General features: G+C 36.4%; 5 protein-coding genes across 6 annotated transcripts; 1 reads left to right on the forward strand and 4 right to left on the reverse strand.

Annotated features, from left to right (window-relative positions):
* The first annotated feature begins 14,211 nt into the window (after positions 1 to 14,211).
* Positions 14,212 to 223,105, forward strand: LOC141400782 (G-protein coupled receptor dmsr-1-like). 2 transcript variants are annotated; one of them, XM_073980275.1, is made up of 4 exons: positions 14,212 to 14,848; positions 166,783 to 166,915; positions 188,795 to 190,008; positions 222,313 to 223,105. In XM_073980275.1, exons 2-4 carry the CDS (start codon positions 166,854 to 166,856, stop codon positions 222,678 to 222,680), a joined length of 1,644 nt encoding a protein of 547 aa, XP_073836376.1. In that variant the 5' UTR covers positions 14,212 to 14,848; positions 166,783 to 166,853; the 3' UTR covers positions 222,681 to 223,105. The 2 variants fall into 2 exon arrangements, with proteins under 2 accessions (XP_073836376.1, XP_073836377.1); XM_073980276.1 differs by lacking the exon at positions 14,212 to 14,848 and adding an exon at positions 161,838 to 161,904.
* A 36,095-nt stretch (positions 223,106 to 259,200) lies between these two features.
* LOC141402405 (apolipoprotein D-like) lies at positions 259,201 to 260,040 on the reverse strand. Its single transcript, XM_073983537.1, has 3 exons — positions 259,706 to 260,040; positions 259,440 to 259,621; positions 259,201 to 259,377 (listed from the first exon to the last, which is right to left on the reverse strand). Exons 2-3 carry the CDS (start codon positions 259,501 to 259,503, stop codon positions 259,244 to 259,246), a joined length of 198 nt encoding a protein of 65 aa, XP_073839638.1. The 5' UTR covers positions 259,504 to 259,621; positions 259,706 to 260,040; the 3' UTR covers positions 259,201 to 259,243.
* A 10,556-nt stretch (positions 260,041 to 270,596) lies between these two features.
* Positions 270,597 to 271,573, reverse strand: LOC141401648 (apolipoprotein D-like). Its single transcript, XM_073981983.1, has 3 exons — positions 271,214 to 271,573; positions 270,948 to 271,129; positions 270,597 to 270,868 (listed from the first exon to the last, which is right to left on the reverse strand). The coding sequence occupies exons 1-3, from the start codon at positions 271,480 to 271,482 to the stop codon at positions 270,735 to 270,737; spliced, it is 585 nt and encodes a 194-aa protein (XP_073838084.1). The 5' UTR covers positions 271,483 to 271,573; the 3' UTR covers positions 270,597 to 270,734.
* Positions 271,574 to 274,953: 3,380 nt separating this feature from the next.
* Positions 274,954 to 275,899, reverse strand: LOC141401843 (apolipoprotein D-like). Its single transcript, XM_073982366.1, has 3 exons — positions 275,566 to 275,899; positions 275,300 to 275,481; positions 274,954 to 275,220 (listed from the first exon to the last, which is right to left on the reverse strand). Exons 1-3 carry the CDS (start codon positions 275,826 to 275,828, stop codon positions 275,087 to 275,089), a joined length of 579 nt encoding a protein of 192 aa, XP_073838467.1. The 5' UTR covers positions 275,829 to 275,899; the 3' UTR covers positions 274,954 to 275,086.
* Positions 275,900 to 278,921: 3,022 nt separating this feature from the next.
* LOC141401969 (apolipoprotein D-like) lies at positions 278,922 to 279,893 on the reverse strand. The gene is made up of 3 exons (XM_073982562.1): positions 279,534 to 279,893; positions 279,268 to 279,449; positions 278,922 to 279,188 (listed from the first exon to the last, which is right to left on the reverse strand). Exons 1-3 carry the CDS (start codon positions 279,800 to 279,802, stop codon positions 279,055 to 279,057), a joined length of 585 nt encoding a protein of 194 aa, XP_073838663.1. The 5' UTR covers positions 279,803 to 279,893; the 3' UTR covers positions 278,922 to 279,054.
* Between the last annotated feature and the right edge of the window lie 8,465 nt (positions 279,894 to 288,358).

The raw sequence follows: 288,358 nt of genomic DNA on the forward strand, positions 1-288,358 counted from the left end.
CGAAGATAAGCCATATCGGTCCACTCCTTCAGGTACCTACCCCACAAAAGTTCAAAAATGTTCGGAAAATTCGTGCGCACGATCACTCATGATGGGAGAGACCGTTTTGGATCATACTTTTATCCTAATATATCTACCAAATATAGGTCAGGTTCGAATATGGACTATATTTGTCCACTCCTTCGGGTACCTCCCACACAAAATTTTGGATAAGTAAACTTGAAGACCTGCTCTCGAATCACTTTGATTTTTGTTGCAGCAACTTTCATTCGCTGCATCAATTACGACAGTAAAAGTTTTTTCAAGGGCAAGTCCATACATCTTGAGAAAACAGCCCGAAAAGTTGTAAAAAAACTTTATGGCACCACACTTTGGATATCGTAAGTATTCTTCGAATATTAGATGAAACACGAAGGTGGTGCTTATAAGCCCACTCCTTCCGGTATCGCTAAAAATGATACGCGCGATATCTCGTAGACGTAGCAACCGATTTGGTCCAAACTTTGGATCTCTAAATATTGTCGAAACTTCGTATATATTCAAATTTGGGCCCTATCTGTCCGATCCTTGGGGTACCACCCACACAAATGTTCAACATTTTTGTGTGGTTAAGGGTCTGTTCAGGATCTTTCCTGTTTGTAGCGATATTATGTTTTTCATAGGCTAGTGTGGTAAAAAAGCACAATCTATCGATATTCCCCCTTCAATCCTATCCATATTTTTGTCGGTTCATAACATACATAAGATTTTTTTCAGAAAAAGTATTTCAATCTACACAGGCTGTGGGTATATCTCTGTCGGCAAAACCGACTGATACTTTTTTTACTTGTTATACCCTACACCACTATGTGGGGAGGGTATTATAAGTTGGTTTTGGCCAAAAAGTTTGTAACACATCGAAATAATGGTCGTAGACCCATACATATATATATACCAAAATGAATGTCTCGACGAGCTGTGTCGATCTGGCTATGTGTGTCCGTCCGTCTGTCCATCTAAACGTTGTAATCACGCTACAGGTCGTAATTTTGATCGGATCGTCACCAAATGTTGGGTGTTGATGAGGGTCCCGGAGAGGAAGAAGCCTATTGATTTTGGTGATAGTCGGATATTCAGGGTCGGAATGGGCCAAAGACTTATTTGGAGAAAAAGTTAACGTTTTATTTCAAAGCGAATATCTCCGCATCTATAAGGGGTATATCAAAAGCAAAACCTGCTAATGAAAGTAGCAAATATCACCTTTTCAATGATGTCTGGTAGGTTGTCGTAGGTGGTCAAACAGCGAAGATATCGCAATAGTCGCTAATACAACCCATTTTCCTATTTTTTTGTAATCACGCTACAGGTCGCAATTTTGATCGGATCGTCACGAATTTTTTGGGAGTTGATGCGGGTCCCACGGAGGAAGAAAGAAGTTTATTATGTTTGGTGATGGTCGGATAATATTCAGGAGTCGGAATAAGCAAAAAGCTTATGTGGAGAAAAGTCAACGTTTTTTTCTGATGCGAATATCTCCGCTTCTGGTAGGAGTATTCCAAAAGGAGAGCCCGTCAATGGAAGAAGAAAAGATCTCCTTTATATTGATGTAAAGTAGTGTGTCCAAAAAACCGGTTTTTTTGAAACAAAACGGTTTTCGGTTAACCGAAATTTTCGCTTTTTCCAAAAACCGGTTTTCGGTTATTAAAATTTTCAAAAACCGGTTAACCGGTTTAAACCGGGTTTTTAAAAAAACTATAAAATTGCCTATATTTCATAAAAATTTTATTATAAATTGGCGGAAAGGGGTAAATTATGTATAACGACTTTGTTATATAATTATCTCATTAAATCCATGATGAGCCATGAGCAATATTAAGATTGAAATTGTGCTTTAAGAATAGTATATGGCGAATAACAAAATTCCTTTACAATTCCATTTGAAAAAAATTAAAAAAATTTTTTACGAGCACATCTACGATTTTTGGTACAGAGGTAAAGGAAAAAAATCCGGTTTCAAATTTGCTCGTGTTCACGAAATTGGCCAATGCGCGCAAAAGTTATAGCGGTTTTTATTCTCATATAAAGAAAAAATATTTAAAAATATCTTTTTTGTTGTTATGAGAAAATGTATGCACAAATCGTTAACAGCAGTCCATATCTATTCGTAGATGTTTAAATAGTTATTAAATTTATTATTATTTTCGCGGAAAGTCAACAAATAATAAAAAAATTTTGAAGTAAATCCAAATTATCCTGTCCCAGAATCCGTACAAACCCTCAAAAAAATAAATTAAAGAATATATGCGGAATCTAGACAATGCGTAGAAAAATATTATAGCAAATTTATAGAGATTGGGTACATAAATTGCATATTATCGCAACAACAAAAGAGAAAAACTTATTGTTGGAAAATATTGTTGCAAATATTTTTTTGGTTTGATTCTAAAAAATTAGAAAAAAATATTTGGGAGTTCTCCAACTATTTTGCTAAAATCCCATAGAATAATGAATGTATACAGTTAAAACTTCATCAAAACATATGGTTTACCATCGCGAGAGTTTAACTGATTACTGTGATAACTTATAAGGGTAGGAAATTAAGAGTAATATTGAAATTACAATCATTCAATTAATATTATAATTAAAAAGCCTGTTATTCGCGAATTAGTTAAAGTCGGTTGATGCGCATCCGTTTTTGGTTACAGCGAATCAATCTCTGTCAAAATTTATGCATATTTCGATGTTTCACTCTGGGGCCATTGTGTGCCACCAGTTGCATCATACACTGCAAAAAACCTTAAAGTTGGTAAAAGTCGCGCAATGTGCATACGATTTTGATGCGCATCCGGTTTCGTCAGCGTCTATCAAAAATACGTCCAAATATACCAATTTTAGTTAGATTCTTCAAGAACCGTGGATGTGCCTCCACATTCTATTTTTGGTGAAAAACCCATATTACACGCGAATCTCTGTAATTTATGACACGCGTTTTCGCAAATATTATAATCGCGTATAAAGTATTCCATTTACGTAAAAAAATTTCAAGAAAATCGCGGTTTAGTACGCGGATTTGTCGAAATAATTTTTTGCTGCTTTTCCTATTTTCAGGGTATCTATATCCGCGGTTTTAGTAGATGGATTCGATCGCGGAAGGTCTCATTAGATCCGTCGCGTAAAAAAACTAAATTCACGCGGGGTACAAAGGAAATTGAATGGCACTTGTAAATTTTAAACGCAAAATAATAGGTTTTTTAAAAAAAATCACGCATCAAATATTGGCCTTTAGACTCCAATTACTAGGATGCTGTAAGGAGCACACTCATGAGATATACATTAAACGACGTAGAATCACGAGTTTTATAATCCTAATGCGAGTTTTGAATATTATCTTGTTGCGCGTCCGAATTATTAAAACAATTCAAAAAACCCCAAAATTCCGGCTTCAAAATGTCAGCATCAATTTTAGGTGGATGCAGTGGATATATCGATAAATGATACACTAGTATCATATTGCCCATGAAGCATTCTTTGAGTCTTTCTTTGGGCATATGTCTATAAAATGTAAGGTTAAGCCTAAAATCGGAAGGGAGCATAAAAAAACTTGTTGGCTTCAACCCATTTTTACCTATTTTTCTACATTGATGCCAACACAGCTTCCACGTAAATTAAATTAATGGCCGACCTTATGGGATTCCTCCTAAAACACTTCAGTTTAAAGAATGTATATCATACTATATAGAATATGTTAACAGTTCGCGAATTCTGAAAGAGTGAAACTCGGATTCATCGATTGTAAAAAATTTTTGTTTTTCGCCATATACTGTTACTAATATACAATTATGTACCAAAAGAAATACATTTACAGTTTACGTCGTCTTGCTTTGTAAGCTTCATATTATTTTGAAATGTCTGCATCAAACATACATTTTATTTTCATTAAATTTTATTTATAACCTGACATTCGGCTAAAGATCGTGTTAATTACAGTCAAACTTCTCTATGTATAACGTAGATCTTGGGGACGAAAATTAATATATTATAAAGCACCTTCTTGAAAAAAAGATGATTTTGCTTTGAAAATTCATATTTTTGGTCTAAAGAAGAATCTGTTTTAGGGAATTTTTTCTTTCGACTATATGTGCAGGTTTTGCCTAATTAGGCCGATCATAGACGTCATCAGAAAATCGTTCATTGAAAAATGAAAATATTTGCATAAATATTCGTTTTAAATAGTAATTAAAACAAAACTTTCTGAATATTAATTAATTTTTAGGACACTGTGCGTCAAAAAGTAAGGCTCGTGCCCTCAGAGAGAGCTTTTCTCCACTCACACCATTAAAGCTCCCTGAAGTATGAAATAAAAATAACCTGCCAAAAGCTGCTTTAAGACCATTTAACACAAAATACTTTTCACTTTTAAACATATTTGGCATTTAGAAATATACAGTATTTTATGATAGCTGAGTTTATTTTACTTTCAAGAGTAATATTGCAATGAAATATTCAAAATATTCCCAGCAAAATTTGAAGGAAGGGGTTCCATGCGATGACGTGATTTCATGGCATCTTTTGCATTGGTTCAAACGAAGTCGTGAAAGATCCGATCTTTTCATTAGCATTTGAACCAATGCAAAGGGAGTCGTGAAAGATCCGATATTTTCATCAGCATTTGAACCCATTCCATCGATCCAATAGAGACGAATTTTGTGTTTTTATTTATACAATTTTTCTAAATAAATAAGAGTAATTATTTACAATAAGATTAATTATTTACTCGAAATCACAACTAACGTTGTTAAAACTCTCGTCGTAATGATAATGTCATTGCAAAGGGTTGGTGAAAATGACATGCCAAAGCATTGGTGGAAATGACATGCCAAAGCATTGATGAAAATGACATGTCAAGGCATAGATGTAAATGACATGTTTTAAATCCCAAAGTGAATAGCATCTTTTTGGGTCCACCCTCATATAAAATTCAACGATGAAGATGCTAAAAAGATGACATGCTAGCTCACTTGCACCCATGATTGAATGGCGTCTTTGGCATCGAACATTTTGCTGGGTTACTATTTAAAAAAAACTGGTTAACGGACACATATAACCGGTTTTTCGGTTAACCGAAAAGGACGATTTTGATGAAAAGCGGTTTCAGTTTTTATCGAAAAATCGGGAAACCGGTTAACCGGTGTCGGTTTTGGACACCCTAATGTAAAGTATGTTGGCGTAAGTGGGCAAGTAACCGAGATATCGCAAAAGTCAGTAATATATCCAATTTTTTCCATTTTTTTGTAATCACGCTACAGGTTGGAATAGTCACGAAATTTTGGGGGTTAATTGCGGCTTCACAGAGGAAGAAGCCTATTGATTTTGGTGATAGTCGGATAATATTTAGGGATCGGAATGGGGAAAACTCATGTTTTATTCTTTGTCAATATATCGGCTTCTAGTAGGGGTATTCCAACGACAAAGCCTGTCAATGGAAGAAGAAAATATTACCCTTACATTGGTGTAAAGTAGGTTGGCGAAGGTGGTCAAACAAAGGAGATACCACAATAGTCGGTAATGCATGCAATTCTTCCATTTTTTGCAATCACGCTACAGGTCCCAATTTTGATCGGATGGTCACGAAATTTTGGTTGTTTATGGGGGTCTGTTCTTCTGTATGGGTATACCGAAAAATACTAAAAATACGATGGACAGACCGAATGAAAAATTACGAAGTTCTAAGGAAAATGAATGCTAATAGAGAGCTAATAAGAACTATTAAAACCCGAAACGTGTCATATCTCGGACACATCATGCGGAATAATAAATACAAAATACTGCAAAATATTATTAAAGGAGACATTGAAGGAAGACGAACAAGAGGCCGAAGAGAACTCTCCTGGCTGAAAAATGTCCAAAACTGGACCGGTATCCAAGATGAAAGAAGCCTTCTAAATGCTGTCAGAAATAGAGATCTCCAACTAATATGACATTTTCTATAATATACATAAGTTCACTCATTATTAAAATTTGTAACAAATATTGCATTATCGCATATATCCGAAAATCGGATGTGCAAGTAAAGAAGATGGGGGTTCCAGAGAGAAAGAGGCATATTATGTTTGGTGGTAGTCGGATTATATTCCCTAAAACAAATGTTTACCAGTGAAAAGCTTATGCACAGGGGTAGTGGTGTAGCGTATCACATGGTCGGCCCCGTCCCGACTATAGCCTTTGTTCACTTGTTTGTTTTTTTTTTATACCCTACACCACTATGTGGTAAGGGGTATTATGTGTTAGTGCATTTGTATGTAACATACAAAAGGAAGCGAGATAGACCCATAGTTCCTTCTAGGGATATACATAGAATAACTTTCTGAGTCGATTTATGCATGTCCGTCCGTCCGTCCGTCCGTCCGTCCGTTCGCAACATACAGGTCGCATTTGTTGACCGATTTCGCTGAAAATTGGGGAATACCATTTTTTTAGCCGTCGGAAGATCAAGTTCGAAGATGGGATATATCGGTCCACGTTTTGGTATAGCCCCCATATAACGGTACCCCCGATTTGCGGTATTTTGACGTTTTTAGCTACATTTTCAAACCGATTTAGCTATAACTTGACATTTAGGGTTCTTATGTATCAATAAACTTATATAACAAAAGTTGTGGACATAGGTCCCCGTTTTGGTATAGCCCCCATATAACGGTGCCCCCCGATTTACGGTGTTTTGATGTTTTTAGCTACATTTTCAGGCCGATATAGCTATAATTTGACATTTGGGGTTCTTAAGTGTCAATAAACTTATATAACAAAAGTTGTGGACATAGGTCCACGTTTTGGTATAGCCCCCATATAACGGTACCCTCCGATTTGCGGTATTTTGACGTTTTTAGCTACATTTTCAGACCGATGTAGCTATAATTTAACATTTAGGGTTCTTAAATGTCAATAAACTTATATAACAAAAGTTGTGGACATAGGTCCCCGTTTTGGTATAGCCCCCATATAACGGTGCCCCCCGATTTACGGTGTTTTGATGTTTTTAGCTACATTTACAGACCGATATAGCTATAATTTGACATTTAGAGTTCTTAAGTGTCAATTAACTTATATAACAAAAGTTGTGGACATAGGTTCACGTTTTGGTATAGCCCCCATATAACGGTACCCTCCGATTTGCGGTATTTTGACGTTTTTAGCTACATTTTCAGACCGATGTAGCTATAATTTGACATTTAGGGTTCTTAAATGTCAATAAACTTATATAACAAAAGTTGTGGACATAGGTCCACGTTTCGGTATAGCCCCCATTTAACGGTACCCCCCGATTTACGGTGTTTTGATGTTTTTAGCTACATTTACAGACCGATATAGCTATAATTTGACATTTAGAGTTCTTAAGTGTCAATTAACTTATATAACAAAAGTTGTGGACATAGGTCCACGTTTTGGTATAGCCCCCATATAACGGTACCCTCCGATTTGCGGTATTTTGACGTTTTTAGCTACATTTTCAGACCGATGTAGCTATAATTTGACATTTAGGGTTCTTAAATGTCAATAAACTTATATAACAAAAGTTGTGGACATAGGTCCACGTTTCGGTATAGCCCCCATTTAACGGTACCCCCCGATTTACGGTATTTTGACAGTTTTAGCTACATTTTCAGAGCGATTTAGCTATAATTTGACATTTAAAGTTCTTAAATGTCTATAAACTTATATGACAAAACTTGTGGACATAGGTCCAAGTTTTGGTATAGCCCCCATATAACGGTTCATTTAAGTTCATATTTTCGTATAGCCCAGATACCTCCGAACTAGCTGTTAATGACATTTGAAGTTCCCACGTTATGTACCGATTTTCGATATTTTGAAGATTCTAGCTAAATTTTTTAACCGAATTAGGAGTTATTTGACATTAAAGGCTCCCATCAAAAACTGTCAACATAGGCCCATGTTTTATTATAACCCCTATATAACAGTACCTCCCAATTTCTAGCCCACCAAAAATTGTCAACATACATAGTTAGATATAGGCACCATGAAAAAGGGCCTCCCGAATGAAGCATACATGTACATAAACATTATCTGACATTTTAACGTACCCACTTAAAGTTGGGGACAGGAATGAAAAGTAATTATTCCATTTTAGTTCAGAATATTTTATGGTGGAGGGTATGAAAAGTTCGGCCCGGCCGAACTTAATGCTTTTTTACTTGTTTGTTTTTAATTTTGGGCCAATTTCCCAAGAAGAATGGACTTTGAGCACCAATAAAATTGTACCGTCGTAATAAGTGCCACAAAGACAAAAAACCAAAAAATTTAAACATTCCGAGTCCTTAAACGGCACTCTTTCCAAAATGTGTGTGGGAGACACCCGAAGGAGTGTTCTGATGTAGTCCATATTCCGACCTAATCCAAGTCTCTAAGAAATAATACGATGTACAAAATTAATACCATAACGGTTTCTCCCTTCGAGTGTTATCTTAGGCACTAGTCAGTTTAGTTGGCGTCGTCTCAGGAAGTATGGACTTGCCCTAAAAAAAAGGCGAACATGTCGCAAACAAATTCAAAACGGTTCGAGAAGAGCTGTTAAACTATATTTTCCCAAAGGAGTGGACCAATATAGTCCATATTCGAACCTGATATATGCATGGAGCTAATATTTCCATATCCCTAGTTTGGAACGATTCGGTTAGTCCCTTCTGGAACTATCGTGCGGATAATCTTAGCGACAAATTTTGAACTTTTGTGGGGGTAATTAACGGAAGGGGTAGACCAATATAGTCCATCTTCGAACTTAAACTAAGTTTGCACAAAATTTACGAAACCTAAAACTTGAACCAAATAGGTTGTGTCTTTGAGAGTTATCGTGCGCACCAGCCAGCCAGACAGACGGACATGAGTAAATCGACTCCACATTGTCTGAAATGGATTTCGTCCAAACATGCTGGGGTCTAAAATCATTATTTCGATAATCTCGTTGGCCTAAATGTTGAGGGTATACACAAATATTAAAAGAATTTTAGAAATAGTTTTCGGTTGTCAAATTGTTGTCGATTCAATCAATGAAAAAAGACTAATATTTCTAGGTACTTCAAGACCCCGTACAGCATTGTAATCTGTAACAATTTAAAAACTTGGGAAACCTTCTTTCATGATTTGAAAACTTTTCTATCATGATTGCGACATTTTGTAACATGAAATGTAAATGTAGTTAGTTCTATGCAAGAATCTCACAACAATAAAAAAACCACTTATATGTTAGACAGTAGTACAGTTATCTAACCGCTATATTCATGTTGTTTTCAAGTTTATTTTCGTAGATTGCCGAAATAAAATATAGACCAAAAATTGAATTTGCATATTTTTCCCACAAAAGTTCACCTAGGAACTATCCGTTCATTATGCAATATTGTTGGCAACTACCTTGACCAAAATTCTTACCTCTTGTAAAAATTTGTCAGTATTAAACTATAACTGCGAACTCAAGTGTGGTTATTGTTAATATACACACAATTAAAATTGTGGAATTTCTGTATATACTAGGCTGTAACTCTGTTATCTGAGCACGTACATCAACATAATTGGCATCTATAGAAAGGTCGAGAGACCGTCTTTCAAAAATAACTCACCTGGGTAGAATGTGTCTACCAGGAATAAAAATGTAAGCTATATATTAATTTTTTTCCCAATTTTCACAAAAAAGTTTCGGCCCATTTCTCCCGCTAAAAACTATCTGATCATCATGTAAAATTGCAAGCTTTATTTCCGTCATAAGCTCACACCTTATTTAAAATTTCGATCGGACTATGATTGCGACCTACAGAGCAGATACAAATTCGGATAAAATTTTTTTTGCTCCATTTCACCCCCTAAATATTTCACGATTATCACCAATAACAGGGTGACGTAGGGGATGGAAGGTACCAAGGAACGGTCCTGACAGGCTTTAACATGGCACAGCCCAGGATTTTTCTTGGTCCCTCTTTCATCTCAAGTGGACGCTGACCTCAACGTGGTGTCACCTGGAGAACTGCCTTTAACACCCTTTAAAGGTAGTGAGCTAAGATGTGCCGCGCGTTCACCCATAAGAACGTTAAAAGCTTGGGTTTGGGCGTCTAGTTAGTAACCCTCCCTTAGAAAAAACAGCCTAATATGAACAAGTAAAAAAGCGGGCCGAACTTTTCATACCCTCCACCATAAAATATTCTGAAATAAAATTGAATAGTTAGTTTTCATTCCTGTCCCCAACTTTAAGTGGGTACGTTAAAATGTCAGATAATGTACATAAAATGTTTCATTCGGTAGACCCTTTTTTATGGTGCCTATATCTAACTATGTATGTTGACAATTTTTGGTGGGCTAGAAATTGGGAGGTACCGTTATATAGGGGTTATAATAAAATATGGACCTATATTGACAGTTTTTGATGGGAGTCTTTAATGTCAAATAACTCTTAATTCGGTTAAAAATTGTAGCTAGAATCCTCAAAATACCGAAAATCGGTACATAACGTGGGAACTTCAAATGTCATTAACAGCTACTTCGGAGATATGTGGGCTATACGAAAATATGAACTTAAATGAAAAATTTTGTTGACTTTTAGATTTGAAATTACAGAAAGTTCGTCCAAAAAATAAAGCTAAGGTACGGAAGGTCGGGAGGTTTGTTTTGGGGCTATACAAAAACATGGGCCTACGTTTGGTTAAACATTTTAAGTAAAATCCTCAAAGTACCGAAAATCGGGAAGTATCGTTATATTGGGGCTATGTTGAAAATTGTTGATGCAGATGTGTGGTGACCACTACAACATTTAAATGTCAAATTACAGTTAGTTCGGTTAAAAATTTTAGCTAAAATTGTCAATTACTGAAAATTGGGAGGTACCGTTATATGGGAGCTATATCCGAACATGGACCTATGTTGAAAATTTTTTATGGAGAGGTGTTGTGACCACTAAGAACTTCAAATGTCAAATTACTGCTAGTTCGGTTTAATATTGTAGTTAAAATCATCAAATTACTGAAAATCGGGAGGTACTTTTATATGGGAGCTTTATTAATACATCGACCTTTCTTGACAATTTTTGGTGGAGAGGTGTGGTGACCACTAAGAATTTTAAATGTCAAATGTTCAAATTACAGATGATTCGGTTAAAACTTGTAGGTAAAATTCTCAAAATACCGAAAATCCGTTATATGGGGATACCGAAATCCGTTATACCGAGGTACCGTTATATGGGGCTATTCCAAAACATGTACCTACGTTCATAATTATTTCGAATATAAGTTTTTTGGTCACTAAGAACCATAAATATCAAATTATAGCTTATTCGGTCTAGAAATGAATTTAAACGTCAAAATACCTGAAATCGGGTGGTAACGTTATATGGGGGATATTCCAAAACATAGACCTATGTCCACTAGTTATATAAGTTACTTGACATTTAAGAACCCTAAATGTCAATTTATAGCTAAATCGGTCTGTAAATGTAACTAAAAACGTCAAAATGCCATAAATCGGGGGTACCGTTATATAGGGGCTATACCAACACGTGGACCTATGTCCACAACTTTTGTTATATAAGTTTATTTACACCTAAGAACCCTAAATGTCAAATTATAGCTTAATCGAAATGAAAATATAGCTAAAAACGTCAAAATACCGTAAATCGGGGGGCACCGTTATATGGGGGCTATACCAAAACGTGGACCTATGTCCACAAGTTTTGTTATATAAGTTTATTGACATTTAAGAACACTAAATGTCAAATTATAGCTACATCGGTCTGAAAATGTAGTTTAAAACGTCAAAATACCGTAAATCGGGGTACGGTTATATTGGGGCTATACCAAAACGTGGACCGATATAGCCCATCATCGAACTTGACCTGCCTGCAAACAAAAGACACATTTTCCCAAAATTTCAGACAATTTTGGAGAGGTGTGGTGACCACTAACAACTTCAAATGTCAAATGTTCAAGTTACAGCAAATTCGGTTAAAACTTGTAGGTAAAAATCTCAAAATACCGAAAATCAGGAGGTACCGTTATATGGGGCTATACCAAAACATGTACCTGTGTTCATAATTTTTTCGAATATAAGTTTTTTGGTCACTAATAAACCTAAATATCAAATTGTAGCTAATTCGGTCTAGAAATGCGACTTAAATCGTCAAAATACCTGAAATCGGGCGGTAATGTTATATGGGGGCTATTCCAAAACATTGATCTATGTCCACTAGTTTTGTTATATAAGCTTATTGACACTTAAGAACCCTAAATGTCAATTTATAGCTAAATCGGTCTGAAAATGTAGCTAAAAACGTCAAAATACCGTAAAGCTGGGGGTACCGTTATATGGGGGCTATACCAAAACGTGGACCTATGTCCACAACTTTAGTTATATAAGTTTATTGACACTTAAGAACCCTAAATGTCAAATTATAGCTAAAGCGGTCTGAGAATGTGGCTAAAAACGACAAAATACCGTAAATCGGGGGGTACCGTTATATGGGGGCTATACCAAAACGTGGACCTATGTCCACAAGTTTTGTTATATAAGTTTAGTGACGCTTAAGAGCCCCAAATGTCAAATTATAGCTAAATCTGAAAATGTGGCTAAAAACGTCAAAATACCGTAAATCGGGGGTACCGTTATGTGGGGGCTATACTAAAACGTGGACCTATGTCCACAACTTTTGTTATATAAGTTTATTGACACTTAAGAACCTTAAATGTCAAATTATAGCTACATCATTCTGAAAATGTTGCTAAAAACGTCAAAATACCATAATTCGGGGGGTACCGTTATATGGGGGCTATACCAAAACGTGGACCTATGTCCACAACTTTTTTTATATAAATTTATTGACACATAAGAACCCTAAATGTCAAATTATAGCTAAATCGGTCTGAAAATGTAGCTACAACAACAACATTGTTCCACAACATCCCATACGGGACAAGGGAGACTTCTCTCATATCAATGAGTGCACCCCGATTCATATTTAGCTCAATGATATGGGACCTACTGTTTATCGCCGAGTCCGAACGGCGTGTCTTGAGACACCACTTGTGAGAAGTTTTTCAAGGCTGAAATACTCAGGAAATGTCGCCAACATTACTGAGGGGTATTTTGCCACCGTTGAAAAATGTTTGATGTTGCCTGGCCGGGGAATCGAACCCCTGACCTTCTGCGTGCAAGGCGGGCGTGCATACCATTGCACCACGGTCGCACCCAAATGAAAATGTAGCTAAAAACGTCAAAATACCGTAAATCGGGGGGTACCGTTATATGGGGGCTATACCAAAACGTGGACCGATATAGCCCATCATCGAACTTGACCTGCCTGCAAACAAAAGACGCACTTTCCCAAAATTTCAGTGTTCTATCTCCATTTTTGTGGATGCTAGAGTGATTACCACAGACGGACGGACGGACGGACGTGCACAGATCGACTCAGAATTTTACCCTGATCAAGAATATATATACTTTATAGGGTCGCAAATGAGTATTTCAATGCGTTACAAACGGAAAAACAAACTTAATATACCCTCCATACTCTGGTGGAGGGTATAAAAAATGAAGAAAAAATAATTTTTGTTAATAAAATATATAAAATTATAAGATGGTATTTTCATGCAAATTTTAAATCGAACGAGGAGCGCTTGCTCTTTGATATTTTTAGATAACACTTTAGGGAAAAATACAAAATTATTAATAAAGGGTACCCATAAGTATTTTGCCTTAAAACGGGCTTCAAAAACTGGTTATACCATATAGCATAGAATCACCGAAAGGGTAAACTAAATGAAAGGAATCTCTCACCACATCTAATTTACTAAATATTCAAAGCAATCCTGGGGTAGGGTATCAAGTAGTCGTTAACAGCGCTTACTTATTTATCTACACTTTATTATTCCATTTATCTCTCCATCTAAAATAAATCTCTTTAAAATGTTAAACTCAACAGGCATGATTGTGGAATCTATGTTAAATTCTCTTAAGAATTTTGAATATCTCTTATGTACGACTCTCTTAGAAAAAAATAAAACAATGTGTGAATTTTTTCAATAGGACGGAGTCCATAAACCTCCTCATCCGTACACAATTCAAAAATGTTGTGGATGGAATTGCGTATTGCCTCTTAGGCTTAGCGTAGTTCACAGCACCCACATAAACGACACTCTTAATTCATAGCCATGACTATGACTCGTTGTTGTTTTTCCTTTTAGTGGTTTGGTTTTCAGCTGATTTGCCTTGGACAATTTTTTGGCAAACAGCTAAAGCCGCAGTAAGCGCCAAAAAGTTCAAGCGAACAAACGTGTTTATCATGGAAAAGCGGCTATTTTAAGAAATTAGCGCCAACTGTCAATAAAATAAATTATTATTAAAATGTATTAATAAATATTAATAAGGCATTTAATATGTGTTGTGGTGATCAAAGTGAAATTGTCAATTCAGTATAATTGCCTACAAAGAAAAATATTCTATTATTAAATAAAAAATATACACAAAAAAGTTGTTAGTCCTCGCAGTGAGAGAAATTTGTTTCTGACATAAGTTTTGACAAAAAAATATTAAATACAGATTTATCTAAAATATATGTTTGTGTGGGTGCTAAGAAGGTTCGTAATCTGAAAATAAGATCATACCAGGATAATGGTCTTTGTGTCTGTCCATGGCCAAACAACAAAAGTAAAGACAAAATCTGAAAACAATAAGATAGGTTGCAGCCGAATGGAAAACTTAATCCTTGGAATAATGTTACCATAATACAATACATACCATACAACAACAATGAGGATTATTTCATGTTTGACATCTTCTAAAAAAGTACTACTGCTGTTGTGCCATCATACCAATTAAGGTAAATCTTAGCTAAACTAAGCAACTATAAGTTTTTATTTTCAATTCGTCTTTTTATATAATTCAACATTTTCTAATGATACCCTTGTAATTCAACATACTTTTCTATATTGCCCATCCGTTGTGTTGGCGAACTTGTCAGTAAACATTTGCTCCAAGGCCAATCGTAATTAGTAAAATATAATTGCGGGAAACCCTTGTTGATGGAATCCTATTAAATGTTCTTTCGTCCTATAAAGATGTACAGAAAGACAACAATAATGGTAGGAAGTAGATAACGTAAAGAATAAAACAAATTACAGTTATCATGATGTATATACTATGGCCAGAAGAAACTAGTACATGTTTTGCTTGTTCAAATAAGTAGATACCCGATGGGTTAATTATAATTAACTAGCAAAATGCCCGCTACTTCGTATGCGGAAAAGAAATAATATTCAAATAAACATTTAATATGGTGAACACTGAACATTTTTATGTACCTTTAGCTATTTAAATTGATATTTAATTTCTTTCAAACGAACAGTACGAGCATGTTTTGTTCGAATTTAAAAAAAAGACCTCTACACTTCAACAGCGACCTAAATTTTAAATTTCAGTCCGAATTTTGGAATTTGTGATATCAAAATGTAGAAAACCGATCTATTCCCCAGTCAGGCAACATCAAATTTTCGACGGTTACAAAATACCCCTCAGTAATGTTGGCGACATTTACTGAGTATTTCAGTCATGTAAAACTTCTCTAAAAATGGTGTCGTAAGGCACGCCGTTCGGACTCGGCGATAATCAGTACGCCTCATATCATTGATCTAATATGAATCGGGGTGCACTCATTGATATGAGAGAAGTCTCCCTTGTCCCGTCTGGGATGTTTGTGAAACAATTATTACATTATTTAGAAACCGAATTCGTGTTAATATAGAAACAATAAAACATTATTCAGTACAATTTTTAGAATCCAGAACCTTAGCTCATTAGCTTGTCACAGTTTTAGCTCAACTTGTTCACCCAATGTCAATAGTATTACATGTGGAAACCTTTCATACATTTAAAGGTGGATTTTAATAAACATTCTGATCCAATCTCAACAGTGATCCTCACAACAAATTTCAATTATCGATTCACCCAATACAAGTGCTTCAATATTTAGTATTACTTAATACTCCTAGTACATTTATTGTACGACCATTTCTAAAATGAACCTGTCAAATAGACTATAACCTTTTCCTTAGCCCAATACCAAATTGATCGCAATTTTGTACTTTTCACACACTAATTATATTATTCCAGCTTCATTGCTACACCAACATCAAATTTAATACCATTGTGTATTTCTCAATAATTCAGCCAGCCCTAAGCCTAATTTCAGAATTTGTATGCATTTAAAAAAATTCTTATCTAAACACCATCACCATCCCTCAACAACAATTCGAAATTCCACTTTATCCCTTCAACGCCAAACTGGTACCAAATTCAGTACCTATAATATGTATAAGTTAAAAAACTACTGCCTTTTATCCAAAACAAAATCCCAACCGCAATTTAGTATTTTTCGTATACATAAGTATGTACACATAATATCGAATTTCACAATTTCAGCTCTACTAATTTACACAATAACAGTTTGAACCAAATTCTGTGCCATTTTGTAATTATACCCTCAGCCTTTAGGCTATGAAGGGTATATACACTTTCATACGGGCAAAATGTGCCTCATCGAAATAATGGTTTTAGACCCCAAGTATGTTTGGACGAAATGTGTTTCAGACAATTTGGAGTCGATTGAGCAATGTCCGTCCGTCTGTCTGTCTGGCTGGCTGGAGCGCACGATAACTCTCGAAGGGATGAACCGATTCGGTTCAATTTTTGGCTTTCGTAATATTTTGTCCAAACTTAGTTTAAGTTCGAAGATAAGCCATATCGGTCCACTCCTTCAGGTACCTCCCCCACAAAAGTTCAAAAATGTTCGGAAAAATTGTGCGTACGATAACTCTTGAAGAGAGTGGCCGAATTGGTCCATACTTTACACATCCTAATATATCTACCAGATATAGATCAGGTTCAAATATGGTCTATATTTGTCCACTCCATCCGGTACCTCCCACTCAAAATTTCGGATACATGTTCACTTTAAGACCTGCTTTCGAATCACTTTAATTTTTTTTTTATTTTTGCCTTATTAAGGCGAAGGCCATTTATAGTGATATTTAATTAATTTTTGTTGAAGCAACTTGCATTGCTGCCTCAATTGCGATGGTAAAAGTTGTTTCAAGGGCAAGTTCATACTTCTTGAGCAAACATCCCTGAAGTTCTAAAAAACCCCTATGGTACCATATGTAGTGGCTGGAGATCCATTCTTTTTAGTATCTCCTCCGCAAAACTTTTGATATTAAATCCTAATCAAAATTTTTGTCAGTTCAAACGCCCAAAATTTTTAAAACTCCCTAAATACATGCGTTTTTTGGAAAAAAAATTGTTTCAATATACACAGGCTGAGGGTATATCTCTGTCGGCAAAGCCGACTGATACTTTTTTACTTGTTTTATATGTATATCCACAACGACATCCATACCCTACACATCAAGAGGGATTATAATACCAAATTTCCGAATTCCATCTCTATTCATAATACCATTAATACTTTTCGTATGAAAGTACGAATTACAATAACTATCTCCAACAGTAATTCCAAATTTCAGGATACTACCCTATCCGTCCACCTAAAACTAAATTGTACGAAATTAAGTACCATTTAGTACGAACTTCCAAAACTATCTCAGTCCTACACTCCAACAGTAATCTAAAATTCAGGATTCCAGCTCTCTCCGTTCACCCAAGTATAAATTGTACCAATTTAGTACCACTTAGTACATTCCGTGCCCATAAGTACGAATTTCCAAAACTTCCTTAACCCTACACTCCAACAATAACCTGAACTCGAAATTCCAGGATTCCCGCTCTATCCGTTCACCCAAATATAGATTGTACTAAATTAAGTGTCATTTAGTACATTCCATACCCATAAGTACGAATTTCCAAAACTACCTCAATCCTACACTCAATAAGTAATGTTAATTATAAATTTCAGGATTCCAGCTCTATCTGTTTACCCAAATCCAAAATGTACAAAACTTAGTACCATTTAGTACTTTCCGTACCCATAAGTACGAACATCCGAAACTACCTCAATCCTACACTCCATAAGTAATCATAATTCCAAATTTCAGGATTCCAGCTCTATCGGTCCACGTAAATTTCAATTGTACCAAATTTAGTACCTTCCGTACACATAAGTACGAATTTCTAAGACTAACTCAATCCTACAGTCCAACAGTAATCTTAATTCCAAATTTCAGGATTCCAGCTCTATTCGTTCACCCAAATCTAAAGTATACCAAAGTTAGTACCATTTAGTACTTTCCGTACCCATAAGTACGAATTTCCAAAACTACCTCAATCTTACACCCCATAAGTAACTTTAATTATAAATTTCAGGATTCCAGCTCTATCTGTTCACCCAAATCCAAATTGTACCAAATTTAGTACATTTAGTACCTTCCGTACCCATAAGTATGAATTTCCAAAACTACCTCAATCCTTCACTCCATCAGTAACCTCAATTCCAGATTTCAGGATTCCAGCTCTATCCGTGCACCCAAATCCAAATTGAGTACCATTAAGTACTTTCGTACAAATTTCTACAACTTGTTCAATCCTACAGCCCAATAGAAATCTTTATTCAATACTAGCAGACCCCGGTCCGCGTTTCTGGCCCGTCGTAATGAGTTTTAATGACAACTTTTTATCGACTTTATGCTTGACAATTCAAAATAGGTATTTTCTACCTCACTTCTTCGCTCTATTGTCAAACCGAGAAGGATTTTTTGTCTGTAGCCTTTCTTTTATCTTACGGACTTTGTCGGAGTTGATCGCCAATTTATGCTTTTAAGGATTTATTATCGTCCATGTCCCTGTCTTTATCCTAAAGCGATCTAATTATAAAAGTTAAAAAAAATGTTAAATCGAATTCTCCCGCTTATTGAGACTTATATGCTTTAGCTTTTCATGGCTGATGGACCGTTGATCCTCACCATTCAAGTAAATTTGTAAATATATAGTTTTTCCTGATCGGGGGCGCAACCACCGTTGTCTCGAAAACTAATTTGCAACCCGATGCACTCATAAGTTTATAAGTTTATGCACTCATAAATATAGTGATTATAAAATAATAGGCCCAGAAATTCGTCTACAAATATATAGCATTTTGGACCACGGGACATTCCTGAACATTTTCTGAATATTAGGTTCAGTAGTTTTGGAAAAATAATGTTTTGAAAAGAGTGGGCGTGATCATCTGTTTTCAAGATATAACATATTAAAAAAAGTAGGCCTGGTCCGGTATTTTGGCTCCAAATATGTACCTAGGCTGCACACAACTTCATTGCCTACCAAAGTGTATGCTGAAACCGATATAATCATACGTTTGGCTTATATGTATAGCGTTTAACAGAAAGGCATGGGGAAGGTATCCCACCTCTTCCAAAATTCATAAACTATACATAACACCGGCAAACATTGAGCTTTTGTCGCAAATTTTGTGGAAATCCATTCAGTTATGACATATTAAAAAAAAAAACAGGCGTGGTGGGGCCTATAGACCCTAAAGAAGTACCTAGATTGTAGATTAATCCGTAAATTTTTAATCCGATACATGCATAATTTTTGCAAATATAACGTTTTTTAAAAATATCGCATAGGGGAGGTACCCCGCTCCCTCTGGAATTCAATAAAATATGTAACCTGTTTTCGGTAGGCGTGGTAAACTTTTCTTTCCAAAAAACCTAAGTTGGGTTATGACAGCATTTGTTTTTATTCATAAAGGTAAGGCGTTTTTTTAAATATGCCCCCTTCAAAATTCAAGAAAATATGCCCGTACATTCCCTGACATTTTCAGGAAAATCGGTTCAGTAGTTTTGTAGATGTAACATATTTTAAAAAGTGGGTGTGGTCAAGTCATTAGATTCTAAAAAAGTGGGTAAGGTCTTCCGATATAGATACATTCGTAATTATTGTAAATATAACATTTTTAAAAAAGTAGGGTATAGGGGAAGTACCCCGCCCCTTCCGAAATTCAACTTAATTTGTAGCCTATTTTAAGCGGGGGCAATCCTTGTACATTTCCTGGCAATTCAGGAAAATCGGTTCAGTAGTTCTTGTAGAAATGATAAAAATTGAAAATTGAAAAAAAGTGGTCGTAAATTTTCTTTGCATAAAAACCCAAAATCGGGTTATGGCGCACATTTTACAGAAAAAATTATCGAAATCGGTCCAGCCGTTCTCAACTGATGCCATGACCAACGAACGACATTTGATTTTTATTTTTAAAGATTTAAAAATTTAGACAAATCACGATTTCCTTGAAAATCCCTACAGTAGTTTTGTAGATGTAACCTAATTAGAAAGTGAGCGTGGTCGGATCTTAAGTCCCAAACTAAGTACGTAAGGTTGGAGACACAATCGCCATTGACTCGCAAATAAATTCCGAAATCGATACATTCGTATTTGTTGCAAATATTGCATTTTTACAAAAATAGGGCATAGGGGAGGTACCCGCCCGATCCGAAAGTCCAAAAATGTGTAGCCTATTTTTATCGGGGACCAACCCTGTACATTCGCTGAAAGTTTCAGGAAAATCGATTCAGTAGTTTCGTGGATATAACATATTTAAAAAAGTGGGCGTTGTCCAGTCTTAATGCCCCAAATAAGCACGTAAGGTCGGAGACACAATCGCCATTGACTCGGAAATTAATTTTCAAAGCGATACATTTGTAATTGTTGCAAATATTGCATTTTTACAAAAATAGGGCATAGGGGAGGTACCCCGCCCGATCCGAAATTCAACCAAATATGTAGCCTATTTCAACTGGGGGCGATCACTCCGCGTTCCCTGAAAATTTCAGGAAAATCTGTTGAGTAGTTTCGTAGATATAACATATTTATAAAAGTGGGCGGAAAAGTGGGCGTGGCCAATTTTTCTTTGCATAAAAACCTAAACTGGACTATGACTAACATTTCCACAACAAATTATCCAAATCGCTCCAGCCGTTTTCAACTGATTCAATTACCAACAAACGACAATTGAGTTTTATATATAAAGATTTCAAGATTCCAGCTCTGTCCGTTTACCTAAATTTAAATTGTACCAAATTTAGTATTTTCCGTACCCATAGGTACGAATTTCCAAGATTAACTCAATCCTACAGTTCAACAGTAATCTTGATTCCAAGTTACAGGATTCCACCTATATCCATTCACCCAAATCCAAATTGTACCAAATTCACGACCGTTTAGTACTTTTCGTACGAACAAGTAAAAATTTTCAAAACTACCTCAATCCTATACTCTAACAGTAATAATAATTCAAAATTTCAGGATTCCACCTCTATCCATTCACCCAAATCCAAATTGTACCAAATTTAGTACTTTTCGTACACATAAGTACGAATTTCCAAAAATAACCCTAATATCTCAATCCTACTCTTCAATAGTAGTCTTAATTTTAAAATTCAAGTTTCCAGCTTTATCCGTTCACTCAAATCCAAATTGTACTAAATTTAGTACACTTTAGTACTTTTCGTACACATGAGAACGAATTTCCTTTCATCAACACCACCTCCCATCCTTTATTTCCATACCAAATTTTAAGATTCTAGCTATAGCCGTTCAAAATATACAACTGGTACTAAATTTTATAACTTTTAGTACTTTTCGTACACTTCTAGGTCGAAATTCCAAAAACCCTATGGTACATCTTTCTAACTCTCCACCAATGACCTTCATCCCAAATTTCAGAATTCTAGCTTTTCCCGTTTGCCTAATACAAAGGGTACCATATTTAGTACCATTTAGTACTTTTCGTACCCTTCCAGTTCGAATTTCCAAAAACCGAGCCTTATCTCACGCCTACATACTAACACCAACCTACACTCAAAATTTCAAGCTTCTAGCTTCATCCGTTTCGTCTGCGCATTGATTATAAGGCGGTCAGCCACACAAATGTTACCATTTTTAGTACAGTTTAGTGCTTTTCGCACCCTTGTAGGACGAATTTCCAAAAACCCAGCCTTATCGAGCACCTTCGCCCCAAGACTAACACTCACACAAAATCTCAGGTTTCCAGCTTCAGCCGTTTCGTCTGGGCGTTGATTATTAGGCGGTCAGCCACACAAATTTGAAATTTTTAGTACATTTTAATGCTTTTCGCACCCTTGTAGGACGAATTTCCAAAAACCCAGCCTTATCGAGCACCTTCGCCCCAAGACTAATTCTCACTCAAAATTTGGGAATTCTAGCTTCAGCCGTTTCGTCTGGGCGTTGATTCTTAGTCGGCCCCCACACAAATTTGACCATTTTTAGTACATTTTAGTGCTTTTCGCACCCTTGTAGGACGAATTTCCAAAAACCCAGCCTTATCGAGCACCTTCGCCCCAAGACTAATCCTTTGGGAATTCTAGCTTAAGCAATTTCGTCTGGGCGTTGATTCTTAGTCGGCCCCCACACAAATTTGACCATTTTTAGTACATTTTAGTGCTTTTCGCACCCTTGTAGGACGAATTTCCAAACACCCAGCCTTATCGAGCACCTCCGCCCCAAGACTAATCCTCACCCAAAATTTGGGAATTCCAGCTTCAGCCGTTTCGCCTGGGCGTTGATTCTTAGTCGGCCCCCACACAAATTTGACCATTTTTAGTACATTTTAGTGCTTTTCGCACCCTTGTAGGACGAATTTCCAAAAACCCAGCTTTATCGAGCACCTTCGCCCCAAGACTAATCCTCACCCAAAATTTGGGAATTCTAGCTTCAGCCGTTTCGTCTGGGCGTTGATTCCTAGTCGGCCTCCCACACAAATTTGACCATTTTTAGTACATTTTAGTGCTTTTCGCACCCTTGTAGGTCGAATTTCCAAAAACCCAGCCTTATCGAGCATCTTCGCCCCAAGACTAATCCTCACCCAAAATTTGGGAATTCTAGCTTCAGCCGTTTCGTCTGGGCGTTGATTCTTAGTCGGCCCCCACACAAATTTGACCATTTTTAGTACATTTTAGTGCTTTTCGCACCCTTGTAGGACGAATTTCCAAAAACCCAGCCTTATCGAGCACCTTTGCCCCAAGACTAATCCTCACACAAAATTTGGGGATTCTAGCTTCAACCGTTTCGTCTGGGCGTTGTAGATCACATAATCACTTTACTCTTTTATATATATAGATTGTAAATCTGTGATATTTATGCTGATAAGTGATATAACCGGAAATATCTCCTTACGATCCAGATATATACAGATGTGTTACAAATCGAATGACAAAGTTAGTATGCCCTCATCTTATATAAAATTAAAAATGTGGCTAAAAGCACTACATTGGGAGGTACCGTTATATAGAGGATATACCAAAACATGAACCAATGTTGACAATTGTTGGTGGAGAAGTTTCGTAACTACAGGGAACCTCAAATGTCAAATTAGGGTTAGTTCAGTAGAAAATGTAGTTAAAGCCCTCAAAATCCGAAAATCGGGAGATACATAAACCTATGTTGACAATTTTTGGCGGAGAAGTTTTGTGATCATTGGGAATCTAAAATTTCAAATTACGGGTATTTTTGTAAAAAATAACTAAAACTCCTAATAGACCCATAAGGGGAAGGTACCGTGGAATATGGAACTATGTTGACAATTTTCGACGTTAAAGGTTTGTGACCACTTACTTACTTAGTTAGTCTTTTACAGAACATTTGTCCTATAATCTGAATTAAGAAACAAGTACAAAAGTATCAGCCGGCTTTGCCGTTGACAATTTTCGAGGTTAAAGGTTTGTGACCATTTATTTACTTAGTTAGTCTTTTACAGAACATTTGTCCTATAAGCTGAACTAAGAAACAAGTACAAAAGTATCAGCCTGATTTACCGACAGAGATATACCCTCAGACTATGTGAATTGGACCTTTGATCTACGGACAGATCGAATGTAAGTATTTAGGGTCTTTTCAGAATTTTGTGGTACTTTTTGGACATTTGAACTTGCCGACAAAAATGTGGATAAGATTAAAGTTCAAAAGTTTTGCGGAGGAGGGAATGGGCCGAAATAGTGCAATACGGAAGTGGATCTTATTTTGAGAGTCATTTCTTTTCGATATATATCGCGCACACTAGTCATTTCAGTGGGTTATCGTACACCTGTTGGACCAGTATGCCAGGAAGCATGGACTAGACCACGGAAAACTTATGGCTGTAAACAGGACCACAAAGAACATCAACTTTTGTGGGGGAGGTATCCTAAGGAGAGGACCGATATGGACATCTTAGAAGTTAAACTAAGTTTGGACAAAATATGACGAAGGCCAAATTTTGGACCAAATCGGTTTATCAGTTCTAGAGTTATTGTGCTTTCCAACTACTACATATGGTGCCATAGGGGTTTTTACAACTTTCGGGATGTTTTCCCAAGAAGTATGGACTTGCCACTGAAAAAACTTTTACCGTCGTAATTGAGACAGCGATTGCAAGTTGCTTCAACATAAATCAAAGTTAATCAAGAGCAGGTCTTAAAGTGAACTTATTCAAAATTGTGTGTGGAAGGTACCCGAAGGAATTGACAAATATAGTTCATATTAAAACATGATCTATATCTGGTAGATATATTAGTATGCGTAAAGTATGGACTAAATCGATCTTCCCTTCAAGTGCTATCGTGCCCACAATTTTTCCGAACATTTTTGAACTTTTGTGGGGGAGGTACCTGAAGCAGTGAACCGATATGGCTTATCTTCAAACTTAAACTAAGTTTGGACAACGTATTATTAAGGCCAAATTTCAGATCGAATCGGCAGATCCGTTCTAGAGTTATCTTGCGCTCCAACCACTACACACGGTGTCTTAGGGGTTTTTTTTTTGGAACTTTCAGGCTATTTTCTCAGGAAGTATGGTTTGCCCATGATGAAACTTGTACCGCCGTATGGGGGGCCGTGAATACAAGTTCTTACAACAAAAATCAAAACGATTCGAGAACAGGTCCTAAACTGAACTTTTCCGAAATTTTGTGTGGGAGGAAAATGAAAGCGTGGACCGATTGAGTCCATATTGGAACCTCACCTAAGTTTGGTAGAAATTTCACGATGTGCAAAGTATGGACCAAATCGGTTCAAGAGTTATCGTGTTCACAAATTTTCCGAAGATTTTCGAACTTTTGTGGGGGAGGTAACTAAGTTTAACAAAATATTGCGAAAGCCAAATTTTTGACCAAATCGGTTCATCCGTTAAAGAGTTATCGTGTGCACCAGCCAGACAGACGGATGGACGGACATTGCTAAATCGTCTCCAAATTGTCTGAAACACATTTCGTTCAAGCATACATGGGGTATAAAACCATTATTTCGATGAGGCAAATTTTGCCCGTATGAAAGTGTATATACCCTCGTTAGCATAAATGCTGAGGGTATAAAAAATTTCATTCCTCTCCTTAGCTGTGGTTTTCCAATTTGAAATACCTCGTTTTCGATCTCGCCTTCCATTTCTTTGATCCATCAATGCCGTGGCCTGTCAGTTCTCGTGTACCGCCATGTGTCCGGTATTTATACGCATTTTTAGTAGGTTCATCATCGCTCATGGCCTAGCCAACACAATCGTTGAAAGAATATCAAAAACAAATAAACAATATTTATAACATAAACTATAATACCGATTTTCCAAAAAAAAAAAAAACGTAAGGAAAGGATCATAGTCGGGCGGGGACGACTATATGATACCCAACACCACTGTGAATATGTAAAATATATATAGGAGCTATGTATATATCAATTTGAACTGATTTCTATATAATATGGTATACTTATTATTAGACAAAATTCTGTCACACATTCCATATAACATCAAAATCGGACGTATATAGCGTGTTTGGTGCCGCAAATACGTCAAATCGGCCGAAAATATATATGAGAGCTATACCCAAATCTGAACCCATTTCGACACACTAATTTCTAGACCGAGTTCAGTCACACATTCTAAATTTCAGCAGAATCGGACGTATATAGCGTGTTTGCTGCAGCCAATACGTCAAATCGACCGAAAATGTATATGAGTGCTATATCCAAATCTGAACAGATTTTCACCAAAAGCAAGAGCGTTCTTCCTATGGCTAAAAAAAAATTACATTCCTCAATTTTCAGCTGAATCGGACAACAAATGCGACCTGTACGTTGCAAACAAAAATACATGGACAGACGGATGAACATGCATAAATCGACTCAGAAAGTGATTGTATGTACATATATCCCTAAAACGAACTATGGGTCTATTTCGTTTCCTTTTGTATGTTACATACAAATGTACAAAGATACAATACCCCTTACCACAGTGTGGTGTAGGGTATAAAAAAAAACGGTATCTCACCCTCACACATCAACAGCGAACCACATTGTTTGAGACATTTTAATTAAGCTCTTTCTGTCCTCAGAAGGTAAAACATTATTGTAACACAATAAACCATTTAGTACATTTAGTAGCCTTATAATAGTACACAATAACAAATTGTACCAAATTATGTATCATTTAATACTTTTTAATAATACTATTAAATACTTTTCTTAGTATACATTTTCAAAGCCCCCTCCCTATCTAAACTCCACATACTAATAGTGATTCTAAAAAAATATTTTTGTAAATTATGGCACGTATTTTTTAAAACGCGTTACACAACAATACTCACCCTAACTCAAAAACTACAAATTCCAGGTATGTCCCTACACCCAATAACAAACTGAGTACCATTTAGTAATTTTCTATACATAATAATAATAATAATAATTGTTCCCCAAACATCCCAGATGGGACAAGGGAGACTTCTCTCATATCAATGAGTGCACGCCGATTCATATTGGCTCAATGATATGGGACCTACTTTTTATTGCCGAGTCCGAACGGCGTGTCTTACGACACCACTTGTAGAGAAGTTTTTCATGGCTTAAATACTCAGGAAATGTCGCCAGCATTACTGAGGGGGAATTTTGCCACTGTTGAAAATTTGATGTTGCTTGGCCTGGGATTCGAACCGCAGACCTTCTGAGTGCAAGGCGGACGTGCTAACCATTGCACCACGGTGGCCCCCCAATATACGCTCACTGACAATAGTACAAAATAATAGAAGGAATTTTAATTCCAAATCTCATCTGTACAAATTGTACCAAACTTAGTATCATTTAGTAATCTTCGTACCCATAAGTACGAATGTCCACTTCCTGAATCCTACACTTCGACAATGATCTTTTTTCCAGATTTCAGGATTCCAGTTCTATGCGTTCAACCAAATCCAAATTGTACCAAATTTAGTACTTTTCGTACCCATAAACAGAATTTTCCAAAGAATCCTACACTTCGACGGTATTTATTTCCAAATTTCATTATTCCAGCGCTACCCGTTCACCCAAATCCAAATTGTACCAAATTTAGTACCATTGAGTACTTTTCGTAAACATAAATACAAATTTCCAAAACCACCTGGATTCCTGCTTTATTTTTTAACCCACATACAAATTGTACCAAACTTAGTACTATGTAGTACTTTTCGTACCCATAAGTACGAATTTCCAAAACTTCCTGAATCCTATACTTCGACAATAATCTTTTTTTTTCCAGATTTCAGGATTCCAGTTCTATCCCTTCGCTCAAATCCAAATTGCACCAAATTTAGTACTTTTCGTGCCCATAAGTACGAATTTGCAAAACTAGCTTAATCCTACACTTCGACAGTAATCTTAATTCCAAATTTTAGGATTCCAGCTCTATCCGTTCACCCAACTCCAAATTGTACCAAAGCCAGTACCATTTAGTTCGTACTTATGGGTACGAATTTCCTCAATCCTACACTCCAACAATAATCATAATTCCAAATTTCAGAGTGGCCATAGATTTAGTGGCGGATATCTGCAAATTCTTCGCGTGGAAAGACGTGGTAAGATCGGTCAAAAAGGAGTTCAGTCTTTCACAAATGACATCAGGGAAGGTATTTGACGCCCGGATCGTACAATCATCCGCATACGTTACGACCTCGGTGTCGTCTGGAGGGGGCAGAATACAGGGGAGGTAGAGGTTAAACAGATCAGGAGACATCACCCCACCTTGGGAAACTAACTGTTTCACTCTACTGGGTTTGGACTTCTTGTTACTGAATTCCACGTACGACTGGCGTCCACACATATAATTGATTATCCAAAGTTTCAAGCTTGGCCGGAGGGTTGTCTGCTCAATGTCCTCAAACAGCGTGTAGTGTTTGACAGTGTCAAAGACTTTTGATAAGTCAAATGCCGCCGTCACTGTTCTATCACAGGGATTTCTCTGGTTTAGTCCTGGACAACAATAAACAGTACAGCACGGAAACAGCGTTGCACGCCATATCCACACATATTTTTCGAGGACTCGACGAAATCGTTTTTATCTCGATACGCTTAACTATGTATGTGGTTGTATACCGATACAGCTCGTGATTCATACGACGTCAATATTCACCGTCAACACTGCCTTATCTGCTTGTGCAAGTACACGCAGAGAAAAAAATATGATTGATCCAACAATATTCGATGAGCAAAATATGTATTGTAAAGATATTGTTAAATTCCAAATGTAGTATTGTGATTCCAACAATTGGGTTTTGTTAAATCCAAAAATAGTTTTTGTCAACTGGACAATAGTTCTCTCTTTTCTTCGACAATTTTTTCTCTTCTCTCGCTATTCGATGCCGTGTTGAAAAAAACAATTATGGTGAGTTTTGTTTGTATGACATGATGCCTTTATCTTTGTTTTTGTGTGTATGTATACCAACAATGAGACTCTTGTTTTTGTTTCTGTTTTGTTTCATTCTTCTATCTTCATTGTGCTTTCAGGTTTGGTGTTATACCGGAGTTTGTTATGGTGTTTAATTATTCCTTATGTTGTGGTGGGTGCGTGTGGATTTTTGTTTGTCTTTGTTGTCAGCCAATGCAGCAAACCATGTATTGTGTTCATCAATGATTGCAATATTATACGCGACATTTATATCCAAGTTATGTGAAAAGTGTATATGAGAAGTATATACACTCAAATCAAAAATTTCTGGGCTGGTTTTCTGGGTTGAAAATACTTTTTGTAAACAAAATTAGATTATGATAGTTCCTACAATCGGTATTGTTAACGATTTTTACAATATTGAGGAAATTCGAAAGTTGTTTTTGTTTTCTATGTTTGGAACAAAAGATAGCATTTTTAGATTTGGATTGCAATGTTTGAACAAAACAAATACATTTTTGGAACCAAAACAGATATTTTTGTTCCAACAAAAGCGAAAAATATTTTTTCTCTGCGTCTACCCTTGCTTCAGAACCATTAACTAGCACGGGTAATATGAGTCTCTTTAGAGCGTTACTTTTGTTTTGACGAACTGTGGCTTTGTTTTTAAGCTGTTTACTTAAGCCAAAGCAGCATCTGTTGGCCAATACAATTCTTCATATTATTCCACAATTGATGTTATTTGTTGTGTTTACAGCTGTGCAGAGGTAGACGAAGTCTTTTACCTCAAAATTATAGAAACCAATTTCCACAGTTGGTCCGAGCTCAATGGACGCATTGCGCGTCGACGCCATCAACTTGGTTTTGTCGTTGTTTACCGCCAGAACTACTTTAGCAGATTCCCCTCGATCTTCCTAAAGGTATGAGTTAATTCGTTTGCTGATCGACCTTTGTCTATATTGCCATCATAAGCAAGTAACATGTGGCTATTGGTGTAAATTTTACCATTTCTTCTGACATTTGCATCTCGTATAACCGTTTCCAGCAGGATGTTGAAAATTTCCCACGAAAGGCTGTCTCTTTGTTTGAAACCTCTTTTGCTCAGGAATCGTTCGGAAAGGTTCCGTCCTATTTTAACTGAGGACCGGATATCAGTCAAAGTCATTTTACTTGTCCCAGGTAAATATCTGATCAATGGTGGATTTGCCAGGTAACAGTAGAATACTTATGCCCCTATAATTAGTACATAAAGTCCTATCTCCTTTCTTGTGGTCGGGGCACAGGATTCTCAGGTTCCAATCGTCGGGTACGCATTCTTCCTGCCAAATGGTGCTAACTAGCTGATGCATATACCTAATCAGCGTGTCGCCTCCGGTTTTGAACAGCTCGGCTGGTAGACCATCGGCTCCTGTTGCCTTATAATTCTTCTGCCGGTTTATTGCTGTCTTTACCTCATCTTGGCCGGGTGGTATACATTCAATACCATCTTCTAGGATTGGATCAGTGGCATGTTCGTCGTTTTCGCTACTATGGGATATCCTGAACACACTATCTGTATCAGTTACCAAATAACCTTTTTGGTCTCTACAGGAAGGTGTGCCTGTATCAAAGCCATCAGATTGATGTTTCACTCTTTGGTAGAATTTTCGGACTTCATTTTGGATCTCGATTTTTAAGCACTCCCACTTTTCCATCACTCTCCTATTCCTGCGTAAAATACGTTTTTCTTCTCTCCTGATATATCTCTCGTGCGCTACAAATTTTTCCATTCGGAAGCAGCACGACACTCCTGGTCATAACATCTGGTGTCCAAGAATTGATTTTGCGGCTCTGTGCATGGAGTGGACAATACTTTGCCACAGTGCTGATATGTAATCGGGACGAGGATTGCTTTGATTAAGCAAGTGGGAAAGTTGACTAGAGGTTTTTACACCTTTCGGGTCATTTGGACTTGCCCCGGAAAAAGCTTGTACTGTCGTAATAGGGGCAGCGATTACAAGAGGCTACAACAAAAATCAGAGCGATGTGAGAGCAGCTCTTAAACTGCCCTTTTCCGAAATTTTGTGTAGGAGGTACCTGAAGAAGTGGACCGATATAAGTCATATTCGAACTTTTTCTAAGATTCGCAGAAATATTACGATGTGCGAAGTATGAACCAACTCGGTAACGTTTTAGCAAAAATTTTGAACTTTTGTGTGCGAGGTATCGGAAAGTGTGGACCGATATTGCCCATCTACAAACAATGCAAATGTTAGTGAGATTGTTAGCGATGACAATGCTGTCAGCCCTTAAATTTCGTTGTATCTAATTCCTAATTGCAATTTAGCAAGCAATTCGGTATACATACAGCGAAAACTCGGTGATGACGCATACTAAGGCGATCACTTAATACACCTTATGAGCACCTACCAAGTGCGAAACATGTCCAGTAGTTGTTAGTGATAATATCTCTGGCATTCTTTTTCATTGATTGTTTCAATCTCATCGTTTAGATCGTCTCGCAAGAGAAAAACTACTGAAATTCTACCATATGATCAACACCGCTGTAACAGGTTAACATAAACTAAGTTTGTATAATATATTACAAAAACCAAATTTTGGACCGAATCGACTGATCCGTTCGAGAGTTATTGTGCGCTCCAGGCACTGCAAATGCTGTCCTAGGGGTTTTTTACACCTTTCGGGCCATTTCTCAGGAAGTATGGATTTGCCCTTGAAAATGCTTGTACTGTCGTAATAGGGGCAGCAAATACGAGTGGCTGCAACAAAAATCAAAGCGATTCGAGAACTGGTCTAAATTTTCACGAAATTGCTTTAAAGGCCACATTTCTTTATTGACCAATCGATGAGAAATATTTACCAATTCATTTATGTGGCTAGAAAACGAATCCTACAAAAATTTATGTAAATAGGATAATATAGCTGTTTAGTCCGCACTATAGGGACTTGGGGGGAACAAGTGTATCAAGACTCTCCTAATAGAGCCAGTACGCCCAATACGAACGGATGGCCGTCGGTAAATCAATGTAAAGAAATTAGAAATAAAATACGATAGTTTTCGTAAAAGATTTGGCTCAACTGCCGATGTTTATTATTGGTAAACAATATTACCTTTTGTACAACGATATATACGCAAAGCTTACGATAAAGCGCGGGTGTTGCTTGCAAATCAATCTGATGTTCTTCTTGTTATTTATGTTTTGTTTACATCTGCATGGATGCTTCAAGAGGGCGGTTGTCAAGTGAATATTCGTTGAAATCTCTCATACTATTACAGGGGTGTAATAAATGGGAAATGAGGAGATTTCAACGAATACACCTATACAATTCATAGGGCCAATTTAAATCAAATTATTAATTCTCACTTAAACATTTGCCGACTCCCTTGAAACATCCATATGTTTTAACAAATACAATGTAAATCTATGTAATTAAAAAGTATATACAGTAGAGTCGCGATAATTCGTATAAGCTATCGGTCCCTTGAAGCCATTTCCTTCGCATTTTAACCTCGCTGATTCGAAATCCTCGATAATTCGTAATAAATTGCCGGTCCCTTGAATTACGAATTATCGAGGTTCTACTGTATGTACATACCCAGCAAACCAAATGTCTGATGTCCGACAAGTCTGAACAATTTCGGAAGCAAAGTCGTTCAGATTTCGTTCCGATTTCTAAACGATTTTTCGGATAGCAAATAGTTCAGATTTTGTACCGATTGCGTTCCGATTTCGGAACGAATGTCCGAAAGAAATTTCCTATCCGAATTTCCCAAAGATTTTCTTCAGATTTCGTTACGAAATCGGACCGAAATCGATCCGATGTCGCTAAGACATTTCGTTCCGAAATTATGTCAACCACTTCATACAACTTTCGTTAAGATATCGCTACTATTTCGGATCAGATATCGGACGTATCGTCCGAATTTTGTTCCGATTTCGTTACGATGTCGGTACGATTGGTTTGCTGGGTATATACGAAATTAAGCAATGGCATAGTGTAGGCGTGAGCAGTACCTTTTACATTTTTTCTTTCAAACTTTTTTTCTTTTTTCCATTATTTTTTCATGCTATGCGATGGGTCATTAGGGACGCCGCGATCCAGGGCCATTAGTGACCCCGGTATATCAAGTTCATTAAAGACCATGATGTACATATGGTCATTAGGGACCATTTAAGCGACTGGACTATTAGGGACCCAACCGTTTGTGCAGATCAATGTAGATCTGGCTAACGAAAGCGCCATTAGGGACCCCGCGACGTGAGCTAACGTTAGTTATGTTTGTTTTGGCCGCTTTACAACTATTGTTCCGTACGATTTACGAAAACGACAATTTATGTGACAGGGCCAATAATGATCCACCCAAACCATGTATTTTGAGCGAGCAGCGAAGCAGACAAAAGTAGAAGATTTATAATTATTTTCGGGTACAAGTTTGCTCCTATCAAAATATCTACGGGACGCGATTCGCCGAATTGAGGATCTGCCAAAACTATATTCGACAAATCCGACTTAAGGTCCGAAGTGACTGAAAAGGTTGGAAGATTTCTCGATATGGAACCTACTACCAACGCCCACAGTACTATTAACTCCAATGATTGTCGATTTCGTGGATTGAACCTGGAGTTTCAGATCCTTCTGAAGTCTTTCCGAAATTAAAGATGACTTCGAAGCCGGGTCGATCAGCGCCCTAGCAGGAAAAGGAGCACCCTGATGAACGATACTCAACAGCGCTGTTCCCAATACATAGAACTTTTCCTTTCTGAGTTACGTGGAAGGATTGTCGAACTACGTTATCGACCGATGTCGACGAATCGCTAGAAGTAGACGAAGAATTAATACTCTAGAACGAAAGGTGGAAGCTGAATCAGACAACTTCGAACTTCTGGGAGTCACAATTTGACTCTCACTGCTCACAATAGAGCGATCTCTGTGCAATAGAGTATGATGTCTCTGATTGCACTTTCACAAACAACGACTAGCACAATTTTTGACTTCGTGTCCCTTCCGTAGGCAATTCACACACAAACGATGATTTTTGACCAATTTAAATCTTTCGAACGGCGTTCAATTTACGAACCGCTGGCTAACATTTAATTTGTGTTGTTGCTCTGTACAAAGAACGCAACAAGAATTAGGAGTCGAACGAAGAGGTGTCGAAAAGTGTTTGGGACTGGGAGAAGAGTGAGGAGAAGAAGTACAAGATTTAGGAGACACTTTACAAGTCGAATTATACAAAGTGCCAACACTTCTCATTTCATGCAAACACAGAAGAGATCGAATTCTCTCTGTCAAGAATGCATCTAATTCAGAGCTGAGCAAAATCGAGAGAGAGGCAAATTTAAGGGAGAATTAATATTTAATTTTTCTTGATGTTTCATTACTTATTTCAACATTTTTTAAACGTTAATGTTGTCTAAAATCGTCCACAATGCAAATTATTAAAAAATATAAATAAAAAATTGCATAAAGTTTTAATTATTTATGGTTCACAAAAAAATAAGAGCACGTTTTCTCAATTTGCCTGTGTGCTAGCACACAGGCGTGCTCACCCCTAATCTAATTATTTCCAAGTTGAAAGACGAGACTTATTTGTCACACTTTACTCCCATAAAGCGTGTGCGATCTTAGGCAATTTTTGAAAACAAATGAAAACCACGATCGGATCCCAATTACCCGTAGGTATTTCATAAATTGCCATTACCGAAATACAACTATTGATCCCGCGTTGAATAGACTTAAGTCGCAAACTTTTTTCCTGATCCAATACAGGAAGTGAGTGTTTTTTAATATGAGTTTTATGAAAAAAAATAATAATTATATCTCTAATTTGTTAAAAAAAATACATTTTTTGATATTTTTCTCTGTTGCTTTCTGCATCTTCAATTGTAGGACTCTTGTAAGTGTAATTTCGACACACAAAAATTAAAATAATGCAATGGTAAACTAAAAAAAGTCAATAACATTAACATTTTGTTTTAATTAAACATTCCTAGATAAATATCAATTAAAAATAAAAGCATCTAAATGTTTTGTAAATATTAGACAATTTTTTCAAACATAAAAAGAATTTAATTACAGAGTTATTTTATTTGTGGTTCATAAAATGTTACTCATTTTAAATGGAATGGGTATGAATTTGAAAGAAAAAAAGGTACTGTTTGCTTTTATTGTACCTTTATTATTTGTTGGTACACAACAAAGACAACAACGACACCTTCCTCTTAAAAAGAGGAGTTTATTTTCAAAGCAGTGGACATTCTAACCATCCTTGGATGTTTTGGTCCCAATGCATCATAAACTTAACCTTACTTACTTGAACGGTGCGCTGTCACATCCACAATCTGTTGCAGGTAATTCCTCTTTTTTCTCTTCTTAACATCAAGGCTACTTTTAGGGTATAAAGTATGTAAAGAGTTCTTTATAATTTATTCAAAAGAGCAAAATAAAAAAATCAAAATGGGAAACTGAAAGCAACCAGAAAAAGCGAGCAAAGATTTATTTTCTTAAAAATACAATTCATAAATATGAAACGAGATGTAGGTTTGTATTTCGTTACCTTTCAACGCTAAATAGAAATATGACAGCGCACAGTGATTCAAAATCGCTTTTCCTGGTTAAAATACACATTTTTTAATCACCGATTTATAAAATTAATGCAATTCGACAGCAAACTTGTTGAAACTAAACAAGTAAAAACGGCGCACAGTGGTTCAGAAATCGGTTTTACTGGCCAAAATCCCAATTTTTTGTCGTCGTCAATTGTAAGTTTCTATACGGAATTCGATTGTTACGAAAATAACTGGTAGATTTAAGCTAATTAAGACAAATTTCTGTTAATTTAAGAATTTGAATTGCATCATACGTTTATAATAATAATAAAAATAATGATTTGGGACCTACAGTTTATCGCCGAGTCCGAACGGCGCACAGTGTCACGACCGTGAATTTTGGTACTGATACGTGAAGTACTTTTTGCTATATGAGGATTTAAATCCGACAATTTTAGTTAATTCCTATTTTTGTGTGTTTTTTTCTAAAATTAATAAATTATATTATGTGTTAATATTTAAAATTTAAAAGTAGCGGTCGCTGCAAAAATTGTTCCTAAGTTCTCTTGGGATGTAATAAACTTGTCTACACCTTTGTTTGCATGTAAATATTAATCTATGGTGTTTACATTTACCCAAACATGTACTACTAAGTTTATTAATTTTCTGAAGCAAATTTTAAATTGAGTGGAGTGGAAAAAAATTGTATAAAAGTGTATATCGATATTTTTTGCTGTATGAGTAGTAAAAAGTGAGTACTTCAAATATATAAAGGTCCCAGCTGCAGAGGTTTGCAGACGAATGTGTCACTTCTCTTTTTCAGGGACCACCTCACTGAGAGGATACCCCCTTTTTTAACAAATCGTTTTGCGGTGTTGGCTATAGCCCGAAAACGAATGAACCGATCATCATATATTTTTGTGGGGTTATTAAGTACCTAATAGTCTTGCTTTAAAACGAGAGAATTTTTAAAAATATAAATTTTTAAAAAAATTGTGAACAGCGAAAATCAAAATTCGATTTTTTACAAAAAATTTACCGTTTTTTGACCACTAATCGGTCAAACATTTTTTTAAAGGAAATTTCTCATATATAAAGACAAGAGTTTGATATATTCAATATGCTCACAAACAATATGAAGACTAAACACCACATTTCAGTCATATCGGGTGGATATTGAGGCCACAACACTCAAAACACCGAAAATGAGGAGGCACGGTTCTATGGGGGCTATAGGAAGACGAGGACCTATACCGACATATTTCTGGTGGAAGGTTATAAGTCCCCCAACGGAGACTTAATACCAATTTTCAGCCATTTCGGTGTGATAATCAGGGTAAAACCTCCAAAATACCGAAAATCGGGAGGTACCGTCCTATGGGGGCTATATGAAGGCGTGGACCTATGCAGACAAATTTCATGGTGAAGGTATAATGTCCCCTGCGAAGACTAAATACCAAATTTCAGCAATTTCGGTGTAATAATGAGGCTAAAATCTTCAAAATACCGATAATCGGGAGGTACCGTTATATGGGAGCTATATCAAAACGTCGACCTAAGCCCACAATTCTCTGTTGGAATGTTTGATACCTCTGCCGAAGACTAACCACAACATTTGAATACCTTCGGTTGGTCATTGTGTCTTAAACATTCAAAATACCGAAAATCGGGAGGTACGGTTCTATGGGGGCTATATCAAAACGTGGACCGACCAACCCAAATTTTTGTCCTGAAGATTGTAAGTCAATAATAGGTACGTGCACCAAAATTGATGCACCTACGACAACTCCTTCTATTTTTGGCCACAGTTAATATGAACTCGCGACATAGTGCGGCGTGTCCAAAGACACCACTTGTAGAGAAGTCTTACATGGCTGAAATGCTCAGGAAATGTCGCCAACATTACTGAGGGGTGTTTTGCCACCGTTGAAAATATGAGGTTGCCTAGCCGGTGAATCGAAACCACGACCTTCTGCGTGCACGGAGGGTTTATATATCATTGCACCACGGTGGCACCCAGCATTTAGATTATTTAAACAAAAGTTATTGTTGTGCGCTTTCAGTTTTCTCTGTTCATTTCTCACGGTGTGCCTTAACAAATTTAAATGGAAGGTGCTTACACCTCGGAAGTTTTTGATGATTCTGAAACTACAATGCTCATAGATGAGAAATATCAAGAAACAAAAAAATCGCCGGAGGGATTTTCAAATAAATCGCGATTTAAGTTCACATTTTTAGGGGTTCTTTAGGTTTTCACGATTTAGCTTGGAAACCGCCAGCTCTCTGTAAATGGGTCTAAAGAAAATGTTGTAGCTGTGAAAATTCTCACAAGAATGACCTTTATGATATTGTCGTAGGTTTTACCGTTTTTGAGATATAGAATTTCAAATTGAGACAATGCACTGACTGTATCGCCTCCTTATAAAACAATGCCATTATTGCAATTTCCCAAATTAAACATATATATCTTGAAAATGGTACAACCTAGAAAAAAAATAAATCATCTAATCTTGTAGAGAATTTTCACAGCTTCACTATTTTCTTTAGTCCCATTTTGATATGACTTGCGGTTTCAAAGCAAAATCTTGAAGACTTAAGATAAAAACCTAAAAATTTGAACTGAATCTCTATGAGTATATCTCAAAAATGGTAAAACCTACGAAAAAACCTAAAGGTCAGTCTTATACAACATTTTCTTCAGACTCATTTCGATACGACTTGCGGTTTCCAAGCAAAATCGTGAAAACCTAAAAAATCCATAAAATTGTGAATTTTGATCGCGATTTATTTAAAAATCCCTACGGCGATTTTTTCATTTTTTTATTTTTTTTTATCTATGAACATTGCTGTTTCAGAATCCGCAAAAACATCCCATGTGTAAGCGGTTTCCATTAAAAGTTAGTTAAGGGGTACTGTGCATATCTATGAGCATTGTAGTTTCAGAATCAGCAAAACTTCCGAGGTGTAAGCACCTTCCATTTAAATTTGTTAAGGCACACCGTGTTCTTTTGAGCATTCAGTTGTAGCTTACATTGTGGCATCATTCATTGTAATCCCTGCTCCTCTCCCTTATTTACTACCTCTGCCTCCTTAGTTGTTTACATTAATTCGTCTGTTTTTATACGAGTATGTGCGTATGTGTATTTTTCGAATTCACTTGCATGTCGAGTGATCATTGAGGAACATTCTACGTTAAGGAAACAGAACAGTCTATGTATTAGCGGGCACGTATAAATACGGGAAAGGATTTGTAAATGAATCGCGACTTAAAATCATCAGTGTAGTCTAAAGAGTGCCATCGTGGTGCAATGGTATGCACGCCCGCCTTGCACGCAAAAGGTCGGGGGTTCGATTCCCCGGCCAGGCAACATCAAACATTTTTCAACGGTGGCAAAATACCCCTCAGTAATGTTGCGACATTTCCTGAGTATTTCAGCCTTGAAAAACTTCTCCACAAGTGGTGTCTTAAGACACGCCGTTCGGACTCGGCGATAAACAGTAGGTCCCATATCATTGAGCTAAATATGAATCGGGGTGCACTCATTGATATGAGAGAAGTCTCCCTTGTCCCGTATGGGATGTTGTGGAAAAATGTTTGTTTGTTTGTTTGTTAGTTTAAAGAGTAAAGAAGTAACCAGAATAGAGAGAAGATGTGTGGTTACCAGTTACTAGAGTTAGCTGTGTGCTAGTAGAGAAATAGAGTCTTGCGTGAATAATGTCAACAAAGCATTGTAGAATCGAAATCCAAAACGAGCCATCGTTTTATTTGGTACAAATCGTATCGGGAAATAAAACAATGTCTAAACGGGATTAAGTTAAACCATAATTCCTTAATAATATTGAAAGAAATCCAACGAATTAGGTCAACATATTACAAGCGTGCTCCTAAATCAGAAATGCTCAAAATATTCCGTGCATTGGTAGTAGTCAGCATTCCCATTTTTAAACCACGGCAGTTGAAAATAAAAAGAGAAGAAGCGTGGTTTGTTTCTACTTTTTCGTATGCAGCCGAGCATCGTTGTCCTAAATACAACAATTTTCCCCAATTTCCCAAAATATGTAATTGTTGCACATTTCTGTAAAAAGAAATATATATTTCACGGAATCTATAACAGGTATAATGATATTTATACCCTCAGCCTTTAGGCTAAAGAGGGTATTTACACTTTGATATGACCAAAAATATGCCTCATCGAAATAATGGTTTTAGACCCCAAGTATGTTTGTACGATATCCGTTTCAGACAATTTTTAGTAGATCTAGCAATGTCCGTCCGTCTGTCTGTCTGTCTGTCTGTCTGTCTGTCCGTCTGTCTGGCTGGTGCACACGATAACTCTCGAACGGATCAATCGATTCGGTTCAAATGTTGGGTATCGAAATACTTTGTCCAGATTTGATTTAAGTTCGAAGATGGGTCATATAGGTCCACTTCTTCAGGTACCTCCCCCACAAATGTTCAAAAATTGTCGCAAATCTTGGGCGCACGATAACTCTCGAAGGGAGTAACCGACTTGGTCCATACTTTGCACATAGTTAAATTTCTACCAAACTTAGATGAGGTTCCAATATGGACTCCATCGGTCCAAGCCTTCGGGTACCTCCCACACAAAATTTTGGAAAAGTTCAGTTTAGGACCTGCTCTCGACTCGTTTTGATTTTTGATGTAGCCACTTGTATTCACGGCCCTCCATACGACGGTACAAGTTTCATCAGGGGCAAGTCCATACTTCCTGAGAAAATGTCCGGAAAGGTGCAAAAAGCCCCTATGACACCTTGTGTAGTGGTTGGAGCGCAAGATAACTCTCCACCGGATCTGTCGATTTGGTCCAAAATTAGGTCTGCGTAATATTTTATTAAAACATATTTTAAATTCGAAGATGGACTATATCGATCCACTCCTTCAGGTACCTCTCCCACAAACCTTCAATTTTGCGCACGATAACTCTTGAAGGGAGTGACCGACGTAATCCATACTTTGCACATCCTAATATATCTACTAGATATAGATCAGGTTCGAATATGGACTATATTTGTCTACTCCTTCTGCTACCTCTCACACAAAATTTTTGATAAGTTCACTTTAAGACCTGCTCTCGAATCACTTTGATTTTTGTTCCATTTTGTTCCTCCATTACGACGGTAAACGTTTTTTGAGGGGCAAGTCCATATTTCTTGGGAAAACAGCCCGAAAAGTGTAAAAAACCCCTATGTCACTATATGTGGAAGTCGGGCAGCACGATAACTCTCGAGCTGTTCAACCGTTTTGGTCCATCTTTAAAAATGTCCCATATCGGTCCTCCCTAAGGGTACCTCCCCCACAAAAGTTCAACATTTGTGTCTTAGTACAGTTAATTCCTAATCCACATTTTTGTCGGCAAGTTCAAATGTCCAAAAAGGACCACAAAATTCTGAAGAGTCCTTAAATACATTCGATCTGTCCGGAGGTGAAAGTTTCGCTTCACATTGGCTGAGGGTATATATCTGTCGGCAAAGCCGACTGACCCTTTTTTACTTGTTTTTTTGTAAAGTAGGTAGCATTGTGTCTTTAAGAATAGTTTTAATAAATTACCGTAGCGTTTACACAAAGTGAGTTATTTTATTTTCCCTCAGGTTTAAATTTTAGTGAAATTCCAAATATAGTGGTAGAACTGATAGGGTACAACATGAAACAACGTTTCGTTTCTTGCAAAAAGATGACTGAGAGTGTAAAAGAGAGAATGTAAATGTGTGTTTTTTATTTCCGTGTTCCCATATGAATTATAATTATAAATGAGTTTTTATATGAGTTATAAGAGTTTTATGAAAATCTAAGCGGTTGTCTTTTTTTTAATTTTTATACCCTCAGCATTTATGTTAACGAGAGTATATACACTTATATACGGGCAAAATGTGCCTCATCGAAATAATGGTTTTAGACCCCAAGAATGTTTGGACGAAACCATTTTCAGACAATTTGGAGTCGATTGGAGGATGGAGCGCACGATAACTCTCGAAAGAATGAACCGATTAGGTCCAACATTTTGCCTTCGTGATAGTTTAAGTTCGAAAATGAGCCATATCGGTGCACTCCATAAGGTAACTCCCCACAAAAGTTCAAAATTTTTCGGAAAAATTGTGCGCACGATAACTCTTGAACGGAGTAACCAATTTGGTCCATACTTTACACATCGTGAAATTTCTGCCATACATAGATATGGTTTCAATATGGACTCTATTGGTCCACTCCTTCGGGCATCTCCCACACAAAATTTCGGATATGTTCAGTTTAAAATCTGCTCTCGAATCGTTTTGTTGTAAAAACTTGTATTCGCTGGTGCCATTACAACGGTACAAGTTTTTTAGGGGCATGTCCATACGTCCTGAAAATAGGAAATAGCCACAAAATTGTAAAAAACCCCCTATGGCACCATGTATAATGGCTGCAGTGCACTATAAGTCTTGAGCTGATCAACCGATTTGGTCCAAAATTTGGCCCTCGTAACATTTTGTCCAAACTTAGTATAAGTTCGAAGATTGACAACTTCCGGTAGCTTCCCGCCAAAAATTAAAAAATGTCACTGCTACAATATTTTCTTTAGTCCCATTTTGATAGGAATTGCCGCTTCCAAGCAAAATCCGGAAAACCTCAAATAAACCTAAGAATGTGAACTTTGACCAGATTTATTTGAAAATCCCTCCAGCGAGTTTCTTCTTTTCAGATTTTTCTCATCTATGAACAGTGTTATTTCAGAATTCCCAGATGTAAGCGGTTTTCATTTAAAGTTAATTAAGGCGCACCGTAAATGACATTGTATTATAAGGAGGCGATACGGCTAATGCATTGTCCAAATTTGAACTTTTATATCTCAAAATTGGTAAAACGGAAAAAGTCAAAAGGATTTTCACTGCTACAACATTAAGTCCCATTACGATAGGACTTGAGGTTTCCAGGCAAAATCGTGAAAACTTAAAAACCCCTAAAAATGTGAACTGTGACCGCGATTTATTTGAAAATCCATCTGGCGATTTTTTTTTTTTATAGTGTTTTATTTAACTTGCGTTGGTGTCCGTTTAGTTGAAATCCGTTAACTCATTTTTAACACAGTTGCAGTTGACCAATCAAACTGAAACTTTGCACAATTTTCAGATTTAGATGACAATACATAAATATGGAATCAAAAGCAATATTGATCCATTTTTATAGTGTTTTAACGGTGTTTTATTTAAATTGCATTTTGAATCTGGTAACTCAATTTTGACACAGTTGCAGTTGGCCAATCGGACTAAAACTTTGCACGCATTTCAGATTTGGATGACAATACATGAATATGAAATCAAAACCAATATTGGTCCATTTTTTCCTATAGCCCCCATATAGCGGTACCAACCGATTTAGTTCAAATCTAGTAACTCATTTTTAATGCAGTTGCAGTTGACCAATCGAACTGAAACTTTGCACACTTTTCAGATTTGGATGACAATACTCGTGCATGAATATGGGTCCATTTTTTCCTACAGCCCCCATATAGCAGTACCATCCGATTTCAGGTATTTTGAGGATTTTATCTTCATTTTTGCCCGAATTAGCTGTCATTTGGCATTTGGGATTTCCAATGATACAGACATTTCCCCACCAAAAATTGTAAACATAGGTCCAGGTTTTGGTATGGCCCCCTTATAGCGGTACCACCCGATTTCAAGTATTATGAGGATTTTATCTTCATTTTTAGGGCGAATTGGCTGTAACTTGGCAATGGGACCCCCCATTGGTACAGAAACTTCTCCACCAAAAATTGTTGACATAGGTCTAAGTTTTGGTATAGCCCCCATATAGTGGTACCACCCGATTTCAGGTGTTTATAGGATTTTATCTTCATTTTTATGCTGAATTGGCTGTAACTTGGCATTTGGAGTCCCCAATGGTACAGAAACTTCTCCACCAAAAATTGTGGACATTGGTCCAGGTTTTGGTATAGCCCCCATATAGCTGTACGGCCTGATTTCAAGTGTTTTAAGGATTTTATCTTTATTTTTAACCCTAATAGGCTGTAATTTGGCATTTGGGGCTCCCAATGGTACTGAAACTTGCCCACAAAAAATTGTGGAAATAGGTCCAGGTTTTGGTATAGCCCCCATATAGCGGTACCACCCGATTTCAAGTGTTTTAAGGATTTTATCTCAATTTTTAGGCCGAATTGGCTGTAGCTTGGCATTTGGAGTCCCCAATGGTACAGAAACTTCTCCACCAAAAATTGTTGACATAGGTCTAGGTTTTGGTATAGCCCCCATATAGTGGTACCACCCGATTTCAGGTGTTTTTAGGATTTTATCTTCATTTTTATGCTGAATTGGCTGTAACTTGGCATTTGGAGTCCCCAATGGTACAGAAACTTCTCCACCAAAAATTGTGGACATTGGTCCAGGTTTTGGTATAGCCTTTATATAACGGTACTACGCGATTCCAGGCATTTTAAAGTTTTTATCTAAATTTTCGGCCTAAATTGACTATAATTTTGTTCTCAGTGGTCAAAAAATGTATTTACCAAAACATTAAAAATAAAATAGGCCTGACTATTGTGAAAAACAAAATAGAAGTCGTCATCCCAAATAAGCAACGCCAACCCTGCTAATTGTGGGACCGGGCACCGTCGAAATGTTGTCTATTGCTGTAGTATGCAATACCAACACATGAGTTATGTGTTTTTCGCTAAGATTCAAAGAACGCATAGCGGTGGGAAAGATTTGGTTTTGTTTGCAAGTGAAGTTGCTCGAGTTTAGGTAGTGCCAAAGAAATTCTCGATCAGAGTGTTTCTTTGCACACGTATCTTTTTGAGCGGGCAATTGACACTTGGGTATAAAAAGTTTCTTGTTGAAAAAACATGAAACGAGGGAACTGATGAAGATCTGTGGCGAAATCTGAAACTATGGTCTTCCCTGCCTTACCCCATTTTTTTCCACTAATAAATTAAAGTTGTTTTAATAAAATATTAAAACAACGACTATGGGATTAAGCCTGACAATTTTGAAAAAAACAAAATAGAAGTCGTCATCCCAAATAACAAGTAAGAAAGTATCAGTCAGCTGAGCCGACAGAGATATAACCTCAGCCACGTACCCGAAGAAAAAAACATTTTGCAGGATGGAAAAGGCCGCAAAAAACTACATCTTGCAACAAAATTCAGATTGAACCAAGACTAGTGCATTTTTTCCAAACTTTGGGTAGGGCGTACCCGTAGGAGTGATCTGATATAGTAGATATTCGGACCTAAAACAAATCTGTAGGAAATACTTTTTTTTCTTTATTAGTCTATGGGCCATTATTAAATGTGTTCTTTTACTATCTGATGGATTTGAAAATGCAAAATAAACTAATATGGAGGCATGAAAAATATAATTTTCACATTGAAAGTTAATGACAAGAAGCTCCTCCTTGAAATTCCATCATTACTTTTAACTTTATGTTAACCGAAACGCTATAAATCTGTTCGGTAAATCCAAACTATAACAAAAGAGGACTTATAATAATGGGGGTATGGATATTTTCCTTACAGACTATATAATTAAAAATATTGTACTTAATTTTCTGAATTTAAATATATAAATCGATTTCTCTCTCTCTCTCTTAAAGGGTTATTTTACACATTAGCCAGTTTAGGTGGTGCCGGTAGGCTTTTCTGGACCTTTGTGGGTCATAATCTCAGGAAGTATAGGCTTGCCCTGCATCACAAATTAATATGATCAGAGAGGAGTTGTTAAACAATACTTTTTCCATATTTTGTGTGGGAGGTACCCAAATTAGTAGACCGATATAGTCCATATTAGAACCCGATCTATGCCTGAAAGTAATATTACCAATAGCAAAGTTTGGCTCAATTCGGTTACTCCCTCATAGAGTTATCATGCCCACAATGTGGGCGAAAAATTTTTAACCTTTGGGGGGGGGGTTGTTTACCGGAAGGAGTGGACCGATATGGTCTATCTTCGAACTTAAACTAAGTTTGGACAAAATATTGAAAGACCCACTTAGCATGTTTTCAAGTTCTTTACATTTTTACATTTTACGTCCTTTAACTTAAATTCTGTCAAATTTTGGTAATGATCGGTCAATCCGAACAGAAGTTATAAACAAATATTTACTTAGCATTGTAAAGAAGGTCAAAGGAAACTGTAAATTTTGAGAGCTTCTCCTGCAAAACTCACTTTTCAGACTTAGCATACTATTATTTCGAGGTGTCGATATGTTGATCCGTTCGAGAGTTATCTTGCGCTCCAACTACGACACATGGTATTATATGGGTTGTTTGCAGTTTTCGTGCTGATTTCTGAGGAAGTATGGACTTGCTCCTGAAAAAAATTATATCGTAAGTAATTGAATACAAGTTGCTGCAACAAAACTCAAAGCGATTCGAGAGCTGGCCTTAAACTGCACTTTAGCAAAATTTTGTGTGGGAGGTACCCGAAAGAGTAGACCAATAGGGTCCATATTGGAACCTCACGATGTGCAAAGTATAGACTAAGTCGGTTACTCCCTTCAAGAGTTATCGTGCGGACAATTTTTCCGAACATTCTTGAACTTTTGTGGGGGAGGTACCTGAAGGAGTGGACCGATATGGCCCATCTTCGAACTTTAATCAAATCTGGAGAAAATATTTCGATACCCAAAATTTTAACCGAATCGATTGATCCGTTCGAGAGTCATCGTGCGCACCAGCCAGCATGCAGAGAGACGGACGGACATTGCTAGATCGACTCAAAATTGTCTGAAACGGATATCGTACAAACATACTTTGGGGTCTAAAACCATTATTTCGATGAGGCACATTTTTGGTCGTATCTTTAGCCTAAAGGCTGAGGGTATAAAAAACGCCAAACCTCCTAAAAAAAATAATTTAAAAAATTATATTTAAGTGTTTTATTTAGAAATTCACTTAAAACTAGAAAATAATTTGTCGCTTAGCCTCAATAAATATATTCTTTCTCATGATGGAATCTCTCAAATAAAACGCTTGCATTTAAATTATAAATGATTGCAAAATTAAACGGCAAGCGTTTTATTTGAGAGATACCATCATGAGAAAGAATATATTTATTGAGGCTAAGCGACAAATTATTTTCTAGTTTTAAGTTCATTTCTAAATAAAACACTGAAAATTAATTTTTATACCCTATACCACAATGTGGAAAAGGGTATTATAAGTTTGTTTTGGTAAAAATTCATGTAACACCGCGAAATATTCGTCGGAGACCCCCAATGTGGTATACCAATCTTCATATCTCGACGAGATAAAGCGATTTTGAGATGTGTGTCCGTCTGTCCATTATAAATTGTAAACACGCTCCAGGCCGCAATTGTGGACCGATCGTCACGAAATTTTGTATGGAGGTCGGGTTCAGATCAGAATAGATCCCTATTCTTATTGGTGATGATCGTGAAATATTTAGCGGGTGAAATGGACCAAAAACATAATATTTATCCAATTTTCTAGCGGCTCTGTAGGTCTCAACAATAGTCCGATCAACGCGTAATTTTAAATAAGGTAAGAGTATATCACAAAGGAGAAGCTTGCAATTTGAGATGACGATCGGATAATATTGAAAGGGTTAAATGGACCAAAACGTTTGTGTGAATATTGTGAACATTTTAAATATGCAGCTTATATCTTAATTCCTGGAAGTGACATTCCGGACAAGTGAGATACACTTGAAAGTGGAACGCTTGACCTTTCAATTGATCCCAATTATGTTGGTGTGCATGATCAGATAACAGAGTTACAGCCTAATATATTCCGTTATTTGTTGTAGTGTAATAATAAACTCGCTAGAAGTCGCAATTATACATCAATAGTCACGAAATTTTGCACCGGGTAAGGTGCCATACGAAAAAGATGCGTACAATTTTGAATGATGATCTGATGTTCCTTAGCGGGGAAATGGACCATTACTTTTGTTTGAAACATATAAAAATTTTATTTTTGGTCGATATTTTAATTCCTTGAGGACATATATATTTCGCAAAGTAGCCTAAATATGGGAAAAAACTACTGACCTTTCCTCTGATGTAAATTACAATAAAGTGTTTGCTAGATAACGGTCCTACTGCCTAATATATAATGGGTTCTGTGTAGAGAACCACATTTTTATCCTATGCAACATATTGTCTCTCCAAAAGTTTATGTAACACCACGAAATATTCGTCCTAGAACCCTTATTTATTCATATCTCGAGGAGATAAAGCGATTTAGCGATGTGTGTCCGTCCATTAACAATTGTAAACAAGCTTAAGGCCGCAATTATGGACCGATTGTAACGAATTTTTAAGGAGGTTGGGTTCGGGCCAGAATAGAAATGATTAGTTTTTGGTGATGATCGTGAAATGTTCAGGGGATGAAATAGACCAAAAACAAACAACCAATTTTGTAGCGGCTCTGTAAGTCAACATAATAACCCGCAAAATTTTAAACAAAGTTTGAGTTTATGATGAAGAAGAAGCGTACAAACCAAAGTTTGTGTGAACTAAATTTCCTTTCCTGCTACAAAAATGTCTTTGTCATGCTAGATAACTTTTTGGTTTTGGTCATAAGTATTATACATTACATCTCTGATATTTGATAATTAAATTTTCACAATCATTGAAAAGAAGTTCCGTGGAGAGCATTTGTCCAGGGATAGTGGTATAGGGTATCCCATGGTCGGCTTCGTCCGACTATAGACTTTTCTTACTTGTTTTTAATTATTTTTTATTTAAAACTTGAGGCTTTCAAAGTTCTCCAACAAAATCGCCAACATAGTTCCATATTCCGGTTTTCGGTATTTTGAAGAATTTAAAAAAAAATTTTAACCGAACTAGCTGTAATATGGCATTTGAGGTTCTCTGAGGTCCCTAAATGCCTCCACCAAAAATTTTTATATCCCCCATATAAAGGTACCAACAAATTGAAGACATTTTATTTACAATTTTTACATAATTTAGGCATTTGGGGTATCCGTGGTCGAACAATGTTTGCACCTAACTAATTATTACATTCTAGTTCAGAAGGGTATACAAATTTCGTACCATGTCATCAGAATCCATGACGATGCCCTTAACAGAAAAGCTTGAGTCTTTTGCATATGAACATAAAGAACGAAAACATATACTCCATTGAGTAAAAAAGCGACCAAGACGTATATTGTATTTGGACGCAACGAATGGATCATTGGCGTTGGAATTGTATTCATAGAGCAGTATATGGGATCATTTAAGTAAATAATTGAAATGCCAATAAAAACCTTTGCTTAAGTTGTAACTCATATATCCATACTCAAATAATTCCAACATGTAGGTTATTTAGTGTTAATGCAAAAATTTTACATTGAAGTCACACTTAAATTTCTTTTCTATAAAAATAAATACCCATTTCAATAATACTCCCACTTGACTGTAAATTATAAATGGCAAATACAAACATAAACAAAAACGATTGGGCTTGAATATTTGATAAAAAAAATAAAAAAAAGCTGGTAAATGCGCATCGCTCCCACGTGTGATTTTATTATCTCGTCAGACTTTTAACATTTGCTATCGACGGACCAATAAATAAATATCCCTGTGTGTGTACGTTTTTGGTTAGCGGCGTAAAGTATTGCAATCTATAAATGGCAAACAGACATGTGCGGATATTTCGGGGAATTGAGTCACGTACAATTTTATTTTGTAAATTTAATAGCAATTTAAAGTCAATACAATGGTTTAAGTGTTGATCCATAAAGCTCACATACATACACACGTACATTCATACTTATTTCAATGTTATTTGTTTGCTTACTTGTGGCAATTAGATTTTAGGTAGAAGAGAGTAGTCTTTCGGGATCATTTGCAGAAATGTAACAGCGTGTTACTTACCTACCTACTTACATACACTTAAGGAACCTTACAATTATAAAACAATTAAGCCAATGTTTTTGTCAGTAGGGCCACCAACGTGATATTGTACATCACTACCAGACGTTAACATTCCACAGCATGAAATCCCGCTTTGAAATAATGAACAGGAAATTGCAAATATGTGGCAATCTTGGGGATTTCGCTGCAGGTACTCGCAAAGTTTACTATAATGTTAGCTTACTTATGTAGAAAATAATTAATTTTATGAAATCAATAGCTTCCTTCCATAATCTTACATTTCCGTGGACACACTAATTGTAGATATGTACAATGTTCATGTATGTATGTACTTGTGTGTTCAAAATTCGTTGTAGCGACTTATTGGATTACGCAAGGAAACTGAAGATTGCCAAGAAAGGTTCTGATTGATTTTTACAAATCCTTTCATTTCAAATAATTACATAGCTCCCCGTGGTACAACTTTACATTGTTACAGATGGCTCTTATTTACTTTCAATTAACTTGACTAAATGTGGAAACTCTCAATGAAAGTCTATATTTTTTGAAGAACCTCCTCTTCTGATGGTATATGCTGTGGAAATTTCTGGATAATCTGTTCAGCTAAAAAATAGCATTTTCTGTTTTATGTATATATTCTTTGTAATAACGAAAGCATTTAGGTAATATGCGTGTGTTTGGCGTTTGGTTTCAGCTATTTGTTACTCGTGGATACTGCTTCAGTGCATCGTGTTAATTCCCTATTATATACGAAATTACTTAGCTAATCAGCCACGTTGGTTTTAACATGGCGAAGCCCAGGACTTGTCTTATTCCCTCATTCATCTCAAATGGACACTGATCTCCCCGTGGTGTCACATGGGAAGCTGCCTTTAACACCCGTTAAAGGTAGTGAGCTAACATGTGCCGAGCGTTGACCTAGCTAGCTAGTAACACATCCCTCCAAAAAGCAAAATACTATGTAACAAAAAGCAAAAAAAAAAAACAAGTAAAAAGTCGTAAGTTCGGCCGGCCCTAACTTTTTATACCCTCCACCATAAAATAGTCATAATGTCATAGACATAAAATGGAATAATTAGTTTCCTTTCACAATTTTAGGTAGAAACATTTTGTGACCATGAATAACCCAAATGTCTATACTATCTAATCTAACCAAAAAAAAAATTGTTCAGTCAGGTGAAAAGTACCACCTACGGGACTATATCAAAGTGTCGACCTATCTTTACAATTTTTGGTGGAAAAGTTTTTTAACTGCAGGAAACCTCAAAAGTCAGATTAGAGGTAGTTACGTCAAAGAATGTATCTAAGACCCTCTAAACACCAAAAATCCGGAGGTACGGTTATACGGGAACTATACCAAAACATTGGCCTATGTTGACGATTATAAGTGAATAAGTTTCGTGACCACAGATAACCTCAAATAACAAAATACAGCTATTTCGGTTAAAAACTGTAGCTGAATTTCTCAAAATACCGAAAATCGGGAGGTAACGTTATAGGGGGGCTATACCAAAGCATGGACCTACATTGACGACATTTGGTGGATAAGTGGCCACTGAGAACCTCTAATGTCTATTCACACGTAGTTCGGTTAAAAATTGTAGCTAAAATCCTAAAAATATCGAAAATAGGGAGGTACCATTTTATGGGGGCTATACCGAAACATGGACCTATGTTGACGACGTTTGGTGGAGAAGTTTTATGATCACTAATAACCTCAAATATAACATTACAGCTAGTTCGATTAAAAATTGTAGCTAAAATTCTCAAAATATCGACTTGCAACTTGCATTTGCTGCCTCAATTTCGATGGTACAAGTTTTTTCAGGGGCCAGTCCATACTTCTTGAGAAAACAGCCCGAACGGTGTAAAGACCCCCTATGGGACAATATGTAGTGGCTGGAGATCCACTTCCATAATGGTCTATGTCGATCCATTCCTTTAAGTATCTCCCCCGCAAAACTTTTGATCTTTCATCCTAATCAACATTTTTGTCGGTTCATACGCCCAAAATGTTTAAAACCCCCTTAATACATACGTTTTATTGCAAAACAAATAAATATACACAGGCTGAGGTATATCTCTGTCGGCAAAGCCGACTGATACTTTTTTACTTGTTATATTATTGCAAAAGCATTAGATGATTTTTACCAAATTGACCAAAGAACAAATAAGAAAGCACCAGTCAGCTATGCTGACGGAAATATACCCTCATCTTCTGACCAAAAAAAGCAAGCAAACACCATAATTATAACGTATATAAATCGCACCTGTTCAACAAAACTAAAACTCATCACTTAGTGTTATGTGCAACAAAATGGAGGTGAAAGTCTGGGGCACGGAAAATTCCTCTTGTGTAAGAAAGGCGTTGGTGAGTATATTAAGAACCCCGAAGGATAGATCCGCCGTGAGTCGACCTTCCGCGTTATGGCGTGATGAAGTTTTTGCTAGAGACCCTATAAGCCATCAGGAATTAATGTTATATCTTTGTTCACTGTTGATATAGCTTATTTTTGAGATTAAATGTCTGGAGTCAAATCGAATGAGGATTATTTTCGTAGAAAACGTTGACTTTCTAACTCGTTTCATTCAATGTCCTTTTCGTCCTTCATTTTAAGAGCCGCTATAAAAGTACTAAAAGATGACGTTTTTCAGCTTCGAAATGTTCTGTAAAAATGTCGCTCAAAAATTTTTAATTACGGCTCTCATTGACAACTAATCGATTTTGTCGCGTTTTCATAGTCAGAAGTTGAAGTGCTCTACGAAAATAATCCTCATTCGATTTGACTGAAGACATATCATCTCAAAAATAAGCTAAAACAACAGCAAAAACTTCATCACGGCATAACGTGGAAGTTCGAATCACGGCGGATCTGTCCTTCGGGGTTCTTAACATACTCACCAAGGACTTTCATTTCCAAAAGGAATTATCTCTGCCCCAAAATGTGTGTTCACAGTGTAATCAAACTTCTGCTGAAAAAATCTAAACGGCCCGAGAGGAGCTCTTGAACCTGACTTTCTCGAATATACTCGATATAGTCCATATTCGAACCCGATCTATAACTAGAAGGAATAATGTGATTTGCTAATTTGGGACCAACTCGGTTGCTGCATTTGAGAACTACCATTTTTTGCCGAACTTAAGCTTGGGCAACCAGGCAGACGGATAGGGCTAATTCAACTTTAAATTATCTGAAACGAATTGCTTGCTTTTTACCAAAGCTGGTACACAAATTTCAGACCCCGAACAGCATTGTAATTTGAATCAGTTTAAAAACTGTGAGTTTCTCTATCATGATTTAAAAACTTTTCTATAATGATTGCGACATTTTCTAGCATAAGGTAAATATAGTTATTTGCAAAAAAAAATCATAACGATAAAGGAATCCAGTTATATATTCGGCAGTAGTTCGATTATTTAACCGCTATATTGATATAATTTGCATCATGGGAGAGTTCAAGGGTTAGTTTTCAAGTTTCGCGTTCCTAATTTGTCGGAATATGGTCCATAATTGTGGCCTGTAATTTGATTACAATTTTTCCACATTGTGCTGGATTTTCTTAATTTTCAGTTTTACACGGGCATAACTTCTACATTTCACCACGGATTACTATTATTTTTTTATTTCGTCGAACGGGTCGAATGTTATCTCTCGAACATTAAAAACACTGTGCAACAAAATGGATCTCGAGGTTTGGGGGGTGGAAAATTCCTTTTTGGAGTGAAAGCCCTTGATAAGTATATACAGAACCCAAAGCGCAGATCCACCGTGAGTCGGACTTTTGAGTTATGGCGTGATGAATTTTTCACTGGAGAAATTAGCGCTATATCTTTTTTCGCTGTTGTTTTAGCTTATTTTTGATATGGCATGTCTTCAGTCAAAACTAATGAGGATCTTTTTAGTAGAACATTTCGACCTTCTAACTCCCTTCCTTCTATGTCCTTTTCGTCCTTTATATCTGTCTGGTGCGCACGATAACTCTCGAACCGATCAACCGATTCGGTCAAAAATTTGGCTTTCGTAATATTTTGTCCAAACTTAGTTTAAGTTCCTTCCCCCACAAAAGTTCGGAAAATTTGTGCGCACGATAATTCTTGGAGTAAGTAACCGATTTGGTCCATTCTTTGCACATCGTGAAATTTCTACCAGACTTAGATGAGGTTCCAACGTGTACTCAATCGGTCCATTCCTTCGGGTATCTCCCACAAAAAATTTCGGAAAAGTTCAGTTTAGGACCTGCACTCGAATCGCTTTGATTTTTGTTGTAGCAACTTGTATTCACGGCCCCCATAAAACGGTATAAGTTTTATCACGGGCAAGTACATACTTCCTGAGAAAACAGTCTGAAAGGTACAAAAAACCGTGTGTTGGGGTTGGAGCGCAAGATAACTCTCGAACGGATCTGCAGATTCGGTCCAAATTTTGGCCTTCGTAATATTTTGTCCAAGCTTAGTTTAAGTTCGAAATTAAGCCATATCGGTCCACTCCTTCGGGTACCTCCCCCACAAAAGCTCAAAAATTTTCGGAAAAATTGTGCGCACGATAATTCTTGAAGGGAATGACCGATTTCGTCTATACTTTACACACCCCAATATATCTACCAGATATAGATCAGGTTCGAATATGTGCACACCTTCGGTTACCTCCCACACCTTCGGTTACCTCCCACACAAAATTTTGAATAAATTCACTTTAAGACCTGCTCTCAAATCACTTTGATATTTGTTGAAGCAACTTGCATTCGCTGCCTCTATTACGGCAGTAAATTTTTTTTCAGGGGCAAGTCCATACTTCATAAGAAAACAACCCGAAAGATGTAAAAAAACCCCTATGGCACCATATGTATTGGCTGGAGAGCTCGAACCGAATACTGCGTTCGTCCACACTTTAGAATATTAGATGAAATTCGAATGTGGTTCTTATAGGTCCCCTCCTTCCGGTACCTCCCCACAAAAGTTCGAAAATATTCGCTAAAATGGTACGCGCGATTTCTCATAGACGTATCAACCGATTTGGTCCAAACTTTGGATCTCTAAATATTGTCGAAACTTAGTTTATGTTCAAATTTGGGCCATATCTGTCCAATCCTTGCGGTACCACCCACACAAATGTTCAACAGTTTTGTGTGGTTGGAGGATTCTGTGGACAGTTTTACCGAAGGTTTTCCTAGTGGCCCTGTTTACAGCGATGTTATGTTTTCGTAGGGTAGTGTGATAAAAAAAGCCCTATCTATCGATATCCCCGCAAACTTTTGAGCTTTAATCCTATTCATACTTTTGTCGGTTCATACGCCCAAAATTTAGAAAACCCCCTACCCAGTCAGCTACAACGCATCAGTAACGTATCGACTTTTAAAATTAAACTTGAACATTACTATCGGAATAATGAAGCGGTCATATAATACAAACTTTTTCCCCTTTTCTCCATTCTCATTATTTTCATCCCCTATCATATATCATATTTTCTTCATTTTAAAACATATCTTTGAATTGAGTATCTACGTATTTGTGTAACTCTTTAATGTTTTTATTACACCCTTTATAATGTATTAGCTTAAGAAGGATTTTTTCTACCTCAATACATCTGTACTGTAACTTATAAGATATTATTCTTGTTGTGCAGACATAAACAACCAATAAATAAATAAAAATAAATACATACGATTTTTTTGGAAAAAAGTATGTCAATCCACACAGGCTGAGGGTATATCTCTGTCGGCAAAGCCGACTGATACTTTTTTACTTATTAATGGAACGTTTCCTGATCACTTATATTTAAAACATCAAAATACCTAAAATCGTGCGGCACCGTTATATGGGGCTATACCAAAACGTGGATCAATATTGTCCACCTTCGAATTTAACGTGCCCGCAAACAAAAGACACATCATTCAAAATGTCAGCTTCCAATCTCTATTTTTATGGACGGTATCGAAGTAATAAAATAAATTAGCACCTATGATCTTTCCTGGGTTTTAGCAATTTTGAGATATAAAAGTTCAATTTGGAACATTACAATGGGTCTATCCCTCATTGGCTATATTTTTTGTCAAATGATATCTTGCAAAGATGGCAAAGTTCAAATTGTAAAGGTTTGTTATATGGAGTCTTTTCCATGGACGACCAAATAGCAAGGAATTTGGAGTGTATGGAACGACAAATTTAGGATAGAGGCATAGTCAAACAAGTCCCACATAATACACCTGATGGGTGTAGTGATTTGTGATGACAATTTCTCTGACATTATTTACAAAACCCTTAAGCTTATCTCGAAAAAGAAAACCAAAAGGATCCAAACGAATTTTCATCCATTTGTTTTTTATTTTAAGCGTGTATTACTATCTCAGACCCTAAACACTTGACATTTACCATTGCCATGTGGGAACGCATTTTAGAAATACCAAAGTCGTGACTCGACGATCGACTCGGATCTTTACTCTGAAATTCTCTCTACAGGCCCACTGAACATTTTTGTTAACTCTCAGCATTCAGCTATGCAATCCCAAAGGGCAATTTTTAACACTTTATGTCAATTACTGATTTAGTCCTTAGATGCCTTTTAAAAACCATTATCAGAAATGGGTTTAATAAATATTGAACTAATAAATTTAATGGTTTTGTTAATTTTTACCATTTCTTAACTTTATATTTAGACTAATATAGTTGAACATCTGGTTTAGAAAACAAAATATAATTTTTATGATTTAACACCGCAAGGAAACTAAAGATAATGTTATTAACTGTCATTAAGTCCGGTTGCTGGTTATATTCAATTATCTCCTATTAGTTTCATTGCTTCCTTCTTTTTCCTTTTCGCAACAAAAGACATTTAAATGGGGACGTTGGGTGGTGGTAGTTATGATGGGAAGACAAGCGAAAATCTCATGTTCATTAGTACTGCACAAGTCAATGGAAAGCAGAAAGGCTAAACATTTTGCTGTTTCCAAAAATTTACGTAAAGTCAATTAAGTTTTCAACCAACGTCAACATAATTTGGTTTTTGGTAGGTTGTACACTGTGTTTAGGGTTGTCTCAACTTAAAAAAAAAATGTAATTAACAAAGATAATCAATATTTTGCCATTAGTAAATTAGACAATTTTAAGAAACCACTCGGTGACATATTTCATATTTTTCCCCGCAAGAAACTCTGTCATTTTGTGGTTTACATTGTGTACATAGTTTGTCAGTTAATTTGGAAACAAAATTATGTATAAAAGGATAAAATATTGTAAATTAAATACGAACATGAAATAATCGGCAGACCGGTTTATATATAAATTAAACATAAATCTTTCAAAACGTGGCAAAGCATGAAAATCGTCTACCCCATAGAAAGTCTACATTTGTGAGCGTTAATTAACATAAATACATACATAGCTGTTACCGAAGTCATTTAGTATAATGAAAAAAATAGATTTTAGCTTCAGAATAATACAAAATATTGACTTAAAACAAATATTTTTGGAAAGACAAACAATGTGCGCCTGAACCAACTTTAAATGGAAGGTTTTTACACCTGGGAAGTTTTTTTCAGATTCTGAAACTGCAATGTTCATAGATGAGAAAAATCAAAAAACAAAACAAAAAAAAAAAAAAACAATCGACGGAGCGCTTATTAAAAAAATCGTTGTCAACGTTCACATTTGTGGGGTATTTTTATGTTTTCACGATTTTGCTTGGAAAACGCAAGCCCTATCGAAATAGAACTAAAGAAAGTGTTGTAGCAGTGAAAATTCTCTATAAGATTGAACTTTATGACATTTTCGTAGGTTTTACCGTGTTAGAGATATAGAAGATCAAATTGGGTTAATGCAGTGACCATATCGCCACCTTATAAAGGGTGATACATTTAGAGGTTCCTACTTTTTTTTAAAGAAAACAAATAAAAACACAAAAAAATCAAATTGAGTGGGGAATGTTCATCATCATTTGAAAGAACATTCGATGACATTTGTTTTTGGAGATTATGTCTAACAAATATTGGCCGAGGCTACGTTTCAAACGGTCCATCCGTTGAGTCCAATTTTCAATGACTCGTTCAAGCTTTTCGACTGGTAACTGGCGAATGGCACTTTTGATGTTTTCCCCCATGACCGGAATCGAAGCGGCTTTATCCGCATACAATTATGACTTTACATGTTCTTACAGGAGAAAGTCAAACGGAGTGATATGAGAAGATCTTGGTGGTCAATTGACTGGTCCAAAACGTGCTCACCGCAGTGTTCTTTCAATAAATCCATTGATTGATGCGATGTGTGGGAAGTGGCGCTGTTTTGTTGAAACAAAATGTTGCCGAAATTATGAGCTTCAATTTCAGACATTAAATAGTTGGCAAAACCGGTCGCCATTGACGATGAAGTCCTAACCGGCAGCATTTTGAAGAAATAGAAGTGGCAGCTCCTGAACCTATTTAAGTTGCTCTTCTTCCCGAAGGTGGCAATATTGCTTCGTTACATACCAGCACAAAGAGAAAAAATATTTTTCGCTTTTGTTGGATATCTATTTTTGTTCCAATATTTTTGTTCTAACAACTCATTTGTTTTGTTCAAGCATTGCAATTGCAAATCCAACAAGTAAGAACGAAGGCAATTTCGGTCGGGCCGAAATTGTTATACCCTCCACCACGAGTTGTATTGAAGTAAAATGGAACAATTAGTTTCCTTTCGTTTATGAAGAAGACTAAATACCAAATTTCAGCAATTTGAAAATACCAAAATTCGGGAGGTACTGTTCTATGGGAGCTATATCAAAACTTCGATCTACACTGACACATTTCTGGCGGAAAGTGTTTAGACTTAAAAAAGAATAAATACCAAATTTCCATATTTCGATAAGATAATGTGGCTAAAACCTCAAAATACATAAAATCAAGAGGTACGCTTCTATGGGGGATATAGGAAGACGTGGACCTATACAGTTATTTCTCTTCTGGAAAATTGTATAACCCCATGGAAGACTAAATAACAAATTTCAGCCATTTCGGTTACTGATTTTCGGTTTTTTGAAGATTGTAGCCACAAACTTTCAAAATATCGAAAATCAGTATATGAGGAAAAGTCAAAATTTTTTAGTTTCCATGAAGCCAAGGTTTGCACTATTATAATATGCGAACTATTGTAGTTTACCAGTAACTATGACTATTGCTGGATTATTTTAGATGTTTTTGTACAAAGCTCAAAAATTTAGCAAAAAAATTTAATTTACGTGGTAGTTACGACCGCGTAAAGGAAAAAACATAGGTAAAAACACGTTGAAGCTAAACAGGTTTTTTACATTGCTATTCGATTTCTGATTAAACCATTCAAATGACGGACATCTGTCCAAAGTAAAAGTAGGAGAATAGAAAATGAAGATTACACTTCTAATGTATCACTTTCCAAAATTTCCACTGCATCCACCTTTTATGGATTAAAGAACTCGCGATTTCGCATAATCTGATATGTATATTGAGTATGTAGCCCACACAGCAGCAGAGTAATCTACTGTCAAAGGCCAAAATTTAGAGTGATATTTTTTCTAACAAAACCTATTTTTTGGGTACAGTATTTACAATATCGTTTTGAGTGTGCTGGTACCCCGCGATATTTTAGTTTTTCGACGATCCGGATCATATGAATCACAGATCATAAAAATCCATCTACTAGAACGGCGGAAATGGCTACTGCAAAAATTGAAAAATTTGCGAAAAATGTTTTTCAAAATATCGCTGACTAATTCGCGTTTTATGTGGATCGTTTCCATTTCAATGAAGAAAGTGAATCATCACTCGCGTTTGTGCGAAAACAGCGGTTTGAAAAATTTAGTGGCATGGGAGCTGTATCCGATTTATCCAAAAAATACTGTGTGATGCTACATCCACGGTTCTAGATGGATTTTATTGAAATATGTTTAGATCGATGTATTTTTTCACGGTTGATAGTGAAATCGGATGCGCATAAAAAGTGTATGCACTTTGTTCAAAATATAAGCGTTATACAGTTTGTTGCACACTAAACTGCAGACGATGCTACATCTTAGCGGCCAAAGTAAATCCTGGCAAATGTGTACAAATTAAAAGAGAAGAATTCGCTGTGTTGGTAAACCGCATGCGCATCAAGTGATTTTGAGGATTTCGCGATTTACACGCATTTCAAAATGAACATTACCCGATACAATTTTATTTCAAGATTATACCCCATTTAAAGGAACCCAACATTTATTTGAAAGATATCCATATCTTCTGCTAGATGTTAGCGTGTTTTCGAGAAGTGATTAGAATAAAAAATGTGATTTATTGCGTGAAATTTAACTAAAATAAAAGAAAAACTCCAACCTATTTTTCTTACATTTTGTTCAACTAACTCACAAAATAAATTTTAATAAATATTTTCTCTTACAAAAATTTTATAAATTTCCTCAATATATTTTTTTGTTTTCGCTATAATATGAAAACCACTAAACGGATTTGTATAGTTTTGGTTTCATTTGAATCTTCGCGATGTATAGATTACGTACATATTTTTTATATATTTTTCAGAGGCATAATCAGGTTGAATTTTATTAAAACAAGTTGCAAACTACCAATTGTTTGGAATTCTTTCCTAATTTCCGCGAAAATGCACAACTTTTTCACTAAAGTTATGGGACCTCAGTAAACATATAGTATGTAGGGAGCCCCTAATTAAGAGAGTTTCTCAATATAATGATTAGAGTCTTTTAAAGATTTTTTCTTTTTATCAGAATTGAAACCGCCATAACTTTAGCACGCAACAACTAAAATTAGTATCTCGAACAGATTTAAGAATGGGATTTTTTTCCCAATCTATGTACCAAAAATCTTTCAAGTAGCTTAAAAAAAAATTTAATTTTTTTATGGAAAACTAAAAAATTTTGTCTTTTCTTCATATACCGTTCTATAAGGGCGATATGAAGGCATGGACCTATACCTAAAAATTTCAGGTGGAAAGTTTTGTACCCTCACCGAAGACTAAATACCAAACTTCAGCCGTCCCGGTGGAAAGTTAGGCCACAACCTTCAAAAAAAATTGGGATGTACCGTTTTATGGGGCTATATGAATGCGTGAACCAATACCGACAAATTTAGAGGTAAAAAGTTGAATACCCCCAATACCAAATTTAAGCCATTTCGATGGATTATTGTGGTCACAACCTTCAAAATACCGGAAATCCGGATGTACCATTCTATGGGGGCTATATGAAGGCGTGGACCTATACCGACAAATTTCATATGGAAAGTTTGGTACCCCAAATGAAAACTAAGTACCAAATTGTATCTATTTCAGTGGATTATTGTGGTCACATCCTTCAAAATACCGAAAATCGGGTGGTACCGTTCTATGGGGGTTATGTCAAAACGTGGACCGATATAGCCCATTTACAATACCAAACATCCTAGGAGTAATATAAACTTCTATACCAAATTACAAAGCTCTCTCTTAAAAATTGCGATTTGGACAGACGGACGGACATGGTATTATCGACTTGAAATTTTACCCTAATCAAGAATATACATACTTTATAGGGTATCCGATAAATATTTCGATGTGTTAAAAAAGGAATGACAAATTCAATTATACCCTCCATATTATGGTGGAGGGTATAAAATCAAAGATAAAAGGAACTCATGCAAACAAAACTTACCAAAATTGTTTTTTCACCACGACATCGATTACCGAGAGAAGAGAATAAAATTGTCGAAGAAAAGAGAATAATATTGTCCAGCAGACAAAAACTATTGTTGGATATGACAAAAACAGTTGTTGTAATTAACAAAACCAATTGTTGAAGTCAAAATACTACATACGGAATCTAACAATATCTTTACAATACATATTTTGCTCTTCGAATGTTGTTGCATCAATCATATTTTTTCTCTGCCTGTATAAAGCCAGAAATGTGCTTCTTCACTGAACACAATTAGGCTCAAAACACACTCCCCACATAACGCTACAACACCGTACGGGCCTTGAAGTTTTTGTGCTAACTTTGGTAAGAAGTAATGTAATACCTCGAAGTATTGGTCGTTTACTCATTAGTCGATTAAAATCGCCCAAACGCAACTTCTAAATGTCTTTTGATATTTTTTGCTTTGAAATGCAAACAGGTCCGGCTGTCCATTATAGTAGATCAGCTGCTTAAAAAAATAACAACAAATAAACAAAAATTTCTATTTTAATGTTTTTTATTTTTTAATTTAATGGTTTAATTTTTTTATTTTGCTTTGACAGTGCGCGTTGTTTTGTTTGAATTAAATCTGAAATCAGCTGTTTGACAGATTTTCAACTTTTTACAACACAAAATTTGTCGAACAGAAAGTAGTAAAAGAGAAAGCCATTTTGACAGGCTCTCTCTAAAATTTTGCTTCAAGTTTTGCTAATGTTTGAGGCTAAGGAACGCTTTGAGAGTTAAACATGGTAAAACTGGCAAAACTTTAAGAAATATTCGTCGTAGATCCCCAATATTATATATCATTTTTGATATCTCGACGAGAGAAAGCGATATAGCTGTGTGTGTCCGCCCGTCCGCCTGTCCATTACAAATTGTAATCAAACTCCAGGCTGCAATTATAGACGGATCGTCACGAAATTTGGCCAAACCTTTATAACGATGGTATGGAGGTTGGTTTCACATCACGATAGATCGCTATTGTTATTGGTGATGATCGTGAAATATTTAGGGGGCGAAATGGGCCAAAAAACAAAATTTTTATCCGAATTTGTATCTGCTCTGTAGGTCGCAATCATAGTCTGATCAGCGCGAAATTTTAAATAAGGTGTGAGCTTATGACAGATTAGAAGCTTGCATTTTTATGATCAGATAGTTTTTAGCAGGTGAAATGGATCGAAAATGTTGTGTGAAAATTGGAAAACAAATTAATATATGTATATCTCATATCTTTATAACTGGTAGACACATTCCGCCCACGTGATTTATTTTTGAATGACGATCTCTCGACCTTTCCCTAGATGCCAATTATGTTGATGTACGTTACAGAGTTACAGCCTAGTATATACAGAAATACGACAGTTTTTATTGTGTGTATAGTAACCATAACCACGCAGTTATAGTGTAATACTGACAAATTTTTACTCGAGGTAAGAATTTTGGTCAAGGAAGATGCCACCAATTTTGGATAATGAGCGGATAGTTCTTTAGCGGCTGAACTTTTGTGGGAAAAATATCCAAATTAAATTTTTGCTCTATATTTTATTTCTAGGAGACATCATCGTCGCTCATTCTTATGATACGGCCTAGCCAACGCAATCGTTGCATCTCGATACGTTTAACTATATTCATGTCTTTGTATAGCTGATATAGCTCGTGGTTCATACGACGTCGATATTTACCGTCAACCCAAATCGGCCCGTAGATCTTTCGAAGAATTTTCCATTCAAACACACCAAGCACTGCCTTATCCGAAGCACCCATGCTTCGGAGCCATACATTAGCACGGGTAGTATCAACGTTTTGTATAGTGTTATTTTTGTTTGACGAGATGTGGCTTTGTTTAAAAATTGCTTACTTAAACCATAGTAGCATCTGTTGGCCAATACAATTCTTCTTTTTATTTCACAACTGATGTCGTTAGTTGTGTTTACGGCGGTGCCGAGGTAGAAGAAGTCTTTTACTACCTCAAAATTATAGGAACCAAGGTCAACAGTTGGCCCGATCTCTAAGGACTCATTGCGCGTCGACACCATCAATTTGGTTTTTTCGCCGTTTACCGCCAGACCCACTTTAGCAGATTCTCCTTTGACCTTCATAAAGGTATCAGTTACTTTTTTACTGATCGTCCTATGATGTCTATATCATCAGCATAAAAAGTTTTCCTATTATGTATGCGACGAAAATTTGCATACAGTATTACCCAAATTGCATGGTTTGTTGTGTGATGACCTTCCTCAAGGTACGGGTTTCAGCTGCTATATGACAAAAAACACTGCATTGCCACTAAAAAGTATTTACAGTGATTTTTGCACATATGTAGTTGTACTGATGTATGTCACCGATACACGCATATGTAGATTATATTTTTGCAAAATACAATTTATTATTTCGTTTTTCCTTGAAGTGACGCATTGAGTTAATTAAAATTGTTCATTGTTGGCGTAGGCAAATATTTAACCTTGGCTTGAATACTGCAAACAGATGCTAATTCTCCCCTAAAAAATATAACAATTACCAACAATAAATAAATGCGTTAGCCTTGTTGATATTATACAAAACAGTGTGTAATGCAACAAAATCACATATATTAAATGGCTGCCACATTTTAATTTAGACAGCAGCTTACACAGAAAACAAATAATGTGGTTAAAAGGGTGTCAAGCTCAGCACGACATCAAACAAATAATAAAAACCAACGCAGCTAACAACTCGTATTTAGCGCAAATGCATTTAAATTCCCTGGCAAATTTCAAAACCAATTTCATTTAACTGTAGCATGAACAGCTCACACATGAATTACGGTAATGTTACAGGGTACCCTACCATTACATGATATTGCGAAACGCCACAAAAAAAAACAAGAACAAAAAATTAAATTGAAATGTGTTATTGTATAATAACATTGCCTGGCTGTGCCACATATGGATGTATGTATACATGTGTGTGCCGTATTATGACCACGTTTTGTGCCAGCTTCATAGACATATAGCGAAAAAATTTGCCACACTCATAATGTGTGTATTTGTAATATATTCCTAAGCTGCATATATCTTTATCTTCTTAATCGCTCTTACATATCCAAACGCACATAAAAACAAATAAGTTTATTATCGAGATAAGCTTATTCTTTGTGTACATATTATCAGCTGCTGTTCGTTATTACTTCGAAGAAAGATTAAAATATGTTTTTTCTTTTATATGTGGCATATTCATTCTAATGATTATGTTCCAAAGCAAAATAAATATAAAGGAAAAAATATTTCTATCCACATTGGTATAGTAAGTATCGTTAAACTGATCTATAACGTAGCTCGTATTGGGGGATAATAAATAGCTACTGACTCTCTTTTTAGACTTATATCTAAGGAGTCTACATACTGAGGCGAGAACTGGAGGTAGAAAAATGTTAAATTTGCGCCCAAAAAATTGGCAATTTTGTGAAAGATCCGATATTTTCGTTAGTATTCCATGAATAATAAATATAATTCAGTTTTTCTTCAGCATTAGTGATAAGTACAGTTCGTGAAACATGCCTTACAAACTTACTTATTAAGATGGCCTTTATAACACATTTGTACCAAAAGCCGAACTAAGAAAAGATCTCCATTCCTCTCTTTACACCCTCAGCCTTTAGGCTAAAGAGTGTATATACACTTTGATACCACCAAAAATGTCCCTCATCATAATAATGTTCTTGGGGTCTAGAATATGTTTGGAAGAAATCTGTTTCAGACAATTTGGAGTCGATTAAGCCATGTCCGTCCGCTTGTCTGTCTGGCTGGTGCGCACGATAACTCTCAAAGGGATTAACCGATTCGGTAAAAAAATTGGCTGTCGTAATATTTTGTGCAAACTTAGTCTAAGTTCGAAGATTTGCCATATCTGTCCACCTCATCGGGTACCTCCCCCACAAAAGGTCAAACATTTTCCCTAAAATAGTGCGCACGATAACTCTCGAAGGAATCAATCGGTTTGGTCCACATTGCATATGGTGATATTTCTACAGGTTCGAATATGGACTATATCGATCCATTCCTTCGGGTACCTCTCACACAAAATTTCGGAAAAGTGTAGTATACCAGTCGGACTTTTATCAAACAGTGGATAAAATATCTATATATATAAAAATGGTGTAAAAAATGTATAGTAATTCATAAAATGAGAACGGCTAGGCCGATTTCTGTAAAATTTTTTGTCAGTTATTCGTATTTTCGAGGAGAAGGTCTTTACGGAAGAAAATTTTGGAAAATCTCTCTGGAAAAGTCGGAAAATTGGAAAAATCGAAAATTGGGTTTTTGTATGAAATTTTATTCCTTAATAGCGAGACGAAGTTCGCCGGGTCCGCTAGTTTGATAATAAATATATTATTTTTAAACTGACTATAAACTGGTTGAAAAGCCATCTAGAGATCAAGCATTGTCCTTACGGTTCTGCGTGTACCGCCAAACCATCTTCTGGGATTTGATCGTCCAACACACTCGATGAATCTCTTCAATCAAACACAACGTGATCAATTTGGTTTCTTGTTTTCTGATGTGGTGATAGCTTGGTGACCTTTTGAATGTCGATATGCTTAAATCTGGTGCTGCTAACTATCATATCTTTTGCTGCTGCAAAGTCTGTCAGCCTCATTTCGTTGTCCGATGTTATATTATGGAGACTAAATTTTTCCGACTGTTGGAACTTTCCAATTTTTGTATTAAAATCGCCTAGAATAATTTTAATGTCATGGGCAGGACAACGGTCACATGTTTTTTCTATGCTCTCGTAAAATATGTCTTTGGTCTGCTCGTCCTTGTCTTAAGTGGGGGCATGAGCGCAAATAAGACTGATGTTGAACAATTTAGCTTTTATCCGAATTATGACAAATCTTTCATTCACCGGGGTGAAACTGGGGACCAAATGTTTTATCGTCCGTCTAACTATAAAACCGCAACCAAAACGTATACTTTATGTCATGGCTTTTTCATGACCTTTCCCAACCCAGCAAAATTTTCGATGCCAAGGATGCTATTGAATCATGGGTGCAAGTGATCTGGCATGTCATCTTTTTAGCATTTTCACTCATGAATTTTATATGAGCGTGACCACCATAAGATGACATTCATTTTCGGATCTTAAGATGACATTCATTGTCGGATCCTAAGCATGTCATTTTGACCAATGCTTTGACATGTAATTTTCACCTACCCTTTGGCATGACATTTTCATGTCTTGTTTGGAAAATGGAAAATTCTGTATTGAAATATGATTTTCATGACAAACCAAAGTCTTTATTATTTCAAACTAATTCATGAAATAACTAGAACTCATTTATCAGCATAAAGTTTACACCCAAAATTAAAATTTTATCACCGCCGCTGCACCGCAACAGAGTTTACTTCGTCCACTCTCAGCCACTGATTTTGTTTCATCTTACAAAAGCTTTTCTATTATCTTCTCATCACCAGTTCAGATTTCGACATGGACTCCAACAGCACTCCTTTAAGAATTTCTAGTTCGTGAACCTACATTTAATTTGTAATTTTGTAATTTTATAACAACAATTTTGGAAATGTATACTCTTTTGTTTTTTTTTTTTTTAAACTAAGAAATTCGAAATATGATTTGGAACTAAAATGAATGTTTGGTCTTAGGATTTTCAATAAAGACTCCTGATGAAGTTGGAATCAAACCAACGAAACGTAGAGTAAAAATGAAATAAATTTGTTTTATTTATCTCATGTCCATCTGACCGAAACAGCCCGGTATACAAATATACACATCAAAGCAAGTATACTCTTTTGTTTTGATGTCGCTACATGTAGGGATGTACAAATCGACTTGTTTGTTTCTAGTGATCTGTACAAATGATTCAAATGCTGATGAAAAGATCGGATCTTTGACGACTTCCTTTGCATGGCTTTAAATGCTAATGAAAAGATCGGATCTTTCACGACTTGCTTTGAACCAATGCAAAATATGCCATGAAATCACGTCATCGCATAGAACCCATTCCTTCAAATTTTGCTGGGAATCTACCGTATTTTCAGTATTGCAGTTATATCGGCCTTGTACTTTGCAAATACATTCGCCAGTGCTTAAACTGCAACTTCTCTATAATAATGGGCTGCGTTTACTAGGGGAGAGTTGCTAACCCCATGTTTGTAACGTTCTTATAGGTGAACGCGCGACACATGTTAGCTTAAAGGCAGCTCCCCAGGTGACAGCACGGGAGGTCAGTGTCCACTTGAAAAGAGAGAGGGACCAAGATGAGTCCTGGGCTTTCCTATGTTATAGCCGGTCAGGGCGGTTTCTTGGTATATTTTATACCCTACGTCCCTTACGTCATGAATGCCTAGTTGGTTGGTAGATATGCTATTCCATGGGGTTAGTGAAGATGCCATAGTTAGGATGTAAAAATAATTTGAATCATTTGGGGTCACGATCTTGGAAAAAGAATGAATGATGCTAAAACGATAACATTGCAAATCACTTGCACACACGCTTTGTCATCGAATATTTTTGCTGAAAGTATGTGGGACTTTTATCTTATCTGCCGGTGCGATGTGCTATTCAATATAGATTCATTCGTTTCTTTGGAAACTTACAGTAAAAATAAAAAAGTATAAAAAAGTATCTAAAAAAGGCGTAAAATAAAATCAATCGAAATACAAATAGACTAATTCGAATTAAAAACAAGTAAAAAAGTATCAGTCGGCTTTGCCGACAGAGATATACCCTCAGCCTGTGTGAATTAAAATACTTTTTCTCGAAAAAGGATGTATTTAAGGGAGTTTCAAAATTTTCGGCGTATGAACTTCCCGACAAAAATATGGACTAGGATAAAAGCTCAACGCTTCGAGAGTTGCCATGCGCTCCTACTACTACTACCTATGGTGCCATTGGGATTTTTTACACTTTTCGGGCTGTTTTCTCAAGAAGTATGGACTTGGCCCTGATAAAGATTTTGCCGCCTTAATAGACAGCGAATGCAAGTTGCTTCAACAAAAATCAAAGTGATTCGAGAGCAGGTCTTAAAGTGAATTTATCCGAAATTTTGTGTGGGAGGTACCCGAAGGTGTGGACAAATACAGTCCATATTCAGACATGATCTATATCTGGTATATATATTACGATGTGTAAAGTATGGACCAAATCGGTCACTCCCTTCGAGAGTTATAGTGCGCACAATTTTTCCGAATATTTTGGAACTTTTGTGGGGGAGCTACCTGAAGGAGTGGACCGATATGGCATCTCTTTGAACTTAAACTATATTTTCACAAAATATTACGAAGGCAAAAGTATGGACCGAATCGGCAAATCCTTTCGAGAGTTATCTTCAGCTTCAACAACTACACACGGCGTCACAGGGGCTTTTTGCAACTTTCAGACTATTTTCTCAGGAAGTATGAACCTGCCTCTGATGAAACTTGTACCGTCGTATGGGGGGAAGTGAACACAAGTTGCTACAACAAAAAACGAAGCGATTCAAGAACAGTTCCTAAAATGAACTTTTCCGAAATTTTGTGTGGGAGGTACCCGAAGGAGTGGACCGATTGAGCCCATATTAAAACCTTATCTAAGTCTGGTAAAATTTCACGACGTGCAAAGTATGGACCAAATCGGTTACTCCCTTCAAAGTTATCGTGCGCACAAATTTTCCGAACATTTTCGAACTTTTGTGTGGGAGGTACCGGAAGGAGTGGACCGATATAGCCCATCTTCGAACTTAAACTAAGTTTGGGCAAAATATTACGAAAGCCATAATTTGAACCGAATCGGTTCATCCCTTCGAGAGTTATCGTGCGCTCCAGCCAGCCAGACAGACGGACGGACATTGCTCAATCGACTCCAAATTGTCTGAAACACATTTCGTCCAAACATACTTGGGGTCTAAAACCATTATTTCGATGAGGCACATTTTGCCCTCGTTAGCATAAATGCTGAGGGTATAATAAAATAATTCGAATAACAAACGAATAATGCGTATTTCAAATAGATAGTTACGAATTTTAAATGGAATAATTCGAATTACAAATGGAATAATACGAATTACAATTTTTCGAATTACAAATGGAATTCTCAAATTACTAACAAAATGTTACGAACTAAGATGGAACTCTTGAATTACAACTAAAATGATTCGATTTACACCTGAAAAAGGAGTAGAATAACTCGAATTACAAATGGAATAATCGAATTACAAATGACATGTTACGACTTACAAGTGGAAGGTTTCGAAGGTTTCACCTGAAAAGTTGTAGTTTTCAAAAAAATATTCAACAAATATTTGCTGACGTTCACGTATGGGGATATCCGATATTTTAAAAGGATTTTGTCGTTTTTAGGTACATTTAAAGGTTTCTGGTGGAAAGTTTGGAAGCTCCAATGAATACTAAATACCAAATTTCAGCCACTTCGATAAGATATTGTAGCTTCAGCCTCCATAGAACGGTACATACCGATTTTGACGTTTTTGAAGGTTGTAGCTCCAATATTCCACCGAAAAGGCTGAAAATTGGTAGTTAGTCTTCATTGGTGGTATAAAACATTACTCCAGAAATGTGTCGGCACAGGTCCTCCCGGTAACTTCCGATTTTCGGTATTTTGAAGGTTGTGGCCTCATCAACCCAACGAAATGGTGAAAATTTGGTATTTAGTCTTTCCGATTGAAATTCGTCGGTATAAGTCCACGTTACGATATAGCGCCCATAGAACGGTACCCCCCGATTTTCGTAATGAGTCAAACGAAGTGACTTAAATCTGTCCACCGAAGTGACTTAAATTTGTTATTTAGTTTTCCATGGGGTATAAAATAGTACAGAAGAGAATTATCAGTATAAGTCCACGTCTTCCTATATCCCCCTCAGAAGTGTACCTCTCGATTTTCCGTATCTTGAAGGTTTTTACCACATTATCTTACCGAAATATGCAACATTTGGTATTTAGTCTTCTTTGAGTCTAAAAATTTTCCGCCGGAAATTTGGATAGATCGACGCTTTGAAATAGCCCCAATAGAACGGTATCTCCAGAATTTCAGTATTTTTAAGGTTAGCCAAATTGCTTTACCGAAATTGCTGAAATTTGGTATTTAATCTTTATATATAAAACTCAATTGTCGTTTGTTGGTAATTGAATCAGTTGAAAACGGCTAGAGCGATTTGCATAATTTTTTGTGGAAATGTTAGTCGAAGTCCAGTTTAGGTTTTTATGCAAAGAAAAATTGGCCACGCCCACTTTTCCGCCCACTTTTATAAATATGTTATATCTACGGAACTACTCAATAGATTTTCCTGAAATTTGCAGGGAACGTAGAGTGATGGCCCCCGGTTGAAAGGCTACATATTTGGTTGAATTTCGGATCGGGCGGGGTAACTCCCCTATGCTCTATTTTTGTAAAAATGCAATATTTGCAATAATTACAAATGTATCGCCTTGAAAATTAATTTCCGAGTCAACAGCGATTGTGTCTCCGACCTTACGTGCTTACCCAGCAAACCAAATGTCTGATGTCAGACACGTCTGAACAATTTCGGAAGCAAAGTCGTTCAGATTTCGTTCCGATTTCTAAACGATTTTTCGGAGAGGAAATAGTTCAGATTTTGTACCGATTTCGTTCCGATTTCGGAACGAATGTCGGAAAGAAATTACCTTTCCGAATTTACCAAGGATTTTCTTCAGATTTCGTTACGAAATCGATCCGATGTCGCTCCGACATTTCGTTCCGAAATTATGTCAACCACTTCATACAACTTTCGTTAAGATATCGTTACGATTTCGGATCAGATATCGGACGTATCGTCCGAATTTCGTTACGATGTCTGTACGATTGGTTTGCTGGGTATTTGGGGCATTAAGACTGGACAACGACGAATTATTTTAAATATGTTATATTTACGAAACTACTAAATCGATTGTCCTGAAACTTTCAGCGAATGTACAGGGTTGGTCCCCGATAAAAATAGGCTACATATTTTTTGACTTTCGGATCGGGCGGGTACCTCCCCTATGCCCTATTTTTGTAAAAATTCAATATTTGCGACAAATACGAATGTATCGGTTTGGGAATTTATTTGCGAGTCAATGGCGATTGTGTCTCCAACCTTACGTACTTATTTTGTGACTTAAGATCCGACCACGCTCACTTTCTACTTAGGTTATTCTACAGGGGGTTTTCAAGAAAATCGCGATTTGTCTAAACTTTTAAATCTTTATAAATAAAAATCAAATATCGTTCGTTGGTAATGGCATCAGTTGAGAACGGTTGGACCGATTTTCGACCTGGGTTTTTATGCAAAGAAAATTTGACCATGCCCACTTTTACGCCCAATTTTTTCAATTATCTATTTTTATCATTTCTACAAAAACTACTGAACCGATTTTCCTGAAATTGCCAGGGAATGTACAGAGATGGTCCCCGCTTAAAATAGGCTACAAATTCAGTTGAATTTCGGAAAGGGCGGGGAACTTCCCTTATACCCTACTTTTTTTAAAAATGTTATATTTACAATAATTACGAATGTATCTATTTGGAAGTTAATTTGCGAGACAATTGTGGTTGTGTCTCCGACCTTACCTACTTTTTTAGGAACCACAGACTTGACCACACCCACTTTTTAAAATATGTTACATCTACAAAACTACTAAACCGATATTCGTGAAAATGTCAGGGAATGTACAGGCATATTTTCTTGAATTTTGAAGAGGGCATATTTAAAAAAACGCCTCACCTTTATGAATAAAAATCAAATGCTGTCATAATCCAACTTAGGTTTTTTGGAAAGAATTCCAGAGGGGGCGGTATTTTTTAAAAAAACGTTATATTTGCAAAAATTATGTATGTATCGGAATAAAAATTTACGGATTAATCTAGGTACTTCTATGGGGCCTATAGGCCCGACCAAGCCTGTTTTTTTCGTATGTCATAACTCCCATACTACTGAAGGGATTTCCATAAAATATGCAGCAAAAGCTCAATGTTTGCCGTTGTTATGTGGGGTACCTTCCCCATGCCTTTCTGTTAAACGGTATATGTATAAGCCAAACTTATGATTATATCGGTTTCAGCATACATTTTGGTAGGCAATGAAGTTGTGTGCACCCTAGGACCGGATCAGGCCCACTTTTTTAATATGTTATATCTTGAAAACTGATGACCACGCCCACTCTTTTCAAAACATTATTTTTCCAAAACTACTGAACCTAATTTTCAGAAAATATTCAGGAATGTCCCGTGGTCCAAAATGCTATATATTTGTAGACGAATTTCGGGGCCTATTATTTTATAATCGGTGTATTTGTTAAACTTATCAGTGCATCAGGTTGCAAATTAGTTTTCGAGACAAAGGTGGGTGTCCCCCGATCAAGAAAAACTATATATTTACAAATGTACTTAAATGGTGAGGTAAAACGGTCCATCAGCCATGAAAAGCTAAAACATATAGGTCTAAATAAGCGGGAGAATTCGATTTAATCATTTTTTTAACTTTTATTATTAGATCGCTTTAGGATAAAGACAGTGACATGGACGATAATAAATCCTAAAAGGCACAAATTGGCGAAAAATCCGACAAAGTCCGTAAAAGAAAAGAAAGGTTACAGGCAAAATCTGTTGATAAATTTAAAATCCTTCTCGGTTTGACAATGGACCGAAGAAGTGAGGTAGAAAATACCTACTTTTGAATTAAAACTCATTACGACGGGCCAGCAACGCGGACCGGGGTCTGCTAGTTACGAAATAAAAACACACGTGAATAAGTTCTGCATTTAGGAGAGTTTGTTAAATGGGAGAGAATTCCCATGCTGGCGTTGTATATAACAAAGATGACGAGACTAAGGATAAATACTATGTGTGACTAGTGACAGCATATGGGCGCTGCCGTGGTAATGCTAAAAGGGGAAGATAGACTATATTTCATTGCACGCTCGGCGAGTTCAGTTATCATGAGATAGAATTTGACAAACTTCAAGTCAGGCATTGAACCACAGATTTTCTGTATGTACAGGAGTTTACTTTATTTACTCAAAAATGGTAAGGAAAAATTTTACTACTTTATTTTTTAGCAGGTGTATTTAAATAATTTTTACTATATATTGAAGGTTATGCAATAATGTTTTAGATTCCCTATAAATAACTAATTAAAATGTTATAAAAATGTATGAATAAAAACATATACAAATATATGTGCTTTTCTGGCCGTTCTAATATGCTGGAATGCTTTTGGTCATGACATGTGGGTCTTAATGAAAGAAAAAAAAATACAAAATGTCATAAATAACATTTTACCACATAACTTTTATCTGAAATAATGTTGTCGTTTGTAGATGTTATTTTTTACATACAGACAATCACATAAACATTTAATTGTATTTTATGTCAAAAGCTTGACAAAAAGCTATACACCGTGGCATGGTGTAGAAGGTAAGGTGTTTGCATGAATTACAACAACTAATAATTTATGAAAACTAAATTGTCAATGACAAAGTTTTAATACAAGAAATAAATAGAAATATTAACGAGTAAAAAATTGTAAAGTTCGGATGGGACGAACTTTTTATATCATCCACCATAATATATTCTTAACTAAAATGGAATAATTATTTTCCTATCCTGTCCAAAATGTTAGGTCCAAACATTTCTGACCACGGATACCACAAATGACTAATCAAGCAGGTGGTACCTTTATATAGTAGCCTATGTTGATAATTTTTTGTGGAAAAGTTTTGTGACTACAGCCAACCTCAAATGTCAAATTACGGGCAGTTCAAAATACAGAAAATAAAAAATATACCATAAAATTGACCGATTTTTGGTGGAGAAGTCTTGTGAGCACAACCGTTATACGGGGGCCGTACCAAAATATGGACTTATGTTTAAAATTTTTGGTTGGAAATTCTCTTGCCTGCAAAGAACCTCTTAAATTTCGAGTAGATCCGTCAAATGTGAAATGTTGCCAAAAACCTCAAAATATCGAAAATCGGGAGGTACCGTTATATGTAGGTGGCCTATAACAAAACATTGACATATATTGAAAACATTTGATGGAAAAGTGTTGTGACCAATAGGAACTTCAAATGTCATATTACAGAGTGTTCGGTCAAGTAATACAGCTAAAATTCTCAAAAACCGAATATCCGGAGGTACGCTTAGATGGAACCTATACCAAAAAGTGGACCATATTGAACATTTTTAGTGAAAACGTTTTGTTACCACTGGGAATCTCAAATGTCAAATATCGGGTAGTTCCGTTAAGCAATGTACCTAAAACTCTCAAAATACCAAACATCGGGAGGTACCGTTATATGGGGGCTATACCAAAACAATAAGCTATGTTGACGATTTTTGGTGAACTACTGGGAACTTGGTAAACAATTTTAGCAAAAATCCTTAAAATATCGAAAATCGGGAGGTACCGTTACATGGGGGCTATGCCAAAACATGGACATATTTCCATAATTTTTGGAATATACATTTTCTGGTTACTAGGAATGGTTATAGACCTCCAAAGGTTTGAGGTTTTGATGTCAAAAGGGGTCATTTTGTCAGGACTATATCTTCCAAACCTTTAGCGAATTTGAATTCATCTCAGATGCAAAGGTGTAGCACATCTCAAAAAGAACAAAAATTGTGAACACATAAACTCCATAAAACTTCATCTTCTAGGTCATATTTGTCAAGATGTAATTTCTTTTTACATTGTTTCTCGGGTTTTAGTCTACAGATATCAAACCGATAACGTTTAAAGCAAACAACCAACTACCAAAATGAACCTTAGATCTCAATAAACATCTTTTTAGAACATACGAAATCTAAATAACTTACTTACTTACTTACTTACTTAGCTGGTCCATTACAGAACATTTGTTTCATAGACCGAACTAAGAAAATATCTCCAATTCTCTCTGTTTAGTGCTTCGTTTTTTGGAATACCGCGCCTTGTCATCTCTTCAACCACTTGTTTGCGCCATCTATTCTTTGGCCTGCCAATTCTGCGTGCACCGCCATGTGGCTCGAATTTATACGCCTTTTAGCGGGTTCATCAGCGCTCATTCTAATTATATGGATTAGCCAACGCAATCACTGCATCTCGATACGTTTAACTATATTGATATCTTTGTATAACAGATACAGGTCGTGGTTCATGCGACGTCGATATTCACCGTCAACGCAGATCGGTCCGTAGATTTTTCGAAGAATTTTTCTCTCCAACACGCCAAGAACAGCCTTATCTGCTTGCGCAAGTACCCAGGCTTCGGAACCATACATCAGCACGGGTAGTATCAGTGTCTTGTAAAGCGTTATTTTTGTTTGACGAGTGGCTTTGTTTTTAAAGCCAAAGTAGCATCTGTTGGCCAATACAATTCTTCTTTTTATTTTACAACTGATGCTGATACGAAGTCTTTTACTACCTCAAAATTATAGGAACCAACATCAACAGTTGGTCCGATCTCAATGGACGCATTGCGCGTCGACACCATTGGCTTGGTCTTCTCGCCGTTTACCGCCAGACCCACTTTAGCAGATTATCCTTCGACCTTCATAAAGGCACCGGTTACTTCTTTTCGATGTCGATCTGCATCTCTTGGGTCTTCTCCAGGATTTGCCGCAGGGTCAATGGTGGACTTGCCATGTCTAATGCCGCATTGGTATGGTCCAATTATCCCGTTGACCATAGGCTTTAGTCGTTCGCACAATATCCCTGACACGATCTTGTAGGCAATAGGGAGTAGACTTATGCCCCTATAGTTAGAGCATACAGTCTTATCTCCCTTCTTGTGGACGGGGCACAGGATACTCAGGTTCCAATCGTCGGGTACTCGTTCTTCCTGCCAGATGGTGCTAACAAGCTGATGAATACACCTTATCAGCGTGTCGCCTCCGGTTTTGGACAGCTCGGCTGGTAAGCCATCGGCTCCTGCTGCCTTATTATTCTTCAGCCGATTTATTGCTGTCTTTACCTCATCTTGGCTGGGCGGTATACATTCAATACCATCTTCTGGGATTGGGACTGTGGTATCTTCGTCGACTTCGCTACTATTGGATACCAACAGTTTGGAAAAATGCTCTTTCCATATCCTGAGTACACTATCTGTATCAGTTACCAAATTACCTTGCTGGTCTCTACAGGAGGATGTGTCTGTACCAAAGCCATCAGTTTGATGCTTGACTCTTTGGTAGAATTTTCGGATTTCATTCTGGCTCCTGTACATCTCGATTTTTTCACACTGCCGCTTTTCCATCTATCTCTTTTTCCTGCGGAAAAGACGTTTCTCCTCTCTCCTTTTCTCCCGGTATATCTCTCGTGCGCTATGCGTTGCTACGGATTGTAAAGTAGCCCTATATGCCGCATTTTTCTCTTCGGTAGCAGCACGACACTCCTGATCATACCATGGATTCCTTGGTGGGGGTCTCTGGTATCCAAGTATGGATTTTGCGGCTGTTTGCATGGAGTGTACAATACTTTGCCATTGCCCTGATATGTTATCGGGATGGGGAGTGCTTTGATTAAGCAATTGGGCTAGTTGAGTGGAATATGCTGTGGCTATCTGTTGTGAATGCAGCTTACCGATGTCTAACTTCCGTGTTGTGTCTGTTCGTACTTTGTTTGCTACGTTTAAGCGGGTGCGTACCTTTGCTGCAACTAGGTAGTGGTCCGAGACTATGCTTGCTCCTCGAAACGAGCGCACATCCAACACGCTTGATGAATGTCTTCCATATATCACAACGTGATCAGTTTGATTTCTTGTTTTCTGATCTGGAGACAGCCAGGTGCCCTTATGAATATCGAGATGCCTAAATCTGGTACTGCTAACTACCATGTTTTTTTGCAGCTGCAAAGTCTATCCGCCTCATAACATTGTCAGATGTTTCACTGTGGAGACTGAATTTCCCGACTGTTGCGCCAAAGATATTCTACTTTCCAATTTTGGCATTAAAATCGCAGGGCAATGGTCTTATGTTTCTTCTAAGCGCTCGTAAAATATATCTTTGGTCTGTTCGTCCTTGTCTTCAGTGGGAGCATGAGCGCAAATAAAGCTGATGTTAAAGAATTTTGCTTTTAATCGAATTGCAGCGAGTCTTTCATTCACTGGGGTGAAGCTGGAGACCAGATGTTTTAACCTCCGACCAACTACAAATCCACAACCAAACTCATGCTTTGTGTCATGGCAGCTATAATGAAGTGCGTCACCTTTAGGTGTTGTTGTGACGCCTTTCCCGTTCCATCGTATTTCCTGTATGGCAGTAATGTCGGCCTTGTACTTTTCATGTACATCTGCCAATGCGTAAACTGCACCTTCGCTATAAAGAGTGCGAACATTCCAGGTGCAGAGTAACAGATCATGGGCCTTAAAACGTTTGCGGGGCTCGTCAACTTTAGAGGGGTAAGATTTTCTTTTCTTTCGTTTTTTCATAGTAGGCTGTTTTTTCTAGGGGAGGGTTACTAACCCGACGCCCAAACCCAAGTTTTTAACGTTCTTATTGGTGAACGCGCGGCACATGTTAGCTCACTACCTTTAACGGGTTTTAAAGGCAGTTCCCCAGGTGACACCACGGGGAGGTCAGTGTCCACTTGTGATGAAAGAGGGACCAAGATAAATTTTGGGCTTTGCTATGTTAGAGCCGGTCAGGACCGTTCCTTGGTATCTTCCATCCCCTACGCCACCAGCTTACATTAATACAATATTTACACCAGCCGCAAAAATGGGTTTTTCTCGTTTGTAGCGTCGTGCAAAGACATTGTGACGTTCATAAGCTCGTCGAGACGAATCTTGGATCTATGAGTATGAGCCCGAAACAAAACAGCAGGTCTTCGAAGGCGAGCCAAATCCAATGAAAGTTGTTCACGGAAAAAGCACTTCAAGCACTGTTTCTTCGGCTACTATACGGCTTGAGGAACGTAGGACTCTTAATTGTGAGTTGTACACTACAATTTGTGTGACTTGAGTCTCCTGAGAAATTCTAAAAAAACGAACAAGAAAAGACGAATCATTGTGTACCATGACAATTTGAGCTCTCATACATCGATTAAAACCGGCGCCTTTTTACCAGACAAATCGTGAAATTGATAAGTCATCCGCCGTGCAGGCCTGACTTGGAACCCAATGACTTCATTAAATTCCCGCATATCAAGAAAAAAGGCGTGGTCAACGATTTTCTTCGCCAGAAGATGCTGTTGAAGCGTTCAAAAACCTTGTTTTGGAGGTCTCTGTAAATGTGCTTCAATGTGGAAAATGTGCTTCAATTATTGGTTGTAGCGCATGAGAAAGTGTATAAATGATGCTGGAGACTAACTTAGAAAACAAACAAGAAAAATATTTTTGATAGTAAATATTCGCGCTTTCATTGTTAGGCCAGGAAATTTTCTAGTTTCCCTCGTATTTAAACAGTAGAAACCGGCAACGCTGTTATTGTTAGCGGTTCTCTTGTTCCAGAATTGAATTAAGACAATATCAAAATTGAACAAAAACTTCCTTGCAATTTACAGCCATTCAAAGTGGCTACCCCCTTAATCATCAGAAGATAAATGTATTATTAAATTGTATGCCATAATAAACTTATGTATACATACTCAATGTATAAAACCACAAAGTGGTAAATCGTAAAATAAGGGGCAAATCTACAAAAACAACACCAACAAGAACAATCTCAACTACAATAATGGTAACATATTCAACAGGCCATCTAAAATGTATTATTCCCACATGACCAGACAAACATAAAAGCATTATCTTTTATGACAGATTGTTTACATTTGATGTGGTTGCCAATGAATATTTCATGATTTCATTTTCCAAGAAAGGAGCAAAAAAAAGAAATTGGCCAAAGCGTTATTTAATATCCTCAACTTTAGTACTTTTTCACACATTTTTCATATTGTCCGCATGATTTATTCTCTTAATTACAATCCATTTTATATTTTGTATGAAATCTTTTTTGGGTATTAGTTGATTAAACATTGAAGCTTTCTTTCCATGATATGGCAAACGAGTTTGTTAATAAAGGAGCAAAAAAAAAAATAAAACTTTATTATTTAATAGCAAATTCTTCGGGAATAAAGGGAAAATTCTTTCAGTTTCTTTAAAATGAATTACTTATGAGAAATTATGGGTTTTCCAAAGTTTGGCTTTTTTCGGGGAGTAAAATCTTTAAATTCTTTAGATTTTGTTTTCACATTCTGTTATTCGCTACCCCTTCCCCAGGACGCACTTTTATTAACTGTAAACAACAAATTTATGTAAGTACGTACACGTGTATGTTTACGGCTCAGTGGAAAATGATGTTGTTCTGATATGACATCTGACATTTTTTTCATAATAAACATTATGTCTATATTGTTTTCTCATTTTCCCGTATCAATACTCAGCTGTGGGTGAAGTAAATTTATGTGGAAAAACATTCACTACATTGGCTTCTTGAAACATAATATTTTATTGAGTTTTTCTTTCTGATAAGTTTATTTGAATTACATTCTTCTATGAACTAAATGTATTTCCCAGAAGTCTATCGAATAACGCATAATAAACTGACTATTTTTGTAAAAGATATATGCTGTATGCGGAAGAAAAATTTAATGCATATTTATGAAACATTTCTAAGAATCACATATCCATCTAGGGAGAAATATTTGCTACTTGCGCACAGAACTGTCATCACCGTTTTTGTTGAAAACTATAAATCTGGTTAACCAAGGTCTATAAAAATCATGTATTTATCGAAAAACTCTAAAATTTTGCTAACATAACTATAAAATTACCTGGGTTTTATTTTATTTCTGTATACTTCGTAAATATTTTATTGGAACGATATGTTATATTGCATAGATTTTGCTGAATCCAAAAGATTCTAACAGTAGAATATTGGTGGTGTTTTTATTAGGAAAGCTGTTGCAATTTTATTTTAAAACAGTATCGGGCACCCTCGCAAGCAAAGACTAAACCGTGTGATTGTATTGTGTTAAACAACAAGAAATGCCTCAACCGAACGAAGGCACAAGATGTAGCGTATAGTGCACGTGTGCGTCTGTTTGTTTCCCTATGCCCATGAGCATAGGAAAGTACAGTTAGTCAACTAAGTTATTGAAAAACAAACATTTTTACAACATTTTATTATTTAAAATGGTTTAAATGGTATTAATAAATAACATTAGTAATATATTTGCTTACAGTTTAATTCTTAAACATGTTTATTAATAAAATAAAACAAAATAAAATAAAATAAAATAAAGTAAAGTAAAATAAAATAAAATAAAATAAAATAAAATAAAATAAAATAAAATAAAATAAAATAAAATAAAATAAAATAAAATAAAATAAAATAACATAAAATAAAATAAAATAAAATAAAATAAAATAAAATAAAATAAAATAAAATAAAATAAAATAAAATAAAATAAAATAAAATAACATAAAATAAAATAAAATAAAATAAAATAAAATAAAATAAAATAAAATAAAATAAAATAAAATAACATAAAATAAAATAAAATAAAATGAAGTAAAATAAAATAAAACAACTAAGAAAGTATAAGCCGGACATATGTATACCCTCAGCCACTGACCAAAAAACAACAAAACCAAACACAAAAATTATGCCGTATATAAAATATATTGATTTTGTATCACGAGTTTGCCTTAAAATCTGTATATACAGTAATGTGGGGCTATACCAAATCATTGACATATACCAAAAATATTTTTAGTAACCAAACTTCTTCATAAATGATTGGAAATATTAAATTACGTTAAACTAAGTTTGAAAGAAATTTTTGAAAACGTTTTAGAGTTATCTTGCACAATAGCAATTTTAGTATGTGCCGGCAGGGTTTTGGAGCTTTTGGGCCATAATCTCAGGAAGTATTGACTAACTCCGGAAAAATGTACCGTTGTAATGAGGTCGCTAGTACAACATACTGAAAAAATAATCAAAACGATGCGAGAGGAGCTCTTAAACTTCACTTTATCCGAATTTTGGGTGGGAGATACCCAAAGGAGTGGACCGATATAGTCCATATTCCCTTACATGAAGGCTATATCAAAACGTGGATTTATACCTACAAATTTCTGGCGGAAAGTTTTTAGACTCAAAGAAGACTAAATACGAAATTTTGCGATATTTCGATAAAACCTTCAAAATACAGAACATCCAGAGCTACGCTTTTATGGGGGATATAGGAACCCGCGGACATATACTAATAATTCTCTCCTGGATTATTTGATAACCACATGGAAGACTAAATAACAAAATTCAGTCTTTCGGTGGGATATTGACGTCACAACCTTCAGAATTATGAAAATCGGGAGGTACCGTTCTATGTTGGCTATATCGAAACGTGGACCTGTACCGACCAATTTCAGTCAGAAACGCTTTTACCTCCAACAACGACTAAATACTAGATCTCAGCCATTTCGGTGGGTTGGTGAGGCCACAACCTTCAAAATACTGAAAATCGGGAGGTACCATTCTATGAGGGTTATATGAAGGCGTTGTCCTATACCGACAAATTTCTGGGAGAAAGTTTTATAGCCCCATCGAAGACTAAGCACTAAATTTCAGCCTTTTCGGAGTGATAATGAGGCTAAAACCTTTAAAATACCGAAAATTGGGTGGTACATTTCTTTGGGGCTATATGAAGGCGTGGACCTATACCAACAATTTTATATGGAAGGCTTAATACCCCAAATGAAGACCAAATACCAAATTTCAGCCATTTTGGTGGAATATTGAGGCAAAACATTCAAAATACCGGAAATAGGAAGGTCCCCTTCTATGGGGGCTATATTAACGAACGAAGACTAAATACCAAATCGGTGGGTTGCTGTGACCACAACATTCAAAATACTAATTCTATGGAGGCTTTTATACGGAATGTTCAATGACCCCACTGAAGACCAAATACCAAATTTCAGCCATTTCGGTGGAATATTGAGGCCACAACATTCAAAATACCGGAAATAGGAAGGTACGTTCTATGGGGGCGATATCAAGGCGCGGGCCTGTACCGACAAGTTCCTGGGAGAAAGAAGACTAAATACCAAATTTCAGGCATTTCGGTGCGAAAATGAGGCTAAAACCTTCAAAATACCGAAAATCGCGTGGTACCGTTCTATCGGGGCTATATCAAAACGTGGACCGATATAGCCCATTTTCAATACCAAACATCGCAGAAGTAATATAAACTTCTATATCAAATTACAAAGCTCTATCTTAACAAGTAAAAAAGTATCAGTCGGCTTTGCCGACAGAGATATACCCTCAGCCTGTGTGGATTGCAATACTTTTTTCCCAAAAAAAAACTTATGTATGTATTTAGGGGGTTATCAAAATTTTGGTCGTGTGAACCGACAAAAGTCTGGATAGGATTAAATCTCAAACATTTGCGTGTATAACGATAGATAGGGCTTTTTTAACACACTAGCCTACGAAAAACATAAAATCGCTGTAAACAGGGCCCCTAGGAAAACCTTCGAAACCCTTAACCACACAAAAATGTTGAACATTTGTGTGGGTGGTACCACAAGGATTGGACAGATATCGCCCAAATTCGAACTTTTGTGAGCGAGGTTCCGGAAGGAGTGGATATAATATTCGAAGAAATATTATAATAACCAAAGTGTGGACGAACGCAGTATTTTTTCCGAGCTCTCCAGTCACTCATATTGTGCCATAGGGGTTTTTTACAACTTTCGGGCTGTTTTCTCAAGATGTATGGACTTGCCCCTGAAAAAACGTTTACTGCCGTAATTGAGGCATCGAATGCAAGTTCCTTAAACAAAAATCAAAGTGATTCGAGAGCAGTTCTTAAAGTGAATTTATCCAAAATTTCGTGTAGGCTGTACCCGAAGGAGTGGACAAATATAGTCCATATTGAGAACCTGATCTATATCTGGTAGATAAATTAGGATGTGTAAAGTATGGACTAATTCGACCACTCCCTTCAAGAGTTACCGTACGAAAATTTTTTTCCGCAAATGTTTGAACTTTTGTGGGGGAGGTACCTGAAGGAGTGGACCGATATGGCTTATCTTCGAACATAAACCATGTTTGGACAAAATATTACTAAGGCCAAATGTTGGACCGAATCGGCAGATCCGTTCTAGAGTTATCTTGCGCTCCATCCTCAGTGAGGATGAGGGGACAGTGAATACAAGTTGCTAAAACAAAAATCAAAGCGATGGCCCTAAACTGAACTTTTCCGAAATTTTGTGTGGGAGGTACCCGAAGGAGTGGACCGATTGAGTCCATATTGAAACCTTATCTAAGTCTGGTACATTTCAGGATGTGCAAAGTATGGACCAAATCGGTTACTCCCTTCAAGAGTTATCGTGCGCACAAATTTTCCGAACATTTTCCAACTTTTGTGGGGGAGGTACCGGAAGGAGTGGACCGATATAGCCCATCTTCGAACTTAAACTAATTTTGAACCGAATCGGTTTATCCGCTCGAGAGTTATCGAGCGCTCCAGCCAGCCAGACAGACAGACAATCGACTCCAAATTGTCTGAAACACATTTCGTCCAAACATACTTGGGGTCTAAAACCATTATTTCGATGAGGCACATTTTGCCCGTATGAAAGTATATATACCCTCGTTAGCATAAATGCTGAGGGTATAAAATTGCGAGCTGTATCTTGATTTCAACAGACGGACGGACAGACCGACATTGTTATATCGACTTATAGGGTCTCCGATGAATTTTTCGATGTGCTACAAAAGGAATGGCAAATTTAATTAGACCCTCCATATTATGGTGGAGGGTATAAAAGCCAATAGGAAAAGGATCAAAGTCGGGCAGGGCCGACTTTATGATACCCTACACCATTTGGAATAATTTCGATAAAATTTGGCAAATTCCGCCACACATTTCATAAAAATTAAAATCTAAAATTTGGTACCGGAATCAAGGCTGGGATGTGGCTTAGATATAAGGAAATGCTTTTGGAAATTCGTATGTATTAAATTTGTTTATGGTATGTATTCGGTATGTATTTAATTTGTTTATGTTCCAGGGCCGTGATTGAGTTTCGGCATACTCCATCGTATAACAAAATTTTCGTTTCATCAGAAAATTTTACGTCATCCTAGTACTCCAGTGGGTGTGAAATGATTTCTGTAGCAAATTTGAATTGCTTCTCTATATTTAGCTGGGAGAGCAATGGTTTTTTCCTAGTCACTCGTGATGAATACTTTCTGTTAGGTAGCACTTTTCTGACCTTTTCTAGCGACACCCTTACTCCAGAATCCTGCAAAATATTGATGGAAAAAATATCCATATTCAATAGTCAATGACTTTAAAAACTGCTCAAAATACTTTACAGGTTACAATACTAACTTGAAACCCAACACCGCTTTTGTTTCTTTTCAAATGGTCTCTTTCCATTGTCCGTGCAATAGTATATAGGAGCGTATGAGTGTTTTTGGAAATAGCTACGAAGGTCATACGTCACCACGCTTTTCAAAAAAAAAATTTGACACCCTCCACCATAGGATGGGGGTATATTAAGTTTGTCACTACGTTTGTAACTACTCGAAATAATCATTGTAGACCCCACAAAGTATATATATTCTTGATCAGCGTGCAATTCTACATCGATATAGCCATGTCCGTCCGTATGTCCGTCTGTGGAAATCACTCTAGCGTCCGAACGGATTGACGTAGGTTGATGAAATTTTGGGAAAAATATGTTATATTTACGTAGGTTGGTATTGAAAGTGGGCTATGTATGTCCACGCTTTCTTATAGCCCCCATACAAAATGACGCGTGACGCGTCGTCGTTTTAAGGAATTTTTAAGATATTTGGCCCATTTTACCACCGAATTGGTTGTACTTTGTGTCTCCAGAGGCCAAAAAATATTCCTACCAAAGTTGGGTTATATAGGTCCACGTTTTGGTATAGCCCCCATATAAGGCCCCATATAAAGTACGCGTCATTTTAATATATTTTGAATGTATTAGACCCATTTGACCACAGAATTGGATGTAATTTGGTATTTTGTGTCTTCAGAGGCCAGAAAACATTCCTACCAAAGTTGGGTTATATAGGTTCACGTTTTGGTATAACCCCCACATAAGGCCCCTTATAAAGTACGCGTCATTTTAATATATTTTGAATGTATTAGACCCATTTGACCAAAGAATCGGTTGTAACTTTGTATTTTGTGTTTCCAGAGGCTAAGAAACATTTCTACCATAAAATGTTTATATAGGTCCACGTGTTGATATAGCCCCCATAATACAATATCTCCCGATTTTCGATATTTTGAACGTTTTAGCCTCATTATCACACCGAGATGGCTGAAATTTGGTATTTAGTCTTCTTTAGGCGTATAAAACTTTCCCCCAGAAATTTGCAGGTATATGTCCACGCCATCATATAGCCCCCATAGAACGGTACCTTCCGAATTTCGGTATTTTGAAGGTTGTGGCCACATTAATCCACCAAAATGGCTGAAATTTGGGGTGGAGGGTATAAAAAGTTCGGCGCGACCGAACTTAATGCTTTTCTTACTTGTTCTTATTCGATTCATTGCACAGTGGTTGAAAGTAAACACTTTTATTCGATTTGGCATTTAGAGTTTTGGGTGGGTGGCAAACACCCTAGCCACATTTTATCATTGTGGGTTATAATTTCAACACTGTCTCATATTTGAGGTAATTCGAATTGTTTGTACCTTGGTATTTGGAGTTCAGAATTGTACAGAAACTTCCCCACAAAAAATTGTGGACATTTGTCAGATATTGGTGTAGCTCCCATATAACGATACAACCCGATTTCAGCCAATTAAAAGCTTTTATCTAAATTTTTGACTTAAATTGACTGTAATTTGGTTATAGACTTCTCATTGGTCAACAAATTTATTTACTAAAAAGTTAAAAATAAAAGATAATTAAAAACAAGTAAGAAAAGTCTATAGTCGAATGGAGCCGACCATGGAATACCATATACCACTATCCCTGGACGATCGCACTAAACGGAACTTATTTTCAATGATTGTGAAAATTTAATTATCAAATATCAGAGATGTAATGTATAATACTTACCAAAACCAAAAAGTTATCTAGCTTGACAAAGACATTTTTCTGGCAGGAAAGGAAAATTTAGTTCACACAAACTAAAATGTAATGAAACCCACTTATGTAGTACTACTACTTCCGTTGTTTAACCGCTACGTTATTGAAATTTTTACAAATTTCGCACAAAAGTTTCAGTCCATTTAACCCGCTAAGTATTATCTGATCTTCACGTTAGTTTGTACGCTTCTTCTTTATCATAAACTCAAACTTTGTTTAAAATTTTGCGGGTTATTATTTTGACCTACAGCACCGCTACAAAATTGGTTAAAATTTAGTTTTTGGTCCATTCCATCCCCTGAACATTTCACGATCATCACCAAAAACTAATCATTTCTATTCTGGCCCGAACCCAACCTCCTTAAAAAATTCGTTACAATCGGTCCATATTTCCGGCCTTAAGCTTGTTTACAATTTTTAATGGACGGACACACATCGCTAAATCGCTTTATCTCGTCGAGATATGAATTTTGGCATACCAAATAAGGGGTCTAGGACGAATATTTCGTGGTGTTACATAAATTTTGGAGAGACAATATGTAGCATGGGATAAAAATGTGTTTCTCTACACAGAACCCAATATATATTAGGCAGTAGGCCCGTTATCTAGCAAACACTTTATTGCAATTTACATCAGAGGAAAGGTCAGTAGTTGTTTTTCCATATGTAGGGTACTTTGCGAAATATATATGTCCTCAAGGAATTAAAATATCGACCAAAAATAAAATTTTTATATTTTTCATACAAACGTAATGGTCCATTTCACCCGCTAAAGAATATCAGATAATCATTCAAAATTGTAGGCATCTTTTTCTACCTATACTCTTACCCGGTGCAGAATTTCGTGACTATTGATGTATAATTGCGACTTCTAGCGAGTTTATTATTACACTACAAACAAATAACGAAATATATATGGCTGTAACTCTGTTATCTGATAATGCACACCAACATAATTGACATCAATTGAAAGGTCAAGCGTTCCACTTTCAAGTATATCTCACTTGTTCTCACTTTCAGGAATTAAGATATAAGCTGTTTATTAAAAATTTTCACAATTTTCACACTAAACTTTTGGTCCATTTAACCCTCTAAATATTATCCGATTGCCATCTCAAATTGCAAGCCTCTCCTTTGTGATATACTCTTACGTTATTTAAAATTACGCGTTGATCGGACTATTATTGAGACCTACAGAGCCGCTAGAAAATTGGATAAATATTATGTTTTTGGTCCATTTCACCCTTCACGATCATCACCAATAAGAATAGGGATCTATTCTGATCTGAACCCGACCTCCATACAAAATTTCGTGACGATCGGTCCATAATTGCGGCCTGGAGCGTGTTTACAATTTATAATGGACAGACGGACGGACGGACACACATATCAAAATCGCTTTATCTCGTCGAGATATGAAGATTGGTATACCACATTGGGGGTCTCCGACGAATATTTCGCGGTGTTACATGAATTTTTACAAAACAAACTTATAATACCCTTTTCCACATTGTGGTATAGGGTATAAAAATAAGTTTCAGTGTTATATATATAAATGCACTTAAAACTAGAAAATAATTTGTCGCTTAGCCTCTATAAGTATATAGTTTTAAGTGCATTTATAAATAAAACACTGAAACTTAAATTTTTTAATTATCTTTTATTTATTTTATCAATGGCTGGGACCACAGTGCGTGTATAGCATCTGTAAAGACAAGCATACAACTCAGTTTTCTAAACCCTACAAAGGTATATTGATGTAACAACGTATGCCTCCTATCTAATCCTACCGAAACCACTTGTATTTTTGAAATTTGTTTCAAATATTGATTGGTAACACAACACCCCTTTTGTTTCTTTTCGTTTACTTCGATACGGTCCAAAAAACTTTCATTTTCACATCTCATGTTAGTTAGGCTATTCATACATTCATTTCGCTGTCTGTGCATCAGTATATTGAAGCGTATGAAAGATGTTGAAAATTTTACAAAACTCATACGCCAGAATGGTTTTCAATAGGTACCATGTTTTCTTAATCGCATCAATACAGTGGTAGCCAACAAGATTGCATGTTTTAGAAAATTTGATTTAAAATCCAATAAAAATGATATTTTACAAAATATTGGAGAGTATGACATGACTTTCACAGTTGCATATGGCGTGGTATGTATTTTCATAATTTTTGTTATATAAAGTTTCCTACGTCAAAAAAAAATATTTTTTTTTGTTAACGTAGCATTATTATTTGCTGTTATTTATAATTCATTACTTCAAAACAGGAAACTTTATATAACAAAAATTATGAAAATACATACCACGCCATATGCAACTGTGAAAAATGAAAAAAATCAACGTAAGTTTTCAAATAAAAAGATGTTATTTTCAACTCACAGAATTCGACGAATTCTTTGATACGTGCTGACATGTTGCAGAATATTTTGATTTTGGTGTTTCTTTGGAAAACCCGAAAAGTGAGTGTGATTCTCATTCATTTGGGAATACTAGACACTTAAAGAGTTCGGGTTTTCACTAAAAAGGCATCATTTCAAAAACTGAGAAGCCAATTGATAATTCCCTTCGCCGGGATGAAATCATGATATTGGTAGCGATCAGTAAAATTTTGCAACACTGTCAGTTCGTTTTGAAAAACATTACTCTCTGTAATAGAGGGTAATAAATGAAGTTGAGCCAATGGGGGAATACTCCACTCAAGCAATCGAAAAAAGAAGAATAATATTGACCAATAGATGCTACTTTGGTGAAGCAACCCGTTAAAAGCAAAACTACATCTCATCAAACAAAAATTACACTCTACCAGACACTGATACTACCCGTACTTATGTACTGTTCGTACTTTTTATAAAGAGAGTACAATTTATGCAATTGTGGATATACTTCCAAAAATCAAAGACGATATTACTGAGAAGGTTGCCACAACAACTGTTGGGGCTAAAACACCTAGTTCCCAATTTCACCCCGGTGGATGAAAAACATTCTACAATTCGGATAAAACCAAAATTCTGCAACATAAGACTTATCTGTGTTAATGTCTCCCACGCAGACAATAACGAGCGGACCAATGAAATATTTTACGAGCGCTTAGAAACAAACATACATATGACTGGCCCTTAGCCGTAACATTATTCTTACTTATTCTTTAATGCCAACATTTAGAACAGAAATGAGAATACCTTTGATCCCCGATTCCGAAAGACGCACAATGGTTCAGGAATCGATTTTCCTGGCCAAAAATCAAAATTTTGTTTTGTCAAAGATATTTGATTTCTATACGGGATTCGATAGTAAACATATTAAGGCTAAGGTAACCAAAAAATTAGGCCCAAATATTGGAAGGTATGGGCGTGGCGTGCCCCTAAAGACGAGCATTTTCCCCATTTTTGGGATATACGTCATTTTAGCAAATTTCTGGAGAAAGACGAAGCTATTTCTCTGAAACTATAACAGTTATTGTGTTCATTGTTTTTTGTAAGGTAGGCAAGATTGTGGCCTTTAAAAATCGTTTTAGTAAATTACCGTAGCGTTTACACAACATGATCTATTTTATTTTTCCTCGGGTACTAAATTTTATGAAATTCCAAATTTAGTGGACTAGAACTTTTGTGGAACAGCATGGAACAAAGTTCTGTTTTCACAGAAAGATGCCCGAGAGTCTGCTCTTCCAGCCCATATATACTTTTGTACCCGTCCCGTTCCGTCCGTTTAACACTTTTTTCAATATATTGAAATTACATAGTAAAAAATGTGTGTTTTTCTATACCCAGCGAAAAGTTTGCCTCCAAAGAGGCAGTTAAATGATATGTACAAGTGATTTGGAAGTGCATCAAATTATGCATTTTCACTCATGATTTTTACAAGGGAGTGACCCCGGAAAGAGGCACTCCATTGCACCGCATTTTAACTGACCCTTTGGCACTGCATTTTAACTGACCCTTTGCAATTGCATTTTAACTTACCCTTTGGGGTAGAATAGGAGGCAGTCCAGAGCACGTGTTTTGAATAACAAAATAAAATGCATTTATTATTTGTGTAAAACAAAAAATATTAATAACTTTATTAAATTAACACAAATTATGAAAATTCTCTATTGAATTCAATCGCAAACATGTGTGTTTCCTCCGCTCTTCATTTAATCCAAGCTTAAGTGCTTTTGCTTCATCTGCTAAATGGGTTTGATATTGTCTTCCCATCACCAGTTAAGATTTCGACATGTACTCCAACAACACTCCATTGGGAAATTTTCTTCTCGTGAGTTACCGGAAAAATGTTCACAAATTAAATATTATTTAGTTTGTATTAACAAATGTTTGGAAATGTTAACACGATTATCTCTTTTCGCAAATGTATTCCGCTGCCTGTAGAGATGTACAAGCAGATTTTTGTACATGTAGGGATCTCTAACAACTGCTAATAAAATGTAGTGAACGGAGTGCCTTTTTCACGACTCCGTTTGCACTGCATCCGGATGCTGTTAAATTGTGAGGAATTGGAGTGCCTTTTTCTCGACTCCGTTGAACTGCCTCCGGATGTTGTTAAAATGTGGCAAATGGATGTGATTCTTTGGATTGCATCCAAATGCGGTTAAAATATGAGGAATGGAGTACCTTTTTCACGACTCCGTTTGAACTGCATAAAAACATGCCGTGAAAGAACTAGTCTAAATTGCACTACTTCCAATTTATTTTGCTGGGTACTGTTTCCATATGAATTAAAGTTTTTTGACACAAATTACAACTTTTTTGAGTATATGAGTTTTTATAAGAGTTATATAAAAATTATTAAAACCCTAGGAGAATTTTTTTAATTTTTGAAAAAATTTAAATTTTTTATGTAAATTTTTTTTTTACAGAATTTGAAAAAAATTTTTTTCCAAATTTTTTCCAATTTTTTTATTTTTTTTTTTTTTTTGTAATTATTTTGTTTATTTCCCAGATAGCATTTAGAAGACTGTTTTTTCAAAAGTCACATTGAGGAGTCTTTTTAGAGTCCTTTTGGTGATCAAAAATTGATTAAGTCGCTTGTGTGATCAGAAAGGGACTCGAAAGTGACTCCCTGTAATGATTAAAAAGAGTTCAATTTAAGATACAACAACAAATGTGTAGCAATCACATATAAATCATTGAGGTGTTTAAAATGTGACAATTTTTTGTTATTTATTGTCACACTTTGATCATCTGGAAGATTGAAAAATGCTTAATCAAAAAAGGGTCATACAGGTGTTTGAAAAGTGATTATAATTATGTATACTCTGATCATATTTTGAACAGTTAGGTGATTAAAAACTGATTGCTTTGTTTTATTTTTATTTGGTTGTAAATAAAAAAATAAAATTCTCATATACACTTTTTACAAAATTTTGATATAAATGTAACGTATAATATTAAAGGTACAGACAAACACAACACAACAGGTTTTGCCAAGTGAAATGAAGAAGCAGTATACTAACCATCAAGCAACATAAAGGATAATTAAAAGACATAACAAAGCAGAAAAGACTATAAAACGAAGGAAAGAAACAAAGAAGAATAAAAAGAAAATTTTTTTAATTTATTTCGTCTAACAAACATGACTCTAAAAAGACTCGAAAAAGGGTCCGAAATTAATCAACAAAACACCAATAAATGATTGAAATACGACTCAAAAAAGACGCATTTGTGATTTGTTAAGAAGAGTCGCCTGAGGTTATGTTTTCCTACCGACAAAGGAGTCATTTATGATCAGAAAATGAGCTCATATTCTTGCTTTTTAATCGTGCAGTCGGATCAAAAAAGACTCGAATTTGATTAAAATTTTCAAAAAATGCTGACTGGGTTGGTGTTTGACCATCTTTAATACATAGGAAGATATAAAAACCACAAAAACACTCATATTTTGATGAAAAATAGTTAAAAAACTCAAAAGTTAAACTTGAACTTGACCGCTTATAATTCGTCTGAAAGCTGATTGTGTTATCTGTCTAACAAAAAAAGAATTATGAATATATCTCTATCCGTTCAAAAGTTAGAGAATTTTGACCAGGAAAAAACGATTCTGAACCACTGTGCGACGTTTCAAAAAACCTCTTGTGGAGAACTTTTACAATTGGACATGTGATGTTGTCTGACCTAGGAATCGAATCCGGCAAACAGTTTGCAGGGCGAGCGTTCCTACACTTGGACCACGGCAGGCATTCATCTTCGACAATATTATGGTTATTATTCCCGTCTTTTGCGATCGAGACAGGGTTCAATTCCCCGTCGAGGGCACTTACAGAATTCACATCGCGAAAAAGGGGTAGTTAGCAGAACCTGATTTAAATGTCACGAGACACACAAGGCCACAAGAAAACAAATTGATCACTTTGTGATAGACGGAGGACATTCATCGAATGTGCTGAATGTATGATCAATCGGAAAAACAAATATTGACTTGGGTAACTACCCAATTGCAGAATGTTACGTACGTACCCAATTAAACGTTTAAACCAGATAAATTTATAAATCATAAACAATTTTGGCCCCCGTATAACTGTTCCGCTTATTTAAGATAAGATGATTCCTCTCCGTTTGTCCCTATATCATCAATTTTTGCAGTTATAGGCCCTCAAAGATTTAAGTCTTTAATGTCAAAAGGGATCACTTTTTCAGACCCATATCTTCCAAGCTGTTAAGAATTTTGATTTACTTTGTACCTCTTGTCATGAAGAAAAAAGTGAACAAACAAAATCCATTAAACCTCACCCTCAAGGTCAAAATCGCCAAGGTCTAATTTAATTTACATGTGTATACCATCAGCCTTTAGGCTAGAGAGGGTATATACAATTTGATACGACCAAAAAAAGGCGATTTAGTCGATTTAGCCATGTCCGTCCGTCTGGCTAATGCGCATGATAACTGTCGACAGGATCAAACGATTCGAACCAAATTTTGAGTATTATAATAGTTTGTCCAAACTTAGTTTAAGTTCGAAAATGGGCCATATCGGTCCACTCCTTCGGGTGCCTCCCTAACAAAGGTTCGAAATGTTTCTATAAATTGTGTGAACGATAACTTTCGAAGGGAGCAATCGATTTGGTATAAACTTTGCACATCGTATTATTCCTTACAGATATAGATGGACTATATCGGTCCGTACCTTCGGGTACCACCCACACAAAATTCGTATGAAGTGAAATATAAGAGATCCTCTCGGATCGTTTTGAATTTTCTTCAGTAGGTTGTCCTTGCGGCTCCCTTTACGACGGTATAATGTTTTTTCCTTGCGCAAGTCCATACTTGCTGAGATATTGGCCTAAAAGCTTTAAGAAACCAAATCCACAAGATAACTCTCGCAGGAAATTTCTGATTGGCGCACCCTTTGCACATCTTACTATTTCATCCATGTCATGTATTACGTTGGAATATGGACTATATTGGTCTACTCCTTAGGGTACTTCCCACACAAAATTCGGAAAAGTTCCAGAGCTCCTCTCACATCGAATTGATTCTTCTTCCAATAGGTTGTTCTAGCAGCCTCATTTACAACGGTACAATTATTTTCCCTGCCGGTAAGACTAAAATGGCCACGGGACTAAAGAAAATGTTGTAACTATGAAAATTCTCTACAAGATTGACCTTTATGATAATTTCGTAGGTTTTACCGTTATTGAGATATAGAAGTTCAAATTGGGACAATGAACTGACTGTATGGTCTCCTTATAAAACAGTGTCATAACTGCAATTTTCCAACCTAAACTTATATATCTCAAAAGAGGTACAACCTAGGAAAAATATACGAACGCGAATCTTGTAGAGCATTTTCACAGCTACAAAATATTGTATAGTCCCATTCCGATAGGACGGTTTTCAAGCAAAATTCTGAAGACCACGAAAAAAATCTGAATGATTTATCTGAACTTCTATATCTCAAAAACGCTAAAACCTACGAAAATATTATGCAGATCAATCTTGTACAGAATTTTTAGCGCTACAACATTTTTTTTAGTCCCAAAATCGTGAAAACCTAAAAAAACGTAAAAATGTGAACTTTGACCGAGATTTATTTAAAAATCCCGAAAGCGATTTTTTCTTGTTTTTGGATTTTTCTCAACTATGAACATTGCTGTGTCAAAATTCGTACAAACTTCCCAAGTGTAAGCGGTTTTCACTTAAAGTTAGTTAAGGCATAACATGTATGACATTGTTTTATAAGGTCAATCAATGCAATGCAATGATGGGGCCAATGACAGGTTTTCGAAGCAACAAATCACTGGGGCAAACTAGACCTTCCAAATTTTGTTCAGATGTTTATAATGGGCTTAGAAACTAATATGCCAAATTTGGTTCATATCGGTTCATATATACATATAGCTGCCGTATATATGTTCGCCCGATTTCAAGCAATTGATAGACAAAACACGCAAATTCTGCCCAATTTTTATGCGATTTGGAAAATACCACGGAATTAGGACTACAAATAAGTTTGCCAAGTTATATTGAAATCGGGTCAGATTTTGATATTGCTCCCATATATATTTTCGCCCGATTTTAGGTATTTGGTGCACCAATCCCGCTATGTATGTCCAATCTTGATGAAATTTGAAATTTGAAATTTGTGACGGATTTTGGTCTAGAAACATTTTGGCAAATCATATTGAAATCGGTTCAGAATTGGATATAGCTCCCATATATATGTTCGCCCGATTTCAGGAAAATGATTTACCAAGCATGCAAATTCCATCAAATTACAATAAAATTTGGAAAATGTTACGGAATTCGGACTACAAATAAGTTTTTCAAGTTATATTGAAATCGGTTCAGATATAGAAATAGCTTCCCTATATAGATATGTTCAAATTTCATGGTTTTGTCTGTGGTTTGTTATAAGTTAATAAAAAAAGGTTCCAAATTTAGTAAAAATCGGCTAAGATTCCGCCACAAAAGCCAAAGTTTGCGATATCTTTGAAATTGTATATTTTTATTATTATATACGCCTATTAAATTTTTCCGAAATCCAATTGGTAACATTAATGGGTTTCCGATTATTCGCCAACCAAAACATAAAAATGTCCATATTTTTAAGTATTACGACATCTGAAATCAGATTTTTATGAAAAGGCGCAGATAGGCGCAGCTAATTTTTTCACAAAATGATAGTACACATTAATACCTTTCACCGCATATATATAATATCCTAGATCTACCTAGATCTCAAAAGTTATACTCCAGAGAACACATGGATAACAAAGCCAAATACTCCAAAAAAGACATAACATCTTAACTCAAAAATACATTTACCACACATAACATTTTTATTATTTGTAAACACTATCTTATTTTATATACCCATTGAAGAGCTTTCCATGTTTAAAAAATATAAAAATGTTGAAATGTACTTTTTGGCGCCTAAAATGCTTTCACTACTTATTTATAATGAATGTCGGAAAATTATGCATAAGAAAATATGTCACCATTGCCAGATCAGTATGTCGCTATGTGATGTTACCAGATAGATTTATTTTTTTATTTTTAGTGATTCAGAGTGTTGGCAATCGAAATCCGTTATTATTTTTTTCAAATTGTTCACTTCAAAAATTGACTTTTTGCCTCGAAAACCTGCTATTGGCCCCATCGTGCATTGTCCCAATTGGAACTTAAAAATGCCGACTTGAATCGCGATTTATTTAAAAAGCGCCCCGGCGATTTTTTTTTAGTTTTTTTTTTTTTTTTTGATTTTTCTCATCTATGAACATTGTATATTCAGAATCCGCAAAAACTTCGCAGGTGTAAGAACCTTCCATTTAAAGTTGCTTCAAGAGCACCGTGTATATGGTAAAAACCAAAAATGTTTTACAATCGATGAATCCGAGTTTCACCCATTCAGAATTCGCGAACTTTTAACACATTCTATATAGTACGACTGAAATTCTTTAAACTGAAGTGTTTTAGGAGGGATCCCAAAATGTCGACCATTAAAATTAATTTTCGTGGAAGTGTGTTGGCATCGATGTAGAAAAATGGGTTAAAATGGGTTGAAGCCAACATGTTTTTTATGCGCCCTTCCGATTTCTGCCTTAACCATACATTTAATAGATCTATGCCCAGTAAAAGAATGACAGAATACTCAATGGACAATATGTTACTAGTGTTTGATTTTTCGATATATCCACTACATCCACCTAAAATTGATGCTGACATTTTGAAGCCGGAATTTCGGGGTTTTTTGATTTTTTTTAATAACCGGACGCGCAACGAGATAATATTCCAAAATCATAATAGGAATCTAGAACTCGTGATTTTACGTCGTTTAATGTATATCTCATGAGTGTGATCCTTACAGTATCCTAGTAATTGGAGTCTAAAGGTCAAAATTTAATGCGTGAATTTCCCTAAAAACCTATTTTTTGCGTTTAAAATTTACAAGTGTAGGTCAATTCCCTTTGAACTTTGCGTGAATTTTGTTTTTTTTTACGAGACGAATCTACTGAGCCCTTTCGTGATCGAATCCATCCACTAAAACCGCGGATATAGATACCTTGGAAATAAGAAAATCGCCAAAAATATATTTTGACAAATCCGCGAACTAAGCCGCGATTTCGTCTATCATGCTGCGTTGTTACAAAATGGTGTCGCATGGTATATTTGTACAGTCACAAGTTGAGACATTTTTGTTGATGTTTTTTTTATAGTTTTTGTCATCATAGGCTGTTTCAAGCGTTGTTATATGCAACGACATATTTTGACAGGCTTTGTAACTTTGCTCCCTTTGACCAAAGGAATGTATCTCGCCTTACAACGCAAACGACAATGCAAATTCTTACAAATATATATGGATACCAAATAAATTAAATCTTATGACCTTTGTGTTTGAAAATAGCTTACACACAAACATATTAATATAATTACTGACAATACATAAAATGTATACAAAAAGAAAATGGTTTTATTCAGAGGGCTTTTGCTACATGATGTAATGTTTTTATCCTTCATCCTTTCGAGATCAACCAATTCTTAATTATTTTATAAAAAAGAAAACTAAAACGCACCAGATGTAGTTTACCAAGAGTAATACTTACCAATTCTGCCGCCCACGCTTTAAAACCAATTGATTTAATAGACAGAAGCAATAATCTAGATATTTTTGGCAAGCATTCAAGTTGTCAACCGACATCTAATGTTACAAGTAAAAGTGTGTTATATTCCTTGTATAGTCTAAAAGAGAACATACAAAATTACATTAAGCACAAAATATCAGACACATTTCTTACTGTTTGGTTTCGGTTTTGATAACAAAAATAAAAGAAGAAACAACTGTACTTGACAAGGCTGCTAATAACACAACAAACGTTTTAAAATAGTGACTCAAATTCTTTCTAAATAAATAATGTGAAAAGTGTCCAGTGCTGCTTGATTGATCACAATGAATTTTTATACCACAAACAAGTAAGATATCATTAAGTTCAGCCTGTCCGAACTTTTCAAAACATTCGGAAATGAAATGGAATAATTAGTTTTCTTTCCTGTCCACAATTTTAGGTGTAGATATTTTATGACCACGGACACCTCATATGCCCAAATTAGGCCAGAAAACGTTCCCAAAAATTACTTCAAACGGGCGGCACCTTTCTATGGAGAAGTTTTGTGACCACTTGGAACCTCAAATGTTAAATGACAGGTAGTTCGGTGTAAAATACCTGAAATCGGGAGGTACCGTTGCACGATGGGGCCGATGACAGGTTTTTGAGGCAAAAAATTACAGGGGCAAGCTAGACCATCAAAATTTCGTGCAGATGTTTATAATGGGCATAGGAACTAATCTGCAAAATTTGGTTGATATCGGTTCATTATATTGATTTAGCTCTCATATATGTATATGTTCGCCCGATTTCGAGTAATTGATGGACCAAACACGAAAATTCTATCCAATTATTTGGAATATGTGACGAAATTCGGACTGGAAATAAGTTTGCCAAGTTATTTTGAAATCGGCTCAGATTTGGATATAGCTCCCATATATATTTTCGCCCGATTTGAGGTATTTGGTGCAACAAACACGCAATTTCTGTCCAATTTCGATGAAATTTGAAACGTGTGACAGGATTCGGTCTAGAAATATGTTTGCCAAATTATATTGAAATCAGTTAAGATTTGGATATAGCTCCTATATATATTTTCGCCCGATTTGTGGTATTTGGTGCAACAAACACGCAAATTCTGTCCAATTTCGATGAAATTTAAAATGTGTGACGGAATAAGGTCTAGAAAAAAGTATGCCAAAACTATATCGAAATCGGTTCAGATTTAGATATAGCTCCCATATATATTTTCACCCGATTTTAGGTATTTCGTGCATCAATCACGCTATATATCTCCAATTGTGATGAAATTTAAAGTGTCTGACGGAATTTGGTTTAGAAAACATTATTGAAATCGGACAGATTTGGATTCATCGTTCATAAATTTTCTCTGTCGAAGTTAATCGTTTTCTCATTTTAGTTGGTTGATACCGAACTTTCTTGAGAACATAGTTTATATACTTTTCTTTTGACAAATTGGACGAAACAGAGGGGGCTTGAATCAAGAGCTTGGTATTGTTGCCGTGTTCATAGGTGACTTCCGAAGCAAGCTTTCTTCCTTCTCTATAATACACATTAGGGCGCCCTCTCTTCTTTGTACCATTAAACTGTTCTAGCGTAAATACTGTGTCGCTAGCTAACCATAAGCTTTCAAATTTTTTCAACTCCAATTTTTTATCCATTTTTAATTAAGGCGTGCACAAATGTTATAAACTTGTTTTCTAAATCCCGTCACGAGTTGTCTTTGATAAAATTTCGCAGTAATCCAGTCTATAACGTGTTAGGGTTTTCGCTGAGTTTCTAACCAAAAAAAAATTAAAATAATCCAAATTTTTAAGTTTTACGAAATCTGGAAATTGATATTTTTTTATTCGCAAGTATACGCAAATTTTTTTTGCGTAGCCGGTATTGTCACCTTTCACCTGATACATATTTTTACGAGAATACACCCCGATACCGAAAGTTCTACTCCAAAGAACACATGGACGATACCACAGCTTACAGCAAAAAACATCACTGACACGACAAATTATTGACCACATCTAATATTACATTTACATTTTTAATAATAATCTTAATTTAGACACAATTACCCGTATTTTTCATTTTTAAAAAAATATATAATATCAACAGATCAGGTTTTGACGCCAAAATACTTAAATTTTTTAATTACTACTGAATGTCAGAAATAAACAGAATGAAAATTATGATATCTTTGGCAGCTAGGCATGTCGCCGGGGGCCGTTGCCAAATTGTAATTTTTTGGTTTGGAGGTTTGAAAGTGTTAAGAATATAACTCCGTTATTATTTGATTTCAATCACTGACGTGAAAAAAATGACTTTTTGCCTCCAAAACCTGTCATTGGCCCCATCGTGCGTTGTATGGGAGCCATACCTACCTGACACAATTGTTGGTGGACGTGTTTCTTGAGTGCAGGGAAGTTCAAATGTCACATTACGTGTAGTTCGCGTATAAAATTTATGTAAAAATTTTTAAAGAAAATCGCGGTTTAGTACGCGGATTTTTCAGAATATATTTTTGCTGATTTCCCTATTTCATGGTATCGATATCCGTGGTTTTGGTGGATGGATTCAATCGCGGTAGTGCCTATTAGATCCGTCACGTAAAAAAATAAATTCAAACTAAAAAAAAAACAAATTTAAATGCAAAAAATAGATTTTTGAAGATAGATCACGCATCAAATTTTGGCCTTTATACTCCAATTACTAGGATACTGTAAGAGGCACACCCATGAGATATACTTGAAACGACGTAAAATTAAGAGTTCTATAATCCTGTTATGAGTTTGAAATATTATCCTTTTGCGCGTCCGGATTATTAAATGAAATCAAAAAACACGATATTCCGGCTTCAAAATTACAATTTTAGGTGGATGCAGTAGATATATCAAAAAAAAACATAAACTAGTATCATGTTGCCCACGGAGTATTCTGTGATTCTTTCTTTGGGCATAGGTCTATAAAATGTAAGGTTAAGCAAGAAATCGGAAGGGAACATAAAAAACTTGTTGGCTTCAACACATTTTTACCTATTTTTCTACATTGATACCAGCACAGCTTCCACGAAAATTAATTTTAATGGTCGACATTATGGGATCCCCCCTAAAACACTTCGTTTTAAAGAGTTTCAGTCATACTATATAGAATATGTTAATATTTCGCGAATTATCAATGGGTGAAACTCAGATTCATCGATTGTAAAACATTTTTGGTTTTTACCATATACTTTAAATGATTATTTAGAAACAGAAAACAAAACTTAATATACCGTCCATACTATGGTGGAGGGTATAAAAACTACCTTTATTAATGTAACATGTATGTATGTCTATCTGTATCTCTTCTGCATTTCTAATTTCATTGCTAGTCAGCAAATTTATTGGAAAGGTAAAGCATCTTTTGTTTTTATACCATCAGCTAACGAGGGTATATACACTTTCATGGCCCAATAAAGAAGGTCATTCAATCGACAAATTCACCAAAAAATACAACTCTCCCCCTTTATTTGTTGTCAAAAGTTGTTGTTGCTGCGAATAAAAATTATTTCGCCGTGATTTTGTTATTATTAAAAATGTTTATTTATATTTGATTTATTTTATACCACATAACAATAAACGCTACAAAACACAAAGATGATTGTAGACAAATGTTTTATTCGCGATATTTCAAAAGAAATTAAACATTTTTTAACATTTAGTTCAAATAACCAAAATTTGTTTTGATAATTTTGTTATAGATAACTATGTTTTTATACCCTCAGCCTTTAGGCTAAAGAGGGTATTTACACTTTGATACGGCCAAAAATGTGCCTCATCGAAATAATGGTTTTAGACCCCAAGTATGTTTGTACGATATCCGTTTCAGACAATTTTGAGTCGATCTAGCAATGTCCGTCCGTCTGTCTGTCTGTCTGGCTGGTGCGCACGATAACTCTCGAACGGATCAATCGATTCGGTTCAAATTTTGGGTATCGAAATATTTTGTCCAGATTTGATTTAAGTTCGAAGATGGGCCATATTGGGCCACTCCTTCAGGTAGCTCCCCCACAAAAGTTCAAAAATGTTCGGAAAAATTGTCCGCACTATAACTCTTGAAGGGAGTAACCGAATTAGTCCATACTTTGCACATCGTGACATTTCTACCAGACATAGATGAGGTTCCAAAATTTGGCTTTCGCAATATTTTGTTCAAACTTAGTTTAAGTTCGAAGATGGGTTATATCGGTCCACTCCTTCCGGTACCTCCTCTACAAAAGTTCGAAAATGTTCGGAAAATGTTCGGGTACCTCCCACACAAAATGTCGGAAAAGTTCAGTTTAGGAGCTGCTCTCTAATCGCTTTGATTTTTGCTGTAACAACTTGTATTCACTGTCCCCCATATGACGGTACAAGCATCATCAGGGGCAAGTCCATACTTCCTGAGAAAATAGCCTGAAAGGTGCAAAAACCCCTATGACACCGTGTGTAGTGGATGGAGCGTACGATCACTCTCGAACGGATCTGCCGTTTCGGTCCAAAATGTGGCCTTCGTAATATTTTGTGCAAACTTAGTTTAAGTTCGAAGATAAGCCATATCGGTCCACTCCTCCCACACACATTTTTGGATAAATTCACTTTAAGAGTGGACCTTCCGATACGTCCCCCACAAAAGTGCGAAAATATTCGCTAAAATGGTACTCTAAATATTGTCCAAACTCAGTTTAAAAAAGCCCTATCTATCGATATCCCCGAAAATTTTTGAGCTTTAGGCCTATCCATATTGTTGTGAAAACCACCTAAATACGTAAGTTAAAAAAAAGTATTTCACTCCACAAAGGCTGAGGGTATATCTCTGTCGACAATGTCGACTGATACTTTTTTAGTATTGGATGATACCCTGTAAACACATACGTATGTAAATTTGATTGTGTATTAATGTATTGAAACGTGTGAGTGTTTTTGATAAATTTGTTACAGAACTCACGCGCCAGTATATTTTCAAGGTTAAATGTTCCCTAATGCAAGGCAAACACATTCCAATTACAACATTTTCTTGGACGACTGAAAAGGAAACTGTAATGAAATCCAGACAACATGCAATTAAGACAAATTATGAGATCCTGTGAAATGTTTATGTACATACATATATATACAGCAAATCGATGTCAATCCAAACAATGTCAAGGATATCAGGTTTTTAAGAAAATTCTAATTTAGATTGTGTTTTGGCGCAGTGGTTGTATAAGACAATAACATCAACAGTGCAATTTTTCAACATATCATTTCATCACTTTAAAAGTTATGTACAGGAGATTCGCTCTGCATACATATCGCTCATGTACTCAAAGAGTGGCATAACTCAAACAAGTGAGAAAAGGCTATAGTCGGTACGGGGCACACTATGTGATACCCTACACCACTACCCCTGTGCATAATCTTTTCACTCACTTTTACGGAGGCGAACTGAACCAAAATAATTAATATTTAGTTTTATATTTGACTACTCTCGACATCACCAACATCAATAGGCTTCTATCTCGATGAGAAAATTTCGTGATGATCCGATCAAAATTCCGACCAGCAGTGTGACTGCAGAAAAAGTGGAAAAAAGGGATGCATTATCGACTATTGCAATATCTGTATTATTTGACCACCTACGCCAAACTAATTTGCATAATTTTAAAGATGGGATTTACTACTTTCTTAGTCAGGCATTGCTTTTAGAAGGTCCCCAACCAAATGTGTGACATTATTATTAAAATCGCAAAAATGAAAAGTTGGGTTCTATTAGCGACTATTGCGATATCTTCGTTGTGAGTCCACCTATGACAACCTGCGTTACATCGTTTCAAAGGTGATATTTTCTACTTTCATTGCCAGGTTTTGCTTTATATATACCCCTTATAGACGCTGAGATATTTGCTTTGGAATAAAATGTAGACTTTTTCTCCAAAAAACTTTTTTGTTCAGTCCGACCCCTAATTATTATCCAACCATCACCAAAAACAATAAGTTTCTTCCCCTCCGGGACCCTCATCAACACCCAAAATTTCGTGACGATCCTATCAAAATTGCGACCTGTAGCGTGGTTTCCAAAAAAATGGAAAAATGGGATGTATTACCGACTATTGCGATATCTCCGTTAGGTGGTCACCTACGCCGACTTGGTTCCAACATTGTAAAGATGGGATCTTCTACTTTCATAGTCAGGCTTTGCTTTTGGAAAGTCCCCAACCAAAGCTGTGATATTCGTCATTATAATTAAAATCGCAAGACTGAAAATGTGGGTTTTATTTGCGACTATTGTAATATATTCGTTGTTTGATCACCTACGAGAACTTACTTTACATCATTAGAAAGGTGATATTTTCTACTTTTATTGTCAGGTCTTACTTTTGGTATACCCCATATAGAAGCTGAGATATTCGCTTTGAAAAAAAACGTTGTCTTTTTATCCACATAAGTTTTTGCCCCTTTTGACCCTTGAATATTATCCGACCATCACCAAAATAGGCTTCTTCCCCTCCGGGACCCTCATCAACACCCAAAATTTCGTGACGATCTGATCAAAATTGCGACCTGTAGCGTGATTACAAGGTTTAGATGGACAGACGGACGGACTGACGGACGGCCGACACATAGCCAGATCGACTCAGCTCGTAAAGACATTAATTTTGGTATATATAAGTATGGGTCTACGACCATTATTTCGATGCGTTACAAACTTTTTGGGCAAAACCAACTTATAATATCCTCCCCACATAGTGGTGTAGGGTATAAAAATGCGTTTACTGAGTTAGCAGTTTCTATTTTATTTATTACTGACCTCATAAGCCTTTAATACCACCAAGTGCGAAAATTGGGAAAATAGGTTAAAAAAGTTGTTAAAGGTCAAAGTAACAAAACACTTCAGAAAATATTCGATTTGTATAAATTTTTTCTCCGACTCTGACCATAGGTTCCAAACCGTCCAAAATTTAAGAATACAGTCAACTACAGAAATGTACCTAAGATCTCAGTAAATTAATTTTAAGAACATATTAACTTTCTAGGAACGGTTCTTCAAGCTCAAAGTTCGATTGTATTTCCTCATTCTTTTCTATTCCGATCCGTAAATACATAACCTTTAACATTTTCTTGAATTTTGAAGAGTTTGTTATTTACAGACCTGAGTGGTGGAAAACGTTAACAATAATTGATTTGTTAGTGAATTTCAGCTTAAAGCATCATTCCGAGAATGTTCATAAATACTACAAAGTTATTTATTGTAATTTTAGGTAAGTTTTTGTAGTTGACAGTGTTCTTAAATTTTAGATAGTTTGGTATCTATGGACCAGAATCGGAGAAAAAAATTATAAAAATCTAATATTTTCTAAAGTGTTTTACTATTTTGAACTTTAAGAACCTTTCACTGGCAGTTTTTATGTTCCAGAAAGTTGTTTATGGGGCTTCTACACGGTATGTTTTATACATATTTAGCATAGCAACTGTCACTGTTTTTTCGTCCATATGTAATTCCTTCTTCACAGCAAAATTTTATTTTTCATTCGTTTTCTGTTGTTTTCGTTTTTTATACTGCGAACAAACAAAACAACTGTTTTCCTTTTGTTGTACAGACGAGAATAGAGAGCGTTTTATTCGAACAAAATGCATATGTACGAAAATCAGATTTGTAAAACGTTACAGTAGTTATGCATAAAACATACCGTGAGGAAGCCGCATTACTAATATCTTTGCAACATTTTTGTTGTTGATTGTTTTCTTGAATATTGAACGGTTTAGTATCTGTGGACCAGAACCAGAGCAAACTAGATAAAAGTCACATTTCTTTTGCTATTTTGACCTTCAAGAACTGTTTCTACAGAGTTCGTGTTCTCTCGATAGTTGTTTATTGAGATTTAGAGTACATTTTTGTAATTGGTTGTTTGCTTCAATTTTGATCGGTTTGATATCCGTAGACCACAACCCGAGAAAAAAATTTTAAAAAAGTTCTGACCTTGCCGATTTTGATCTTACAGAAGATGTTTAATGGATTTTATATGTTCAAAATTTGTATACCCTACACCACTATGTGGGGAGACTATTATAAGTTGGTTTTAAAACCTTGTAATCACGCTACAGGTCGCAATTTTATTCCAATTGTCACCAAATTTTGGGTGTTGATGAAGGTCCCGGAGGGGAAGAATGGGCAAACAATTTATTTGGAGAAAAACTCAACACTTTATTTCCAAGCGAATATATACGCTTTTATATGGGGTATATCAAAGTAGTTAATGAAAGTAGAAAATATCACCTTTGCAACGATATAACGCTTATTGTTGTAGATGGTCAAACAATCGCAATAGCCGCTAATAGAACCCAACTTTTCATTTTTGCGATTTTAATAATAATGACGAATATCACAGCTTTGGTTGGGGACTTTCCAAAAACAAAGTCTGACTATGAAAGTAGAAAGTCGCATCTTTACAATGATGCAAAGTAGTTTGGCTTAGGTGGCCAAATAACGGAGATATCTCAAAAGTAGGTAATACATCCCATTTTCCCATTTTTTTAATCACGCTACAGGTAGCAATTTTAATGTTAATGGGGGTACTACAGAGAAAGAAACCTATTGACGTTGGTGATGGTCGGATAATATTCAGGGGTCGGAATAGGCAAAAAATTTATTTGGATAAAAAATCAACGTTTTATTTCAAAGCTTCTGTAAGAGATACACATATCAAAAGCAAAATTTACTAATGAAAGTAGAAAATATCACCTTTACAACGAAGTAACGTAGTTGTCGTAGGTGGTCAAACAACGAAAATATCGCAATAGCCGCTAATAGAACACAACTTTTCATCACAGCTTTGGTTGGCGACCTTCCAAAAGCAAAGTCTGACTATGAAAGTAGAAAATCCCACCTTTAAAATGATGCAAAGTAGGTTGGCGTAGGTGGGCAAATAACGGATATATCGCAATAGTCTGTAATATATCCCATTTTTTAATTTGTTTGTAATCATGCTACATGTCGCAATGTTGATTGCATCGTCACGAAATTTTGGGCGTTAATGGGGGTCCCAAAGATGAAAAAACCTATTGATTTTGGTAAAGGTCGTATATTATTCAGGGGTGGGAATGTAAAAAAAAAATAATTGGAGAAAAGGCCAACGTTTTATTTCAAAGCGAATATCTCTCTTCTGTATGAGGAATATCGAAAGCAAAACTTGAAAAGGAAAGTAGAAAATATCACCTTTATAACGAATTGAAGTAGGTTATCGTAGGTGGTCAAACAACAGAGATATCGCAATAGTCGGTAATGTATCTTTTTCCATTTTTTGTGAACTCACACTACAGGTTGGAATTTTGATCGGATCCTCCCTAAATTTTTGGGGTTGATGGGGGTCTCAGTTGTACTGACGATGCACTTAAATGCGTTTCAACAATATTAACCTGTATCAATGAAAACATTCAGAGCAAAGGCGCTAAGCTATCCCATCTTTAATATTTTGAATTCTACCAGTTAAATGCTTATGCTAGGGGATAGTGGTGTAGGGTATCACATAGTCGGTCCGGACCCGACTATAGCCCATCCCAGATGGGACAAGGGAAACTTCTCTCATATCATTGAGTGCACCCCGATTCATATTAGCTCAATGATATGGGACCTACTGTTTATTGCAGAGTCCGAACGGCGTGTCCTAAGACACCACTTGTAGAGAAGTTTTACAAGGCTGAAATTTTGTCACCATTGAAAATTTAATGTTGCCTGGCCTGAGAATCGAACCCACGACCTTTAGCGTGAAAGGCGGGTGTGCATACCATTGCACCACGGTGGCACCCAAGCTGATGTGATAGGGAAAAATGGCGAGACCCGTGTCTTCTTTTTTTGGTCTTCTATCACACTGCAGTGTCAGAATATGTTTAATAAAACATGATTTAAAAAATTAAATACAGTTATAGAAGATATAAAAGGGAATGCAGTGTTTCAGTTTCTTTTTAACCGTTTTTTTATTTTGTAGTCCCGTTATTTGCCGAAGACTTCAACTGGCATCATAAATTTGACATTTTGGTTTGTGTCGTATTGCAGGGAAGACGCAATTTCAAAAAAATTCATTATAAGGAAGATTACACTGTGCTACGCCAAAAAATCTGCGGTTCTCTAACACCAAATCGAAGACGAAAATACCTATTGTTTGGTATTTTACAATGGTCATCGAGCATAACTTCTAAATTTCACCACGAGTTTCTATTATATTTTCTTTTATTGAAATGGGTTGAATAATACCATTCAAGCAAGACATATATTTTAAAAATTGAAATGAGAAAGTTAGAATGGTTGAAGTGAGAAAAAAACCCAGAAAAAATATTTTTCTCGGGAAAATACACCAAATACAAATACTACACTATACTGCTAAACCTAAATAACGACGGGACGTAAACAAATATTTCACCTTTCTTCCACAACAACGCTCGCTGAGCGTCCGTATTACCCAAATACGTTGAGTCCCAAATCACATTTAAAACACAAAATCCGCGACCGAAACTTACTTAAATGTTTTCATTAAAACAAATAATGTTCCTTTGCAATGAATTGTGTTTCATGTTTTGTTGGACTTTTGTTTTTAAAATACAGAACACACACACATACAAACAATAACGTTCTGTCAAAGTTAAACTTTTTCAACTTACAAAAAGTATACGCTCGACGTATTTCGGTAGTTCTCATAAGAATACGTGTGTTCTACTTTTTTCACCACACACGCCCTGGGTATACGTCCGTATATAGGTATGGGCCACAAAGTGGAAATGGTATTATAAGTTGATTTTTTTTCGAAAATGCATGTTACACCGCGAAATATTCATTGTATACAAAAATTCAATCCGTCCGTCCATTAAAAATTTTAATTAAACTCCAGGTTGCAATTATGAACTGATCGTCACTTAAATGTGTATGAAGTGAAATTGACAAAATTTTTCTCCGATTTTATAGATGTCCTGTAGTTCGCAATGATAGTCTGATCGGCGCGAAATTTTAAATAAGGTTTGGGATTACGACAAAGAAGAAGCTTGCAATTAACCATGACAATACGACGATATTTGGGGGGTTAAATCGACCGTAACTTTTGTGTGAAAATTGGTAAAAATTTTAGTATAGTGACTATACCCTTATTCCTGGAGGATATGTTCCACCCACGATAGTTGTATATGGAAGAGGAACTCTTGGGCTTTCCATTGATGTTATACGTCGATGTACGTGGTCGAATAATAGAGTTACAGCCTAGTAAACTGCTAATAATTTCGGTTTACTCGTGGAAGTAAAGTTGTAGCTCTTGTCGTTAGGTACATTTCTGGACCAGAATAGAAGAAAAAAGTATAAAAATATAATATTTTCAAAAGTTTTGGATATTTTCGCATTTAAGAACCATTCACAGACATTTCGAATGTTCCAAAAAGTTGTTTGCTGATATTATTACTACATTATTGTGATTGATTGTTCTCTTGAATTTTGAACGGTTTAGTATCTATGGAGCAGAAACCGAGAAAAGAGGATAAAAATTGCATTAAGAACCGTTTCTAGAGAGTTCACATGTTTTAGGAAGTTTTTTGTTGAGATCTGGTTGTTTGCTTCAATTTTGATCGGTTTGAAATCACTGACTACAGACTAAAATCCGAGAAAAAATTATAATGGAAATTTGACCTTGTCGATTTTGACCTTGAAGATGAAGTTGAATGGATTTTATGTGTTCGCAATTATTATTGATTATTATGTTGATTTTTCTCATCTATAAACATTGTAGTTTCAGAACACGCAAAAACTTCCCAGGTGTAAGAACCTTCCATTTAAAAGGCTACAGACGAAATCTGTTGATAAATTTTAAATCCTCCTCGGTTAGACAATGGACCGAAGAAGTGAGGTATCATTCGAATTGTCAGGCACAAAATCCATAAAAAGTTGTCATTAAAACTCATTACGACAAGCCAGCAGCGCGGCCGGGTTCTGCCAGTGAAATAAATAAATAATTGAAGTCAAACGTCAAAAGGCTAATATCACAGAACTGTTGCTATTGTCGGAATTCAATAGTTATACCCTATACCACAATGTGGAAAAGGGTATTATAAGTTTGTTTTGGTAAAAATTCATGTAACACCGCGAAATATTCGTCGGAGACCCCCAATGTGGTATACCAATCTTCATATCTCGACGAGTTAAAGCGATTTTGAGATGTGTGTCTGTCCGTCCGTCTGTCCATTATAAATTGTAAACACGCTCCAGGCCGCAATTATGGACCGATCGTCACGAAATTTTGTATGGAGGTCGGGTTCAGATCAGAATAGATCCCTATTCTTATTGGTGATGATCGAGAAATATTAAGCGGGTGAAATGGACCAAAAACAAAATTTTTATCCGATTTTGTAGCGGCTCTGTATGTCGCAATTATAGTCCGATCGCCTCGAAATTTTAAATAATGTAAGATTATATGACAAAGAAGAAGCTTGCAATTTGAGATGGTGATCGGATGATGTTTAGAGGGTCAAATGGACCACAACTTCTGTGTGAAAATTGTGAAAATTTTTAATATACCGGTAATATCTTTATTCCTGGACCACACATTCCGCCCACAACAACAACTCTTGCCCTTTTAATTAATGTCAATTATGTTTATTTATGTGGTCAGATAACAGAGTTACAGCCTAATATATCGAGTGTTTTGCTTGTAATGTAATCAAAAGCATACTAGAGGTCGCAATTATAGATCAATAGTCACGAAAGTTTGCATGAAGTAGGGGTTTAGGTCGAAGAAGATGCCTACAATTTTGGATGATGATCCGATAGGATTTAGCGGGTGAAATGAACCATTACTTTTGAATGAAAAATATACAAATTTTATTTTTGGTCCATATTTTTATTCCTGGATGGCATATACCGGCAAAGTAGCCTACATATGGAAAAATAAATACTGATATTTCTCCTGATGCAAATTGCCGTAATGTGTCTGCTAGATAACGGGCCTACTTCCTAATATAATGGGTTTTGTGTGGAGAACCACAATTTCCTCTCATACTACAAATTGTTTCAATCATGACAGAGAAATTTTCAGTTCAGTTGTCGCCACCTATTTTATATCCTCAGGTTAATACAAAATATACAAAATACGACCAAAGATGTGCCCATCGAAAAAGTATGATTGGAAGAAATTCGTTTCAAACAGTTTGGAGTCGGTTTAGCCCTGTCCGTTCAACTGTCTCTCTTACTGTCTAGCTGGTGGTGCGTACGATAACTCCCGAACGGATCTACCGATTCGAACCAAATTTTGCACTTCGTAATTTTTTGCCCAAACTTAGTTTAATTTCGAATATGGGCTATATCGGTTCACTCCTTCGGGCAACTCTCCCACAAAATTTCAAAATTTTTCTTAAAAATTGTGTGAATGATAACTCTCGAATCCCGAAATCGATTTGGTCCAAACTTTCATATATTATTATTCCTTCCAGATATAGATCGGGTGAGACTATATCGGTCCACACCTTCTAGTAACTCCCACACAATGTTTGGAAAAGTTAAATTTAAGAGTCCTATCGAATCGTTTTGATTTTTTCAGCAGATTTTCCTTGCGGACCTCTTTACGATGGTACAATTGCAATGGCAATGGCCGAAAAGGTCCAAGAAACCCTGAAAAACAAACAAAAAACTAACTAAAATGGCAAATCCGCAAGATAACTCTCAAGGGGATTTTCTGATTGGTCCAAATTTTGCACATTCTATTATTTCATCCAGTAATGTATCAGGTTGGAACATGGACTATATCGGTCCCGTCCTTCGTCCTTTTGATGATGATCTGATATTATTTAGCGGGTGCAATGGACCATTACTTTTGTATGCTAAATAAAAACATTTTATTTTTGGTCCATATTTGAATCCCTGGAGGCCATATACCGGCAAAGTCGACTATATAAGAAACATTAACTACCGATCTTTCCTCTGATGAAAATTGCAATAATATGTGTGCTTGGTAACGGACCTACTACCTAAGATATAATGAGTTTTGTGAAGAGAACCACATCTTCCTCCCATGCTACAAATTTTCTCTATCATGACAGACAAATTCTCAGTTCTTACAAATTGCGTGTTACCCTATCATATTACCTGTCCAATTGTTCAAAATTTAAAGATGTAGCAGAAATTGCTAAACAACGCCAATTTTCAAATTTAAGAATATTTCTTAAAATGTACTGTATATAATTGTTCCACAAACATCCCAGTAGGGTCAAGGGAGTCTTCTCTCATATCAATGAGAGCACCCCGATTAATATCAGCTCAATGATATGTAGACAGCGGAATTTTATGCAACACCTATTTTTGTAAAATTTGCATATTTTTGGCTTCTAATTAAATTCCAATCGAAAAATATCACATATGCAAAAATATGCGAAATGTATAAATTATGCATATACAAATATTATTTTTTCATATGGAAAATTTCTGTATTTCCCATATTTTCGTATGCTACATATATTTCAATAATAATTGCAATAATTCTGTTTGAAATTCACTTCAGACAAGTCAATAAAATAGAGAAATCTGTAACCAGAGCCACAATCTTCAAAATATCGAACATGAGGAGCTTTTGTTGTATGGGAGCTATATGAACGCCTAGACCCATACCGACAAATTTCAGGTGGAAAGTTTAATACCCCCAATGAAGACTTAATACCAAATTTTAGCCAATTCGGAGGGATATTGAGACCATAACCTTCAAAGTACAGAAAATCGGTAGGTTCTGATTATGGGAGCTATATGAAGACGTGGACATACAACGACAAATTTCAGGTGGAAAGTTTTTTTTACCTCCAACGAAGACTGAATACAAAATATCAGCTACTTCAGTTTGATATTGAGGCCACAACCTTCAAAATACCGGGTACCGGGAGGTACGGTTCTATGGGAGCTATAAGAAGACCTGGACCTATACCGATAAATTTCAGGTCGAAAATTGTGATGAACGAATACTTAATAACTCTACTATCAGCCAATTCGATGGTATATTTAGGGCACAAAGTCTTCCATATGGTTTAGCAAATAAAAAACTAGGTCCAGACTAAATGTCCGTTCTAAAATTACTTATTGGCGCCACCATAGTACAATTGTTTGCACACCCGCATTGCACGCTGAAGGTCGGGCGTTCGATTCCCGGCCAGTAAACATCAAATTTCCAACGATGGCAAAATACCCCTCAGTAAAGTTGGCGACATTTTCTGAGTATTTCAACCATGTACGCAACTACAGGTGGTGTTTTAAGACATGCCTTTCGGACTCGGTGATAAACAGTAGGCCCCATACTATTGCTGTAATATGAATCGTGGTGCACGCCCTGTCCCTTCTGGGATGTTTGTGGAACAATTATTATATTGCTATTTAAACTTAATGTGATAAGGTTGCAGACTCCAAAAATTTATTTCTTACAATGAGCTTGTTTGTCCAAAAGAAACTTTGATTTGCTGAAAGCTAACTCGCAGGGTAGTGGTGTAGGGTATCGTATGGTCGGCCCTGTCCGACTATAGCCTTTGCTTACTTGTTTTTACATAATTTGTTGCCATAAACGAACAATTAATATAAAATCTTCTACACTTTTGGTTTTTGCAATACATTTCTTGCCTAACTGTATGTACTTACAACATCCATTCTCTCATATCAATGAGTGCATGTCGATTCATATTGCTTCAGTGATATGGGATCTACTTAGACAAGCCTGCACAACATGTCTTACGACACCACATACAAAAAGTTTTTGAAGATTTTACTTGTAGTTTGTTGTGTTGTTAGGCGCATCGTCTAATCTTGACGAGATATGAAGATTGGTATACCAAAATAAAAGAAGAAGAAGGGTAAAGAAGACACCCTTTCCACATGGTGATAGCTTTTCAAAAACTACTTAAACGTACCTGTATCTGTTCAACATTTCTAATTATGTCCGTTGCTGGCCAAAAAATTGATTGGATACTCAGCATCCCTTTTGTTTATTTTCATTTAACTCGATACAGTCCAATACCTTACATTTTCACATCACTGTTGCATTTCGCACATGCATCGGGTTTTGTATCGGTGCATTGAAGCGTATGAGTGTTGTTGGAAATTTGTTTTAAAACTCATACGCCAGGATATTTTCATTGTTATGTTAAGTGTTCTCTAAAGTTAGGCATACATTAGTTTTTCATTCAAATTAGGACATTTCCTTTTAACCAATAACTAACAGTCATGCAAAAAACTAAAGTATAACATTTGAAGATTTTGTAGATTTTTTGAACAATGCGAGGGATTTGAGAGTAGTTATTGTATAGCTGTTTTTGGAACCGCTCATGGCCCTATGGGCTAGGTTACTGTGTTTGTCAAATAAAAATTAAAATTAAATTAAAAATATGTGGTTTTTGATGCCATGTAAATTACGAGGTCTGCTAGAAAAGATTCTGGCGTAGGTACCATTTGATATTTGCTTCTGAAAGTTTGACAGTTTGTTGCAGAAATCTAATCAATACGGTGAATATGGTGTGAAAATTTTCGTCCGATCATTTTTTACAACTTTCGACGTGGATTATCACCACGAGAGTGCATCGATGCACTTAAATCATTGGATGTCAATAAAGGACCATACAATAGAACTATGATAAAATGTTTTAATGAATTCAATCTTTGAATTCGTGAGGGTCGTCCACAAACTGCTGTTATGTTAGAAAAAAATTAAGCCGTGTGTGAACGGTTAATGCAAGATCGTCATGTTATATACCGTGAGATTTTGGCAGCAGGATGATATTAAAGATAAGTGTGACTACATAACCTTCTCTAAGATTTTAAATTTCGTGTTTGTGTTGCGATTGTCATATCGTCTGCATAATTATATGTGCGGAAAGCTGTTTCCGAAATATCATGGATGTAAAGTTTAAACAGTGTTGGGGCAAAGGCCGTTATTCAGTTGTTTTGTTGTGCTAGAATTATCGTTTATGTAGACAGTACGAGAGGCACTACAAAACCTTCTGGACTAGGCAACAAACAGTGACGCCAGGCGTCATTTGACATTTTTTTGGAAAGTTTGATAGTTTTTAGCCTAAGCGTACTCAGGACAGTTTGACATACAACCATGTGTTGAGTTGTTTACAGTGACTTAAAAAAATCACTTTGCAAAAAAATGGAATTTACTTGTGAACATCTTTGTCCGATAATTTTCACAATTTCGACGTGGATAATTACGGACAAGATTGCATCGATCAAATTAAATCTTTGTATGTCGATAAAGGGTCATCCTATATCACTATGAAAACTGGTTTAATGAATTCAATCGTGGCCGACACTCGCAAAAAAACTAAAGGTCGTGAGTGTCGCGAAAAATCGGCCGTTGTGCCAGAAAAAAAAATTAAGCCGTGCATGAACGGATAATGCAAAATCACGATGTTATATACCATGAAATAGAGGCATCCTTAGGCATTTCTTCCACCAAGTAACATTTGATATTGCATGAAAACTTGACCGCAAAAATGGATTTTTCTCGCTAGATAAAGCAAAATTGTTCAATCGCTCAAAAAAGGCTCTTGTGGATCGGTGCAAAGAAATTGTGAATAAAAACAATCGCTGTGCTTCAAACGACATTTATAAGATGGTCACAGACGAATCTTGGATCTATGCTTAGGAGCACGAAACAAAACAGGAATCGACTGTTTGGGTCTTCGAAAGCGAGCCAAATGCACCGACCGTGTGGCGACTATAGGGCTTGAGAAATGTTGGGCGGTTAGTTCTGAATGTTACACTACAATTTGTTTGCCTGAAGTCTCCAAAGGAATTCGAAAAACCAACAAGAGAAGACGAATCGTTCTGCATCATGACAATGAGAGCTCTCACACATCGATTCAAACCAGCGCCTCTTTGACCGGACAAAACGTGAAATTGATGGGGATCCCATGACTTCATTTGATTCCAAAACATCATGAAAAAAAGGCGTGGTCAACCATTTTCGTCGCCAGAAGATGCTGTAAAAGCGTTCAAAAACCATGTTTTGGAGGTTTCTCAATCAAGCCACTGTAAACAATCTAACACATTGTCGTATGCCAAACTGTCCTGAGTACGCTTAGGCTAATGACTGTCAAACTTTCCAAAAAACCCAAATGACGCCTGGCGTCACTGCGTGTTGCCTAGGCCAGAAGGTTTTTTTAGTGTACCTCGCATAACGCCTGTCGCTGAACATGGAGTGTATGATGTTGTACATTCTGCTGCAGGGGATTGAATATTTTGTAATGGTAAGCCTATGATGGTATTGACATTTTCTTACAATGGTGACACAGAACCTCCAGCGACCAGCACGTGCTTGTATATAGGGTCTAGCTCGTCGGATTGGGAGTGGAAACTTGCTGAGTCCTGTGCTTAGGCATTACAAAAATTTTCACGTGCTGTTTAAAGATTACTATTTCTTCACATCCTAACTCTCAGTGACTTAACGGGAATTGGTGCTAGTTCCCGTACCCTTCCCAACCTTAGTTATGAACTTTTCCAATTGAATGTTTCATAACCCCAAAATGCATAAAATTTGTTTACCTCAGGTTACTTATTAAAGTTTATTAACAATTCATATTAAATTTATATTACATTAACTTTAAGGCATGCATATTAATAAATGAAAGAGATATAATTGATAATAATAATTTTTATGATTCAATATTAATAATTATAGAAAGGGAAAACATTAATAATAATATGTTGTATGCTTTACTATATAAATATTAATGATCATTATACTTTAACAAGTACTTACGAGCTATCAGCGACTCCATTCATCAGGCCTGGTGGTTGAAGTTTCGGTGATGCTTACAATTGTGTTTTGAAATTTTATAGTTAATGAATAGAATTTGTAATAAATGAATTAAATTTTATAAACTATTAAGGACAATTATGCATTTAAACTTTTACGGGAATTTTGATTTAAACTATTAAGATGTCATAAATTCTTAGGAAATTTAAAATTATTATTTTATTTTATTTTTTTTTTTTAATTTATTTGAGGAAACAGTATTTTAAGTAGACTGTACTTGGTACAAACACTTAGCTTTATCTCGAAAATTCTCTATTGCAAGAGCATCAGCAGCATATTATGGGAAGGCATGTTAATAATAAATTGACCCTCACAATGGACTTGGTGTTATTGGGCACATTTCTATTTGGCTTCGATCCATGCGGCAAAATTACAATACCCTCGCTTTCAGCAGCCAGTATTCGAAGACTTCAACGATTTTCCACAAATAGTAACAAATTTTTTATTTGCTAAATTCAGCAGACTTTGTAATAATATATATTTTTTATAGCTGCTACTTTAGTCATTCAATTTCCACATTCTGCCTTAAGCCAAACTTCAATTAAATTCTAGTACCTCGTACCAACTGTACTCCTCAAAATATTCTTCACGACTCTCCTCTTCATTACAGCCCAACCATCGCCAAACCGGTCATTTCAAAGTATTGATCATTTTTACAATAACAATTCTATGGCCCAATTCCATTATCCCCACTAATAAGTACGAATGAAAACTTGAAACAAGGTTTTGATCTGTGAGAGGGCATGCGCAGTACAAATTGGAAACTGAGAGAACGATTAATAATGATATGTTGGACTCGTCACATATCACAGAAGTTGTGTGACACAACAACTGAAATATGTTTTAAAGTGGAGATGATAGAATTGTGTGAAATAGAATTAAGAAGAACACGTTTAGTGACCAATTATGGACATAAGGGCAAATGGGTCATACGACAACAACAACTTCGCGGAGCTGATAAAGAATTATGCATTGCAGAGCAAAATAATAGCACAACCGTCACAAAGCAGACGATTTGGAATTTTCTTAAAACGAAAATCGTCTGAAAACGAGTTGCTTTATAATTTATAGGATTTTTGTAGATCTTTTGCGTGAAAGAGTCCAACGTCCCTATCATTCATATCTACGACCTTATAAGTAGAATTCCCCAATCTCTTTTTTATTTTTGATTTTAAAAACTTTGGAGCAAGTTTAGCATTGAAAGCATCCCTTTTACTGCTCTGGGCGAAGTTTCTTCTGTACACAATTTCGCCTTCTGAAAAAGTATTTGGTCTACTGCGTAAATTATACGTTCTTTTACTGATTTGATATGCGTGTTCTAAATTTTCGGCAACTTGTTTCCTGATTAATTTTACCTTGTCATTGTGGTCTATAACGTCTAGACCTTCCTCGAGTAAGTCCAATCTCTTCAATAATGAGTAATTTTTGCCATGCGTGACCATCTGTTGACCAAAAAGAACATAATAGGGTGAGAACCCTATCGAACTGTGGTAAGAACTTCTCAATGCTACACCTATCTGACTCAAAGTGCAGTCCCAATTGCGTTGATCTTTGCCAACATATGAACGCACTGCCGCCACAATGGACCGATTAACTCGTTCTGAGTTATTTGCCTGGGGTGAGTATATGGCGGTGAATGTATGTTCCACCCCATACTTCGTCAGAAATGAGCCAAATAGTGTGGAACGAAATTGAGGTCCATTATCAGTTATTATGGTCTCTGGCACTCCAAATAAGTGAAAAACAGTAGTCTCCAGAAAATCGATTATGGCCGAAGTAGACATTTTCTTTAGGGTCTTGAGTAATGGATACTTCGTGAAGTGATCTAACACTAAAAATATGGCAACATTTCCCTGTTTGGAACGGGGATATGGTCCAATAAAATCTAAATAAAGTCTCTGAAAGGGACGACTAGATTTAGATTGTAAACCCATGGGAGGTCTAAGTATCACATTCGGTGCTTTACTTTGTTTACAAATGTCACAACTCAAAACATAAGATCTAACATGGGATGCCATGTTCGGCCAAAAGAAATTTCTTTTGATCCTTTCAATGGTCTTACCAATGCCTCCATGTGCGGCCATGGGTGGTTTATGAGCGCGTTCGATCACACAAGAAGCAAGTTCCTGTGGAACCCACAACTTCCATGATCGAGCCTCGGATAGTTCTGGACGAGCAAATTCTGTTCGTTTATAAACGAATCCGTCTACAACCTTAAGATCCGGTAGACTATTTTGATTTTTCTCTATATTCTTAATTAATTGACAGTATTGTTCAGATGAAAAATATGGAGAAGATAAATCTATATCTGGCTCTGTCACTTCTAAAGAATCTATTTCTTTTAACATCGGGTCTAAATTCTCAGATGGCAAACGGGATAAGGCATCCGGCACTATATGCTCACTGCCTTTTCGATGACGAATGGAGAAGTTAAATCCCTGGAGCTTGAGCGACCAACGTGCCAAGCGTCCGTTAAGATCCGGTTGCCGCATCAACCATTTTAAGGATGCATGGTCTGTAATCACACTAAATTGGTGACCTTCAACATATTCCCGGAATTTGGTGATGCTTAATACCGCAGCTAAGCATTCCAATTCAGTTATAGAATAATTTTGTTGGGCTCTGTTTAATTTATGAGAAAAAAAAGCAATGGGCTTTTCTACTCCATTCTCATCTTCTTGGGCAAGAACTCCACCCACTCCCGTTTTACATGCATCACAAGAAATAATAAAAGGCTTCTCAAAATCGGGTGTTATTAGCACAGGAGCTGTTGTGAGCTTCTCTTTGATAAGCTCGAAGGCCTTTTGAGCTTCTGCGTTCCATGTAAAACGTTTAGTGGTACGTGTGAGATCGGTAAGGGGACTCGTGAGAGAAGCGAAATTCTCCACGAACCTCCTATACCACCCTACAAGGCCTAAAAATTGTCTGACTTCTTTTATAGATCTTGGAGGTGATAGTTTGGTTATGGCTGATACCTTTTCACTATCGGGCTTTATACAACCGTCGCCTATAATATATCCTAAATATCTTACTTCCTTCATACACCATTTACATTTTGAAATATTCAAAGTTAAACCGGCTTTTCTTATTAATTGTGCGACTTCCATTAATAAAGATAAATGTTCCTCAAAACTATCACTCAGCAGAAGTAAGTCGTCTAAATAGACGAATACTCTGTTCCTCAAACTTGATGGTATAATAGCGTCCATTAAGCGACAAAGAGTCTGTGGAGCATTTGTTAGGCCAAAGGGCATAACTTTAAATCTATATAATGGTCGATTAGGAACAGTGAAGGCAGTCATATTTCGGGAGTTCTCCTCAAGACCAACTTGCCAAAAAGCATGTTTCAAATCGAGAGACGAAATGAAACGTGCCTTTGGTAGTCGCGACAGAATACCATTTATCTTAGGTTGTGGGTATGCGTCTCGTACAGTAACACTATTTAATTTTCTCGAATCGAGACATAATCGAAATTTTCCTTCTCTGTGGACGCACGCAACGGGACTACTCCAGGAACAAGTGGGAGGAGCGGGTTCTATGACTCCTAATTCAATCATTTTGTCGACTTCTTCGTGTATTCTCTTCTCCACAGCCGGAGATACAGAAAAATACCGCTGTTTAATGGGCTTGGTTCCTGGCAAAAGTTCTATTGTGTGTTCTATAAGCGTGGTTTTTCCTAGTCCCTCTTTTTCAAAGTCCGGAAATATCGAGATTACCTTATTCAATCTTGTTATTTGACTTGGGGTTAACATGTCACTAACGGTTCTATGAGCTAGTTCTTCAATTTGATTAAAAATATTTCCATCCATAATTTTGGTCAGTCCAAAGGCATGCCAAAAATTCATTCCTAAATAGATATCTTGTTTTAGTTCGGGAATAATATAGAATCGAATTGATTTGGTCTGATTATTGTAGGTAATGTCAGTATCCACATAACCCAAAATTTTAAATTTGTCTCCACCAGCGGTCTCTACAAAATTATTAAACTGTTTATATGGAATGTTCTTACTTAAAAATGCCTTTACAGCATATCCACTAATACATGATATTGACGCACCGGTGTCAAGTAATCCCAGAAATTCCATATCCCATAACTTAATTTTAGCATAGGGTCTTATATCTGATTGTCCTACATTAATTGCCTCAACTGCAGTCTTTAACATGCTCTTTCTGTGCCTCATATTTTGATAGAATTTTCTAATACGTAAGGTGTTTCTTTTGGGCTTTCTGCTAACGATACAAACTTCATCTATATTACTGCTAAAAATTCGTCTCCTGGCTATATTATACAGTCGCAATCTTTCGTGATAAGGTCTAATTGGATGTAATTTGGAAACAAGATTGTCTTCACCGAAACTTGTTGTCTTTGTTGGGGTCTGTGTTGATGAATCTATGTGGTTTGAGGGGGTTGGATTCACATTGCATTGATTTAAAACTACATCTCTTTTACTGTCGAGCGGCAACTGATGTTGTTGTTGGCGCTCCTCTTTGCGTTTCCCTGACACGTTTCACACTGGGGTTTGTACACTCCCTTAGCCCCGCACCCGTAACAGAATACTGTTCTGTCTTCGAGGCAATCTACGTATCTATGTCCTTCATTACGACAGTTCCAACAAATAGGTATTTCCCTATTCTTACGATTACCGTTTGTTCGTTTCAACTCACAGATAGTTTCTAAAGGTTGTGTTTCCTCAATTTCTTCCTCCAATTCTATTTCACTGACTTGTCTCTTAAACATCTTCTGAGTTTTTTCTAATTCCATACTCAAAGCCTCTCTTCTCAATACTAAACGTCGCAGCTGTGCCACACTCCTAATATCGAGGTAAAACATTTCACGCCTTAAATGGGGCCTTAAATTCCTCCTCAGTATTTCTATCAATTCATGATCAGACAATCTGTATTGCAGTTGATCACCTAATTGTAGAATATCATTGTAAAAGTCGTCAAAACTCTCATTCACATTTTGTTTTCTCTCCCTCATCATTTCCCGTATGTCTACATCGGATAATAAATTTCCAAAATGAATCTTTAATGCATTACAAAGCGGCCTCCATTGTACTCTTTGTACCGAACTTCTATATCGCCAATACCAGTCTTTTGCCTTTGATTTAAAAAACAAGTGGCAATGTTCACATAATAAGTCATAGTCTCCAGCCAAACAGTCGTCAGTCAGTGAATTGATCATGTAAATAAACTTTTCTACCGGCAAGCCTGTATTACCTCCATGAAAGAATACATTCCAACTGCCAATAAGACTAGCAATCTTCCCATGGCTACTAATTCGAGGCGACAAAGTCTCTTGACGAACATTGTTTCTATTCAACGGTGGACCCGTTGAATTATGAATATTAGGAACAGATTGTGGGTTATTTTGTTGGGCAAAAGTGGGAAAATCATCCCTAGGCCATTCTGGTTCAATATTACAATTTAATGTCAGGCTTTCAAATTGCTGAGAAATACGATTAACCACAGCTTGAAGTTGATTAATTTTGTTATTCAATGTACTTTCTAAATTAGACTGATTGTGGCTTGTTTGTAAACCCATAGATTCAGCGCTATTATTAATTCCACTTGCCTGATGAGAGCTAATGTTCCTATTTTCATTGAAACGTTTGTTCCGGTTTTTCTTCCCCGTCAAAATTCTGCCCTCATTGTTGTTACTTAAAGTGACCGTGTTCTGCATGGTACTATCGTTCATACTAGGAATTTGATATTCTAATAAGCTATTTTTAGTAACTGAAGCTTTGCATTGGGGACAAAATGGAGATGTATTGATATGTTGAAATATACACTCTTTGTGGAAAATATGCTTGCATCTGGTTGTTACCAAGGTGCTGGTTGAGTTGTACTCAATTTTACAAATTATGCACGAGTTTGCTATTTCGTAAACAGCAGGAGTAAAACTTCCTGGACTATGTTGTACTGGCATTGTACAAAAGGGGTAAATGTTTCTTCAATTAACAGTATAATTCAAAATATAGACAATATTAGAGGATCGAACCCACTAGAAATATGACAATATATGTTATTTTTCATATAAATTTCACCATTTTGGTAAACAAAGTTCATACTGCTTATAAAACACTAGAGCATTAATAATTGCTACATTTGTCTGGGAATGTTTATTTCGGACAAGTAACTGCTATGAACATAAAGCCATGTTCTTATATTCCAGAAATCAATATTCCAGACTAGCAATTTTAAAGGATATTGAAAGAAATAGTAATACGATCATTTAGTGGTTCCAGATTTCTTCTCAGATTAGTATTCGGTTAAAAAAAAATTAGTTATAAAAACATATTTTATCTAAAATCCAGAAGTTGCAATCTAAGTAGAGTCGAAGATACCACTATTCGTTTCGTGGAACAATAAAAGGATTTCCCGGAAATCAGATGTTAAATTTAGTAAATGTATTATATCCCTTATCGCCCCACGTTGGGCGCCATTTTGTAATGGTAAGCCTATGATGGTATTGACATTTTCTTACAATGGTGACACAGAACCTCCAGCGACCAGCACGTGCTTGTATATAGGGTCTAGCTCGTCGGATTGGGAGTGGAAACTTGCTGAGTCCTGTGCTTAGGCATTACAAAAATTTTCACGTGCTGTTTAAAGATTACTATTTCTTCACATCCTAACTCTCAGTGACTTAACGGGAATTGGTGCTAGTTCCCGTACCCTTCCCAACCTTAGTTATGAACTTTTCCAATTGAATGTTTCATAACCCCAAAATGCATAAAATTTGTTTACCTCAGGTTACTTATTAAAGTTTATTAACAATTCATATTAAATTTATATTACATTAACTTTAAGGCATGCATATTAATAAATGAAAGAGATATAATTGATAATAATAATTTTTATGATTCAATATTAATAATTATAGAAAGGGAAAACATTAATAATAATATGTTGTATGCTTTACTATATAAATATTAATGATCATTATACTTTAACAAGTACTTACGAGCTATCAGCGACTCCATTCATCAGGCCTGGTGGTTGAAGTTTCGGTGATGCTTACAATTGTGTTTTGAAATTTTATAGTTAATGAATAGAATTTGTAATAAATGAATTAAATTTTATAAACTATTAAGGACAATTATGCATTTAAACTTTTACGGGAATTTTGATTTAAACTATTAAGATGTCATAAATTCTTAGGAAATTTAAAATTATTATTTTATTTTATTTTTTTTTTTTAATTTATTTGAGGAAACAGTATTTTAAGTAGACTGTACTTGGTACAAACACTTAGCTTTATCTCGAAAATTCTCTATTGCAAGAGCATCAGCAGCATATTATGGGAAGGCATGTTAATAATAAATTGACCCTCACAATGGACTTGGTGTTATTGGGCACATTTCTATTTGGCTTCGATCCATGCGGCAAAATTACAATACCCTCGCTTTCAGCAGCCAGTATTCGAAGACTTCAACGATTTTCCACAAATAGTAACAAATTTTTTATTTGCTAAATTCAGCAGACTTTGTAATAATATATATTTTTTATAGCTGCTACTTTAGTCATTCAATTTCCACATTCTGCCTTAAGCCAAACTTCAATTAAATTCTAGTACCTCGTACCAACTGTACTCCTCAAAATATTCTTCACGACTCTCCTCTTCATTACAGCCCAACCATCGCCAAACCGGTCATTTCAAAGTATTGATCATTTTTACAATAACAATTCTATGGCCCAATTCCATTATCCCCACTAATAAGTACGAATGAAAACTTGAAACAAGGTTTTGATCTGTGAGAGGGCATGCGCAGTACAAATTGGAAACTGAGAGAACGATTAATAATGATATGTTGGACTCGTCACATATCACAGAAGTTGTGTGACACAACAACTGAAATATGTTTTAAAGTGGAGATGATAGAATTGTGTGAAATAGAATTAAGAAGAACACGTTTAGTGACCAATTATGGACATAAGGGCAAATGGGTCATACGACAACAACAACTTCGCGGAGCTGATAAAGAATTATGCATTGCAGAGCAAAATAATAGCACAACCGTCACAATTTTGTTTAGTTTCAATAAGAGAGCATTCTCCTAGTCTATGACGCAAGCTGCTGTAAAATCGATAAAAGATACTGCGGTTTTCTACATTTCATCGAAGTCCTCGTCGGTGCAACTTCAGCCCTTGCGGAAGCCTGCTTGTTCGTTAGGTATGAACTTGTCAATTTCGTGTTTGATGCGGCATAAAATTATACTTCGAAAAGCTTCTGGCACCCTGTAGGATAAACTCAGGGTATAAGCAATCGATACCCGCGGCTGTTCATTTTTGAGAGAGCATAATCTATTTTAGATGTGGAGAAGGGATGTAAGTAGAAATAGCTTGGCGTTGTGTTGTTGCGTAAGTGTTTCACTTCGAGGTTAATCTTGCGTGAAAATGGTTTGTCTTGATCGGCTCTAGATAGTTTTATTATGAGGTTTGCATCCACAGATGATTAAGAAGAGGGAGAAGAGTTTGCAGAGCTTGCGAAGAATACTCCAATCATTGCGCCTAGAGTGCTTGATGTTCATTTTGTTGACGGCGTTGACCCACTCTGATTTTCTAGATTCGTCAAAGTGTTTTGAATGTGTTATCGCAATCATGTCTTGTGGTGTATTTCGACCTGTCTAGAGCTAGAGTTTGGGTATTTCTTTCACCATGGGCATTTCTTCTACCAACTACCATTGAATATTGCATGAACACCTGTCCGCAAATATGGGGGTTTCTTGTTGGATCCAGCACAATTTGACAATCACTCAAAAAAAGGCTCTTGTCGATTTGTGCAAAGAAATTCTGAATAAATACGATAGCGGTGCTTCAAACAACGTTTATAATATCATCACCGAATCATGGATCTATGCGTATGAGCCCGAAACAGTACAGCAATCGATCGTGTGGATCTTCGAAGTCGAGCCAAATCTAACGAAAATTGTTCATGAATGAAGCAGTGAAGCAAATAGTCGCCTGTTTCTTCGCCAAACATGTCCAGGTGATGAATATTCCATTTGAGAAACGTAGAACGATCAATTCTTAGCACTCAATGATTTCTTTTATGGTCCGCACAACAGGAAAAAGGGCGTAGTCAGCGTTCAGAAGCGTTCAAAATCCATTTTTGGAGGTGTCTTCAACAAACATGTATACATCATGCTGGAGAATACTTTAGGAAACAATAAAACTATTTTTGATTATAAATATTCGCGCTTTCATTATTAGACCAGAAGCTTTCCTTGTAGCCCTCTTTTTCATCCATTTAAAAGCTCTCCATAAGGGTTGTCATACTATATTCCAAACGCCGTATCATAAATTATGGGCCAAATTCTTGCACTGTCAGACCTAATCAACACAGTCTGCACAGAATAAAACTATAGCATTGTACAAAGGACTACTAAGAATTACCCTAAATATAGAGCGATTTCCCTTACCCAAAAAAACATGATCTAAAGAGTAACATTCGGCAGGACCTAATTGTTATACCCTACACCATGAAATATTCTGAACCTATTAATTAGTTTTCATTCTGTTACAAAAGTACCAATGCCCTCAATATTAAGTGGAGAAGTTTTTTTGAACGCTGGTAACCTCAAACACACAATTTAGCTAATTTAAACAGCTAAAAAATGCAACTATCTGAAATCGGACGTCACCGTTTAATATCTAAAATTTTTACTAGAGAAGAACCTTAAATTCCAAATTAAAGCTAATTCCACCTAAAACCTAGAAAGGTTAAAATACCTGAAATCTGGCGGTACCGTTAAATATGGGCTATTCCGAAACATATGTCCACAATTTTTGATAAGTAGGTTTTTTTGACCACTATAGAACCCCAATCACCAATACATATCTAATTCTTTTTGAAAACATAAGTACAAACGTCAAACTATCTGAAGTCTGGTGATAACGTTATATGGGACCATTCCAAAGTTTAGACCTACATATGTGGCGGTAAAAATACCGCTATGCATATTTCCAATAATATTGTTATATTTCTCATATTATTAAAATTATTTTGTTGACACGTCGTTGAAACTTCGTAGTGAGGGTATACTCTTAGAGGAAAATTAGAGGAAAATAATATTTCCTGTATATTACTACCTGATGTAATTTTATAAGATAAGTAGTTCAGGTAACTCGAAAATTCTGCGGTAAAAATAATAGCACCGATCTTAGTATCCATTAGTTAACTAGCGTTTTGAAGGGTTTATCAGTAAAATTTTTTTCTTTACAAGCTTGTCTAGTATTCATTTATTAACGTTTTATATGAAATCAATCAATATTTACACCAATACATTCATCAAAGACCCTGATTTAAGAAATAGTGCTATTATTTTTACCGGCAAAAAATTTAGTATTTCAGGCATTTTGCTTATAACTTTTATAAAATGTAAGTTAATTGATTCGACATTTCTTTAATTTAAAATTATGCAGAGTGCACTTTTCCTAAATGCACTGAACCGCTTCATTCAATAAGGTAATAGTAGAGAAAATAGACTAGAAATACGAATATAGGCCACGGTGCTATTATTTTTCCCGCAGCTGTATGTCCACAATTGGGGGCTATTTCAAAACATTATCTAGGTCTAAAATGTTTAAGTTTTTTTTTACTACTAGGAACCCCTTTACCAAATTATAGATCGGTATGAAAATATAGTTAAAAAGGTCAAAATACATGAAATCGACCGTTACCGTTATATGGGGACTATACCAAAACATGGGCTTATGTATGTCCACAATTTTTTGTAGACACATTATTTGACCACATATAAAATTATAGCTCATTCGATCTGAATGCATATGTACAAACTTCGACCACTTCTAACCTTAAATGACAAATTGTTGCTAGTTCGGTCTGAAAATGTTGCTAAACACGTTGAAATACTTGAAAGTGGGCGCTATCGTTATGTGGGAGCTATACCAAAACTTGGCAGCCCCAGTGGTTAGTACGCCCGCCTTGCACTCAAAAGATCTGCGGTTGCATCCCTGATCAGAAGATCAAAACTCTCGGCTATAGCAAATCCCCTCAGAGTAATATTGGCTTACATCTCCTGAGTATTTTAGTCTCGAAAAAGCTTTCTACACTTCGTGCGTACTTGGCAATAAAAAGTAGCTCCCATATCACCGAGCAAACATAGAACGGTGTACACTCATTGATATGAGAGAAGTCTCCCTTATCCCTTTGGTGATATTGAGGAAACATATGTATATGTATGTGCGAGTATACCAAAAGTGAATATAAACCATATTTCAACTTGACTTGCAGCCAAAGACGCATATTTTCAAAATTTAAGCGTCAAATCTCAATTTTTGTGGATGCTTTTGTATTGATGGTACAGATGGTCAAACACGACGACAGATCGACTCAGAACTTTACCCAGCAAATCCGTTCGTCATTATGTAGCCCATTACAAAGTAATGTAACAAGGAAAAACATCTCACTAAGTAATGAGCACGCTGGCAAATAGCGTGTGTGACCGATTACAAATCGTCAGGTTGTGTGTTCAACGCTCACCGTCGGCATGCGAGTTTTTTTGCTAAGAACATAAGCACATGTAAGCGTTTAAACAATGTTCGCGCGCTTAGCACAGTATGTAGTGTATTCGGCTACAAAAAAGTAAAATAAAATAAAATAAAAAATAAAAAATTTAGATTTCTTCATCTTATTCTTCAACTTGGAGTAGCCATTGAATAACTAGTTGTTCTAGTGGTTATAGAAGTCATTGCGCCATGCCCTTGTTAAAATAATCGGTTAGTAGGGGGTTTTGTAAGTAGTTACGACTACCAAAAACTACTATAAAACCCACTATACTATGGTGGAGAGTATAATAAACGAATACGAACGGCGTTAAGTTCGGCCAGGTCGAACTTGTTATACCCTCCACAACGAGTTTCGTTGAAATAAAATGGAACAATTAGTTTCCTTTCGTTTATGAAGAAGGCTAAATACCAAATTTCAGCAAGTTCGCTAAAACAATGTGGCTAACCTTCAAAATACCGAAATTCGGGAGGTACCGTTCCATGAGGGCTATGTCAAAACGTCGATCTATACCCACAAATATTTGGAGAAAGTTTTTAAACTCAAAGAAGACAAAATAATAAATTTCCGATATCTCGGTAAAACCTTCAAAATACTGAAAATCAAGAGGTACGCTATTATGGGGGCTATGGGAACCTATACTGATAGTTCTCTTCTGGAATATTTGATAACGCCATAGAAGACTAGATAACAAATTTCATTCATTTTGGTGGGATATTGACGTCACAACCTTCAGAATTAAGAAAATCGGGAGGTACCGTTTTAGACTCAAAGAAGACTAAATGCCAACTTTCCGATATCTCGTTAAAACCTTAAAAATCTCATCTGGAATATTAAAACCCCATAAAAGACTAGATAACAAATTTCAGTCATTTCGGTGGGATATTGACGTCACAACCTTCAGAATTATGAAAATCGAGAGCTACCGTTCTATCGAGAGGTACCGCTATATCGAAACGTTAACATATACCGACGAATTTCGGTCAGAAAGGCTTTTACCTCCAACAAAGACTAAATACCAAATTTTCGCCAATTCGGTGGGTTGCTGTGGCCACAACTTTCAAAACACCGAAAATCGGGAGGTACGTTCTATGGGGCTATATGATGACGTGGACCTATACCGACCAATTTCTGGGGGGAAGTTTTATACCACCATCGAAGACTAAGTACCAAATTTCAGTTATTTCGATGTAATAATGAGACTAAAACCTTCAAAATACGGAAAATCGGGTGGTACCGTCCTATGTGGGCTACACTAAGGCGTGGACCTGTACAAATAAGTTTCTGGGGGAAAGTTTTAAACCTCCAACGATGACTAAATGCCAAATTTCAGCCATTTCCGAGGAATATTGAGGCCACAACCTTCTAAACACCGAAAATCGGGAGATACATTCTATGGGGCTATATGATAGCGTGGACCTATACCGAAGTTTTTTTTCTTTCTATGGAACGTTTACTACCCCAAATGAAAACCGAATATTAAATTTCTGCCATTTCGGTGGAATATTAAGCCCACAACCTGCAAACTACCGGAAATAGGGAGGTAGTAAGGCGTGGACCTATACCGACAAATTTCAGTAGAAAAGGTTTTTACCTCCAACGTAGAATTCATACCAAATTTCAGCCATTTCGATGGCTGATTTTCGGTATTTTGAAGGTTGTGGCCACAAACCTTCAAAATACCAAAAATCGGGATGTACCGTTCTATGAGACTGTATGAAGGCGTGGACATATACCTAAACTAACACTAAATACCAAATGTCAAACATTTCGGCGTGATAATGAGGCTAAAACTTTCAAAATATCGAAAATTGGGATGTACCGTTCTATTAGGCTATATAATACCGACTTTCAGCTATTTCTGAGGAATATTGAGGCCACAAGCTTCAAAACACCGAAAATCTGGAAATACGTTATATGGGGGCTATATGCATCGACAAGTTTCTGGGGGGAAATTTTATACACCCAACGAAGACTAAATGCCAAATTTCAGCCATCTCTGAGGAATATTGAGGCCACAACCTTCAAAACACCGAAAACCGGGAGGTACGTTCTATTGGGGCTACAATAAGCCGTAGAACTGTACTGACAAATTTCATACGGAACGTTTAATACCCCAAATGAAGACCAAATACCAAATTTCAGCAATTTCAAAATACCAAAAATCGGTTGGTGCCGTTCTATGGGGGCTATATGATACCGTGGACCTACACCAACAAATTTCGAGTGGAAATTTTTGTAACCCCAACGAAGACTAAATACCAAATTTCAGCCATTTTGGTGTGATAATGAAGCTAAAACCTTCAAAATACCGGAAATCGGGTAGTACCGTTCTATGGGGGCTATATCAAAACGTGGACCGATATATCCCATTTGCAATACCAAACATCCTATTAGTAATAGAAACTTCTACACCAAATTACATAGCTCTATCTTAAAAATTGGGAGCTGTATCTTAATTCCAGCAGACGGACGGACATGCTTATATCGAATTCGAATTTTACCCTGATCAAGAATATATATACTTTAAAGGATGTCCGATGAATATTTCGATGTGTTACAAACGGAATGACAAATTTAATTATACCCTCCATATTATGGTGGAGGGTATAAAAATCAAAAATGAAAGTAACATAACAAGGGAACGCCGCAGAATTATTTTGTGTAAATAATAAGCCGATCAAATATCATTATCTACTATCCATGGTTATGAGAACAAAACAGCATTATTTATAATTACTAAGGGCACAATTTCAATACACATATGCTTTTCTTGTCAAAATCAAAAGCAAATAACACAACGACCCATTTACTCGCTGTGGCGTATAGGAAGCTGTGACAAACAAAGTGATTGAATGTCCAAAGTAAACAAAAACAAAATAAATGTTTTGTGAATTTATTCTTTTGTTTGTTTTTTCTATTTGTTGACACTGTTCCTCTTATCTGGGCTCAGCACACTTATATTGTATTGTCCAGTTTTTCAGGCATACGTCTGTGGACAATGATGCAATTGTCATAGCTGGGGGTATTACACTGATGTCATTTCCGTTAATGACTTCATCGCACAGTTTTTGTCCCAATATGATGGTTAGCTAATAACCATACGAGTAATGTCACCATATGCAAATAACAATAAAAATAATAATAATGCCTATAGCAATGTACATTTAAGAAAATGTTTTCCCTCCATCTATTAAATATGTAAATGTCGAAGACATTTAAATTACTACATTATTTTCAACTGTAATTCAGAAAATAGCAGTTGTAATTCAGAAATTGCATTTGAAATTCAGATATTTTATTTTTAATTCAGAAATTTCATTTGTAATTCAGAAATTCCATTTGAAATTCAGATATTTTATTTGTAATTCAGATATTCCATTCGAAATTCAGAAATTCCATTTGAAATTCGGATATAATGCGACTATAGGCGTGGACCTCCATCGACAAACTTCTGGGGGGAAAGTTTTATACCATCAACGAAGTCTAAATGCCAAATTCCAGTCATTTCGGGGGGTTATTGTGGCCACAACCATCAAAATACCGAAAATCCAGAGGTACCGATCAATGGGGGAAATATTAAGGCGTGAACCTGTACCGACAAATTTCTGGGGGAAAGTTTAGTACCACCAAGGAAGACTAAATACCAAACTTCCTCCATTTCGCAGTGATATTAAGGCTAATACCTTCAAAATACCGAAAATCGGGTGGTACCGTTCTATGGGAGCTATATGAAAGCGTGGACCTATATAGACAAATTTTCGGGGAAAAGTTTAATACCCCCAACGAAGACTAAGCACCAAATTTCAGCCATTTTTGAGTAATATTGAGGCCACAATCTTCAAAACACCGTAAAGCGGAAGGTACGTTCTGTGGGGCTATATGAAGGCGTAGACCTATGACCCATATGAAGATCAAATACACAATTTCAGCTATTTCGGTGCATTATTGTCGCCACAACCTTCAAAATACTGAAGATCGGGAGGTACCGTTCTATGGGGGCTATATGAAGACGTGGACTTAGACCGACAAAATTCTGGGTGAAAGTTTTATACCCCCAACGAAGACTAAGTACAAAATTTCAGTCATTTCGGTGTGATAATGAAGCTAAAACCTTCAAAATATCGAAAGTCGGAGGGCCATTAATAGTTGTTTGCATTTTCAGTGTTGCACAGTGTTATTGTAGTTGGTTGTTTTCTTGAATATTGAACAGTTTTGTGTCTCTGAACCAGAATCAGAGAAAACTGGATAAATTGCGCATTTTTTGCTATTTTGACCGTTCTACAGAGGTCGTATGTTCTAAAAAGTTATTAACTAAGATCTAAGGTAAATTTTTGTAATTTGTTGTTTGCTCGAATTTTGATCGGTTTGATATCTGCAGACCAAAAATCCAGAAAAAAATTGTCAAAGAAATTAGACCTTGGCGATTTTAATCTTGAACATGAAGTTGGATGGATTTTATGTGTTCAGAATTTCCTTTATTACGGGAAGAGCTACAACTTTTCCTATGAGAGTAAATTAAATTTCTTGACGGTTTGGATGATGCAATCCTGACAAAGTGATTCCTTTTGACATAAAAGCCTCAAACCTTTGGAGGCCTATTACCGCGAAAGTTGATGAGATAGGGGAAAACAGCGAGCCGCGTTTACTACACTGGATGGGACCATCCGTCTACTATAACATACTCAATACGGTTGCTGCCTGTTGATCATCTGACAATCAAGAAAGTTTGCATATCGCGGGATGTTTAAAGCGGATACGATTTTCGTCGTTGAATTTCAGCAATTCCGAAGGAATATTAAGGCCACAAATTTTAAAATACCGGAAATCAGTACGTACCGTTTTTTGGGGGCTATATGAAGGAGTGGACCCATACCAACAAAATTCTGGGGGGTATTTTATACCCCGAAAGAAGACTACATACGAAATTTCAGCCATTTTAATGGATTTTGTTTAAACCGGATACTAATCAACGATTTTCGTCGTCAGAATGTGCGGTTGAAGTGTTTAAAAACCATGCTTTGGAGGTAATCGGAGTGGAAAAATGCCTCGACAATTGGTTTAACGCATGCAGAAGTTTATAAATCATGCTGGAGAATATTTTAAAATAAAAATAATTGAAATATTAACAGTGTTTTATTTATAAATGCACTTACAACTAGAAAATGATGTTTCGCTTAGCCTCAGTAAGTATATTCTTCTTCATGATGGAATCTCTTAAATAAAACGTTTGCTCTTTAATTTTGTCACCATTTTTAATTTAAATGCAAGCGTCTTATTTGAGAGATTCCATCATGAAGAAAAATATACTTATTGAGTTTAAGCGAAAAGGTATTTTCTAGTTTTAAGTGCATTTATAAATAAAACACTGTAACTAATTTTTTTAATTATTTTTTTATTTTTTACTTTTTAGTACATAAAAATTTAGATAAAAACATTAAAATACCTGAAATCGGGTGGTACAGTTTAGAGTAGGGCGCATGTCGTGCCGTGAGTAGTGCGTGTTCGTGCCTTCACGAAAATCGGCGTGTTTGTGCGTGTCGTTCCGGAATAAATTTTTGACCGTGCGTGATCGTGCTTTTTTTAAGGCACGATTTTGCACGACACGACCAAACCCGATCTGCACTATGTGCCACGATCGTGCGTAATTTTTGGGCTCCCTTTAGAAGTCGTGCAAGAACCATGCTAAACACAAAAATCGAACTAGAATATAAAACCGACCAAAAATTCACCAACTGTAGTTTTCCTCAAATTATTTGGACAACTGATTGACTGCTCAAAAAAGCTTGTAAGGTATTTTACACACTCGGAGCTAAACTACAAATTGTCGAAAACGTTAAAACAAGATATAAGAAGACTTTTGAATTCAACAAATATTAGGCTTGAGAGCATATACAAAGTCCAGAATGAGATTAAGAGTAGTTTGCTAGAAAATAATGAATTGGATCGTATTTCTGACTTGAAGTTTTTATTGCTAGAACCTCTATTCCCAAAATATTCAAAGAGTGTTCCGGAAAATTAAGCTCGGAAAAATACCCTACTATGTACATTTTTGCCCTTTGGTCTGAAAAACTTTTGAAAGTTTGCCAATTGCTACCATTGGCTCTCAATTCATGAAAGATTTGAAAGCTAAAACTAAACAATCATTGCTTAAACGCCTTGTACCAGCAATGGCACATCTTAAAGGGATGTTTTTTTATTTCCGCCATTTAAGGAGATGATTTTTTATTAGAAGATAAAAGAAATGACGTAATAGCTAATGTAAAAGCAATGTTACTTGATATAAAAAGTGAGAACATAGAGTGTTCTAAATATGAGCAGGAAATTACACTGCCACATTTACACGAATTTTCAGAGTTTTTGGATCAAAATTTGGCAAAAAGACGAAAAAAGGAAAAGTCTCAAATTAGTGAAGAATTTGATACATATTTAGCGAGTGCCGTATGTAGCTAGACTGATGTTTTAAACATTTGGAGAGGGTCTAATCTAAAATTTTTAAAACAATTAGCCAAGAATATTTTGGATATACCCGTCAGCGCAGCAACGAGCGAGAGATTTTCGTCCACATCTGGAAATAATGTTTTAAGTAAGAATATGTAAATATCAGTTTATAAGTAATTTTGCAATATGTATATTAGGGATATAACTTTTTGCACTTTTTTGCAAATATCAAAAATACCACCACATAGCCGTGTAGGGCATGAACAACTATTATGAAATAAGGTGTAATTTTTTCTCTATCGCGAAAAAAGTTTCCGCACCAAATGCATTGAAGTTCAGTAATGCATTTTTTAATTTTATTTGTTATAATGACATATACGCTTTTTATTATAATCTGTGTTTTTTCTAAATCTAATTTAAAATAAATATCAGACCATTCTGGGCCAATTTGTTATCAATTTTGATATTTGATATTGCAATTTTTGGTTTTTCTTTATAAACTCAAGAATTGTATGTTTATATTTTTTGTACCTATCGGACAAGAGAATATGGTGTCATTTGCAACGAATTCGCGAAAGTGACAGACCGTTTTTAATGACTTTGCCTGTGAGAATTGTATTTATTTTCTTAAAATATTTATTCAAACAAAGCAAATTTAAAATTTTGAGTAGAAAAAATATCAAAGGGTTTTAGTAATAACAGTGGTTGCGGAAACTTTTTTCACCGAATCGATCTTAGAAACGCGTTTTCATTATTAGGACAAAATTCCCCACATGGTACTGGTCGTGCAAATATTTGTTCTTTTTTATACCCTCCACCATAGTATGGAGGGTATATTAAGTTTGTTTTTCTGTTTGTAACACATCGAACTAATCATTTGCGACCCTATGAAGTATATATATTCTTGATCTGGATAAAATTCTAAGACGATCTTGTCATGTCTGTCAGTCTGTCCGTCTGTTGTAATCACTCTAGCGTCCGCAATAATTGAGACAGGGCGCTAAAATTTTGCACCCGAGTGTCTTTTTTGCATAGAAAGGTCAAGTTCGAAGATGGGCTATATCAGTCCACGTTTTGGTATAGCCCCCATGTAATGGTGCGACTCTATTTCAAGTACCTTGAAGTTTTTTTTGTACTATTTCTTATTAATTTTATTTATAATTATTATTTATTTTTAATCCTAGGTGTTGCAATATATTCGTGATTTTTTGCAATATTTTTAATCTTAGGTGGGGCCACATAAAAGCAACGGTGATTTTATAGACCCTTTCTAAATGAAAGGGTGCTTCTACATAGGGCTATGACTAAAAAAACACAACACCAGTTCCGTGTGGGGAATTTTGTCCTGATAACACGAAAAAAGTTTCCGCACCGACTGCGATTACTAAAACCCTTTTCATATTTTTTCTATTTAAAAAATAAAATTTGCTTTGTCTGAAAAAATATTTATAGAAAACAAATACGATTCTCTCTCAACAAAAACAGCCTGTAACTTTCGCGAATTCGTTGCAAATGACCCCATATTCTTTTGTCCGATAGGTACAAATAATAAAATAAAATAAAAAAAATATAAACATAAAATTCACGAGTTTATAAAGAAAAACTAAAAATTGCAATAGTGTGAAAAGTTCCTAATATGCTCCGAAATGGCGCGATTTGAGAACAAATTGGTCCAAAACGATTTAATAACGATTTTACGTTAGATTACAAAAAAATAAAAAATAAAAATTTTAATGAAAAGCAAATATGTTGTTATAACTTATAAAATTAAAAAATGCATTACAGAACATCAATGCATTTGGTGCGGAAACTGGTGCGGAGAAAAATTTACAGCGTATTTCATAATAGTTTTCCATGCTCTACACGGCTATGTGGTGGTATTTTTTGGTTATAGCCCTAATGTATATCTTAGAAGTATATATGAATATTTTTTTGAACAAATAATTGTACAACTATATGAATATCTCTCTTTTTTGTAATTTCGTGCGTCAATGTGCGTATTCGTGCCGTCTTGAAAAACGCCGTGTTTATGCGTGAATTTGCATAAAAACTTTGTTACGTGTTCGTGCCTATTTTTTTAGGCACGCGCCCATCTCTATTATCGTTATATAGGGGCTATACCAAAATTTGAACTTATGCCCACAATTTTTGTTGGGGAAGTTTCTGTACAATTTGGAATTCCAAATGCCAAGTTTCAGCCAATTAAAATAAAATACCTGAAATCGGGTGGTACTGCTATATGGGGGCTATACCAAAACCTTGACCTATGTCTAACATTATTGGTAGGGAAGTTTCTGTACCATTAGGAACTGCAAATGCCAAGTGACAGCCAATTCGGGCTAAAAATTAAAATAAAATCTTTAAAATACCTGAAATCGGGTGGTACCGCTATATGGGGGCTATACGAAAAAAGTGGTCCCATATTGATTTTGGTTTCATATTCATGTATTGTCATCCAAATCTGAAAACAGTGCAAAGTTTTAATGCGATTGGTCAACTGCAACGGTGTGGAAACTGAGTTACTAGATTTGAACTGAACGGACACCAAAGCACGTTAAATAAAACACTGTTAAAACAATAAAACAATTTTTGATGATTAATATTCACATTTTAATTATTAGAAACTTATCTAGTAGCCCTCGTATTAGATTGTTATGAAGGCTCAACTTGTCGACAGGATGACCACAAATACACTCTCCCTTAGTTTAAACACTCTTTATAAAGCACTGTTTTGGTCAAAATAGCGGTTAAATGCCCTCTAACTCTCTGAACAAGTAAGAAAGTATTAGTCAGCTGTGCTGACAGAGATATACGCTCAGCCACTGACCCAAACAAAACAAAAAACAAAACCAAACACAATTATTATGCTGTATATAAAAGAGTTATTGTGTGCACAATTTTTCCGAATATTTTTAAAATTTGGGGGAGGTACCTGAAGGAGTGACCGATATGGCTCATCTTCGAACTTAAACTAAGTTTGCACAAAATATTACAAAGACCAAATTGTGGACCGAATCGGCAGATCCGTTCAAGAGTTATCGTGCGCTCCAACCACTACACACGGTGTCATAGGGCTTTTTGCAACTTTCAGTCTATTTTCTCAGGAAGTATGGACTTACCCCTGATAAATTTGTACTGTCGTACAGAGGACAGTGAATAGAAGTTGCTACAACAAAAATCGAAGCGACTCGGGAACAGGTCCTAAACTGAACTTTTTCGAAACTTTGTGTGGGAGGTACCCGAAGGAGGAGACGGATTGGGTCAATATTGGAACCTCATCTAAGTCTGGTAGAAAGTTCACGATGTGCAAAGTGTGGACCAAATTGGTTACTTCCTTCAAGAGTTATCGTGTGCACAAATTTTCCGAACATTTCCGAACTTTTGTGGGGGAGGTACCGGAAGGAGTGGACCGATATAACCCATCTTCGAACTTAAACTAAGTTTGGACAAAATATTGCGAAAGCCAAATTTTGGACCAAATCGGTTCATCCGTTCGAGAGTTATCGTGCGCACCAGCCAGCCAGACAGACAGACAGACGGACGAACATTTCTAAATCGACTCCAAATTGTCTGAAACACATTTCGTCCAAAAATAATTGGGGTCTAAAACCATTATTTCGATGAGGCACATTTTGCCCGTATGCAAGTGTATATACTCTCGTTAGCATAAATGCTGAGGGTATAAAAAGACTTTAAACGATGCGAGAGGAGCCCTTAACTCCACTTTTTTCGAATTTTGTGTGGGAGGTACCCGAAAGAGTGGACCATAGCCCATATTCCAACCTGATACACAACTAGATGAAATAATATGATGTGCAAAGTCTGCACCAATCAGAAACTCCCTGCGAGAATTATCTTGTGGATTTGCCATTTTTGGTGGTGTCGTCAGGGTTTCTTGGAACATTTTGCCCAATATCTCAGGAAGTATGGACTTGCGCAGGAAAAAATTGTAACGTCGTACAGGGAACCGCATGGACAACCTGCTGAAAAAAGTGTCAAGACGATTCGAGGTACCCGAAGGAGTGGACCGATATAGTCCATATTCCAACCTGGTGTATGCCTAGATGAAATAATATGATGTGCAAAGTCTGCATCAATCAGAAATTCCCTGCAAGGATCATGTTGCGGGATTGCCATTTCGGGTGGTGCCATCAGTGTTTCTTGGAACAAAAAGATCCGAGAAGAGCTGTTAAACTTCACTTTATCCGAATTTTGTGTGGGAGGTACCCGAAGGAATGGACCAATATAGTCCATATTCGAACCCAATCTATATTTGGAAGGAATAATACGATTTGCAAAGTTTGGACCGAATCGATTGCTCCCTTAGAGAGGTATCGTTCACACCATTTTGCAGACAAGGCCAATCTTTGAACTTAAACTAAGTTTGGACAAAATATTACGATATCCAAAATTTGGTTCGAATCGGTTGATCCGTTCGAGAGTTATTGTGCGCACCAACCAGCCAGACAGACGGACGGAAATGGCTAAATCATATCGTTATTTCGATGAGGCACATTTTTGGTCGTATCAAAGTGTATATACCCTTTCTAGCCTAAAGGCTGAGGGTAAAGAAATGCAAATTCTACAGCCTATCAAATCCATATAATTAACAACAAGTTTACCTGATGCAGAAAACATTTTGTAATAAATTATCAATTTATTTATTGTTATGATCCCAAAATATGCCAAATTTCTTATTTAACTGAACTGAAATCTGTTTAATCATAAAAAACTTGCAAATGGATTTCTTAAACTTTTATTGCAATTGATGTTAAAGAACACACTGAAACGCCAATAAACAATACAAAATAATCTTAATGGGGCTTCTACACGGTATGTTTTATACATATTATGCGTAGTAACTGTCACTGTTTTTTGCCCATATGTAATTCCTTCTGCACAGCAAAATTTTATTTTTCATTCGTTTTCTGTTATTTCGTTTTTCATATTAAACAAACAAAACAGCTATTTTCCTTTTGTTGTACAGACGAGAGTAGAGCGCGTTCTATTCGTAAAAATACATGTGTATTGCCCATATCACTTAAATGCATTGCAATTTCTCTATGTTTCACACCATGTGTACAAAACTACAATCTGTAAAAAGTGACAGTCGTTATGAAAAAAGCAGACCGTGTAGAAACCCCTTAACTGACAACACATACATAAAAATGAAGAAAAAATCTATTTGAAATAAAAAACCATCTTTCGCAATACTCAACATTCCACTGGAGTAGATGTTGTCAGTTACAGAATCAATATAGGGCTTAACAATTGATTGATTGTCCTTCTGTTCGTTTCCAAGCACAGTCACAAACTTAAATCATTGTCCTGTAAAGACGATAGCACGATAGGAAACAGGAGACATCGTCTGTTTCCTTTGCTTCCGCATGATATTTGGAATTTTAAATATGATACTTGCTACTGGTATCAGTTGTAAAGCATGCGACAATTTGTTGCTATAGAAATACAAACATGCACAAGACAGATGATCTGGGTTACACAATGTGATAAACATGCATACATACACACATACATATTTAGTAGTCTTTTTTACTCGTCTTCATATCTAACGGCATTTTGGCTTTGAAGTATTCCATCAACAACAACTACCATCACAAACATGAGAACAAGAAATATTGAAATGTACACAGCTGTTGAGCAAATAACTTGGCAGTTGAAGTAGAAGCAGAGGTGATAAACAAAAATGTTGAAATAAAAAATGTTGTATAAAAAACATAACAAACAAAAAATTGAAAAAAGTCAGGAGGAGTCGTTTTGTGCACACCGTTCGTCGTTTTAAGGAATATTTAAGATATTTTTCCCAATTGACCAAAGGCAAAGAAACATTTCTACTAAAAAATGTTTATATATAGGTCCACGTTTTGATATAGCCCCCATAGGACGGTATCTCGCGATTTTTGGTATTTTGAAGGTTTTAGCTATATTATCCTACCAAAAAGGCTGACATTGGGTAATTAGTCCTCTTTTTGGCTACAAAAATTTTTTCCCAGAAAATTGTCAGCACAGGTCCTCGGTTTGATATAGCCCCATAGAAAGGTATCTCCCTATTTTCGGTATTTTGAAGGTTTTAGCCTGATTATTTCACTGAAGTGGCTGAAATTTGGTATTAAATTTTTTTCGGAGCTACACAACTTTGCCTCAGAAATTTGTCGGTATAGGTTCATGTTCTGATATACCCCCATAGAACGGTACATCCCGATTTATGGTATTTCGTAGGTTTTCGCCACATTATCACACCGCAATGGCTGTAATTTGGTATTTAGTCTTTTTCGGGGCAACCAAACTTGCCCTCTGAAATTTATCGGTATCGGTTTTGATGTACCCCCCAATAGAACGGTACTTCCCGATTTTTGATATGTTGCAGGTTGTGTCCACCGAAATGACTGACAGTTGGTAGCTAGTGTTCGTTGAGGGTATACAGCTTTCCCTTCAAATTTGTCGGTATAGGTCCACGCCTTCATATAGCCCCCATAGAACTGTATCTCCCGATTTTCTGTATTTTGAAGGTTGTGGCCTCAATATCCCACAGAAATTGCTGAAATTTGGTACTTAGTATTCATTGGAGTTATATAACTCTCCACATTAAAATTGTCGGTATAGGTCCACACTTTCATATAGCCCTCTGAGAACAGTACCTCCGGACTTTCGGTCCGCCGAAGTGGCTGAAGTCTTTGTTGGTGGTATAAAACTTTCCACCTGAAATTTGTCGGTATAAGCCGACGTCCTCAGATAGCCCCCATAGAACGGTACCTCCCGATTTTTGGTATTTTGAAAGTTGTGTCCTCCCATAGACCCATAGAACCGTTTTTATCGGATTCGGTATTTGTAAGTTGTGGCCTCAATATACTACCGATATGACTGAAACTTGGTATTTAGACTTCCATGGGGGTATAAAATATTGCAGGTGAGAATAAGTTTATGTCTTCAAATAGCCCCCATAGAAGCGTACTTCCAGATTATCGGTATTTTAAAGGTCGTGCCTTCAATATCCCATCGAAACGACTGAAATTTAATATTTAGTCTCCGTTGGGTATATAAATCGTACCACCCGAAATTGTCCGGTATTGCTCCATGTCTTTTTATAGCCGACATATTATTCAACCGGAATAACTAAAATCTGGTATTTACTTTTTGCTGGAGTTACAAAACTTTCCTACAGAAATTTATCGGAAGAGATCAACGTTTTATATTTGCTCCATAGAACGGTGCTTCCAATGTTCGTTAACTATCCAAATATACAGAACATGTAAAACAGCAAAAGTCGGCTTTGCCGACAGTGATATAACATCAGCCTGTGTGATCTGAAACACTTCTTTTTCAAAAACATATGTATTTAGGGAATTTTCAGAACTTGAACTTGCTGACAAAAATATGGATTTGGATTAAGACTCAAAAGTTTTGCGGGAAAATGGGTTTTATTTTGGGATTCATTCCTCTCCATAGATTTCGCTCCATCCTGTCATTTCAGTTGGTCACCATGTAATTTATCAGCAAACATGGACTTGCCCACGAAAAACATATTATTGCTGTAAACAGGGACACTAGGAATACCTTCGGTAAAAATGTCCAAAGAATCCTCCAACAGATTCTTAACCGCACTTAAACAAAAATTTTGAAAATTTCTGTAGGGTATACCCCAATGAGTGGACCGATAGGGTCCACTTTCGAACATAAACTATATTTACACATAATATTTCGAGATCCACAGTTTGGACGAAATAGGTTACCCCGTTTATGAAATATCTGGCGTATCATTTTAGGGACTATTTTCGAACTTTTGTGGGGTAGGTACCACAAAAACATATGTACTTAGGGAATTTTCAGAATGTTGGGCGTATGAACTTGCTGACAAAGATATGGGTTTGGATTAAGGCTCAAAAGTTTTGTCATTTCAGTTGGTCCCCATATAATTTAGACCTTGGGCATTATATCAGCAAACATGGTCTTGCCCACGAAGAACATATTATCGCTGTAAACAGGGACACTAGGAATACCTAAGATATGTCCAAAGGATCCTCGATCCTCGACAGATTCTTAACCGCACTTAAACAAAATTTTGAAAATTTGTGTGGATGGTACCCCAAGGAGTGGACCGATAGCGCCCACTTTCGAACATAAACTAAATTTGCACATAATATTTCGAGATCCAAAGTTTGGACGAAATCGGTTGCCCCGTTTATGAAATGTCGCGCGTACCATTTTAGGGAATATTTTCGAACTTTTGTGGGGGAGGTACCGGAACAAGTGGACCTATAAGCACCATCATCGAAATTTATCTAATACGAGGGGCACTAAAAACGTTCTGCCCTAGGCAACACGCAGTGTAGCTAGGCGTCGTTTGACATTTATTTTAGAAAGTTTTACAGTTTTTAGTCTAAGCGTACTCAGCACAGTTTGACATACGACCATGTGTTGGGTTGTTTACACTGGCTTGATTTGAGACACCTCCAAACCATGACGAAAATTGTTGACCACGCCTTTTTTCTTGATGTGTTGGAATCAGATGAAGTCATTGGATCCTCAGTCAGAGCTGTACGGCGCACGAACCATCAATTCCACGTTTTGTCTGGTCAAACAGGCCCTGTTTTGAATCGCTGTGTGAGAGCTCGAATTGTCATGATGCTTAACGATTCGTCTTTTTTTGTTCGTTTTTCGAATTCCTCAGGAGACTTCAGGCAAACTAATTGAAGTGAACACTCAGTTTTGCCGAAGAAACAGCCCACCATTTGCTTCGAAGTTCTTCTTCCATGAACAGCTTTCGTTGGATTTGGCTCGTTTTCGAACACCCAAACGGTCGATTCCTGTCTTGTTTCGAGCTCCTAAGCATAGCACCGCGATTGTTTTTATTCACATTTTTCTTTGCACCAATCCACAAGAGCCTTTTTTGAGCGTTTGGCCAATTTTGCAGGATCTACCGAGGAAAATCCATTTTTGCGGCTAGTTGTTCATGCAATATCAAATGTTAGTCGGTGAAAGAAACGCCCAAGGATGCCTATATCTCACGGTATATCACATGGCGATCCTGCATTCTCCGTTCACGAATGGCTTAATTTTTGTCTGGCAAAACTGCCGATTTTGAGCGACCCTCACGTCCTTCGTTTTTTTGTGAGTATTGGCCACGATTGAATTCATAGTGATATAGGATGTTCCTTTATGGACATACAAAGATTTAATTTGATCGATGCACTCTTGCCGTGGTTATCCACGTCGAAAGTTGTAAAAAATTAGATTCCATTTTTTTGCAAAGTGATTTTTTGAAGTCACTGTAAAGAACCCAACACATGGTCGTATGTCAAACTGTCCTGAGTACGCTTAGGATAAAAACTGTCAAACTTTCCAAAAAAATGTTAAATGACACCTAGTGTTGCCTAGGCCAGAAGGTTTTTAGTGCCCCTCGTATTCGAAGAAATATTACGAAATGCAAAGTGTGGACCAACGCAGTATTCGGTTCGAGATTTGTTGTGCGGCCCAATCACTACACTTGCTGGCCGTAGGGATTTTTTACGGCTTTCGGATCAATATACCCTATACCACAATGTGGAAAAGGGTATTATAAGTTTGTTTTGGTAAAAATTCATGTAACACCGCGAAATATTCGTCGGAGACCCCCAATGTGGTATACCAATCTTCATATCTCGACGAGATAAAGCGATTTTGAGATGTGCGTCCGTCAGTCCGTCCGTCAGTCCGTCCGTCCGTCTGCCCATTATAAATTGTAAATACGCTCCAGGCCGCAATTATGGACCGATCGAAATTTTGTATGGAGGTCGGGTTCAGATCAGAATAGATCCCCATTCTTATTGGTGATGATCGTGAAATATTTGGCGGGTGAAATGGACCAAAAACATAATATTTATACAATTTTCTAACGGCTCTGTAGGTCTCAATAATAGTCCGATCAACGCGTAATTTTAAATAAGTTAAGAGTATATCACAAAGGAGAAGCTTGCAATTTGAGATGGCGATCGGATAATATTTAGAGGGTTAAATGGACCAAAACTTTTGTGTGAAAATTTTTAATATACAGCTTATATCTTAATTCCTGGAATTGACATTCCGGACAAGTGGGATATACTTGAAAGTGGAATGCTTGACCTTTCAATTGATGCCAATTATGTTGGTGTGCATGATCAGATAACAGAGTTACAGCCTAATATATTCCGTTATTTGTTTGTAGTGTAATAATAAACTCGCTAGAAGTCGCAATTATACATCAATAGTCACGAAAATTTGAATGATGATCTGATATTCTTTAGCGGGTGAAATGGACCATTACTTTTGTATGAAAAATATAAAAATTTTATTTTTGGTCGATATTTTAATTCCTTGAGGATATTTTAATTCGCAAAGTAGCCTACATATGGAAAAAAACCACTGACCTTTCCTCTGATGTAAATTGCAATAAAGTGTTTGCTAGATAACGGGCCTACTGCCTAATATATAATGGGTTCTGTGTAGAGAACCACATTTTTATCCCATGCTACATATTGTCTCTCCAAAAGTTTATGTAACATTTTTGGTATGCCAAAATTTATATCTCGACGAGATAAAGCGATTTAGCGATGTGTGTTCGTCCATTAAAAATTGTAAACAAGCTTAAGGCCGCAATTATGGACCGATTGTAACGAATTTTTTAAGGAGGTTGGGTTCGGGCCAGATTAGAAATGATTAATTTTTGGTGATGATCGCGAAATGTTCAGGGGATGAAATGTACCAAAAACAAAATTTTAACCAATTTTGTAGCGGCTCTGTAGGCTAAAATAATAACCCGCAAAATTTTAAACAAAGTTTGAGTTTATGATGAAGAAGAAGCGTACAAACCAACGTGAAGATCAGATAATACTTAGCGGGTTAAATGGACTGAAACTTTTGTGTGAAATTGGTAAAAATTTCAATAACGTAGCGGTTAAACAACGAAAGTAGTAGTACTACATAAGTGGGTTTCATTACATTATAGTTTGTGTGAACTAAATTTTCCTTTCCAGCTACAAAAATGTCTTTGTCATGCTAGATAATTTTTTGGTTTTGGTCATAAGTATTATACATTACATCTCTGATATTTGATAATTAAATTTTCACAATCATTGAAAAGAAGTTCCGTGGAGAGCGATTGTCCAGGGATAGTGGTATAGGGTATCCCATGGTCGGCTCCGTCCGACTATAGACTTTTCTTACTTGTTTTCTCATGAAGTATGGACTTGCCACTCAAAAAACTTGTGTCATCGTAATAGAAGCCTTGAGTGCAACATGTTCATGAAAAATCAAAACGATTCGAGAGGAGGTCCAAAACTGCACATTTTCGAAATTTTGAGTGGGAGGCATCCGAAAGGAGTTGACATATATAGACCATATTATAATCTGACATATGTCTCGTAGAAATATTACGATGTCCAAAGTATGGACCAAGTCGGTTAATGCCTTCGAGATTTATGGTGCGCACCATTTTAGCGAACAGTTTTGAACTGTTGTGGGGGAGCTTCCCAAAGAATTTGGGCAAAATATTGCGACTGCCACTACACATGGTGCCTTAACGAGTTTTTACAGCATTCTCCCAGAAAGTATGGACTTGCCCCTGAAAAAACTTGTACCGTTCTAAAGGGGGCAGCAAATACAAGTTGTCACAACAAACATGAAAACGATTCGAGAGGAGGTGTTAAAATTCACTTTTCGAAATTTTGTGTGGAAGGTACCCGAAAGAGTTGACCGATCGTAGAAATATTACGATGTCCAAAGTTATAGCCCACTCGGGTACTAGAAATTTTTTACCTTTTGTGGTGAAGTACCGGAAAGAGTGGATTGATATGGCCCATCTTCAAACTTAAACTACGTTTAGACAAAATATTACGAAAGACAAATTATGAACCAAATCGATTGATCCTTTCGAGCGTTATCGTGCGCTCCAGGCAGCCGGACAGACAGAAGGACGGACATTGCTAAATCGACTCCAAATTGTCTGAAACGGATTTCGTTGGAACATACTTGGGGTGTAAACCCATGATTTCGATGAGGCACATTTTGCCTGTATTAAAGTGTATATACCCTCGTTAGCGTAAATGCTGAGGGTAAAAAAAATATAACAAGCAAAAAATTGCAAAATGTCAGGAGGAGTCGATTTGTGCACACCGTTCGGGCTTCGGGTAATATAAATTTACACGAAAGGGGAATAAAACTAAGTTCGGATTTCTTCTCAAAACAAAATTCTGAGTTTTTATACCCTCCACCATAGGATGGGGGGTATATTAAGTTTGTCATTCAGTTTGTAACTACTCGAAATAATTATTGTAGACCCCACAAACTATATATATTCTTGATCAGCGTGCAATTCTACATCGATATAGCCATGCCCGTCTGCGTAAATCACTCTAGCTTCCTACGGATTGAAGTAGGTGGATGAAATTTTGGTAAACTCTATTATATGTATGCAGAACGTTTGGTATTGAAAGCGGGCTATGTAGGTTCACGTTTTCCTATAGCCCCTGTTTAGTTGGGCAACAACAAATTCTCCAGTTCGATAGGATAAAATGTTGAGGTGAGGGAGGGGTGATCCATAGGTTATATTTCTCAGTTACCGTATATGAGCAGTGGAGGGAGAAAAGAATAAGAGAAATAAAAACAACCAGTATTTATTCTTAATATAAATATAATTGAAGTTTATTTGTGCTTCTTTTCGTACAACAAAATAGATTACCTTTGTAATCGGGTGGTGGCGTCAGAGGCCTTTAAATAATAACGCGTAGACGTTATTTCTCGACAAGTGCTAGATGACAAGTGAACGCAGAGGTTCTGAGTGATCGCAGAGGATCCCATGTCTTATACTACTACAAGTACAATTATTCCAGTGAGAGCAAAGTGCAACAAGGCGAGCAAACCGACAACAACCGATGCCCAGCGGCGATCCGCACACTACGGTATCCGCAGAGGGAATTGTAGAGGAGATGCCAGTGCGCCAATCAGCATCCGTGATTGATCGAGCAGGGGAAGTTGTGGGACAAAGTATCTAACTTATACATTGCCGCCCACCTTGATACACGTAAGCGTGGATCAACAAATTAAAGCTAGGAATAATTACAATAAAGATTAATAATATTATACCAATATGTCAGTAAGAAGATTCATGAACGTAAATTCAGATTTCAAGTGAGCTATAGTTCAAACAAGCGATGTCAATAAACGAGTAATTAAGAAAGGATCGACTCCGATATTCGCTCGATTCAAGAATATGGAGACGAGTCACTGAACAATTCAATTTAAGTTTTCAAGATATAACAGCATTAGCGATATGTTTCTCTTAGTTGTTAGCATAACTCAGTGGTCGATTTCAATTTAAAAAACGAGATTAGGAACAAGAGGTGGCAGGAACCGGACCGATAAGAAGGTACCCGAAAATATATTTTTGGGCAAGCAACGAATTCAAAACTATCTTTGGCGGTTCCCAAAAGTATACAATTATCTAATGGTGTTGTCCGAAGACCGATCCAACTAACGAAGTTCTCGACTTTTGACATCAGTAAAAGCCGGAGAGGAGGTTGAACGCGACAAAGAGGGACTAAATACTCGACTTTTGATCTTGGAAAAAGCCGGAGAGGTATTTGAGCGCGAGAAAGAAGGGCTAAATACTCGACTTTTGACCTTCGTAAAAGCCGGAGTTGATTTCGTCAGAGTTGAAGCTAATACTCGACTTTTGACATATGTAAAAGTCGGAGGGGAATTCAAAGATGGCGAAGCAAGAACTTTTCTATTGCGCAAGGTATTAGTGTCTGGATGATTGCTTTGATGTTTGTTAGAAGAGCTGGTCGACATAGTACACTTAGACTCTCGACTTTTGACATTTGTAAAAGCCGGAGAAGTGCAGGGCAATGTAGAAATGCCTGGAGGGTGTCGGGGCTGCGACAAAACACAACTGTGATCTCGACTTTCGACTTCAGTAAGAGACGGAGACAGTTTTGATGTGGTCGGAGCAATAACTCTTCTAACTTGTGGCCGGTGGAGAAGGCTATGATGCCGTTGTTTGCACAAGTTGCAACTATGTTTGCTCTGGCAAGATTTAATTACATGGCCACGAGTTAAGCAATTAAGGCAGCACTTATACTTTTTAACAATCAAGAATTTGTCCTCAAAAGAAAGTTTAACAAATTGGGGGCAGAGACGAAGGACGTGGCTCTGGGTAGGACAAATTGGGCAATTGCTCCTCAAGAAATTTGTGGATCGAGGGGGTGATACATCGTTAGATTTATGTACCGACAACAATTTATTAGAGGAACTAGATGAAATCACATTTTTAGGTGACACAAATTTTGTGGACTGATTTCCATACATGCTTTGAATACACAACAGTGTTTGTATCCTCTCTGTGAGGAAGGCATCTAAGTCTTTCCAAGAAGGCAAAGACGATTTGTTTTTGATGCTTTGCTCCCACAGAGTCAAAGTTAATTTAGGCAAACGCTGCAAACAAATATACACAATTATTGGATCCCAATGATCCGTAACGACGTCATAGACGGTCATTGCAGCTAGACAACTATTGATACCGCGCTGAAGAATTTTCAAACCAGAACTAGTTTCTTTATTAAGAGATGGGAGAGCAAACAATTGTTTTAAGTGGCTATTCACCAGAATGCGCTTATTGTCGTACGTATCCGACAATGCTTTCCACGCTAAGGGGAAACTACAATTGGTGAGTGGAAATCTCGAAACGATTTCGCGAGCCTCACCGGAGGTTTTCTGTACTAAGTAGCACAGACGTTCAATGTCAGAAAGGCACAAATTTTTGATGAACAGAGTGGTGAATAGATCACGAAAAGACGGCCAAGACATAAAATCGCCAGCAAAAACATCAATGTCGATTGGTGGCAATGGTAAGCTGTGGGTATCGACAGGTAATGTGGAGTTAGCAACAGGGTCACTAGAGCAAGTTGGAATGGGGGAAAAAGTTTCAGGTGGAGCAGGTACAGAGGGAGAAGCAGACTGCACAGGAACCGACGGGACGGATTCGTCCAATGATATATTGGGTGGAGTTGCTACTTCAGCAAGATTCAACGAGTGTTTGGGAGGTGGTGAGATTTCTAAAGATTTACTCGAAAGCAAACCTGGAGATTGTGTTTCTTTTGAAACGTTCAACAATTCATCTTGTGGAGGTGGTGATATTGGAGGAGCTATAGCAGGTGAAGGAGTTTCTGTGCCTGAAGATTTAAGGCGTTTAAGATGCCTGTCAATTGTAGACAAACACCGGAGATAAGCAATGTAGGATGTACCATATTTTTCCTCAACGACATCAATAACACCAGCCTGTGCAGTCTCGGATGTCGTGAGGTAGTTTTTGCACTCGTCATAAGCGCACTTGACTTTGTGCCACGATTTTTGAAATTCTGAACTGCGAATTTCGAGATTATAGACATTATATGTGGACTCATTAATCCGTTCAAAGGATGCTACAAATTTCAAAAATATGTCTGAAGCTCTAACAAAACGAGTGAGTGGGGTGACTGACATTTTGAAGTTTTAATGCACAAAAATCACCGAAAATCTACAATTTAATTTGCAACAAACTACGAGAAATGGTGAAAAGAGGAGATTCAGTTGAAGCACAAATTGCTATAGCTCAAAGGAAATAAGAAATTTCCACAAAAACCTCCAGAATTGTACAAATGCAAAAGAATAATAGCAACGGGTGATAATATTTGAAATTATAGTAGGACAAAATACGAGAAAATTTGAAGAAACTTCCTCAGGGCGATCAAAAACTACTTTAATTTGGCCAAAAAATGCAAAAAAGTTTCAACTATACAAGAATGTATATGGTGCTACCAAGTGTAGGGTGTTTGATAAGGTGAGATAAGCCAATTGTAGGGTGTAGTTGTCCAAAATCCAGAGACAAATAAGTTATTAATATGAAAACTTTATTGTTTGCACCAGAAAATCAACGCAAATCAACTAATTGGTCTGAAATATATATTGTTAGGTTGACAAGTTGGTGCAAAGTATGCCAAAAGTAGGGTGTATTTGTCCAAAAATACCAAAATCCCTACGGAGAGTCGAACAATTTTCACAAATGTTTAGCAAATATTGCCAAAAACAAAATAAAAGTGTCGAAAAACAAATATTTTTCACGTATGTTCTCTGCTAGGAATATGTACAATAAATGCCGAGTGTAGGGTGAATTTGTCCAAAAATTCCAAAAACCCTACTGCTAATTAATTAGATTTCAAAAAATTATCGAAAAATAATTTTCAAAATTAATTATTAAAAAAACTATTTGTGCTGTTTTACCCCACTGTACTATTTGTACTTTCTTACCCCACTGTGCTGACCACACAAGCGACGCTAGCAGAGAAATGGCTGTGTGTGAACAGCGAAACTCCCACTGAACAACAGACGTTGCAAACGACCAAGCAAGTGAGTGCAGAGGATCAGCAGAGTTTTTTAAGGGACGCTTAAAAAGGCGGGAAAGTTGTTGGTAGAATTACCATGTAATTTCTCAAATTAGAATAAATACCTGACCGACAAAGGTAGGATAATAGAAAAACGAATGTGTTTGGTTGGTGATGGGCGATCTCAACAACAACGAAATTAAATGCAGAGAGAATTTGTATGGTGCGTTGTTACTGTAAATTTGGCAGTGCAAATTTTCAAAGGGTTTTAAGTAAACCGAGGGGGGAAACAACGCCAAATATTTTTTGCTTGGAGAGGATCGCGACAACAAAATAAACCAAACGACAATATGTATATGTAGTGTAACAATGTATGTTATGTTGTTAGTGTAAATTTGCCAATGCAAATTCTCAACAGAAGGGCTTCGTTAGAAAAAAACCCTGGGGAATAACAACAACAGTCGGTGCAATGAGAGTTATTATTTACCAAAGCGAGAGTTCAATAACCGATGCAAATCCGATTGGAAATTTGATGGGCTTTGTTTTTGTAAATATCACAGCGAATTCTCACTAAAGGTATCGGTCTTTCAAAAGAGATCAACAACTAAACGAGTTGTGTGATATTATGAAGAAAAACGAAGACGTTTTGTATGATCAACGCGACGTAGGGTGATCAGTACAACAAAATAAAACTAGCAACAACTAGGGTTTCAAATGGAGGAACGAAATAATTAACACACGTAGTGATGTTAATAGTCGACCAGAGTGATTTTTAGATATAAATAGGAATTGCAATGAGAAAAGGCAATTGGTTTTATGAGTGTGTTGTTATGGTGAGACCAAATGATTTGGAGCAAATCTAACAAAAATAACAACAACACGAATAATGATTTGTATGATCAACGCGATTGGGGGTGATCAGTACAACAACGATTTCAACAAGTTTTGTGTGGACTGTATTGTATGGTGGGGGAATGAAGGCAACGAATTTAATGCACTCGCGTAGGTAGACTGAAATTCGACCAACGATTTATGTTTATATTAATGCTCAAACGGTAAACGAAACGAAAAATACTAACACTCGCGGTAGCTCACTTTTTATGGAAATCTGAGTTTACGTACCTGGTGTTAGTATGGTGATTTGTTGATGTAATTAATGTTAGCAATGTGACGTGAGATGATCCAATGATTTCTCCGTGCAAAGCAACAACAAAAGCTTCAATTCTCGTTCAAGATAGGGGGAACAACAACAATACCGGCGTCTATCTGGCTCGATGCGACCAAATGTTTAGTTGGGCAACAACAAATTCTCCAGTTCGATAGGATAAAATGTTGAGGTGAGGGAGGGGTGATCCATAGGTTATATTTCTCAGTTACCGTATATGAGCAGTGGAGGGAGAAAAGAATAAGAGAAATAAAAACAACCAGTATTTATTCTTAATATAAATATAATTGAAGTTTATTTGTGCATCTTTTCGTACAACAAAATAGATTACCTTTGTAATCGGGTGGTGGCGTCAGAGGCCTTTAAATAATAACGCGTAGACGTTATTTCTCGACAAGTGCTAGATGACAAGTGAACGCAGAGGTTCTGAGTGATCGCAGAGGATCCCATGTCATATACTACTACAAGTACAATTATTCCAGTGAGAGCAAAGTGCAACAAGGCGAGCAAACCGACAACAACCGATGCCCAGCGGCGATCCGCACACTACGGTATCCGCAGAGGGAATTGTAGAGGAGATGCCAGTGCGCCAATCAGCATCCGTGATTGATCGAGCAGGGGAAGTTGTGGGACAAAGTATCTAACTTATACATTGCCGCCCACCTTGATACACGTAAGCGTGGATCAACAAATTAAAGCTAGGAATAATTACAATAAAGATTAATAATATTATACCAATATGTCAGTAAGAAGATTCATGAACGTAAATTCAGATTTCAAGTGAGCTATAGTTCAAACAAGCGATGTCAATAAACGAGTAATTAAGAAAGGATCGACTCCGATATTCGCTCGATTCAAGAATATGGAGACGAGTCACTGAACAATTCAATTTAAGTTTTCAAGATATAACAGCATTAGCGATATGTTTCTCTTAGTTGTTAGCATAACTCAGTGGTCGATTTCAATTTAAAAAACGAGATTAGGAACAAGAGGTGGCAGGAACCGGACCGATAAGAAGGTACCCGAAAATATATTTTTGGGCAAGCAACGAATTCAAAACTATCTTTGGCGGTTCCCAAAAGTATACAATTATCTAATGGTGTTGTCCGAAGACCGATCCAACTAACGAAGTTCTCGACTTTTGACATCAGTAAAAGCCGGAGAGGAGGTTGAACGCGACAAAGAGGGACTAAATACTCGACTTTTGATCTTGGAAAAAGCCGGAGAGGTATTTGAGCGCGAGAAAGAAGGGCTAAATACTCGACTTTTGACCTTCGTAAAAGCCGGAGTTGATTTCGTCAGAGTTGAAGCTAATACTCGACTTTTGACATATGTAAAAGTCGGAGGGGAATTCAAAGATGGCGAAGCAAGAACTTTTCTATTGCGCAAGGTATTAGTGTCTGGATGATTGCTTTGATGTTTGTTAGAAGAGCTGGTCGACATAGTACACTTAGACTCTCGACTTTTGACATTTGTAAAAGCCGGAGAAGTGCAGGGCAATGTAGAAATGCCTGGAGGGTGTCGGGGCTGCGACAAAACACAACTGTGATCTCGACTTTCGACTTCAGTAAGAGACGGAGACAGTTTTGATGTGGTCGGAGCAATAACTCTTCTAACTTGTGGCCGGTGGAGAAGGCTATGATGCCGTTGTTTGCACAAGTTGCAACTATGTTTGCTCTGGCAAGATTTAATTACATGGCCACGAGTTAAGCAATTAAGGCAGCACTTATACTTTTTAACAATCAAGAATTTGTCCTCAAAAGAAAGTTTAACAAATTGGGGGCAGAGACGAAGGACGTGGCTCTGGGTAGGACAAATTGGGCAATTGCTCCTCAAGAAATTTGTGGATCGAGGGGGTGATACATCGTTAGATTTATGTACCGACAACAATTTATTAGAGGAACTAGATGAAATCACATTTTTAGGTGACACAAATTTTGTGGACTGATTTCCATACATGCTTTGAATACACAACAGTGTTTGTATCCTCTCTGTGAGGAAGGCATCTAAGTCTTTCCAAGAAGGCAAAGACGATTTGTTTTTGATGCTTTGCTCCCACAGAGTCAAAGTTAATTTAGGCAAACGCTGCAAACAAATATACACAATTATTGGATCCGTAACGACGTCATAGACGGTCATTGCAGCTAGACAACTATTGATACCGCGCTGAAGAATTTTCAAACCAGAACTAGTTTCTTTATTAAGAGATGGGAGAGCAAACAATTGTTTTAAGTGGCTATTCACCAGAATGCGCTTATTGTCGTACGTATCCGACAATGCTTTCCACGCTAAGGGGAAACTACAATTGGTGAGTGGAAATCTCGAAACGATTTCGCGAGCCTCACCGGAGGTTTTCTGTACTAAGTAGCACAGACGTTCAATGTCAGAAAGGCACAAATTTTTGATGAACAGAGTGGTGAATAGATCACGAAAAGACGGCCAAGACATAAAATCGCCAGCAAAAACATCAATGTCGATTGGTGGCAATGGTAAGCTGTGGGTATCGACAGGTAATGTGGAGTTAGCAACAGGGTCACTAGAGCAAGTTGGAATGGGGGAAAAAGTTTCAGGTGGAGCAGGTACAGAGGGAGAAGCAGACTGCACAGGAACCGACGGGACGGATTCGTCCAATGATATATTGGGTGGAGTTGCTACTTCAGCAAGATTCAACGAGTGTTTGGGAGGTGGTGAGATTTCTAAAGATTTACTCGAAAGCAAACCTGGAGATTGTGTTTCTTTTGAAACGTTCAACAATTCATCTTGTGGAGGTGGTGATATTGGAGGAGCTATAGCAGGTGAAGGAGTTTCTGTGCCTGAAGATTTAAGGCGTTTAAGATGCCTGTCAATTGTAGACAAACACCGGAGATAAGCAATGTAGGATGTACCATATTTTTCCTCAACGACATCAATAACACCAGCCTGTGCAGTCTCGGATGTCGTGAGGTAGTTTTTGCACTCGTCATAAGCGCACTTGACTTTGTGCCACGATTTTTGAAATTCTGAACTGCGAATTTCGAGATTATAGACATTATATGTGGACTCATTAATCCGTTCAAAGGATGCTACAAATTTCAAAAATATGTCTGAAGCTCTAACAAAACGAGTGAGTGGGGTGACTGACATTTTGAAGTTTTAATGCACAAAAATCACCGAAAATCTACAATTTAATTTGCAACAAACTACGAGAAATGGTGAAAAGAGGAGATTCAGTTGAAGCACAAATTGCTATAGCTCAAAGGAAATAAGAAATTTCCACAAAAACCTCCAGAATTGTACAAATGCAAAAGAATAATAGCAACGGGTGATAATATTTGAAATTATAGTAGGACAAAATACGAGAAAATTTGAAGAAACTTCCTCAGGGCGATCAAAAACTACTTTAATTTGGCCAAAAAATGCAAAAAAGTTTCAACTATACAAGAATGTATATGGTGCTACCAAGTGTAGGGTGTTTGATAAGGTGAGATAAGCCAATTGTAGGGTGTAGTTGTCCAAAATCCAGAGACAAATAAGTTATTAATATGAAAACTTTATTGTTTGCACCAGAAAATCAACGCAAATCAACTAATTGGTCTGAAATATATATTGTTAGGTTGACAAGTTGGTGCAAAGTATGCCAAAAGTAGGGTGTATTTGTCCAAAAATACCAAAATCCCTACGGAGAGTCGAACAATTTTCACAAATGTTTAGCAAATATTGCCAAAAACAAAATAAAAGTGTCGAAAAACAAATATTTTTCACGTATGTTCTCTGCTAGGAATATGTACAATAAATGCCGAGTGTAGGGTGAATTTGTCCAAAAATTCCAAAAACCCTACTGCTAATTAATTAGATTTCAAAAAATTATCGAAAAATAATTTTCAAAATTAATTATTAAAAAAACTATTTGTGCTGTTTTACCCCACTGTACTATTTGTACTTTCTTACCCCACTGTGCTGACCACACAAGCGACGCTAGCAGAGAAATGGCTGTGTGTGAACAGCGAAACTCCCACTGAACAACAGACGTTGCAAACGACCAAGCAAGTGAGTGCAGAGGATCAGCAGAGTTTTTTAAGGGACGCTTAAAAAGGCGGGAAAGTTGTTGGTAGAATTACCATGTAATTTCTCAAATTAGAATAAATACCTGACCGACAAAGGTAGGATAATAGAAAAACGAATGTGTTTGGTTGGTGATGGGCGATCTCAACAACAACGAAATTAAATGCAGAGAGAATTTGTATGGTGCGTTGTTACTGTAAATTTGGCAGTGCAAATTTTCAAAGGGTTTTAAGTAAACCGAGGGGGGAAACAACGCCAAATATTTTTTGCTTGGAGAGGATCGCGACAACAAAATAAACCAAACGACAATATGTATATGTAGTGTAACAATGTATGTTATGTTGTTAGTGTAAATTTGCCAATGCAAATTCTCAACAGAAGGGCTTCGTTAGAAAAAAACCCTGGGGAATAACAACAACAGTCGGTGCAATGAGAGTTATTATTTACCAAAGCGAGAGTTCAATAACCGATGCAAATCCGATTGGAAATTTGATGGGCTTTGTTTTTGTAAATATCACAGCGAATTCTCACTAAAGGTATCGGTCTTTCAAAAGAGATCAACAACTAAACGAGTTGTGTGATATTATGAAGAAAAACGAAGACGTTTTGTATGATCAACGCGACGTAGGGTGATCAGTACAACAAAATAAAACTAGCAACAACTAGGGTTTCAAATGGAGGAACGAAATAATTAACACACGTAGTGATGTTAATAGTCGACCAGAGTGATTTTTAGATATAAATAGGAATTGCAATGAGAAAAGGCAATTGGTTTTATGAGTGTGTTGTTATGGTGAGACCAAATGATTTGGAGCAAATCTAACAAAAATAACAACAACACGAATAATGATTTGTATGATCAACGCGATTGGGGGTGATCAGTACAACAACGATTTCAACAAGTTTTGTGTGGACTGTATTGTATGGTGGGGGAATGAAGGCAACGAATTTAATGCACTCGCGTAGGTAGACTGAAATTCGACCAACGATTTATGTTTATATTAATGCTCAAACGGTAAACGAAACGAAAAATACTAACACTCGCGGTAGCTCACTTTTTATGGAAATCTGAGTTTACGTACCTGGTGTTAGTATGGTGATTTGTTGATGTAATTAATGTTAGCAATGTGACGTGAGATGATCCAATGATTTCTCCGTGCAAAGCAACAACAAAAGCTTCAATTCTCGTTCAAGATAGGGGGAACAACAACAATACCGGCGTCTATCTGGCTCGATGCGACCAAATGTTTAGTTGGGCAACAACAAATTCTCCAGTTCGATAGGATAAAATGTTGAGGTGAGGGAGGGGTGATCCATAGGTTATATTTCTCAGTTACCGTATATGAGCAGTGGAGGGAGAAAAGAATAAGAGAAATAAAAACAACCAGTATTTATTCTTAATATAAATATAATTGAAGTTTATTTGTGCTTCTTTTCGTACAACAAAATAGATTACCTTTGTAATCGGGTGGTGGCGTCAGAGGCCTTTAAATAATAACGCGTAGACGTTATTTCTCGACAAGTGCTAGATGACAAGTGAACGCAGAGGTTCTGAGTGATCGCAGAGGATCCCATGTCATATACTACTACAAGTACAATTATTCCAGTGAGAGCAAAGTGCAACAAGGCGAGCAAACCGACAACAACCGATGCCCAGCGGCGATCCGCACACTACGGTATCCGCAGAGGGAATTGTAGAGGAGATGCCAGTGCGCCAATCAGCATCCGTGATTGATCGAGCAGGGGAAGTTGTGGGACAAAGTATCTAACTTATACAGCCCCCATACAAAGTGACGCGTGACGCATCGTGGTTTTAAGGCAATTTTAGGATATTTGCCCCATTTGACCACCGAATTGGTTGTAATTTGGTATTTTGTGTCTCCCGAGACTAAAAAATATTTCTACCAAATTTTGTTTATATAGGTCCACGTTTTGTTATAGCCCCCATATAAGGCCCCTTATATAGTACGCGTCATCTTAAGATATTTTGAATGTATTAGTCCCATTTGACCACAGAATCGGTTGTAGCTTTGCATTTTGCGTTTCAAGAGGCTAAGAAACATATCTACCATAAAATGTTTACATAGGTCCACGTTTTGGTATAGCCCCCATATAACGCTCATATATATGGTATGCGTCATTTTAAGATATTTTGAATGTATTAGTCCCACTTGAGTACCGAATTGGTTGTAATTTGGTATTTTGTGTCTCCAGAGGCTAAAAACTTTTCAACCAAAGTTTGTCTACAAAGGTCCACGTTTTGGTGTAGCCCCCATATAACGCTCTAATATATAGTACGGGTCACTTTAAGATATTTAGAATGTATTAGTCCCATTTGACCACAGAATCGGTTGTAAGTTTGTATTTTGTGTTCCCACAGGCTAATAAATATTTCTACCATAAAATGTTTATATAGGCCCAGGTTTTGATATAGACCCCATAGGACGATATATCCCGATTTACGGTATTTTGAAGGTTTTAGCCTCATCAGCGAAATGGCTGAAATTTGGTATTTAGTATTCGTTGGGCGTATACAACTTTCCCCCGGAAATTTGTAGGTATAGGTCCACGCCTTCATATAGCCCCCATAGGACGGTACCTCCCGATTCTCGGTATTTTGAAGGTTGTGGCCTCAATATTCCACCGAAATGACTGAATTTTGCTGGTTAGTCTTCATATGAAATTTGTGGGTATAGGTCTACGCCTTCATATAGCCCCCATAGAACGAATTCGGAAAATTGGAATTATTGCTCCATGTTTTGGAAAGAACAAAAATGTCGCTCCATATTAACTGCTTTGAAGGGAGTATTATCAGTTGAGATACATGTACTACTCCTGCAATAAAAGGAAGAGTTTAGTACTTTCACAAACGAAATAAAACTAATTGTTCCTATTCACTTCAATATAGTTCGTGGTGGAGGGTATTACGCCAGTAAAATTTTAATCAGGGTAAGTACATACCGACTATCGGTACATCGATAGATACTTCTAACTGTCGATATTATCGGTTTTAAAAACCCTAACCTAAAATCTACTGAAATTCGTAGTCACATGTACATACAATTTTTTTCAGAAAAGTAAATTGTATTTAATGGATAAAAACAATTGTTTTTATAGTGTTTTATTTAACTTGCTTTGGTGTCTGTTTAGTTAAAATCTAGTAACTCATTTTCCACACAGATGTTTCTCCTTTATATTTCTTTGAAGTACTTGTGCAAAATGTAAAGAAAAGCTTAGGCATTTCCGCCATTTTTATTTCCAAATTAATGGTGGTGACAAGTTAACCATAATATTGATACTTTTTCATTCTTGATTTGTTGTTGTGCTTTTTTGGTAGTTATTGATAGCTATCGATTTTTCAAAATGAAATAACGGGTAAAATGTGCCTCATCGAAATAATGGTTTTAGACCACAAGAATGACCACAAGAAATCCGTTTTAGACAAATTGGAGCCAATTTAGCAAAGTCCGTCAGTGTGTCTGTCCGGCTGGCTGGAGCGCATGATAACTCTCGAATGGATCAACCGATTCGGTCCAAAATTTGGCTTTCGTCTGTCTGGTTGGCTGGTGCGCACGATAACTCTCGAACGGATGAAACGATTCCGTCCAAAATTTGGCTTTCGTAATATTTTGTCCAAGCTTAGTTTATGATCGAAGATGGGCTATATCGGTCCACTCCTTCACAAAAGTTCGAAAATGTTCGGAAAATTTGTGCGCACCATAACTCTTGAAGGGAGGAACCAATTTGATTCAAACTATACACATCCTGAAATTTCCACCAGACTTAGATGAGGGTCCAATATGGACTCAATCGGTTCACTCTCTCGGGTACCTCCCCCACAAAAGTTCGGATAAGTTCAGATTAGAACCTGCTCTCGAATCGCTTTGATTTTTGTTGCAGCAACTTTTATTCACTGTCCCCCATACGACGGTATAAGTTTCATCAGGGGCAAGTCCATAATTCCTGAGAAAATAACCAGAAAGGTGCGAACAACGCCTATGATACAGTGTGTAAAGGTTGGAGCGCAAGATCAATCTCGAACGGATCTGCCGATTCGGTCCAATATTTTGTCTTAACATAGTTTAAGTCCGACGATAAGCCATACCGGTCCACTTCAGGTTTCTCCCCCACAAATGTTCGAAAATGTACGGAAAAATTGTGCGCACAATAACTCTTGAAGGGAGTGACCGATTTGGTCCATACTTTACACATCCAAATACATCTACCAGATATAGATGAGGTTCGAATACTTTATTTTTCCACTCCTTCGGGTACCTATCACAAAAATTTTTGATAAGTTCACTTTAAGACCTGCTTCCGAATCGGTTTGATTTTTGTTGAAGCACCTTGAATTCGCTGCCTCAATTACGACGGTAAAAATTATTTTAGGGACAAATCCATACTTTGTGAGAAAACAGCCCGAAAGGTGTAAAAACCCCTATGGTACCATATGTAGTAGCTGGAGAGCACGGTAACTCTCGAACTGATTAACCGATTTGAAAATTTGGCCTTCGTCATATTTTGCCCAAATTTCATTTTCAGTTCGAAGATGGGCAATACCGGTCCACAGCTTCCCCCAATATTTAAAACATGTCAATGAAATGGTATGCACTACGTCTCTTGAACGGGTCAACTAATTTGGTACAAACTTTGGATCTCCTTACAAAAAAAAAAAAAACATTGTTCCACAACATCCCATACGGGACAAGGGAGACTTCTCTCATATCAATGAGTGCACCCCGATTCATCCGATTCAGGAAATGTCGCCAACATTACTGAGTGGTATTTTGCCACCGTTGAAAATTTTTGATGTGGCTTGGCCGAGGAATCGTTCCCACGACCTTCTACGTGCAAGGCGGGCGTGCATACCCTTGCACCACGGTAGCACCTAACATTTGTTCCAAATTTAGTTATACTTCTAAAATGGCCCATATCGGTCCTCTCCTTAGGATACCTCCCCCACAAAAGTTCAACATTTGTGTCCAAGTGCAGTTTAGGGTCTGTTGGAAAATCCTTTGGTAATGTATACCGATGCTGTTCTATATGGTCCTGTTTGCAACGATATTATGTTTTCCGTGGGCACGTCCATGCTTCCTGGCATACTGGTCCAAAAGTTATGCGATGACCCACTGAAATGACTAGTGGGCGCGATATCTATCGAAAAGATAGGGCTCCCAAAAATATTCACTTCGATAATGGACTATGTCGGTCCATTCCTTTAAGTACCTTCTCCGCAACACTTTTGAACTTTTATCCTAATCCACATTTTTGTCGGCAAGTTCAAATGTCCAAAAAGTGTTTAAATTCACATGGATGGTATATCTCTGTCGGCAAAGCCGACTGATACTTTTTTACTTGGGCAAATTTTTAACAAATTTTTACATTTATTTAGAAAAAAACCTACAATTTGTAGGGTTTTTAAAAAAATGTTTCATTTCGAAATGTACATTTCTGTAATGAATTAAGAATCAAAAAAATGCCTTACTTAAGTATACATTACAAACTTAAGCAAGTACTCGGCTTACCTTCCTTCAACGCGTGTAGCATGCCAAAAGTTACAACACACTCAAAAGCTAACGGCAAAGTTATTTGTATTTGTTCAATATGTGGCCAAGAGCCTATATCAAAAAAAAAAAAAATACAAGTCACTTCAAGTTACAACACCTTCAATTCTATAGAAAAAAAAACTTGTTATGAATTGTATTCAAAGTGACTGGTGCGTAAAGTTGCACAGCAGGGGCAGACAAAGAAAAAAATACTTTTGTTGCCCAACAAAAATGCCTACTTAAAATTCTTTAGAAAAATTGTTGCCTTGCTTATGATTGACGATATAAAATTCTGCACTTTACAACAAAAAGTTTAGACCACACAATTTTACCTTTAAAATTTAGTTATTCTTTAATTGGAATGAATTGTTATACACGAACGGCGTGGCAGAAATATTATTGTTCGACGTTGTGTAAACCTTCATCAATAAATGTTATACAGATCAATATGTGTGTAGAGCAAACCTGCCACCAGGAGGAACAAAAATCGTTTAAGAGTTTAAGAAGTGTGTGGACTTTGTAATTCACAATTTTGTAATGGGCAATTAGCTTATCGTTCAAGCATATGCTATGTATTTTAATACACTTTGCTTCTAATGGTTTTTACAACATATTGATTCTGACATAAAATAACTGAATAAGCAATTATGTATAATTACAAATTGTAATAAAATATGTCTGTTCGCAAAATTCCTCCCCTATAATAATAAATCACCTCCACACTTTGTCTGGATCCTGTATGTTACTGAATTTGATGACCGCACCAATGAACTCTATTAAAATGTAAATGCTATGTAATACAGTACCATTTTCATATGCCATTTATGGGTCATTTATCTATTGTTATTGTTTTAATATTTTTTAAATAATTTTTCGAGACATACTGTGGATGTAACTTCCTCACCAGTTGCCTTGGATTTTGTCGTGCTAATATAATACCAACTTTTTTCTAAAAAAAATATTTCTCTCATAAATTTACTTTCAGCAATTAAACCTTCAAGCTGAATTTAATTGTTTTTATATTTTTTCCAAAATAGTTTGGCTTAATCCAATTGTTGTTGTTTTAATATTTTAAAACAACTGGAGAAAATTTGGCATTGTTCGCCAAGGGGTAAGGCAGGTAAGACCATAGTTTCGATTCTCGTCACAGAATCTCATTAGTTCCCTTGTTTCTTGTTTGTGGATATTCTCCTCCGAAGTTAGTTTTCAATAACTTCTTCAACAAAAAACTGCTTATACGTAAACATCAACCGTCAGCTCGAAGTATAAGCGTGACCAACAATACACACAACCCCAACGAAAGTGTTTTTAAAACAAGACATGAACAACTTTCGTTAGACTTGGCTCTTCTTGGTTTGGTTTCGGGCTCGTACGCATAGGTCCATAATTCGTCATCTGCGGCGATCTTATAAACGTCTTTTAAAGCACCGCTATGATATTTTTTCAACAGTTCTTTGCACCAATCGACAAGAAGATGGTTCTTCATCACCATACAAAGATTTAATTAAATCTATGCATTCTTGGCGAGAAAATCCTCGCCGAAAGTTGTGGAAAATAGTCGGACGAAAATGTTCACGAGTAAATTCCCTTTTTTTCTTTTTTTGGCAAATTGATTTTTTCAAGTCACCGTAAACAACCCATCATAGGCTGATCATTGGCACAGTAGGCAATTGTTAGTTCCGTGCTGATGATTTTGAAAAACTAGATGTTGCTCCGAACGACCACATATAAAACACCAAAAATCGGTAAGTTCAATCGAGCCGAATTAGAGTCCCTGTGCACAATATCACTGTACAACACAAAAAATAATTACAAGATAATTCGGCCAGATTATGAAAGAGGACCGAAAAAAAGAAGACACGTGTATCGGCGTTTTGAAAGTTTACGTCGAGAATTAACCTAAATAGGCGTCGCCAGTTCCGCCCATTTCTATGGGTTTTGAAATATTCGGCATCAGATTCCTTGGAATCCTTGGTACCTTTTTATGAAAGAAATTAACCCTCATGCGAGTCACTAAAAGGGTCTTTTTGGTCAATTTTTTTCAAAAAACATTAAAAAACATGTGAGCAAAGGCTATAGTCGGGACGGGCCGACCATGTGATACCCTACACCACTACCCCTGTGCATAAGCTGGTAAACATTTCTTTTAGGGAATATAATCCGACTACCAACCAGAAGCGGAGATATTCCCATAAGAAAAAAACCTTGACATTTCTCCACATAAGCTTTTCGCTTATTCCGACTCCTGAATATTATCCGACCATCGCCAAACTAAATAGGCTTCTTACTCTGTGGGACCCGCATCCACTCCCAAAAAATTCGTGACGATCCGATCAAAATTGCGACCTGTGGCGTGATTACAAAAAAATCGGAAAATGGGATGCATTATCGACTATTGCCATATCTCTGCTTTTTGACCACCTACGACAACCTACTTTACATCGTTGTAAAGGAGATATTTTCTACTTTCCTTGCCCAGATTTGCTTTTGATATACCTCTTAAAGAAACAGAGATATTGGCTTTGAAATAAAATGTTGAATTTTCTCCAAATAAGTGTTTGCCCATTCCGACCCCTAAATATTATCCGACCATCGCCAAAATCAATAGGCTTCTTAATATGTGAGACCCCCATTTACCCTCAAATTTTCGTGACGATCCGATCAAAATTGCGGCCTGTAGCGTGATTTCCAAAAAAAAAAAATGATAAATGGGATGTATTACCGACTATTGCGATATCTCCGTTATTTGGTCACCTACGCCGACCTAGTTTGCATTATTGTAAATATGGAATCTTCTAATTTCATGGGCAGGCTTTGCTTTTGGAAAGTCCCCAACCAATGCTGTGATATTCGTCTTTATAATTAAAATCGCAAAACTGAAAATTTGGGTTTTATTTGCGACTATTGTCATATCTTCGTTGTTTGATCACCTACGAGAACCTACTTTACATCATTAGAAAGGTGATATTTTCTACTTTCATTGTCAGGTTGTACTTTTGGTATACCCAATACAGAAGTTGAGATATTCGCTTTGAAAGAAAACGTAGTCTTTTTATCCACATAAGTTTTGTTTTTTATCCGACCATCACCAAAATCAATAGGCTTCTTCCCCTCCGGGACCCCCATCAACGTTCAAAATTTCGTGACAATCCGATCAAAATTGCGACCTGTAGCGTGATTACAAGGTTTAGATGGACAGACGGACGGACAGACGGACTGACGGACGGACACACATAGCCAGATCGACTCAGCTCGTCGAGACATTCATTTTGGTATATATAAGTATGGGTCTACGACCATTATTTCGATGCGTTACAAACTTTTTGGCCAAAACCAACTTATAATACCCTCCCCACATAGTGGTGTAGGGTATAAAAATTATTTGTCATAAAATCTTACTATAGGTCCCCGAATACACCAAAACTCTAAATCATACCTAAACGCCAGGAATCTGCCAAAAATAACGTTTTAGGGTTAATGTTGTACTTTATCTGAGTTTATTAAATATTAAATATATTTTTTTAATAAATTAGTTTTGTTCTTTTTTCGAGTTGTTGCATGAAAGAAACATGAAAGTTTTAGACGAAATGTGTTAAAAGAAGAAATATTCTGCACAAAATTTTAATGTAACTCCCAGAACAAACTAGATATCTAAGTAAAATACTTTGTTAAGAAAATTACGTTACAAAATTAGATATTGTAGGTAGAAATTATTTGTTAAACTTTTAGACTCTTAATTAAAATTTATATCACTTTTTGGGGATTGTGTCAAAAGAAGAAATGTTCCAAATCAAATTTCATTATGAGTCTCTGAACAAAAGAAATTTGTAGCTATAATATTTAACATCTCCAGAAGCTTTCGCTTTTTATATATGATTTAGGACCATATTCTACCGTTTTTATTCACATTTTGTTCATCTGCGGTCACAAAATATATTTTATTGATGGATTTCGTAATAAATTCTTTCAGAAGAATATCTATGGTGAAATGTATATAGGGAAAATATTGATAACCCAGATCGAACTTTGTAAAATTACGTATGTTAGTACTATAAACTAAAATAACGTCATCAGGATAAGTCAAAGTTTCCTGATATTGTATGTGAAAATGCGGGGATAGTCTACGGATATTGTCCAGTGAATATATATCTGACATACGGGTCCTAACATTCATGATTTTGGCATGGTCCTAAATACTCTAATGATATTCAATAGAGACACACATAAGAACAAACACACCCCGCTCGCCAGCAATAAATATTTTTGAATAGAAAGTAATAAAGAATACAGAATAAATAATTTTAGATCAACAGTGTTTCCCTTTATAAAACTTAAGGCTACTTCAGTATGCATATTTTCTTGAAGAAGCCATATTTAAAAAAATGCTTTATCTTTATGAATAAAAATCAAATGCTGTCATAACCCAACTTAGGTTATTTATGGAAAGAAAAGTTTACCACACCCAATTTTTTCAATTTTCAATTTAAATCTTTTTCTGCAAAAACTACAGAAATTGTCAGGGAATGTATAGGGATTGCCCCCGAACACAGGCTACATATTTTTTTGAATTCCAGAAGGGCGGGGTAACTCCCCTATGCGATATTTTAAAAAAAAGTTATACATATTCGCAAAAATTATCCATGTATCAGTTTAAAAAATTACGTACTAATCTACAATCTAGGTACTTCTTTAGGGCTTAAAGACCTCACCACGCATGTTTTTTAAATATGTCATAACTCCAATACTAATGAAGGGAATTTTCATAAAATTTGCAGCAAAAACTCAATGTTTGCCGTTATTATGTATATTTTATGCATTTCGGAAGAGGTGGGGTACCTTTCCCATGCCTTTCTTTTAAACGCTATATGTATAAGCCAAACATATGATTATATCGGTTTCAGCATACATTTTGGTAGGCAATGAAGTTGTGTGCACCCTAGGTACATATTTGGAGCCAAAATACCGGACCACGCCCACTTTTTTCTAATATGTTATATCTTGAAAAATGATGACCACGGCCACTCTTTTTAAAACATTATTTTTCCAAAACTACTGAACCTAATTTTCAGAAAATATTCAGGAATGTCCCGTGGTCCAGACTGCTATATATTTATAGACGAATTTCGGGGCCTATTGTTTTATAATCGATATATTTGCTAAACTTATGAGTACATCGGTTTGCAAATTAACTTTCGAGACAACGGTGGTTGCGCCCCCGATCAGAAAAAAAGTATATATTCACAAATTTCCTTAAATGGTGAGGTTCGCTGGTCTATCAGCCATGCACAACGAAAATATATAAGTCTCAATAAGCTGGAGAATTCGACTTAACCATTTTTTAACTGTTATAATTAGATAGCTTTAGACATGAAGACAGAGACATGGACGATAATAAATCCTAAACAGCGTAAATTGGCGAACAAATCCCACAAAGTCCGTAAGAGAAAAGAAAGGTTACAGACCAAATCTGTTGATAAATTTAAAATCCACCTCGGTTGGACCGGAGAAGTGAGGTAAAAAATACCTGTTTTTAAATTGTCAAGCATTAAATCGATTAAAAGTTGTAATTACGACGGGCCAGCGGGTGGTATTGTTATATTCAGGCTGTACGAAAACATGGCCCTATGTTGACAATTTTTTGTGAAGAAGTTTTGTGAACACTGGAAACCTTAAATGTCAAATTTCAAAAAGTTAAAAAATTTAGCAACTGATTTTTATGACTACCATACAATATTCATTGGACAAAAAAACTTCCGTGTAGGAGATATACAATTTTTAATTCTTTTCCAAATAATTCAGTCCATTCCATTATCTAGTTATTTAAGTGACATGGCCTTGATAAAACTGACATTTTTAATGCTCATTTTATTTTGCTGGAAAAAGAGGTTATTGCATATTGTCGGCTGATTTTTTCAGCTCTATGTTGTTTTTCGTTTGAGAAATTACAATTTTGGCTCTTGTTAAAATAAATATTAAACAATTATTTTTTGTCTTTTAGATTATTGCCTTCCAACTGAATGACCAAAAGGAAACGATCGAACGACGAAAATTATTTTATTAAAATGCACCATGAGTCTAAATACCTCCAATGTAATCTACTGTGATAAAAGCTTTGACGATTTTCATACAAAGTAAGTAAAAATAGGCAATGCTGATTAAACTTTTTTCAAATATTCGATAGCACTTTTATTGTACTTTATTTCATTACAACTCTACAATATAAAACTATTTCATTACAAAGTAATAAGAACGGTGGCACAGAGCGTGTGTGTCCGACTATAAAACCGCCACTTGTTATAAAACTCGTTTGCCAAGGAGTAAATATGATCGGCTCTGTGCGGATGTGGCTTGGCTCTGAAGTTTTCGGATGCTATCAGATCTCAAGGTGCTGACGGCTCTGGAGTATTGGGATGCTGTGGGGATAGAATTCGGTTTATAGGTGCTGACTATGAGCAGAGATGACATATCAGAAAGTGTGACGTATATGACATACACACGTCGGAAACGTCGTATACCTATCCAAAATCAACTGGTTGTAAAAGTAAAAAAACATCTGTCGACCTTGGCGACAGAGATATACCCTTAGCCTATGTGAATTTAAGCTCTCATCCACGGACAGATCGAATGTATTTAGGCTCTTTTCATAAGCTTGCCAACAAAAATGTGTATTAGGATGTTGTGTGTGTGGAGAAGGTACCTAAAGGAATGGACCGACTTGGTACATTATGAAAGTGGATCTTATTTCGGGAGTTATATTTTATCTATAGATGTCGCGGTCACTAGTCATTTCAGTGGGTCATCGTATAACTTTTGGACCAGTATGCCAGAAAACATGGACTTGTCCACGGAAAACATTATATCGCATTAAACAGAACCACAACGAACAGTATAGGTATACATTTCCAAAGGATCTTCGAACAGACCTTAAACTGCACTTAGACACAAATGTTAAAATTTTGTGAGGGAGATACCCTAATGAGACGACCGATATGGGCTATTTTAGAAGTTAAACAAAATCGGTTGATCAGTTCCAGAGTTATCGTGCTCTGCAGGAACTACATATGGTCCCATAGGGGTTTTTTACATATTTCGGCTGTTTTCTCAATAAGAAGGGGGGGGGGGGGGGGGGGGGGGTACCTGAAAGAGTGGACCGAAATGGGATATTTTCGAAATTAAACTAAGTTTGGGCAAAATATTAAGAAGGCCAAATTTGGGCCGAATCGAGAGTTATCTTGCGCTCCAAACACTACACACGGTCTCATAGGGGTTTGTTTTGCAGCTTTCAGGCTATTTTCTCAGGAAGTGTGGACTTGCCCCTGATGAAACTTGTGCCGTCGTATAGGGGACGGTGAATACAAGCTGTTACAACAAAAATCAAAGCGATTGAGAGCAGGTTCTAAGCTAAACTTTTCCAAACTTTTGGAGTGGGCCGTTTGGGTCCATTTTGGAACCTCATCTAAGTCTGATAGAAATTTCACGATGCGTAAAGTATGGACCAAATCGGTTTTTCCCTTCAATAGTTATCGTGCGCACAAATTGTCTGAACATTTTCAAACTTTTGTGGGGGAGGTACCGGAAGGAGTGGACCGATATAACCCATCTTCGAACTTAAACTAAGTTTGGACAAAATATTACGAAAGCCAAATTTTGGAAAGAATGGGTTGAACCGTTCAAGAGTTATCGTGCGCTCCAGGCAGCCATAGCTGAGTCAACTGCAAATTGCCTGAAACAGATTTCGTCCAAACATACTTGGTGTCTTAAACCATTATTTCGATGAGGCACAATTTGCCTGTAAGAGAGTGTATATCCTCGTTAGCATAAATGCTGAGGGTAAAAATATTCTGTTGGACGAATTAACTCATTAGTTTAATCCAGGAAATTATTCTGTAAGGTCTGTAAGATGATACAAAATTTTGAAGACATGAATGCAAACAGTCTACAAAAAAAAACGCGAAGCTGGATTCACCGAAATTTTCACCCCCACTACTGACAAGCCATAAGAAAATACTTAAAACACAAGGAAAAAACGTTAAGTTCGGCCGGGCCGAACTTTTTATACCCTCCAACATAAAATCGTTTTAATTAAAATGGAATAATTAGTTTTCTTTCACAATTTTAGATGGAAACATTTTTCGACCATGGATACCCCAAACGCCTAAAATATCTAATTTAATCTAAACAAGTAAGAAAAGTCTATAGTCGGACGGAGCGGACCATGGGATACCCTATACCACTATCTCTGGACAATCGCTCTGCACGGAACTTCTTTTCAATGATTGTGAAAATTTAAATATCAAATATCAGAGATGTAATAAATAATACTTATGACCAAAACCAAAAAGTTATCTAGCATGACAAAGACATTTTTGTAGCAGGGAAGGAAACTTTAGTTCACACAAACGTTGGTTTGTACGCTACTTCTTCATCATAAACTTAAACTTTGTTTAAAATTTTGCGGGTTATTATTTTGACTTACAGAGCCGCTACAAAATGGGTTAAAGTTTTTGGTCTATTTCATCCCCTGAACATTGCACGATCATCACGAAAAACTAATCATTTCTATTCTGGCCTGAACCCAACCTCCTTAAAAAATTCGTTACAATCGGTCCATAATTGCGGAATTAAGCTTGTTTACAATTTTTAATGGACGGACACACATCGCTAAATCGCTCTATCTCGTCGAGATATGAATTTTGGCACACCAAATAGGACGAATATTTCGTGGTGTTACATAAACTTTTGGAGAGACAATATGTAGCATGGGATAAAAATTTGGTTCTCTACACAGAACCCATTATATATTAGGCAGTAGACCCATTATCTAGCGAACAATTTATTGCAATTTACATCAGAGGAAAGGTCAGTAGTTTTTTCCATATGTAGGCTACTTTGCGAAATATATATGTCCTCAAGAAATTAAAATATCGACCAAAAATAAAATTTTTATATTTTTCATACAAAAGTAATGGTCCACTTCACCCGCTAAAGAATATCAGATCATCATTCAAAATTGTAGGCATCTTTTTCTACCTATACTCTTTCCCGGTGCAAAATTTCGTAACTATTGATGTATAATTGCGACTTCTAGCGAGTTTGTTATTACACTACAAACAAATAACGGAATATATTAGGCTGTAACTCTGTTATCTGATCATGCACACCAACATAATTGGCATCAATTGAAAAGTCAAGCGTTCCACTTTCAAGTATATCTCACTTGTCCGGAATGTCACTTCCAGGAATTAAGATATAAGCTGTATATTAAAAATTGTCACAATTTTCACACAAAAGTTTTGGTCCATTTAACCCTCTAAATATTATCCGATCGCCATCTCAAATTGCAAGCTTCTCCTTTGTGATATACTCTTACCTTATTTAAAATTACGCGTTGATCGGACTATTATTGAGACCTACGAAAAATTGTGCGACGTGAGCAATCGATTTGGTTCAAACTTTCCTTCCAGATATAGATCGGGTAAGACCGTATCGGTCCACACCTTCGGGTACCTCCCACACAAAATTCGGAAAACTCAAATCGTTTTGAATTTTTTTCAGCAGATCATCCTTTCGGCCCCTTTACGATGGTACAATTGCAATGACAAGTCCATACTTCCTGAGATTATGACCGAAAAGCTCCAAGAAACCCTGAAAAACAAACAAGAAACTCTCATGGGGATTTTCTGATTGGTCCAAACCAGGGTTTCGGAGTCGGAGTCTACGAGTCGGAGTCGAGCAATTTTGCTGGATTCGGAGTCTGAGGCGAAAAAAATAACTCGACTCCGACTCCGGGCAATTTTTTTTCTCCATTATAGAAATTTAAAATTCGGGACACCATTTTTTTTTTAAAAAAAATCATTATTTATTTTAAAAGAAGAAGAGGATCCGGAGTCGTGGAAAAAATCGGTCTGGAGTCGGAGTCGAGCCAAAAATACCTCGACTCCGAAACCCTGGTCCAAACTTTGCACATCGTATTATTTCATCCATTCACACAAAATTTGGGAAAAGTGCAGTTTCAGGACTCGTATCGGATCTATTTGAATTTTTTTGAAGAAGGGATTTTCACGGTCCCTATTGCAACGGCACAATATTTCTAGGGTAAGTCCATACGTCCTGAGATAATGGTCCAAAAGTTCCAAAAACTCATTCCGGCTCGAACTAAAATTACAAATCCGAAAAATAATTCTCAAACTTTTTCAAAAATCTGAAGTTAGCTTACAAAATTGACATTACGATACATACAGATTCCATGTATTTTGAAGCAAACTCGTGATGTAAAATCAATATATTTTTATACGGCATAATTATTGTGTTTGTTTCTGAGGCTGAGGGTATATCACCGTTAGCGCAGCTGACTTATACTATCTTCTTTGGTGTGTTATTGAATATAAATAATTTTGAATAATCTTGGGATTTATAAATTTGTTTGCATGCAAATTATTTGAATTTCTATTCGTTATTAGTTATTTCTACCGGTATAAAATATATTTTTGATATCACAATATATATTCACAATGAACTATTTTCGAAATGCCCTGAAAAGCACACAAAATTACGTGCATTATGAAGCATAAGTGAGATAAAAGTGCACATTTTTTGGACGATAGATCTCCAATAAACTCACAAATTTCTCAGATATTAAATATCAGACACTTAGCAAATTGCTTGTATATAATATATATATTTATTTTAGGTGTATTCTGAAAAGAAGCTTGACATTGAAAGACAATTTGAAGATGTAGCAGGAGGAGCTAATCAATGTGAATTTTTCAATTTTCGAATATTTTTTAGAAATATATAATTTATATAATTGTTCCAAAAACATCCCAGTAGGGAGGCTTCACTTACCAATACCAATGGATTCATATTAAGTTATTAATATGTGACCTCGTTTTTATCGCCGAGTCCGAACGGTCTGTCCTAAGTAGAGACGTTTTTCATGACTGAAATGCTAAGGAAATATCGGCAACATTACTAAGGGGTATTTTGCCACCGTTGAAAATTCAGTCATTCATTCAGCATGCAAGGCGGTTGCACATAGGTAATTCCTAGATGTTGTGATGTAGGGTATCACATGGTCGGCCCCGTCCGACTATAGCCTTTGCTTACTTGTTTTTATACCCTCAGCCTTTAGGCTATGAAGGGTATATACACTTTCATACGGGCAAAATGTGCCTCATCGAAATAATGGTTTTAGACCCCAAGTATGTTTGGACGAAATGTGTTTCAGACAATTTGGAGTCGATTGAGCAATGTCCGTCCGTCTGTCTGTCTGTCTGGCTGGCTGGCTGGAGCGCACGATAACTCTCGAAGGGATGAACCGATTCGGTTCAAATTTTGGCTTTCGTAATATTTTGTCCAAACTTAGTTTAAGTTCGAAGATGAGCTATATCGGTCCACTCCTTCCGGTACCTCCCCCCAAAAGTTCGAAAATGTTCGGAAAATTTGTACGCACGATAACTCTTGAAGGGTGTAACCGATTTGGTCCATACTTTGCCCATTGTGGAGCGTGTACCAGACTTAGATCAGGTTTTAATATGGACTCAATCGGTCCACACCGTCGGGTACCTCCCACACAAAATTTTGGAAAAGTTCAGTTTAGGGACATCTCTCGAATCGCTTTGATTTTTGCTTTAGCAACTTGTATTCACTGCCCTCCATACGACGGTATAAGTTTCATCAGGGGCAATTCCATACTTCCTGAAAGTTGCAAAAAACCCTATGACACCGTGTGAGGAGGTTGGAGGGCAAAATAACTCTCGAACAGGTCTGCCGATTCGGTCCAAAGTTTGGCCTTAGTAATATTTTGTCCAAACATAGTTTAAGTTCGAAGATAAACCATATCGGTCCACTCCTTCAGGTACCTCCCCCACAAAAGTTCAAAAATGTTCGGAAAAATTGTGCGTACGATAACTCTTGAAGAGAGTGGCCGAATTGGTCCATACTTTACACATCCTAATATATCTACCAGATATAGATCAGGTTCAAATATGGACTATATTTGTCCACTCCATCCGGTACCTCCCACTCAAAATTTCGGATACATGTTCACTTTAAGACCTGGTATCGAATCACTTTGATTTTTTTAATTTTCTCTTTTAGAGTTAAGCTTAATGATCTGAAATTATTTGCAAGTGAAAAAGGAAAGCCATGGACTCGAACCCACATAGTCACCAAATTACGTTACCTGGTTTCATTGGTGGTAAAGCAAATCTTCGGACGTATCGACTATGTAATGGCTTCTCTGTCCTAGAACTTATCGTTTTTCAAATGCAAATGTGTTTTTATACATTAACGGATATTTGGCCGTTGAAATGTATTTTCTTCACAACAACCGCTTTTTGCGATGCCTTTGAAGTTATGAGTTTTGGCTTTGAACGCTAACACACCGTGACAACATTTTTTTGATATGTTTTCAAGGACGTGGGTTCAAATCCCAGCCGGGCTCAGCCTATTTTTTTATTTTTTTGAAATTTTGCCTGTTAGGGCGATTTGATTTTGGTTGAAGCAACTTGCATTCGCTGCCTCAATTGCGATGGTAAAAGTTGTTTCAGGGGCAAGTTCATACTTCTTGAGCAAACATCCCTGAACAGTGGCTGGAGATCCATTCTTTTTAGTATCTCCTCCGCAAAACTTTTGATATTAAATCCTAATCAACATTTTTGTCAGTTCAAACGCCCAAAATTCTTAAAACTCCCTAAATACATGCGTTTTTTGGAAAAAAAAATTGTTTCAATATACACAGGCTGATGGTATATCTCTGTCGGCAAAGCCGACTGATACTTTTTTACTTGTTTTTATTTATTTTTTTAAACGGTAAGACCTATCAGAAATCGACTAAAGTAAAAGTGAATGATATTCATGACTTTTCAATAGGAGTAAACATTCTTGAGAGATTGACGAGATTTAGTTTTGTTCTTAGACTGCTTACATAAGCCAAAGTAGCATCTGTTGCCCAATACAATTCTTCGTTTTATTTCACAACTGATGTCGTTTATTGTGTTTACGGAGGTGCCGAGGTAGACGAAGTCTTTTACTACCTCAAAATTACAGAAACCGACTTCCACAGTTGGTCCGAGCTCAATGGACGCATTTCGCGTCGACACAATCAACTTGGTTTTCTCACCGTTTACCGCCAGACCCACTTTAGCAGATTCTCTGAACAGATCACACGAGAGGCCGTTTCCTTGTCTGAAACCTCTTTTGGTACTAAACTCTTCTCTCCTATTTTAACTGAAGACCGAGTATCAGTTAATGTCATTCTACAAAACCGAATGAGCTTTGCAGGTACACCAAATTCAGACATGGCCTGGAATACCTTTGAACGTAGGGGGCTGTCGAAGGCTAGCTTAAAATCGACAAAAAGTTGTTAGGTATCGATCTACATCTCTTGGGTCTTCTCCAGAAATTGCCGCAGGGATGGTGGATTTGCCAGACCTAAAGCCGTATGGCCTAATTAATTCGTTGAACATAGGCTTTTGTCGTTCGCACAGTATCCCTGACACTATCTTGCTGGCTATAGGGAGAAGACTTATGCCCCTATTGTTAGAGCATACAGTCTTATCTCCTTTCTTGTGGACAGGGCACCAGTTGCTCAGGTTCCAATCGTCGGGTACTCGTTCTTCCTGCCAGATGGTGCTAACTAGCTGATAAATACACGTTATCAGCGTGGCGCCTCCGGTTTTGAACAACTCGGCTGGTAACCCATCGGCTTCAGCTGCCTTATTATTCTTCAGCCGGTTTATTTCTGTCTTTACCTCATCTTGGCTGGGCGGAATACATACAATACCATCTTCTGGGATTGGAACTGTGGTATCTTCGTCGTCGTCGCTACTATCGGATACCACCAGTTTGGAAAAATGTTCTTTCGATATCCTGCGCACACTATCTGTATCATTTACCAAATTACCTTGCTGGTCTCTACAGGAGGATTTGCCTGTACCAAGGCCCTCTGTTTGATGTTTCGCTCTTTGGTAGAACTTTCGGGCTTCATTCTGGCCCCTGTACATCTCGTTTTGTTCACATTCCCGCCATTCCAGTTCTCTCTTTTTCCTGCGGATAAGACGTTTCTCATTTTCTCCCGATACCCCTCTCGTTGTTACTGATTGTAGGGTAGCCCTATATGCCGCATTTTTCTCTTCGGTAACAGCATGACACTCCCGGTCATACCATTGATTCCTTGGTATCCAAGTATGTTTCCATGGAGGAGGGGAATATTTTGCCATTGTGCTAATATGTTATCGGGACGAGAAGTTCTTTCATTAAGCAATTGGGCTAGTTGAGTGGAATATGCTGTATCCGTTTGTGCTTTATTTGCAATGTTTAGACGGGTACGTAACTTGCTGCAACAACTTTACCAATTTTAACACAAAAGTTTTGGTCCTTTTAACCTGCTAAATACTATCTGATCATCACATTAAATTGCAAGCTACTTCTTTGTCGTAAACCCATACCTTACATAAAATTTCGCGCCGATCAGACTACCATAGCGACCTACAGAGCCGCTGCAAAATTGGATACAAATTTTGTTTCTGGTCCACACCTAAAATATTTCACGAACATTGCCAGAAACTGTAGAGGTATATTCTGGTCTGAACCCGACTTCCATACAAAATTTCGTGAAGATTGGTCATAATTGCGGCCTGTAGTAGAAAAATGTTTTGATTTCAAATAACATAGCTTAGCACCACTAAGGTACTTTCTTTTTATCATAAAAACACATATTAGCATTAGTACTTCATTTGTTTTGGCAATATTTTGTACTTTAGAATTCCCTCGAATGTCTGTCTGTTCTTCATAAATTCGTATTATTTCAATTTATGACTTGGAGGAATAAATGCCTGTCTGTGCTTGCATATTTTAAGTATGCGAAACATAAAAATTTCAGTTTCACCAAACAAATATTTGCTCCATCCAACAAATGAAATGCCAAAAGTTAATTGGCATGGAAGTTGGTAAAAGCACATTCGTGGAAAATTGTCTTTTGCGTACAAAAGACCTGCAGTTTTCAAATACCAAAGGGAAATAAGTTTACGAAGTATATTCCATTCAAGTGGAACAGCATGAACAGTGGTGGTGCAACAGTTGCTTTTTTCAAATTAAAGAAAAAAAAACAAAAAAGAATGAAAATTAACTCGAGAATATTTTACAAATTTAACAAGTGAGCAAAGATTATAGTATAATATTTCCCTGTAGATGAGCTTTTCACTGGTAAACATTTCTTTTAGGGAGATATTAAAGTTTTCACCTATCTGGCTTTTATACAAAACAAGTAAGAAAGTATCAGTTAGCTGTGCTTGCGGAGATATACCCTCAGTCTCTGACCAAAATATATGTATAGATTTTGTTGGCTTTGTATTGTTGGACTGCAAAATAATACATGTTGTGTATTTATTTCAGCTAAAGTCCATATTTTGTTGCTTCAATATTTGAAGAAACAAAATGCGATACAAAGACAGCATATAAAACAGTAGTGGGTATATGAATTTGGTTATTCTGACTTAATTGTGCGGTCAACAGATTTAGGAGGATACAGAAAATTTCTCATTTTGTTTAGTTTTCTGGTCACTCTTATTGACCTGTTTATCGACACAGAGTCAGCGGTTAAGGGAACTGATGCGGATGTTTGGCTGCTTCCGAAACTATAGTCTACTCTGCCTCCGCTCGTAGATATCAATTTCATTACCCACTGTTAAAGATTTTGTTTCTTCAAATATTGAAGCAACAAAATATGGACTTTAGCTGAAATAAATACACAACATGTATATAGATTTTGTGTCACGAGTTTGCTTCAAAATACTTGAAACTTGTAGGTACCTTAATGTGGGGATATACCAAATCATTGACATATACCAAAAGTTTTCAGTGAGCAAACTTCTGATTCATAGATAACTCGAAATATTAGATAACGTTAAACTAAGTTTGTAGGAAATTGTTGAAAAAGTCAGTTTAGATTGCCACGGCAGGGTTTTGGAGCTTTTGGGCCATTATCTCCGGAAGTATGGACTTACTCCGGAAAAAAAATTGCCGTTGTAAAGGGCGCCGCTAGGACAACCTACTACAAAAATTTAGATACGATCCAAAAGAGCTCTTAAACTTCACTTCATCCGAATTTTGTGTGGAAGATACCAGAAGGAGTGGACCGATGTAGTCCATATTCCACCTTGCTACATGACTGGGTAAAATAATACAATGTGCAAAGTTTGGACCAATCAGGAACTACCTGCTAGAGTTATTTTACAGATTTTCCATTTTACATAGCGCTGTCAGGGTTTCTTGGAGAGTTTAGGCCATTGTCTCGGGAAGTATGGACTTGAGACCGAAAACATTTTTACCGTCGTGAAGGGAGCTGCAAGGACAGACTGCTGAAAAAATCGAAACGATCCGAAGGCAGCTTTTAAACTCACTTCTTCCGAATTTTGTATGGTATGTAACCAAAGGTACCCGAAGGAATGGGTCCCTTAAGTCATTATACCCTCGTTAGCATAAATGCTAAGGGTATATCACAAATATAGTCAATTATTTCATATTATATTTCAAACAAGTAAAAAGTCGTTAAGTTCGGCCCGGCCGAACTTTTTATACCCTCCACCATAAAAAAGTCTTAATTAAAATCGAATAATTAGGGTCCTTTCACAATTTTAGGTGTAACAACTTTTCGACAATGCTGAGTATATTAAAAACCTCGAAGGACAGATGCGCCGTGAGTCGAACTTCCGCGTTATAGCGTGATGAAGTTTTTGCAAGAGACCCTGTAAGCCATCATTAATTAGCATTATATCTTTGTTTGTTGTTTTTGTAGAGCACTTAAGCAACAGTGAACAAATATATAACACTGATTCCTGATGGGCCACAGGGTCTCTAACAAAAATTTTATCACGCCATAACGCGGAAGTTCGACTCACGGCGGATCTGTCCTTCGGGGTTCATAATATACTCACCAAGGCCTTTCTTCCCCAAGAGGAATTTTTCGTGCCCCACACTTTCACCTCCATTTTGTTGCACAGTGTTATCTAATCTAAAAAATGTGTTCAGCTAGGTGAAAGTACCACCTAGGGGCTATATCAAAGAGTCAACCTATCTTTACATTTTTTGGCGGAAAAGTTTTATAGCTGCAGAGAACTTCAAGAGTCAAATTGAGGGTAGTTTCATCAAAACAATGTAGACCCTCAAAAATGGACCCATGTTGACGAATTTTAGTGAAAAAATTTCGTGACCACTGAAAATTCCCGAAAATCGGGAGGTAAAGTTATATGGGGGGATATACCAAAACATGGACCTATATTGACGATTATTTATGAATAGACAAAATTGTAGCTAAAATTCTCAAAATACCGATCATTACAGATAGTTCGGTTAAAAATTGCAGCTAAAATTCTCACAATACCGAAAATCGGGAGATACCGTTATATGGGGGCTATACCAAAACATGGACCTATGTTGACGATGTTTCGTGGAGATGTTTCATGACCACTAAGAACCTCAAATGTCAAATTACAGCTATTTCGGTTAAAAATTGTAACTAAAATGCTCACAATACCGAAAATCGGGAGGTACGGTTATAAGGGGGCCATACCAAAACATGGACCTATGTTGACGATGTTTGGTGGAGATGTTTCATGACCACTGAGAACCTCAAATGTCAAATTGCAGGTAGTTCGGTTACAAATTGTGGCTAAAATTCTCAAAATACCGAAAATCGAGAGGTACCGTTATATGGGGGCTATATCAAAACATGGACCAATGTTGACTATGTTTGCTGGATATATTTTATGACCACTGAGAACCTCAAATGGCGAATTACAGCTAGTTCGGTTAAAAATTGTGGCTAAAATTCTCAAAATACCGAAAATCAGGAGGTACCGATATTTGGGGACTATACCAAACCATGGACCTATGTTGACGATGTTTGGTGGAGATATTTCATGACCACTGAGAACCTCAAATGTCAATTTGCGGATAGTTCGGTTACAAATTGTGGCTAAAATTCTCAAAATACCGAAAATCGAAAGGTACCGTTATATGGGGGCTATACCAAAACATGGACCTATGTTGACGATGTTTGGTGGAGATATTTCATGACCACTGAGAACATCAAATGTCAAATTGCAGGTAGTTCGGTTAAAAATTGTGGCTAAAATTCTCAAAATACCGAAAATCGGGAGGTATCGTTATATGGGGACTATACCAAAACATGGACCTATGCCCATATCCTTTGGAATATAAATTTGTTGATCACTAGGAACCCTAAGTGCCAAATTATACCTAATTCGGTCTGCAAATGTGGCGAAGAAAGTCAAAATACCTCAAATCCGGAGGTACCGTTATATGGGGGCTATACCAAAGAGTGGACCGATATAGCCCATCTTCGAACTTGACCTGCCTATGGAAAAAAGACCCTCGGGTGCAAAATTTCAGCACTCTATCTCAATTATTGCGGACGCTAGAGTGATTACAACAGACGGACAGACGGACATGGCTAGATCGTCTTAGAATTTTATCCTGATCAAGAATATATATACTTTATAGGGTCGCAAATGATTAGTTCGATGTGTTACAAACGGAATGACAAACTTAATATATCCTCCATACTATGGTGGAGGGTATAAAAAAGGTTAATTTTTTTCGCTCTAAATCAAAGATTTTTTGTACATAGGCTAAGAAAATATTATAATAACGCTAATTATTTTAATGACCACTATTGTTACTAAAAAGTTCTCTCGAAGTGACTTCAGCGAGTATATTACAAAATACATGTAAAATGTTACTCAGAATTCGTGGAATGTACATCAAATTTTTAAATGATTGAATTTGAGTCAACTTTTTTCAAAATAAAGTCACAAAATTACATAAACATTTGTTGTGGATCAAAACTTCACGGCGAATCAAATGAGACTGAAAACATACAGATTGGTGTTATAGTTTCGATGTTACAGCCAAAATAAGCACATATTTTGGTCAAAACAAGTAAGCAAAGGCTATTGTCGGACGGGGCCGACCATGTGATACCCTACACCACAACCACTAGGAATTAGCTATGTGCAATCACTTTGCACGCTGAATGTCCGGGTTCGATTCCCAAGCCTGGCCACATCAAATTTTCAACGGTGGCATAATACCCCTTAGTAATGCTGGCGAAATTTCCTGAGTATTTCAGCCATGAAAAACTTCTCTACAAGTGGCAACTTAGGACACGCCTTTCGGATTCGGCGATAAAAACTACGTCACATATCACTTGTCAATACTGGGATATTTGTCGTACAATTATATAAATTATACATTTCTAAACAATATGCCAAGATTGTGAATTTTCACATTGCTTAGCATCTCCTGCTACATCTTTATATTTTCTTTAAATATCAGGTTCCTTTTTGAAATGCACCTAATATAAAAAAATATATACATGCGATTTGCCATATCTCTGATATTTGTCAGTAAGAGAGACAGATGAACGGACAGGGCAAAATCGACTACGAATTTCGTCCAACCATACTTGAGGTCTTAAATTCGATGAGGTACATCTTTGCTCGTATTTTGTATATATTCTCTTTATCCTAAAGGCTGAGGGTATAAAAGAGGTGGCGAAGAGGCCAAATGCTGCAATATTTGTAAAAAACTCTAATTGGACAACTGAACTGCAAATTTCTCTGTCATGATAGAGACAATTCGTAGTATGGGAGGAAATTGTGGTTCTCTACACAAAACCCATTATATATTAGGCAGTAGGCCCGTTATCTAGCAGACACATTATTGCAATTTGCATCAGGGGAAATGTCAGTAGTTATTATTCCATATGTAGGCTACCTTGCCGGTACATGCCATCCAAATATTAAAATATGGACCAAAAATAGCATTTTTATATTTTATTTTGTTTTTCAAAATAGTCCGGCTTAATTCCATAGTCGTTGTTTTAATAAAATATTAACTTTAATTTATTAGTGGGAAAAATTGGCGATGTTTACCAAGGGGTAAGGCAGGGAAGACTACAGTTTCAGATCTCGCCACAGATCTTCATCAGTTCGCTTGTTTCTTGTTTTTAACAATAAACTTTTTATACCCAAGTGTCAATTGCCCGCTCAAAAAGATATGTGTGCAAAGAAACACTCTGATCGAGAATTTCTTTGGCACTACCTAAACTCGAGTAACTTCACTTGCAAACAAAACCAAATCTTCCCCACACCACTATGTGGAAAGGGTATTATAAGTTTGTTTTGGTAAAAATTCATGTGGTATAAAGCGATTTTGGGATGTGTGTCCGTTCGTCCGTGTGTCCGTCTGTCCATTATAAGTTGTAATTAAACTCCAGGCCGCAATAATGGACCGATCGTCACGAAATTTGGTATGGAGTTCGGTTTCACATCAGATTAGATCGCTATTTTAATTGGTGATGATCGTGCAATATTAAGCGGGTGAAATGGACCAAAAACATCCCAGCAAAATTTGACGCAAGGGGTTCTTTGCGATGACGTGATTTCATGTCATCTTTTGCATTGGTTCAAAGGAAGTCGTGGAAGATCCGATCTTTTCATTAGGATTTGAACCAATGCAAAGGAAGTCGTGAAAGATCCGATCTTTTCATCAGCATTTGTACCCATTCCATCGATCCAATAGAGATGATGTTTGTGTTTTTATTTACACACCTGTTTATTTTCATTTTGGTATGTTCCAGTACTGCAAAAATCTACTAATTTTTACTATTTTTTCCGATAACATAAAGGAAAAATTGTTATCGTAGTAAAAATAAGTAGATTCTTGCAGTTTCTGGAACAGACCAAAGTTGTTAGAACTGTCGTCGTGATGTTGTCTTACATTTCCTGCATATCAAACAACTAAAACTTCTAAACAATTGGTATTATATGAAGTCCCAACCATCGAGCTAAAAATAGAATCGGACTGCACACATTGCTATTTTAAAAGTTCCCTTGTCTGTTCTAAATCTGACATAGAACGAAATCAATCAAATCTTGCTTCTTGGAATTTGAAAAAAAAGTCAGAAACGAAAAGGAACAAGAATCTGAAAATAAAGAAGAAACTACTTTTGGAAAGAAACAATTAAAAATAAATTAATTAAGCATAAATGGTATTTTCCATAAAAAGTCTCTCCTCCCCGTTCGTTACATTTTGTTCTTAGAGATCCCTAAAGCAAGCCGGGTTGTAGATCTCAACATATTTCCGTCACTAAACAAAAGAGTATAAATTACCAAAATGTTGTTATAAAATAACAAAATTATAAAATAAAAGTAATTTACGAAATAAAAATACTTAAAGGAGTGCATTTGGAGTCCATGTCGAAATCTGAACTGGTGATGGGAAGATAATTGAAAAAACCTTTTATAAGATGAAAGACTATCAGTTGCGGAGAACGGAGGAAGTAATCTTTTGCGTTGCAGCGGTGGTGATTACATTGCAATTTTTGATGTAAACTTTTGAAAAACAAAACTGATAAATTAATTGTAGTTATTTCATGAATTCGTTTTAATTAATAAATAGTTTTGTTTTTCATGAAAAACATATTTCAATACAGCATTTCCATTTTCCAAACAATACATGAAAATTTCATGCCAAGGGGTTGGTGAAAATGACATGCCAAAGCATTGGTTAAAATGACATGTCAAAGCATGGGTGAAAATGACGTGTCAAAGCATTGGTGAAAATGACATGTCAAATCATTGGTGGAAATGACTTGCCAAAGCATTGGTTAAAATGACATGCTTAGGATCCAGAAAAGAACGTCATCTTTTGGGGTCCACGCTCATATAAAATTCATCGATGAAGATGCTAAAAAGATGACATGCTAGATCACTTGCACCCATGATTGAATGTCATCTTTGGCATCGAACATTTTGCTGGGATAATTTTTATCCGATTTTGTAGCTGCTCTGTAGTTCGCAATAATAGTCCGATCGCCTCGATATTTTATTTTAATATACAGCTATTATCTTTATTCCTGAAAGAGACATTCCGGGCAAGTAAGCTATACTTGGAAGAGGAACGCTTCATCTTTCTATTGATGTCAATTGTGTTGGTGCACATGATAAGACAACAGAGTTACAGCCTAATATACCCTGTTATTTCTTTGTAGTGTAATCATAAACACTCTAGAGGTCGCAATTATGGCTCAATAATCACGAAACTTTGCACGAGGTAAGACTTTAGGTCGCAGTAGATGCCTACAATTGTGGATGATGATCTGATAATATTTAGCGGCTAAAATGGACCATTACTTTTGTATGAAATATTTTATTTCCTTGACGACATATACCCCCAAAGTAGACTATATATGGAAATAGATCTACTGATCTTGGTGTCTGCTATATAACGGGCCTACTGCCTAATATACAATGAGTTTTGTGTAGATTACCACATTTGCCCGTTCCCAGTTTTTGCATTATTGCAAATTACATGGTGCCCTAACGTTTTAATTGTCCAATTGAATTTTTATACATACATTGCAGCATGGGTCGCTTTGCCACCTTTTTTCAAAACGATTCCCAGCCAGGCAAAATCAAATTTTCAACGGTGGCAAAATATCCTTCAGTAAAGCTGGAAACACATACAACGTTTGGGAAAAGTTTTGTGTCGTTTTGGCCGTTTTTACACTGTTGGGCATGATGCCGAAAAATTCAAATTCATTTGAAATATATGCCGACAAACAGATAAACGCTGGACTTTGGTATCGTCGTCGCCCTGTTGTTGTTGTTTTTTTCTCGACACCCAACGCAAAACTTTAATCAAACGTTGTATCTGTTTTCAGCTTAAGTTTTGCGACATTTTCTGAGTATTTCAGCCATGTAAAATATCTCTACAAGTGGTGTCTTAGGACACGCCGTTCGGACTCGGAGATAGGCTGTGGGTCCCATATAATTCAGCGAATATGAATCGGGGTACACTCACTCATTGATATGAGAAAAGTCTCCCTTGTCCCTTCTAGGATGTTTGTGAAACAATTATTATATTATTATTATTAAAGCTTGGTGTGATACGGTACCAGAATCAACAAAGGCACTTCTTACAATAGGTTTATTTGTTCCATAAAGAAATTTTGATATGTGGAAAGCTAATTCCCAATGGTAAATGTGTATGGTATCACATGGTCGGCTCCGTCCGACTATAGCCTTTTCTTACTTGTTTTTGGGATAAAATAAATGTAGCTCCCTTATTAGTGAAGTTTTCAAATCTATGTTTCCACTAAAACGAAGATGCTGCACTAGTTTTTTAATTGCAGTGGAAATGACCCGCAGAAAAAGCGATAAAATACGCGATATTTTCAAAAACAACTTTAGATGATTTTTCTAGTTTGGAATTTCTCTTAACTGGCGTTTTAGTAGATGGATTTTCACGGGGAATGATTTATTGAATCCGGAAAGTAAAAAACTATAATGTGCACTAGAGTACGAAGTAATCTAATAACAATTGCAAATATAAGACACAAAAGATATGATTTTTATAAAAATGTTCGCACACAATTTCCTCATTTGGATGTAGATTTCTATGAAGCTATGCAGACTACATTTACGATATACGTATAAATAATTCAGAATCGCAAGTACTTTAATCCTATTAATGTATTTTGTAAAACCTGTTTGCGGAACGCAACTATAAGAATATGTCAAAAAAAAAAAAACACTGAAAATCTGGCTTCAAAATGTCAGCATCATTTAATGGTAGAAGCAGATAAAATTTGGAAAAGTAGTACATTAGGGAGATCATTATCATTATTTAGTCTGCTTCTACTTTTACCTTTACAGGAAAATCGAGTGAAAACAAAAAAAGACAAGTGGGTTTCAACCAATTTTTATACCCTCCACCATAATATGGAGGGTATAATTAAATTTGTCATTCCGTTTGTAACACATCGAAATATTCATCGGGTTGTACGAAACTTTCCACCAGAAATTTGTCGGTACAGGTCCACACCTTCATATAACCCCCATAGAACGGTACCTGTCGATTTTCGTTATTTCATTATACTATTCCTACCAGATATAGATCGTGTTCGGTCCACTCCTTCGTGAACATCCCACACAAAATTTGGAAAAAGTGAAGTTTAAGATCAACCCTCAGACTGTTTTGAAATTTGTTTCAGCTGCTTGTTCTTCAAAATGGGATAGCTAAATTCGTGTAACACCGCGAAATATTCGTCGTATATCCCCATGTGGCATACCAAAATTCATATCTCCACGAGATAAATCGACTAAGAGAAGTGTGTCCGTCCGTCCATTAAAAATTGTAGGCACGCTACAGTCCGCAATTATGGATCAATTTTCAAATTTTGTTAAACCCGCACAAAATTTCCATACAAAATTTCCATATCATTGAGCCAATATGAACAGACTCATTGATATGAGAGAAGTCTTCCCTGTACCTTCGGAGATGCTGTATGCAATTTAACGTGATGAACAGATAAAATTTAGCTGGTTAAATTGAGCAGAACTTTTGTGTGAAAATCGGTAAAGTTGTTACTGAAATGACCATATCTTTATTTCTGGAAACAATGTTAAACCAATGTAAAATATATTTCGAAGAGGAACGTTTGACCTTTCAATTGAAGCTAATTATGTTGATGTAAGTTGTCAGATAACAGAGTTACAGCCTATTATATTCAGGGATCCCTCAGTCTTAATTGTGGGTAGTGTAATCACGCTAAAGGTCGCAGTTATAGTTCAGTACTGACAAATGTATGCACGAGGTAATAGTTTCGATCAAGGAAAGTGCCAATAATTGTTAATAATTGACAACAGATTTTGTGGGGAAAAATATCCAAAATTATTTTTTAATCAGTAATTTAAATTATCGGGTCATATTTGGACAACTTACGACAACTTGAACACCAACTCTTGACCTCTCACTTGATGCAAATTGTAAAATGTAGTAGTTAGATAAAGGAATTACTGGCTAACGGTGCGCCTGAATCAACTTTATATGGAAAGTGCTTACACCTGGAAAGTTTTTGCAGATTCTGAATCTACAATCTTCATAAATGAGAAAAGTCAAAAACACCAAAAAATCGACGAAGGGATTTTTAAATAAATCGCGGCCAAAGTTCCCATTTGTAGGTTTAGGAAACCGCAAGTCCCATTGAAATGGGATTGGAGCAAATGTTGTAGCTGTGAAAATTCTCTACAAGATTGACCTTTGTGATATTTTCGTAGGTTTTACCATTTTTGAGATATAGAAGTTCAACTTGGACAATGCACTGTCTGTATCACGTTCTAATTAAGCAATGTCATGTACGGTGCGACCTAACTAAATTTAAATGAAAACCGCTTATACCTGGAAAGTTTTTGCAGATTCTGAAACAGCAATGTCCATAGATGAGAAAAATCCAAAAACAAGAAGAAATCGCTGGAGGGACTGGCTGTTCCGACTCGACGATAAAATGTAGGTCCCATATCATTGAGCCAATATGAACAGACGTGCTCTCATTGATATGAGAGAAGTCTTCCCTGTACCTTCGGAGATGATGTATGTATTTAGCTTGTTTATATTACTTTGTTATGGGTTATTCGACCAATGTAGTTCCAAAATGTATGCTGAGCAATACTGAAAAGTTCGTCCATTCCTGCTATAGGAAAAACAAGTAAGAACGGCTTTAAGTTCGGCCGGGTCGAACTTGTTATACCCTCCACCACGAGTTGCATTGAAGTAAAATGGAACAATTAGTTTCCTTTAGTTTATGAAGAAGACTAAATACAAAATTTCAGCAATTTCAAAATACCGAAATTCGGGAGGTACCGTTCGATCTATACCGAAAAATTTCTGGCGGAAAGTTTTTAGACTCAAAGAAGACTAAATACCAAACTTCCTATATTTCGGTAAGATAATGCGGCTAAAACCGAAAATCAAGAGGTACGCTTCTATGGGGGATATACGAAGACCTGGACCTATGCTGATAATTCTTTTCTGGAATATTTTATAACCCCATGGAAGACTAAATAACAAATGTCAGTCATTTCGGTGGAATATTGACGTCACAATCCTCAAAATTAGGATAATCGGAAAGTACAGGTCTATGGGGGCTATATGAAAACGTGGACCTATACCGACGAATTTCAGTCGGAAATGTTTTTACCACCAACGTAGACTAAATACCAACTTTCCGCCATTTCGGTGGCTGATTTTCGGTATTTTGAAGGTTTGTGGCCACAACGAAATGTACCGTTCTATAAGGGCAATATGAAGGCGTGGACCTATACCTAAAAATTTCAGGTGGAAAGTTTTGCACCCCCAACAAAGACTTAATACCATATTTCAGCCATTTCGGTGGAATATTGAGGCCACAACCTTCAAAATATCTAAAATTGTGATGTACCGTTCTATGATGCTATATGAAAGCGCGAACCTGTACCGACAAATTTAGAGGTGAAAGTTAAATACCCCCAATGAAGATTAAATACCAAAATTTAGCCACTTTCAAAATCGGGAGATATCGTTCTATGGGACCTAAATATAGGCGTGAACCGGTACCGAAAGATTTCTGGGGGAATGTTTTATACCCCCAACGAAGACCAAATTTCAACAATTTCGGTAGAATATTGATGCCATAAACTTCAAAATAGCGGAAATCCGGAGGTACCGTTCTACGGGGGCTATACGCAAGCGTGGGCCTATACCGCCAAATTTCATATGAAAAGTTTTATACCCCAAACTAAAGACTAAATACCAAATTTCAGCCTTTTCAGTGGTTTTTGTGCTTACAACCTTCAAAATACCGAAAATCGGGAGGTACCGTTCTATGGAGGCTATATGAAGGCGTGGACCTATACCAACTTAATTCTGGGGGAAAGTTTTGTACCAATGAAGACTAAGTACCGAATTTCAGTCATTTTGGTGTGATAATGAAGTAAAAATCTTCAAAATACCGAAAATCGGGTGGTACCTTTCTATGGGCGCTATATCAAAACGTGGACGGATACAGCCGATTTGCAATACCAAACATCCTAGGAGTAATAGAAACTTCTATACCAAATTACAAAGTTCTATCTTAAAAATTGCGGGCTGTATCTTGATTTCAACAGACGGCTGGAAATTTTACCAGGTAGGGGAATTCTGTATCTATTTTTTCGAGTTACCGACAAATATCGGTAAAATTAAAATGCTTATAATTTTGGTAATTAACGAAATTTTTCGCTAAGTTACCGATAGCAACAGTGCTGTCAACTTTTATTGATACTTTTCATTCTTGATTTTGCGTTTTAATGTTACCGATTTTTGTCGGTAACTCAAAAAATGAGCTACAGAATTCCACAACTGATCAAGAATATACATATTTTATAGTGTCTCCGATGAATATTTCGATGTGTTACAAACGGACTGACAAAAAATTGCTTGTTTCTTTAGGCTTTGCGGGGTCTTATCAAATAAGTCTGATGCACGACTGGGCAGATTTGTGACGGCATTCACTCGGTTACACTGTTTAATAGGCTTATACCGCAATGATCGAATTGTAAATTTGATCTACTTTTGGAAGAAATATTACGTTATGCAAAGTTTTAATCACATTCAATGTAATGCTTTTATCAGACAGATAGACATGCCAATTCGACTCCAAATTGTCTGAAACGTATTTTGTTCAAAGTCAAAAACCACTTTTCACGACAGGGAGGAACATATTTGACAGCAACTGTGCCAAGTATACATTTTGTGATATACATATTGAATCAAATGCCTAGTGTATGATATACAAACATTCTCGTAAAAAAAAACGTTCAAGAATTTTTTTCTTACCGTTTTCCTTTAATGCTATTCCACTTCAACAAATAGCTTTAAAGTTGCAAAAGCTTAGAAAATACCCTGTAGCAAGATATTGTCAAGAGTTCTTCTTGTGTACATATTTGTGTTTGCATTGCTGTTGTTGTTGTTGTTGGAGGTGGTGGTGCCATAGCAATTGAAAAGTGTTGAACAAACAATTTTCATTCTGTTTTGGAACATTCAACATGTGGCATTCGCTTCCATTTCAATTTATGTAAATTTTTGTTTAATCCCTCCTTTGTCTTTTGTGTATCTACTTTCAGCTATAAACATATACATGGACATCTTTCGGTGGTTGTGTGCCTGCTGGGCACAATGGCCAATACACTGAACATAATGGTATTAACGCGACGTGAAATGCGCACACCCACAAACGTCATCCTAACTGGTTTGGCTGTGGCCGATTTGGCTGTTATGCTGGAATATCTGCCGTATGCCATACACGACTATATTCTAGCGGAATATTGGTCGCGCGAACAACAACTAAGCTATCCTTGGGCATGTTACATAAAATTCCATGCCATTTATGCCCAGGTATTGCACACAATATCCATTTGGTTAACGGTAATGTTGGCGGTGTGGCGTTATATTGCAGTAACCTATCCACAAGTGTCGCGTGAATGGTGCGGCATGACTAATACGGTGATATCAATATTGCTGGCCTATGTGATATGTGGATTGGTGGTTACGCCTTGGCTGTACTTAGTCAGTTCGGTTGCACAATTCGAGGAGGTGGTAACCGAACAAAACAGAGTGCTTTATTCAAGGCCATTGAGTGAATACATCATTAGGTACCAGGCAAAACATGATTATGCGAATTTCTCTAAGCTCAGCACTTTAAATGTCACTGGTGGTGGGGGTGGTGGCAACAGTATCAGCATCAGCAACTATACGACATACAATGCCTCATTGTTACAACTGCAGGAGCAGCAGCAGCAGCAGCAAGAACAGCAACAGCATCACAACATCACAGTTTATCGACTGTACCACAGCGACATGGCACTGCAAAACACCACTCTTCGCTTGGGAACATTACTCGTCTATTCAGTGCTGATAAAATTGATACCGTGCATTGCTCTCACTGTATTATCGCTTCGTCTAATAACGGCACTTTTGGAGGTTAAGAGACGCCGTCAAATGTTACACAGTCAATTGCTAAAAGCAGAGGAGAAGTCTTCCCAATCAAATGCCAGTCAAACAATGCCAATTGGCGTGGCGATTGGAAGTGGTGGTGTTGGCGTGATGGGAAATACAACTGCTGGCACCTCACCCCAGGTCGATACCCATCAAATGGCCATGAACTCAACCCTGATGATACGGAAAAAAATCGATAAGGCGAAACAAACGGATCGCACAACACAAATGTTGTTAGCCGTTCTAATGTTATTTCTTATCACCGAATTGCCCCAAGGCATAATGGGTCTGCTGAACACGATACTGGGTGAAGCGTTTTTTATGCAGTGCTATCTAAAATTAAGTAAGTATTTATTGCCTAACTTATTCATCCTTCATACGTCCACCATAATCGTCTAAACAATAAATCACTTGTCATTATTTGATCGAGCCGACATACAAATTTGTCAAACATGGTAAACAACATTTATGACGGGCATTTGTGGTTTAAGAGGTAAATAAATAGGGAAATTAAGACTTAGGTTAGGTTTGCATTAGAGTTCATTATGAAGCTAAAATAAGCTTATATGTTAACTAGCAAAGTGCCCGCGACTTCGTATGCGGAACGGAAATAAAACAAGAAGGAACGGCGTTAAGTTCGGCCAGGCCGAACTTGTTATACCCTCCACCACGAGTTGTATTTATGTAAAATGGAACAATTAGTTTCCTTTCATTTATGAAAAAGACTAAATACCAAATTTCAGCAAGTTCGGTAAAACAATGTGGCTAACCTTCAAAGTACCGAAATTCGGGAGGTACCATTCCTTGGGGCTAGATCAAAAAGTCGATATATACCTACAAGTTTCTGTCGAACACTTTTTAGACTCAAAGAAGACTAAATACCAAAATTCCGATATTTCATGGTTAAAACCGAAAAAATACCGTAAATCAAGAAGTACGCTTCTATGGGAGATATAGGAACCTGCGGACCTATACTGATAATTCTCTTCTGGAATATTTAATAACCCCATTAAAGACTAAATTAGAAATTTCAATTTTTCGAAGGGATATTGACGTCACTAACTTCAGAATTACGAAAATTGGGAGGTACCGTTCTATGGGGGCTATATCGAAACCTGGACCTATACCGACGAAATTAATTTAGAACGGCTTTACCTCCAACAAAGACTAAATACCAAATTTCCGCGCCATTTCGGTGGATTGCTGCGGCCGCAACTTTCAAAATACAGAAAATCGGAGGTACTGTTCTAAGGGGGCTATATGAAAGCCTGAACCTATACCGACAAATTTCGTACGGAACGTTTATACCCAAATGAAGACCAAATACAAAATTTCAGCAATTTCGGTGGAATATTGAGGGTACAACTTAAAAAATACAGGAAATAGGGAGATACCGTTCTGTTGGGGCTATACTAAGGCGTGGATCTATACCGACAAATTTCATATTGAACGTTTAATACGCCAAATGAAGACCAAATGCCAAATTTCAGCCATTTCGGTGTAATATTCAGACCACATCCTCCAAAATACCGGAAATAGGGAGGTATCGTTTATGCGGGCTATACTAAGGCGTGGACCTGTACCGAAAAATTTCTGGAAGAACGTTTCGGTGTAATAATGAGCCTAAACCTTCAAAATACCGAAAATCGTGAACCTAAACCGAAAAATGTCATATGGAACGTTTAATACCCCCAACGAAATTTTAGCCATTTCGGTGGATTATTGAGGCCATAACCTTCAAAATACTGGAAGTAGGGAGGTACCATTCTCTGCGGCTATACTTAGTCGTGGACCTATACCGACAAGTATCCCCAACGAAGACTAAATACCAAATTTCAGCCATTTCGGTGAATTATGGAGCCCATGACCTTCAAAATACCGGAAATATGGATGAACCATTCTATGGGGGCTATACTAAGGCGTGGACCTGTATCGAAACATTTCTGGGAGATTTCCGGGATTTTTAAATAAATCACATTTTTAGGTTTTATTGATTTTTCTTGGAAGCAGGAAGTCGTATCGAAATGGGACTAAAGAAAATGTTGTAGCAGTGAAAATCTTCTAAAATATTTTCTTTAATCCGATTTCGATAGAACTTGCCGTTTCCAAGCAAAATCCTGAAAACATAAAATAAACCTTAAAATTAGAACTTTGACTGCGATTTATTTAAAAATTCCTTCAACGATTTTTTCTTCTTTTTGGATTTTTCTCATCTATGAAAATTGCTGTCTCAGAATACGCAAAAACTTCCCAGGTTTAAGCGGTTTTCATTGAAAGTTAGTTAAGGTGCACCCTACATTACATGATATTATAAGAAGGCGATACAGTCAGTGCATTATCCCAATTTAAACTTCTATATCTCAAAAATGGGAAAACCTTGAAAAAAGCCGTAATGGACAATCTTGGGGGAAAGTTTCAATGATACAAAAATTTTTTTGGTGTCATTTCGATAGGACTTGCGGTTTCCAAACAAAATCGTGAAAACTTAAAAAAAATCCTTAAAATGCGAACTTTGACCGCCATTTATTTGAATATCCATTCCGGTGATCTTTTTTTTTTTGATTTTTCTCATCTATAAACATTGCAGTTTCAGAATCCGCAAAAACTTCCCAGGTCTAAGCACCTTTTATTTACAGTAAGTTAAGGCGCACCGTGAGCCACACCACGAAGCTCCACGTTTTCATATTGAGGTATTGAGGATTTTCAGATTGGAAAGTACTGACATACCGCTCAATGTGAAGTATTTTTAGGCACCGACTTACGCAAAAGGAGTGTACGGATATAGCCCATTTTTAAACTTGATTTAAGTATGATCAAAATATTACGACTGCCAAATTTTGGACCGAATCGGTTTATCCGTTCGAGATTTATCGTGCGCTCCAGCCACTACACATGGTGCTATAGCGCTTTTTTATAACTTTTGGGCAATTTTCTCAGGAAATATTAAATTGCCCCTGAACAAGTAAAAAAGTATCAGTCGGCTTTGCCGACAGAGATATACCCTCAGCCTCTATATTGAAACAATTTTTTCCCAAAAACGTATGTATTTAGGGGTTTTTAAAAATCTTGGGAATTTGAACCGACAAAAATGTTCATTAGGATTAGAGATGAAAAGTTTTGCGGAGGAGATACCAAAAGGAATGGTTTTACATTGACCATTAAGTGGATCTCCAGCCACTACATATGGTGCCATAGGGGGTTTTTAAACCCTTCGGGATGTTTGCTCAAGAAGTATGGACTTGCCCCTGAAAAACCGTTTACCATCGTAATTGAGGCAGACAATGCAAGTTGTTTCAACAAAAATCAAAGTGATAGGATATCAGGTCTTAAAGTGAACTTATCCGAAATTTTGTGTGGGAGGTACCGGATGGAGTGGATATATATTTGAACCTGATCTATATCTAGTAGATATATTAGGATGTGTAAAGTATGGACCACTTACGAACAAATTTTCCGAATATTTTTGAACTTTTGTGGGGGAGGTACCTGAAAGAGTGGACCGATATGGCTTATCTTCAAACGTGAACTACGTTTGGACAAAATATTACTAAGGCCAAATTTTGGACCGAATCGGCAGATCCGTTCTAGTGTTCTCTTGAGTCCAACCACCTCACACGGTGTTATAGGGGTTTGGACTTGCCCCTAAGGAAACTTGTACCGTCGTATGGAGGGCAGTGAATACAAGTTGCTAAAACAAAAATCAGAGCGATTCGAGAGATGGCCCTAAACTGAACTTTTCCGGAATTTTGTGTGGGAGGTAGCCGAAGGAGTGCGCCGATTGAGTCTATATTGAAACATTATCTAAGTCTGGTACACATTTTACGATGGGCAAAGTATGGACTAAATCGGTTACTCCCTTCAAGAGTTATCGTGCGCACAAATTTTCCGAACATTTTCGAACTTTTGTGGGGGAGGTACCGGAAAGAGTGGACCGATATAGCCCATTTTCGAACTTAAACTAAGTTTAGGCAAAATATTACGAAAGCCAAAATTTGAACCGAATCGGTTCATCCGTTCGAGAGTTATCGTGCGCACCAGCCATCCAGACAGACGGACGGACGGACATTGCTCAATCGAGCAATTATTTCGATGAGGCACATTTTGCTCATATGAAAGTGTATATACCCTCGTTAGCATAAATGCTGAGGGTATAAAAAAACTTGTACCGTTGACGTGAGGGCTGCGAATACAAGTTGCTACATCAAAATGATTCGAGAGGAGGTCTTAAGCTGCACTTTTACGAAAATTTGTGGGGGATGTACCCGAAGGAGTCGACCGGTATAGTCCATACTCGAATTTGATCTATGTCTGGGAACAATATTACAATATGCAAAGTATGGACTAAATCGGTTAGTCGAGATTTATCGTGCGCATAAATTTTGCGAAAAATTTTGAGCTTTTGTTGGTGAAGTAGCCGAGGAAGTGGGCCGATATTGCCCACCCCACCAACTTAAACTAAGTTTGGACAAATATTTACGAAAGCCAAATTTTGGACCAAATCGGTTAACAAGATCGAGAGTTATCGTGCGTTTCAGCCAGACAGACCAGCGGGCTTGGCCAAATCGACTCCAATTTGTCTGAAACTAATTTCGTCCAAACACACTTAGGGTCTAAAACCATTATTTCTATGCGGCATATTTTGCCCGTAAGAAAGTATAAATGGTAAGGGTATAAAGAAAACGATATTCTTCAGTTAGCTTGGCGAAAGAGCTTAGTACTTTTATAAACACAATGTATAAATATAAATTTGATGCCGCAGCATCCAACAGACAGCCGCAGCTCGTCTGTAAAAAATTAAGGACGCAGCACGTCTTAACACAATGAGTGGTTGTAAGTCACTATCAAATTTATTTAAATATTTCCTTAACTGTAACTTGGTATTATTTCTATACAATTCTTATCAACTATTTCTAAAAATACTTCAAACATGTGATCATTGAAGCAGGTCATAAAATCTTAAGTGCAACAACTTCGACTTAGTGCACACCCAAACAATTATCATTGCAGCTACCACTGCATGTGGGATCTTCTAATCTTCAATGACCCAATCAATACAAAATATAAAATTCTGTTCAAAATATTTTGAACATGCTGCCCACTCGCAAAAGGGATGGCAACAACAAAATTCTGTTCAAAATATTTTGAACATGCTGGCCGCTCGCAAAGGGATGCCAAATACAATTTTTATTTAAACATAAAACAGATGGATCCTCTACGAGCCACTTAAAACACTCATACATTCTTAGACACATCTATAGCAATGCGAGTGATATTACAATAAACTAATATCAATAATAGATAACATATTATAAAATACAAATAAAAAATATTCTAAAATAGAAAGTATGCAAATCTGTTCAAAGTAATTTGAACACACAAGGAAACTTATTGTTCCATTTTAATTCAATACAGCTTGTGGTGGAGGGTATAAAAAGTTCGGCTCGGTCGAAATTAAATCCGTTCTTACTGGTTGAAATTTATATAGGAACAAGTAAAAAAGTGTTAGTCGGCTTTACCGACAGAGATATAACCTCAGCCTGTGTGGATTGAAATACTTTTTCCCAAAAAAAACTTATGGATTTAGGGGGTTTTCAAAATTCTGCGCGAATGAACCGACAAATGTATAGATAGGATTAAACCTCACAAATTTGCGGAGATATCGATAGATAGGGCTCTTTTTTGCACACTAGCCTACGAAAAATTTAATATCGCTATAAACATGTCCACTAGGAAAACCTTCGGTAAAAATGTCCAAAGGATCCTCGAACAGACCTTTAACCACATAAACTAAGTTTAGAAAATATTTAAAGATCCAAAGTTGGGACAAAATCGGTTGCTACGTCTATGAGAAATACATTTCAGCGAATATTTTCGAACATTTGTGGGGGAGGTGCCGGAAAGGGAGGGCCTATAAGCTCTACCTTCGAATTTCATCTTATATTCGAAGAAATATTACAATATCCAAAGTGTGGGCGAAAGCAGTATTCGGTTCGAGCTCTCCAGCCACTACATATGGTGCCATAGGGGTTTCTTACAACTTTCGGGCTGTTTTCTCACGAAGTATGGACTTGCCCCTGAAAAAACTTTTACTGTCGTAATTGAGGCAGCGACTGCAAGTTGCATCAACAAAAATCAAAGTGATTCGAGACAAGGTCTTTAAGTGAATTTATCCAAAAATTTTTATGGGAGATACCCAAAGCAGTGGACAAATATAGTCTACTAGCAAAATGCCCGCTACTTCGTATACGGAAAAGGAATAATATTAAAATAAACAATATTTAATATGGTGAACACTGAAAATGTTTATGTACTAATACCTATTTGAATTGATATTTTATTTCTTTCAAGTACTGTTCGTACACGTTTTGTTCGAATCTTAAAAAAAAACCTCTACACGTCAACAGCGGCCTACATGTCCATGTTTTATTAGAACGGTATGGGTATTTTGAAAATTTTATCCACATTTTCACACCGAATTTTGGAATTTGTGATATCAAAATGTAGAAAACCATTATTCGGAAGATGTTACCCTATATAACAGTTATTTTTTAAGACATTTTGGACCTTTTTTCTCAGGATGTAAAAACCTTCGTGTAAAACATTAGCAGCCTCTTCAAATGAACTTACAATAACGTTTAGAATGGACAACAAAGATAAAAACAATTTTGTTGAAAAGGTACGTTTGACTTTTTGATTTCAGTACATTATTTAGAAACCGAATTCGTGTTAACCTAGAAACAATAGTACATTATTCAGTACAATTTTTAAAATCCAGGACCTTAGCTCAAATGTGACAGTTTTAGCTCACCTTGTTCACCCACTGTCAATGGTATTACATGTAGAAACCTTTCATACATTTAAAGGCGGATTTAAATAAACATTCTGATAAAATATCTTTGTGTTTATTTCAGCTTTTGTCCATATTTTGTTGTATTCAAGTATTTGAATAACAACAAAATGTTTTACAGTGGATATGAAATTGATTAGTTGCGGGCGGAGGGTAGGGAATACTATAGTTTCAGTTGTCACCAAACAACTTCATCAGTTCCCTTTTCCGCCGACTCTGTATCGATAAACAGGTCAATAAGCCCATCCAGCAAATTAAACAAAATGAGAAATTTGCTATATGGCCCTAAAACTGATTACCCTACAATTTGAGTCGAACTAAAGAATTTCATATCCACCACTGTTTTTATGTCGTCTTTGCTTTGCAAAGAATACGAACATAGGAGTGTTGCTTCAATAAGCGGGGGTAAAACAACGAGAAAGTTGTTGTTTTTGCATTACGCATTGATCAACAAGGCCGTGCTGATGCTCTGATAAAATCTCAACAGTTATCCTCATAACAAATTTCATTTATCGATTCACCCAATACCAGTGCTTCAATATTTAGTATTATTTAATACTTCTAGTACACTTATTGTACGACCACCTCTAACAATGAACCTGACAAATCAATAATATATCAGAATTTCACTTCTATTCCTTAGCCCAATACCAAATTTATTGCAATTTTTACTTTTCACGCACTAATGATATAATTCCATCTTCATTGCTACACCCAAAGTCAAATTTAATAGCATTTAGTACATTTCCTATTTCTCAATAAATCATCCAATCCTCAGCCTAATTTTACAATTTGTATGCATTTCAAAAAATCCGTATCTAAACACCAACACAATCCCTCTTACTACAAATCGAAATTCCACCTATATCCCATTATGCAACACCAAATTTAGTACTTATAGTATGTATAAGTTTCAAAAAATACTTCCTCTTATCCAAACTATATCCCAATCGCGATTTAGTATTTTTCGTATACATTAGTACGAATTTCCAAGACTTTCTCTCTATCTCCACTCTAAACCTCAACTGCTATACTAATACCGAATTTCACAATTTCAGCTCTACCCCTTTACACAATAACAATTTGGACCAAATTCTGTGCCATTTAGTAATTTTCGTGCACTTATTGTACTTATATCCACAACCACATCCATATCTCAACCCTACACACCAACAGCGGCTATAATACCAAATTTCCGAATTCCACCTCTATTCATAATACCACTAATACTTTTTGTATGAAAGTACGAATTTCAATAACTATCTCCAACAGTAATTGCGAATTTCAGGATTCCACCTCTATCCGTCCACCCAAATCTAAATTGTACCAAATTTAGTACCATTTATTAATTTTCGTACCCATAAGTACGAATTTCCAAATCTACCTCAATCCCACACTCCAACAGTAACCTTAACTCGAAATTTCACGATTCCAGCTCTATTCGTTCCCCAAAATCCAAATTGTACCAAATTTAGTACTTATCGTACCCATAAGTACGAATTTCTAAAACTTCCTCAATCCTACACTCCAACAGTAACCTTAACTCAAATTTCAGGATTCCAGCTGTATCCGTTCACCCAAATATAAATTGTACCAAATTTAGTACCATTTAGTACTTTGCCTACCCATAAGTACGAATTTCCAAGACTAAGTAAATCCAACAGTCCTATAGTAATCTTAATTCCAAATTTCAGGATTCCAGCTCTATTCGTTCCCTAAAATCCAAATTGTACCAAATTTAGTACTTATCATACCCATAAGTACGAATTTGCAGTACTTCCTCAATCCTACACTCCAGCAGTAACCTTAACCCGAAATTTCAGGATTACATCTCTATCTGTTCACCCAAATCCAAAATGTACCAAACTTAGTACCATTTAGTACTTTCCGTAGCCATAAGTACGAATTTCCGAAACTACCTCAATCCTACACTCCATAAGAAATCTTAATTCCAAATTTTAGGATTACAGCTCTATCAGTCCACCTAAATTTAAATTGTGTCAAATTTAGTACCATTTAGTACTTTCCTGCAGTCCAACAGTAATCTTAATTCCAGATTTCAGGATCCCAGCTCTATTCGTTCCACCAAATCCAAATTGTACCAAATTTAGTATCTTTCGTACCCGTAAGTACGAATTTCCGAAACTTCCTCAATCCTACACTCCAACAGTAACCTTTATTCGAAATTTCAGGATTCCAACTCTATCCGTACACCCAAATATATATTGTACCAAATTTAGTACATTTAGTACTTTCCGTACCCATAAGTATGAATTTCCAAAACTACCTCAATCCTACACCCCATCAGTAATCTTAATTCCAAAATTCAGGATTCCAACTCTATCCGTTCACCCAAATATAAATTGAACCAAATTTGGTACATTTAGTCCTTTCCGTACCCATAAGTTTGAATTTCCAAAACTACCTCAAACCTACACTCCATCAGTAACCTTAATTCGAAATTTCAAGATTCCAACTCTATCCGTTCAACTAAATTTAAATTGTATAAAATTTAGTACCATTTAGTACTTTCCGTACCCATAAGTACGAATTTCCAAGACTAACTCAATCCTACACTCCAAAAGTAATTAAATTCCAAATTTCAGTATTCCAGCTCTATCCTTTTACCCAAATCCAATTTGTACCAAATTTAGTACCGTTTACTACTTTTCGTACCCATAAGTAAGAATTTCCAAAACTACCTCAATCCTTCACTCCATCAGTAATCTTAATTCCAAATTTCAGGTCTCCAAAATTTGGTACCATTTAGTACTTTTCGTACACGTAAGTATGCATTTCCAAAACTATGCCCATATCTCCATCGTATACTTCAACGGTAATCTAAATTCCAAATTTCAGGTTTTCAGCTCTATCCGTTCACCCAAATCCAAATTGTACCAAATTTTGTACCATTTAGTACTACTCGTACACATAAGTACGAACTTCCAAAATCATTTCCTTATATCAACACCACTTCCCAACCTTGACCCCCATACCAAATATGAAGATTGTAGCTATATCCGCTGAAAATATACAATTGGTACCAAATTTAGTAACTTTTCGTACACTTATAGGTCGAATTTCCAAAAACCCTTTGGTGCATCTTTCTAACTCTCCATCAGTTACCCTCATTCCAAATTTCAGAATTCCAGCTCTTCCCGTTTGCCCAATACAAAGGGTACCATATTTAGTACCTTTTAGTACTTTTCGTACCCTTCTAGGTCGAATTTCCAAAAACCCAGCCTTATCTCACCCCTACACACCGACAGCAACCCACAGTCAAAATTTCAGCTTTCTAGCTTCAGCGGTTTCGTCTGGGCGATGATATGTCAGTCACTCACTCAGTCACTCAGTAACTCAGTCACTCACTCACTAAGCTCTTTTATATAGATAGATATTCGAACCAGATCTATATCTGGTAGATATATTAGAATGTGTAAAGTATGAACCAAATCGGTCACTCCCATCAAAAGTTATCATACTCACAATTTTTCCGAACATTTTTGAACTTTTGGGGGGAGGTACCTGAAGCAGTGGACCGATATGGCATATCTTCGAACTTAAACTAAGTTTCCACAAAATGTTAAGAACGCCAAATTTTGGACCGAAACGGCAGATTCGTTCGAGAGTTATCTTGCGCTCCAACCACTACACACGGTGTCATAGGGGTTTTTTGTAACTTTCAGGCTATATTCTCAGGAAGTATGGACTTGCGCCTGATAAAACTTATACCGTCGTATAGGGGGCAGTGAATACAAGTTGCTACAAGAAAAATCAAAGCGATTCGAGAGCAGGTTCTAAACTGAACTTTTCCCAAATCTTGTGTGGGAGGTACCCGAAGGAGTGGACCGATTGAGTCCATATTGGAACTCATCTAAGTCTGGTAGAAATTTCAAGATGTGCAAGGTATGGACCAAATCAGTTCTTCAAGAGTTATCGTGCGCAAAAATTTTCCGAACATTTCCGAACTTTTGTGGGGGAGGTACCGGAAGGAGTGGACCGATATAACCCATCTTCGAACTAAATTTGGACAATATATTACGAAAGCCAAATTTTGGACCGAATCGGTTGATCCGTTCGAGAGTTATCGTGCGCTCAAGCCAGACAGACAGACGAACGGACATGGCTAAATCAACTCCAAATTGTCAGAAACACATTTCCTCCAAACATACTTAGGGTTTAAAACCATTATTTCAATGAGGCACATATTGCTCGTATGTAATACCCTCGTTAGCATAAATGCTGAGGGTATAAAAAATCAAAAAAAAAACATACATTCCTGACAATTCGCTATATTTCTAAGTATTCTATTAAAATAGTATTGGAACAGAGCTAATCGTCGTTTTACCAAAAAGCTTATGTTTAAACCTATTCACTTAAATTCTACGGTTTTTTTTATTTTATATTTTATGCTGGATTTCTCACAACAAAAGCATTTTAAAGCCAAGAGTATGCGATGAACTGATTTCAGCAAATGTGTGACCTTAATAAATGAACCATGAGATAAACCAAAGAACAACCCACATCGCATGATTTTATCTGTGGGAAAATGTACATAAGGTCATTATTCCGATTTCCTTTTGTAAATGGTTGGATTTTTTCAAAAAGATTCACAGTCATCAGATTGCTTTCATGAAAAAAGAAGGACAATTTCACATTTTTAAGTTTTAAAGTGAAACACATAGTAATGTTTTTTAAAGTCTTCTAATGTGTTTATTTTGTCCTTCAAAGCCCAACAATAACAACAGGTAGCAGAAAATAAAAACCCATACATACGGTTACCAATAGAGGGCATATTGCAGAGGTGAGGCCTGTTATGGGGTGGAAGACTGTTTCGTAAATTTTAATTGCTTTAATTAGCTTTAATTACATTTTTCATTATTATATCCATTTTCATTAGTGTTTCCGCGTGCTCTTGGGTAATTTTATTGTAAGTGTGTCGCACTCCATTGTCTAACTATTATACATATGTACAGCTGTATTCAAAATAATAGGAGTGCTCATTCACACCAAGGGAATGGTCGAATAAACATGATTAAACTTCTCCATTTTGGCCAATTTTGTATTTATTTAACATTGTAGATATCCCAACAGCCAATTCATTAGCAGAAATGTGACAATTTGTTTTAAATTATTTACTGTTTACACCAACATTACAAATCGCCTTCAAATTTTTTGTTCAAAAAATAGGAGTGCGGAAGAAAAAGGAAAATAAAAATATTTTTAGTTGAGTGTAAGATCAAAATTGTCCATATTTTTGTAGTAGTGTATCCAATAGATTTGACGGCTGTTTTCCTTGCGGCGATTTTTCCCATAAATTGAGCACTTATTGGGTAACTCAATGGTTTTTGTAGAAAAAACCTTTAGTGATTAGAGTTTTTTGATGCTCTGGCTGTTATCTCGAATAATATATAATGATCGGTATCCCGGAAATTTGTGTATTTTGATCCATGAACCAAGTTAAATCCGGTTTACCTCTTTACGTAAGGATCAGCCAAAAAAGCGTATCTATAAGGCATTAATTTCTCGATCAAGTAATGTTTTGAGGATCTCTGCATCTTAACAGCACGCAGAATTCATTATTTAGTTCATATTTGACGTGACGTAGGGGATGAGAGATACCAAGGAACGGTCCTGACCGGCTTTAACATGGCAAAGTCCAGGATTTATCTTGGTCCCTCTCTCATCTCAAGTAGACACTGACCTCCCCGTGGTGTCACCTGGGGAGCTGCATTTAACACCCGTTAAAGGTAGTGAGCTAACACATGCCGCGCGTTCACCCATAAGAATGTTAAAAACTTGGGTTTGGGCGCAGGGTTAGTAACACTCCCCTAGAAAAAGCAGCCTACTATGAAAAAACAAAAGAAAAGAAACACAAATCCCTCTAAAGTTGACGACCCCCGCAAACGTATTAAAGACCATGATCTGCGAATCTGCACCTGGAATGTTCGCACACTTTATAGAGAAGGTGCAGTTTACGCATTGGCAGATGTACTTGAAAAATACAAGGCCGACATTATTGCCATACAGGAAATACGATGGAACGGGAAAGGCGTCACAACAACACCTAAATGTGACGCACTGTATTATAGCTGCCATGACATAAAGCATGAGTTTGGTTGCGGATTTGTAGTTGGTCGGAGGTTAAAACACCTGGTCTCCAGCTTCACACACGTGAATGAAAGACTTGCTACAATTCGAATAAAAGCAAAATTCTTCAACATCAGCTTTATTTGCCTTCATGCTCCCACTGAAGACAAGGACGAACAGACCAAAGATATATTTTATGAGCGCTTAGAAGATACATATAACCTTTTTCGCCCATGACATTAAAATTATTCTAAGCGATTTTAAAGCCAAAATTGGAAAGGAAAATATCTTTGGCCCAACAGTCGGAAAATTCAGTCTCTACAATGAAACATCTGATAATGGCATGAGGCTGATAGACTTTGCAGCGGCAAAAACATGGTAGTTAGCAGCACCAGATTTAAACATCTCGACATCCATAAGGGCACCTGGCTGTCTCCAGATCAGAAAACAAGAAATCAAATTGATCACGTTATGATAGATGGAAGACATTCATCGAGCGTGTTGGATGTGCGCTAGTTCCGAGGAGCAACCATAGACTCGGACCATTACCTAGTTGCACCCGGTTAAACGTAGCAAACAAAGTACGAACAGACACAACACGAAAGTTTGACATCGGTAAGCTGCAATCACAACAGATAGCCACAGCATATTCCACTCAACTAGCCCAATTGCTTAATGAGAGCACTCCTTGTCCCGTTAGCATAACAACACAATGGCAAAATATTGCCCACTCCACGCAAACAGCCGCAAAATCCATACTTGGATACCAGAGACCTCCACAAAGGAATTCATGGTATGACCAGGAGTGTCGTGCTGGTACCGAAGAGAAAAATGCGGCATATAGAGCTACTTTACAATCAGTAGCAACGCGTAGCGCACGAGAGATATCGGGAGAAAAGGAGAGAGGAGAAACGTCTTTTCCGCAGGAAAAAGAGAGAGATGGAAAAGCGGGAGTGTGAAAAAAACGAGATGTGCAGGAGCCAGAATGAAGTCCGAAAATTCTACCAAAGAGTGAAACATCAAACTGATGGCTTTGGTACGGGCACCTCCTCCTGTAGAGACCAGCAAGGTAATCTGGTAACTGATACAGATAGTATGCTAAGGATATGGAAAGAGCATTTTTCCAAACTCTTGGTATCCAATAGCAGCGAAGACGACGAAGATACCACAGATCCAATCCCAGAAGATGGTATTGAATGTATACCGCCCAGCCAAGATGAGGTAAAGACAACAATAAACCGGCTGAAGAATAATAAGGCAGCAGGAGCCGATGGCTTACCAGCCGAGCTGTTCAAAACAGGAGGCGACACGCTGATAAGGTGTATTCATCAGCTAGTTAGCACCATCTGGCAGGAAGAACAGGTACCCGACGTTTGGAACCTGAGCATCCTGTGTCCCGTCCAACTATAGGAGCATAAGTCTTCTCCCTTTCGCCTACAAGATAGTGTCAGGGATATTGTGCGAACGACTAAAGCCCATGGTCAACGATTAAATTGCGCCATACCAATGCGGCTTTAGACCTGGCAAGTCCACCATTGACCAGATATTTACCGTGCGGCAAATCCTGGAGAAGACCCAAGAGATGCAGATCGACACCTACCACCTCTTTGTCGATTATAGAGCAGCCTTCGACAGCCCACTACGTTCAAAGGTATTCCAGGCCATGTCTGAATTTGGTATCCCCGCAAAGCTCATTCAGCTTTGTAAAATTACTTTAACTGACACGAGATCCTCGGTTAAAATAGGAAAGAACCTCTACGAAGAATTTTGTACCAAAAGAGGTTTCAGGCAAGGGGACAGCCTCTCGTGTGATCTCTTCAACATCCTGTTGGAAAAGGTTATTCGAGAGGCAAACGTCAAAAGAAGTGGCACAATCTACACCAATAGCCACATGTTACTTGCTTATGCTGATGATAATGACATCAGGGGACGATCAGTAAAAGAAGTAACAGATACCTTTATGAAGGTCGAAGGAGAATCTGCTAAAGTGGGTCTGGCGGTAAATGGCGGGAAGACTAAGTTGATGGTGTCGACGCGCAATGTGTCCATAGAGATCGGGCCAACTGTTGACATTGGTTACTATAATTTTGAGACTTCGTCTACCTCGGCACCGCCGTAAACACAACTAAGGACATCAGTTGCGAAATAAAAAGAAGAATTGTATTGGCCAACAGATGCTACTTTGGCTTAAGTAAGCAGTTTAAAAACAAAGCCACATCTCGTCAAACAAAAATAATGCTTTACAAAACACTGATACTACCCGTGCTGATGTGTGGTTCCGAAGCCTGGGTACTTGCGCAAGCAGATAAGGCAGTGCTTGGTGTGTTTGAGAGAAAAATTCTTCGAAAGATCTACGGACCAATCTGCGTTGACGGTGAATATCGACGTCGCATGAACCACGAGCTGTTCTACTATAAAACGACATCAATATAGTTAAACGTATTGAGATGCAACGATTGCGTTGGCTAGGCCATATCATAAGAATGAGCGATGATGAACCCGCTAAAAAGGCGTATAAATACGAACCGCTTGACGGTGCACGCAGAATTGGCAGGCCAAATAATAGATGGCGCAAACAAGTGGATGAAGAGATGAAAAGGCGCCTTATTCCAGAGTGCGAAGCAACAAATAGAGAGAATTGGAGATATTTTCTTAGTTCGGCCTATAGAACAAATGTTCTGTAATGGGCCAGCTAAGTAAGTAAGTAGTTCATATTTGAAAAATTGGATGATTGACACATACGAGACCGTTTTTCAAAACCCTTTGTTAAGAAGCAAACTTTAAAGACAAATTTTGAAGTTGGCCTAAGATTATGTTTATTAGGTTTTGCATCGTGTAATACACAGTTTTCTAATTGAACTAACCTAAATTAAGTATTTTTGAGTGAAAAACGTAAGTTTATATTGAAAAATATATTACGGCGTATACCAACCATAGTGCAATCACAGCCTGCCTTTCACAAAATGGCGCAAAATACATTTCAACCGTTGACGTTTTAAACATTTTTTGAATAGAAGCGACATTGATTGCATACACAAGGTTAACATCCTAAGGACTTTCAAATATTATTTGGTCAAGGAATAAATTCCTTATGGATACGCTCTTTTGGCCGATCCATAAAGGGCTGATGTAAACTGGCTTAAACTTGGCTCAAGGATCAAAATGCACAAATGTATGGGATACCAAGCATTATATATTGTTCGAGATAACATCCATAGCATAAAACAAAGAGTTGCCCAATAAGTGTTCAATTTATGGAAAAAATTGCTGCAAGGACAATCGCCTGTTTTTGGCTACCTCCAAAGGACTTTTGTTGTCACACAGCCATTAAATCTCATAAAATCTATTGAATTCACTACTGTTAACTAAAATATTGACAAATTTTGATCCTAAACTCAACTAAAAATATTTGTATTGTCCTTTTTCTTCCGCACTCCTATTTGTTTGAATAAAAACTTTAAAGACGATTCATAATGTTGGTGTAAACAGTAAATAATTTAAAACAAATTTCCACATTTCTGCTAATGAATTAACTGTTGGGATGTCAACAATGTGAAACAAATACAAAATAAACCAAAATGGATAAGTTTAACCCTTTTTTGTATGGGCACTCCTATTATTTTGAACGCAACTGTATGTTCTGTCGTTTCCGAGAAATAAACAAAAACTTATTGTATTTTTGAAAAAAAAAATAAACACTAAGTTTCTATTTGTCGCCAAACAGGGTGCTCTTGAAACAATTTTAAATGGAAGGTGCTTACACCTCGGAAGTTTTTGCGGATTCTGAAACTACAATGTTCATAGATGAGAAAAATCAAAAAAACAAAAAAAAAATCGCCGGAGCGCTTTTTAAATAAATCGCGATTTAAGTTGACATTTTTAGGGGTTCTTTAGGTTTTCACGATTGTGCTTGGGAACGGCAAGTCCTATCAAAATGGGACTAAAGAAAATGTTGTACTATGACAATTCTCTACAAGAGCTTCTTTATATCAAAAATGGTACAGGCTGGGAACAAATGATAAAGGTAAATTCTCTAGAGAATTTACACAGCTACAACATTTTCTTTAGTTCCATTTCGATTGGACTTGCGGTTTCCAAGCAAAATCGTGAAAACCTAAAAAACACCTAAAAATGTGAATTTTGACCGCGATTTATTTAAAACTCCCTACTGCGATTTTTTCTTGTTTTTTTTTGATTTTTCTCATCTATGAACACTGCTGTTTCAGAATTCACAAAAACTTTCCCTATATCTCAAAAATTCACAAAAACTTTCCCTATATCTCAAAAATGGTAAAAATTACAAAAAAAACCATAAAAGTGGATCTTGTAGAGAATTGTCATAGTACAACATTTTCTTTAGTCCCATTTTGATAGGACTTGCCGTTCCCAAGCACAATCGTGAAAACCTAAACAACCCCTAAAAATGTCAAGTTAAATCTCGATTTATTTAAAAAGCGCTCCGGCGATTTTTTTTGTTTTTTGATTTTTCTCATCTATGAACATTGTAGTTTCAAAATCCGCAAAAACTTCCAAGGTGTAAGCACCATCCATTTAAAATTGTTTCAAGAGCACCGTTCAAAGTTGAATCAATATTTCCCCTCCTGTTTTTAGATGTAATAATATTTCTTTGCAAAATTTGTTCGTTTTTATACCCTCCACCATATGGAGGGTATATTTAAATTCGTCATTCCGTCTGTAACACATCGAAATATTCGTCGGAGACCCTACAAAGTATATATATTATTGATCAGCATAAAATTCTATGTCGATTTGACCATGTCCGTCCGTCTGTCTGTTGAAATCAAGATACAGCTCGCAATTTTAAAGATAGCGAGTCAAAATTTGGTACAGAAATTTTTATTACTTGCAGGATGGTTGGTATTGAAAATGGGATATATCGGTCCACGTTTTGGTATAGCCCCCATAGAACGGTACCTCCCGATTTTCGGTATTTTTAAGGTTTTGGCTTCATTATCCTACCAAAATGGCTGAAATTTGGTACGTAGTCTTCTTAAGGGGTATAAAACTTTCCCCCAGAATTTTGTCGGTATCGGTCCACACCTTCATATAGCCCCCATAGAATGGTACCTCCCGATTTTCAGTATTTTTAAGGTTTTAGCTTCATTATCCTACCAAAATGACTGAAATTTGGTACGTAATCTTCTTTAGGGGTATAAAACTTCCCCCAGAATTTTGTCGGTATCAGTCCACACCTTCATATAACCCCCATATAACGGTACCTCCCGATTTTCGGTATTTTGAAGGTTTTAGCTTCATTATCCTACCAAAATGGCTGAAATTTGGTACTTAGTCTACGTTGGTGGTATAAAACTTTCCCCCAGAACTTTTTCGATATCGGTCCATACCTCATATAGCCCCCATAGAACGGTACCTCCCGATTTTCGGTATTTTTAAGGTTTTAGCTTCATTATCCTACCAAAATGGCTGAAATTTGGTACATAGTCTTCTTTAGGGGTACAAAACTTTCCCCCAGAATTTTGTCGGTATCAGTCCACACCTTCATATAACCCCCATATAACGGTACCTCCCGATTTTCGGTATTTTGAAGGTTTTAGCTTCATTATCCTACCAAAATGGCTGAAATGTGGTACTTAGTCTACGTTGGTGGTATAAAACTTTCCCCCAGAACCTTGTCGGTATCGGTCCATACCTTCATATAGCCCCCATAGAACGGTACCTCCCGATTTGCGTATTTTGAACGTTGTGGCCTCAATATTCCACCGAATTGGCTGAAATGTGGTATTTAGACTTCGTTGGGGGTATTCAAACTTCCCCTTTAAATTTGTCGGTATAGGTCCACGCCTTCATATAGCCTCCATGGAAAGGTACCTCCCGATTTTTCGTATTTTGAAGGTTGTGTCTTCAATATTCCACCAAAATGGCTGAAATTTTGTATTTAGTCTTCAATGTGATATAATACTGTTCGCCAGAAATATGTCTGTACAGGTCCACGCTTTCATATTGCCCCATTTCTGACTAAAATTCGTCGGTATAGGTCCACGTTTCGATATAGCCCCCATCGAACGGTTCCTCCGGATTTTCGTAATACTGACGATTGTGACGTCAATATCCAACCGAAATGGCTGAAATTCATTATTTCGTCTTCCAAGAGTTATAAAATATTCCAGAAGAGTATTATCAGTATAGGTCCACGTCTTCCTAAATCCCCATAGAAGCTTACTTCTTGATTTTCGATATTTTTTTAGTTTTAGCCACATTCTCTTACCGAAATATAGGAAATTTAGTATTTAGTATTCTTTGTGCCTAAAAACTTGCCGTCAGAAATTTGTCGGTATAGATCGACGTTTTGAAATAGCCCCCATGGAATGGTGCCTCACATTGTTTTACCGAAATTGCTGAAATTTAGTATTAAGTCTTCTTCATACACGAAAGGAAACTAATTATTCCATTTTACTTCATGTTAAAATCTAGCGAATCAAAAGGTATACCTTAAAAAAATTGCGGTATCTTGGTCTGCTTTAGATAACAAAAGCTTCAAATTTTATTAAAGTAAACAAATAAAAAACAAAAAAGCTAAAAATCCCTTTTGAAAACACGTTCTGACTGTCATAACTGTTGTTTATGTTTTTCAAAGTTCCCATAATAAAATTGAAAAACAAAACAACATATTATGAGAAAAACAACCTCAACAACAATAACTGTAAATCCATTTAAGCGCATATTTACACCCGCCAGCTTGGGATAGCCAATGAATAACAAATATCCAAATACACGGATGAGATATTTTAATTTTAATATTATCATCACTTTTTTCAACTTTCAGACAAAACTTAAACGACAAAAACAAGAAAAGAATTCTGTTGATGTATGGCTCTTAGAAAAGTTAATAGCTTTATTTTTTTATGTCTACATCGTCTGCCTTTGTTTAATAAAATATAAACCAACCTTTATTTATGTGTCAGTCTACCAACCTAATCTTGTGGGAGCGAAGCATTTTTTATTAACAATAAACCAAGTATTAATGTTGTTGGTCCATAGAAGAGGTACATACATACATATGTACATATGTATAGATAAACACAATGTATATTCGCTAATTAATTAGTAAGCAATAATAAAAACAAGTACAACAAGTAAATTCGGCCGAGCCAAACTTGTTATACCCTCCACCACGAGTTGTATTGAAGTAAAAAAGGAACAATTTGTTTCCTTTCGTTTATGATGAAGACTTAATAGCAAATTTCAGAAATTTCGGAAAAACAATGTGGCAAACCTTCAAAATACCGAAATTCTGGAGGTCGATCTATACCGAAACAAGTAAAAAAGTATCAGTCGGCTTTGCCGACAGAGATATACCCTCAGCCTGTGTATATTGAAAAATTTTTTTCCCAAAATACGTATGTATTTAGGGGGTTTTAAATATTTTGGGCGTTTGAACCGACAAAAATTTTGATTAGGATTAAAGATAAAAAGTTTTGCGGAGGAGATACTATAAGGAATAGATCGACATTGACCGTTATGTAAGTGGATCTCCAGGCACAATATATAGTGCCATAGGGGGTTTTTACACTCTTCGAGCTGTTTGCTCAAGAAGTATGGACTTGCCCCTAAAAAACTTTTACCATCGTAATTGAGGCAGCGAATGCAAGTTGCTTCAACAAAAATTAAAGTGATTCGATAGCAGCTCTTAAAGTGAACTTATCCGAAATTTTGTGTGGGAGGTACCGGATGGAGTAGAGAAATATAGTCCATATTTGAACCAGATCTATATCTGGTAGATATATTAGGATGTGTAAAGTATAGACAAATTCGGCCACTCCCTTCAAGAGTTACCGTACGAACAATTTTTCCGAACATTTTTTAACTTTTGTGGGGGAGGTACCTGAAGGAGTGGACCGATATGGCTTATCTTCAAACTTAAACTATGTTTGGACAAAATATTACTAAGGCCATATTTCGGACCGATTCGGCAGATCCGTTCGAGAGTTATCTTGCGCTCCAACCACCTCACACGGTGTCATAGGGGTTTTTTGCAACTTTTCTGCTATTTTCTCAGGAAGTATGGACTTGCCCCTGATGATACTTGTAACGCCGTATGGAGGGCAGTGAATACAAGTTGCTAAAACAAAAATCAAAGCGATTCGAGAGATGGTCCTAAACTGAACTTTTCTCAAATTTTGTGTGGGAGGTACCCGAAGCAGTGGACCTATTAAGACCATATTGGAACCTCATATTACTCTGGTAGAAAGTTTACGCTATACAATGTATGAACCAAATCGGTTACTCTCTTCAAGAGTTATCGTGCGCACAATTTTTCCGAACATTTTCGAACTTTTGTGGGGGAGGTACCGGAAGGATTGGACCGATGTAGCTCACCTTCGAACTTAAACTAAGTTTGGGCAAAATATTACGAAAGCCAAAATTTGAACCGAATCGGTTCATCCGTTCGAGAGTTATCGTGCGCTCCAGCCAGCAGGACAGACAGACAGACAGACAGACAGACGGACGGACGGACATGGCTAGATCGACTCCAAATTGTCTGAAACACATTTCGTCCAAACATACTTGGGGTCTAAAACCATTATTTCGATGAGGCACATTTTCATCATATCAAAGTGTATATATACCCTTCATAGCCTAAAGGCTGAGGGTATAAAAATTTCTGGTGGCTAAAAATTTCAAAATAACGAAACTCAAGAGGTACACTTCCGAGGGGAATATAGGAAGACGTGGACCTATACTGATAATTCCTTTGTGGAATATTTTATAACCCAATGGATGACTACATAACAAATTTAAGTCATTTCGGTATTGACGCCACAACCTTCCAAATACCAAAAATCGGATGGTACCGTTCTATGGGGGCTATATAAAGGCGTGGGCCCATACCGATACATTTCATATAGAAAGTTGTATACTCCCAACTAAATACCAAATTTCAGCCATTTCGGTGCGTTAATGAGTCTAAAACTTTCAAAATACCGAAAGTCGGGAGGTATCGTTCTATGGGGATATATCAAAACGTGGACCGATGTACTCCTAAGAAATATGGACTTGCCCCTGAAAAAACTTTAACCGTCGTAATGGAGGTAGTGAATGCAAATCGCTTCAACAAAAATCAAAGTGATTCGAGAGCAGGTCTTAAAGTGAACTTATCCGAAATTTTGTGTGAGAGGTACCAGTAGGAGTAGACAAACATAGTCCATATTCGAAGCTGATCTATATCTGGTAGCTATATTAGGATGTGCAAAGTTTGGATTACATCGGTCACTCCCTTCTACAGTTATCGTGTGTACAATTTTTCCCAATATTTTTGAACTTTTGTGGGTGAGGTACCTGAAGGAGAGGACCGATATAGCTTATCTTCGAATTTAAACTATGTTTGGACAAAAGAGTACGAAGGTCAAATTTTGGACCGAATAGGCAGATCCGTTCGAGAGTTATCTTGGGCTCCATCCACTACACAAGTTGTTGCAACAAAAATCAAGGCGATTCGTGAGGAGTGGATGAACATAGCCCATCTTCGAACTTAAACAAAGTTTGGACAAAATATTACGGAAGCCAAATTTTGAACCGAATCGGTTAATCCCTCCACATTATGGTGGAGGGTATAAGACTATACCCTACACCAATTATTTTGGACATTACATTTTGGTGCATAAATAACACATTCAAACGTCTCAAAATCACAAAAAAGAATTTTTTGTCATTTTTTCTCTCAGAAAAAGAAAAGGATTTTACTATTAGATCAATGACAGGGGACAATATGTCATTCAAAATAGTTCCATTCTTCTCTGTGAAAGTATATTGTAAAGATATATATTCGACATCAGATTCCTTGGAATCCTTGCATTTTAGGTATAAAGTGTCTATGGCAAGATTACTGACAACAATGCGGGGTATCTTTTTATGTAAAAAATTAACCCTCATTCGAGTCACTAAAGGAGTCTTTTTGGTCCCTTCTTTTAAAAACGTTTAAAAACTCCTTTAAAATGTGATCGTATCAGATTAAAATATTCTACAAAATTATTTGTCATAAAATTTTACTATAGGTCCCCTAATACACCAAAACTCTAAATCGTACCGAAACACCATAATGAAATTTGATTTGGAACATTTCTTCTTTTGACACAATCCCCAAAAAGTGAAGTATTTTAGGAGATTTTGACTCAGTATGGAATAAATTTTAATTAAGAGTCTAAAAGTTTAACAAATAATTTCTACCCATAATATCTAATTTTGTAACGTCATTTTCTTAACAAAATATTTTACGTATATATCTAGATTGTTCTGGAACTTACAGTAGAATTTTGTGTAGAATATTTCTTCTTTTAACATCTTTCGTGTAAAACTAAATTTCATGTTACTTTCATGCATCAACTCGAAAAAGAACAAAACTAATTTACTCAAAAAATATGTGGGTGTTTTGTTGGCAAACTTGATGTATTTTACTTAGATATCTAGTTTGTTCTGGGACTTCATATTACTTTCATGCATCAACTCGAAAAAAGAACAAACTCAATTTATCAAAAAATATGTGGGTGCTCACGGTGTGCCTTAACAAATTTAATGGGAAGGTGCTTACACCTCGGAAGTTTTTGCTGATTCTGAAACTACAATGCTCGTAGATGAGAAATATCAAGCAACCAAAAAAATCGCCGGAGGGATTTTTAAATAAATCATAAATCGCGATTTATTTAAAAATCCCTCCGGCGATTTTTCATAATATCATAAAGGCCAATCTTGTGGCCAATCTGTTACAACATTTTCTTTAGACCCATTCGAATAGAACTCGCGGTTTCCAAGCAAAATCGTGAAAACCTTAAGAACCCCTAAAAATGTGAACTTAAATCGCGATTTATTTTAAAATCCCTCAGCCGATTTTTTTGTTTCTTGATATTTCTCATCTACGAGCATTGTAGTTTCAGAATCAGCAAAAACTTCCGAGGTGTAAGCACCTTCCATTTAAATTTGTTAAGGCACACCGTGTGCTTTATTGGCAAATTTGATGAATATATTTTCTTGATATACATATATTGTAAATACATATTTCATTTATTCAGCTAATTATACTGAAATTTGATGGAGAATATTTTTGTCTTTGACGTCTTTTATCTGGAATGAAGTTTTGTGGAATAAAACTTAATAAACTCAGATAAAGTACAACATGAACCTAAAACGTGATTTTACTTTTGGCAGATTCCTGTTGTTTAGGTACGATTAGAGATGGTTTTTACCGGGTATTTACCCGGTAAATACCCACACGGTGGGTAAATACCGGGTAAATACCCATTTGTGGGTATTTATTTGGGTATTTACTATATTGAATCGCTAATACAAAATCTTAGACCCTGTTTCTGGGTTTTGGTTATGAAATCGATTCAAAATGGATAGTTTTACAATACTTTAAACAAGTGGGTAAATACTTGGGTAAATACCCGAGTATTTACCCAAGTGTTGGGTAAATACTCAGTAACTGCCGAACTACTTGACGTAGGCTGACAAAATTTGGCTCAAATCTTTCTTATGTCAAAAGAACTTCTGGTACTGAACATGGGGTCTCTGGGTCCATGTTTTGATATAGCCCCCATATATCCGTACCTCCCGATTTAAGGTATTTTGTACCTATTAGCCTAATTGTACAATCATATTGGCTGAAATTTGACAAAGTGAGTTCTTAATATGTAGAAAATATCCTTGCAAAAATTTGTCAACATAGGTCCACGTTTGCTAATAGCCCCCATATAAGGGTACCCCGATTTCGAGTATTTACCTAATGTTGGGTAAAAACTCATTAACTGCCGAACCATTTGACGTAGGCTGACAAAATTTGGCTCAAATCTTTCTTATGTCAAGAGAACTTCTGGTACTGAACATGGGGTCTCTGGGTCCATGTTTTGATATAGCCCCCATATATCCGTACCTCCCGATTTAAGGTATTTTGTACCTATTAGCCTCATTGTACAATCATATTGGCTGAAATTTGGCAAAGTGAGTTCTCAATATGTAGAAAATATCCTTGCAAAAATTTGTCAACATAGGTCCACGTTTTCTAATAGCCCCCACATAAGGGTACCCCGATTTTGAGTATTTACCCAAGTGTTGGGTAAATACTCTTTAACTGCCGAACCATTTGACGTAGGCTGACAAAATTTGGCTCAAATCTTTCTTATGTCAAAAGAACTTCTGGTACTGAACATGGGGTCTCTGGGTCCATGTTTTGATATAGCCCCCATATATCCGTACCTCCCGATTTAAGGTATTTTGTACCTATTAGCCTAATTGTACAATCATATTGGCTGAAATTTGGCAAAGTGAGTTCTTAATATGTAGAAAATATCCTTGCAAAAATTTGTCAACATAGGTCCACGTTTTCTAATAGCCCCCATATAAGGGTACCCCGATTTCGAGTATTTACCTAATGTTGGGTAAAAACTCATTAACTGCCGAACCATTTGACGTAGGCTGACAAAATTTGGCTCAAATCTTTCTTATGTCAAAAGAACTTCTGGTACTGAACATGGGGTCTCTGGGTCCATGTTTTGATATAGCCCCCATATATTCGTACCTCCCGATTTAAGGTATTTTTTGTCTATTTGCCTCATTGTAAAATCATATTGGCTGAAATTTGGCACAGTGAGTTCTCAATATGTAGAAAATATCCTTGCAAAAATTTGTCAACATAGGTCCACGTTTTCTAATAGCCCCCACATAAGGGTACCCCGATTTTGAGTATTTACCCAATGGTGGGTAAAAACTCTTTAACTGCCGAACCACTTGACGTAGGCTGACGAAATTTGGCTGAAATGTTACTTATGTCAAGAGAACATCTGGTATTGAAAATGGGGTCTCTGGGTCCACGGATTCATATAGCCCCCATATAACCGTACCTCCCGATTTCAGAAACCCATATTGGGACTACAAGAAAACGTGAACCTACGTCGACAATTGTATTGCAAGGAAGTTTTATACATATGGGGAACTCACCGTACCAAATTACAGTCAATTTGGTTGTAAAATGTGGCTAATAGATGAAAAATACCTTAAATCGGGAGGTACGGCTATATGGGGGCTATACGAAAACATGGACCTAGGGACTCCATTTTCAATACCTTTAATACAATTGATATAATAATGTTTTGAGTCAAATTTTGCAGGCTACGTCAAGTGGTTCGGCAGTTAAAGAGTTTTTACCCAACATTTGGGTAAATACTCGAAATCGGGGTATCCCCTATGGGGGCTATTAGAAAACGTGGACCTATGTTGACAAATTTTTGCAAGGATATTTTCTACATATTGAGAACTCACTATGTCAAATTTCAGCCAATATGATTGTACAATGAGGCAAATAGACATAAAATACCTTAAATCGGGAGGTACCGTTATATGGGGGCTATATCAAAACATGGACCCAGAGACCCCATGTTCAGTACCAGAAGTTCTTTTGACATAAGAAAGATTTGAGCCAAATTTTGTCAGCCTACGTCAAATGGTTCGGCAGTTAAAAAGTTTTTACCCAACATTGGGTAAATACTCGAAATCGGGGTGCCCTTATATGGGGACTATTAGAAAACGTGGACCTATCTTGACAAATTTTTGCAAGGATATTTTCTACATATTGAGAACTCACTTTGCCAAATTTCAGCCAATATGATTGTACAATGAGGCTAATAGGTACAAAATACCTTAAATCGTCAGGTACGGATATATGGGGGCTATATCAAAACATGGACCCAGAGACCCCATGTTCAGTACCAGAAGTTCGTTTGACATACAAAAAGATTTGAGCCAAATTTTGCAGGCTACGTCAAGTGGTTCGGCAGTTAAAGAGTTTTTACCCAACATTTGGGTAAATACTCGAAATCGGGGTACCCCTATAGGGGCTATTAGAAAACGTGGACCTATGTTGACAAATTTTTGCAAGGATATTTTTTACATATTGAGAACTCACTTTGCCAAATTTCAGCCAATATGATTGTACAATGAGGCTAATAGGTACAAAATACCTTAAATCGGGAGGTACGGATATATGGGGGCTATATCAAAACATGGACCCAGAGACCCCATGTTCAGTACCAGAAGTTCTATTGACATAAGAAAGATTTGAGCCAAATTTTGTCAGCCTACGTCAAGTAGTTCGGCAGTTAATGAGTTTTTACCCAACGCTTGGGTAAATACTCGGGTATTTACCCAAGTATTTACCCACTTGTTTAAAGTATTGTAAAACTATCCATTTTGAATCGATTTCATAACATAAACCCAGAAATAGGGTCTAAGATGTTGTATTAGCGATTCAATATAGTAAATACCCAAATAAATACCCACAAATGGGTATTTACCCGGTATTTACCCAATTTACCCAATTTACCGGGTATTTACCCATTGGGTATTTACCCACTGTCCATCTCTAGGTACGATTTAGAGTATTGGTGTATTAGAGGACCTATAGTAAAATTTTATGACAAATAATTTTGTACATTATTTTGATTTGATGCGATCACATTTTAGAGGAGTTTTTAAACGTTTTTTTTTTTAAACGGGACAAAAAATGCCCCTTTAGTGACTCGCATGAGGGTTAACTTTTCATAAAAAAAATACTCCGCATTGTTGTCAGTAATACTGCCAAATGCTAAAATGCAAGGATTCCAAGGAATCTGATGTCGAATATTTCAAAACCTGTAGAAATGGGCGGAACTTGCCACGAATATTTAGGTTACTTCCCGACGTAAACTTTCAATACGCCGATACACGTGTCTTATTTTTTTCGGTCCACTTTCATAATCTGTGCGAGGTTTCTTGTAATTTTAAACAAAAACATTGTTCCACAACATCCCATATGGGACAAGGGAGACTTCTCTCATATCAATGAGTGCACCCCGATTCATATTTAGTTCAATGATATGGGACCTACTGTTTATCGCCGAGTCCGAACGGCGTGTCTTAAGACACCACTCATGGAGAAGTTTTTCAAGGCTGAAATACTCAGGAAATGTCGCCAACATTACTGAGGGGTATTTTGCCACCGTTGAAAAAATGTTTGATGTTGCCTGGCCGGGGATGTACTTCGTGGAAATCAGAGTCATTTTACTGCTTTGCACCCTAATATGCAATTTTTTAATAAATTTTATTTTTCGCGAATCCCTATGGCCATGTGTAGTGGCTGGAGCGCACTATAATTCTCGAACTGATCAACCTATTTGGTCCAAAATTAAGCCTTCGTAATATTTTGTCCAAACTTAGTTTAAGTTCAAAGATGAGCCATATAGGTTCACTCCTTCTGGTACTCTTGAGGGGAGTAAATGATTTGGTCCATACATTGCACATCGTGAAATAGATGAGGTACCAATATGGACTCTATTGGTCCACACCTTCGGGTACCTCAAACACAAAATTTTGGAAAATCGCTTTGATTCTTTTCGCAAAAGTTTCTATTCGCTGCTCCCTTAACGTAGGTACAAGTTTTTTCAAGGGCAAGTCCATAATTCCTGAGAAAGTAGCCCGGTAGTTGTAAAAACCCTATGGCACCATGTGTAATGGCTGAAGCGCACTATAACTCTCGAACTGATGAACCGATTTGGTCCAAAGTTTAGCATTCGTAATACTTTGTCCAAACTTAGTTTAAGTTCGAAGATGGGCAATATCGGTCCTTAAAAAATGTCACTAAAATTGTAAACGCTATAGATGTTTGATGGGAGCAACCAGAAATGACGTGTATGATGATTTTTTAGGTTTTCAACGGTCATACCAGTGTTTTGCCCGTATAACAAACATATGTACAAAGCCTGTATAAAAATGTATATTTTTGAGCTAAATAACGTTTTATTATTATGAAAAAGCATCGATTTTTACGTTATAAAATTCGATTGTTTATTCTGTCAGAAACCTTGTTTTTGTTAGGTTTACGACGTTTCTGACGTAAGTAATATATGTCAGAAATGTATCTGTCATAATTTCCGACAGACCATCCATGGGAGCAACCTAATATTTTGTTCAAATTAGAAAATGACCGATATGGTTCATTCCTCCTTAGCGTACCTTCCCCTCGAAGCGTTCGAAGATCCTTTGGAAATTTATACCGATGCTACTCGTTTACAGTTTTTGTTTTTTGTGGGCAAGTCCATGCTTCCTGACATAGTGGTCCACAGGATATAAGTTATACGGTGTCCAACTGAAATGACTAGTGGGCTATGTCGATCAATGGCTTCATGTACCTTCTTCGCAACACTTTTGAGCATTAAACTTAATCCACATTTTTGTCGCCAAGATCTAATGTCCAAAAAGGGCCACAAAATGCTGAAACCCTCAATAATACATTATTTTGGGGAAAAAGAATTTGGTTTCAATTCACATAGGCTAAGGGTATATCACTGTCGGCAAAGCCCACTGATACTTTTCACTTGTTTTAAGGTTTTAATCACATGATCCCGTCGAAATGGCTGAAAATAATTAGTTAGACTTCTCTGGGGCTAAAAAAATTCCCTCAGAAATTTGCGCTATATTTTTGCACCCGAGCGTATTTTTTCCATAGGCAGGTCAAGTTCGAAGATGGGCTATATCGGAACACTTTTTGGTTTAACCCCTATATAACGGTACCTCCCTATTTTCAGTATTTTGTAGATTTTAACTAAATTGTTGTCCGAACTACTTGTAATTTCACGTTTGGGGTTCCCACTGGTCAAAAAACATCTCCACCAAATATCGTCAACATAGGTCAATGTTTTGTTATAGCACCCATATAACGGTACCTCCCGATCGGTATTTTACGGATATTAGCTAAAATTTTTGATCGAACTACCTGTAATTTGACAGTTGAGGTTCCTAGTAATCACAAAACATCTCCACCAAAAACTGTCAATATAGGTCCATGTATAGGTATAGCCCCCATATAACGGTACCTCCCGATTTTCGGTATTTTGTGAATTTTAACTACATTTTTTGATGGAACGTTTGGGGTTTCCAGTGGTCACAAAATATCGCCACTAAAAACCGTCAACATAGGTCATGTTTAGGTATAGCCACCTATATAACTGTACCTCCCGATTTTCACTTTGATATAGCCCATATAAGGTTCCCTACCGACTGAATACATTTTTATGCTTTTTATGCCCTCCACCATAATATGGAGGGTATAATTAAATTTGTCATACCGCTTGTAACACATCGAAATATTCATCGGATACCCTATAAAGTATATAAATACTTGATCAGGGTAAAATTCTAAGTCGATATAACCATGTCCGTCTGATAAAATCAAGATACAGCTCGCAATTTTTAAGACAGAGGTTTGTAATTTGGTATAGAAGTTTCTTTTACTCCTAGGATGTTTGGTATTGCAAATAGGCTCTATCGGTCCACGTTTTGATATAGCCCCCATACAACGGTAGAACCCGATTTTCGGTATTTTTAAGGTTTTAGCTTCATTATCACACCGAAAGGACTAAAATGTGGTAATTATACTTCGTTGGGGGAATACAACTTTCCCCCAGAGTTTTGTTGGTATAGGTCAACCCCTTCATATAGCCCCCATAGAACGATACCTCCCTATTTTCGGTGTTTTGAAGGTTGTGGCCTCGATATTCCACCGAAATGGCTGAAATTTGGTATTTGGTTTTCATTTGGAGTATAAAACTTTCGCCCAGAATTTTGTTAGTATAGGTCCACGCCTTCATTCAGCCCCAATGAACGGTACCTCCCGATTTTCGGTATTTTGAAGGTTGTGGCCTCAATATTCCTCCGAAATGGCTAAAATTTGATATTTAGTTTTCGTTGGGGGCATTCAACTTTCCCCTCTAATTTTGTGGGTATAGGTCCACGACTTCTTTGAACGGTACCTCCCGATTTTCGGTATTTTGAAGGTTGAGGCCTTAATATTCCACCGAAATGGCTAGGACGGTTCCACCCGATTTTCGGTATTTTGAAGGTTGTGGCCTGAATAGTCCTCCGAGATGACTGCAATTTGGTATTTAGTCTTCGCTGGGGGTATAAAAAATTCCCTCAGAATTTCGTTGGTATAGGTTCACGCCTTCATATAGCCCCCATAGAACGATACCTCCCTATTTTCGGTGTTTTGACGGTTGATGCCTCAATATTCCACCGAAATAGCTAAAAATTTGGTATTTAGTCTTCATTTGGAGTATAAAATTTTCGCCCAGAATTTTGTTAGTATAGGCCTTCATTTAGCCCCAATGAACGGTACCTCCCGATTTTCGGTATTTTGAAGGTTGTGTGTGTAGATATCTATCTACATATCGCCACAATATTCCTTCGAAATTGCTGAAATTTGGTATTTTGTCCTCATTTGAGGTATACAACTCTCCATATGAAATTTGTCGGTATAGGTCCACGCCTTCATATAGCCCCCATAGAACGGTACCTTCCGATTTCGGTATTTTGAAGGTTCTTGCCTCAATATTCCACCGAAATGGCTAAAATTTTGTATTTAAACTTCATTTTGGGTATTTAACGTTCCATATGAAATTTGTTGGTATAGGTCCTTGCCTTTATATAGCCCCCATAGAACGGTACGTCCCGATTTTCGTAATTCTAAAGGTTGTAACGTCAATATCCTACCGAAATGACTGATTTTTGTTATTTAACCTTCTTGAAAAGAATTATTAGCCACATTATCTTACCGAAATATCGGAAATTTTGGTAATTAGTCTTCTTTGAGATCGACGAAATTTCCTGCAATTGGTAATTAGTCTTCTTTATAAATGAAAGGAAACTAATTGTTCCATTTTACTTCAATATAACTCGTCGCCGTTCTTACTTGTTTACCTTATTTAGGTATAAGTGGTCACAAAATATCTCCTCCTAAAATGTGTGGATAAAATATAATTATTCCGTTTTAGTTCAGAATATGTTCAGAATCATGAGTTTTGTAAGGGATTTTTGGCAGCCGTAACTACTCACAAACCCCATTTCTTCCCCATTATTTTTACAAGGGCATGTCGCACTCAGTTTCTAGTTATTTTATAACCACTAGAATGACTAGTTATTCTGTGGCCACTAGAAGTTAAAAAGTAAGATGAAAAAAATTATATTTTTAGAACAGTTGATGTAGAGAATTTGTTTTTAATTTCATAACACTTCTTACTTTTATTTTACTTTATTTTATTTCGCTGTCTGCCCGAATTGAACCCACGAACCCTCTGATTACTAGCCAAAGACACTACACAATGTGCCACGCACACGAATATTAAGGGTTGCTTAAGAACTTAAATGTGCAGTGCACATGTGCAGCACGAACTGTTATTTTTAAATTACCAAAAACTCGCGTGCCGACGGTGAGCGTTGAACACACAACCTTAGGATTTATAGTCGGACACACACACACTGTACCACCGTCCCCATTACTTAGTGAGGAGTAAAGTAAGTAGGTTTGCCTTGTAAATTTTTTAAGAAGTAACCCGTTACTTTTCAGATTACTTGTAATGCGAAAAGAAGCTTGTTTACAATACTTTGTAATGGGTTACGTAATGACTAACGGATCCGAATTTTTGCTGGGAAAAGTTCGACCAGGCCGAACTTAACGCTTTTTTACTTTTTCTTTCTCAAAGAAAATTCTGATCTGTGTAAAACTAATTCACAGTTGAATTGATTTATTTCATTACATTCATTCTCGAACCATCAATGTTTAGAAAAATAACTTAATTGTATTTAAAATAAAATTGATATACACATTCTTGTGTTCTAATCAATATTTTCCTTCGATTTTTACTATTCCAGGTGATGTCATGGATATATTGGCTCTGCTCAATTCAAGTATAAATTTCATACTTTATTGCTCCATGAGTCGACAGTTTCGACAGACATTTATATTACTCTTTTGCCCACGTCGCTTGGGCAGGTGTTTGCTATCCCATCGTAAACACCATCGACGCCATCACCCGTATCACTCACGGCACCACCAAAACGAGAAGAACTCATGTCAACGGCAGGATAAACATCAGCATCACAACCACGATAGTCACCAGCAGATGCCGTTACAAGAGGATAATTGTACACTGGTCAATGGTCTGGTGCCGACAGATAATCGCAGTCGAAGTGCCTGCACTGACCAATGGTTTCAAACAACACAGGTTACAAATGTGTAGCCGAGCGTAGATAGTCAAGCAGATTGTGATAATGATGATGCCATTACTTAGAATGTTTCTAAAACATAGAGACAAACATACACACATACACATGCAAGGCAGTATGCATGTATGGATGGAGGAGTGTTGGAAAAATGTTTACTCATCACATGACACTGGAATTGAAATTGTAACAAAGGCCTTAACATGGGATTCTGTTCAAGTGTAACTGACAATATTTCATGTGGGTGTTTTATGAGTGTTTGGTCGCTTTAGACACACATACATACATATCCCTTAGAGGACTTAAGAAACCCAAACAAAAAAACAAGAACAACAACAACAACGTCATCATCACCGAAAAGGACCAAATAAATTAAAAATTATCATAACAGTAGCAACAGCAGTCACAAAATGGCTGGCACACAAACCACCAGAAATAAAAACACACAAACTCTCGATATCAAAATAACATCCAGACAGTCTTGACCTATACCGTAACCAAAAGATTTTTAACATTTTAACAAAAGCGCAAAACCCACATTTAACTGTGTCTATGTATATACCAAATGTGGTTGTAGGTCAAACCACAGGAATCTGAGTTTTTCAAACATCTAAATAAAATTTTCAACGGATATAATTCTTATGACAGAGCAAAACGAAAGAGGTTTCCTAGAATATAAATAAAATTCAATTCAACAAAATGTAAAGCAAAAGCTACGGCATTGGTTTTCTGAGGAATTAAAATGAGACCATTAACAAAGCCAATGTGAAAAACAAGCATACAAACATGTGTAATTTAAATCCTTTTAAGATTAATGTATGTAAAATACATAGATATCTATCTACATATATCGTCGGTGTGATGCTTCAGTGTTCCATACGCCATTTTTTGACTTTTTGAGATACAGGTGGTTTCCAGGGTTTTCCGGTATGCTCTTTCTGAATTTCTCCTATCCGCTCATGCTTCGACGCTAAATCTTAAACGTTTTCAGTTATGAAATTTATATTTTAAAAACTTACAAGTTTCATAAATCAGAACTTTTATTTTCGATTTCGAATTTTTTAATTTATTGAGACAAATACGGAATTTTTTTGTCACTTTGTTTCATATGATGTACAATATTTCGCATTTGTGTCATATGTGTGGATATAGAACAATGGACAGAAAATCTATTTTTAAAACATTCTCTCTAACCTTTATATTCCAATACTTATTCCTCTATATTTTTGCAAATATGTTCTATATACTATTATTAATAACACTTTGCAACAAAATATTTTTTTTTTTTTTCAAAATGATGGGAAAAACTTGGTGGATTATGAAAGTAGAGCTAAAAATATGAGACACGTGTATCGGCGTTTTTAAGGTTTACATCGGAAAGTAACCAAAGTTGGCGGGGAAAATCCGTTCAATTCTAGTTTTCTTTCGAAATATTCGAGTTAGGTATATAGTGTCTTTGGCAACTTTACAGAGGAGGATGTGGGGAATATTTTTGCGGTTCATTTCAAACATTCAAAAATTCCTTTAAATGTGATCATATCAAATCCAAATACTTACATACTTACTTAGCTGGCCCATTACAGAACATTTGTTCTATAGGCCGAATCTATTTCTTGGCCTGCCAATTCTGCGTTCATGCGACGTCGATATTCACCGTAAACGCAGATTGATTCGTAGATCTTTCGAAGAACTTTTCTCTCAAACACACCAAGCACTGCCTTATCTGCTTGCGCAAGTACCCAGGCTTCGGAACCATACATCAGCACGGGTAGTATCAGTGTTTTGTAAAGCGTTATTTTTGTTTGACGAGTTATGGCTTTGTTTCTAAACTGCTTACTTAAGCCAAAGTAGCATCTGTTAGCCAATACAATTCTTCTTTTTATTTCACAACTGATGTCGTTTGCTGTGTATCGTATCGGTTACTTCTTTTACTGATATATTTTTTTTTATTGCTTAAGCCTATAGATTACAAAAAATCCTTACAGACTACATTAAATACAAAATAACTATATACAGAATTTATTAACAGAGTATTAACAATTTAAGTATTTAGGAATAATATTATTTTATTTTTGACCGAATGTCGACTTTCAGACAGATCAATGAGATGATAAAACTTATTAAATTCGACAAAGATAAGTCGCAAAGGATCGTTATTAGCATAGTTGGAGGTGAAATAGTTTAATTGTAGAAATTGATAATGACGAGTTGGCCTGAAAGGAACGTTTAAATAAATTCTTTCCAAAGTAAATTCTGATTTTATCGTCCCCTGAATGACATTTAGTAAAAATGTAACATTTAGCATCGTGCGTCTACTTTTTAAAGTTGGTAATTTAATCAAATTTAAGCGAAATTCGTAAGATGGCAATGTCTGTGGGTTCCAACCTCGATTTCTAAGACAGAACATTAAAAATTGCTTTTGTACAGATTCAATAGAATTGGAGTGTATGGAATATGCTGGATCCCAAACTACTGATCCATATTCCAGAGGAGAACGAACAAATGAGATATATAGCTGTTTAGTAACAGCTGGATCGGAAAATTCTTTGCTCCAACGTTTGATAAAGCCGAGGTTTTTATATGCTCTATTTGTAATTAATGAAATATGTTCCCTGAAGTCCAATCTACGATCCAAGAGGATACCAAGGTCATTGATACTATCGACAGATTCTAACATATTTTCGTTAAAGTAGTAATTTGTGTTGATTTTTTGTAATCTGTAGAATGACATGAGTTTACGCTTTAGAATATTTAATTCCAATAGATTGATGTTGCACCATTGATAAAAAACTGTCAAGATCATGCTGTAGTTTCAGTTGATCAGAAGGATGATTCAAGGAATAAAATATTTTTACATCATCCGCATACATTAGGACATTAGAATAGTGTATTATGTCTGGCAAATCGTTGATAAATAATGTAAACAATACTGGTCCAAGGTGACTACCTTGTGGTACACCAGAAGTTACATAAATTTTATTTGAAGTTGCACTACCAAATTTTACAACTTGTATTCGATCGATTAAGTATGACTTTATCCAATTCAACAATAGACCACTGAAACCCATACGATGTAACTTTTTTATCAATAAACCATGATTTACTTTGTCGAATGCCTTGCTGAAGTCTGTATACACACAATCAGTCTGACTCCTTTTTATAAAAGCAGCATTTACACGTGTAGTCAATTCTAACAAATTTGTTACCGTAGAATGATTTTTTCGGAACCCATGTTTTGATAGAACAGAGGATACTTGAAAACATAACAGTTCAGTGATAAGTTTTTCGAATAATTTTGGTATGGCATTTAATTTTGCAATGCCTCTATAGTTACATACATCTGCTTTATTGCCTGACTTAAAAAGGGGAACAATAAAAGATTCCTTCCAAATAGCTGGGAAATATCCAGAATTTAGTGATTTTTCAAACATGATCGATAGAGGTAGCGCCAGATTATCGGCACAGTGTTTTAATATACAAGCTGGGATTCCATCTGGTCCAGGAGAGGTAGTATTCTTTAAGTTTTTTAGATTGTTATACACCATGGAGGAATCTAAATTTCTTATCATTATACATGAGCATTCAGAAATATTATAAGGATACTCAAAATTATCGTCATGTGTTTTGGTGGAATAAGTTGTTTGAAAGAATGAGGCAAATATATTAGAGATTCCTGTGTCGTCTTCTCCAACAATATTTCCAAATTTTAGGATTTTAGGAAAGACACTAGCTCGGCGTTTTGTATTAATGAAACCGTAAAAAGCTTTAGGATTGAGTACTAATTCTTTCTTAATTTTTGCAATATAGTTGTTGTAATGTTGTTTATTGCATAATGTATATTTGGATCTAGCAATTGAATAATTTGCATAGTCTAAAGTGGATCTACTTTTTTTAAACTTTTTATATAACTTATTCTTTCTATTTTTTAACTTTGATAATGTAGTAGTATTCCAAGGTGGCCCTACGTTATTCAAGATTGCGATTTTAGGGACAGTTTTTGATATGCAACTTTCAAGAGTGAAATAAAACATATCCAACATATCGTCTAATGAATTTAATGTGAGGAGTTTAGACCAATTAATTTTACTCAAAAGCAGGTTCAGTTGAAAATAATCAGTTTTTGAAAAACAGTATTTGTATTTGCGGGCACAGTGTTTAACTTTATTGGTAAATTGTGAGGATAATGGGATCTGAATGTTAATAGTGGGATGATATTTATCTTCTGGTAGTGTAATTGGATCGGCCTGAGATATCAAAGTATCACAAGAGTTATTCACGAATACTAGATCAAGTAGTTTATGGTAGTAGTTGTAAATTTTATTAATTTGGGACAAACCTGAACTCAGTAAAGGACCAATGCAATCATTTTCACTTTTACTCAAAGTGGTAGGTAAAAAATCATTTCCATCGGAACTAGGAATCCATTTAATATTTGGTAGATTGAAATCTCCAAGGGCCACCAGAATATCATTTGGTTTCGCTGTTTGAAAAGCATGCATAATAGAATTAGTTTGTTTTACGTAAATGTCAATGTTTGAAACAGGAGGAATATATGAACAAGTCACGAAAATACATAAATTATTTAGACGAATCTTCACGCCAACTATTTCAATATCATGTGCTAAGGGGAAAGATATTGATTCGGAAGGATATTGTGAAGAGACAGCAATGAGAACACCACCGCCTCTGTTTTTTGAATTGTCATTACGATCCTGTCTGAAAATCTGGAATTTTTGACATAGAATTTCAGAATCATAAATATTTTGTTTTAACCAAGTTTCAGTAAATGCTATAAGATCTTGATTTAAATCGTAACTATCCTTGAACAGGGATGATAATTTAGAGTTCAAACCTCGGACATTTTGATATACAATATTAAAATCATGATTACTAACAATAGGTGCAGTATTTAGTTTTTGACGAGACAGGTGGTAGATATACTATATCGGATTGCGGAACATCTTTATAAATATATTCTTGAATAATTGCTTTCGGAGGCCAAAATGATGGATTAACAACTGTTTTAAATACATCTTCAGGAACAATAATTTTGAAAGAGGCCTTGCTTCGCCTTTGGGCATAATTGAATTTTTGAGCTATAATTTCAATGTTAGAGTTTAACTTGTTTCTTACATATGAGATTATTTGATCAGGAGACGTCTCAGCAGCAAATCGAGCGGCGAAAATAGTTCGTTTAGGTACAACCACTCTTAAATTGGTAGGACTTGGAGAAACAGGTGTCCTTAATATATTTGGAGATTTAGGTGTAGCTTGAGGCGAAAAGAATGATGATTTTGAACAAGACGGAGTTGGAGTTATTTCATTTGAAAGATTTCGGCTTTCTATTGGTAAATTAGTTGATGTACTTTTAGAAGGCGTATCATTTATTAAAATCGACGGAATTGTTTTGGCTAAAGCATTCTGCGAAGATTCAGACGTATCATAAGATGGTTCAGTCGTATCATAAGATGGCTTCTTCCTTTTTCTAATGGAGTCTAACGGAGATTCAATGAGATCTTCTAAGGGGGAAGCTTTATCAAATAACTCTTTATATTTAATAAATCTGTCCATCAAGGAATTAAGATCAAGGCTTATTTGATTGAATTCGGTGCGTGTCTTCTTGAAGAAAGAGTAAAACTCTGTATCATATATTCGGCATTTAGGGCAACACCATCGCAAACCCTTATTCTCCATTAGATGATCAGCAGTTCGTGGAGTTAACTCAACACATTTAATGTGCTGAGCATCAAGACAGAGCCAGCATGAAATCATTCTTTCGGTGGTATCAGTAATTCGGCAGTTTACATGTGAACAACTCATTTTGATAAGTATCTTTGGCAGCAAGGGACTTTCAATTTCGATTAACAGAATGTTAATGTGACAGGTGTAGAGCTTTAATACTGTTGTGTTTATGTTTGTTACGAACCACGCACAAAAGGTAATACAGAAAGCTTTGAGACAATTGTGTGTACGTTTGGTACGAACCACGCACAAAAGGTAATAAAGAAAGAGTGAGTCAGCTTGTTCTTTATGAATTCGATTTTATTTAGATTGAAAACAGACCAATAGCACTTAATAGGGAATAAACTCCAAGGCACACAATGACGGCACAACAATGCAAAATAGATTTGGTAATTTTTGTGGCGAATTAACAGCGTCGAGGCGAAATATTACTTAGTTTTTAAGAGCGATGTTAAAAGCACGTTCACACAGTATGAAAGTTGTTGTCGTTGACATCATATATCATCAGCATAAGCAAGTAACATCTGGCTATTGGTGTAGATTGTGCCACTTCTTTTGACGTTTGTCTATCGAATAACCTTTTAAAGCAGGATGTTGAAGAGATCACACCAGAGGCTGTCTCTTTGCCTGAAGCCTCTTTTGGTACAAAATTCTTCGGAGAGGTTCTTTCCTATTTTAATTGAAGATCTTGCGTCAGTTAGAGTCATTTTACAAAGCCGAATGAGCTTTGCGGGGATACCAAATTCAGACATTGCTTGGAATACCTTTGAACGTAGCGGGCTGTCGAAGGCTGCTTTATAATCGACAAAAAGGTGGTAGGTGTCGATCTGCATCTTTTGGGTCTTCTCCAGGATTTGCCGCAGGGTAAATATCTGGTCAATGGTGGCCTTTCCAGGTCTAAAGCCGCATTGGTATGGTCCAATTATTTCGTTGACCATGGACTTTAGTCGTTCGCACAATATCCCTGACACTATCTTGTAGGCGATAGGAAGACGACTTATGCCCCTATAGCTGGAGTATAAAGTCTTATCACCTTTCTTATGGACGGGACACAGGATGCTTCTTCCTGCCAGATGGAGCTAACTAGCTGATCCATACACCTTATCAGCGTGTCGCCTACGGTTTTAAACAGCTCGGCTGGTAGGCCATCAGCTTCTGCTGCCTTATTATTATTCAGCCGGTTTATTGCTGTCTTTACCTCATCTTGGCCGCGTTGTATACATTCAATACCATCTTCTGGGCTTGGATCTGTGGTATCTTCGTCGTCTTCGCTGGATACCAACAGGTTTGAAAAATGTTCTTTCCATATCCGGAGCACACTGTCTGTATCAGTTACCCAATTACCTTGCTGGTCTCTACAGGAGGAGGTGCCTGTACCAAAGCCATCAGTTTGATGCTTCGCTCTTTGGTAGAGTTTTCGGACTTCATTCTGGCTCCTGTACATCTCGATTTTTTCATACTCCCGCTTTTCCATCTCTCTCTTTTTCCTGCGGAAAAGACGTTTCTCCTCTCTCCTTTTCTCCCGATATCTCTCTCGTGCGCTGCGCGTTGCTACGGATTGTAAATTAGCCCTATATGCCGCATTTTTCTCTTCGGTATCAGCACGATACTCCTGATCATACCATGGATTCCTTGGTGGAGGTCTCTGGTATCCAAGTATGGATTTTGCGGCTGTTTGCATGCAGTGGGCAATACTTTGCTATTGCGCTGATATGTTATCAGGCCGAGGAGTGCTTTGATTAAGCAGTTGGGCCAGTTGAGTGAAATATGCTGTGGCTATCTGTTGTGATTGCAGCTTACCGATGTCTATCTTTCGTGTTGTGTCTGTTCGTACTTTGTTTGCTACGTTTAATCTGGTGCGTACCTTTGCTGCAACTAGGTAGTGGTCTGAGTCTATGTTTGCTCCTCTGAACGAACGCACATCCAACACGCTCGATGAATGTCTTCCATCTATCACAACATGATCAATTTGATTTCTTGTTTTCTGATCTGGAGATAGCCAGGTGCCCTTATGGATATCGAGATGTTTAAATCTGGTGCTGCTAACTACCATGTTTTTGCCGCTGCGAAGTCTATCAGCCTCATACCATTGTCAGATGTTTCATTTTGGAGACTGAATTTTCCGGCTGTTGAGCCAAAGATATTTTCCTTTCCAATTTTTGCATTAAAATCGCCTAGAATAATTTTAATGTCATGGGCAGGACAACGGTCAAATGGTCATTAAGCGCTCATAAAAGCTGTGTTCCTTTACTTACCTGAGGTTACCATTTTTACCATTTGTTACCATTTGTAACCTGCAAAGCGTTCCTTAACCCCGAAAAGTGGCAAAACTGGAAGCAATTTTTAAGAGAGTGAGAGTGGAGAGAGATCGAAAATGGCTTTCTCTTCTACCACAGGCTACCAGCAAAATTTTTGAAGGTAAAAAATGGTAGAACTGATTTTTCGACTTTTGTTTGACGATTATTTCATAATGAAAAAGAAAATGGACGAAAAGCAGAAGAAAAAGTCGAAGGCTGACAAAACTAAATTAAAAACTGTGAAATAAAAGACGAAAATTGATTTTTTATGTTTCTTTTTGACATTGCTGCCAGATCTACAATTTTTCCGTTCCTTTACTTTTCTGGTAAAAATGTTCATGAGAGAGCAATTTTGAGCAATTTTGACACTTTTCTCTTTTACCACCTTTACCATTAAAAAAGTAAAGGAACAAAGCTAAAATATATCTTTGGTATGTTCGTCCTTGTCTTCAGTGGGAGCATGAGTGCAAATAAAGCTGATGTTGACGAATTTTGCTTTTAATCGAATTGCAGCGAGTCTTTCATTCACTGGGGTGAAGCTGGAGAGCAGATGTTTTAACCTCCGACCAACTATGTCATGACAGCTATAATACACTGCGTCACTTTTAGGTGTTGTTGTGACGCCTTTCCCGTTCCATTGTATTTCCTGTATGGCAGTAATGTCGGCCTTGTACTGTTCAAGTATATCTGCCAATTCGTAAACTGCACTTTCTCTATAAAGAGTGCGAACATTACAGGTGCAGATTCGCAGATCATGGGATTTGTTGTTATTTTCTTTTGTTTTTTCATAATAGGCTGCTTTTTCTAGGGGAGGGTTACTAACCCGGCGCCCAAACCCAAGTTTTTAACATTCTTATGGGTAAACGCGCTGCACATGTAAGCTCACTACCTTTAACGGGTTTTAAGGCAGCTCCCCAGGTGACACCACGGGGAGGTCAGTGCCCATTTCAGATGAAAGAGGGACCAAGATAAAGCCTAGACTTTGCCATGTTAAAGCCGGTCAGGACCGTTCCTTGGTATCACTCATACCCCACGTCACCCAAATCCAAATGTTCTACAAAATTGTTCGCCATAAAAATTTACTATAAGTCTCAGAATACACTAAATCTATAAATCTTATCTAATCGCCAGAAATCTCTAAAAATGAAAAACACGTTTAACGATTAAAGTCGGACTTCATCTGAGTTTATTCAAAATTGTCCCACAAAACAAAATTTGAGAGAGATCACGTCAAAGACAAACACATTCTTCGTCAAATTTCACTATGGGTCACCATAGAAATGAAATGTACATATATTTACATAATATATCATGAAAATATTAGTATCAATTTTCCTGAAAAAACATGAAAATATTTCCCAATTTTTTTTGATGAAAGTTTTTTCCTTCATTTTTCGAGTTGACACATGAAAGTAATATGAAACTTGGTTCTGGGTGAAAAGTGCCAAAAGAAGAAACATTCTAAACAAAATTTCAATATGAGTTTCAGAACGAATTATATATTTAGGTATACTATTTTCTTAACAAAAATTAGATTGCAATTTTATATATTTGAATGAAAATATTTGTTTTCATTTTGGATTGTAAATTTTACATAATTCCATACTGGATCAAAATCTAAAAAAATCTTTAAATTTTTTGGGGATATGGTAAAAGGAAGAAATTTTCGAAATCAAATTTCACTATGAGTCTCTGAATAAAAGAAATCTGTAACTAAGAATGTTATTTCTTAGCAGCCCTTGTTTTTGATATAGGGTTTAGGGCCATATTTTACAAATTCTATCCAGATTGTCGTTGTGATTCCACATTTTAAACATATTATTGATGGTTTTTCATTATGAATTTATACGGAAGGTGTTGTGTGCTCCATTTAAACAGCTTTTGAAATATTTGTCGTGAATATATGTATACATATTTGACAAATATAGAAAACCCAGATCGAAAATTGTAAATATTTTTAGTAATTTTAGCTTAAATTACGTAGTTAGGATAAGCCATTTGTTGCTTATGTTGTATGTGAAAATACATGGGAGGCCTACGGCTAGGGTCCAGCGAAAATATTGGTGTCTTATGCGCTCTCACATACACGATTTGGTGTGGTCCAAAATAATACAATGACATACTTGATTTGGCGTGGTCCAAAAAAATACAATGATAAGAGTAATTCTTGCTTTGGTGACATTTACACAATTAACCCTAGAAGTTTACATAAATAGCTGTATCATGAATGACCATAACATACCCAGTTAGGATATAGCCATATATGTCAATTTCTAGGGTTAATTCCGCAAATGTCACCAAAGCAGGAGTTACTCCCATCATACACCTACACCTTTCCGATGTAAACTTTTAAAACGCCGAAACGCGTGTCTCATATTTTTAGCTTTGCTTTCACAATCTCTTCAGTTTTCTTGGTTAATTTTTTTTGTCGCACAGTGTATATCAAGTCAAAAATATAAATATTTTCTTTAGTCAGCCAAACGCCGTTGTGACGCAAAACATTAAAATGCGATTATCTCAAAACGGACAAATGGCGTATGGAACACTTAAGCATGACATCGACGATATGTATGTATATCTACACAAAGAGAGAAACAGGGCTGTATACCATCTGACCCACTTACAGTATTTGTTTAGTCCAGATGTATACTTACACGTGTCCGATTGTGGCTTGGATACAAAACAAGCAAACAAAAACATTTTAAGATTTTTGTTGTAAATTATATTTTTCTTTTTCGCATTTTTTCACACAATTTTAATGGTATTTGAATCTCACATTAATGGCAATTTTACTTTCTTACCTACTTAGGTGGCAAATACAGAGCATTTATAAGGCAACTTACATCAATTTTAATTTATTGGTGGGATTTACTTACTCTGAAAGCCGTTCTTATCAAACCATGTTAGCTCGATTAATTCAATTAAGTAGTTTCCTAACGTTTATGAAAATACTAAGCTCTTCCGTAACGTCAAGGCTTATTTTTAGGAGAAGTGGAATATTATAACTGAAGAATATCATTTCACAGGATTTCATTCCAATTAGATATCGATGTTTTTCTACCCATTCAAAATCCGAAATACCATGTTAAAGTCATTCCTTTTGGACAACATGTTTACAACCTTTAAAAAAAACATTGTTCCAAAACATCCCATACGGGACAAGGGAGACTTCTCTCATATCAATCAGTGCACCCCGATTCATATTTATCTCAATGATATGGGACCTACTGTTTATCGCCGAGTCCCAACTGCGTGTCTTAAGACACCACTTGCGGAGAAGTTTTTCAAGGCTGAAATACTCAGGAAATGTCGCCAACATTACTGAGGGGTATTTTGCCACCGTTGAAAAATGTTTGATGTTGCTTGGCCGAGGAATCAAACCCCCGACCTTCTGCGTGCAAGGCGGGCGTGCATACCATTGCACCACGGTGGCACACTTTAGAATACGTAAAATGAGGAGGTAACCACGCACAGTGTTGTCGAGTGGACAAAAATCAAAAAATGTGATGTTAACTTTTACATATGGTTATGTTTTTTTTTTCTTACAGTAAACACATCCGATACAACAAATCTGAAAGAATTTTTCGATATGTGCATCCATAACGAAGGTATAGCTCTTTAAATATGAAAAATATTTCCCAGGTATTCTAAAGCGATAATCATATGAAAATTAGACGATATTCAAAATAACATTTTCTGAAAAGTTTGTTGAAAATATTAAATGTTTTGGATAGGGGTTTGATGGGTTGGCTATATACATACGAGGGCAGTTTGGAAACTTTTTATCCTAGCACAAAAAGCGCGGCATAAACAGAAAAAAGTTAAGTGTTTTGGAAACATCCATCTCTGTTATGAACACATGTTAAATTTTGTTTCGATATGGCAACTCCTTCATATAGAAACAGGTGTTCAAAAAAGACGCATCCGCAATTTTTTTACAATGGAAAAATTAGAAATGCTTGCTGTCATTAAATATTTACATAAAAAGGTTTATCGGGACAAGAAATTCATAATGACATGGTGAATGTGTTAGGTGAAAGTGCTCCTTCATATGCAACAGTAAAAAATTGGGTTGCTGAATTTAAACGTGGTCGTACAAGCATTGAAGATGAACCACGTAGTGGACGCCCAAAAACAGCAACAACAACAGAAATTGTAGCCAAAGTGAATGATATGGTATTAAATGATCGATGAATAAAAGTGCGTGAAATTGCTAATATCATGGGCATTTCAAATGATCGAGTCCATTTAATTTTGCATGAAAAACTATAGATGAAAAAGCTGTCTGCAAGATGGGTGCCGCATTTGTTAACAGTCGATCAAAAACGCATAAGAATGAAAATTTCCCAAGCTTGTTTGGATCGTTTTAAGCGAAATAAAATGTATTTTAAGCGTCGTTTCATAACTGTTGATGAGACATGGATCCACCACTATACTCCAGAGACAAAAGAACAATCCAAACAATGGACTGAAGCTGGAAGAAGTGCCCCAAAGAAGCAAAAACAATTCAATCGGCTGGTAAGGTTATGGCAACGGTTTTTTGGGACTTCAAAGGTATTTTATTGATTGACTATCTGCAAAAGGGTAAAACAATAAATTCAGAGTAGTATTGCAACCTTTTGCATCAATTAAATGTACAAATTCGAGAAAAACGTCCTGGCTTACAACACAAAAAAATTATTTTTCATCAGGACAACGCACCAGCGCACAAGAGTGTTTTAACAATGGCTAAAATTAACGAATTAAAGTACGAGTTGCTTGACCACTAGGGTGGGGCGATTTGTGTGGAAGCAAAAAAACCTTAATGAGCCCTTCGCGTTTCTGATTCCTGGGATTGAACTGAGCAAAAAAGTCCACTGGACCATATATCTACTGTGAAAATCGAGCCTCCCGATTTTGACTTTAAGTTTTTTATTGACTTTTTTGAATATTTTGGCATATAACAGCCAAACCATTGAGATTTTCGATCCAACACAAAGACAAACATTGTAGCCAAGACAGTAATTGAAAACTCTCTAATACATCGCAAAAGCATTGAACTGCTCCTTCAGGCAGTTTTGGCCTTAAGAATGTGCAAACTTTTCGGAAAATGTCGATAAATGACATTGTGCTACAAAATTTGATCCGAAAAATATTCAAGTGTTCTGATGCAAAATTATATCGTGTTGGGATCCATGGACAACGACAATGCCTTTATTTGGTTTGGGTCACTTCGTTTTATTTTTTTATAACGGTAAAAGTAGTAAAAATCTGGGTTTCTTACAAAAGAAGAAGGATCAAAAGAAATCCGTTGTGGAAAAAATAAGATTTGCCCGGTAAAATTTGAAAATGTAAGAAACCCAGATTTTCACTACTTTTACCGTTATAAAAAAATAAAACGAAGTGACCCAAACCAAATAAAGGCATTGTCGATGTCCATAGATCCCAACACGATATAATTTTGCATCAGAACACTTGAATATTTTTCGGATCAAATTTTGTAGCACAATGTCATTTATCGACATTTTCCGAAAAGTTTGCACATTCTTAAGGCCAAAACTGCCTGAAGGAGCATTTCAATGCTTTTGCGATGTATTAGAGAGTTTTCAATTACTGTCTTGGCTACAATGTTTGTCTTTGTGTTGGATCGAAAATCTCAATGGTTTGGCTGTTATATGCCAAAATATCCAAAAAACGTCAATAAAAAACTTAAAGTCAAAATCGGGAGGCTCGATTTTCATCGTAGACATATGGTCCAGTAGACTTTTTTGCTCAGTTCAACCCCAGGAATCAGAAACGCGAAGGGCCCATTAAGGTTTTCAAATCGCCCCGGCCTATTGACCACCCACCTTATTCTCCTGATTTAGCTCCCAGTGACTTTTACTTGTTCCCAAATCTAAAAAAATTCCTTGCTGGCAAGCGTTTTACCTCAAATGAAGATGCAATTACAGTTGTAAACAACTATTTTGAAGACCTTGAGGAAAACTATTTTAATCAAGGGATAGAATTGCTAGAAAAGCGTTGGACTAAGTGTATTGAAGTTTCAGGAGATTATATTGAAAAATAAAAATATTTTTGAAAAACTAACTATTCTCTTTCATTGATATGCTAAGAAGTTTCCGAACCGCCCTCATATGTCAATTTCTAGGGTTAATTCCGTAAATGTCACCAAAGCAGGAGTTACTCCTTTACTTTAAAAACGCCGATACACGTGTCTCATATTTTTATCTTTGCTTTCATATTCTACTCAGTTTTCTTTGTCATTTTTTTTTTTTTTTTTTTTTTTTGTAGCACAGTGTATGTCAAGTCAAAAATATAAATATTTTCTTGAAATTAAAATGCGATTATCTCAAAACGGACAAATGGCGTATGGAACACTTAAGCATGACACCGACAATGGGTGTGTACATCTACACAAAGAGAGAAACAGGGCTGTATACCATCTGACCCACTTACAGTATTTGTTTAGTCCAGATGTATACTTACACGTGTCCGATTGTGGCCGGGATACAAAACAACCAAACAAAACATTTTAAGATTTTTGTTGTAAATTATATTTTTCTTTTTCGCATTTTTTCACACAATTTTAATGGTATTTGAATCTCACATTAATGGCAATTTTACTTTCTTACCTACTTAGGTGGCAAATACAGAACATTTATGGGGTTTTCAGAGAAATTAACATAAGGCAACTTATATCAATTTTAAGTTATTGGTGGGTACAACCTATATTTACTACTACGTAGATTTACTTACTCTGAGAGCCTTTCTTATCAAACCTTGTTGGGTTAATTTCGAATAAAACAATTTGTATTCACGTTCTAAAAACACAGGCTTTAAGTTCGACCGGGCAAAATTTTCATACACTCTCCACTACGAGAGTGTATATCCAACCTGATACTTGATTGGATAAAATAATATGATGTGCAAAGTCTGCACCAATCAGAAACTCCCTGCGAGAATTACCTGCAGATTTGCCATTTTTGTTGGTGCCGTCAGGGTTTCTTGGAGCATTAAGGTCAATATCTCAGGAAGTATGGACTTACACAAGAAAAAAATTGTATCGTCATAAAGAGTCGCAAGGACAACCTGCTGAAAAAAAATCAAGACGATCCGAAAGGAGCTCTTAAAATTAACTTTTTTCGAATTTTGTGTGGGAGGTACCCGAAGGTGTGGACCGTATAGCCCATATTCTAACCTGATATATGACTGGGTAAAATAATATGATGTGCAAAGTCTGCACCAATCAGAAACTCCTGCGAGAATTATCTTGCGGATTTGGCATTTTGGTTGGTGCCGTCAGGGTTTCTTGAAACATTACGGCCAATATCTCAGGAAGTATGGACTTGCACAAGAAAAAAATTGTACCGTCATAAGGGGAGTAGCACGGACAACCTGCTGAAACAAATTCAAGACGATCCGAGAGGAGCTCTTAAACTTCACTTTATCCGAATTTTGTGTGGGAGGTTCCCGAAGGAGTGTACCAATATACTCCATATTTGAACCCGATCTATATCTACCCAGCAAAAAGTTTGCCTCCAAAGAAGCAATTAAATGATATGTACAAGTGATGTGGAAGTGCATCAAATTATGCATTTTCACTCATCATTTTTACAAGAGGCACTCCATTGCACTGCATTTTAACTGACCCTTTGGCACTGCATTCTAACTGACCCTCTGGCACTGCATTTTAACTGACCCTTTGGCACTGCATTTTAACTGACCCTTTGGCACTGCATTTTAACTGACCCTTTGGGGTAGAATAGGAATCAGTCCAAAGCACGTGTTTTGATACAGGCATTCTGCGGAAATTGGGCAAGCCATTACAAAATATGCCAGAACAAATAAAATGCATTTATTATTTGTGTAAAACAAAAATATTAAGAACTTTATTATATTAACACAAATTATGAAAATTCTCCATTGAATTCAATCGCAAACATGCGTGTTTCCTCCGCTCTCCATTTGTTCCCAGCTGAACTGTTTTTACTTCATTTGCTAAATGGGTTGTCTTCCAATCACCAGTTAAGATTTCGACATGTACTCCAACAGCACTCCACTCGGAAATTTTCTTCTCGTGAGTTACCGGAAAAATGTTCACAAATTAAATATTATTTAGTTTGTATTAACAAATGTTTGGATATGTTAACACGCTTATCTCTTTTTGGAAAATTTATGCCGCTGCCTGTAGGGATGTACAAACTGATTTATGTACATGTAGGGATCTCTAACAACTGCTAATAAAATGTAGCGAACGGAGTGCCTTTTTCACGACTCCGTTTGGACTGCATCCGGATGCTGTTAAATTGTGAGGAATTGGAGTGCCTTTTTCACGACTCCGCTGAACTGCATCCGGATGTTGTTAAAATGTGACAAGTGGATGTGATTCTTTGGATTGCATCCAAATGCGGTTAAAATGTGAGGACTGGAGTGCCTTATTCACGACTCCGGTTGAACTGCATCAAAACATGGCGTGACAGAACTACATAGTCCACATTGCACTACTTCCAATTTATTTTGCTGGGTAGAAGTAGTAATACGATGTGCAAAGTTTGGACCACATTGATTGCTCCCTTCGAGAGTTATCGTTCACACCATTTTACAGACAAATTTTGAACTTTTGTGGGACAGGCGGACAGACAGCCAGACGGACGGACAAGACTAAATCTACTGCAAATTGTCATAATTTTTGTTATTGTTATATAAAGTTTCCTTTTTTAAGTAATGAATTATAAATAACTGCGAAAATTATACAACGTTAAAAAATGTATATATATAGAAAACTCATACGCCAGAATGGGTTTCAATAGGTACCATGTTTTCTTAATCGCATTCTAAAACATGCAATCTTGTTGGCCACCACTGTATTGATGCGATTAAGAAAACATGGTACCTATTGAAAACCATTCTGGCGTATGAGTTTTCTAAAATTTTCAACATCGTTCATACGCTTCAATATACTGATGCACAGGCAGAGAAATGAAAGTATGAATAGCCTAACTAACATCCAATAGTGATGTGAAAATAAAAGTTATTTCGACCGTATCGAAGTAAACGAAAAGAAACAAAAGGGGTGTTGTGTTACCTTTGTAGCCTAAAGGCAGAGGATATAATAAAAAAAAATCGCCAGGCGCTTTTTAAATAAATCGCGGTCAAAGTTCACATTTTAAAATTTATTTTAGGTTTTCGCGATTTTGCTGGGAAACCGCAAGTCCAATCGAAGTGGGATTGCAGAAAATGTTGTAGCTGTGAAAATTCTTTACAATATTGAATTTTATGATATTTTCGTAGGTTTTACCATTTTTGATAATAGAAGTTCAAAGTTAAAGTTAAAGTTTATTGAGACTCATAAAAAACATACAATGCAACAAAAAATAAAATAATAAAAATAATGTATTATTATTTTAATTTTAGTAATTTGGGAGTATTGACAAATTGAAATTATGGTAAAAGTATTATCTTAATTACAAATTGCTAAATTATGCTTGCTCCCAGCATGCACCACATTTTGTAGAGCTTTTGGTCTACAGATGTGTTCCTTAAAAACTACATTTAAATTTTTACCTTACAAACTATCTTACAAACTAAAACAACAGAAAAAAACCAACCCCTCTGTATACCAAGAGTGGTGGATGCATACAAGGAACTGCCAGGAATGTTGTTTTGATCCACCAAAATACCAATGCACAGTGGCCACTGAGCAATGTGTGACAAATAATTTGTATTTGTCCAACATAAATTTTGTTCTGCACTTAAAATATTTTGTATAACATTCCCAAAATTTTGGACACTCTGTACAAATTTAAGAGTGTAATTTAGGGCGTAATCTGCAATGCGCACGACTTTTCATAAATATATTTCTTTGAAAATCTCCTGTTTCCCATTTTTTAGTTCTTCCCAATGCAATTCCGAATAATATTTCTTTTAAAAACTTCAATTTCTTTCATAACGGTTGGTGAAATAGTGAACCAAATCGTAAAAGCATAGCGAAGGACTGGTCTTATACTAACCTTGTATGAGAGTATTTCGTTTCAGCCGATAAGAATTTGTTATGAAACAATATTGCAAACGATCCCCTCATTCTGTTAGCTTTTCTTAGGTTTTCCCTAGCGGGATTATTAAATTTTAACAATTTATTGAAGTTAACTCCAAAATGTTTAAATGAGTTTTCAAAGTGAATTTCGTTCCCCTAAAAAAATAATTACAAATTTTTGCTCTGTGGAACCACGAACCGTTTGTATTTTCCGGATGCGTTTCGTAAGCATAACGCTTTACCTTTTGCCACATTGATTTTAATTTCCCAATCCAAATAAAAATTATTCACTTGCTCAAGGTGAGATGATACCTGACGGAGAGCTTCGACGGGAGATTCATGGTGCGCGTAAAGTAACGAATCATCAGCATATATTATACCCTTCAAATCACCAAATTCGTGAGGAAAATCAGATATAAAAATATTAAACAAATGAGGGGAAACTATTCAACCTTGGAACAATGCACTGACCGTATCGCCTCCTTATAGAACAATGTCTTGACTGCAATTTTTCAACTTAAACTTATATTTCTCAAAAATAGTACAACCTAGGAAAAAACAAGTAAGAAAAGTCTATAGTCGGACGGAGCAGACCATGGGATACCCTATACCACTATCCCTGGACAATCGCTCTCCACGGAACTTCTTTTCAATGATTGTGAAAATTTAATTATCAAATATCAGAGATGTAATGAATGTATAATACTTATGACCAAAACCAAAAAGTTATCTAGCATGACAAAGACATTTTCGTAGCAGGAAAGGAAAATTTAGTTCACACTAACTAAAATGTCATGAAACCCACTTATGTAGTACTACTACTTCCGTTGTTTAACCAATTTCACACAAAAGTTTTAACCCAAGTATTATCTGATCTTCACGTTGGTTTGTACGCTTCTTCTTCATCATAAACTCAAACTTTGTTTAGAATTTTGCGGGTTATTATTTTGACCTACAGAGCCGATACAAAATTGGTTAAAATTTTGTTTTTGGCCCATTTCATCCCCTGAACATTTCACGATCATAACCAAAAACTAATCATTTCTATTCTGGCCCAAACCCAACCTCCTTAAAAAATTCGTTACAATCGGTCCATAATTGCGGCCTTAAGCTTGTTTACAATTTTTAATGGACGGACACACATGGCTTAATCGCTTTATCTCATCGAGATATGAATTTTGGCATACCAAATAAGGAGTCTAGGACGAATATTTCGTGGTGTTACATAAACTTTTGGAGAGACAATATGTAGCATGGGATAAAAATGTGGTTCTCTTTATTGCAATTTACATCAGAGGAAAGGTCAGTAGTTTCGTGACTATTGATGTATAATTGCGACTTCTAGAGAGTTTATTATTACACTACAAACAAATAACGGAGTATATTAGGCTGTAACTTTGTTATCTGATCATGCACACCAACATAATTGGCATCAACTGAAAGGTCAAGCGTTCCACTTTCAAGTATATCTCACTTCCGGGAATTAAGATATAAGCTGTATATTAAAAATTTTCACAATTTTCATACAAAAGTTTTGGTCCATTTAACCCTCTAAATATTATCCGATCGCCATCTCAAATTGCAAGCTTCTCCTTTGTGATATACTCTTACCTTATTTAAAATTACGCGTTGATCGGACTAGAAAATTGGATAAATATTATGTTTTTGGTCCATTTCACCCGCTAAATATTTCACGATCATCACCAATAAGAATAGGGATCTATTCTGAACTGAACCCGACCTCCATACAAAATTTCGTGACGATCGGTCCATAATTCCGGCCTGGAGCGTGTTTACAATTTATAATGGACAGACGGACGGAAGGACACACATCTCAAAATCGCTTTATCTCGTCGAGATATGAAGATTGGTATACCACATTGGGGGTCTCCGACGAATATTTCGCGGTGTTACATGCATTTTTACCAAAACAAACTTATAATACCCTTTTCCACATTGTGGTATAGGGTATAATTACAAAAGCCAATCTTGTAGAAAATTTTCACAGATATAACTTTTTTTCTATTCCCATTTAGATAAGACATACCGCTTTTTTGCAAAATCGTGAAAAACCTAAAAAGGCTGACCTGAACTTCTATATCTCGAAAATGGTAAAACCTAGGAACAAATTATAAGGGTCAATCCTCTAGAGAATTTTCACAGCTAAAACATTTTCTATAGCCCAATTTCGATAGTTCTTGCGGTTTCCAAGCAAATTCGCGAAAACCTAAAATAAAGCAAAAATGTCAACTTTATTTAAAAAGCGCTCAGGCGATTTTTTGTTTTTGTTTTTTTGATTTTTATCATCTATGAACATTGTAGTTTCAGAATCAAGCCAAGCCAACATCTGTAGAAACATCCTTTAAAATACTCCAAATTGGACAGTATCATCTTCCTTCCATTGTGGGCAACCGCTGTACAAAATTGCAGCAACATCGGTCGGGAGGGACAAGTATATGGGGATTATACCAAATTGTGGACAAATGTTGACAATTTTGGAGAGAAGTTTTGTAAACACTTGAGGCTTCAAGTGTCAAATGTCAAATTACAGCTAGTTCATATACTCAAAAATGCAGCTAAAACTTTCAATATACCAAAAATCGGGAGGTATCGTCGTGAAAATACCTAAAATCGATAGGTATCCTCATATACCAAAATATGAAAGTATGTTCACAATTTTTGGTAGAGAAGTTTTGTGACCACTGGGAACCTCAAGTGTCAAATAACAGGTAGTTCGGTCAAAAATGTCGGTAAAATTCTTCAAATACCGAAAATCGGGAGGTACCGTTATGAGGGATAAACCAAAACATGGACCCATGTAGAAAATTGTTGGTGCTGATGTTATGGAATATGTTAACAGTTTGCGAATTCTGAATGGGCGAAACTCGGATTCATCGATTGTAAAACATTTTTGATTTTTACCCTATGTATTACCCCATATCACGGTACCTCAAGATTTTAGCTATTTTGAGGATTTTAGCTACATTTGTGATCCCTTTAACTCAGTTATTTGCTCAAATACATTAACATAACATCAATGAAAAGGTCAAAAGTTTATATTCAAAATATAACTTACTTGGCCGGAATGTCTCTTATTTCGAGGAATAACTTTTTTGAATGTATACTTGAAATTGTCAACCAAAAGTTTTGGTTCATTTAACCCTCTAAATATTACATGATCATCTTAGTTGTGCAAACCAAAATAACTCATTTTGCATGATTTTTTTTTCAAAGGAACTTCAAAGGAACTATTATTAGTTTTACAAATTTCTTTATTTCATCTGAAAGAGCACATCTTGTACTACTTTTGCAATTATTTATGTTGAAAAATATTGCATAGTTTTGTGGTAAATGGCTACCTGCGAAACCGTTTTCATTTTTTTTTTGTAAAAGCGTTCTGCGAATGAGACGCTCTACGTCCTTGCCTTTAAACGGAACGGAATTTAAAAAAATCTATTTTTAAGAAAATGTTGAACTGTCAAAGTCAACATTTTATTTTAACGAAAAAATTTGACCATTTTTTGAACGAAAATCGGGCAAAAAAATCTGTCTCGCTTAAAAACAAGATTTTTATGTATTTAATATGCTCACCAAATTATATAAAGATCGCTCCATTCGTTTTCGGGCTATCGTTGGCTCCGACTTCAAAAATGTCATTTTGAGAAAAACGTGTTTTAATTTGATCATCTACACACAAAACACAACGGGTTATTCAATTTGAACGGTCATATCTCAGCAAAATTTTGCTCCGATCGACATTACATTTTTTGCGGCATACTCTATACTACCTGTATTGCAAAATAAGCCAATATTTTTTTTTTTCAATTTTTTTTTTTAAGTGATAAGTAGAGGTAAATCCTTAATTTAAAAACTTCTCCTTAGTCATAGACTCAAACCATATTTAGAATTTCGAGCTGATCTGACTATTATTGTGACCTTGAAAATTATGTATTTGGTCGATTTTAACCCCTAAATATTATCACCAATAATTATAATTATAGGTACCTGTTCTGGTGGGAACCTGAACTCCATTATATGTTCTCAACGTCATTTGTCTATATCTATTTTACAATTGAACAAGCATGATCTGTTGGAGGTAATTTGATAAGATCCTTCCAATATTTGTTCTCTCTTCCCAAGTTAAATTGCTTTGGACTTCGTTTAATTAGCTAGCTGTACACTTTGATTTTACACAATTGAAAGGTTAATGCAGGAACAATTTAATTAATTATTTTTTTTAATATGTAAATTACGTTTATCGTGAATGTTTAAAATAGTATTACCGACATAATGATTCATAGACTAGTATCGATAATTAAACATTTACTATTTTCATGTAGATATACATAATATAATTAATTTCTATAGTTTTTAGTTACTCAACTTCTGAAGTGTTAACTGTAAAATATTTATGAAAACATAAGTATATAAGAGTAAACTTTTTTATTGTATGTTTAAAGTGTATGTTAAACTGATTTTAAAATAAATATTTTAAACAATTAAATTTGTTTAATTTGAATTAAAATTTTCCGTGGTAAGTACAAACAAGTAAGAAAGTACTTAAGTTCGGTAGGGTCGAACTTTTCATACCCACCTCCACGAGTTGTAGTGAAGTAAAATGGAACAATTTATTTTGAAAGTTCTAAGCACTTCCGCCACGCTAACTTAGGGATAGAGTTGATAAATCTAGTGAACTAGTTCAGTACCATAGTTCGTTTGCGTATGATTTATTTTATTAAAACAACGACAACGACAACATGCAAACAACCGGTGTCCACTGAACTATATTGTGAACTAGGTCGTTCAAACGAACTAGATTTTAACAACTCTACTGAGGGATATGACTTTCTTTAACCAAGGTTTAATACCAATGAGACATCGATATTTTCTACCCGTTCACCGACAACCGACAAAAATCGAAAAAATTAAAACGCAAAATTATAAATGAAAAGAACTAACTAGTAAAAAAAGTGTCAGTCGGCTTTGCCGACAGAGGTATACCCTCAGCCAATGTGAATTGAAACTTTCATCTATGGACAGATAGAATGTATTTAGCGTCTCTTCAGAATTTTGTGGCTCTTTTTCAACATTTGAACTTGCCGGCAAAAATGTGTATTAGGAATTAACACAAATGTTGAACTTTTGTGGGGGAGGTACTCTTAGGGAGGACCAATATGGGCCATTTTAGAAGTTAAACTAAATTTTGACAAAATATTAGGAGATCCAAAGTTTGGACCAAATTGGTTGCACCATTCAAGTGATATCGTCCTATCATTTTAGTGACATTTTTTTAAATATTGGGGAGAAGTACCGGAATTTGGGGACCGGTATTGCCCCATGAAACTAAGTTTGGATAAAATATGACGAAGACCGAATGTTGCACCAAATCGGTAGAACAGTTCGAGAGCCACGTATGGTAACATAGGGCTTTTTACACCTTTCGGGATGTTTTCCCAAGAAATATGGACCTGCTCCTGAAAAAACTTTTGCCGTCGTAATGCAGGTAGCGAATGCAAATCGCTTCAACAAAAATCAAAGTGATTCGAGAGAAGGTCTTAAAGTGAACTTATGAGATATTTTGTGTAGGAGGTACCCAAAGGAGTGGACAAATATAGTCCATATTCGAACCTGATCTATATCTGTTAGATATATTAGGATGAGCAGAGTATGGATTACATCAGTCACTCCCTTCAAGAGTTTTCGTGCGCATATTTTTTCTGAAGATTTTTGAATTTTTGTGAGGGAGGTACCTGAAGGAGTGGACCGACATGGTTTATCTTCGAACTTAAACTATGTTTGGACAAAATATTACGAAGGCCAAATTTTTGACCGAATTGGCAGATTCGTTCGAGATTCATCTTGCGCTCCAACCACTACACACGGTGTCATTGGGGCTCTTTGCAACTTTTAGGCTATTTTCTCAGGAAGTATGGACTTGCCCCTTATGAAACTTGCACCGTCGTATGGGAGACATCAAATACAAATTGTTACAACAAAAATCAAAGCGATTCGAGAGCAGGTCCTAAACTGAACTCTTTCGAAATTTTGTGTGGGAGGTACACGAAGGAGTGGACCGATTGAGTCAATATTAAAACTTCATCTAAGTCTGGTAGAGCTTTCACGATGTACAAAGTTTGCGCCAAATCGGTTACTCCCTTCAAGAGTTATCGTGCGCACAAATTTTCCGATCATTTTCGAACTTTTGTGGGGGAGGTACCGGAAGGAGTGGACCGATATAACCCATATTCGAACTGAAACTAAGTTTGGGCAAAATATTACGAAAGCCGAATCAATTGCTCCGTTCGAGAGTTATCGTGCGCACCAGCCAGCCAGACAGACAGACGGACAGACGGACGGACATGGCTAAATCAACTCCAAATTGTCTGAAACACATTTCGTCCAAACATACTTGGGGTCTAAAACCATTATTTCGATGAGGCACATTTTGCCCGTATGAAAGTGTATATACCCTCGTTAGCATAAATGCTGAGGGTATAAAAAAGTTAGCGACGAAGTTGCAATCGATAGGATTTAGCGACAATTTTATTTTATTCGCTAAATTACCGACAAATGTCATTAATTACCGAAATTATAATAGTTTTATTTTTATCGATTTTCGTCGGTAACCCACAAAATGAGTTTTAGAATCGCACTACAGAATCCGAAATACCAAGTTACAGTCTCTACAGTTGTCTAATCCTTAAAAGTGTTCGCATCGAGCGGTATTGTAGTACCTCCAATCTAAGAACCCACTATACCTCTTCTAATGGGGTTATATTAAAACGAACATCTATACCCACAATACACGGTATGAATGTTGTATACCCTTATCGAATGCTCAATATCTCATTTCAGTCATTTTGGTAGGAAAACCAAATTATCCTTCAAAATAACGAAAATCGGGATGTTGCGTTCTTTGGGGGGTATATCAAAGTGGACTGATACCGTCAAATTTCCGGGAGAAATTTTGTTTGGCGCCGTTTTATGGGGGCCTATATCAAAACGGGATAATACCAAAGATAATACCAATTTTCAGCCATTTCGGTGTGATAATTAGGCTAAACATTTCTGGCTGAAATTAAAATTTTTGGCAACTTCGGTGTGATCATGAGGTTAAAAACTTCGAAATACCGAAACCCCGGGTGTACGGTTCCATACCGATCAAATTTCGGCGGGAAAGTTTTGTAGCCCCGAAAAAGACTAAATACTAAATTTCAGACATTTCGCAGATATAATGATGCTAAAACTATCAAAATACTGAGAATCGCAAGATACCGTCTTATCAAAACGGGGACCTATATAAACATTTTTTTGTAGATATGTTTTTTAGCCTCTGTAAACACAAAATACCAAATTACAACCGATTAGGTGGTCAAATGGGACTAATACATTCAAAATAACTTAAATGTTTGCAAACAAATATATGTTTGGATCCAAACATATTATTTATATTATGTTGGTCGCAGTTATAGTTCACTACTGACAAATGTTTGCACGAGGTAATCATTTTGGTCAAAGACAATGCCAATAATTGTTGATAATGATCGGATAGTATTTAGCGTGTAAAATTGTCTATAACTTTTGTGGGAAAAATATCCAAATTTAATTTTTAATCAGTAATTTAAATTCTGGGGGCATATTCGGACAACTTACGAAAACTTAAAAACCAAGTCTTGACCTCTCACTTGATGAAAATTATACCAATGTAGCAGTTATATAAAGGAATTCAACAACAACAAAAAACCCAAAAATCGACGAAGGGATTTTTAAATAAATCGCGGTCAAACTTCACATTTTTAGGTTTTTTTTGGATTTTTGATTGCAAACCGCAAGTCCTACTGAAATGGGATTAGACCAAATGTTGTAGCTGTGAAAAATCTCTATAAGATTGACCCTTATGATATTTTACATTGATTTGTAAGGAGGCGATTCAGTCAGTTCTTTGTCCCAATTTCAACTTCTATATCTCAAAAATGGTAAAACCTAGGAAAAAGTCATAAAGGTCAATCTTGTTGAGAAATTTGACAGATATTTGCTACATCCAATTTCAATAGTACTTGCGATTTCAAAGCCAAATCGTGAAAACATAAAAAAACCTACAAATGTGAACTTTGATCTCATCTATGAACATTGTAGTTTCGGAATTTGCAAAAACTTCCTAGATGTAAGCACCTTCCATTTAAAGTTGGTTCAGACGCACCGCTATATATACGTAGCGGTTTGGTTTGTTTATAAAGAATTACGTTTACCTCCCATGCTGCAAAATTTCGCAACCATGATAGAAAAGTATTAAAAGCATGATAGATGAATTCCCAGTTGTTTAATTGATTCAAATTACGATGCTGTACGGGGTTTTGAAGTTTTTATGCTACTACCTTTGATTAGAAGTAATGTAATACCTCGAAATATTGATCTCTTGTTCGAATCGGATAAAGTCACCCAAAGCTATTTCTAAATGGGTTTGGTATTTTTTCTTTCTTATTGCAAATTTGTATTAATTTATTTATTTTAGAAGTATGTATGTATATGTATTCAAAATGGTCCATCTGTCCATTACGAAATAATGGAAATAATATAAACGAGTCGCAATCATACATAAATACATATTTGTTGATAAATCTCGGAGGGACCAATGGTTTTAAAATCGCTATAGTTACTAAACTTATGATAGCATCGGTTTGCAAATTTGCGGGACAACGGTGGTTGTGCCCCCGATAATATCGCTCATTTACTCAAAGAGTGACACATATCAAAAAATCCAGTTTCGATAAAAACGCGTTATAAGTTGGCGATTAAAATTTGACTTCTCCATTTAAAAAAAAACAAACAAAAATCACTACTTGGACCCTATTTTGAAGACTGCTAGCTAGATATCAGTGCTGAATTTCTGTGCAAGATTAATTATGATTTGAAGTGTTTTAGTGCTTCATAACCTCGAAAAACTTGTGTGTTGAATTATTGGCAACTCGTAGTAAATGAGCTGTAACTCGTCGAGTTTTAGAGATATCTACATGAAACGTTGACACAAGATAAAGTAGAAGTCGTAGAAAAAATAGAAATTACTAAATCAGAAAACCCATTTTTTGAGTTTTGTCACTCTTTGAGTAAATGAGCGATATGTTCTTAGTTGTGGCTTGATGTCACGACCACGGCCACTTTTTGAATATGTTATATCTCGAAAAATAACGATCCGATATTCATGGAATTTTCTAGAATGTGCCGTGGAACTTGTAGACATGGCGGTGGCACAGTACCTCCCCTATTAAGAAAAACGATATACGTATTTACAAATTTCCTTATGTGCTAAGGTGCAACGGTACAAAAGGCGAAGATCTGTTCATTTGCAACAGCACCGTTGGGCGCAAAAATCGACAAAGTCCGTTAGGAAAGACTAAAAGGAAAGATAAAATCTGTTCACAAATTTCAAATCATCAATGAATGACTCATTCTGACAATGGACTCGAAGATATGAGATACGTAGTTTTGAATTGTAAGTATAACGCCCATAAGAAGTTGCCATTAAAACGACTAACCAGCAACGTGGAGCCGGGTCTGCTAGTAACATATGAAAATACAACAACATCATTCCTTTTGGTTTTAGAACGATTAAAATATGCAAAACACTCCTATTATTGTTATCGTAAACTGTGCAAGACAATTATTAGCCAAACACATTGAGGAAACAATAACCATTGCTAAGTACCTACTCCTACCACAAAAGCCTAAGGCTGGGCCGCTCTTCTTTTAAAAATCAATACCAATAACCGATTCACAGAAAGCGTTGTCGTTTCATTCGCTTTACTCTCACACACACACGCACCACTAGTGAAAAACAACATCATCTAACTGTTTTATTACGCGGATGCTAGCTACCACCCATATATGAACAAATATTATTTTTTTCTTCACCAAATACCCGTAAGCGTTGAGCGCCACTGGTCTAAAAACATACGAAGGCGTTGGCGATGTTATTTAGAAAATTGATTGATAACAGAAACAACAAGTATAACAATTACAATCGAAAAGCATTATTGGAAACAATGGAATATTCAACTAAATTGAAAAAGGCTTGTTTTGCATATTGTTACTTAGCATAAAAAGAAATATTACAATTAAAGGATAAAAGATTAACACTTTTCATAAATTGTATATTTGAAATCAATACACTTTGTTCATAATACCGTAAAACCGACGAAGAACAAAGGAGAGCATTTCTGTGGCGTGTTTTAATATTACAAATGTACGTAAGGAAGGACGACATTAAAGTAAATTGAAAACAAGTATAAAAGCATTAAATTCGGCCGAACCAAACTTTTCATACCCTTCACCATGATACATACATATACGAGTATATGGGGGCAACCCCAAAACGTGGGCCAATATAGCCTATTTTCGAACATGACATGCCTGCGAACAAAAAACCGACGAAGGGATTCTGAAATAAATCGCGGAAAAAGTTCACATTTTTAGGTTTTCAGGATTTTACTTGGAATCCGCAAGTCCTATCGAAATGGGACTAAAGAAAATGTTGTAGCAGTAAAAATGTTCTACAACATCTTTTTAGTCCTATTTCAAAGGGGATTGCGGTTTCCATGCAAAATCCTGAAAACCTAAAAATGTGAACTTTTACCGCGATTTATTTAAAAGCGATTTTTTCTTGTTTTTGGATTTTTCTCATCTATGAACATTGCTGTTTCAGAATCTGCAAAAATTTCCTAGGTGTAAGCGGTTTTAAAGTTAGTTAGGGCGAACTGTATATGATATTATTTTATAAGGACGTGATACAGTCGGTGCATTGTCCCAATTTGAACTTTTATATCTCAAAAATTGTAAAACCTACGCAAATATCATAAAGTTCAATCTTCTACATAATGTTCACAGCTACAACATTTGCTTTAATCCGATTTTAATAGGACTTAAAAAATCCATTCGTCGATTTTTTATTTTTGATTTCTTTCTTTGATTTTTTTTTCACTTATGAACATTGTAGATCCCGAATCTGGAAAAACTTACCAGGTGTAAGCAACTTCCATATAAAGCTCAGGTGCACTGCTACTTTGATATAATTTGCATCAAGTGAGAGAATTTGCATCAAGAGTTGGGATAATATGGTGCGCACGATAAGTCTCGAAGGCTGTAACCGATTTGATCCATACTTTGCACATTGTAGTACCCAGCAAAATGTTCGATGCCAAAGATGTCATTCAATCATGGGTGAAAGTGATCTGGTACGTCATATTTTTAGCATTTTCATCGATGAATTTTATATGAGCGTGGACCCCAAAAGATGCTATTCATTTTCTTTATCCAAGGCATGCCATTTACACCAATGCTTCGACATGTCATTTCAACCAATGCTTTGGCATGTCATTTTCGCCAACCCCATGCAATGACATTATGATTACGACGAGAGTTTTAACAACGTTGGTTGTGGTTTCGAGTCTCCGACAACATCAAGCCTATTGTAAATACTTAATCTTATATATTATAAAAATTTGTGTATAAATAAAAATACAAAATTCATATCTATTGGATCGATGGAATGGGTTCAAATGTTAATGAAAAGATCGGATCTTTCCCGACATCCTTAGCATGGGTTCAAATGCTAATGAAAAGATCGGATATTTCACGACTTCCTTTGAACCAATACAAAAGATGCCATGAAATCACGTCATCGCAAAGAACCCCTTCCTTCAAATTTTGCTGGGTATTTATAAGAGACATAGATGCAGTTAGAATATGGACTATATATGGCAAAAACCAAAAATCCTTTGCAATTCCATTTTAAAAAAATTAAAAAAAAAATTTGCGAGCACATCTACTATTTTTGGCATAGAGGTTAAGAAAAATATTTTGGTTTCAAATCTGTTCGCGTTCACAAAATTGGACGATGCGCGCAGAAGTTATAGCGGTTTTTATTCTCATATAAAGAAAAAATATTTAAAAATATCTTATTTGTTGTTATGAGAAAATGTATGCAAATTTATAGAGATTGGGTACATAAATTGCATATTATAGCAACATCAAAAGAGAAAAACTTATTGTTGGAAAATATTGTTGCAAATATATTTTTTGGTTTGATTCGACAAATTAGAAAAAAATATTTGGGAGTTCTCCAACTATTTCGCTAAAATTCCATACAATAATTAAGGTATACTGCTAAAACTTCATCAAAAAATGGTTTAAGTTCGCGTGAGCTTAATTCCTTAGTGTGATAATTTATAAGGATAGGAAATTAAGAATAATATTGAAATTACAATCATTCAAAAAATTAAAAAGCCTGTTATTCGCGAATTAGTTAAAGTCATTTGATGCGCATCCGATTTTGGATACAGCGAATCAATCTCTTTCAATATCTGTGCATATTTCGATGTTTCACTCAGCGGCCAAAGTTTGTCGTCAGCTGCATCACACTATGCAAGAAACCATAAAGTGGGTAAAAAAACGCGTAATATGCATACGACTTTGATGCGCTTCCGGTTTCATTAGCGCCCTTCAAAAATATTTAAAATAGATTCTTCAAGAACCGCGGATGTGCCTCCACATTCTATTTTGCGTAAAAGACCCATATTACTCGCGTATTTATGACTGTAATTTATGACACGAGTTTTTGCAAATATTATAATCGCGTATAGGATTCCATTTATGTAAAAAAATTTAAAGAAAATCGCGGTTTAGTACGCGGATTTGTCAAAATATATTTTTGATGAATTTCCTATATCCAAGGTATCTTTATCCGCGGCTTTAGTGGAAGGATTCGTTCGCGGAAGAGCTCATTAGATCCGTCGCGTAAAAAAAAACTAAATTCACGCGGGGTTCAAAAGAAATTTAATGACATTTGTAATTTTAAACGCAAAAAATAGGCATCAAAATTTGGCCTTTACACTCCAATTACTATGATACTGTAAGGAGCACCATTTTTACCCATTTTTCTACATTGATGCCAACACAGCTTCCACGAAAATTAATTTTAATGGTCGACATTATAGGATCCCTCCAAAAACACTTAGTTTTACAGAATTACAGTCATTCTATATAGAATATGTTAACAGTTTGCGAATTCGGAAAGTATGAAACTCGGATTCATCGATTGTAAAAATTTTTGGTTTTTACCATACACGCTCGGCTTCTCATTTTAAAATTTCGGTTTTATAAAACTTCTGTGTTTATATTGAATGACCTACCTTAAAGTTCTATATTGATTTAACAGATTGATGGTGGACGGCGAATAAAGGCAATGCCGATAATTTAATATGCAAGGAGAGATCAGCATGATGTAATAGCATTTCTCTGTATACACATATCATCCGAATTTTGTATAAGAGGTTCTGAAGTATAAAAACTTTGTTCCAGAATGTGGAATATGACAACAAAAAACTTGTAAATTTATGTAAGTGTAATCCGGATCATAAGTAGTACATGGGGGTAAGCAATTCAAGACCAGGCTTTAATCAGGATCCAATCGAAATGTTTGTAGGACTTAACATAAGCCCACACATTTTGAAAATTTTGTATAGTTTAATGCAAATGACAAAACTTATAAATTTATGTAAATGTAATCTGGATCATAAGTACCACATAAGCCCACACATTTTAAAAATTTTGTGGAATTGTACCCGAAGAACTGGAATGAAAAATTTTATCAAAAAATATTCCAGATTTATCATGAACACCAGCCAACACCTAGGCAGACCAGTAGGTATTTTCATAGAAATTGTTTTAATCTCTTCCTTGAAGTCTAGTATGTTTCCTCATAGAAGATCTTAGGACTTGTGTAGAAAACACGTTGGAGATCATGTTGATGATCAGTAGGATTTCTCATAGAAGACCACAAGGTCTTTCATAGTATTCCAATAGGTCCTCTCATAGAAGATAAGATGAGAAGACCACTGGACTTCTAGCAGAAGACTTGCAGGACTTCTACAAAAAACCTGAGGCCTTGGTGTCAAAATGGATCATTTTGTCAGGCACATATCTTCTAAACCGCTTAGAATTTGGGTTTACTCGTAGAAGAAAAGTTGTAGCTCTCATCTTAAAGAATAACAATTGTGAACACATAAAATCCATTCAACCTCACCTTCAACGTCAAAATCGTCAAGGTCAAATTTCTCTTTTAATTTTTTCTCGGATTTTAGTCTATAGATATCAAACCGATCAAAATTGAAGCAAACAACCAACTAGAAAAATGTACCTTAGATCTTAGTAAACAACTTTCTAGAACATACGAACTCTGTAGAAACGGTTCTTAATGGTCAAAATAGCAAATCAAATGCGATTTTTATCCTCTTTTCTCGGTTCCTGCTCCATAGATACTAAACCGTTCAAAATTCAAGAAAACAATGGACCACAATAATGTAGCAAAGATATCAGCAAACAACTTTCTGGAACACACGAAATGTCTATGATCGGTTCTTAAATGTGAAAGTAGCCAAAAACTTTTGAAAATATTCGATTTTTATACTTTTTTCTCCGATTCCGGTCCACAGATACCGAACCGCCCAAAAATTAAGGATACAGTCAACTACAAAAATGTACCTAAGATTTCAATAAACAACTTTCTAGAACAGAAACGGTACATCAAGATCAAAATTCAATTATTTTAAATCATTCTTTTCTGTTCAGTTCCGTAAATAACAAACCTTTCAAATTTTTTTGCGTTTTGAACTGTTTGTTATTTCCAGACCTGAGTAGAGGGAATCATTAAAAATAATTTTATTGTTTGCAAATTTCAGCTTAAAGAATCATTCCTAGAATCTCTTTATGTTCTAGAAAATTGTTAATTGAAATCTTAGATAAATTTTTGTAGTTGACTGTATCCTTAATTTTTGGGCGGTTCGGTATCAGTGGAGCATAATAAAAAAAAAACTTATAAAAATCTAATATTTTCAAAAGTTTTTTTTTTCGAATGTTCCAGAAAGTTGTTTGCTGATATCTTTGCTACATTATTGTGGTTGATTGCTTTCTTGAATTTTGAACGGTTTAGTATCTATGGAGCGGAAACCAAGAAAAAAGGATAAAATTTGTTGCATTTGTTTAGCTATTTTGGTCATTAAGAACCGTTGCTACAGAGTTCGTATGTTCTAGAAAGTTGTTTATTGAGATCTAATGAACATTTTTCCAGTTGGTTTTTTGCTTCTATTTTGATCATTTTGATATCTACAGACTGAAATCCGAGAAAAAACCATAATGAAAATTGGACCTTAACGATTTTGACCTTGAAGATGCGGACGAGAGCTACAACCTTGCCTCCATGAGTAATCCCAAATTCCAAGCGGTTTAGAAAATATGTTCCTGACAAAATGATCCCTTCTGACATCAAAGCCTCAGGTTTTGGAGGACCATAACCGCGAAAGTTGAAGTGATAGGGAAAAACACCGGGACACGTATCTTCTTATTTATAGCCTACTATCACGCTGCGGTGTCAGAATATGATTAATAAACCATGACTCAAAAAATTACACACAGTGTTATGTAAAGTTTTCAAGCACCTAACTTCATTAAAGATCCAAGTATTACGCCGATAGTGTTTTCTTCTTTCAATAAAAGCCTTTAACAACCATAGCAAGAACATTGGCAACCAGTCACTTCTAATATGAAACTTATCTCTTAAGATCTATCTATGTTAAATGAATAATACTCAAGTTTTCTAACCAAAAGTCATCCTATGGAATGTTGTTGGAATTGGTATACTAAAAGGGGGTCTAGGAGGACCATTTCGCAGTGTTACATGGATTTTGGTCAAAACAAATTTGTACTACACTTTCCACATTATAGTGAATTTGTAAATAGGTGGGATCTAAAACTAGTGTTTCAAAGTGTATGTATATTCAGCTTGAACTTTTACGCAAAAGGTGCAATTATAATTACATTTTCATGGAACTCTATTTTTTCGGAAAGCTAAGTGGATCAATTGGACCAAAAAATAATTATAATAAAGCCTTTGCTCACGCGTTTTCTCATAGATTTCTTATGAAATTAATAAACGATTCCCAAAATTTATTGGTGTTCATCGCTCTTCCATATAAAAATAAAATAAAAACTCTTTTGATAAATTTAGAAAAAAAAAAATTTTGCCCGGAGTCGGAGTCGAGCTTTTATTCACGACTCCGACTCCAGCAAAATTTGCTAGACTCCGACTCCGCAACCCCATCACATCAATCGCGTTTTTTGCGAAAATAGCGGTTTAAATCGGTTTAGTGGCATGGGGGCAGTATCCGATTTATCCCAAAAATACTATGTGATGCTACATCCACGGCACGGTGCTCTTAAACCAAATGGAAGGTGCTTACACCTTGGAAGTTTTTGCGGATTCTGAAACTACAATCTTCATAGATGAGAAAAATCAAAAAACAAAAAAAAAATCGCCAGAGCGCTTTTTAAATAGTTCGCGATTCAAGTGGACTTTTTTAGGGGTTGTTTAGGTTTTCACGATTATGCTTAGAACCCGCAAGTCCTATCAAAAGGAGACTGTAGAAAATGTTGCAGCTATGACAATTCTCTACAAGATTGGCCATTACGGTATTTTCGTAGGTTTTACCATTTTTGAGATATTGAAGTTCAAATTGGGACAATGCACTGACTGTATCGCCCCCTTATAAAACAATGTCATGAAGGGTGCACCTTAACTAACTTTAATGAAAACCGCTTACACAGGGGAAGTTTTTGTGAAATCTGAAACAGCAATGTTCTTAGATGAGAAAAATCCAAAAACAAAAAAAAATCGCTTTAGGGATTTTTAAATACATCGCGTTCAAAATTCACATTTTTAGGTGTTTTTAGGTTTTCACGATTTTGATTGAAAACCGCAAGTCCAATCGAAATGGAACTAAAGAAAATTTTGTGGCTGTGGAAGAAGCTCAGTTTACATTTTTAGGTTTTTTGTTAGGGTTTCGCGATTTTGCTTGAATACAGCAAGTCTTATCGGCATGGGACCTGAGAAAATCTTATAGCTGTGAAAATTCTCTACAAGACAGGCTTATGTAATTTTTCCTAGGTTGTACCATTTTTTAGATATATAAGTTTAAGTTGGGAAATTGCAGTCATGACAATGTTTTATAAGGAGACCGCACAGAATTGAAATGAATTTGAATTGTCCCAATTTCAACTTCTATATCTCAAAAGTTGTAAAACCTACGAAAACATTTATAAGGTCAATCTTGTAGAGAATTTTGATAGCTACAACATTTTCTTTATTCCCATTTTGACAGGACTTGCGGTTTCCAAGCAAAATCGCAAAAATCTAAACAACCCCTAAAAATGTCAACTTGAATCGCGATTTATTTCAAAAGCGCTCCGGCGATTTTGTTTTTCGTGTTTTTTGATTTTTCTATCTATGAACATTGTAGTTTCAGAATCCGCAAAAACTTCCCAGGTGTAAGCACCTTCCATTTAAATTTGATTCAAGAGCACCGTGACGATTGTTGATGGATTTTATTGAAATAAGTTTAGATCCATGTATGTTTTCACGGTTGATAGTGAAATCGGATGCGAATAAAAAGTGTATGCAATTTGTGCAAATTATAAGCGTTATACAGTTTTTTTGCACACTAAACTGTAGACGATTCTACATCTTAGCGGCCAAAGTAATATGTACAAATTAAAAGAGAAGAATTCGCTGTATTGATAAACCGTGCTTTTGAGGATTTCGCGATTTACATGCATTTCAAAATGAACATTACCCGATACAGTTTTATTTCAAGATTATACCCCATTTAAAGAAACCCAAAATTCATTTGAACGTTACCCATATCTTCGGCTAGATGTTGGCGTGTATTCGACAAGTGATTAGAATAAAAAAATTGATTTTTTGCGTGAAATTTAACTAAAATAGAATAATAACTCCGACCTTATTTTCCTACATTTTCTTCAACTAACTCACAAAATAAATTTGAAAAATAGTTTCTCTTATAAAACGCATAAACAGCTTCAATTTTATTAAAACAAATTCCAATCCAGCCATTGTTTTTAAATTTCCGCGCGAATGTACAACTTTTTCACTAAAGTTATGGGACCTTAGTAAACATTTAGAATTTAGGAAGCCATAAATTAACAATGTTTCTCAATATAATAAAAAGTGTTTTTATAAGATATTTTCTTATAATTAAAATTGAAAATTAAAATATTCTATAACCTTGCCTAGCGGTCTTAGTTTTTAGGAGATTAAATTACATTCTCTAAACGAATTGGCTGTAATTAGACATTTTGAGCTTCTCGAGACGTCCATGTGTTTCGATTTGTTTTCAATCAATACAAATTTATAACAACAATAAAATCAATATATGTCAGTAATGCTGTATTAATATCTCTAAAACAAAAATCCTTAAAATTCATAAACCCTTTTAATTTCCTTTCAAAGCGACCATTTCTGTAGCAGATACTGCCAGCAGATTATAACAAATTGTGGGTTTAAATTTTAGAAATTTATTTGATTAAATAAAATATTTTATTTTAAATTTATTTTTCATAAGATCAGGTCCATTACGTGCGGTTCTTATTCGTCCTGCGAGGGTATAGCCAATTTTATGTGTTTTTAATTACAACATGCCACCTGATTTGTCACTGTCAACGGATCCAAAGAAATTCCATTTTTCTTAAGCACCGCCAATGCTGTCTCCACAGTCTTCTCCGATGGTAATCTTTCGCGGGTTAGAATCCAAACAATGGCTGAAAAGCAATAATAAAAATTATAATAACACAACCATTAGTGAAGGTTTCCAATAACTTACTTGATGATTGACCACTTGGCAAATCCTGACACGAGTAGACAACACTGTATGAAGTATAGTCCATATCCAAGACCCAATAATTACTAGATACTTCAAAGGAAGAAGTTACGGGGAATTTCACCAACAGCTTACCATTGGAAACTACAAAAGCTGTACCAACAATATCTTGACTCGAACCAGTTCTAAAATAACGAAATCAAGTTAATATAAATTTCCTGATATAGAATGTTGGTGACGCTGTTTGGATCCTAGAAAATTACACTTACGTTCCATTTACTTGAGTGTTTTTAACACCAACATTTCCATCATCCAGCAATGAATACTCAGCTGTTATACAAACGCCATTACCCTCAAAGTATACAGGATATTTGGCATATTCGTACCAAGTACCCAAATATTTGGAGACATCAAATGAGGGGAAAACTTCAACATTAGTAGGGCAGCAGTTAGGCGACACAACTTGTCCACACAGCAACGTTGGACAAGATCAACATTGTCATTGTGATGATTATTTCTTTGTTTATGGCCATGATAGATGGTTTGGTCTAGATGATGTTTACTTTTTCGGTACTTAAAATTGACACTCCGAGCTGGTTGTGAATCAATAATGTAACTGATATCAATTGAATGATTCTTCGGAACTTTTATAGTAGCTGCATTGTAGGGGTATCATTTGTTTATCTTTTGTTCTAACTGTTTTTATCTTAATTGTTATCATAAAGTTAGTGATGTAAACAAACATCATCTGTAACTTTCAATGCCATGGTGCTAAGAATTGTTGACATACTCGTTCCTACCAATCAGTATTTTTTCTATCTATAATCGAATTGAAAAATTATTAGGAAATGCGTTGGTTTATTCTGGTAAATTTTTGAGTAAATTTTCTATAGTTAAGTCCAAATACGAAAGAAAACATGGGCTATACGTACAAAAGGCTTTGGCGACATAATTATACCCCCAAGCTTGGAAAAGGAGAAAAAAAAAACAGAACCAGGAGAAATGGGTCGTAATTTATTTTAAAAAATGGGTCTTAATTTATTTATTTTAAAACAAGTAAAAGAGGGTTATAGTCGGACGGGCCGACCATGTGATACCCTACACCACAACCCCTGGGAATTAGCTTTCCACAAATCAAAATTTCTATATGGAACAAATAAACTTATTGTGGATTTTGGCACCGTATCACACCACTCTGAAAGAAAAATGTTTCAGTGACTTTGAGCCGACGTAGAGTTTCATTGAATAATGGAAAAGTTTCATTAAATAACAATAATGAGTTTCTTCATTATTCCAATGAAATTTCCTCAATTAGGCAATGATACTTCTTTATTACTTCAATAAGGTAGTTAGAAGTTACAATTTTATTATTTCTACTAGCAAATGCCCGCTACTTCGTATGCGGAAAGGAACAAATATATATAAACAATATTTAATACGGGAATGGTGAATACTGGAGATTCTGTTGTACTAAGACCTATTTTATTACCAATATTTTTTCGATTGTAGTCAGAATTTACAAAACAAAAAAAAAAAAAAAAAAAAAAATTGCCGTATCGCATCCCTACACAACTACCATATTTTTTTATATCGAATTTCCAAAACTACGTATCATATTGCAAATTTTAGATTTGACTCCTGGTTTTAACCCTTCACTAACACAGCATTCCATTCCAGAACCCGAATAGGTCCGTTAAACTTTCGGCATTCAAAATGGTCATGAATATCCACGTTTTCGTATATCCCCATATAACGGTACCTCTCGACTTAGTGTATTTTAAAAGAAGAACAACTCTATATTGTCCAATTATCTTTAAATTTGAACCGTGAATACTAATTTAAAAAATCTCCAATTCGATCCACGTTTATTAGAAGAGATATTTTGAAGATTTTGAGTATTTTGAAGATCTTCGGCACATTTTCCAACTGAAATTCGGAATTTGTGGCATGAAAGGTTAGAAAAACTTTTTTACAAAAAATTTTACTTAATGTGCACGGGTATGTCCACCGTATATAACGGAAAATTTTTTGGAAGCATTTCAATTTAGGTTTTTTTATTAACAAAATTGTCGCATTGGATCACGTTTTGAAGTTAACATACCAAAGCGGTCAGAACAAAACATTTTTGAAAAGATACTTCACGTTTGACTACTTAATTTCAGTACACTATTTAGAAACGCCTTGGCGTTAACATCAAATCAATGGAACAATATTCAGTACAATTTTTCAAACTCAGAACTTTGTCTCCAATTTTAGAGTGATCTTCATAACAAATATTTTTCCATTTCGTGTTTTTTGTACAAATACCATATTTCCAAATTATATAATCCCAGCTTTGTTCCTACACCCAACACCAAATTTATTACCTTAACTGTTTACACAATGCCAAAATGGTTTTAGTACCAACATGTTACCCAACTTTTCGTACACATAGGTAAACGTTTCAAAAATTACTTCCTTATATTCAACATATATCCTAACCCTATTCACTTTTCCAGCTTTATCCGTTCCTCTGAAACCCATTATAGTACTATTTAGTACTATGTCCACTCCAAACACCAATTGCTAATCTAATACCGAATTTCAAAATTCCAGTTCTACCCTTTACAAAATCACAAATTGTGCAAAATTCTATACCATATAGCAAATACCAAAAGGTACCAAATTTTGTACCATTTAGCACTTTTCGTACACGAATTTCCAAAATGTACTTTCATATCTCAGCTCTATCCGTTCACCTAAACCCAATTTATAGCCAATGTAGTTCCATTTAGCACTTTCCTATAAGTACGAATTTCCAAAACTACCTCAATCCTGCACTCCAACAGTAATCTGTTTACGCAAATACAAATTGTGCTTCGTGCACATTAGTACGATTTTCTAAAGCTACCTCCATATCTCAATTCTATATTCCAACAACAATCTTAATTCCAAATTTCAGGATTCCAGCTCTTCAAATCCAAATCCATCATACTAAACTCACTACCATTTAGGACTTTTCGCCCTTTACTTCTTTCTTACTCTTCATCAGTGACCCCCATTCCAAATTTCAGGATTCCGGCCCTATTCGTTAACCCATATCCAAATTGTACTATATTTAGTACTATTTAGTACTTTTCTTATACTTTTAATTCGAATTTCCAAAAACCTTTCTTTTTACTCTCCATCAGTGACCTTTATTCCAAATTTCAGGATTCCAGCTCTATTTATTACTTTTCGTACACTTATAGTTCGAATTCCAAAAACTTTCATTTTTACTCTTCATCAGTGATCCTCATTCCAAATTTCAGGATTCCAGCTCTATCCGTTCACCCACATCCAAATTGTACTAAATTAAGTACCATTTAGTACTTTTAGTGCACTTTTAGTTCGAATTTCTAAAAACCTTTCTTTGTTACTCTATATCAGTGACCCTCATTACAAATTTCAGGATTCCAGCTAAATCCGTTCACCCAAATTTAAATTGTACTAAATTTAGTACCATTTAGAACTTTTCGTGCACTTATAGTTCGAATTTCCAAAAAACCTTTCATTGTTACTCTTCATCAGTGACCCTCATTCCAAATGTCTGTATTCCAGGTCAATCCGTTCACCCAAATCAAAATTGTACTAAATTTAGTACCATTTAGTACTTTTCGTACCCTTATAGTTCGAATTTCCAAAAACCTTTCATTGTTACTCTTCATCAGTGACCCTCTTTCCAAATGTTTGTATTCCAGAACTATCCGTTCACCCAAATCCAAATTGTACTAAATTTAGTACTTTTCGTACTCATAAGTATGAATTTCCAAAATCACCCTCATGTCTCAATCCTACACTTCAACAGTAATTTTAATTCCAAATTTCAGGATTCACGCTCTATCCGTTCACCCAAAATCCAAATTGTACTAAATTTAGTACCATTTAGTAATTGTCGTACACAAAAGTACGATTTTCCAAAACCACCCTCATTTCTCAATCCTACACTTTAAAAGTAATCTTAATTCCAAATTTCAGGATTCCAGCTCTATCCGTTCACCCAAATCCAAATTGTACTAAATTTAGTACCATTTAGTAATTTTCGTACACATAAGTACGAATTTCCAAAATCACCCTCATGTCTAACTCCTACACTTCAACAGTAATCTTAATTCCAAATTTCAGAATTCCGGCTCTATCCGTTCACCCAAATATAATTTGTACTAAATTTAGTATCATTTAGTACTTTTCGTACACAATAGTACGATTTTCCAAAACCATTTAATTACATCAACTCCACTTCCCAACCTTGATTTCCATACCAAATTCCATGATTCTAGCTATATCCGTTCAAAATATACAATTGGTACTAAATTTTGTAAGTTTTAGTACTTTTCGTACACTTAGAGGTCGAATTTCCAAAAACCCTTTGGTACATCTTTTTAACTCTCCATCAGTGACCCTCATTCCAAATTTCAGAATTCTAGCTCTTACCGTTAGCCTAATACAAAGGGTACCATTTTTAGTACCTTTCAGTACTTTTCGTACACTTCTGGGTCGAATTTCCAAAAACCCAGCCTTATCTCACCCTTACACACCAACAGCAACCTACACCCAAAATTTCAACTTTCTAGCTTCAGCGGTTTCGTCTGGGCGGTGATGAATCAGTCAGTCAGTCAGTCAGTCAGTGAATACCTCACCTCACTGCTCTTTTATATATATAGATTAAACATTCACATTTATACTCTATGAAACTTTTTCATTAATACAATGAAGTCTTGCAGTGAAAATTCTCTATAAGAATGACCTTTATGATATTTTCGTAGGTTTTAGCATTTTTGAGTTATAGAATAGCTCATTTAGACTAGCCATAAATCCTCGACTGGATTTAATAAATCCAGTACAAATCTCATTGCATTTAGATATACATTTTGGAGGATTTAAATGGCAGTCAGCTGATTTTTGTTCATAGCACAATTACCAAGGTAGATGCATCAGCCCATCTGAACGAATGTGAAACGTCAAAAGAATTTTTTGTAAATTGAATTCGTGTCAAAAAACATACGTCAAATTACAAATGTATTGTTTAATACTGAGAATGTTTGCACATTATGCTACTAATGCTAACTAAAGAGCAAATAAAGAATTATTTTATCGCAGTTTGCCCATCTAAAATAAATAAACGAATTATTTTATCGTTTAGACATCATAAATATTAGTCTTGGTTGATTAAAATCAACTTTGTACATCAAAACAAATTTAATTTTTCCGCCTTGTTTACAAATTTTTACATTTTAAATTATTTTTAGTGTAGCAATTCACCGATGCATCTACCTTGTTTCTTGTGCCAGCTTGCAACTTTTTGTATTTTCTAGCAACATGTTGCAAAAAACAGAGCTGTATACGAGGATTTATGCCAGATTTAAAACAAATCCACTCAATAGGAGGATTTATTTTTGTATGGGAAATCTGGTAGATTTTGGCTGGATTTAGCAAATAAAACCTGATAATGCGCTAAATCCGGCTAATGGCGTCATATCTAAATGGCATAGAAGTTCAAATTGGGCAATGCACTGACTGTATCGCCTCCTTATAAAACGATATCATGCACGACTCACCTTAGCTAACTTTAAATGAAAACCGCTTACACCTGGGAAATTTTTGCGGCAACATTATCTCTAATCCCATTACGATAGACCTTGCGGTTTCCAAGGAAAATCGTGAAAACCGAAAAAAAACCGTAAAAATAAAACCATAAACCATAAATAGTTTCAGAATCCGCAAAAACTTCCCAAGTGTAAGCACCTTTCATTTAACGTTAGTTAAGGCACACCGTGTGTTATGTAGCCCCCATTTTCCACCGATTGAGCTTTAATTCGGCTTTTCAAGTTTTCTGTGGACTGGAAATTTACTGTAAAATATTGTATAACCTTGCCTAGCGGTCTTAGTTTTTAAGAAATTTAAATCACATTAGATGTAAATAGGCATTTGGAGCTCTCGAGACATTCATGTGTTTCGATGTGTTTTCAATCAATCTATCTATATATATAAAAGAGTAAAGTGATGACTGACAGATCTACAACGCCCAGACGAAACGGCTGAAGCTAGAATCCCCAAATTTTGTGTGAGGATTAGTCTTGGGGCGAAGGTGCTCGATAAGGCTGGGTTTTTGGAAATTCGTCCTAGAAGGGTACGAAAAGTACTAAAATGTACTAAAAGTGGTACCATTTGTGTGGGGGGCCGACTAAGAATCAACGACCAGACGAAACGGCTGAAGCTAGAATTCCCAAATTTTGGGTGAGGATTAGTCTTGGGGCGAAGGTGCTCGATAAGGCTGGGTTTTTGGAAATTCGTCCTACAAGGGTGCGAAAAGCACTAAAATGAACTCAAAATTTTCAAATTTGTGTGGCTGACCGCCTAATAATCAACGCCCAGACGAAACGGCTGAAGCTGGAAACCTGAAATTTTGTGTGAGGGTTAGTTTTGGGGCGAAGGTGCTCGATAAGGCTGGGTTTTTGGAAATTCGTCCTGCAAGGGTGCGAAAAGCACTAAAATGTACTAAAAATTGTCAAATTTGTGTGGCTGACCGCCTAATAATCAATGCCCAGACGAAACGGCTGAAGCTAGAAACCTGAAATTTTGTGTGAGTGTTAGTCTTGCGGCTAACTGGGTTTTTGGAAATTTGTCCTACAAGGGTGCGAAAAGCACTAAAATGTACTAAAAATGGTAACATTTGTGTGGCTGATTGATTAATAATCAACGCTCAGACGAAACGGCTGAAGTTAGAATCTTGAAAATTTGGGTGATAGTTAGACTTGTGGCGAAGGTGCCCGATAAGGCTGGGTTTTTGGAAATTTGTTCTAGAAGGGTGCGAAAAGAACTGATTAATAATCAACGCTCAGACGAAACGGCTGAAGCTAGAATCTTGAAATTTTGTGTGAGGGTTAATCTTGGGGCGAAGGTGCTCGATAAGGCTGGGTTTTTGGAAATTCGTCCTAGAAGGATGCGAAAAGCACTAAAATGTATTAAAAATTGTCTCATTTGTGTGGCTGACCGCCTTATAATCAATGCCAAGACGAAACGGATGAAGCTAGAAGCTTGAAATTTTGAGTGTAGGTTGGTGTTGGTATGTAGGCGTGAGATAAGGCTCGGTTTTTGGAAATTCGAACTGGAAGGGTACGAAAAGTACAAAATGGTACTAAATATGGTACCCTTTGTATTAGGCAAACGGGAAAAGCTAGAATTCTGAAATTTGGGATGAGGGCCACTGGTGGAGAGTTAGAAAGATGTACCAAAGGGTTTTTGGAATTTCGACCTAGAAGTGTACGAAAAGTACTAAAAGTTATAAAATTTAGTACCAGTTGTATATTTTGAACGGCTATAGCTAGAATCTTGAAATTTGGTATGGAAATAAAGGATGGGAGGTGGTGTTTATGAAAGGAAATTCGTTCTCATGTGTACGAAAAGTACTAAAGTGTACTAAATATAGTACAATTTGGATTTGAGTGAACGGATAAAGCTGGAAACTTGAATTTTAAAATTAAGACTACTATTGAAGAGTAGGATTGAGATATGAGGGTTATTTTTGGAAATTCGTACTTATGTGTACGAAAAGTACTAAATTTGGTACAATTTGGATTTGGGTGAATGGATAGAGGTGGAATCCTGAAATTTTAAATTATTATTACTGTTAGAGTATAGGATTGAGGTAGTTTTGAAAATTTGTACTTATTCGTACGAAAAGTACTAAACGGGCGTGAATTTGGTACAATTTGGATTTGAGTGAATGGATATAGGTGGAATCCTGTAATTTGGAATCAAGATTACTGTTGGACTGTAGGATTGAGTTAATCTTGGAAATTCGTACCTATGGGTACGGAAAATACTAAATTTGGTACAATGGTACTAAATTTGGAACAATTTAAATTTAGGTAAACGGACAGAGCTGGAATCTTGAAATATTGAATTAAGATTTCTATTGGCCTGTAGGATTGAACAAGTTGTGGAAATTTGTACGAAAGTACTAAATGGTACTCAATTTGGATTTGGGCGCACGGATAGAGCTGGAATCCTGAAATCTGGAATTAAGGTTACTGATGGAGTGAAGGGTTGAGGTAGTTTTGGAAATTCATACTTATGGGTACGGAAGGTACTAAATGTACTAAATTTGGTACAATTTGGATTTGGGTGAACAGATAGAGCTGGAATCCTGAAATTTATAATTAAAGTTACTTATGGGGTGTAAGATTGAGGTAGTTTTGGAAATTCGTACTTATGGGTACGGAAAGTACTAAATGGTACTAACTTTGGTGTACTTTAGATTTGGGTGAACGAATAGAGCTGGAATCCTGAAATTTGGAATTAAGATTACTGTTGGACTGTAGAATTGAGTTAGTCTTGGAAATTCGTACTTATGTGTACGGAAAGTACTAAATTTGGTACAATTGAAATTTACGTGGACCGATAGAGCTGGAATCTTGAAATTTGGAATTATGATTACTTATGGAGTGTAGGATTGAGGTAGTTTCGGATGTTCGTACTTATGGGTACGGAAAGTACTAAATGGTACTAAGTTTTGTACATTTTAGATTTGGGTAAACAGATAGAGCTGGAATCCTGAAATTTATAATTAAGATTACTTATGGAGTGTAGGATTGAGGTAGTTTTGGAAATTCGTACTTATGGGTATGGAATGTACTAAATGGCACTTAATTTAGTACAATCTATATTTGGGTGAACGGATAGAGCAGGAATCCTGGAATTTCGAGTTAAGGTTATTGTTGGAGTGTAGGGTTAAGGAAGTTTTGGAAATTCGTACTTATGGGCACGGAATGTACCAAGTGGTACTAAATTGGTACAATTTATATTTGGGTGAACGGACAGAGCTGGAATCCTGAATTTTAGATTACTGTTGGAGTGTAGGACTGAGATAGTTTTAGAAGTTCGTAATTATGGTTACGAAAAGTACTAAATGGTACTTAATTTCGTACAATTTAATTTTAGGTGGGCAGATAGGGTAGTATCCTGAAATTTGGAATTACTGTTGGAGATAGTTATTGAAATTCGTACTTTCATACGAAAAGTGTTAATGGTATTATGAATAGAGATGGAATTCGGAAATTTGGTATTATAGACCCTCTTGATGTGTAGGGTTGAGATATGGATGTGGATATACTTACAAAATTACAAAATGGCACCGAATTTGGTTCAAACTGTTATTGTGTAAATTAGTAGAGTTGAAATTGTGAAATTCGATATTATGTGTACGTACTTATGTATACGAAAAATACTAAATTGCGGTTGGGATTATGTTTTGGATATTATAGGTACTGAATTTGGTACCAGTTTGGCGTTGAAGGGATAAAGTGGAGTTTCGAATTGTTGTTGAGGGATGGTGTTGGTGTTTAGATAAGAATTTTTTTTTAAATGCATACAAATTCTGAAATTAGGCTTAGGGCTGGCTGACTTATTGAGAAATACACAATGGTATTAAATTTGACGTTGGTGTAGCAATGAAGCTGGAATAATATAATTATTATAATTAGTGTGTGCTAAGGAATAGGTATGTTATCTATTTGACAGGTTCATTTTTAGAAGTGGTCGTACAATAAATGTACTAGGAGTATTAAGTAATACTAAATATTGAAGCACTAGTATTGGGTGAATCGATAATTGAAATTTGTTGTGAGGATCACTGTTGAGATTGGATCAGAATGTTTATTACAATCCACCTTTAAATGTATGAAAGGTTTCCACATGTATTACTATTGACATTGAGTGAACAAGTAGAGCTAAAACTGTAACAAGCTAATGAGCTAAGGTTCTGGATTCTAAAAATTGTACTGAATAATGTTCTATTGTTTCTATGTTAACACGAATTCGGTTTCTAAATAATGTAATAATTGTTTCACAAACATCCCAGACGGGACAAGGGAGACTTCTCTCATATCAATGAGTGCACCCCGATTCATATAAGATCAATGATATGGGACGTACTGATTATCGCCGAGTCCGAACGGCGTGCCTTCCGACACCATTTGTAGAGAAGTTTTACATGACTGAAATACTCAGTAAATGTCGCCAACATCACTGAGGGGTATTTTGCAACCGTCGAAAATTTGATGTTGCCTGACCGGGGAATCGATCGGTTTTCTACATTTTGATATCACAAATTCCAAAATTCGGACTGAAATTTAAAATGTAGGTCGCTGTTGAAGTGTAGAGGTCTTTTTTTTAGATTCGAACAAAACATGCACGAACAGTACTTGAAAGAAATTAAATATCAATTTAAATAGCTATAAGTACATAAAAATGTTCAGTGTTCACCATATTAAATGTTTATTTGAATATTATTTCTTTTCCGCATACGAAGTAGCGGGCATTTTGCTAGTACATACATATAACAACAATAGAATCAATATATGTCACTAATGCTGTACAAATATCTCCAAAACAAGAATCCAAGAAACGTAGCGTAATGGTTGAATGCGTGGGACTTCGGTAGATTCCTAATTTTTCAATGTATATAATAGGTATAATAAGCTCAACTCGAAAGGGAATTATTTAAATATCACTGTAAATGACCTTTGCCTTAATAAGGCAAAAATAAAAAATAATAAAATAATAATAAAAATAATTTCAGCATGAGCCAGGCTGGGATTCGAACCTGGATCTCCGACAACTGAGTGTCAAGGTTGCCGGCGTCTTAGCGTTCTGAGCCACCATCAACTTGTCAAAACTTTAGACAATAATTGATGATCAAACATCTTCTGATATAGGAGAGCAATTACTAATGACGTAGGAATAAAACTTACCATAGTATTTGTGAACATTGAAAAATGGGATCACCAAGCAGGACTATAGGAAAAGTTTGAAGTTTCAATTAACTGACATAATTTCGCATATGCTTTTATCTAATGAAGTGCGATATATATACTAGTTCCCAAGCTTTGCTTTCGTCTGTCACAAAAACAACATTCAATACGCCTGAAGATCGGCTTAACCACCCATGAAACGTAGCGTAATGGTTGAATGCGTGGGACTTCGGTAGACTCCTAATTTTTCAATCTATATAATAGGTCTAATAAGCTCAACTCGAAAGAGAATTAATTAAAGAATCCTTAAAATTCATTAACCTTTTTAATTTTCTTTCAAAGCGACCATTACTGTCGAATATATTGCCATTTGAAAAATTATAACAAATTGTGTTTAAATTTTAGAAATTTATTTATTTATTTGCTTAAATAAAATATTTTATTTTAAATTCATTCTTCATAAGATCAGGTCCATTGCGTGCGGTTCTTATTCGTCCTGCGAGGGTACAGCCAATTTCATGTCTTTTTAATTACAACATGCTACTTGATTTGTCACTGTCAAAGGATCCAAAGAAATTCCATTTTTCTTAAGCACCGCCAATGCTGTCTCCACAGTCTTTTCCGATGGCAATCTTTCGCGGGTTAGAATCCAAACAATTGCTGAAAAGCAATAATAAAATTATAATAACACAAGAAATGGTTATTGTTGCCATTAGTGATTAGGTTTCCAATAACTTACTTGATGACTGACCACTTGGCAAGTCCTGACACGAGTAGACAACACTGTATGAAGTATAGTCCGTATCCAAGACCCAATAATTACTAGATACTTCAAAGGAAGAAGTTACGGGGAATTTCACCAACAGCTTACCATTGGAAACTACAGAAGCTGTACCAACAATATCTTGACTCGAACCAGTTCTAAAATAACGAAACCATGTTAATATAAATTTCCTGATATAGAATGTTGGTGACGCTGTTTGGATCCTAGAAAATTACACTTACGTTCCATTTACTTGAGTGTTTTTAACACCAACATTTCCATCATCCAGCAATGAATACTCAGCTGTTATACAAACGCCATTACCCTCAAAATATACAGGATATTTGGCATATTCATACCAAGTACCCAAATATTTGGAGACATCAAATGAGGGGAAAACTTCAACATTAGTAGGACAGCAGTTGGACGATACAACTTGTCCCACAACAACGTTGGACATGATCATCAATGCCATTGTCATGGTGATGATTGTTTCTTTGTTTATAGCCATGATAGATGGTTTGGTCTAGATGATGTTTACTTTTTCGGTACTTAAAATTGACACTCTGAGCTGGTTGTGAATCAATAATGTAACTGATATCAATTGAATGATTCTTCGGAACTTTTATAGTAGCTGCATTGTTGGGGTATTTTGTTTATCTTTTGTTTTAACTGTTTTATCTTAATTGTTATCATAAAGTTAGTGATGTAAACAAACATCATCTGCAACTTTCAATGCCATGGTGCTAAGAATTGTTAACATACTCGTGCCTGCCAATCAGTGTTTCTTTCTATCTATAATGGAATTGAAAAATTGTTAAAAAATGCGTTGGTTTATTTTGGTAAATTTTTGAGTAAATTTTCTAAAATCCAAATACGAAGGAAAATATGGGCTAGCTATATGTATAAAAGGCTTTGCCGACGGAAGACTATGCCGACAGAATTATACCCCGGGTGAATGGGTCCAAAGTTATTTTAAAAGATAGGTCCTAATTTATTTTAAAACCAATATGGACGTCGTTAAGTTCGATCGGGCCGAACTTGTTATACCCTCCACCACGAGTTGCATTAAAGTAAAAAGGAACAATTTGTTCCTTTCGTTTATGAAGAAGACTAAATACCAAATTTCAGCAATTTCGGTAAAACAATGTGGCTAACCTTAAAACTACCGAAATTCTGGAGATACTGCTCTATGGGGGCTATTTCAAAACGTCGATCTATACCGACAAATTTCTGGTGGAAAGTTTTCAGACTCAAAGAAGAAGACAAAATATCAAATTTCCGATATTTCGGTAAGATAATGTGGCTCAAAACTTCAAGATACGGAAAATCGAGATGTACGGAAAATCGAGATGTCTAAGGCGCATATAGAAAGAAGTGAACCTATACTGATAATTCTTTTCTGGAAAATTGTATTACCCCATGGAAGACTAAATAACAAATTTAAATCACTTCGGTGGACTGTTTACGTCACAACCTTCAGAATTACGAAAATCGGGAGGCACCGTTCTATGGGGACTATATCGAAACGTGAACCTATACCGACGAATTTCAATCGAAAAAGTTTTTACATTCAACGTAGACTAAATACCAAATTTCAGCCATTCCGAAAATCGGGAGATACCGGGAGTATGGGTGCTATATAAAGAAGTGTACCGACAAATTTTTGGACGAATGTGTTATACCACCAATGAAGACTAAATACCAAATTTCAGCCATTCGGTGGAATATTAAAGCCACAACTTTCAAAATACCGAAAATCGGGAGGTACCGTTCTACGGGGGCTATAGAAAGAAGTGGGCATGTACCGACAAATTTCCGGAGGAATATTTTATTTTATATTTTATAACAACAAAGAAAACTAAATACCAAATTTCAGCAGGTACCGTTGTATGGGGGCTATATGAAGACGTGTATCCATACCAAGGAAGCCTAAATACTAAATTTCAGCCATTTCAGTGGGCTATTGTGGTCACAACCTTCAAAAAACCGAATTCGGAAGGTGCCGTGTTATGGGGGCTATATGAAGGCGTGGACCTGTACCGACAAACTTCTGGACGAATGTGTTATACCACCAATGAAGACTAAATACCAAATGTCAGCCATTCGGTGGAATATTGATGCCACAACTTTCAAAATACCGAAAATCGGGAGATACCGTTCTATGGGGGCTATATGAAGAAGTGGACCTATACCGGAAAATTTCTGAGGAAGGCTGTATACCCCCAAATAAGACTAAACACCAAATTTCAGCCGTTTCGGTGTGATAATGAGGCTTAAAATTTCAAAATACCGAAAATCGGGAGGTACCGTTCTATGGGGCTATATCAAAACTATAAAGGAAAACACACTTAAATGTCACAGAGCCCCTGGACCAACTTTAAATGGAAAGTGCTTACACCGAATTCTGAAACTACAATGTTCATACATAGATAAGAAAAATTAAAAAAAAGAACAGGTAAGAAAGTATCAGTCAGCTGTGCTGACGGAGATATACCCTCAGCCACTGACAAAAAAAATACAATAATCAAGAATTTGATTTAAAATACGTGGAATCTGTAGGTACCGTAATGTGAGGCAATAACAAATGATCGACGTATGCAAACAATTTTTAGTAAGCAAAGTTCTGATTCACAGAGAACTCGAAGTACATACCAAATTACGTTAAACAAAGTTTGAAAGAAATGTTTGAAAAAGTTTTAGAGTTATCTTGCGCAATAGCCATTTTAGTATGAGTCGCCGGGGTTTTGGAGCTTTTGGACCATTATCTCATGAAGTATTGACTTACTCCGGAAAAAATGTACCGTTGAAAATGAGGTGGCTAATACGATATGCAAAGTCTGCACCAATCAGAAATTCCCTGCGAGAATTAATTGTAAAAACTGTACCGTCGTAAAAGGAGCCGCAAGGACAACTTACTGAAACAATTTCAAAACGATCCAAGAGGAGCTCTTAAGCTTCACTTTATCCAAATTTTGTGTGGGAAGTTCCCGAAAGAGTGGACCGATATAGTCCATATTCGAACCCGCTCTATATATGGAAGCAATAATACGATATGCAACGTTTGAACCACATCAATTGCTCTCTTCGAGAGTTATAGTTCACACCATTTTCACAGGAATGGACAGATATGGCCCATCTACGAACATAAAATAAGTTTGGACAAAATATTACGATACTTAAAATTCGGTTCGAATCGGTTGATCGTTCGATAGTTATCATGCGCACCTGCTAGACAGACGGACGGACATGTCTAAAACGACTCCAAATTGTCTCAAAAACAAATTTCGTCCAAACAAAATTGGGTCTAAAACCGTTATTTCGCTGAGGCAAATTTTTGGTCGTACCAATGTGTATATCCTAAAGGCTTAGGGTATAATGATCCCAGACGCACTTGTGCAAAAAAAGTTGGAATTTTGTGTGGAACCGAAAATTTGCACCGCCTTATATTTCTTCTTTAGTTTAAGTTCGAATAGGGACTACCTCGGCCCAAGTTTTCGTACAGCTCATACATAGCGGTTACTTCATCTTGTTCGATTTTATGATTGTCAATGTTTTTGCACAATTGATATATTCTAACACGTGCCACTTTGTCCTCGAAGTTCGGAAAATCTCGATTTTCCTAAAATATAGATAAAACTGTAGGCCCCATTTGCCACATTGCCGATCGATTGAGCTTTAATTCGGCTTTTCAAGTTTTCTGTGGGTTGGAAATTTACTCCAAAATATTGTATAACCTTGCCTGGTGGTCTTTGTTTTTAAGAGATTTAAATCACATTCTCCAAACGAATTAGCTGTAATTAGACATTTAAAGCTTCTTGTGACATTCATGTGTTTCGATGTGTTTTCAGTCAATACAAATTTATAACAACAATATCTCTAAAACAAGTATCCTTAAAATTCATTAACCCTTTTAATTTCCTTTCAACGCGACCATTACTCTCGCAGATACTGCTATTTGAAAATTATAACAAATTGTGTATTTAAATTTTAGAAATTTATTTATTTATTTGCTTAAATAAAATATTTTATTTTAAATTTATTCTTCATAAGATCAGGTTCATTGCATGCGGTTCTTATTCGTCCTGCGAGGGTATAGCCAATTTCATGTTTTTCTAATTACAACATGCTACTTGATTTGTCACTGTCAAAGGATCCAAAGAAATTCCATTTTTCTTAAGCACCGCCAATGCTGACTCCACAGTCTTCTCCGATGGCAATCTTTCGCGGGTTAGAATCCAAACAATGGCTGAAAAATAATAATAAAAATTATAATAACACAAGAAATGGTTATTGGGTCCACCAGTGAAAGGTTTCCAATAACTTACTTGATGATTGACCACTTGGCAAGTTTTGACACGAGTAGACAACACTGTATGAAGTATAGTCCGTATCCAAGACCCAATAATTACTAGATACTTCAAAGGAAGAAGTTACGGGGAATTTCACCAACAGCTTAGCATTGGAAACTACAGAAGCTGTACCAACAATATCTTGACTCGAACCAGTTCTAAAATAACGAAGTAAAGTTAATATCAATTTCCTGATATAGAATGTTGGTGACACTGTTTGGATCCTAGAAAATTACACTTACGTTCCATTTACTTGAGTGTTTTTAACACCAACATTTCCATCATCCAGCAATGAATACTCAGCTGTTATACAAACGCCATTACCCTCAAAATATACAGGATATTTGGCATATTCATACCAAGTACCCAAATATTTGGAGACATCAAATGATGGTAAAACTTCAACATTAGTAGGGCAGCAGTTGGGCGACACAACTTGTCCCACAACAACGTTGGACAAGATCAACATTGTCATTGTGATGATTGTTTCTTTGTTTATAGCCATGATAGATGGTTTGGTCTAGATGATGTTTACTTTTTCGGTACTTAAAATTGGCACTCTGAGCTGGTTGTGAATCAATAATGTAACTGATATCAATTGAATGATTCTTCGGAACTTTTATAGTAGCTGCATTGTTGGGGTATCATTTGTTTATCTTTTGTTCTAACTGTTTTTATCGTAATTGTTATCATAAAGTTAGTGATGTAAACAAACATCATCTGCAAATTTCAATGCCATGGTGCTAAGAATTGTTGACATACTCGTGCCTACCAATCAGTATTTCTTTCTATCTATAATCGAATGGAAAACTTATTAAGAAATGCGTTGGTTTAGTTTGGTAAATTTTTGAGTAAATTTTGTATAGTTAAGTTCAAATACGAAAGAAAATATTGGTTACATGTAGAAAAAGGCTTTGCCGACAGAATTATACCCCAGGTGAATGGGTCCTAAGTTGTTTTAAAAGATGGGTCCTAATTTATTTTAAAACAATCGTTCGGCCGGACCGAGTTTGTTATACCGTCCACCACGAGTTGTATTAAAGTAAAAAAGGAACAATTTGTTCCTTTCGTATATGGAGAAGACTAAATACCAAATTTCAGCAATTTCGGTAAAACAATGTGGCTAACCTTAAAACTACCGAAATTCTGGAGATACTGTTCTATAAGGGCTATTTCAAATCGTCGATATATACCGACAAATTTCTGACGGAAAGTTTTTAGAATCAAAGAAGATAACAAAATATCAAATTTCCGATATTTCGGTAGGATAATGTGGCTAAAACCTTCAATATACGGAAGATGTGGATATAGGAAGACGTAAACATATACTGATAATTCTTTTCTGGAAAATTTTAATTACCCCGTGGAAGACTAAATAACAAATTTTAGTCACTTCGGTGTACTATTTACGTCACAAACTTCAGAATTACAAAAATCGGGAGGTACCGTTCTATGGGGACTATATCGAAACGTGAACCTATACCGACGAATTTCAATCGGAAATGTTTTTACATCCAACGTAGACCAAATACCAAATTTCAGGCACTTCGTTGTGTTGTTGTAGCCACAACCTTCAAAATACCGAAAATCGATAGGTACCGGGAGGTATGGGTGCTATTTTAAGAAGTCTACCTGTAACGACAAATTTTTGGGCGAATGTGTTATACCACCAATAAAAACTTAATACCAAACTTCAGTCATTTCGGTGGAAGATTGAAGCCACCATCAAAATAACGAAAATCGGTAGGTACCGTTCTATGGGGCTATATGAAGGCGTGGACCTATACCAAGGAAACCTCCTTACCAAATACCAGCCATTTCGGTATGTTACTGTGGTCTCAACTTTCAAAAAACCGAATTCGGGATGTACCGTTCTATGGGGGCTATATGAAGGCGTGGACCTATGACGACAAATTTCATATGGAAAGTTTAATAAATCAAATGAAGACAAAGTAACAAATAACCTTCAAAATACCTAAAATCTGGATGCACCGTTCTATGGCGGCTATATGAAGGCGTAGACCTATACCTACAAATTTCAGGTGGAAAGTTTTATACCCCCAACTAAATACCAAATTTCTGCTATTACGGTGGAATATTGAGGCCACACTCTTCAAAATACCGAAAATCGGGAGGTACCATTTTATGGGGGCTATATGAAGAAGTGGTCTTATGCCGGAAAATTTCTGAGGAAAGTTTTATACCCACAACAAAAACTAAATACCAAATTTCAGCCATTTCGGTGTGATAATGAGGCTTAAACTTTCAAAATACTGAAAATCGGGAGTTACCGTTATATGGGGCTATATCAAATGCGAATTCTGAAACTACAATGTTCAAAGATGAGAAAAAGTAAAACAAACATGTAAGAAAGTATCAGTCAGCTGTGCTGACGGAGATATACCCCAGCCACTGACAAAAATATACAATAATTGCGAATTTGATTTAAAGTACATGGAATCTGTAGGTACCGTAATGTGGGGCAATAACAAATCATCGACGTCTACAAACAATTTTTAGTAAGCAAACTTCTGATTCATAGAGAACTCGAAGTACATACCAAATTACGTTAAACAAAGTTTGAAAGAAATGTTTGAAAAAGTCTTAGAGTTATCTTGCACAATAGCCATTTAAGTATGTGTCGCCAGGGTTTTGGAGCTTTTGGGCCATTATCTCAGGAAGTATTGACTTACTCCGGGAAAAAGTACCGTTGTAAATGAGGTCGCTAGAACAACTTACTGAAAAAAGAATCAAAACGATGCAAGAGGAGCTTTTAAATTTCACATTATCCGAATTTTGTGTGGGAGATACCCGAAGGAGTGGACTGATATAGTCCATATGGAAGGAATAATACGATGTGCAACGTTTGAACCACATCAATTTCTCTCTTCGAGAGTTATGGTTCACACCGTTTTACAGAAAAATTTTGAACTTTTGTGGGGGCGGTACCCGAAGGAATGGACAGTTATGGCCCATCTTCGAACATAAAATAAGTTTGGAAAATATTACGATATTTAAAATTTGGTTCGAATCGGTTGAAAAATGTTGAAATGTTATATGGAAGGTACCCTATTAGGGACTACCTCGGTCCAAGTTTTCGTACAGCTCAGTAACCGCTATGTATTACTTCATCTTCTGCGACTTTATGATTGTCAAAGTTTGTGCACATTTGAAATATGTTAACACGTGCCACTGTGTCCTCGCAGTTCTGAAAATCTTGATTTTCCTAATTTGATTTGCCACATTGCCCACCGATTGAGCTTTAATTCGGCTTTTCAAGTTTTCTGTGGACTGGAAATTTACTGTAAAATATTGTATAAACTTGCCTAGCGGTCTTAGTTTTTAAAAGATTTAAATCACATTCTCTAAACGAATTAACTGTAATTAGACATTTGAAGCTTCTAGTGACATACATGTATTTCGATGTGTTTTCAGTCCATACAAATTTATAACAACAATAAAATCAATATATGTGAGTAATGTTGTATAAATATCTCTAAAACAAGAATCCTTCAAATTCATTAATTTCCTTTTTCCTTTCAAAGCGACCATTACTGTCGCAGATACTGCCATTTGAAAAATTATAAAAAAATGTGTGTTTAAATTTTAGGAATTTATTTATTTATTTGCTTAAATAAAATATTTTATTTTAAATTTATTCTTCATAAGATCAGGTCCATTGTGTGCCGTTCTTATTCGTCCTGTGAGGCTATAGCCAATTTTATGTCTTTTTAATTACAACATGCTACTTGATTTGTCACTGTCAAAGGATCCAAAGAAATTCCATTTTTCTTAAGCACCGCCAATGCTGTTTCCACAGTCTTCTCCGATGGCAATCTTTCGCGGGTTAGAATCCAAACAATGGCTGAAAAGCAATAATAAAAATTATAATAACACAAGAAATGGTTATTGTGTCCATCAGTGAAAGGTTTCCAATAACTTACTTGATGATTGCCCACTTGGCAAATCCTGACACGAGTAGACAACACTGTATGAAGTATAGTCCGTATCCAAGACCCAATAATTACTGGATACTTCAAAGGAAGAAGTTACGGGGAATTTCACCAACAGCTTAGCATTGGAAACTACCGAAGCTGTACCAACAATATCTTGACTCGAACCAGTTCTAAAATAACGAAATAAAGGTAATATAAATTTCTTAATATGGAATGTTGGTGACGCTGTTTGGATCCTAGAAAATTACACTTACGTTCCATTTACTTGAGTGTTTTTAACACCAACATTTCCATCATCCAGCAATGAATACTCAGCAGTTATACAAACGCCATTACCCTCAAAGTATACAGGATATTTGGCATATTCATACCAAGTACCCAAATATTTGGAGACAACAAAAGAGGAGACAACTTCAACATTAGTAGGGCAGCAGTTGGACGATACAACTTGTCCCACAGCAACGTTGGACATGATCATCAATGCCATTGTCATTGCAATGATTATTTCTTTGTTTATGGCCATGATAGCTGATGGTATGGTCTAGATGATGTTTACTCTTTTGGTACTTAAAATTGACACTCCGAGCTGGTTGTAAATCAATAATGTAACTGATATCAATTGAATGATTCTTCGGAACTTTTATAGTAGCTGCATTGTTGTAGTATTTTTTTTATCTTTTGTTCTAACTGTTTTTATCTTAATTGTTATCATAAAGTTAGTGATGTAAACAAACATCATCTGCAAATGTCAATGCCATGGTGCTAAGAATTGTTGACATACTCGTGTCTACCAATCAATATTTTTTTTCTATCTATAATCGAATGGAAAAATTGTTAAGAAATGCGTTGGTTTATTTTGGTAAATTTTTGAGTAAATTTTCTAAAGTCCAAATACAAAAGAAACTATGGGCTATACGTATATAAGGATTTGCCGACAGAAGACTATACCGTAAGAATTATACCCCGGGTGAATGGGTCCTAAATTATTTTAAAAGATAGGTCCTAATTTATTTTAAAAGCAATATGGACGTCGTTAAGTTCGATCGGGCCGAACTTGTTATACCCTCCACCACGAGTTGCATTAAAGTAAAAAGGAACAATTTGTTCCTTTCGTTTATGAAGAAGACTAAATACCAAATTTCAGAAATTTCGGTAAAGCCATGTGGCTAATCTTAAATATACCGAAATTCTGGAGATACCGTTCTATGGGGTCTATATAAAGAAGTGGACCTGTACCGACAACCTTCTGGAGGAATATTTTATACCACCAATGAAAACTAACTACCAAATTTCAGCCATTTTGGGTGGATTATTGAGGCACAACCTTCAAAATACCGATCAGTAGGTACCGTTCTATGGGGGCTATATGAAGGCGTGGATCAATAAATACCAAGGAAGCCTAAATACCAAATTTTAGCCATATCAGTGGGCTATTGTGGTCACAACCTTAAAAACGACGAATTCGGGAGATACCGTTCTATGGGGGCTATATGCCTATGACGACAAATTTTTTATGGAATGTTTAATAAAACAAATGAAGACTAAATGCCAAATTTCAGCCATTTCAGTGGATTATTGTGGGCAAAACCTTCAAAATACCTAAAATGGGATGTACCGTTCTAGGGGGGCGATATGAAGGCGTGGACCTATACCTACAAATTTCAGGTGGAAAGTTTTATACCCCCAACTAAATACCAAATTTCTGCCATTACGGTGGAATATTGAGGCCACTCTCTTCAAAATACCGAAAATCGGAAGGTACCGTTCTATGGGGGCTATATGAAGAAGTGGACCTAAACCGGAAAATTTCTGAGGAAAGGTGTATACCGCCAACGAAGACTAAACACCAAATTTCAGCGATTTCGGTGTGATAATGAGACTAATAACTTTCAAAATACCTGAAAATCGGGAGGTACCGTTCTATGGGGCTATATAAAAACTATAAAGGAAAACACACTTATATGTCACGGAGCGCCTGAACCAACTTTAAATGGAAGGTGCTTACACCTAGACAAAAATATACAATAATCACGAATTTTATTTAAAATACGTGGAATCTGTAGGTACCGTAATGTGGGGCAATTACAAATCATCGACGTATGCAAACACTTTTTAGTAAGCAAACTTCTGATTCACAGAGAACTCGAAGTACATACCAAATTACGTTAAACAAAGTTTGAAAGAAATGATTGAAAAGGTTTTAGAGTTATTTTGCACAATAGCCATTTTAGTATGTGTCGCCAGGGTTTTGGAGCTTTTGGGCCATTATCTCAGGAAGTATTGACTTACTCCGGAAAATAGTACCGTTGTAAATGAGGTCGCTGGGACAACTGACACAACACCCATTATATATAAGGCAGTAGGCCTGTTATCTAGCAGACACGTTATTGCAATTTGCATCAGAAAGAAAGGTAAGTAGTTTTATCAGATCATCATCCAAAATTGTAGGCAACTTATTCTACCTAAACTCTTACCTCGTGCAAAAATTGCATGATTATTGAGCTATAATTGCGACCTCTAGCGTGTTTATGATTACACTACAAACAAATAACTGGGTATATTAGGCTGTAACTCTGTTATCTTATCGTGTACGCCAACACAATTGACATCAATAGAAAGGTCAAGCGTTCCTCTTCCAAGTACAGCTTACTTGCCCGGAATGTCTCTTCCAGGAATAAAGATATATGCTGTATATTAAAAATTTTCACAATTTTCACACAAAAGTTGTGGTCCATTTAACTCCCTTAATATTATCTGATCGCCATCTCAAATTGCAAGCTTCTTCTTTGTCATATACTCTTACCTTATTTAAAATTTCGCGTTGATCGAACTATTATTACAGAGCCACTACAAAATTGGATAAATATTATGTTTTTGGTCCATTTCACCCGCTAAATATTATACGATCATTTCCAATCAAAATAGGGATCTATTCTGGTCTGAACCCGACCCCCGTACAAAATTTCGTGACGATCGGTTCATAATTGTGGCCTAGAGTTTGATTACAATTTATAATGAACAGACGGACGGACACATCTCAAAATCGCTTTATCTCGTCGAGATATGAAAATTGGTATACCACATTGGGGGGGAATATTTCGCGGTGTTACATGAATTTTTACCAAAACAAACTTATAATAACCTTTCCACATAGTGGTGTAGTCCAGGATCTCTGTCCTATTTACATAGTCTCTTATATTTTTAAACTCAATTGTCCTAATTTGGTCGAGGCCTTGTATTATGTCGTTCCCTCGTAATTGGGTTCTCAGATATGTGAAAGCTTGGCAATGACAGATGTAGTGCTCCAACGTTTCGTCGTCCTCTCCGCACGCTCTGCATTCACTGTTTTCTGCACAACCAATTTTGTGCAGGGGCGCTTGTAGCCCCAGGTGTCCTGTAAGGATACGGATGTCTTTTTTACTTAGTAAGAGTAGTTTCTTTGTTTTGTCTTCGTCTGGGCTTCCCCATAGGATTTTTGTGTTTTTTTCCCTTCTCTTCACTACTCCCCAGGGATATATGTGCATTTTTTGTCCAAGCCTTTAGTTCTAGACGCGTAGCTTTAAAGGGCTTGGCGTTATCTAGACTTACTGTAGGTTGCTCCCTGGCTTGTTTTGCCAAGGAGTTTGCATTTCATAACCCATAATCCCGGTAAGTCCTGGTACTCATATAATGTTTACCGTACCATGTTGGAAACAAATGTTTATAGACTTTATACATTCCAAGACAGTTCTCACGGTGCTCTTTAATCAAATTTAAATGGAATGTACTTACACCATCAAAAATAAAAAAAAATCGACGGAGTGCTTTTTAAATAAATCGCAATTCAAGCTGACATTTTTAAGGGTTTTTTAGGTTTTCACAGGGAGGCGATACAGTCAATCCATTGTCCTAATTTGAACTTCTATATCTCAAAAACGGTAAAAACTTTGAAGATATCATAAAAATCAATCTTGTAGAGAATTTTCTTAGCTACAGCATTTTTTTTTAGTCCCATTTCGTAAGGACTTGCGATTTCCAAGCAAAATCGTGAAAACCTAAAAACCCTTAAAAATGTCAACTTGAATTGCGATTTATTTAAAAAGCGCTCCGGAGATTTTTTTTAGTTTTTTGAGTTTTCTCATCTATTAATATATTAATTTCAGAATCCGCAAAAACTTCCCAGGTGTAAGAACTTTTCATTTAAATTTGACTCAAGAGCACCGTGTTCTACATTTCACTGTCTTGGCTGTTATAGCTCTAATGGCTTCTTTGCTGTCCGTAAGGATGTTTGCAGTGTTAGGCCTTGTGTGAGTATCAGACCAATTCAGGCACTCTGTTATCGCTCGGATTTCCGCCTGCAGGATTGTGTTATGATCCGGCAGACGGAGGGAGATTTCTGTTTTCAGTTCATGATATAGAGTCCCAGTCCGGTTCTCCCCCTAGGCCGTAAACCCGCAGCTTCCAGCCAGAACTCCACCGATCCACATGTCTCTGTCAGGTATTAATAGTTTACTTTAGGCTACTTCACTATTTTCAGGTATACGGTCCGATAATATTTGATTTATAGATTCACCCGTTGTAACCTTTAGTATGTTTTCGTGGTATGTTTGGTGGTCTTTTCCAATCCACACGCTCATCGACTTTAGCCTTGTAGCTGCGATGGCTCCCTCATACCTTACCTGAATTTCTATTGGGTGTACCAACAAAATTATTTCCAAAGCCCTAGTCGGCGTGATCCTCATTGCCCCGCTAATGCTTAGGCAGCATGTTCGTTGGACCTTTTGCAATATTTTCACATTGCATTTTTTGTCCATAGCTGTCCACCATATCACAGACGCGTACGTTAGAATCGGTCTAATTACGCTTTTGCATAGCCAGTGTATCATCTTAGGATTAAACCCCCATTTAGAGCCGATCGCCCTTCTGTAAGTTAGCCAAAATATTTGGGCCTTGTTGGCCCTTTCTTGAATGTGGCCTTTCGATTTAAGTTTCCTATCCAGGATTACTCCTAGATATTGAACTGTACGAGAAATATTTATTTTCTTATTTAGGAAAACTGTTTCCTCGAAGTTTGGGGTTGACGTACAGACCTCTCGGTCTGGCCCAGTTGTATGCGATTTTGAGAGCCGTTTCTGCTCTTCGACAAAGTAGATTCGGATTCCGATTATAACGTCGTCTGCGTAGCAGACTTGGTCAAATCGTTCTTCGGTTAGGGTCCTTAAGAGACTTTTTATGTTTGTAACCCACAACAAAGGTGATAGGATCCCTCCCTGTGGCGTTCCTTGTCCAGATTTGTCTCTTATTTTAATGTCATATAGCCCGCAGATTATCCATCTGTTCTTTAGCATGTTGTTAATAGTGCCCTGTCTACCTGAAACTCGTCTAAGGAGTGGATAAGCGTCTCGGTGCTGACGTTGTTGAAATCGCCTTCGATGTCGATGCATACAGCGAGTGTATACATCTTCGTTTCGAAGGTTTTTTCTATGTGGTGTGCAACGTCATGTAATGCGGTTTCCACTGATCTGCCTTTAACGTATGCATGTTGTTTGTATTTAAGCATATCGGCATAATGGCATAACATTCGAAACTGTATACTTCTCTGCCAAATACCTTGCTATACAATGTCATTTCTTGCCTCTAAAAATAAAATTTGTTTTAATAAAATATTAAATTAAAAACATGCAGTGTTAGTAAGCAGTGTTAGTAAGCGGGTGACGTAGGGGATGAAAGATACCAAGGAACGGTCCTGACCGGTTTTAACATGGCAAAGCCCAGGATTTATCTTGGTCCCTCTTTCATCTCAAGTGGACACTGACCTCCCCGTGGTGTCACCTGGGGAACTGCCTTTAACACCCGTTAAAGGTAGTGAGCTAAAATGTGCCGCGCGTTCCCCCATAAGAACGTTAAAAACTTGGGTTTGGGCGTCGGGTTAGTAACCCTCCCCTAGAAAAAAACAGCCTACTATGAAAAAACGAAAGAAAAGAAAAACAAACCCCTCTAAAGTTGACGAACCCCGCAAACGTTTTAAGGACCATGATCTGCGAATCTGCACCTGGAATGTTCGCACTCTTTATAGAGAAGGTGCAGTCTTCGCATTGGCAGACGTACTTGAAAAGTACAAGGCCGATATTACTGCCATACAGGAAATACGATGGATTGGGAAAGGCGTCACAACAACACCTAAAGGTGACGCACTGTATTATAGCTGCCATGACGTAAAGCATGAGTTTGGTTGCGGATTCGTAGTCAGTCGGAGACTAAAACATCTGGTATCCAGCTTCACCCCAGTGAATGAAAGACTTGCTGCAATTCGAATAAAAGCTAAATTCTTCAACATCAGCTTTATTTGCGCTCATGCTCCCACTGAAGAAAAAGACGAACAGACCAAAGATATATTTTACGAGCGCTTAGAAGAAACATATGACCGTTGCCCTGCCCATGACATTATAATCATTCTAGGCGATTTTAATGCCAAAATTGGAAAGGAGAATATCTTTGGCCCAACAGTCGGGAAATTCAGTCTCCACAGTGAAACATCTGACAATGGTATGAGGCTGATAGACTTTGCAGCTGCAACATGGTAGTTAGCAGTACCAGATTTAATCATCTCGATATTCATAAGGGCACCTGGCTGTCCCCAGATCAAAGAACAAGTAATCAAATTGATCATGTTGTGATAGATGGAAGACATTCATCCAGCGTGTTGGATGTACGATCGTTCCGAGGCGCAAACATTGATTCGGACCACTATCTTGTTGCAGCAAAGGTTCGTACCCGTCTAAACGTTGCAAATAAAGCACGAACAGACACAACGCGGAAGTTGGACCTCGATAGGCTGCAAACACAACAGATAGCCACAGCATATTCCACTCAACTAGCCCAATTGCTTAACGCGAGCACTCCTTGTCCCGATAACATAACAACACAATGGCAAAATATTGCCCACTCCATGCAAACAGCCGCAAAATCCATACTTGGATTCCAGAGACCTCCACAAAGGAATTCATGGTATGACCAGGAGTGTCGTGCTGCTACCGAAGATAAAAATGCGGCATATAGAGCTACTTTACAATCAGTAGCAACGCGTAGCGCACGAGAGAGATATCGGGAGAAAAGGAGAGAAGAGAAACGTCTTTTCCGCAAGAAAAAGAGAGAAATGGAAAAGCGGGAGTGTGAAAAAATCGAGATGAACAGGAGCCAGAATGAAGTCCGAAAATTCTACCAAAGAGTGAAGCATCAAACAGATGGCTTTGGTACAGGCACATCCTCCTGTAGAGACCAGCAAGGTAATCTGGTAACAGATACAGATAGCGTGCTCAGGATATGGAAGGAAAATTTCTCCAATCTGCTGGTATCCAATAGTGGCGAAGACGATGATACCGCAGATCCAATTCCAGAAGATGGTATAGAATGTATACCACCCGGCCAAGATGAGGTAAAAACAGCAATCAACCGGCTGAAGAATAATAAAGCAGCAGGAGCCGATGGCTTACCAGCCGAGCTGTTTAAAACCGGAGGCGACGCGCTGATAAGGTGTATGCATCAGCTAGTTAGCACCATCTGGCAGGAAGAACGCGTACCCGACGATTGGAACCTGAGCATCCTATGTCCCGTCCACAAAAAAGGAGATAAGACTGTATGCTCCAACTATAGGGGCATAAGTCTACTCCCTATTGCCTATAAGATAGTGTCAGGGATACTGTGCGAACGAATAAAGCCTATGGTCAACGAGATAATTGGACCATACCAATGTGGCTTTAGACCTGGCAAGTCCACCATTGACCAGATATTTACCCTGCGGCAAATCCTAGAGAAGACCCAAGAGATGCAGATCGACACATTTCATCTTTTTGTCGATTATAAAGCAGCATTCGACAGTCCCCTCCGATCAAAGGTATTCCATGCAATGTCTGAATTTGGTATTCCCGCAAAGCTCATCCGGCTTTGTAAGATGACTCTAACTGATACTAGGTCCTCAGTTAAAATTGGAAAGAACCTCTCCGAAGAATTTTGTACCAAAAGAGGTTTCAGACAAAGAGACAGCCTTTCGTGTGACCTATTCAACATTTTGCTGGAAAAGGTAATACGAGATGCAAATGTCAAAAGAAATGGCACAATTTACACCAATAGCCACATGTTACTTGCCTATGCTGATGACATAGACATCATGGGACGATCAGTAAAGGAAGTAACTGATACCTTTAGGAAGGTCGAAGCAGAATCTGCGAAAGTGGGTCTGGCGGTAAACGGCGAAAAGACCAAATTGATGGTGTCGACGCGCAAAGCGTCCATAGAGCTCGGACCAACCGTAGAAGTTGGTACCTACAATTTTGAGGTAGTTAAAGACTTCGTCTACCTCGGCACTGCCATAAACACAACAAACAACATCAGTTGTGAAATAAGAAGAAGAATTGTATTGGCCAACAGATGCTACTATGGATTAAGTAAGCAATTTAAAAACAAAGCCACATCTCGTCAAACAAAAATAACACTATACAAAACGCTGATACTACCCGTGCAGATAAGGCAGTGCTTGGTGTGTTTGAGAGGAAAATTCTTCGAAAGATCTACGGGCCGATTTGCGTTGACGGTGAATATCGACGTCGTATGAACCACGAGCTATATCAGCTATACAAAGACATGAATATAGTTAAACGTATCGAGATGCAACGATTGCGTTGGCTAGGCCATATCATGAGAATGAGCGATGATGAACCCGCTAAAAAGGCGTATGAATACATGCCACATGGCGGTGCACGCAGAATCGGCAGGCCTAAGCTTCGATGGAGCACACAAGTGGATGAAGAAATGGAAAGGCGCGGTATTCCAAAAAGCCAAGCGAAAAACAGAGAGGAATGGAGATCTTTTCTTAATTCGGTCTATGGAACAAATGTTCTGTAATGGGCCAACTAAGTAAGTAAGTAAGTGTTAGTAAGCCTGATAACATTTAGAAAAAATAACATCGTCTCCAAAAAAAAAACACCACTACTGCTCCCATCTGATGATCTGTTTTTGTAAACTTCTCACGTACCAGTCCATAGTGACTAGACATATTTTTAACCCTTTCATCATAACGTGTGAAGGATTCCGTACTGTGTTG

The sequence above is a fragment of the Musca autumnalis genome, unplaced genomic scaffold (assembly GCF_047663935.1).
Source record: "Musca autumnalis isolate F117 unplaced genomic scaffold, ASM4766393v1 scaffold_4, whole genome shotgun sequence".
NCBI lineage: Eukaryota > Metazoa > Arthropoda > Insecta > Diptera > Muscidae > Musca > Musca autumnalis.

What these genes read in the sequence shown, in the direction of transcription:
- LOC141400782 (XM_073980275.1), top strand. Translation starts at nt 166,854, where the DNA reads ATGAGTCTAAATACCTCCAATGTAATCTACTGTGATAAAAGCTTTGAC. An exon ending in TTTGACGATTTTCATACAAA is followed by an intron (nt 166,916 to 188,794) that starts GTAAGTAAAAAT and finishes ATCTACTTTCAG; the next exon opens with CTATAAACATATACATGGAC. An exon ending in GCAGTGCTATCTAAAATTAA is followed by an intron (nt 190,009 to 222,312) that starts GTAAGTATTTAT and finishes TTACTATTCCAG; the next exon opens with GTGATGTCATGGATATATTG.
- LOC141402405 (XM_073983537.1), bottom strand. Translation starts at nt 259,503, where the DNA reads ATGGACTATACTTCATACAGTGTTGTCTACTCGTGTCAGGATTTGCCA. An exon ending in GCCAAGTGGTCAATCATCAA is followed by an intron (nt 259,378 to 259,439) that starts GTAAGTTATTGG and finishes ATTGCTTTTCAG; the next exon opens with CCATTGTTTGGATTCTAACC.
- LOC141401648 (XM_073981983.1), bottom strand. Translation starts at nt 271,482, where the DNA reads ATGGCTATAAACAAAGAAACAATCATCACCATGACAATGGCATTGATG. An exon ending in AACACTCAAGTAAATGGAAC is followed by an intron (nt 271,130 to 271,213) that starts GTAAGTGTAATT and finishes TCGTTATTTTAG; the next exon opens with AACTGGTTCGAGTCAAGATA. An exon ending in GCCAAGTGGTCAGTCATCAA is followed by an intron (nt 270,869 to 270,947) that starts GTAAGTTATTGG and finishes ATTGCTTTTCAG; the next exon opens with CAATTGTTTGGATTCTAACC.
- LOC141401843 (XM_073982366.1), bottom strand. Translation starts at nt 275,828, where the DNA reads ATGGCTATAAACAAAGAAACAATCATCACAATGACAATGTTGATCTTG. An exon ending in AACACTCAAGTAAATGGAAC is followed by an intron (nt 275,482 to 275,565) that starts GTAAGTGTAATT and finishes TCGTTATTTTAG; the next exon opens with AACTGGTTCGAGTCAAGATA. An exon ending in GCCAAGTGGTCAATCATCAA is followed by an intron (nt 275,221 to 275,299) that starts GTAAGTTATTGG and finishes ATTATTTTTCAG; the next exon opens with CCATTGTTTGGATTCTAACC.
- LOC141401969 (XM_073982562.1), bottom strand. Translation starts at nt 279,802, where the DNA reads ATGGCCATAAACAAAGAAATAATCATTGCAATGACAATGGCATTGATG. An exon ending in AACACTCAAGTAAATGGAAC is followed by an intron (nt 279,450 to 279,533) that starts GTAAGTGTAATT and finishes TCGTTATTTTAG; the next exon opens with AACTGGTTCGAGTCAAGATA. An exon ending in GCCAAGTGGGCAATCATCAA is followed by an intron (nt 279,189 to 279,267) that starts GTAAGTTATTGG and finishes ATTGCTTTTCAG; the next exon opens with CCATTGTTTGGATTCTAACC.